The 288,358-nt window shown below is 46.8% G+C and overlaps 1 long non-coding RNA gene across 1 annotated transcript; it reads right to left on the reverse strand.

Moving 5' to 3' along the window:
• Window positions 1–94,478: 94,478 nt before the first annotated feature.
• LOC138521889 (uncharacterized) lies at window positions 94,479–221,880 on the reverse strand. Its single transcript, XR_011283162.1, has 3 exons — window positions 221,580–221,880; window positions 162,989–163,027; window positions 94,479–94,533 (listed from the first exon to the last, which is right to left on the reverse strand). It is a non-coding gene; the product is annotated as an uncharacterized lncRNA (long non-coding RNA).
• Window positions 221,881–288,358: the final 66,478 nt, after the last annotated feature.

Consider the following 288,358-nt stretch of genomic DNA (forward strand, 5'->3'; position numbering starts at 1 on the left):
TTCGCAGTCTGCTTGTTCACAATGTACAAATCAATATGCAGTCAGCACAAATAATTATAGTCCACACTATGAGTCCAATCTGATGTTGTCTTTATGTTCAAATTATACGGTTTGTGAACTTAATCGCCAATAGCCGACACGTGTTTCAACCATTGTGGTCGTTCTCAAGGCTATATTGGTCCAATTCGCCACATTCAGATACACATGAACGCATTAACATTGCCGTTATAAACAACATTTGAATACACATTGTTCGCAATGAAAATAAACAAAGCATTGTATTTCATGTTACCAAGAAAAGTTTTTTAAATGAAAACATAGCACACAGGTTGAAGTGGGTTTCGAGAGATGCAAGCATCCATGGAGATGTGAAATAAAGAAAAAAAACAAATACTCCGTTGACAATCGAGTTCAATTCGAATTGCCATTTCATTCCTTCATTGTCATGCCTGATAAATAATATGGTGAATTAAGAGCCAAGTGCATTAGTGATCTGTTTGCAATGTCATGTGACCATGCCAGTTGGCCACCCGTTACTCTCCTTCCTTAAATTGTCCAAACATTCACCCGTGTGAAAAGTCCCACTGCTATTCCACCCAACTGTGCTACTATAGTCAGGTGTCCAAAAGTATTGAATAGGCTTACCCTTATCGCGTGTTACTTTCTTGGCATCTATATAAACAAATACAATCGTAATGTGCAATGGTTAAATAGACCATTTAGTTACCCAATGTGTTTATGCGCTACATGGATAAAGGCCCACCTTGTAGTATTGGCAGGAAAACAAAACGAAATTCGTAATAACTTCTGTTGATTCTGAGCCTCTCTGGGATAGTTCCCTGTAACCTAGGAAGTTTGACAGGACACTTTTAAGTAATACTATTAGGTTATGCTCGTACATGTTATGGGAGTTATATTATTTAATCCTACCTATTCCTTTGGGTTCGATCCCTCCTTCCTCTCACTCTTCATTGCGTCCGCTCGCGCTAGACGCAATGCTATGTTATACTGCATTTCGCAGCAATTCCGCGGCCGCAACGTCCGTTCGGCGTGATGACGTCACGCGCTTAATAATGCGCGACGTCACCACGCCCCCAAACGCAGCGTACGCGAACGGGCCGCCATGTTAGATCCAGGCTAGGACCCTTGAAAAATCTTCACGGGATGTACTTCCCTACACCAATATACAACATTCTCCCTTTGTCAAAAGAGCATGCAGATAAAATCTATTGCGTGTTTTCCCATTGTTAGAATTAATGATTTAAATGAAGACTTCATTGAATTAATTCTAAGCTGTAAGCATGTGCTAATCCAGTGTGTTCCATACCACTACGTTGTTAACCCATTATGTGAATGTATCCTGTTATACTGAAAAGAATGTCTAATTATTATGCCCCATGTTTTTAACAGGTGGTCAGTATGGCGTGGCACAGGCCATTGAGCAAATTGCATATACATTGACAAATCAAAATTTCATTATGTATTTACAAGAAAACATACATCTCGTGGTCTGAATTTAAACCATATTCTGTGGACCTCAAAAGGCAAATTGTTTTGGCTTCATTTTGCGTAATGCCAATTGGGTGTCCCCACCCCTCTTCCCTTTTTGACTTTCATCAGCCCCAAAAATTTTATATCCTGTACATCATCCATTTGGTGTTCTTTTTGCCAATGTATGGCCAAAGGTGTTTTCGGTTCTGTGTTCCTTAAACTTAACAAGTGTTCCCTGATGCATATCCTTAGCTGCCCGATAGTGCTTCCCACATAATATTTACCACAAACGCATTTGATTATGTACACAACATAGCATGTTTTGCAGTTGATGTGGACCTCTATATTAATTATATTACCAAACTGATCCTTAAAGATTTTGCATGTGTCCCATGCATATTTACATTGATTGCAATGCCCACACTTGTGAAAGCCAAAATCACTCTTAAGCCATCTTGAACCTTCTGGTTTAAGGGTTACATCCAAAAAGGACGGACACACTTTCTTCCTCATGGTGGGTGCCTTGGTGAAAGTAAATTTAGGCCTTTCTGTAAGAAAAGGTAGCAAATCTTTATCAAGTTTGAGAATGTCCCAATGTCTGCTTGCCAAACGATACAACGTACTGCTGTCTCTAGTAAATTGTGTTATAATGGCAATAGGCTGTGTTTGCGATCTATCTTTCCTCTTGTTGTTGACCAAATCTTTTTGTTTAGTGTGCATGTATTTATTGGATGCTTGATTAACACATGTATGACTATATCCCCTTTCAAGGAACCTTCTCTTAAGTAAAATACATTCTTGCTCAAAATCACAATCTCTGCTACAGTTTCTACGTGCTCTGTAGAATTCACCTCCTGGAATGTTATTTATTGTGCCTCGTTGATGGCAGCTATCTGAATGCAAAACTGAATTCACCTCGGTGGGTTTGCGATAAGTAGCAGTATGTATTCGGTTATCAACAATGAATATGTGCAAATCTAGCACGCAATAGATTTTATCTGCATGCTCTTTTGACAAAGGGAGAATGTTGTATATTGGTGTAGGGAAGTACGTCCCGCGAAGATTTTTCAAGGGTCCAAGACTGGATCTAACATGGCGGCCCGTTCGTGTAGCGCTGCGTTTGGGGGCGTGGTGACATCGCGCGTTACTATGCGCGTGACATCATCACGCCGAATGGACGTTGCGGCCGTGGAATTGCCGCGAAATGCAGTATAACATAGCATTGCGTCTAGCGCGAGCGGACGCAATGAAGAGCGAGAGGAAGGAGGGATCGAACCCAAAGGAATAGGTAAGATTAAATAATATTAATATAACTCTGTGATAAATAACCTTCAGGAGACAGGCAGGTGCTGAGAATTATATTTATTCCAACTGGATAAAGGGTCCTTAACAAATCAAAACATAATGTCCTCTGGTTCACTTCACCAGGGTTTGATCCCTTCAGAATATGGTGAGGCAGTCCTCAAGATTTTTCTATATCGTGGTGTCTGGATAGGCCCACCACTCTGGCCTTCGTTCCTCCTCTTCGTTCCTTCCCTGCGAAATGAGAGAACCTCGTCAGTTTCTTTTGGCGGGCTTTTATGGGCTACCTTAGCATCAAGCCCCCACCAATCGCCATCTGCCCTGACCAGCCGGCATCCTATTGGCTGCTGCCGGATTGACCCGCCTCCCATAAAGGCTGCCGTGCCTGCATGATTCCAACCAATCCGCTGGGAACTGTTGAGGCAATCACGTGACCCAAAATATGGTCGCGTTGGGTATGGGTGGGCCCTGGTTCCAGGCGTCTTCCAGCCGCGATCCGCGGCTCGCTGAAGGGCTGATCGCCCCCCTTCCTTGTCAGGGAGGGTCTCCGTTCCCCTCCCGTCCCTAGGCCTGGGATCTCTCCCGGGCGAATGCGGCAGCGACGCGCCGCGTCCCCGAGCAACGGCCCGCCCTCCGGCAGGTAAGTGCAACGGTGACACGCCGCGTCGCCAAGCATCGGCTCGGGCTTCCCCGCTGCCGGCGCAGGCGACCGCCGCGAGAGGAGCGGTCGGTCCGCCGCCTCTGCTCTTGGTGCCCCCAGACCCAGGTGCGCCCATCACCCCCTGCGGGGGCCAATGCGCATCCCGACACATACCCACCCCAGTCCCAGGCCGATCGGGCCGGGAAGCGCACCTAGACAGGTAATCAGCCACCAACTGGAACCGGGCCGGTTTGTGAAGCGTGAGGAAGTCAAAAGGTTGCAGAGACAAAAACCAGCGGAGCACCCTCTGATTAGTGTCTTTATGCTGCGCAAGCCATTGCAAGGGAGCATGGTCCGTGTACAAGGTGAACCGGCGACCCAACAGGTAGTATCTGAGGGAGTCGACGGCCCATTTGATCGCCAAACATTCCTTCTCTATAGTGGAGTACGCAGCCTCATGTGGCAGCAGTTTCCGGCTGACGAAGCATACAGGACGCAGATCACCCCCCTGGTCCTGCGAGAGCACAGCCCCCAAACCCTGGTTTGAGGCGTCCGTTTGTAGATAGAAGGGTCGTTGGAAGTCTGGACAACAAAGAACAGGGTTTGAAGAAATCCTAAGTTTCAGGTGTTCGATGGCGGCCAAGGCGTCCTTGTTGTTTGTCAGGTTTGGAGCACCCTTGAGCCTCAAAGCATCGGTCAAGGGGCAGCCAGAGAAGAAAAGTCAGGTATGAACCTCCTGTAATACCCAACGAGCCCCAAGAAAGCCCGGATCTGCTTCCTATTGGTGGGAGTCGGAATGTCAAGTATCGCCTGAGTCTTGGACAGTTGCGGTTTCAGGACACCCCCACCTACTATATGTCCCAGATACTTGGTTTCGCGAGTTCCGATCGTGCTTTTCTTTGGGTTTATATGTAAACCCGCCTTGTGCAGATCGGTCACCACCGCTTTCAGATGATTCAGATGAGCTTCCCAGGATTCGCTGTAAACCACAATGTCGTCCAAATAAGCTGCCGCATACCCGTCATGTGGTCGTAGGATGATATCCATTAGCCTTTGGAACGTGGCGGGGGCGCCGTGTAGTCCAAAGGGTAGGACCTTGTAATGATACAGTCCCTTCGGCGTGGAAAAGGCGGTTTTCTCCTTGTCCTGGGAGCGCAAGGGAATTTGCCAATATCCCTTGGTTAGATCTAAAGTGCTTAGAAACAGGGCCGCTCCGAGGCCTTCCAAAAGCTCGTCCATGCGTGGCATCGGATATGCTTCGTACTGAGAAATAGAGTTCAGTTGTCTGTAGTCCATACAGAAGCGTGTGGATCCGTCCGGCTTGGGTACTAGCACTATGGGGGAGGACCATACGCTGTTGGATTGCTCTATGATGTCCATCCGCAGCATTTCGTCCACTTCGGCCGTGATGATCCGTCGTCTGGCTTCGGGGATCCGATATGGCCTAAGCCTTATAGTCTTTCCGGGCTCTGTGTTGATCCCGTGTTCTAACAGACTGGTGCGACCGGGCAACGTAGAAAAGGCATCGGCGTAGGGAGATAATTTGTCCATGACGTCTGCTTTCATGTCCGGAGAGACGATGTCGCCCCAATTGATGGCTCCGAGGGTATCGGGAACGGTGTTCACGGTTTCCTCTGAACCTGGTTCCTCGGGTTCTGCGAACGCACTCATACTTGGTTCGTTCCACTCCTTTAACAAGTTGACATGGTATACCTTGTCGGTGGTGGTCCTGTCAGGTTGATGCACCCGATATGTGACTGGGCTGAGTACGTCGGTGATCTCGTATGGACCTCGCCATCTGGCCAATAACTTGTGGGCAGAGGTAGGTAAGAGTACCAGTACTCTGTCCCCAGGTTTGAAAGTTCTCATCCGACTTCCCATATTGTAGTTCTTTTCTTGGGACGATCGAGCCTGGTCGAGGTTGGCTTCGGCCAAGGCGCGTAGAGCCGTTAGATGGGTTTTTAGCTCCTCTGTGTATTCCGTGAGTGACATCTCCTCGCTGGCTTCCCATTCCTCCTTCACCAGATCCAATATTGTCCTGGGTTGCCTTCCGAATAGGAGTTCGAAAGGGGAGAAACCAGTGGACGACTGGGGTGTGTCCCTTAACACCATTAATACCAGAGGCAACACCCGATCCCAATTCTTGGCGTCTGGTCCCGTCACTCTCCTCAGCATTTTCTTGATGGTCTGGTTATAACGTTCGACCAGCCCATCCGTCTGGGGATGGTATACCGAGGTCCTTAGTTGTTTGATCTGGAGTCGTTCGCATACCTGCCTTAAGAGGACAGACATGAAATTCGTGCCTTGGTCCGTGATTACTTCCGAGGGCAGCCCCACCCGAGCAAAAAACGGGATAAGCTGGTCGCACAGAACCCTGGCCGATGTCCCTTTTAATGGAAATGCTTCCGGGTATCGGGTGGCGTAGTCGACGATCACTAACAGATATTTGTACCCCCTGCTAGCGGGTTCCAAAGGACCGACGATGTCCATACCGATCCTCTGGAAAGGAACCGTTATGAGAGGCATTTTCTGTAGCGGCGCCTTTGCTGGTAGGACACCGCTGGTCAACTGACATGTAGGGCAGGTTTTACAGAATCGGGCCACTTCTCCATAAATGCCCGGCCAGTAGAAACGTTTCAACAGGTTTTGCTGGGTCTTGAGGGAAGCCATATGTCCGCCGCAAGGATGGTTGTGAGCCAGTTGCACCACTAGGGTACGATGTTTTTTTGGCAGCACCAACTGCTCCTTGGCGACCCCGTCTTCGCCCTTATATCTGCGATACAGCAGACCCCGGCGTAGTAGGAACCCCGGTCCCCTGGCTAGTCCTGGTTCCCCTTCTTGCGTTGCCCTTTCTCTTGCCACCCGTAGAGTCGGGTCGGTTAGGGTTTCCCCCCTAATGGTGTCTTCGTTCTCCTCCAAACTCCAGTTGATGGGTCTGGTCATGTAACTAGCCTGACACCATTCCATCCGGGTTCGCCTTTTCCGTCCCTGCCAGGGAACCCGGGAAGTGGATTCCGTCCCTGGGGTATTGGGCTCGGGTGGAGGGTCCTTCCTATCTTCCAGAGCCTTCAAGGCCTGTTCAAACCCGGGGAGGTCAGTTCCTAACACCACCGGGGCAGGTAGACATGGCAGGACGGCAGCCTTCAAGGGAGTGGTTGTGTCGTTTAGTTCTACCACCACCTTCTTCATTGGGTAACACTTTACATCCCCGTGAATACACCTGATAGGCACTGTTATGTTAGACAAGTATGGTGTGCTACTCACGGTTGGTGCAATGGCGGTCTGTCGGCTGCCGCTGTCGAGTAGAGCACGCACAGGTCTGCCATCAACCCTAATGTCTACCACGTAGGGTCCCGGGATGCTCTCCTCCGCTCCCGGATTCAGGTACCCGATGTCCATCGGTTCAGCTGTTCTCCTTCTGGGGCAAAACCTGGCAATGTGCCCCCAGTCGTTACACTCGTAGCATTGTGGCTGCTTGTAACCAGGCGCTGCTAATGGATGTTTTTCCTCGACTCCTATCTTCTTGTCTTCGGACTTTCTGGGGTTGTCATCAGCATGTCTCCATCTCGTGGTCAGGGTTCTGCCGCCCCTAACCGTAAGGGGATCGGACATTGGGATCGCTATCCGGGCTGTTACCGCAGTTGGCTGTAGCTTCTGGTGGCCCGCCTTCTGGTATGCCGAGGCAATATCCACCGCCTCAGTCAAGGTGGGTCGGTGGTGCTGCCTGACCCACCTCTGCATCTGTCCGGGCAGGGCTTCGATGAACTGCTCCAGGATTATTTTGTCAAGAATGGGTTGATTAGCAGGGGTTGGAGGAAGTAGCCATTTCTCGACCAAGTCCTTTATCCGGTAGTATAACTGGCGCGGGTTTTCCCCCACCCTGAGTCTGCTCTCTCTCAGCTGTATCCGGTAGGCTTCTTCGTCCAAGCCTAGACGATCCAGAACCGCGGCCTTAATTTCCCCGTAAGGTGTACTGCCGTTGGGGTTCACCGCCTGGTAGGCACCCTGCATCACCCCAGAAAGAAGAGGGGCGACGTACTGTCCCCAACGGTCGGGAGGCCATTGGGCATTTCTGGCGATCCTCTCGAAACTGGTGAAAAAGAAGGCAGGGTCTTCCCCCTCCTTGTATTTCTGGAGCAGAGCAGACGGCACCAGTGGTTGGTTTCTGGCATTGGCCACCACATCCGTGAGGCGGGCTATGGTCTCGTGTTGTTTGTCCTGGGCCGTGGTTTGTAGGGAGCCCTGTAACTGGATGGCTTGCTGAAAAGCTTGCCTATCTGCGGCCGCTTGTTGGGTTTGCAGTTGTACTAACTGCTGTAGTTGCTGCTGCCCTTCCGATAGGGTCTTGATCAGTGCCTCCATGTCGTTGTCGATCCCACCTTCGTCGCCAGTGTGATAAATAACCTTCAGGAGACAGGCAGGTGCTGAGAATTATATTTATTCCAACTGGATAAAGGGTCCTTAACAAATCAAAACATAATGTCCTCTGGTTCACTTCACCAGGGTTTGATCCCTTCAGAATATGGTGAGGCAGTCCTCAAGATTTTTCTATATCGTGGTGTCTGGATAGGCCCACCACTCTGGCCTTCGTTCCTCCTCTTCGTTCCTTCCCTGCGAAATGAGAGAACCTCGTCAGTTTCTTTTGGCGGGCTTTTATGGGCTACCTTAGCATCAAGCCCCCACCAATCGCCATCTGCCCTGACCAGCCGGCATCCTATTGGCTGCTGCCGGATTGACCCGCCTCCCATAAAGGCTGCCGTGCCTGCATGATTCCAACCAATCCGCTGGGAACTGTTGAGGCAATCACGTGACCCAAAATATGGTCGCGTTGGGTATGGGTGGGCCCTGGTTCCAGGCGTCTTCCAGCCGCGATCCGCGGCTCGCTGAAGGGCTGATCGCCCCCCTTCCTTGTCAGGGAGGGTCTCCGTTCCCCTCCCGTCCCTAGGCCTGGGATCTCTCCCGGGCGAATGCGGCAGCGACGCGCCGCGTCCCCGAGCAACGGCCCGCCCTCCGGCAGGTAAGTGCAACGGTGACACGCCGCGTCGCCAAGCATCGGCTCGGGCTTCCCTGCTGCCGGCGCAGGCGACCGCCGCGAGAGGAGCGGTCGGTCCGCCGCCTCGGCTCTTGGTGCCCCCAGACCCAGGTGCGCCCATCACCCCCTGCGGGGGCCAATGCGCATCCCGACACACTCCCATAACATGTACGAGCATAACCTAATAGTATTACTTAAAAGTGTCCTGTCAAACTTCCTAGGTTACAGGGAACTATCCCAGAGAGGCTCAGAATCAACAGAAGTTATTACGAATTTCGTTTTGTTTTCCTGCCAATGCTACAAGGAGGGCCTTTATCCATGTAGCACATAAACACATTGGGTAACTAAATGGTCTATTTAACCATTGCACATTGCGATTGTATTTGTTTATATAGATGCCAAGAAATAACACGCGATAAGGGTAAGCCTATTCAATAATTTTGGACACTTGACTATAGTAGCACAATTGGGTGGAATAGCAGCGGGACTTTTCACACGGGTGAATGTTTGGACAATTTAAGGAAGGAGAGTAATGGGTGGTCAACTGGCATGGTCACATGCCATTGCAAACAGATGACTAATGCACTTGGCTCTTAATTCACCATATTATTTATCAGGCATGACAATGAAGGAATGAAATGGCAATTCGAATTGAACTCGATTGTAAACAGAATATTTGTTTTTTTTCTTTATTTCACATCTCCATGGATGCTTGCATCTCTCGAAACCCACTTCAACCTGAGTGGTATGTTTTCATTTAAAACATTTTTCTTGGTAACATGAAATACAATGCTTTGTTTATTTTCATTGCGAACAATGTGTATTCAAATGTTGTTTATAACGGCAATGTTAATGCGTTCATGTGTATCTGATTGTGGCAAATTGGACCAATATAGCCTTGAGAACGACCACAATGGTCGAAACACGTGTCGGATATTGGCGATTAAGTTCACAAACCGTATAATTTGAACATAAAGACAACATCAGATTGGACTCATAGTGTGGACTATCATTATTTGTGCTGACTGCATATTGATTTGTACAGTGTGAACAAGCAGACTGCGAATACAAGTATCAAGCGCGGAGATAGCCTTGCAACATCCGATTCATTTTCACTACAGTGTGAACCCATTGTGGAGGGTTCTCAGATTGCGAGACTCCCGCTGCTGATGTTTAACTTGTGCTAACTTTATTAAATAACTCAGTAGGTTGGCGAATAGCGCACGGATTCGAGTATCAATCCACAGAAGTAAAACTCTCCGTACTCCTGCAAATACTCGACATGCAAACACACATCCTTAACACAACAGCAAAAAGCACTTGTTCGCTCTCCCTTTCCTCCATCTAACAAACCCAACCCTCCTCTTATTTTTGAATCCCCCAGAGTGCCTGGAGACCATGCAAACTCCAGAGGTGTGCAATATAAATCCTAATAACATAATATACCACAAGGTTGGTTATGTGTTCTAGTGCATTACAGGAGTAAATGATATCCCAGTATAGTCCACTATATGTGGCATGTTTCCCCGAGATGAGGACTAGATACAGCAGCTGTTTGATTGGAACACTGGTGGTTACAAAGAATACGGCTAACAAGAGATACAGTGGAGAATTGTTCCCTGTGAAATGAAATAAAGGGCTTCAGACAAAGTTTGACCGCACTTAGTCCTTCTCCCTTGAGCTCCGTTTGAAGTGATGGTCCGAGCTGTGCCAGCATAAGAACCTTTTATGGTTGCATCCTGTCAGGTTAGGATAACTATGATGCCAGAAAGCTAGAAAACATGGTCAGCAAAACTGACCACTGAGAGTAACCCTGTTATGTTATGTTATGTTATTGGAATTTTTAGCACGCACTACCACCCAGAGGCATCTTGGCGCGAGAACTGGGTACCATACAGGCCATAGCAGTGACCCTAGAACAACAACGTTTCAGGGCTTTCCTTAATTGAAGATGATTTGCCATGGCTCTCAGGCCAGCGGGCAGCCCATTCCAAAGTCTGCTGGCCACATATGAAAACGGCCGCCCTCCAACACGAACCCAGCGTATCTTTGGAACGGCACTAAATTTGCATCTCCTGACCGTAGTGATCTGCCAGGGACATACGAAGAAACTTGACCTGCAAGTATTCAGGTCCCTGTTTAAAAAAGTCACGATGTACTAAGCACAGAGTCTTGAAATGAATAATTTTGGGTACTGGAAGCCAGTGAAGTGACCAAAGTACCATGTCTATATGAGCTCCGTACGGAGACACAGTAGCCACCCTGGCCACTAACCCTCACTAATGAAATACCCTAAAAGCATATTTAGTGCTGAGAAGTGGCCAATGGGCAGAAATAGATGCTTACAACAAATCTTAATAAATAAATAAATACATATTAAAATAATTTCTGAAATCTAAGAGGCAAAGATGTCTTCAATTACCTTAATCCCCTTGGATCTTTTTTGACCTTGAGGCCCAGGCTCTCCATCATAGCCCTGTGAAAAGCGGGAGACCAGCGTTAACAGTCATTTCAGAAGACAGTGGTATAGGGTCTATTGGGGCAAGGCCCTTATTCATCTAGTGATCTACATTGTTGGTCAACTTGGATCTTTGTGGATAAATAAAGGACTGGGGACTAGATAAAAATTAGATAATTATTACAAAAATTAGGTTGGACAAGGTGAAGAGCACAGAATAGGGTTTTGATCAGCAGTACATATTGATTTCATCAAATGGGCTGAATATTGCGGGATTAAGACTGTATAATATTAGATTAGGTTGGGTCAAATTGATTGCATTTTATAATCATTAGATAGGGTAGGATTGCTTGCCATTGGATTTAGTTGAATTGGGTGGGATCATTGGTAGTAGAGTGAGGCAGGTAGAATGCATATTATGTGACTAGATTGGGTTAGGGTTAGTTGCACATTAGGGGATTAGTTTCAATCAAGATGTATAGCATACCCTGGGATGATGGTGGATAAAATGGGATACTTAACATGGGATTAGATTGTTTCAAATCAATCGCACAGAAAAATAATTGTGTTCTTATTTAGCGCTTCATGCCAGACTCCTCCAGTGTCTAAGCACTGTAAAAGCAAGTGGTATTACCCCACCTGAATGCTGCGCAATTTATCTACAGAGAAAGGATGGAAGGCTAAATCGGCCCTGCCACAGGATTCAAATGTGTAAAGAGCAGTCTATCCTCAGGTCAGAGAGCGGTACTCTACTTGTTAGCTACCCACATGTATTCATTTACAAATTCATCAAAACTTACTTTTAACATTTAGATGCATATTATGTAATTCGGGACCCGATGAAAGGCAATGGGATTACGATGGATCAAACAAATTGCATATTTTAGGATAAGACTGATTTCATAGGATGAATTTTAGTTAGATCAAGTAGGATATATATGGGTACATTTTTGGCCAGGTACAACACATTATATGTTTAGAACTTTCTAGGCTGGTTGCTCATTATAGAAAAAGTGTTCTCCCTAAGATTTTAAGAAAGAGCATTTGCACTTTTGGAGGTCAGTGACCATCCACTTGGGAAAGAGGGGCCAAAACCCACATATAGAGCATGTGATTTTGTCTGCTTTAACATTTTCTTTACATTCCATAATGCAAATTAGGAAAATGTAATGGATGGGACCAATTGCATGAAGGTGCAAAACATAGGTGGTACCCGCCATGCAATTTACTCTCTTTTTTGGAACGGGCCACATAGTATGGAATTTTGTTTGATGGGAGGCAGTTTATGGAATTCGGTTTTAAGAACACGGTGGGATTAGTTTAGCTACAGTGAATGATAAGGTATTTAGGTGAGTCGGGGAGGACTCCCCCCTGGCATGGAGATTAGATTGGACCCATAGTAGTGTGTTTATGAAAGGTTTGGAATCCAGAATTTGTGATCAATAATAACACCTAATTTATATAGCACTTCCAAGCGAAGTTTTGTTATTTCATAGACTCTTCAGACAACATTGGTACTATTTCCAATGCAATGCACACATTTTATTTACTTCCAAAGTCTCAAGAGTTTAGTCTGGAGTGCTGGATTTGAACCTGTGACTGCAGGGCTGCACACAAATCGTGGTAGTGAGTTCTTATCCCACAGGCATTTTTTACGTGATAGGTTGATTTTAAGATGTGATAATGTGAAGAGTGTTATAGTTCATAACTTTGGAATTCAATGTGAGTTTGTTTGGGCTACATTCCTTAAACAAGTTAAAGAATAAGAAAATATATGTCGCCCTAAACATTACCTCATCTCCTGGGTCTCCCTTCATTCCCTTCTCACCATCATATCCCTTTGGACCCTAAGGAGAAAAATCAAACAAGAAATATGAGTCTGGCATGGTGGTAGCATAGCACCTTCTTCTTACTATAAAGCAGTGCCTCTATGGTACAATTTAAAAAACATCTGTATGCTCCCAAACTCTTAGCCTCTATCCTTTCCACTCTGCTCCACAGACCTGGGGACGAGACATCTTGCTGCCAGCACACTGTAAAACAGTCTTTCTTTCTAGTTCATTAAAGCATTCCGGTCTGTCTGTACACTCTCACTCTCTTCTGTTGTAGCCTTATCAACGCTGTCCTGGGCCAGAGCGGAGGAGACCTGGTATTTGGGCATAGATTTACAACCATGTGCAGCTCATAATCCATATAATCCTGATAATGGCTTGGCATGCCCACCCGCACCTTTCACTCTGGCTATCAAAAAAGCTGTTTTGGCTTTTGTAGTTGTTTGTTGCATTTTACATATATAGGTTTCAAATTGTGCCCTAAAAAGAATCGGTCCAGCTCAAATCACCTGGAAGATGAAATGTTAATTCACTTCAATTTGTGGATTATTAAATACTTTTAACATTTGAAATCAGCAGCTGAGGCACAAAGACTGCAGCTCACAGACTGCTAAGGGTGCTCATAATCTGCTTTTGGTTGCTGTAGTATCCAGCATGGCATCATCAATGTACAACACACCTTTAAGTCACAATTACCCTGGCTATAAACAATGAGCAACAGAACGTTGTAACCCCTAACTAAATGTTTAATATAGGGCCAGAATATAAGACTGTATCACTCCAAAATTGAATATGGTGCTCAATGATATGATACCAGGAAGGCATGCACTGCTCAATAACTATGTTTGCATTAAGATGAGAATATTGTGCTTTACCAAGACACAGCACCCGTTTACCAGTCAAGCCTATGCAAAAGAAAGCATGAGCATTCATGTAACCAAGCTAGGTAGAACTGATGTAAGCAAGAACCAATATCATGAAGGACATGTGTCCATTTTCGTCTGAGAACCATTTGAGCAGAACACGTCTTAACATTTGCCTCTGGGGCACATATTCTACTCAATAAGTCTCACAATTAATAATAGAGCTTATATTCCTTGCATAAATACCTGAAACCCTCTGATAAAGCGAGATAACCAGTTGCAAAATGTAGAAGTACCACACAGATCCATATTCAAGATTGGCAGTGTGTCAATTCAGCCTAACATAGTGAAATACTCATACATTACATCCAGTTGTATGCCTGTATTGTGCAGCCCTTTACAAACACTCCATTCAGCCTGTAATAATTTAAGGGCCTTCTCTTGCACTATTTCCATCCTTTCCTGCTCCACATCCCTAGTGAGAAGGGAAAGCGAGAGGAAGAGATGTGTAGATCTGAAAGTTGCTTTCAACTCAGTGTTGTCTTAGTCACTGAGGAGGAAAGTCCTGATGAAAGGTTATGTGGAGTAAGAAGAGGTGCTTCACTATGGTACTCTGGCAAGAGTAAAAGACGGCCTGAAGGGTGAACTGACAGGCCACTTTTCTGTATGGATGGGTATCAGTCTTGTCGCTCCCACCCTACGTGCACTGGTTCAGAATAATCTGGAGGAGTTTTTAGTTGGCTAGCAGTTTGATGTTTAGAGTGGAAGTCTACAATGTTCCGCTCCTGCCTTTTGCAGTTGACACTGTGCTAGTAATTAATGAGAGTGAAAAAATGTGGTATGCCCAGGTAAATTCCCCAGGAGGATCGTTTGTGCAAAAAGAACAAGTTACTTTCTTACCTGGTAACGTTCTTTCGATGGGATGTTTAGACGACGTCTTCCACCTCTATGACAGGTAATCACCACAGCTGTGCTGCTTCGGAAGATTTTCGGCGTCTGCGTCCTGCGTCAATGACGTCGATACGCTGTCCTCGAGGGCCTCCGTCGAGCCAACGTCACCGGATCTTATAAGTAGGACGCACGACACCCGTAGCCTCAGTTGTAGTTTTTTCCCAGAACGTGTGGCACCAATCTTCTGCCAGTCTGACCACAGAAAGCCTTGCGGAAACGTAAGCTGCAATCGCATAAGAAATTCTGTAGCGGGGCAGGCTGGGAGGGAACGATGTGGAATACGTCATCGGAACATACCATCGAAAGAATGTTACCAGGTAAGAAAGTAACTTGTTCTTTGAAGGGATTGGTTCCTCTGATGTATCCCACATCTATTACAGACTCCCAAAGCAGTACCAACGAATGGAGGAGGGAAAAGAATTTAGAATTTTAGAATGCCCAATTAAATTGCAGAATAGAGGACCGCCTTGCCAAAGGCCAAGTCCTGCCCATGGATAGAATCCAGGGAGTAGTGTTTTACAAAAGTATGGACAGAGGCCCATGTGGCTGCTTCACAAATGTTACGAATGGGAACAACCTTCTGCAGAGCAGTAGAGGCAGCCACCCCTCTAGTAGAATGGGCCCGTAAGCCTACTGGAGGGTCCTTACCCGCCAAGCAGTAACATTCAGAAATTGTCAAGATAATCCATCTAGACAAAGTCTGCTTAGTAACAGCTTGTCCCAAACGCCTTTCAGCGTATCCTACAAAGAGTTGATCGACCACTTTGACCCGGGACATGCGTGAGATGTATAAACTTAAAGCTCTCCTAGGATCCAACCTATGGAGCCTCTCCTCTTCCTTACCAGGATGTGGAGGAGGACAGAACGCCAGAAGAATGACCTTCTGGCTTAAATGAAATTCCGACACAACTTTCGGAAGAAAAGAAGGACGAACCCTAAGGACAACCCTGTCCTTATGAAACACCTTGAAGTGTGGCTTAGCAGATAGTGCCTGCAACTCATTCACTCTGCGAGTGGAAGTAACCGCAACTAAAAATACAGTTTTAAGGTTCAACAGTCTCAAAGGACAAGAATGTAAAGGCTCAAATGGAGCACCCATTAGGAATTTTAGAATCAGGTTCAAATGCCAACTGGGCACCTGGAAAGGTGACGGTGGCAACACATTAGTGAGCCCTTTCAGAAACTGTGAAATTAAAGGAATCTTAAAATAAGAACACTCCTTAAATATGGACAGCGCCGCCAGGTAACCTTTAATGGTACCCACTTGCAGGCCCTTGTGGGCTAACGAAAGCAAAAAAGACACAACCACATGAATGGCACATGAAAATGGATCCACATTCTTGACCCTGCACCAGTCGCAGAACTTTCTCCAATGGCAACGATACAGGGACTTTGTTGCAGGCATTCTGGCCAAAAGCAACACCTCCATCACGTCTTCATGGAGGTCCCAATCCTTATACCTCAACCTTTCAGAAGCCAAGCATGAAGGTTGAGGGACTTGACCTCTGGATGGAGAACCTGACTCCCCTCCGGTGAGAGCAGATCGTCTCGGTAGGGAAGACGGCGTGGAGGGCAGATGGACATGTCGAGTAGGTCCGGGTACCACGTTCTCCGGGCCCATGCCGGAGCAATGAGGATCATTCAGGAACCGAACCTCCGTAACATCCGCAGCACTTGCGGGATGACGGGGACTGGAGGAAACGTGTACAGCAGTGGGAAGGACCACTCCACTACGAACGCGTCTCCTAAGGCTCCTCTTGGAGGAAATTCCTGCAAGCAGAATCTTTCGCACTTCCGGTTGACACTAGTGGCGAAGAGATCCACTTGAGGGGTCCTCCAAAGGGCGAAGATCTCTAGGAGAATCTCCTGAGCCAGCTCCCACTCATGAGAGACCGTGCTCTGCCTGCTCAGAGCGTCTGCCGTCTCGTTTTCGTCTCCGGCCAGATGAACTGCCGAGATAGAAATTTCCTGCTGGATGGCCAAGAACCAGAGCTGCATCGCCTCTCTGCACAGAGGGAGAGACCCTGCCCCCCTTTTTGTTGAGGTAGTGCGTGGCCACTGTATTGTCCATCAGAATCAGGACATTCTTCCCCCGCACAGATGGCGAAAAGCCTTCAAAGATAGCCTGATGGCCCTCAGCTCCAACAGATTGATATGGAGTCTGGACTCCGACGGAGACCAACGACCACCGACTGTCAACTCGTTGGCATGAGCTCCCCATCCCGTGAGGGATGCATCCGTCACAATCGTCACCTCCGGCCAGGGTAGTCAAAATGGAGCCCCCTTCATCAGATTGCCTTTGAGGGCCCACCACAGAAGATCCTGGGCGACCGAGGGCGGCACCTGAACGGGATCCGACATCCTGCTGGAGGACTGCGACCACTGCATCTTGAGAGCCCGGTGTAGAGATCTCATCCACAGCCTGGCCTCTGGCACCAGGAGAATGCAGGATGCCATGGGGCCTAGCAACCTCAAGAACTCAAACGCCGGGAGACTCTGGGCATGTTGAAACGTGTGCACCATCTGCAGAATGTGATGAGCCCTCACCTGGGGAGGGAAACACTGCCCCAGGGATGTGTCGAGCATTGCTCCGATGTACTTGAGCCGCTGGGTTGGTGTCAAGTGGGACTTCTTTAAGTTGAGGGAGAAGCCCAGCCTGTGAAGGGAGTGGCAGGTGACTGACAGATAATCCAGGACTTGCTCGGGAGAGCACGCCCTGATCAACCAATCGTCCAGGTAGGGGTAGACATGAATCTCCTGTCATGATGCCTACCCCTGGGGACCCAGACCAAGTCCAGCAACCCCGGAACCAGGCATCAAGTTATTCGAAGCAAGCCCAACAACCCCTGCTAGGGGCTATTTGGGTGCAGTCCTGGCGTCAGGCTCATATGGAGAGTCAGTCCTGGCACCATAGGCGCCATGTTCATAGATTAAAACTTACCTGATGCAGACCGTGCTGCAAACTTACCTGATGCAGACCATGCTGCAAGAGCTCCAAGCCAAAAGAGGCTTGGAAGGGACTACTTTACCTAGGGACTATTTTGTACTCGGGTGGGGCTGGGGAGGAATGCTTACCTGGGACTACTTTGGAGGCTATTTAAACCACGCCCGAAGAGCAGCACACGCTTCGCGTTATTCTGCATCCAGCAGCGTAACGCTCACCGTGCCTGCAAGTCTGCATCCAGTCTTCTGCCACGCCCGCCTCGAGTCCGGAGCTCCTAGAAAAAGGGAGAAAGAAGGAGAAAAGGTTAGAACAAGAGCAATACCTTTGATCCTTACCTGAATTCCCGATCCATCGCGCCTTCGAGATGGAAGAAAGAAGTTATTTTATGCGCGTCGCCTCGCCTGCTGCAGCGCCGCACTTTACTCACCGGCCTTCGCAGCATCTTCACATTCCACCGCATCCTTCTGCATGTTCCCGCCGCACTCCGGCACCTAATGGGAAGACAAGAACAGCAAGGTGAGCCAAGGGAATACACAGAGGCAATATTAGTTACCCCCCATAGACTTACCTGATTTTACCACCGGGGTACTATTCCTCTTCATGGGTCGGCGCAGCTTCTACTGCATCCTCGCCGAACCTCGGCCCCTAAGGGTAAACAAAAGGACAGCAAGGTGAAACAAAAGGACAAACAAGGGGAAACCTCATCACCACAATAGACTTACCTGATTTTACCACCGGAGGCATTATTCCCTGAGACTTCATACTTTCTCTCAGCGCCTGAATAAGGGAGAAAGCAACAGGTTACATATTGACATTCTTTTATCGAACTGTGTTGGATAATACAAATCCTTGCCTGAATATTACCGGTTGCCACGAGGAACTCTTCGCTAGGGTCAAGCTGCAACCTGCAAGGAATCGGACAGAGTGAAAGTCAGACATTTGAACTCTTACAAATACATACTTACGGCGTCTTGCCGGGAATCTGAGAGTCAATATTGTTCTGGAACTCACCAATTCCTTCGAGCCAGTGAAGCAACTGGTTATTTACGCGCCCCTGCCCTCAATGCAGGATGGAGAGCTCATCTTTTCAAACCATCAGGTGAGACTATAAGAGGGGACATCAAAGGTGATCAGTGGGGAGAACAGCGGGAGTGGGGGAGGGTTAACGCTCAACTCCACGGGTTGTTAATTCCCTTTCTCCATTTGCAGAAGAATATTTCTACGGGCCAAGCAAACGAAGCTAGGTGGGGCAGTCCAGTCTGTCATCTCGGCACTACGCGTCACATTGTTGGAGACCGCAGCTGTCCAGTTCAGATCGACGCCCCTGTGGGAGCCAGGTGAGCGTAACAGAACGCAAAGCCTACCCACAAAATCCCACCCGGGCGTTATGGATACCTCAGAAACTGACCAATTGGCCCAATTACTAGGGGAACTGAGGGCTCAAGTGCATTCTGCCCGCGTAGAAACCAATGCTCTTAGGAGAGAACTGATTTTGTCAAAAGAGCGAACTGATGACCTTGCTAGGCAACTACTGCAAAGCCAGGCTGGACAAGCACCCCTACCAGGTCCCGGGGGAAATCCAGCTCTTGTGTCATCGAGTAACCCTGTGCAAATAAACCTACCAGGAAATATTCCATTAGCTCCGCCCGAACGCTTTGCCGGAGATCCCAAAAGGTTTGCCGTGTTTATGAACCAATGCCGTTTGCACTTTTTATGCAGACCTGGAGCCTTCCCAAACGATCAAGCCAAGGTAGCCTTCGTATTGTCATATCTCAACGGCAGTGCAGCTGATTGGTCAATTCCACTAGTTACTCAGGATGACCCAATTCTTCAGGATTTTCAGGGCTTTCAAATGAGCATGGAAAGACTATTTGCCCAGCACTCCCAAGGGCAGGCCCTGGATAACAAACTTTTGTCCTTACGACAGGGTAACCAGGACCTTCTATCCTACATCGCAACCTTTAATAGGTTGATAGTGGAAACTGGATGGCCTGAGGTAAAACGAATCACGTTATTTCATCGAGGGCTTCGAGGAGAACTCAAGGATGTCTTGGCTCAAGTCGTGAACCCACCTCAAGACTGTGCTGAATATATAGACTTAGTGGTCCAGTTAGATCACAGACTTCAGAACAGAAAGGCTGATCGAGCCAAGTTTGAGAATCGAGTGTTGGTCAAAATCCACGCTAACCCCAAAGGAGCAGATGCTTCAGAACCCATGCAAATCGGAGGGGTTAAAGGACCCTTAACCCAGAAGGAAAGAGAAAGGAGACGGCAAATGCAATTGTGTCTATAGTGTGGAACTTCTGGGCATTTTCTAAAGGATTGCCCTGTAAAACCACCCAAGAAGGTGGTAGGAGCTGCTGATAAAAGCCATATGGAGTCAGACTCGGGAAACGACCACGCCCGACAAGCGTAGAGGTCCGCTTCCCGAGCTTGAAGAAGGATACTCAGACCTCGCATTTCATCATACCAATGGTCCTCGTAGATCCAAGGCAGCCATCGCTTATGCACGCAGTAAGGGCATACATTGATAACGGGGCCATAGGAAACTATGTGGACTACGAATTGGCTTCCAGGATGAATCTACCTCTGCCGAAAAACCACCTCAGATGTCATCACCACAGTCGATGGAACTGAAATTGCCTCGGGGCCTGTAACTCATTCCACCGCAGAGATGACACTATTGGGTCAGGATGGGCATCGAGAGACTATTGTGTTTCATCTAATCAAAGCCCCACAGTTCCAAATAATACTGGGGAGACCTTGGTTGGAAACACATAATCCTTGTATTGATTGGCGAGAGAAGAGAATAACCTTCCCGGATTGTGCACAAACCTGTTACCCTAAGAAAAATCTGAACGTAGGCCTGGCCACAGTAACCACAGCAGTCGTGCAACTACCTCCAGAATACCAAGAATTCCAGGATGTCTTCCAAAAAGAACAGGCAAACACCTTACCACCTCACAGATCGTACGATTGTCAAATCGATCTCATACCCGGTGCACAACCCCCATGTAGCAGGATCTGCGCCCTTACGGAACCTGAGAGCCTTCACCTACGACAATACTTAGACCAGTACCTTGCTAATGGCTTCATTCGCCCATCCAAGTCCCCTGCATCTTCAGCTTTGTTCTTCGTGCCTAAAAAGGAAGGTGACCTCAGAACGTGCATAGACTACCGCGCATTGAACCAGATGACTGTTAAGAACCGATACCCATTGCCTCTGATCCCTGAACTACTAGACCAAGTGAAGGACGCTTGCATATGCACTAAGTTGGATCTCCGGGGGGCATACCATCTGGTACGTGTAAAAGAGGGCGACGAATGGAAGACTGCTTTTCGCACTAAGTATGGGTTATTCGAATACCAGGTGATGCCTTTCGGGTTGTGCAATGCACCAGCAGCCTTCCAATACTTCATGAACGATGTCCTTCGTGAACTCATTGACGTTTGTGTTGTCGTATATATCGATGATATCCTAGTATACTCCTCTTCAGAATCCGACCATGTGAAGCACGTCCGAGCAGTCCTTGAGAAATTGCGCCAGCACACACTATATGCAAAACTGGAAAAATGTGTTTTTCATGCCACAGAAGTTGAATTCCTTGGGTTTATCCTGACGCCAAGAGGAGTCCGAATGGACTCACGAAAGGTGGACGCAATCCTTAAGTGGCCATCACCAAGTTCAGTTAAACAAGTACAAAGCATGCTTGGCTTTGCCAATTTCTACCGCAGATTCATCCCAGATTTTTCACATGTTGTACATCCCATCACAGCACTCTTGCGAAAAAATAAACGCTTTATGTGGGCTGAAGAAGCTGAAAATGCCTTCCAAGAGCTCAAAGCAAAATTCACGTCTGCACCTGTATTAAAGCACCCGCGCCCTGAACTTCCATACATAGTGGAAACTGATGCATCCAGTCTAGCCATGGGAGCTGTCCTGTCTCAAAAGGACCCTGAAACTGGCCAGCTTCACCCAGTAGCATTTTGGTCCAGAAAGTTCTCTGCACCCGAGTTAAACTATGCAGTTACCGACAAGGAGTTATTAGCCATTAAATCCGCCTTCAAGGCTTGGCGGCACTATCTTCTCGGTGCCAGGCATACCATTACTGTGATCACCGATCACCGGAACTTACAGTATTTAAAGACAGCCAAGGCCCAATCGTCACGCCAACTCCGATGGGCATTGTTCGATTTAGTGATGACCTATCGACCAGGTTGTAAGAATGGTAAAGCAGATGCCTTATCCCGAATAGGGATGGGAGAGGCAGAAGTAAACCCAGAACCAGTACCTACAATTTCCGAACAAAGGATTCTTGGCATGACTACTCTACAGACACTAGAGGACATTTAGGTAAAGATCCAGCAATTCTTTGATCCTACAGCCCTGCAGGACTGGGTAAGGAAAGGCCCGGACTACTCTGTCAACAATGACCTGCCTTATTACCAAGGGCGGCTATTTCTGCCACACAAGGAACTACAAGAGCTAGTCATTTCCCGTTATCATAATCCCCTAATGGAGGGGCACCCAGGTATTGCAAAAACTGAAGCTAAAATTAAGAGACAATTCTGGTGGCCCACCTGGCGAAAGGATATTAAGTCATTTGTGATGTCTTGTGGCATTTGCGCCCAAAACAAAAGACAAAAGAAAAAAGCAGCTGGACTCTTACAACCTTTAGACATTGCGCCTAAACCATGGCACACCTTACCGTTAGACTTTATTACTGATCTACCCCCATGCAATGGATTTAACACCATTCTAGTTATTGTGGATCTTTTTTCCAAGATGGCCCACTTTATTCCTTTAAAGGGATTACCTTCAGCTTCAATCCTGGCCAAGGAGTTCCTCGAAAACATTGTTCGCATACACAAATTTCCGTCTGTATTGGTCTCTGACCGGGGCAGTCAATTCATTTCACATTTTTGGAAAAAATGTTGTCAATTGGCGCAAATCCATGTGAGGTTATCGACCAGTCACCACCCCCAAACCGACGGTCAAACGGAGAGGACCAACCAGACTCTCAAACAATACCTGTGTTGTATGTTACATCAGACTGAGAGTAATTGGAAAGAAATTCTTTGGATCGCAGAATATACCTACAATTATTCAGTACATTCTGGAACTGGACAAAGCCCCTTTTATACTTTATATGGGCACAATCCTCGAACCTCAGACCTTGACTCACCCCAACACTTAGAAATGCCTGCAGTGGACCATCTGCACGCTACGATTACACAAGCCTTTAAGGAAGCAACTGCACATTTAAAACAGGCGAAAGAAAAATACAAGAAAGATGCTGATCGGCATAGAAGTGATACTCCACAATACCAGATAGGGGACCAAGTATGGTTAGCCACAAAACATATACCTCTAAAGCGGACACGGACCTTTAACCCCAGATATTTGGGACCTTACTCTATTAAAGCCATTATCAACCCGGTGGCTGTCAAGTTGGATTTACCTGCTAATATGTGAATTCACGCCGTCTTTCATGTGTCACTTTTGAAGCCAGTGCAACCAGGGACAAGATTAACCAAGCCACCAGACCCCATCCTTGTAGACGGGGAACCCGAATTTGAAGTTAAGAACATCCTGGACTTCAAGCTGATAAAGTCAAAACTTTTTTATTTAATCGACTGGAAAGGTTACGGACCACAGGAAAGGTCATGGGAACCTAGTGACCACATTCATGCACCCCGATTGGTGAAAAAATTCCACCTAAATTTCCCAGACAAACCGGAACCACAGGGAAGAACGACTTTTGGAGGGGCCTTGGTGGGGAGTGCTGTCATGATGCCTACCCCCGGGGACCCAGACCAAGTCCAGCAACCCCAGAAGCAGGCATCAAGTTATTCCAAGCAAGCCCAACAACCCCTGCTTGGGGCTATTTGGGTGCAGTCCTGGCGTCTATGGCGCCAGGCTCATATGGAGAGTCAGTCCTGGCACCATAGGCGCCAGGCTCATAGATTAAAACTTACCTGATGCAGACCGTGCTGCAAACTTACCTGATGCAGACCATGCTGCAAGAGCTCCAAGCCAAAAGAGGCTTGGAAGGGACTACTTTACCTAGGGACTATTTTTTACTCGGGTGGGGCTGGAGAGGAATGCTTACCTGGGACTACTTTGGAGGCTATTTAAACCACGCCCGAAGAGCAGCACACACTTCGTGTTATTCTGCATCCAGCAGCGTAACGCTCACCGTGCCTGCAAGTCTGCATCCAGTCTTCTGCCACGCCCGCCTCGAGTCCGGAGCTCCTAGAAAAAGGGAGAAAGAAGGAGAAAAGGTTAGAACAAAAGCAATACCTTTGATCCTTACCTGAATTCCCGATCCATCGCGCCTTCGAGCTGGAAGAAAGAAGTTATTTTATGCGCGTCGCCTCGCCTGCTGCAGCGCCGCGCTGAACTCACCGGCCTTCGCAGCATCTTCACATTCCACCGCATCCTTCTGCATGTTCCCGCCGCACTCCGGCACCTAAGGGGATGTCAAGAACAGCAAGGTGAGCCAAGGGAATACACAGAGGCAATATTAGTTACCCCCCCATAGATTTACCTGATTTTACCACCGGGGGTACTATTCCTCTTCACAGGTCGGTGCAGCTTCCACTGCATCCTCGCCGAACCCCGGCCCCTAAGGGGAAACAAAAGGACAGCAAGGTGGAACAAGGGACTTACAAGGGGAACCCTCCTCACCACAAAAGACTTACCTAATTTTACCGCCGGTGGCATTATTCCCCGAGACTTCATACTTTCTCTCAGCGCCTGAATAAGGGAGAAAGCAACAGGTTACATATTGACATTCTTTTATCGAACTGTGTTGGATAATACAAATCCTTACTGTAGAAGCACCAGATCAGCCAGAGAAATGACAAGTAGTTTATTAGCAACATACAAGTCATAAAGGTAGAGACCTCCAACCATCTCCACAGCATAACATCAACTGTCTCTCCTCAAGCAATAACATCGCATATGATGCTAAAGAAGTGCATGTCATGGCATTCTTCTCCCAGCGTTCTAATGATCAGATCTACATTGTCAGCCTACACTGAGATATCACCATAACACATACCTGAATATTACCGGTTGCCACGAGGAACTCTTCGCTAGGGTCAAGCTGCAACCTGCAAGGAATCGGACAGAGTGAAAGTCAGACATTTGAACTCTTACGAACTACATACTTACGGCGTCTTGCTGGGAATCTCAGAGTCAATATTGTTCTGGAACTCACAATTCCTTCGAGTCAGTGAAGCAACTGGTCATCTTCCGCGCCCCTGTCCTCAATGCAGGATGGAGAGCTCATCTTTTCAAACCATCAGGTGAGACTATAAGAGGGGACATCAAAGGTGATCAGTGGGGAGAACAGCGGGAGTGGGGGAGGGTTAACGCTCAACTCCACGGGTGGTTAATTCCCTTTCTCCATTTGCAGAAGAATATTTCTACGGGCCAAGCAAACACAAAGCTAGGTGGGCCAGTCCAGTCCGTCAACTCGGCCTTACGCGTCACATTGTTGGAGACCGCAGCTGTCCAGTTCAGATCGACGCCCCTGTGGGAGCCAGGTGAGCGTAACATCCCCCCTTTCCTGAGATACGATGGCACCACCACCATGAGCTTGGTGAAGACCCTCGGGCGGAGGTCAATCCGAACGGCAGCACCCGAAACTGAAAGTGCGAGTCGCCAAGCGCGAACCTCAGGCACTTGTGCTTGGGATGAATCGGCACATGAAAATAAGCGTCCTTGAGGGCGAGAGACACCAACCAGTCCTGAAGTTGAAGGGCCTGGAGGACTTGAGAGAGAGTAACCATCATGAACTTGTCCTTCCTGAGGAGCTTGTTCAAACCACGCAAGTCCATGATGGGTCTCAATCCCCAGTCTTTTTTTTAAATCAAACAAATATGGGGAATACCATCCCTTGGACCTCTGTGCTACAGGCACCAGTTCTATGGCGCTTTTCTCCAGCAGGGATTTGATTTCCTGCGCAAGGAGCAGATCCGGACTCTTCAAAGAGAGATTCCTTGGTGGATTGTCGTGAGGCCTCTGCCGGAAAGGAAGACAGTAGCCATGGGCTATAATCTCCAGAACCCACACATCTGAAGTAATGGCATGCCATTCTACAAGATGCTGCGCCAGCCTTCCCCCAACCGACGAACCATGGGACATGGCCTCATGACTGAGCTGAAGCAGCCGCGGCAGTGCCTGAGGGCAAAGGGGCAACTGCCCGAGCGGCCTTGGCACCTCGAGTACCTTGTTTTCCACCTCTGGTACTCCTACGTTGGCCCCTTTGACTTGCAGCTCCCCTCGATCTACCAAAGCTAGAGTAGTATCGAAAGGAACCTCCCCTCCATTGCTGTCCCCTAGACGAAAAGGCAGAGGTTGGTGAACTGCAGCGCTCAACGGCTTCGCTGCAGCTTTGGAGGTCTGCAACCTCTCAAGGCTCTTGTCAGCCTTGCTGCCAAAAAGATGGTCACCATCAAAAGGCATGTTGAGAAGTCGGGCTTGTACATCCGGAGCATACCCCGGCTTCCGCCACCACGCAAATCTGTGCATCACATTGCTCGCCGCCATGGACCGGCTGACACAGTCTGCCACGTCCAGACTCGACTGAACGGATTTACACATGGTATCCTTGCCATCCTGTACAAGGGCAAGAAAGCCATCCCATTCCTCCCCTTCGGTAATATGTTCAGCTGCCAATGAAATACAATTCCACAGAGTGTGAGTGAAACGTGCTAAGGCACACACAGAGTTGGCTGCTTTCAAAGCCATACACCCTGAAGAAAAGACTTTCTTCGCCCAACCTTCAAAACGTTTGTCGTCCCTATCAGGAGGGATGGTAGGGTACAACGCCTGTTTTGCTGGGGCCGTAGCCACCTGCACCACCAAACTCTCCGGAGTAGGGTGCATGGACAAGTAGCCGGGGTCGCCACTGGCTGGGCGGTACTTTTTCGGCGACGACTTAACCACTGCCGGGAGACTCTCCAGAGCAGTCCAAGCCACTGCCACCCTTCTTTGCAAGGCCATATGGAATGGCAGTACCGGGTCAGTTGGTGGACCTTGGTCCAAGATATCTGTCAGGTCATCCTGCAGAAAATCCACGGGTGGCGCAGACCACCCCAAGTACTCCGTCACCCTCAACATTAGCCACCGGTACGAAGACTCGGCGTGTGTGCCAGGCTCAGGCCTACCCAACTCAACCTCCGGAGAGATGTCAAGACCACTGGCGTCGTGCAAAGACTGACGCAGGTCTTCCATCTGGCTAGGACCAGATAATAGTTCGTCAGGAACCTCATCAGGAACCAAACCTTCATCAGACCCTTCATCCACCTCAGAAATATAATCAAGAGGCTGGAATAAAACCCTGGATGAGGGCACGGAAAAAGGGACAAACACATTTTTCGACTTGGGCAGAGCCTTCTTCGGGGTTTCCACCGGTCAACAGGGTACCTCCGATAAAGCATCCTCGAAAGGCGTTGAGGGCGTCGACGGAATCGGCTACAACGTCGACCGTGGCGCCGATGGCTTCGACACAGGCCTCGAGGGCGGAGCCCCGAGCGTGTCCTTCGATGGCCTCGGCGCCAATGGCTTCCTCGGAGGCAGTGCCTCGAGAGAGACCCTCGACGGACAGGGTGCCGATGGCGTCGACGTCGTCTTCGAATACCTCACAGGCTCCGACGGTCTCCAGGGTGTCGGGGACCGGGACCTGGAGCGGGCATGGCTAGAGCGATCCACCTTGTCGATCAGGACCTCAAAGGCTCCCGATGATCGCGCCGACCACCCAAGCCCGAAGGCTTGTGAGCTGCGGCCCTAGCACGTTCCCTGCCAGCTTCTTTTGAAGGCGCGGACGGAACGGAGCCCTGCGATTGAAAAATTGCCATCATCTCCGTACGAAATGCATCCCATTCTGCAGGAGAAGAGTGCTTGTTGGGACATATAACCCACCGACGGGTGGAGTCCTTGGACGAGGAAGGTGACCGGTGACGGAGCTTCCGCGAGTGCCGAGACCCCCTGGACTTACACCGACTTACGCGACCATGCTGAGAGTCGCCTCTCGAATCATCGGTCGAAAGCCCAGCGGATTTAGACTTTCGGGGCTCGGAAAGCCTACCGACAGAAAGCTTCTTCTTCCGCTCCCGTAAGGCCTACGATGTTAACGACTGGCAATCGTCACAGTCATCCATGGCGTGGTCCTCACCGAGGCAACAGAGGCAGGAGTTGTGCGGGTCCGTAAGCGACATATTGGAACCGCAGTCCCGACACTTCTTGAATCCCGGCCGCGGGGTAGAAGACGAAGACATGATATCTTCAAAAACAAACAAGTTCGAAGAACTGATAGAATAACTCAGAAGAACCGAGGCGCGCCGAGATCTCCGAAGCAAACCTGTTCGCGGAAAAAACAGAACTGAGGCTACGGGCGTTGTGCGTCCTACTTATAACATCCAGTGACGTCGGCTCGACGGAGGCCCTCGAGGACAGCGTATCGACGTCATCGACGCAGGACACAGGCGCCGAAAGTTTTCCAAAGCAGCACAGCTGTGGTGATTACCTGGCATAGATGTGGAATACGTCGGAGGAACCAATCCCTTCGAAGTAGATGTTTAGAGGGAGTATTTCACTTTAACCGCCTGGGCATCTTCTTTGATAATAAAACATGATGGGGCAGCAGGCGGAAAGGAGTGGAAACGAATGGGAATAAGTTGGGTCAATTTGATGGCTCGGTTCTGAGGTTTAATGGGAAGTTAGGTGTGGAATTCACCTGCACAGGCCTTTGACTTCTATCAACAGAAGTTTGTCCACACAGCTATATGGGGTCCTGAAGTCTGGGGCTGTGCATCATGGGTGGCAGTGACTATCTGAAAATTCCTTCCTTAGAAACATTTTTCCATTGTCAAAGGCAACTCTGAAAGATCCAGGAAGTGTGTGCTATCATTGGTGGATCATATGGCCCTCTTAATTGCTTATTGATTAGGCTACGGGGTAACCCAGAGGCTGAAATATACCAAGCCATATCAAAAGACATTTTAAGCTTTAATGCGTTTATGAAGATTCTGGCTGCTCTGGGTAAAGAAAAGGTTGTATACATTAGACATTGGAACCCTGGTGGAGTCTCCAAAAAGGCTACTAAGCATTCCCTCTGGGAAGTAAGGAAGAGAGGTTACTCGGAAGGAAGGTGATGTTGGGCAAATCAGGATAATTATCCATGTCTTCCTGTTATTTGAAATGTAAGGGTATATGGTGGAGAGAGGCGTATGTAGTCCCAAGTTTAAAAAAGGGGGCAAGGAAGCTATTTAAGCAGTTTAGATGTGGGATGCCTCCCTCTGGCTATTAAAATGCTACGTGTGGCACCTATGGCCTGATTCTGTGAATGTGACATTACGACCACTGATAACATGGGATACCCATTACTTTTATGCCTCCATTATTGCAGAAGGAGATGAAAGGGGCTTTTAAACTTTTTAGGTCAAACAATATTAAACTGTGTAATGCAGCCATTGAATATTGCATATTAATTTAAGAAGAAAAAGTGTCAGAAGTAGTGGCCCCTTTTATCACTGTGCCCTGGAAAGAAGAGCCCTTGCTCCGTAGATCTGTGGGCCTTGCAACAACAGGTTGGGAGAGCTCTGAGAATGGCATGTTGGGGGTTTATAGAGTTCGTAATTTGTATTGCTCCTGTGTTAGCATTGTAACGTCTTATTTTATGGATTGTGGTCTACCCACGATCATTTCTAATGTATATTTCTATGATGATATTTTATTGTGTTATATTGTAATGGTTTTTGCTACAAAACGTGATAATGATCAGAGAAAGCAATAGCAAGTAACAGAAAGTGAGAGAGAGACAAAATGGGACTTTTGGGGGTAGCGTGAGAAAAGATAGATGATGCCAAACAGAGAGGGAAAGAGGGAGGTTCACTGTCACTGACTCTGCCTGAAACAGTTATACTAGAACGAAGGGGAATGACTTTTACAAAAGAAAATTATTACAGTGAAGACGGCAGACTATGATGAAGGACTGTGATGAAGGGGAATAACTGTATGATGGACTGTGATGAAAGAGGATGACAGTGATGAAGGACATGTAAAGGAGAAGGAACGTGATGAAGGTGAAGAACTATGACAATGGAGAAGGAATGTGACTATGGAGATTGACTGATGCAGGACTTTGATGAAGGAGAAGGACTATGATGAAGGACTTTGACTATGGAGTAGAACAGTGATGAAAGGTTGTAATGAAAGAGAAGGACTGTGAGAAAGGATTGTGATGAATGAAAAGGACTAAAATGGAAAAGGACTGTGAAGAAAGAAATGGACTGTAATGAAGGAGAAGAACAAAATACTTTCCTCTCTGTAATGCTCTTTCTGATGGATTCCTCATCTATGATATCCCTATCCCAGGGCAGCTGCTTTCCAGAAACTTTCCTGCCACCAGAGGGCGCATTGTTGCTCCACGTCAGCTCTGTACGACACGCCTACATGCCCACAACCGATATGCAGTCAAGGTCAGTATCTATAGCGGCCCCACACCCAATGACTTCAGTTCCACCCTTTTCCCCTAGCACTCTGAAGCTGAGGGATCGTAGAACTGATGGTGTACTAGCTTCCTGCAAGAGGGGCAGGTAGGGAGAGCGATGAGGAATCTGTGGGAGGAATATCCATCAGAAAGAATATTACAGAGAGGTAAGTAATTTGTTCTTCAATGAATTCTTTCTGCCCGCAGATTCCTCATCTATGACAGACTCCTAAAGAAATACGTGAACCTAGAAGAGGGAGGAAGCGAGAACACCACCTAAACCAGGACACTCTGGAGTACTGCCCTACCAAAATGGGCATCCTGGCCCGTAAAGGAATCCAAGTAGTAATGCTTAGCAAACATGTGCAAGGATACCCATTTTGCCACCTGGTTAATATCCAGTGCTAGGACTCCCCTCTGCGTGGCAGAGGGTGCAGCCACTACCCTGGTAGAATGAGCTCTGAAACATTCCCTGTCAGACCGCAGCATCCCAAGGTACAGAGGATGATCGACCTGGACACGGTTTGCTTGATCAAAGCCCTGCCAGCACGAGCACCAGTGTAACCAACAAAAAGCTGGTCATGTTTTTTAGCCTCTCTAGTACGAGAGACGTAGAACTTAAGGGTCTGCACAGGGTCCAGATGATGGAATCGTTTCTCCACCTTGGAATGGTGAGGTGGAGAAAAAATACAGGAAGATGGATCTTCGGAGAGAGATGGGCATCAGAGACCACCTTCTGCAGAAAGGAAGGTCTCACTCTCAACGTCACCTTTTCTTTGGGAAAAAACAAATAGGGTGGTAAAACAGACAACGCCTGGAGCTCACTCACCCATCTCATGGAAGTGTTTGCAACCAGGAAAATCACCTTAAGGGTGAGCAATCTAACAGAACAGGAATGAAGGGGCTTAAACAGAGCACCTATCAGAAACTTTAAAACTGGTACCACAAACTGGCAGGGAGGAAACTGGTTACACAAACTCTGCAAGAATTGCATACCAGTGGGGATTGTGAAAAACAAACCCTGTTCCGGGACCTCTGGAAAACCAAAATAGCGACAAGGTAACCCTTTACATTGCCAATCTGCAAGCCCGCCTGGGCCAATGAAAGCAGAACATCTAACAGGGGATGGAGGACAGGATAAAGGATCCAGATCCCTCTCCGGGCACCGGTTCGAAAATGTATGCCACCTGCAGGCATACATGGTTTTCGTAACTGGCTCCTGAGCTGAAAGGGGCACATTGAGGACGTTGTCTGACAAATCCCATTCCTTGCATCTCAGCCTCTCAGGAGCCAGGTTCAGGCTGCTGAGGTTCGGGTGGAGGTCCCACCCCTCCAAATGGGAGAGCAAGTTGACTCTCCTCGGAAGACACCCGGAAGGGCAGATGGACATGTCCAGCTACTCAGGATACCATGTTCTCCATGCCCGGTCTGGGGTGATCAGGATCATCATGGTTCTCCTGAGACCATTAGAAGGACAGGGATGGCAGAAATGCATAAAGGAGGTCAAAAATACACTCAACCGTCAGTGCGCCCCCCAGATCTCCCCGACGAGTAAATTCCGTAGAGCAGAACAGCTTGCACTTTCTGTTGACACTGGAAGTAAAGAGGTCCACTTGAGGAGATCTCCAAAAGGAGAGGATCTCCTCCAGAACTTCCGGACAGAGCTCCCCCTCATGGGAGGCCGAAGTCTGTCTGTTCAAGGAATCTACTTTGACATTCTCTCATCCAACCAGATAAGCCGCTGCCAGCGAGACACTTTTCTCCAGAGCCCGGAACGACAGTTGCATTGCATCTCTGCAGAGAAGTAAGGACTCCACACCACCTCGTTTGTTGAGGTAGTGCATGGCTTCTGTGTTAACCATCAGGATCAGCACAGTCTTGCGCTTCACAGAGTGGTGGAAAGCGACCAGGGCCACCTTGATCACCCTGAACTCCAGCAAGTTGATGTGTTTCAGAGCCTCCGTGGGACACCATAGTCTGCTCAAAGTGAGGTCTAACACGTGAGCACTCCAACCACTCAGAGACAAGTCCGTGACCACCTTCACCTGGGGCCAAGGTTGATGAAACATTGCACCCTTCAGCAAGTTTTCTTGCATGTGCCAACACTGAAGATCCTGAGCCACCTGATCCGAGACCCGCAAGGGGTCTGACATGTGGCCCTGAAACTGCGACCATTGGCAACGGAGAAGCCACTGAAGTGATCTCATGCACATCCTTGCCCCTGGCACCACTAGAAGTCAGGAGGCTATGAGGCCCAGAAGGCGAGGAAGACCGAGGCCAGGACATGTGCTCGGGATCGGATGACATTGACCATCTGAAAGATGTTTATCACTCAATCTCGGGTGGGAAGGCCCTGCCCAGGCGAGTGTCGAAGACTACACTGATAAATCTGAGGGACTGAGATGGTGAAACCCGAGTCATTTTGAAGTTCTGTGCAATAAAGTGCATGTGTGGAGTAGGTGCTCCGACACTAAATCTGGGGTGTGAGCTCAGATGAGCCAGTCGACCAGGTAGGGAAAGACATGAATGTCCTCAATTCTGAGGTGAGCCAACACCACTGTTAGCAGCTTGGTGAAAAGTTTCCGTCCTTCTTCGGCACCAGAAAATAGGTGGAGTACCACCCCTTCCCTAGTTCTGAGAGTGGAACTAGTTTGATCGTGCTTTTTTCAGCAGAAGCGGACGGACCTCCACCAGTAGAGTGGGGTTCGGAGACAAAGGGGTGGCCTGAGGACCGTGGTCTAGGTGCACCAAGGAAGAAGCATCGGATGTGGTCTTTGATCATTCTGGGCTGAACAGAGAAAGCCTCCCCCACAGGTGACGAATGGCAAAGCCTGTCACAGAGGTCTGGCATCATGAGGTGCGGCGGGGCAGTTGGGCACCCCTTCCTCTCCCTCTCGGGAAACTTCTGCCCTGTCCTCTTCCCAGGGCAGAATGACCACCGCTCCTCGGGAATGAAGGTAGGACTGCCCGAGACGATGTCTGTGAGGAAAGGCTCTTTCACTGATAGCCCCAAATCGTAAGCAGTCGCCTTGGACAACTGTACCTTCTAGAAGGTGTTATCAGCCTTAGCTCCAAAAGGATTATAGCCATCAAGCGGCTTATCCAACGGTCCGGACTGGACATCTGATGCAAAGCCTGACACCCTTAGCCATGAGTGGCACCTCACCACAGTGCTAGTGTCCATGGCCCATCCCAAACAGTCTGCCGAGGCCAGTCCTGACTGTAGCATCTGACCTGCCGCCTCCTTGCTTTCTGAGACCAAGGACTAGAAACCGTCCCCCATTGCTTCCGCTGGGACATAGTCAGCCGCATTGGCCACCGCAGTCCAAAGGCTGAAGGAGAACTTTGCCCTGGCGCAAGTGGCATTCACGGCCTGCAGCTCAAGACTGCTTGACACAAACACCTTCTTGCCCAATGCGTCTAAGCCTCTAACTTTCCATGTACGGTGGAAGGGGCGGGAAGGTAGAGGTCTTTAAGCTAGCCGTCGTAGCCTGCACCAGCAAGGTCTGAGGTGAAGAATATGAAGAAAGAAAGTCTGGATCTGAGGGAGTGGGGCAGTGTTTACACACCAAATCCCTGACCACTGCCACAACAGAGGTATGTTTCTCCCACACCTCCGGTATGGGGGCCTCTATTGCTGCATTAAAGGGCAGGAGCATCTCCTTCTTGGAGGTATCGTCCAGAATATCACAAAAAATGAGTACCGAACTTTGGACCTGGACAGAGCAGATAGCCCCATAGTACTGGCCACATTAGCCATCAGGTGCTGGAAAGGGGTATGAGGCTTTCATGGGGTGGGAGCGTGCCAAAAAATTCATCTCCAGGGAGGTGCCGACACCACTGGCCCCATGCAGTTCCTCTGCCAAGCCCAGCGCGTCCACACCTTTCCCCATAGAACTCTTATGGGAAATACCTCATCTCCCTAGAACCTATAGGTTCAAGCCCAAAAGGGACCTTGTCGCCCTCCTCATCATAGATGTCATACATCTTTGACCCGATGGCATCACTAGGGAGTGTAACTTTATTCTGCAGAGACACAGTGTCTGTGTCACCGGTCTGCGCCGACATCAAGGGTTCCGGCACTAAGGGCGGGATATTTTGGCACTGAGACACCTCTTTCTCCATCTGGTCCAGACCTGTGTCCTTAGGCGTGTGGGAATGGGCCACATAGTGTACCCTGCCGGATGCAACAGATGTGGTGGGACCCTGCAGCACCATAGCCAGAACTGACAGTGCTGTTGCCTGCACCACAGGCGCTGAGGCCAGAGCCCTGGCACCTTGGCAAAGATGTCCAACATCGTCCGGCAAAAAGTCTACCATTCATCCAGCTTGGAGGACTGAGTGGGAAAAGGTACTTGCGCCGGAGTCTCAGGGGACTCCCTGGAGCAGTGGCTCTTCTTTGAAGAAGACGAATGTGGGTGCGAGGACTCACTCGGGACGCGGCACCTCTTCCGATACTGCTTCTTCTTGTCATTTTACTTGCGCTGAGCCACCTGCTCCTCGGTGCATTGTTCTGCTCTGAACAACTTCGACCGAGACCGCAGAGCTTCACTCTTGGACTTGTGGATGAAGGCAAAGATCTTTGCCACCCTCTCCCGGAGGGGCCTTCGTGTGCTGGCATGACCCACAATCCTGGGTGTCATGGTCCTCATCCAAGCAATACAAACAAATCTGGTTCAGATCCGAGACTGACGTTTGCCAGCCGCAGTCCATCCATAGCTTGAAGCATGAGGCCTTGGATGGAGTAGGCATGGCGTACTTCAAAGTAAATAAGAAGAACCTCAACAAGCATGTGCAAAAAAACAAAGGGCGCTATATATCCTGACCCTGACGTCATATCCGATGCTGGGCACAGAAGCATCTGACTGAGCCGACACAGAGCTGCACTGCACTGTCTCGGGCAGAAAAGTTTCTGAAGAACAGCTCTGCTGTGATAGGGATGTCATAGATGAGGAATCTGTGGTAGGAAAGAATTGATTAAAAGGACTGTGGCAAAGGAGAAGAACTGTGGAGAAGGAGGACTTTGACAAAGAAGAAGGATTGTGACAATGAAGATGGGCTTTGTGGACTGATAATGGAGAAGGACAATGATGAACAACTGACAATGAAAAATTAATCTGATAAAGGAGATGGACTGTGACGAGGAGAAAAGCTGTGAGGAAGGAGAACTGTGCCAATGGGAGACTGTGATGATGGATGAGTGTGACAAAGAAGGACTGTGACAAAGCAGGACAGTGAAGAAAGAGAAGGATTTTGATGAAAGAAAAGGACTGCGATAAAGGAGAAACACTGCCAGGAAGGAGGACTGTTACTATCGAGAAGGACTTTGTTGAAGGAGAGGGACTATAACAAAGCACTGATGAAGGACAAGGACTGTGACAAACTGTGATAAAGGACTATGATGAAGGAGAAGGACTGTGAAAAAATGTGACCCCGGTCAGGATCATGACCCCATCGGGGGGAACATGGATACCTCTTGACCTGGGACAAGACACCTACCAGGGTTTTCAGTCCTGTCCCAGAGGTGGGGTGAGGGAGTTCAGAGGACCCATTCTCTGTCCCCCCCTACATGTTGCATGCTTGTTGAAAGTGGTACCACTATCGATCAAGCAATGCCTGACAAACAGCAAGAATTGTTTGTTTCCTTAGAAAACTACTAGTCCCAGCAGGCCATGCCGCAAATGAGTCACTGTGCACTGCAGAATGAAGCCTCTGGCTTTGCGAGTGATTCAAGAACAGAAGCGCCTGCCACACGGCATGTCCAAACAACAAAAGGGAACTTACTGTATCTCTATGATAGCAACACAGCCACAGGTCCACCTTTGTCACAGACCTTCTTTCATTAACAGTACTTCTCCTTCAGAACAGCCCCTCACCCCAATCCTTCTGCTTCACCACAGCTCTTCTCTGTCACAGTCCTTGTCCTTTGTCACTGTCCTCCACCAAAGTCCTCCTTCTCTTTCATCGCAGTTCTTCATCATCATTTTCCCTCATAGTCCTTCCTGATAAATGCATAAAAGGGCATCTAATAGAAAGGACTGTGACGAAAAAAAGAAGGACTATGGCAAAGGATGGGTGATGGTGAAGGACTGTGAAGGAAATGGACTGGGAAGGATAAGGGCTGTGATAAAACTGAAGGGATTTGAAGAAGGACTGTAACTGAGAAGAAGAAAGATGATAAGGAAGGAGTGTAGAAAAGAAGCAGGACTATGACAGGGAAAGATTGCGATGAAGGAGAAGAACTGTGCTAAAGGACTGTGATAAGCAAGGAGGACTGCTTCTTACTGCCCTTTATTTTTTCTCTCTTCTTTGTAGAATTGTGTTGGCTACAAAGAAGTTCTTATATGTGCCAAAAGAAAAAACAGCAAGATAGGATGTATACCCTAAATTGGATACATAGACACCATGACAGCTGAATAACAGTGAATGTTTACAACAATCCGACACAAACAGATAGTTTGACATATTTGCCTTCACCAACTTTCAGCCAAAAATAAAAAGAGCAGACTTTCCCTTAAATTCTAAGCACCCAGTGGTAAAAGGAGAGAAAAGATATACAAAAAAAAAGAAGGGTAGTGAACTTATTTCAAAACAAACTCATGCTATTTTAAACAATAACATTAGATATAATTTATAACAGAACAAAAAACATGAGTGTCAGTATAAAATGATAATGTTACATAATGTTAAACAATAACAGGAAGTGGTGAAAAAACATAAAACTGAGGTATTTAATATTCATAAACAAATTATAGAGAATCGCGAAACAATACTTGTACACAACATCTACAGAAACACCATATTACTCTGTATTGTTCTTTGCACAGTAAAAAGGATATATACAATGTTCAAAATGTCCATATGGATGTATAAATGATCATGACATTTAGATTATAAAATACATTCAAGGATATTTCTTGAGCAGATCATTTAATTAAATTCTGGCGGAAAAAGACAACTATGCCGTAGGGCCTAGCTTTCTTCAGAACCAATAAATAAATGATGATTCTGCATCTGCCAGTCTAGCTTTGATCTAAAAGAAACACTAAACACTTGGTCACACATTTGATGCTATCTTGTGGCTGTTTCAGCAAAACAACAAATTAATTGTGTGCAGGACTCCAATGAAGGGGTGAAAGGCATGACTTAATTACACAGCAAATTGGAGACAAACAAGTACAAAATTGGACATGCTAAACTACAATTATTCCATTTTAGTGCGAGGAAATATAATCTAAATGATTAAACACAGAACGGAAAGAAATATATTAGATAGTGTTCATTTAATCAACACACTACCTGTATTCCCATGCTAAGAGACTTAACAATGCAGAGCAAACTGAAGCAATTAAAAAAAGAACTTGTGTCGTCATCAGATCATCAACCATCTGTCCAGTAAGTTGATTAAGTGTGTAAACTGGTGTATTCACTATCAACACTTTAAAAACAAGGGTGAAGGAAAATTATAAAGTGGACACGTGGACATTTATGTACACACAAAAATATGCCAATCTAAGCTATGCAGTCAAGTGAATCAGTGTTATTCACAATGAACTAATCAGGAAAATACTAAATAACTTCTTCCAGAGTGGGACGATCTGCAGCCACGCGATGGAATCAGAACTGAAGAGGTTCTGTATTTAAGTGTAATGAACCCAGAAACTGAATCAAGTGTTTACCCAAAGTGGCCATAGTGGATATCTTGGAATGGAGCAAGCCATGCAAAATCCATACTATGATCATTTTGTCCAATTTGAAACCCCTGTAAATGCTGAGGACTTAGAATACAGTCACAGTCACCCAATACATGCAACTAATTCAGGAGAAAAGCACCCAAATGAAGACTTTTCAAATGCAAAATCCAGTGTTGATCTACTCAATGGAATCATGAGGTGAATGGATAGGTCTTATTTTCTAGTGCCAGAATTTCTATCCCTAGCCATTTAAGATCATGTTCCTTATGCTGTTCATCAAAAAACATGTACCAATTGAGCTTGAACATGTAAAGTACAGATCTCCAAAATGAATGTCAACTGGGTGGGTAGTCCTCCCAATCTATAATCAAATCATATGGACAAATGGCACAATAAATAACATTCTTACACTGAGAGTTGGTGTACTTTCATGGTTCCCTTTTAAAGGTATCCTGAATACATTTGAGATACTTTCCAATTGAGGGGCATAATGAAAAATGCCCACAGGGGTGGTGACCTATGCACAGAAATATCATCTATATATCGTTTGCGCCCAATCTGATTAATATATGCATAGAAGGGTAGATTTAAAGATAGATATAGCTATCAAAACCTTCAATTTTCCAACAACATCAGTTTTGGAAAAATTATGTCGATAATATTTGGGATCCCAGAAAGAATTAACCCAATTTAACATCTGCCTTGGCACAATGATAGCCCTTGAGCTTATGATGCATTCAAGGACTGAACAAAGAGCATTCCTTCAGATTCTCTGTAGAGATCTAGAAGGCAAACTTTATACAACTTTGTTCAAGAAACTCCTGTCTGCAATTCATTGCTATAGTACACTAAAAAATGTGTTAACCTGTCATACAGTCAATTTCTGTAACTCAACTGCAATTGTACATATATGGAAAACTATAATGACAAATGTAATCAGATGGACAGAGGTTATCCAAAATGGTTGGTGACAAAAGCAGCAAAATTGTATTCTCCACAATCTCCACAATGTGTTCAAAAATCTAAATATTCTCTGGTATGTGCAGGTATACACTCTAGGCATACACCTAAGACTAAACAAATTATTCATAAGCAATGACCTTTACAGAAGACTGCTAATGTTCATTTTGATAAAACTTTATTTACACTTAAATGAGGAAAAAACCCTCAAGGACAGTTTAGTACATGTACACCGAGTTTCCCAACTAATGACACTAGATAGGTTGTATAAATGTACCACCTTCACGAGGATGCTAGCCTGTGGGTATTGTTCATCCTGACTAACAAATATCTTGGGTTTATTTGGTATAACTTTAAATGGCAACAAAAACAAATAAGTGTAATGGTATTTTTAATTTGTCCACATGGCTTGATCTATATTAAGGTGACTACCCACCCAGATACTGTTTGCACTGGCGAACATCATTTAAAGATTCATACTTTTAATTTTCTAACTCTGCCAGTACAGCATGTTTTTGACAAAGTAACAAAGCATAAGGGTCATGAAATTAAATGGCGAGGGATGGACTGGTAAACGACAATAAGAACTATCCATTTTCCTCACAATTATATTGATTAGAGCAACATTGGAGTTTGCATCTGAAAAGTCATCATCTGGGGCTTAACAAGGCCATTGAATGGCTCTTTATTCCTGAATTAGTTTAATTTATAGGATGATTGTGACTGAGTTCTAAGTCTTCAGAATTTACAGAGGTTTTGAAAGCAGGCTAGTTCACCATATGCATTTCCTATGACTATTGTATGCCTTGCTCCTTTCTAACATAGCCACTCTGCGCTCTTTGAATACACACATAATTCAATGAAAGCATTTATGCTTTAACATGTAGCAACAGGCATAATGATTCCAACGTGTGGCTGGAGATCAACATACTGCGAAAGAAGTTATGTATTGTACTCCAGATGAAAACAACATGGACTCAATGAACTGTGTGTCTAAGATTGAAATAATGTTGTGTCTGCATACATTTCCACCTGTTCGCTGAGTAAATGTCATTCAAGCTTGATTTTACAGCTCTTGTTCACACATTTATTTAACTTGTTGCATAGGGGGTTGGTGATCTGATTATGGCACAGTTAACTTTCTTGAATTCTTTCAAGTAGGCCCTCATTGTTAAGACTCTGAGCATGGGAGTACAGGTAGTGTTTTGATTAAATGTACACTGTATGATAGCTTGCAATCTTTTGTACATTTTGTTTTTTTAAATAAAATGTATCGATGTAAAACAGATTTATTATGGGCCAAGGTCTCAAAACCTCTTATCTGTCTCCAATTCGCACATGATTAAGTCATCCCTTTCATCCCTTCGATAAAGGTAGGCCTACAAATGACCAATTTGTGTTTTCCTTACAATTAATATTTTCTTAAAATATATAGACCATGTAAATTAGCAAATGAGTGACCAAGCATTTTATCTTTCGTTTTAAATCAAATCTAGACAGAAAGACGTGGTATCACAACGTATCGGTCATGAAGGAGGTGTGGCTGATGGAACAGTGGTCTTTTCCACCGAAACATAACTATGCCATTTTCACATGGAAACATCCTTGAATTTAAATAACCAAAAAAAAAAAGTTCTGAGATTGTATGCATCAACAGGCTAAATTTGACTGGATTACATTTTGCATGTTGTATTGTATCTTTTGAACTGTACTCCTGAGAATATGACACAGTAATATGACGTTTATGTAGATGTTGTTTACACATATTGATTTGTGATACTCTTTATTTTGATAATTAATGTTAAAGAATTAATTTTGTATGTTTTATGTGCCATGTGCTGCTGTCTGATATTGTTTAACATGATGTAAAATTATCACTTAACACTGAAAATAATTTTTTGCCATATTGATTGATGACACTATCATATATTATTGTTTAAAATAGCAAAAGAGTTTTTGCTTTGAAAAATGTTCAGTGTCCTAAGGAATAGTTTTTGTGTATACCCCTATTCTTGAAATGGCCAGCAACTTCTCTGTGGCAGCAGGCACATATTGGCATGAGAAGGTTACATTAGCCAGGTGCTCGATAAACTGAATGAATCCCACTTTCACTCACAAACACAGTACAAAATTGTTTATTTGTGGGTGTTGGGTCGTCATATAAGTGACGTCTATAGGGGAAAGAAATGTTAAGATAGCTCTCGGGCTGCTGGAGGGTGAAGACTTGGATTTGTGGACGCACCAAGCCTCTTTTGAGACTTAAACTGCTCAAGCATGAATGAGATGGAGACAAGCAGATGTTACCTGCCCTGGGCAGAGTTTGATAAATGTGTAGAAGATTAACCATACTCTGAGCTGGTTTTACCATGTCGTTAGTGTCTGACATGTGTAATAGCCAGAAGCTTGCATGCTAAAAGTCTGATTCATGGGGGAGCTCCCAAATGGGACACCAGTATACATTACATGGAGCATACATGGAGATGCAGAACATCTGCCTTCATGTATGTGAGACGGGAGAAATTGTGGGATGAATTATAGTAGGGTTTCCCAAGGCTGTGACGGGATCAACTGTTAGCAAACGATCAAACAACTAATAATGTTGAAAATTGAGATACGATGGGAACAAGTTGTCAAACGTGGTCTACTAAAGGAAAATAGGGGCTGGTCAAAGAACAGCTTTTGCAAACCATGAATGTTATAGTACGGAAAGGAATATGCACAGTTAAAGGTTGACTGTATATAAGAGCACACATCCAGCATGTTCTGCAAGGGAGACAGAGCGGAGATGGAGCACAAGTGCAGACACAAAACATCCAGGTCTACAAAGGGACAGTGTGAAGGTGAGGTCAACAGGAGATGTAAAATGTAAAACTTTAGCATACACATTTAATAAGGGTATCTATGGGAAGGCGAACACATGTGGAGATAGGAGCACCGTTCTATCCGTATGCCAGGGTTCACACAGCGTGGGATGGAGCTTAAGTGGGGAGGTAAAACACCAGCCTGGAATTGCAGAGTAGGAAGTGGGGCAGGAATGGTGATGTCAAGCATATGGGCTATGCCTGATGAAGTGTAAAATGGAACACAAGTGAGATACACTAGCATATGCAAGTATTAATGGAGCAAGTGTGTGTGTGATAGAGCACAAGTACATATGTGAACCACATGGGCTCTGGCTGCTAGAGTGTCAAATTTAATCCAAGTGTCCATGTGAAACACCAGCAGAGTAATGTGGTGTCAAGGGTGTTAAAGCGTGGGATAGACCACAACATTATTAGTGTAGATGTCAGACACAGTTGGCAGGTGTGATTGCACGTGTGTGACGGAGCTTACATGGAGCTGTTGGAATAACATGTACATTCACTTTGGCAGACATGTGTCAAATAAACCATAAGAGGGTACTGGAGCAGGAACAGGTGTGCAGCAGCACCCCAAGCTCAAATTATACAAGGACTATTAATGCTTGGTTTGTAAAGGTAGCGGGCGCCCCTCTCTCGACAGAACAAGGCCCGATAACCTGTTCAGTGGTTATTAACCACTTGAGAGTTCGCAGCCACTGCTTTTACTCACTGTGCCTTTCACAGATGGGAAATATCCATTTGCATATCAGTCTTTGTCCTGCCCAGGGGCAGTCCAGCACCGAAATGCAATGGCAATTCCAACCTGAACGAGAGTACCACCAGCAACCCCATACACGTGTTTCACCCTTGTTGGGGATCATCAGTGAGGTGAAGCTGATGCCTCTCTAAGCACAGTGAGAGGGAGACCACGTCTGGTTGCCCCCAGGAGACCTAGGGTTACCAATCCCAGGTTCCTTGAAATTTAGTTTGTAAAGGTAGCGGGCGCCCCTCTCTCGACAGAACAAGGCCTGATAACCTGTTCAGTGGTTATTAACCACTTGAGAGTTCGCAGCCACTGCTTTTACTCACTGTGCCTTTCACAGATGGGAAATATCCATTTGCATATCAGTCTTTGTCCTGCCCAGGGGCCGTCCAGCACCGAAATGCAATGGCAATTCCAACCTGAACGAGAGTACCACCAGCAACCCCATACACGTGTTTCACCCTTGTTGGGGATCATCAGTGAGGTGAAGCTGATGCCTCTCTAAGGGGCGCCCGCTACCTTTACAAACTAAATTTCAAGGAACCTGGGATTGGTAACCCTAGGTCTCCTGGGGGCAACCAGACGTGGTCTCCCTCTCACTGTGCAGGTTATCATGTCTGTTCTTGCGAGAGAGGGGCGCCCGCTACCTTTGTAAGACTATTAATGCTTGGTCACAGTTTGAAGGGTATTTCAACAAAGGTGCACTCTAACAACAACACCTGACCGAGCAACAATGCAAGTGGAGCTGATGAGTAGCAGCGTGTTTAGGTACCTGTACATCTATCTCAACAAACAGAGCAAACACATGTGTGGTATCTCATACTCACTCCAAGACCTGGGGGACCAGGTGAACCCTTTTCTCCATCCATTCCTGGGATCCCTTCCATGCCATCCCTGCCAGGTGGTCCGGGCAACCCTGGTGGTCCTCTGTCACCCTTCATGGGAAAGAAAAGACGCCACATTAACACAACTGTGCTCATAAACTAAATGCAAGGAAATCCATGTCATGATACCTGTGCTCTCTGATGACTCTGTTTTGCTTATGTTGATCCTCTGTGACTACTCTTTAACCCCAGTTAGATGGAAAGAACAAGTGAAAGACAAACATTAATAGAGTGTGAGAATGACTAAGAAATAACAGCAGTTGGAAGATGAGTGGGAGACATATTGTTATAAATGAGGAATGGGAAAATTGTGTACAGGAAAAGATTAGCATTGAGAAATTCAGAAAGGAAAGAACAGACCCTGTATCTACAAATTCAATGGAAAACAGACAGTGATACTCACAATTAAACCCATGTCTCCCTTCCGTCCACACTTTCCTGGAATCCCTGGTATCCCCTGTAAAAGAGTAGAACGATGGTGAGAAAGAGAAGAAAAAGGAAAGAGGGGAAGAGGAAATGCATGGAGTGAAATAATAGACACTGGAAATTGAGCCATAATTGAAAAGGGACTAAGAGAGGGACAAAGCAGGGGTATAGGCTCCACATTGCTAGATCCACAAGGGTGATCAGCGCTCACTATGGTTACCAGAAAAGAAAAACAAACAACCTAAAGAACACAGTCTTAAATAACTGCAGATAGCCATATGCACATCAACAAACCCAACAGTGAATAAGCGTAATGTTTAAGGGAAAACCAGTCAAAGGAAATAAGATTTGTGTGAAAACATCCAACATGGCACTTCTGTAATCACAGAGCAATCAAGGGACGGAGGGTTCAAAACACCTGCAACCATGCTGTATAAGGTGTAGTCCTGTCATGGTATTCAGTGAAAAAAGCATTTCTAAAGAAAGCACAGGGTACAATTGATTTTAAAAAAACGGCAATCCAGCTTGTCCTGAAAGTAATTTGTCCCTAAATGGAGAAAATATGTACACAATAGAAAAGCGGTCTAGCATTTCTGAACCTTCACCATGCATCGCATGCTCAACTCACCATATGTGCTCCACCATTAGAGTGGCTGCATGCCCCATCATTGGAGAGGTGGCATGCCCCATCATTATAGCGACGGCATACCCCATCATTGGAGCGCCGGCATGCCCCTTCATTGGAGTGCCAGCATGCCCCGTCATTGGAGTGGCTGCATGCCCTGCATAGGTGCGGCTGCATGCCCCGTCATTAGAGCGGCTGCATGCCCCATCATTGGAGCGGCTGCATGCCCCATCATTGGAGCGGCTGCATGCCCCATCATTGGAGAGGCTGCATGCCCCGTCATTGGAGCGGCTGCATGCCCTGTCATTGGAGCGGCTGCATGCCCCTTCATTGGAGCGGCTGCATGCCTCTTCATTGGAGCGGCTGCATGCCTCTTCATTGGAGTGGCTGCATGCCTCTTCATTGGCGTGGCTGCATGCTCCGTCATTGGAGTGGCTGCATGTCCCATCATTGGAGTGGTTGCATGCCCCATCATTGGAGTGGCTGCAATCCCCATCATTGAAGTGAATGCATGCCCCTTCTTTGCAATGGTTGTAGGCCTGATTCCAGTATGGTGTATCTGTGGATATGGGTATGAAGGTACCAGGGAGGGCTGTTTAAATGCAATGTTCTGAGTCAATCTTCCGCTGTTTGTGAATGGAGATCGTTTCGTTCAGCAAACAGAATACAAAATTGTGTACAGTCTGGTCATGCTTTTACATACACTCTACCTAGTAAAATAAAATAGTGTGCAATAAATACCATGTATTTCTGCTCCAGTTATATCACCATGTCCATTCAACCCGGAGTCCAAGGTCCTCCTTTAAGCCATGGGGTCACCATGTATGCTCTTGAGCAACTGAGTAAGCCAATGCTGTCTGACTTGTCAGTGGATGTGGCCCCAAATATTCCCTCATCCCAGGGGCAGCATGCTTTGTTTGTACATGGAAATTGTTATTGATCTCCTCTCAGCCAATCAGAATGTTTAGAGTGCAGTCAATAACTACTTGTATTGACTGCATTCTGAACATTCTGTGTTCAGAAGCAGGCAGAAAAACAACAATTGAAATTCCAGGCAACATTAAGTTTCAACGGGACGCTTTCTCTGGGAGGATTTATTTTGTTGCTGTAACTTGCTAATTAACAAAGAAACAAGAAAGAAGAAAACATTGGAAAATGCTTTCACTTTCTTATAGAGAAACCATTTACGTGACACCTCATGCATACTTCATGTTAAACCTGTTGCATTTCAACCAAGTTGCAATTGAAATGTTTAACTTGAAGACGGCATTGTTATTTAAATACTACAGAACAAAACCCCGTCTAGTGTACTAACTCGGGTTGTCTATTTACTTTACTCACTCTTGAAGCACCAAAAAGCACCATTGAGCATGAAAACTCCAAAATGTGCATTGCTACTGGCACCATGTGCTAATAGCCTCATAGGCTTCATGAGGGGTCATTATCGCTTGGGATAATGACCCTTCCCCAATTTATAGCTCTCGGTGAACTTGTGGGTGGGTCATTATCCCTCAATAACGATGACCCCTCCCTCGGTCTAGGTATTACCCAAGATGACCGCAGCCGAATTGCCCACTGCCGAATTGGCCACATTTTTTGCGGCCGTTTTCACCGCAAATATATGTGGGGGTGGGTTTGGGGTAATAAATAATATAAGGGAATTGGCAGGGGCCTGAGGGGGGTTTTCCCACGCACATATTTTCAGTCAAAACGGCCACAAGGCTATAATAACTCATACTTGCCCCATTTTTTCCACACTGACAGCAGCAGCATGTAGAAAACAAATCCTGTCACTTGATAATCATTTTCTTCAGAGTCCAGGTAAGTTTTCGTTAACTGCCGAGTGATCGTTGCACACCACGCATTCACTGGCGTAACAGGGGCCCCCGCAGCTCCTGCAGTGCGGGGGGGGGGGGGCAGCACATGTTGTGTGTGGGGGTGGGGGGGGGGTAGCCTGGATTAAAAAAAGAAAAATATTTTTTTCCAAATTCTTTTTTTTCTTTTTCAATTTACTCTGCATTCATAAAAACATTATTTCTGTAACATAAATCATTTCTTTATGAAGGCAGTAACTACAAAAAGAAATGTTCTTTTTGAAGTCTGAGGGTTCCGTCCCCCCCATGGCATCGCTGACCCTAGGCTTGAGGCCTCCATGTCATGGGGTGGGGGGAGCCCTATGACTTAAAAAATAAATAGTTTATTTTTGAAGTCACTCTGCCTTCCCAAAGAAATTACTGCCATTATGGTTCGGTCCTTAACGGAAATAATTCCTTTATGAAGTCAGAGTGACTTCAAAAAGAAACAATGGGTCTCATTACGGGTTTGGCGGTAACTGTGTCGGTGCTACCGGCAGGTTGCCGCCGGACCCGTAATGATTTACCGGTGCCCGACTTCCCGGGAACACAGGGAGATTACAAGCCCGTCAGTCCGGGGAGTCAGGCGCCGGCAAATGATAAGTCCCCATTTCCATTGGACTCTATGGGAATGGGGTCCACGGAAGCACCGGCACCATTAATAATGGTGCCGGTGCTTCCATGAAAACTCTGCGGGTGGGTGTCGTTCCGCCTGGCAGGTCTGTTCTAACCTGCCGGGTGGGATAGCAACCGCCCGCAGAGCTGTAATATGTCGGTCCGGAAACAACGGTGCCAGTAAGCTTACCGGCACCGTTGTTTCCGGACCGGCTTAGTTGTAATGAGGCCCAATTTTTTGGGTAGTATTAGGGCTCCCCTCAACCCCATGACGTATGTGTGTGTGAGAGCATGGCGAAAGGCTGCACAATTAAATGTATAGGTGGCTGCCTGTGTGAGTGTATGGTGAAAGGGTGCACACTTTAATGTACGGGTGGCTGCCTGGGTGTGCCTGTATGGTAAAAGGGTGCACACTTAAATGTATAGGTGGCTGCCTGTGTGAGCATATGGTGAAAGGGTGCACACTTAAATGTATGGGTGGGTGCCTGGTAGTGTGTGCCTCTATGGTGAAAGGGTGCACACTTAAATGTACGGGTGGCTGCATGGGTGTGCCTGTATGGTGAAAGGGTGCACATTTAAATGTATGGATAGCTGCTTGGGTGTCCCTGTATGGTGAAAGAATGCACACTCAAATATATGGATTGCTGGGTGTGCATGTGTGTATATGGTGAATGGTGTGTGTGCTTGCGTTCAGGGGCTCAACAAATCTACATTTCGGGGGGGCTAACCCTTCAAATGTTGGGAGAGGCGCTAACTTCATGGGCGGTGAGAGAGGGGCAAACTTATTTGTTTGGGGCATCTCATTTCTTTACACATTTTAATGAGACTATTCTAGTGCAGTTTCAATGTTACAAGCAGTCAACTCTCTCCTTTAAGTTTGAAAGCACCCACGTTTGGACTGCTGTGAGAATGAGCGGTCTCCTGCTGCCTTCCTACCCTTCCAATCACTCCGCTGGCATGCAAGTATTAAACCCATATCACGATTTCAATTGCCTAAAAAATTTGGCATTTGAATGCAGGTGCTAACAGTGAAATGCTTTATGTTAGTAATTGCTGGGCTCTTGTTAACAGCAAAACCCAGGTGCCATTTAAGATCTGTGTCCTGTTTTGTCTGGCAACTGCTGTGAAGATCGACCAGGTTGAGTCATCATAGCCCAAAATTTCAGGGGGAAGAGGGAGGGAGTGCTGAATCCCAGTCAACTCAATGGTGTTGCACCAATACTTGCGTTTAATGCCTTGATTACTCATTACTCCTAGCCCTATTCTTCCTCGTCCCAGTGTGTATGAGACAGCACTTGTGTAAGAGGCAGAGTGCCTTATACACAAGTACTGGGATGAGGTAGAGGTACATGGAGGTAATGCCTGACTTAACTACCTGTAATCATCATTCCTCCTAGTTCCATTTTTCCTCATCCCAGTACTTACCTATGAGGCAAAGAGCCTCATCCATAATCTCTGGGACAAGGAAGAGGGACATGGAGGTAATTCTGGGCACAGAAGCTGAGTTTGGAGGTTGGGGTAGGGTTGGGAGGGAGAAGGGATGTGTGGGAGGTGCGGGCTTGTGCAACAAATCATAAAGGCTGTCCATGTCCAGGCTAATCAGGCATGAGATGTGGTATTAGTGGCTAGGGAGGCATTTTGGTGAAGCCAGTCTAGTCATTCCTCAGTTTGGTATGACATTTTTTTAACTGGGCATTTCTAATAAAGCAGTCCTGCTAAGTGAATTACCTGGCTAGGCTGCCATTTGGGTGCTGCCAGTCTAGCTGCTTCTTACTTCGGCTTTGTATATTTTTCTGGGCATCTGTGATCAAATGATATGATATAAGTCATTTATAACGTGCCTGTACACAAGTGTTTCTAGGCGCAACAAGAAAAGGGCGGGAAAATAGAGGGAGGACAAGACAAACAATCTTACTAGGCCTTGTGTCATTCAGATCATGCAAGTGCAAGAATGAGAAGTGCAAGGGGAAAGCGAGGGGGGAAGTGCAAGGGAGAGGAGAGGGGAAAAAAGGGCAGCAATGCTCTGAGTAAGTGCAGCGCGGCTCTGGGTAGTGCAAGGAGAACAAGGGACTGTAGGGTTACAGTTACAGTCCCTATGTTCGTGGTAGGCCCAGAGGCAGTGCAAGGGTGACTGTCAAGAAAGAGTCTGGACTCAGTGAGACTCTGAGGGTAGCCAAACAACCAGCCGGTACAGCAGACAGGTAGGTCAGGTAGGCCAGCAGAGGAGGGAGAGAGAGAAAGCAGAAGAGAAGCGGAAAGGTTTGAGCTGCTTCCGGAACTTCAGGTGGTCCCGCTCAAGTTTGAGAGGAGCAGGGAGGCTATTCCAGAGGGAGGTGCCTGCAGAGGAGAGAGATCTACCACCCACTCTCTGCCTGGAAAAGTGTTTAACACTTAGAGAGTTGTAGGTAACAGAGGAAAGGGCCTAAGAAGGAAGATATTTTGGAAGAGAGCGTTGGATGTAGTGTGGGCCCCAGGCCCAGAAAGCCTTGTGGACAATGCAAAGGGTCTTGAACTTGATCCTTGCAGCAACTGGGTGCCAGTGGAGAGATTTCAGGGCTGGAGAGATACAATTCCCTGGGCTTGAGTCCTGTTCTGGATTAGTTGCAGAGGGTGGAGAGTAGAGGAAGTCAGATTGAGAAAGAGGCTGTTGCAGTAGTCCAGCCTAGAGAGAACCAAGGCTCTGGAGACAGTGAGCTTCTGGGGGAAAGTGAGAAAGGTAAGAGTACCTTTGAGGAGGAGCAACTGGTAGTGGGACTTCCTGGCGACGTCCGAGATGTGAGGAGAGAATGAGAGAGTGGAGTCAAAGATGACACCAAGGTTGTTTGCCTCACAGAATATCGAAGGAAGAGGGCCCAAGTCGGGCGGCCAGAGTGAGAGAGGGAAAGCAGGGGCAGGACTCCAAATGAGAAAGATCACCAATTTCATTGACATTAAGGCAAAGACCATTAGAGGCACACCAATCCTGAATCGCAGATAGACAGTCAGGAATGAGCGAGAGAGGAGAGGAGTCTGAGGGGAGCCTGAAGGAAAGTGGAGTGTCATCCGCATAACACTGAAAGTGAGAGGCGAAGGTAGAGATCAGGTGGGCCAAAGGGGACAAGTAGAGGTTGAAAAACCAGGGTGAGAGGATGGAGCAGAGAGAAAGGGACCAAGTTGGACCTGGGAGGGGCTGTCCAAGAGGAGGAAGGGCAGCCACTCAAGGGCCTGATCCCTGATGCCCATGTTCTCATGGAGTTGATTGATCAAGATTGATCAGGATGGCGTGGTTGACTGTGTCGAAAGCAGAGGAAAGATCAAGGAGGATGAGGACAGAAGGAATGCTGGAATCAAGATTAGAGAGCAGATCTTCACAGGTGTTCAGGAGAGCAGTTTCCGTGACTCTGGCAGCTCTGAAGCCAGACTGAAGGTCATGCAGCACAACCAACAGATTCCGTGTGGAGAGTAAGCTGGGAGACGGACAGCTTTTCCAACAGTTTGCCCAGGAAAGGGGTGATGGAGATTGGCAGGCAGGATCGGCAGACAGCTTCTTGAGGAGTGGATGCATAAGGGAGTGCTTAAGGGGAGAGGGGAACGTGCCAGTGGTGAAAGTGTGATTACAGAAATTGGCCAAGGCTGGAGCGAGGATGTGTGCATTAAAACACATATTTATATCGTTCTGCTAGTGCAGCGTGCAACACATTTGTGGGTATTGCACAAGCGTGATGATTCATGGCGATCCAGAGTGTGGCACGACCAGTGATTTGTTGCTGAATTGGGGGGCCCCACAGCATGGCTCGCAAGGGGGCCCCCACATTTTGTGTTACGCCACTGCACGCATTACCTTATTGGAACAGGTGACGTAGTACTGCCCGCCCCATCTGTGTATCTTCAGCATGTTGCTGTGCGAGACAGTAATGTCGGGTAAACGTATGTGGTACCGACCAGGAAGCCGCCTGGCAGATATCCCCCAGTGGAATTCCGGACCACAAAGCCATCGACGACGATGTCGATCTCTTCGACTGGGCCCTTGGACGCTTTTCTAGTGGTTTTCCGGCCTTGGAATGACAATAAGAAATGGCCGAAGACACCCATCCGGATAGTCCTTGTTTTGAAAACGCTTTACCCCTAGCCGCAGGACCATAAGCTACGAAGAGTTGTCTCGTGTCTCTGAAGCTTTGAGTGCGATGGAGATAAAATTTCAAAGCTCTTTTCACGTCCAATGTATGGAGAGTCTTCTCTGCCACTGAAGACGGTGTTGGAAAGAATGTAGGCAACACTATAGCAGCGTGTTTATGGAACATGGAAGGCACTTTAGGTATGAAATGCGGGTTAGTGGCCAGCACGACTTTATTACTGAAAAACCTCAAATACGGAGGGTCGATCACTAGAGCTTGTATTTCCGACAGGTGACAAGCAGAAGTAATGGCCACCAGGAAAGCCAATTTCCAAGACAAAAACTTTAATGATGTCGATGACATTGGTTCGAAAGGGGGTTTCATCAGGGCTGCCAGGACCAGGTTCAGACTCCAGATCGGAGGAAACTTCTTCTTGGGAGGAAAGGTTCGAAACAACCCTTTAAGGAAGTGTTTAACTAGGCGGTCACTGAACAGTGGAGTGGAATGTCTCTTCCGAGTAAATCTCGAGATGGCAGCTAGATGCACCTTTATGGATGAAACAGATAACCCGTTATTTGCCAGGAGCAACAAGTATGGTAGGAGTTGTTCCGGTGTGATCGCCCGCGGGACCAGACCTGGTTGACCTGCGCACCATATGCAGAACCTTTTCCACTTGTATGTGTATGAAGTGTTCGTGGAAGGTGCCCTTGCAGCTTGCAAAATATGACGGCAATCCGCTGGAATCGCTAACGTGCCAAACTCGGCGAAATCAGGAGCCAGGCCGTCAGACTGAGGTTGTCTGGGTCGTGATGCCAAACGGTCCCTTTCTCCTGAGACAGAAGGTTGGGGATCTTCTGGAACCTCATTGGTTCTGCCGCTGAGAGGTGAAGTAGATCGGAGAACCACACTTGTCTGGCCCAATACGGGGCCACCAGGATCACCCGACAAGGATATCTGTGGATCCATTGCAGAGTCCGACGGATGAGAGGGAATGGGGGAAGGCATACAGAAACTTGCCCGTCCACGGGAAGGAGAACGCGTCCCCTAGCGAGTCCTGTTGTGGCCACCTGCTCGCGTATTAGGAGCATTTCTTGTTGTCGCTCGTCGCAAAGAGATTGAGGGCCGGATGACCCCACTCCGCGAAGACACGGAGCAGTTGCTGATCGTTCAGTTCCCATTCGTGTAGACAATTCATCTCTCTGCTGAGAGCGTCTGCTTGCACATTTTTTACTCCTGGTAAGTGGAACGCCAACAGATGTATGTCGTGTTGCAGGGCCCAATGCCAGATCTCCTGGGCTTCCGTCGACAGGCTCCTGGAGCGAGTTCCTCCCTGCTTCCGTAGATAAAACATGGTTGTCGTGTTGTCTGTCATGATTCTCACCACTGAGCCCTTTATCTGTGGCAGAAAGGATTTTAGGGCCCAACGCACCGCCCTCAACTCTAGCAGGTTGATGTGGAGGGAGGACTCTTCCAATGACCAACAACCTTTATCCTGTAAGGAGTCCAGATGAGCTCCCCACCCAGTTAGAGAAGCATCCGTAACCACTGTCTTCTGGAACGCAGGCTCTAGTAAGGGCATTCCCTTCGTTAGGTGTATGGAGATTCTCCACCATTAAAGCGCATGCACGAGCTGGCCGTTGATGGTCAACTTGTCCGACCAGCGTCCTCGACTCTGTGCCCATCGATCCGCCAAGAATTCCTGAAGAGGCCTCATGAAGAGGCGACAGTTGTCTATCAAGGGTATGCAGGACGACATGGTCCCCAGCAGGGACATGTACCTTCGTACTGACACTCTGGTGTCGACCTCCCATTCTGATGCCTTTTGTTGCAGTCTGTAAATCCTTTCGAGGGATGGCTTCACCAGTCCCGACTGTGTGTGGAACTCTGCCCCCAAAAAGACCAAGGTCCTTGAAGGCTTTAAAGAGGACTTGTCGAAGTTCACTGCAAAGCCCAAACGTTGCAGGAGTGACAGGGTGGCATCTAGGCTTTCTTGTGCCCTTTCTGTAGACAGTCCCCTCACTAGCCAATCGTCCAAATAAAGGTACAAATGGTGACCTTCCTTTCTTAACCAGGCTGCTATTGGAGCCAGACATTTGGTGAACGTCCTGGGGGACGATTTTAGGCTGAACGGGAGGACCTTGAACTGATAGTGGGTTCGTCCTACGACGAACCGCAGAAATCTTTTGTGCCGTCGACGCATCGGGATATGGAAGTATGCGTCCTGAAGGTCTAGCGACGACAAATAATCTCCGGGTTGTATTGATCAGATCACCTCCTGAAGCATCAGCATTTTGAATTTTAAATTCTTGAGCAGTTTGTTGAGCGCTCGTAGATCGAGAATGGGACGCCATTTTCCATTTGGTTTCTTGACGACAAAGTACCAGGAGTACACTCCCTGTCCTTTTTCTGCCACCGGGACCAGTTCTATAGCCCCTTTCTGCAGCATAAGCGCCACCTCCTGTAGTAGTATTTGAAGGTGGGGCTGGGCCGAGAACACCGGTGTAATGTGTGGTGGCTTGCCCTTGAACTGTAGAGTGTGGCCCAGATGAATCGTGTCCAAAACCCATTGGTCTGTTATGCGCTCCCACTCGTCGATGCGACGAGACACTCGACTCCCCAGGACGCCCTGAAGCATGTCATTGTTGGTTCTTGGTTTGTTTATCTTTCGTCGACGAAGGGTAGGCACCCCGCCGTCTGGAGGTTTGGTAATCTCTGCCTCTCCGCGAAGATTGGGCCGCGCGCCTGTAGCCTTGGGAGGAGTAGGAGGGTCTGCTGAAACCTCGGTCTCTAGATGACCCAAACCGGGAGTTACCAGAGGCCCCTCTGAACGGACGAAAGGAATGAAATTTCCTACAACTCTGGAGGGCTCCGAGTGACCGTGCCGTGTCAGTATCCTCTTTCATGCCCTTCAAGGCCTCATCAACTTTTTCACCGAACAGTTGTTCCCCTTCGCACGGCATATCCAAGACTTTATATTGCACCTCCGGTCTGAACGTAGTGCCCTTGAGCCAGGCCTGTCTACGTAGAACTACGCCATTATTGATTTGCTTAAAACTGGACTCGGCTAGGTCGACGGCAATGTTTATAGCATGGTTGGAGGCCTCCTCACCTTCCCGCACTAGCAACATTGCGGACTTTCTATGCTCCTCGGGCAAATGCTCCAAGATAGGAGCCAGCCGGTGCCATATTTCCCTGTCATACATAGACATAATTGCCAAGGAGTTGGCTGCTTTAACTGTAGTCGCGCCGACGGACAGCACCTTCTTGCCGAAGGCGTCCTGTCTCCTGGCCTCGTTGTCTGGAGGGGTCGTGTATTTATGTTGAGACCTGGCCTTTCTCGCCGCCGCCGCCGATACCACCGATTCCGGCGAAGGTTGAGACGTCAGGCACTTGGGAGTCGATTCCGGAGCCTTGAACTTCTTCTCCAATCGACCTTTCACTGCCGGTTCAGAGAACTAGTGCCGCATGGTCTTCAGGCCCTCTTGCCAGACATGATCCAAAATCGGGATGGCGAATATGGATTTCCTTCTCTTGCCCATATGATCAAAAAGAAAACAATCCTTTTTCTCCTCTTCAGGGACTAGGCCAAACTCTGAACACGCCTTACTCATCATGGCATGGAATGCACCCACGTCGTCAGGTGGCGATGGCTGTGCCAGACTTCTCGGAGCTTCCATCTGCGCTTCAGAGTCCCAAGTTGGGTCCCTTGAGGGGGATAGTGAGATGTCTGAACCGGATCCCTCACGGTCAGAGTCCTGTAGTTCTCCTTCTTCTTGCAGGGTAGGTCAATCTTCCGGCGCGTGAGAAGCGGCCGTAATCCTGGTCGCCGAGCGAGGAGCCGGGCCCGGCTCGTCGACGAATGGCGTAGACTGTATCCCTGTCGGGGCCCCAGGCTGGGGTATTTGTGTGTCCAAACGCTGTAATAGTTTCTGTAGCGTATTTAGCACTTCCAAGGACAGAACCGCCTGAGGGTTCAGTAATGACGAGGTTGTAGGGATGGAACCCACACCCAAGAGCGACATCGCGCTGGTCGACTGCAGACCCAGATTGGTTGGTCGCACGACCGTGTCGCGTTCCTCGTCGGCCGACGAGATGGAGAAAGTCGCCTCTGGTTGAAGCAGGGCCTCCGGCGGGACGGGATCAAAACCTCTGGTTGCCATCCCATCGACGGGACCACCGTCGACGATATGTTTCCTACCGCAGTCTGACATGTGGGAGGAGCCGCCGATAATGCAGGCATCGACGAGCGGGTCGTCGGCAAAGCCAGTGGTGCAGGGCCTTGAGGTGTTCCCGCCGCTTTTGGGGCCGACTTGCTGGCCGCAGCCTCTCGACTCAAGGTAGACTTATGACGGTCTCCTGAGGAGGATTTAGATGGTTCCTTTCTCTCCTTTTTAGATGAGGAGGAAGAAGACGGCGCCTTGTGTGAAGAGGAGGAGGCCTTCGAATGTTTCTCCGAGGGTCGTTTTTCGGCCGACTCCGAGGTTCGTTTTTCGGCAGCACGTGCCTTCTTCATCGGGGGTTCTGACTTACTTTTTGAGGCCGTGGAGCCCACCTCCGATGCCGGGTAAGCACCCGCTCCGTCATTGAGCCAATCGACCAGGCATCTTTTTCGGTCTTTGAGGGTTTCTGGGAGAAACCCTGACAGATTTCACAAGTGTCCGCCGTGTGGTGAGGAAGAAGGCAGTAAATGCAGTCCATATGCCCATCCCCTTCGTACACCTTCTTAAGGCCGCACGTAGCACACGGACGAAACAATGCCTTTCCAGACATTCTCTTGAGAAGAACAAACAGTCGCAGAAGTAGAAAGAACAACCTAACCAAATAGCAGATACGCGAGATAATCCCACCACTTTGGAAGACGGTTGAAATCTGAGGGAACGCGGGGGCGGAGCTATATATACCCCTACGTCCTAGTGGCGCCGGCGTTCGCGGCCCAAAACGACGTAGATAGGACACAAAAGTGTCGGAATTTTTCCTATGGAAAATGTCTATATAATTTACCAAGGATTCCCAGCCTGACGACGGGGAATGTTCTAAGCATGCGAATCCATGAAAGATCCAATGCTGGAGATTGTCACCAATACAGCCCTACCAGTATGAGCCGGAGTATTCCGAGGCGGAATTACTCGAAAGAGAAAGATACGGAAACAATGGGGCTTCGGACGACAGTTTGGAGGACGAATCACCAGATCAAGAGCCTGAGCCTAGTCGCATGGATGTCGTTTCCACCTGGTGTACCTGCAATCGGTGCAAGGTAATGCCAACCGAGGAGGAGAACTGCTGCTGCTGAGAAAACTCTGGATGCTTGTCCTACATATCAGAAGACGAGACACGGTCACAATGCGTTACCGAGCTGCATGACTTCAGGGCAGCCTGCCTCACACGGTCCGTGTTGAGAATTATGATGGTGCTTATGCACAAACTTCGCGCAACAGTTCGCCATCGCAATCCAAGTAATGAGTAAGTGTACTCTAGATGTGATGTCACTTAGGCCACTAACATTTCATGTTTGTCTACTATATTGTAGTAACTTTGATCTATCACTGCAAAATGAATGTAGTCTTGCAATTCTATAAATCACTTGCGATTTGTGGAAATCAGGTTGGTCATCTTATGTGTCTTTCCCGTACAACCAAGAAATAATATTTCTCTGTGTCCCAAATGTAGTGGAATGCATAGTTGTTCACTTTTGTAGGGTGTATACACTTTAAAGCCCAAGTTGATTGATCCGTGAAGTAACATTTGTACTGGCACCAAAGCCATATGATACAAGATTGCATTTTCAACTAAGGTTTGATACACTTATCTTGTTCATTTAAATACAGTTTGTATCTTTCTCTTCCACAGGTGGTACAGGCTGGTGGCCTATCGTGCGTTTACATGGTGGCTTCATGGGAGGCTTGGACACCGCGTTCGACGAGTAATACCCGCCTGTGTCGTTGGTGTCATTAGAGACACATTCCCCAGTGACAGCGGTCAGTACAGGGGATTTTCACACACTGTGCTGCAACCGGAAGTATACAATGTGTAGTACTTTGTGCCATCAACATCAGCAACAAAATAAAATACAACAGAACTTTTATGAATGGTTGTTTCAATTTTCAGTGAATCAAGGACATGCTCACTTGTTCTGGCAAGGCTGACTAGGTGGGAACGGCCGAGGTGCCAAACACCATGTACACTTCAAATATATCTTGCGCGCAGGGGCCATTGTACACATGGCCTAGCCAGACCCCAAGTCTCCAGTCAGGCTCCCCTGAAGCAGGTCATGCCCCTGCAATCCACATAAGTGTGTCTCTCCCTTCAGCGGTGTTCCGAGCCTTGTCTGCATGCCTCATGCCCATCCATCCGCCCTCCATTATCAACGGCAGTTCGCACCTGTTGATGTGCGCTGCCAAGGATGGGAACGGTCGATGTGCCAAACACCATGTACACTTCAAAGGTATCTTCAGCGCAGGGGCGATTGTTTACAATGCCTGCCCAGACCCAGTGTCTCCAGGCAGGCTCCCCTGAAGCAGCCCGTGCCCCTGCTATCCACATAAGACCACGCCATATACACGTCACTCATTCACATACACACCCACTTTTCTAATTCTTTATAAACCCCTTGATATTTATTGTGAGAACATCTGTGAGCACTGCAAGTCAACTCGTGATCGTGCTACCTGAGAACATCTGTGACCACTGAAAGTCAGGTCGTCATCGTGCTGGTTGTGGACATCTCTGAGCACTGGAAGTCAAGCTATGATCGCGCTACCTGTTCTGCTGCTACTAATTACCCTGCTTGCTGAATCTAACTGTTTGTTGGTCAAAGTAAGGGCAGGTCACCTAATCATCTCTTCTTGATCTCTAAATTTCTATCTATTTCGAACGAATGTACCCAGTGTTGTAATGTTCATTCATGTCATTGCCATTGCCATTGACTTCTGTTTGATTTGTTTTGTTCTCGATACATAGCAATTGTCATCAATGTCAATTGGGATAGGATTGCATCCTTCGCGGACCGTGTCTATAAGCATGTTTCCTTTTGATGCATGATAGCACATTCAAGGGACGAGTAACACGTTCTGATTTGCATCACATCAATCAATTGTGTATGAAAGTTAACCTAGAATACAGTCGGCTACGCTACACAGGTTTTGCTTCTGTGACCAAAACAAACATTGCATAGAAAAATGTATGATATAATTCCATCTTTCTCACGCATTCATGCAAAATAATTTTTTAACGATGTGGACTTTTTTTTTTTTACATGTTTATCAAAAATGCCTGCTTGTATGGTTTGCGGTTGCCGTTCTAAGAGCAATAGCAAACCTAAAGGTACAATAATGCATATATTCCTGAGGAAAATAAATCTAATAAGAGAATGGGTCAGATATTGCGGATTTGTTCCGGAAGAGCTTGAAAGTAGAGGCCACGATGTCTTGGGGGACTTGAGGGGTGATCGAACCGTATCTGCAGCCTGCACTTTACCACGAATATGTATGACAAATCGCAGTACACAAAGAAGCATCGACTCAGAACGTCTCGTAAATTGCTTCCAAATGCAATTCCAACTCTATTTATGCACACACTGCCTTCAGGTGAGTCACGGTTCATGATTTAGCTGTAGGCCTTGGGGTATTGAACAGGTAACTACATGGACGGATTGGTGCTTTTGGTGTAAATGTTTCTTACTAAACTTTGCATATTTACCAGATTGTATTGCTGTATAACTATACCCCATTTTGCTAGACATCTGTCCCTGGTGTTAGGAGCATCATATAAAATGATTTATGAACACAGAAAACTATGCTATAGTGCCCTTTGAAATAAGCACAATCTTTTCGTAATCGGTTGCTTCACATGTACATTTTCTGTAGTTGAGCATATTCACTGAAGCACAGACAGTAGTGACGACATCACTGACACATCCAGTATAACAGTATAACAAAGTCCATACAGACTTGTTGAAGTTCATATTCTTGAGAGTTGGATCTTCCCACATATCTAATGCAAATCTAATTTTCCCTTTACCACTTCGTGACAATGCACTGAAAAGGAAGGAGCAAGATTCTGTATCCATTTCTTTCCCGGAGTCAACAACAACTTCGAGCGCCTATCAGGTAGTTTTATTTCGCTATTCGATTACGGAAATGTAATATGCATGGAATTTTAGATAATATGAAATAGTTTACAAATCCTGTTTGTTTACATAATGTTTCATTTATGGGTTTTAATTGATATGTACAATTGACTACATCCGATTGTGTCTGTTCAATTTCACTGTTTTCATCCATAATAAAAACAAGTACTGTATTACAGGGGGATGCTGGGACTTCGACTACAATTGCATCATCCTTTGGAGCTGGTCCAGAGCATGAGGTATGCGTACTCACAGTTCAGTTAAATGAAAGAAAGTATATCCTACATCTGATACTATTAGACAGTGACATTATTATAAACTAGCTCTTTTCAAACTTTTACCATTTCAGTTCTAACGTTACAATTTCTACCCTAATGCCGAATACAATGCAAAATGCTTCAGTGCAACATTACAAACAGTGGGTTTCCCACGGTGATCTCTGATCGAGTACACTAGCCATCAATCAGGTGAAATTCTAAATGTATATTTTGACTAAATGATATACACAGTTTACGGGGGTATGTATGTAAGCGATGTGTGCAAGGAAAGAATTTGATTTAAAAAACGATTGACTTTATTTTAATGAATATTCTATTCAAGGGATGTATACAACGTCAGAAATTAGAAGAGGAGGCGCATGGATCAGAGCTGGCGGACCAGCTTGCTGGTGCGGTCGTTACAGTGAAGAACACGGTTTCACAGAAAATCAAGAAAACAAGGGTAACTAACAAACAATTTTGTTTACAAAAAGTGGTTTAGGCTGGTGTTGTCTTCATAACATTTTTTTTAATCTAAAGTGCTATATACTGTATGTTGGATTTACATTGAACATGTTTTTTATAACCCATCTCCTAGAGGCCCAGAAGAAAACAAAGTATGAAGACACAGACAACAAATGAAACCAAAGATGCTGCTTGACAAACAGATTTCACCATGGAGCAACTAATATTTGAGGTGCGGCATAGTCCAGTCAATAAGCAGACTCGAGATGCTTATGCCCCATGGCCAGAAAATGAATTGACTGTGACCGGTGAAGCAAGCAAAGTGTTTTTGGACCATTGCTACAATGTGAGAACTCGACAAGATGAAGAAGAAACCGAATATAAGGAAGATGCTTTTGAATTACTCAGTGCCACTTCACACAATCTACACCCGCAAAAAAGGTCCACCCAATAAACAATCGACATTGATGGTTTCTCCAATTTGTGTGCAAATAACACAAGCTGAAATAACAGACGCTGAAGCCTCAACGCAATTGACCGAAGAACTAGCCGAAGATCTCGACTTCAGTGTGTCCTGTTTGGCCGATATGTCCACCGCAGTTGAGTCACAAACCACATTCATGCAGGACGATAGTCTAATAAAGCAGCACAAATACATTGAATTCAACAGCTGCCTGGTACAGATTTTACTGATGCTGAAATGTGTCCATCCAGTGAAGGGGGGGGTATGCGGGCAGCCATTGGTGAATGTGACTTGGGTATCACAAGGCACAAACCTGAAAATCAAAGCCACCTGTTGTTGCTCCATGCTACATTTTCATGGTCCGCTCAACCAATGCTGGTCAAAGTGCCAGCTGGAAATCTACTGTGTGCAGCAGCTTTATTTTTCAGTGGCTCTACTTTTAGTAAGTTGTCCAGTTTCTGTCAATTTGTGGGACTACAGTTCTTTTCTAAAACACAGTGCTACAAATATCAACGAGAATATTTATTCCCTGCAATTAGTGAAACTTGGAAAATTTAACAAATGTCAATTGAAAGGACATTCTCTGACAAACGGTTCAGGCTAGCTGGCGATGGACAGTGTGATAACCCTGGATTTTCAGTAAAGTACTGCACATACCACTTTCAGGACATGGAAACTAAATACAAAAATGGTGAGTTCGGTGGACGTGCAGGTGTCCGAATGTAAATCCTCAGTGGCCATGGAGAAACATGGTTTCATAAAATCCCTGGAATATCTCCAATCGAGGGGAATTCAAATAGACCTCATAGCCACCGACAGACATGTTTCAATAGCCAAGGCAATGCGAGAGCAGTGTCAAAACATTCGCCATCAATTTGATGTATGGCACATTGCCAAATCAATCAATAAAAAAATCACAGCTGCTGGTAAAAAAAAAAAGGTTCTGAAAATATTTTACAGTGGTCCCAGTCTTTGAGCAACCATCTTTGGTGTAGCTCCAAAACTTGTGGTGGGTCTGTGGAAATTCTACTTGAAAAATGGCACGCATTGATGCACCACTGTTCCAACATTCACTCATGGACAGAGAACCAAAATTTTCACCAATGTGCACATGGACCTTTGTCGGAGGAGCAGAAGCACATAATAAATATCAAACAAACAAACAAAACGCAAGAAGTGGTGGTTGGTTCCATCTTCACCTCCACACAAAGCTCTTGAGAAGATCGTGTTTGATAAAACTCTATCAAAAGATCTGAAGGGACTCACAGAATTTTGTCACACGGGAGATTTGGAGGTGTTCCACAATATGCGCCTAAAGTACAGGCCCAAGGGATTGCACTCCGGCTTAGACGGGATGCAATATCGGACATTACTAGAGGTCTTAGCACATAACTAGAACGTAGGGAGAGAACAATCGAGGACTGCAGGAAACTTTGGGATGCTTTGGTACACAATGGACTTTACGAAAAGAAGCAAAAAATGGGTGGCCAAGCCAATATACCAGGAAATGGAATTCGATTTTGTGAAAGATCTCACTTTGACTATGTTAGACATACATACTCATGGAATCGCTCACAATTTTGTTCCTAGGACACATGCATTGCCACAAAACATTGCAAACGTGCCCTGTTTACCGAAAGCAGACCTCATGGAACAGTTCACTTCTCGGTTCAAATGATTAGCAACTATTTATTTGTTCAACAATGTTTATATAAAGTGTCCAAATAAAGCGTCCAAATTGTCTTTTGAAATGTATCCTCTTGGTCAATTTTGTTTGCAAAAAGTGCCTTTTGGAGGATGCCATACAGTGTAACGCTGTGCTTTCACACTTCCCACTTTCGTCAAGCTTTTGTGGGTCCTTCACTGATCGGGGCAGGGTCAGATGCATATCAGCATGAAAGCAACTTTGGGATTCTGCAGTTGCCTTACAATGCATGTGTCCAAATAGCTGAATAAATATGCGTCCCACAAAGGAATGAGAAACTTGGCACGCAAGAACTACTGACTGTAAGCAAAACAACGCATCAAAAAGGGTTGTTGGTGAGAAAAAGGTGCATTCTGACCTATATTTTTATGGGTGCATGTGTTAAGGGTCGTTTCTATCGGATGCCTTATCAGAGGGGCCGATCTATGATTTGCGGCCCTCGAAGTCTTACCATTTCAAACACAGTGGGGATAGGTGTCAGTGTTACCAAAATATATGACCAGTCCTGATTAGATATATGGGAGATGAAGTTGAGGTGGTGCGGTGGTAGGGTCTGGGGACCAGATGCGTTCAAAGGGAACGGGGGTCATGGATTCAGAGGACCGCGGCCTGGCAGGAGGGGGTTGGAGATGGCATGAGTCAGTGAGCAGAGACGGATTGTGCACTGGGGTTGGAGCAGGGCTTGTTCTGACATTCTCGTAGGAGCACATTTTGTCAGGGCTCGAGACTCGTTACTTGCAAAAATGATTAGCTGATTTGCTTTGAGACCAGGAGACGAGCTGAGCTGACAGATGGTGGGTGCTTGCTGTGTGAGGCGCTGGGAGAGTGAGCAGTTCACCACAAGGACACTAGAAATAAGGCATTTGGAAGTAAACTAACTGTAACTGTTTTCATTAAAAAAAGTAAATCACTAGAAATTTTGCACAGCATTGGTGGATGCCAGCAAACAATTTGTTTGTTTTTCAAAAATATTTCAGATGCCACTTTGGTCTGCAAGGCTATTCGCTCAAATTGGAAGTGAAGGTCACAGCGTTTGAATTTTTCTTGTAAGCTGTGCACACCTACGCATCCTACACAGTATAAGGTTCAATTGTTTTTCGTCCTGGGAAGAAAAGGAGGATTCTGAATGGAATGAATGAAGGGAGGTGTGTAATACCGTCAAATATGATAAGGTTCACCATTCTAAAACTGGACAAAGGAACATGAAATTTCATTTTATGAAAATTCGTTGATCTGAATGGAGTGTCTGCATTACGCCGAGAGAATGGAAATGCCGAATATTATGTAAGTTTTACTGTAGACGATTTTATAGACGAACAAGTCAAGGTTTCATTATCCGACCATTATTGCTGGCTTACATTGTTTGTTTTGTTTGTTTGTTTTAATATTTATTGTGCGCGCCAGCCCCAAGGGTATTAGGGCGCAAAGGCATACAGAGGGTTGCTCAGCTTGGGTTACATTGCTGTACAATATCATACATTTTATACATATTATAGTAGGAGGCAACATGAAGCAATTATGTACATTATGTGCAGACAGTGCATATCTTCAGAAGGGTTGTCCAGTTATAGTTACATTGTTGTTAGATATCGTACATTTTATACAGAGTATGGCAGGAGTTACTAGGCACTAGGCAGTTATATACAGTATGTACAGACAGGAAAAGTGGTGTGATGTAGGTATAGTAGGGTGTCAGATGTCGTTTTCCTTGATCCAATGGATAATGTTGGATCTAAAATGGAGATAGGGTATGTCTTCCCTTAAGGAGGGTTGGAGCGAGTTCCAGTATTGGGCAGCTTTGACCGGGAAGCTACTTCCACCTGTCTTCCAGCGTTTGAATCTGGGCACTAGTAAGAGGTTGGCGTTAGCTGTTCTTGCGGGACTGTTGGAAGACTGTCTCGAGAATCTGGCAATGAGGTATTGTGGGGCGGCATGGTGTAAGCATTTATGTGTCAGGGAGACTGTTTTGAGGAGAATTTTGTCTTTTGTGGAAAGCCAGTTGTTGGATCTTCTGAGGTCGGATATGTGGGCTTTCTTGGCAATACTTAGAACAGCTCTCAGCTCAGAGCATTATTTTGTAGTATCTGGATCTTATTGTTAATATATGTGTTGCTCCCTAAATATAAGGCATTGCAATAATCAAGTTTGGATAAAACAAGGGCTCTTGCTAGGGTGAAGCAGTTATTGGATGAAAGGAAGGGCTTAGCTGCTCTGATTAGTTTTCAGGTGTAAGCAGTAGCTGAAGCCATGGAGTTAACTTGTTTTTTGAAGTTCTAGAGTCTAGATAAAATCCGAGGGTTTTGACTTCCTTGGCTACTGTGATGTTGTTATTATCTATTTTGAAGTTCGAGTAGAGGTGGCCTAGTTTATTGAGGTTGGCAGGGGTGCCGAGAATGAGGAGTTCCGTTTTGTCATCATTCAGGCATAGACCATGAGATGCCATCCATGCCTGGATGATGAGGTACACTCTGTTCACAAAGGCCAAATCCTTGTTGTAATCTCCCATCAACAGGATGAGGATTTGTGTATCGTCCGCATAGTTGGTGAAGGTGATACCCAGGCCATCTAGATCATCAAAAAGGGGTTTTGTAAAGATGTTGTACAGAGTGGGCAAGACACAGGAGTCCTGGGGCACACTGCAGGAGATAGGTATGGGGTCAGCAGCTGCTAAGTGTGAGAAAACCTGCATTGTTCTATTGTCCAGGAAAGATTGAATCCATCCAATAGCTTCTTGTGAGAAATGAGCGGCAGAGTCCAAATGGTTGCAAAGAGTTTTATGGGCGACCAGGTCGAACGCCGCTGAGGGATGAAGTAGTATAATAGTGCTGACTTGCCATTGTCTCTCAGGGTGTCTATTTGTGTGTTAAGGTCGATGAGTGCAGTTTCTGTTCCGTGTTGGCGTCTAAAACCTGACTGACGTACTACTAGAAGGTGGTTGCATTCCAGATGTTGTTGGATTTGAAGGTACGCCACCTTATCTAGGATTTTAAGCAGGAACGGAACTGTGGTGATGGGATGGTAGTTTGTTGGTATAGACGGCTCAAGGGTTTGTTTTTTGAGAAGTAGGAGGACCCACGATTGTTTCAGGTTATTGAGAATAATGCCGGTGGAGAAGGAGGAATTTATACGTTTGGTAATGAATGGGGAGAGGTCACGTGCAGCATCTTTTATAATTTGTGCTGGGCAAGGGGCGCCGTGGCAGTTGGACGAATTAAGGGTAAGGATGACTTTTTCAACTTCTAGGATGGATACTTTCTTGAAGTTGAAATGAGGTGAAGGTAGAGTGTGAGCGGTGGGAGGCAGGGTGGTCCAGGGCAAGGGAGCCGAGATTTGGTTAGGGTTAGGGGCAAGGAGGAGAGTTTGTTTTTTATTGTTAATCTTGGCCTGAAGGGTTGTTATCTTATTAGATAGAGCACTCTGTATGCTAGTGCACCACCTTTTATCCTTGAGACCATGTGTCTGGGGCTTGGATAGGCGTTTCTATCTCTTTGAGGATAGTGAACAGTTCCTTAAAGTTTGTGTTAGCTTATGTAATGCGCAGGTTGTATGACTCTTGATTGGCAAGGATGATTTCTTTTTTGTAAAGGGAGGCTAGTTTGCAGAGGTTATTTTTATTAGTGTCAGACGGCTCTCGTCTCCAAATGTGTTCACTTTTTAATTTCTCTAGTCTGATTGCTTTCAGGCGAGGAGAGAACCATGTGTTCAAATGTTTTTTTGGTTTGCTTTTTCTAATTTTCAGAGGTGCTATGGTGTCTAGAGCAGATAGCATTCTTATGGGTTGTTGTTTGTGGCATACTGCAACGAGACGCAAAAACAACCTGTGTGTGTACTTGTCTTTGTCCCGGGCAAATGGGCACCAGCACCGAAATGCACGTAGTCCACATCTGGGTTCCCCAAGGTTCCACCAACGCCAAATTCTACGCTAATATTCCATTAAAATGCCATCTATGTGTTCTTCGAATTCTTCAGTCAACTTCTGCATCCCATTGCGAGCTAAACAAACATACTCCATAGCACTAACCTCTCAAGCACATCATAGACTCCAACTTTCCACGATGTTTTCTTTGTATTTCCATTGTTTCACATTTGTGTTCATCATTAGTTTTCACACGGTGCAGAATTAATGGGTAAATTGATACATTTGAATAAAGAACGGTCACAGAGACACATTTCTGTTCTGTCTTCTACACAGCTACATCCTGCCTTTCTGCGAATGTCATCGATTCCACATACCAATTGATGGCTTCTTTAGCTGGCAGCTGCAGATACACTTAAATACTGGATCACAATGACGCTGTTTTTGGACGATATGCCCTTTCGCGGTACCAGCGATAAGGAGCAAGCTGACATTGTTTACGGTGGCCTAGCGCCAAGCTGATGCCGAAGCCTTGCAATTCACAGTGCGTCCAATGTGCTTCTTATACCCAAAAGGAACACTGTGTGACTCACGATAAACATTTGTGGATCAAGAACAAAGAAAGAAATTACCAATGTGGTTAAATATGGCAATCGCCGGATGTTCTCGGAGCGTTTATTGTGAAATAAAAGCACATTATAAATTGCAGAGTATGCGGTTTCCTTTAAAAATAATGTTTTGTATTCACAATTGAGATGTGCTGTGTTGTGAGAGGATCTGTGTTGATATTGCGGGTTCTGCGTCAACTGATGTCAACACGTAGGTGATGACTGGGCGCATTTGGCTATGCTGCCCAGTAACGTCATGAGATAGGCAGAGAATTACGCTAGGAATGGTGATGTCAGCCTCAGGGGCGGGGGATATGATTTAGTGCCGCCAGGGCAGTTCACCTTAGGGCGATGCAGCAACGGATAAGATTAGCACAAGATGGCCACGCCCTGCTGCCTGATTTCGCATGTGTAAAAGTGAGGAAAACTGCGGTAAGGTACATAGGAAATGTTTGTTGTACGATCGATCAAAGTATGCTTAAAAACACAGTAATAGTGCCAGTGAGCAAAGCAGTGGGTGAGTGAGCGAGGTAGGGTAGCCAGTGAGTGAAGTATGGAGATCAATAAATAAGGCAGGGTAGCAAGGGATGGGGTGAAAGGATGATTAGTGTCAGGCAAACCAGCGTAGAAAGATCAAGTAGTTAATCATTTGAGGTGAATAGTGACAGCCATGCTGACCAGTGAATTATGCAGTACATGGGGAAGGCTAAGGAGTTAAGTTAATAGTTTGCATTTTAAATAAAAATCGAGCATGATGTCTGTTGTATATCTGAAGGGATTGATAACAGAAAGGTAGGAACTCAGGTGAAAGCCCATCTCCTGGTACAAGAAGGGGAATAACAATTTTATTTTACAGGTTGACTAGCGCCCCTCGGATTGCAGGTGGTCTGTGGGGAGGGTGTGGCAAGTGGTCCTTCTCGGACCTTGGGGGTCAAGGAATGTGCGGGCTTGCCAGGCCAGGGCCAGAAACACCAGGGCTTCAATAGTTTATTATAGTCTGCAGATTTGTTATGCTGTTCTGTGCAGTGCTGTGCAATATTATATTAATGCCCATTTTCAAAGAATAAATGTGCTAAATGTTTACCAATCTGAAATGGTATTACTTAGTGTCATTTATTTGCATGCGTGGGTCATACAGATGAAAGGTAACCATGGCAGCACACAGTGCAATCACCCCACACAAAGCCAATATGATCAACCAACTAACCTTCCAGCTTCCCACCCTAACCAAAACCAAATATCCTGGCAGCACCATAACACTGAAACATTCCAAGCTAAATACCCTTGACCATGACCCCAAAGCATATGCATTGATCGGACCCAGCCACCTCACAAACTCATACTTGGTCCCATACATGCCCATCCCAGGAGAAGCCCACCCTGGGTCTCATGAGACAGGCCTACAAAAGCACAGCTGTTTAGCCACAAAAAAATCCTGGTTTCTTCCTATCTGCCCACATCAACAATGCTACAAGTGTTCTGTGCTCTCATGCCACAACTCCAAACTTCCGACCACAACACACTACAACCCACACATTCTCTTTAATTTTTCCAACCACCAAGAGACCTTGAACCTGGCACAGAGGTTTTCCGTTAAAAGCCACTTTAACCTAACAACTACTTGGATGAAAAGTTACTCTGAGGAATCCCTGGTGGTAATAATTGTTTCAAAACATTTCATCCCCTGCTTTCTTTGACTGTTTTGGTTCGTGGCTCTGCCACTGAAACTCTAAGGAACAACCAAGAAATCCACAAAAGCATAATGCATATGCAATGTGCAGAGTAGGCCCCATTCATGCATCATGCAAGATAAGAGGACTCATGCAATCCTGCACATGAATAATGCAACAACAAGAGTCCAGGAACCTGCAAATTGACTAAAAGAGTCCTGCTTTGCATATTCAACCTCAGACATTTAAGAACAGCCAATAAGGTACCAAGTTCTGATCATGCATTCTACAAAACAGGAGTCCTGGGGCCAGTTCTGGACGCCCTATACCCTTCAAAATATAAATGAGTAGATATTTGCCAAATTATCTGAAGCAAAGGGGAATACATTTAGGAGGTTAATCAACCCCATTTAAGAGGAGTACTGGGTAGGACATCTGAGTAAGTGTAATGACTATGGTACACAGCCCACTCTATCAGACCCTAATGCAACAGAGCGGTGGTCAATTGGTACGTCATATGAAGCCTTGCTACTAGCTATCGGGAGCTTAAAAAGCTCTAAGGCAACAGGGCCAAACCGATTGACCAATGTAGTAGTCAAAAAGGCTCCACAGGACTGGGCAATGCCATTAGAACTTTTATTTGAAAGAGTCTGCACTGACCATGACATACCACTTTCATGGAAGCAGTTTGCCCGATAATTATAGATGGCTGTCTATTTTGGATGTCACACAGGGAAGCTGTTTCCCTCTTTTGTATTTAAAGAACTCCAGTCATGTGTAGCGGCAAAAGGTATACTGTATGAATTCCAGACATACTTTTACCCAGGGTCTTCAATGCTCCACAATATAAGGCTAATCCTTGGACTAGTAAATGGGGCCTTTGGTAGAGATAGACCACCGGCCTATGTGACCTTTGTTGACTTTCAATCTGTGTTTGATCAGGTCGATCGAGCCATATTATGGCATAAATTGACATGTATGGGCTGCCCAGGCTGGTTGCAGTATGTGATCCAACTCCTACATGCCAACACCTCTGCCAGAGTATGCTTAGACAACGAGGGAAGCACATCTGCACAGATTGTGTTCAACAGAGGAGTCAAGCAAGGTTGTGTGCTGGCTTCCCTGCTGCTTAATATGTATCTGGCATACCTGTCAACTCGACTTCTGGCCAAGGGCACTTGTCCCCCAAAGGAATGTGTGCGCAAAATCGCAAGTATGTTATACGCAGATGACTAAGTGATGACCGCACCTTCAGGGGTATGAAAAGCATGTTGGATGAGCTGCAGGTGTTCTCTGTGGAGAATAAACTGGCCATACATTTCAGTAAGACCAAGAGTGAAATTACTACAGGGATGGGTAGTATCGACTATGTCAACAGTTACACACACTTGTGCCTGGAAATAAGCATTAAGGTTTGTTACCATCATATAATGGAGGCTAAAGAGATAAAAGTGTGACAGCTCACCCATCTTTTTTGTAAATTTGCCAGAAAGACAGCAGTGTACACTGTGGAGGGTACCTTGCCTTTCTATAAACAATGTTTCTGCCCGGCAGTGCTCTATGGACTAGAGGCACTCACTATGAGAGATGTTGCTTGGATTCATCGACTGGAAGGATTTTCTGGTGCAGTTTTAAAATTGCCTCCTTCTACACCACGTCTGGTTTCTCCAAGTACCCAATTGTTGAAAAAGAGAAGAGAACTCTATATCAAATTAAAGTCTGCCCCGACATGTCCTCTGCTTAAGGTAATAGGAGGTAGTTACGATACAGAATATAGCTGACGTGGCAGAGACTTTCAAGATTTGAACACGGAGTGTTTCAAATGTATAGAATGAACCCGCACTTTGAACATGGGACAATCTATGAAGTACTGAAAAAATCCTTTCAACGAAAGACTAATTTGTGCTGGGAACTGGGAGCTATTTAGCTCCTGCTTGTAGCCTAGAAGAGCCTTGTTAGCTTGGCACCAACAGCTACCGGGAGCTACTTTTGGCTCCTTAGGCCAACTGATGCCGAACAAACACACCTACATGAATTTAATTCTATTTATTTAGGACACATTTATACAACATTGAAAACATGATGGGTCATGAAAAAGGGACAAAATTATACATTTTCATCTTATGTGGAAGCTAGATTTGCAGACACTATACACTAGTTTCTGTTGGATACTTAGGAGCTGGTTTTAAATCCTGCTTTTCCAATCTCAATTTCGGTCCCTGAACTACACACATTTATCAAACCTGCCGAATTACAAAAGTGTGGTGTAGGTAACCGAGACCTATTTAATGCAGAGCCCCAGCCCAGCAGTTTTAAACCTGATGCTACTTTTACGCACAAACTCCCTCTCCTAACCATCTGGGGGTCGTAATTACAAATCCCCTAGAGTTGAAGCACTGTCGAATGTGCAAATCCTTGAATTCGCAAGAAACATGTAAGAAATGGGCTTGGTGTACATATGTATGTATGAACATTATGTACATAATTAGGATACGATAAAGACAGTAGATTTTTGCATGTTGCACTTTACCGCGTATGGTTGCAGGCAGTAAAATATGTAAATATTTAAAGAGCCTGAACTGAATACTATTGTAGCAAACTGAACAAAATGAAAGTCAGATGAATATCTGCGTTAGGGCACGGGAAGGTAGTTTGAATACATGGGTTACAGGTCTATTAATGTCTTTTTTTTCCCTCTTGTTTGTTTTTACCTTTGAGGTCAAGATGAAAAGGTTATTTGTATTTGTTTGATTATGTGTCCATGTATGTTTTCATTATTTATTAACTAGATTCAGTGGATGAGTGTATTTGGATTTTACAATATTTTAAATCAAATAGAGTGATAAATGAAATTGATGATGAATTTGAGATCCGAATTCATAATGAAATTGTGATGCACATTTTAATTTATGTTAAATGTATTGAAATCTTAAATACATTTTGTTAAAGTTATATATGAACTAAAAACAAATATAAATAAATAAATAAGAATAAATAAAGTTATTTTGGCTTGCTTGTTCGCCTGGTCCATTAAGGAGTCAGTTGCTTTCAGGGTCAGTTTGACATTTCAGGGTGTAGGGATCAGGTCCAGTGGTGTCGAGAGCAGTGTGGCACTCAGATTAGGAAGTCTCCTCAGATCACCCAGCAGAATTGCAAGCAATGGGGTGGCTTCATTGTACAGCACCATAGGTGCTGGTGTTCTGTGAGTGCTGGCTGTGGCCTCTGACGGCCAAGGGTGCAACAGATGACTGGAATGACCAAATCGGAAATTCACTAATCACTTTTTGTAAAGAGCGATTAGGGTTCACTTAACCAACATTGATGGATTAAAACCTCTAAAACAAACAATCTGGTGTCTTAACAGATGCTTTTCTCTCTGTACGACCATGGTCCCCAACCGTACCATGTCTCCCTTAAGACAAGTCTGCTTCCAGGTGAATGAAACAGTCACTCACAACCTCTGAGATTTTATAATACCCTGAACACTTCTTTCTTGGCACTATCTTTTCTTCACTTTGCAGTAGGCTTCAGGGTATTTTCTTGCTTCAACTGGTCTCTGCTGCCAAGTACCTTCAGTCGTACCCCTGGGTTTCCAAACAGGGGTCAGACCTCAGGCAATGCATAAACCTTTAGACCACAGGATACTCCAGGTTTTCCCTTCCTTCTTAATCTTAGAAATTCAGCCTCTCGAGTTTGGCCGGACTGGTGATTTCTCTTCTAGTATCTTCTCTCTGGCTTACCGCAGCACCCCTTATTTTCTCCCTTCCACCATTTTAGGAGTGTCTTCCGGGCTCACGTCTTAAAGAGCTTTAGTACTCTTCATTTCCCCTCCTACTTTACTTCTTTTCTTTCCTCCACCAATTATGTATCCTCCCCCCTAGTGCTTTTCCTCTCCACCACTTGTTCCTTTCCCACTTTCCTCTACCCTCTCTAATGTTTCTCCTCCTCTCTTCCTATATGTTTCACTTTCCCATCCTTTTCTCATTTCATTATGTTTCAGCTCCTCTATCTCTCTTGATCCAACATCTCCCTCTGCTTTCCTCTCTCTCTCTGTACTCTCCAACAGCATCCTAAATCCCACACGCCCCGCTCCATTGACCATCCTTTTATATCCTCCTGCTCCTTCTCTGGAGATATCCCAAACCCCAATTGCTCCTGTCCAACTCTTCTATCTGATATCCACCCTCATCCTCCTTCTCTTAGATTTTTCCCTCCCTCCTCATCTCATTCTTACATTTGTTTCAACTCATCTTCCCCTTCTGTGCTTTCTCACTCTTGCTCCAACCCCTGCCTCCTCTCTTCCCTGCCTTACAATCTGATTTCCTCTTTCTGTGCTCTCTGACAGCCTCCTAACTCCCAGACACCCCTATCTATTGAACATCATTCTATATTCTACTGAGGACTGGGATTTGGCTGGTGAGGAGTTGGTCTATGGTATCAGCAGTGTGCTACGTAGGAGTAGGGCTTCCTACTGGTGGAGTTCTGTATGCATGCCAGATTTTTGCCATGTGTTAATTTGAGAGGCAGGCCGTACCGTATCTCTGTAGACCCAGAAATAGAAAGGGGTGTCCAACATCTTGGAGCAAGACAGATCTTCTCTGACAGCCACCAGACTCCAGGACAGCTCTGCGGACCCATGATGCTGCTGCTGTCAGCAACCTCTTCTACAGCTCACAGCTTTTTCTCTTTATCTGTTTATCATAGTTTGTGGACTGTGGTGTGGGTCTTGGGGGCGATAGGTAACAAAGTATGCAAGGCGAGGTATCGGATGGTGGCCCTGTGGGATCCCCTTTATACTCTATCCCGGACCAGCATTGCAGAACGGTTGTTGGTCCCTGGCCCACAGGGTCTCCCAATCCATATCCCCTAGCCTTTCAACTTTGAGGTTTCACACTGATGGGTAGAAAAGGGGATTTTACCTTTCAAAATGTCTGTAATATTTTATTCCCGTTTTAGGATGGCTGTGTTGGTCTACAGTTACAATATGGGTAAGGTTGTGCCCCACCCTCCTCTTATAATTGGCTGGTGCTTACTATTTAAGTGGACAATTATGGGAAGGAGGTGCTTCACAACTCATTAATTCTACAGAGTGATGCTGCCTTTTTGCTTCGAATCCCAGAACTCCACACCTTGCACTGCTGTTAGAGTTCAGACCTTCCCAAGGTTCCTTCACCCTTTGGAAGCTTTCCACTATATTTTCTGACAGTTTCTGTATGCCAATCAGGACAGCACAGTGGCTTCAGGGAAAAGTATCTATTTGTATTGAGATTCAAGAAATGTGGATGCTGGTGCTTCCAAATCTTAACAGGTTGCACCTCAAGTATTTCCTAGCCAGACTGTTAGACCTGCCACAGTTTGTGGCTTGCATTCTAACTCCCCTGGAGGTGTGATAGATGTCTGGGGAGTGTTCTTTTACATTACCTTCTCTGGGGAAGTGAGTAGGGACAAGGAGTTTATGGAGGTTTTCTTTGTCCAGATTACCTTTCGTCTAAGTCATATTGTTGCTGACCAATCAGTGGCTGGGTTATTGATTGGCAACCTAAAAGGTGTCTTGCCTTGGGCAATATGCATGGTGTTAGCTCAGGCTTTCAAATGATTTTTGAAGATATTTTATCAGCCTGATGTGGAATGCTTTGTTGAAGAAGTTCTTTGATGTGCAGCATGAGTCACTGTAGGTTTAGTCCTACGTCATAAGTAATAGTAATCCCTGCTAATGTTGAGACTAGGTGGATTAAGAAAAGTGATTAAGGACTATGGGCAAGAGAGTTCCCTTCAAACATCTAGAAAACTGATCAAACAGGCCCTGCTGATTGGGTATCGCTTACATTGGGAAGGAAAGGAACATCAGAACATTTTTGAAAAATCTATGTGCCCAATACAGACAGTTAGGTGGTCAGACTAAGGCAACTTAAGTGAATGACCTTTCCAAATGGGATTGTTTGTGGTCCTCTGTCTGAAGATGAGAAAGGGTATCCTGGGTGACTTAGTTTATGTTCGTATTTTAGTACTAAGTAGCAGTTAATGGAAAAGTGTCCTGTCCGTGCTGTTAAACCTTCAGGGAGCAATGTCACCCACATCTCAAAGAAGCAGAGGTTTGACAGTTTTGTCTTTCAAAAGGGACACAGCTGACTAAGCTGACTAGTTCCACTTGGATAGGTTCTTTGAATATGTTAAATAAAATATTGATTTTGTTTAGATAGATGGATGAAGCTTCAGCCCTGTTGGGATCTAGACACACATGTACATAGACAAAACCTGGCCCAAGCATATGGTTGCAACTGTGGGTGGCACAATCTTGGCATCCTGATATGTACATGCAGGGATCGAAATTAAGATTGGATAAGCAAGAGCTAAATTCAGATCCAGGGTATCCAGCATTAACCAGTGACCAGGAGCTAATACTTCGGTATGGAGACATAGCGTTCATCAAAGCTATTTTCTCTATAAAATGCTAACATGTCATTGGGCCACATTATAAGGTTGCTGGTCCGGTAACAAAGGTACTGGTAAGGTTGCCAATACCGTTATTACCGTTGTTACTGGACTGGCAAACTACGAGTTCTGCTCGTGGGTGCCTTTCAGCCCGCCAGGTTATAAATAACCTATCATATCACAATATCATACCTAAGCCATAGCTATGGGAGCCATCCAGTAATTAAGAAAATCATTATTCTTTCGACACAAACCAAAATAGTAATCACTTTTCTTAGTATTAACTTTCTCTTCTTTTTTTCTCTTTATTAAGTACGTCCTGGAAAGCAAGTCAGGATATTTGTATAAATATTGTATATTGTGTGATTTAAGATGGTGATGAGGAAATGAAATTGGCAAGAGTTATAATAGTTATTTTAGTGCTGTCGCTACTCCAGATCCCAATGTCTTCATTTAGAATGGTGCTTGCTGGGAATATTTTTTATACTTGAGAATTAGGTGGCAGAATGAGCCCTAAAAAGTAAGAAAAAACTATTTGAATGCTGGGAAGTGCAGCAGCTCATACAAAAACCTTACTATTATATTCCAGGGCAGGCTAGTACAAATTAGGGTTCAGTGAGTGGAATATTGTCACTTTTTGAAGTATTTCACAACAAAAAGAAAAGTATGAGTAGGCTGACCATACTCCATAGTTCTTATTTTTGTAAAGCAAATTGATTTGCTAAATAGCAGAAGTAGTCTAAAGGTTTAAAATGCAGCATCAAAGTAACATCCATTACTGCTTCATCTATTGTTATGCTAGTATCATCAGTTTCAGAAACACATTGCTCATGCACTACTACTTCATCAGGAGCACTCTTGTGGTGTTTCGATTGAAACAGGATTGAGTCCTCTTTTGTACAGATGCATACTTTGTCAGAAATAGAAGAAAATATCTATTAAGGAGTATGTACTTAGAAGAGACTTTACATAACAGAGTATTGATTTTACAAGTATTCCTGCTTTGCTATTTTCTAGCTGAGAAACTATTAGAATTGTACCATGTATGGATTACGGGGGTTGTGGGTTTAATAACAGATAGGCAGAAAATACATTTTTCCCAATACCGTTGATAAGTTATATTTTGGAGTCAACAGGAGGCGCAGCATTTTTACTTAGTCAGACCTGTGGAGCTTATCACTATTTGCTGGTAAGTCCTGAGGATGGATGTCTAACAGCTCTGGGGACATACGTTGGTCATTGTAAACATTGTGTAATAGTCTTTTCACTATTTAATGCTCACAGTTTTTCAAAGAATCATGGATTTAATGTTTGTTATATTTTGAATCAATTCATCTTCTTCATCAAAGCCTGTATGCCAAGCTTGAGAAGAAAGTGTTGAGTAGCTGGGTTTTTTTGCTTTATTCGGTTTAGCTGTCTATGGATCCTTAGATAGAATCTGGTGTTTCAGACCAGTCATATGCTGCATCTTGTTGTGTGGGGATTTGAAAATGTGAGTAGGTTGTTTCTTAGGACATGCACACATACGTCATTGCGATTATCTGTTTGTTGTAAAAGACAAATCTGTATATGGTTTTTAAATATAACACATACACAGTGCCTGCAGGTCATGGATGTGTCAATTCCACCATGGAGTTGGTCCAAAAGTCATTCAGGTAGGCAACTCTCGAAGAGCATGTTGACAAGAAGACATGTTTGTGCTGTATTTGTGTCCAAACTAAATCTTCTTATCAACAACCTGTGAGGTTGTTAATACGCCTGGGTAAGCACCAGAATCATGGAATACCAGAGCCGCAGATTTTATTGTGCAATTACCACTTTCTGAACTATGTTCAGTGATCATGGTGAAGGTGGATCCTTTTTCTAAGATGGCAAATTTTACACCATTGAAGAAGTTACCTAAAACCTTTGAGTTGCAGCATGTGCTTTTGGTTCAAATTATTCATCTCTTTAAATGTTAAAGGTACTTTGTTTCTGATGGAGCGAGCTTTCAGTATTTTTAAGTTTTGGAGAACTGTTTATGAGGTTAGGCAGTGAGTGGATCCACTTCACTGGCTGATGCCCTCACATTAATAGACAGGTGAAGAGAGTAAACTGAACACTGGGGCAGTAGTTGCATTGTGTTGTTAATGCTACGAAAACAAATTGGAATGTGCTATTTTAAAGGGACGAATTTGCATATTATAACTCTGTGCTTTCTGATACTAAGGTATCTAATTTTCTGTCATTCTGTGGTAGGCACCTTCAAGTATAGACAGAGATGGGTCCATTGTGTTGTAAAGCTCCTGATTTTTCATTCTTTTTTAACAGCAGCTGGCACTCGCCCCTTCTTTAGCTGTTGATATTATCCAAGTATCAAAGGATGGCTTTCAGAGGAATTCTGTTAGTCTACAAAGTGCTGCCCCAAAATATTCTGTGGTGATACATTGTGGTAATCATCCTGGTTTCTTCCAGAAAGGGCCTAGTCTGGGAAATAGGCTCTATGATTGTTATTTTCACATCTCCTAATTTATAGTAAACAAAGAAAGAAAAAGAATGGCAAGAAGATATAAGAATCATCAAACAAAATAGAGATAGATTCAGCAATCAAAAACTGTTCTCACATCACCCGCAACCACAGCCTCATATGCTAGCTTGTCATACAAATGCTTCCTCAATCATCTACTTAGTCTAACTGACATTGGACGTCATACTGTTTTTTATTTTACTGTAAACCCTTTACAAATGGGAAGATTAGTGCTTAAATTTGAAAATGTGATTATTGTATGTGCATTCATGCTTTTATTATTTAATGCTCCTGTTCTAAGTCGAGCGGTTCATGTTATCTGCAATCAAGCAGTAAATCTTGACAGACGCAATTAAAGCGGAGACTGATACAAGCACTTTGAATATCTTGGAAAAACAAAAGGAATACAAAGGAAATATGAGAGAAACAAAAATGATAAAATATATATATAAGAATTCAGAAAGAGAGATATCCACCCATACTTATAACAAGGAAGAATTTTACTTTAGTATCTCTCCTGAAGAACCACAGGTATATACCATGGGGAAACACGTTTGAGAGAAAAAAATAAATATAAGGAAGTCAATGCATTTGAGAAATTGACAAGTATGTGAATTGAAAACCAGAGTTGCATGAAAGTTAATGCAAATGAGAGAAATACATATAAATGAAAGGAAGTCAACGCACTTGAGAAAAAATTTGACAAGCATGTGAATTGAAAACCAGAGTTGCATGAAAGTTAATGCAAATGAGAAAAATTAAAATTTGAGTTGCATGAAAGCAATGCAATAGAGAAAGAAATTGTTAACTGTGTAATGAAAATAAATCTCATGGAAAAACATCAAATTTGGTGTCTATAATGTTTCTACCAGAAGCGCAACCCACAATAGTGTTTTTTCAAAAGAAAACATATTCATAATATTGCTGCAGTTGCAATATAAACACTAAGGGTGCAGATTCTGGGTAAATCTATTAACTTTCTTGGCACACATAAGATATCGCCGAAATAGGAAAACAAAGCCGACAAGGACTGGGATCTGGCAATCAAAACGTTTGTATATGTTGTGCTTACTCCTTTAGTTCTTAGCTTTGACTGCTTGTAATGAATGATTACATGGTTTGATATAAACCAAATCAAGCAAATAAAAAACAGCAAATAAAAAACAATATTGGGCCTCACCATGTGGCAGATCTCGGCATCCCCTATCGCATAATAATGGGAAGCTTTCTGCAATTGCATAGGGCAAGAAAAATAGTCTAGTCTCCCGCCAGGACTACCCAAACACATCACAAGACAAACTTGGCAGATTAAAAGCACATGTAGGTCACCCTTAAAACTATTCCCATACAGCAGTTTATCTATGAGAAATGTGACCCCCTCAGTCTCAAGGCAATCTCAAACCTCCTCCAGGTGAATAAACGTATACGTTTTTTCCTTGTACTAGTCTCAAAAGACAGAATGGTATTGAATAGAGCCATGGCTCTTCGTATCCTGAACTTTTGGGATGCACTTCATTCATCGCTCAACTCTTGTATTAGGTCTCGGGCAAAAGTCTGGGAACACAAGTACTGCTTTGGATACTTTAAAGAAACCCTAATTGCTTGGTGCCAAACTTAGGGCTAAGTACGTGTCATCAGCCTCACTCATCAATACAGTTCCTCTGTCATCAGATTTGTCACCCTTCCCCATTCTGTATTGGGTATTTGATTTCCCCTCGTAATCACCATCTAATCTGGAGGTCTGCTAGTGCAATATTGGGGGCTAGAAAGTTTATCATGCAACCAAGCATTATGCCAAGTGCTCCTGCCATTATGCCAAGTGCTGGGTTTACACCCTCATGTTGCTCTCCAGCCTCTCCACTTGTTTTAGCATCTGCCATTTAGTGGCTACAAAGTAATGCTAGAAATCAAAAAACACTTTTTAGATAGCTAGGAATCCTGTTACTGCGGAAGCATTATCTTTGACCTGACAGCCACTTCATTCAATCACTTGCTCAGGAGAAGTCACCCTGGAAACTACACCCTTCATCTTGGACTCCATGGCAGTCACCATGGTCTGGATATTGTCTACTTTCTTGTGAAGTCAGTAGGATAGAGACGTCAGCCCGGGTGCTTTTGGCACCACGGGCACGAATGCTGTAAGAATTCTTGTTCACCATAGTGTCTCCTTTCGTTCCATCTGAACCTGAAAAATGCCATGTTACTGTGAGCAATCAAGTCCTTTTAATGGGAACATTTCTGTGGCAAAGAGGCAGCTGGCATGCCATCATTCCCATGTATTCAGTGAAAGGCTAGATGTAAGTCTTTTTTTTACCTGTGCCTCAAAGCACGCAAGTGTTGCCACACTGTGGGTGCATCCATCTTTCGGCACACTGTGCATATAACACACAAGTAAGCCTGTTTCTGTGCTTCTTGATACTTTCCCTCTCTCATAGCCTCTCCCTGTGCCCCAGAGGCATAGCCAACAGCACTGGATTTGCTGTGTCCCTCCAACATTTTGTCTCAACTCCCTGGCATCTGTGGAGCAACAGCATCGCCCTCAGCCAGGATCCACCTCTGTTCATGGAGTCACGACCGGATGTACGTGATTATTTTGAATATGAACATTTTGAAGACGCAAATCTTGCATTCTAAATGCTCGTATTCTAAATAATCACCCCACTACTAAATGGCCTTTATACACCCTGCTCCCCCACTCCCTTACTTACCTTTTGGCGGCACACCTCGCTGTGTGCCGCCGAGTCCCTGCAACGCCAGTTCCCTTCACTTCTATCAATGGGAACTGGCACTGCAGGGTCCTTTTCTTTGTTTACCCATTACTTTGTTTTTTGGATGCGGGGACACCCCCGCAACCGCCGATTCCATTATAGCGAACAAGGGTGCAGGGGAAACCGCTGCAACCTCTGCTTCCCTTGCTCGCTATAATGAAACCAAATGGTTGAAATGTCCAGCATTTTCAGCTGTATGTAATTTTGGTACAGCCGAAATCCGAACATTTCAACCACTTGTTTTTTTATTTACAATATATTCGGTCGAAGTGGCCCCCCTATAGTCGAGCAAAATGGCAGGCGCGACATCGAGCCTAAGCGGTTGAAGTGGGGGAAGGGCAGAGTGCCCCAACAGCCCAGCAACAAGGGCAGCCTCCTAGAGGTGCTCGGCGACACCCTGATCAGCGGTAGTGGAGCATGGAAGTAAGCAAGGACAATGAGCTCGCTCAGAGCACAGCAACCGGGAAAAGAAATTCCGGACAGCTGCGCAGGCGACAGCAGGACCAGCACTGCAGTGGAGCTGAAGCGGAGCGCGAGACACGCTCCAGAAGAACAACCAGGCGAGCCAGACACCGCGGCAGAGGGCTCCCCCCCGGAACATCAGACAGAACAGCATGAAGAGAGGAGAGGTGAACCCAACAACGCTGGATGCCAGCAGCGGGAGAGCGGACGCCCGGAGAGGAAACACGACTGCCACCAACAGTAGACACCGGTATACAGAAGGTGAGCCTTCAAACTAGGGGGTGAGCGGGCGAGACAAACAACCACATAAAGTAAATACGCACAATAGTGGGTGGCTCCCACAAGTGAACACTGGACACTGGAACATTGAGCGGGAGGGGGCACACCAACAAGGCAGGCTGATAGACTTAACGAAGCATCAGGTGCCCCGGGAAAGCGATTCCACACCGCTTGCATTAGACCGACGGATCACACAGCACTACACACTAACAAAACAGAAGGGACTGCACACATAAGCCCTGCTCTGGCCCCTGAACAGTGAGACAAAGTGGCATGAGGAAGTGCAGCGACACCCCAACCCCAAAAGAACCACAAGAACCAAGGAAAGCAAGGGGAGAAGGCGAGCAGGTACACAGAAAGATAGATATGCAAGTCCAAGAAAAAGCACCAAGGGACAAAATAAAGCAAATAACCCATAGGTGCTCCGCAACTGCAAAGACCACAGCACACTGGGAGTCATAAGGCCGAATGGAAATTACCTGACATCTTAGTCGCAACGAACTACAAGCCAAACAACGACAAGGCAGATTGAGGCCATTGAACTGCACAAGCCTAGCTACAAGTAAACCGCATCCGACCAGATCAAGGCCGGGGCACAACCGGGACAACCATCAACCCAACTGAGGAACACGAGTAGTGAAGCACCTACACCCGGATTAACAGAGCCACGCTATAGCTACGCACAACGGCAAAATGTCATCCTCCAGAAACAAAGGGAAGTCAACCACAATGGACTTGTTTGCCGCTACCAAGCCCCACACTACGCCACAAACTGGGGACACCGGAACAGAAACCCAGAAAGCCACGGACGGGGCGAAAAAAGATGGTCAAGTACAGGAAGCCATAGCCGCACTCAGAACATTCATAGATACAAAAATAGAGGAGGTGAAGATGGACATGCAGCTTATGCGCCAGGACGCCCGCAACCTGGCGGAGAGAGTAACTAATGCAGAGACGACACTCCAGGAAACAACAGAGAGCACAGCAGACCTAAAAACCAGAGTAATGGAGCTAGAAAGGAAAGTAAAGATGCTGGAAGCCAGGTCAGAGGACGCAGAAGGACGCGCATGATGCAGCAATATACGGATACTGGGGGTGCCTGAAGGTACAGAAGGTCCAAACCTGATGAGCTACGTTGAAACCCTCATACAGCAAGATATTGGAGCTAGCCACCTAACACAAGGCTTTGCAGTAGAAAGGGCCCACAAATCCCTCCAGAAGAGACCACCCCCGGGCTCATAACCCTGCCCGATAATTGCAAAAATCCTCAACTTCCAAGACAGGGAGACCATCCTCAAATATTCCAGGGAAGGAGGTGTAATAGAACGTGACAACTCCAAAATCACCATATTTCCTGATTATACACCAGCAGTACAAAAAGCGAGAAACTCTCGTACCAATTAAGCCCAGGCTCAGAAAACTAAACCTGAAATACATGTTGCTCTACCCGTCAAGACTGAAGGTGATACATAAAGGCCAAGCAATATTTCTTGAAACACCAGCAGCGGCCACTATGTGGATGGAGCACAATAATTTAGCAGACAACAAGGAAGCAACCACAGGAACGTAAGAAACAGCACAAAGATGCGGCAAGAACACTGGAACGATATGACAAAGTAAGACGGCTGAGGGACATGCTCGCCCCCCCCCCCGACTGAGCACACAGCCCTAACCCACGAACGGATCAGTGCGGGCTTATTGCCAGCACGAACCCACTCGCGCCCGAAACCTAGAATGGGACTAGACAGCGCGAGGGCGCCTGAGCGCTGCGTACCGCACGCAGCTGCTGGGCGCAACAGTTCGATTTACGTTTGTAGTTACTTTTGTTATACTGTCAACACGCTACAAACAAATGGTGAGAAGGGGGCCTTAAAACTCAGAACTAACAGAACTAAGGGGGCGAGTAACAAGAAGAAAGAGTGCACAACCTGGGAGGACAAGACACATGAGGAGGGTTGTTGGAAACAGGACAATGAGCCGCTCAGACAAGGTCATGGCAACACAACTTAGAATAATGACATGGAACGTGAGGGGAATGGGATCATACCTGAGGAGAAACCGGATCAAATCCTTTTTGCAGAGAAAGAAAGTATCGATTGCCCTACTCCAGGAAACCCACCTTGCGAGCGAAGCCACATCCAAACTTAAAGAACTCTGGGGAGGACAGGGACAGGGGGCACCCTACTATAAAATATGCAAGGGGAGTTTTCACGTGGGTGAGCCCAGAGATAACTTTACAACTGCTAAGGGCTTAAGCAGACAAGGAGGGCAGATACCTGGTGATGTGGGGCGTGATCGAACAAACCAAAGTATGCATAGTGAACTCCTATTTCCACAACCACGGCATACCAGCCCACCTCAAACAAATATGCACCACCTAGACCTGGTCGACGTATGGGGGACACTACACCCCACGGAGAGATACTACTCACACTACTCATCCCCCCACAAACTACATACCAGGACACACTACTTGTTCATTCATAGAGACCAAATGCCACAAGTAGAACTCGCTCAATACCTAGGCAGATCAATATCAGATCACTCCCCCCCTAATTATGCAATGGGAAACCAAAGGACCCAGACCTCCTATCCCGCTGTGGCGTATGCCCGCAGACACACTCACAGATCAAGCATTCAGCGAGGAACTTGGGGAAAAGCTAGCAGAACTTGTGCAAATCAACACAGGTAGTGCAGATAGATGGGCCACAGTGTGGGAAACACTGAAAGTGGTGACACGAGGGGAAGTAATTGCCGGAGCCGGGGGAAGGGGGGTTCGGAAACAACTAAAAAAAAAACTTGAGGCCAAGGAAGAAGAAATAAAACAGTTAGAAACCAACATTCAGATCAACAGCGCAGTGGAGTCAAAACTAAAAAACATCAGAGATAGCTGCCAAGAGACATGGTATAGACTATCCAAATTCAACTATACAATGCGCACAGTCAGGGCACACAAAGAGGAAGATAAACCAAGCAGGCTATTGGCATGACTGTGTAAGCGAGAGCACCCGAAACATCCACCACAGGCAATAAAAGACATGACCGGAACGGTACACAGGACACAACTATCGATTAACGACACCTTTGCTGCCTTCTACTCCAAACTCTACGCTCACGGCAAAAGTGTCGGAAAAAGACATTAGACATACACTAGAGGAAATAGGACTCCCCAAACTAAGCAAAGAGAAGAGAGAAACACTGGAAGAAGCAATCACTATCAAAGACGTAACAGAGGCTATCAGATCCCTAGCTACATGTAAGACCCCTGGAAGTGACGGCCTACCGCCAGAATTCTATAAGGCATACGAGCCAACCCTGGCTCCACTGCTGCACGAAGTATACATGGAAGCATACGAGTTGGGGACTATGCCGGAGACCATGAGGAAAACGCTGATAAGTCCCGTTACTAAAGCCAAAGGCTGCGGATGACTGCGACTCGTACCGCTCATTGGCAATGCTGAACTACGACAGTAAAATATTGACAGCCATACTGGCCAAGCGAATGGCAAAAGTGGTGGGGACCAACCTTCCCTCTAAGCTGTGTGCATGTGCGCACGTGCGCTTGCCCAACTTCCTTCTGAGTCCCGCTCAGAAGAATTTTAGCAGCGCACAAAGACAATTCCCATCTTTTCATCTTCTAATAAGGCACAAGCAACAGCAGTCATCTGGCATTTGCTTTCTCTCCTAATAAAACTAAATTATACTAACTAGTCTTGATATTCTGGTCTGGCCTATTTACATTACACTACCATGAAAGCGTGACCGTAAACACCTAACAACCCTAAAACAATATACACCCTCAGGAAGTTAAACAAACATGAAAAAGTGGCTAAGATCTAATTCAGGGATGCCCACATACATCAAATCAATGAAGTATTCTTCCATCCCCGCCCATGACTCCTACACTTGACTTTACCACACGTGTACCTTGTACCTATTGTAACTTCTGCCTCAGTCCACATTTAGATATTACTGGACAACCTTGCCTCTGCCTATGTTGGCTCTGTGGAAGGTTACCAGATTTATACCTACTTCTACTTGTTTTATGTTTGTTGTAATATGAATAACATTCAAACACCAGAATTTGTTTTACTCATGATGCCTTAGCAAAAGCATCATCCACACTATATAACCCAACTGTGAGCTCAAACATCAGATACTAACTATTAAGTAAGCAGGCTACTTTGATGTGTAACCTCTTACCATGCTTCTTATTTGTACATATGCCACACAAGCGCTTTGAAACGGTACCGATGCAAGTTAATGTATTATTAAAATCAAATATTAATTTGCCCTGTAAGTATTTTGAGTAAGCAAATGTCAAACTAAAGACTCCTACTTTAGCGTTGCTAACATTACCCTATAAGTGGAGAACACCATTGCAATATCATTTGCCTGGCTTGTAAGGGCTAATGGGCAACCAATATGCCTGGAATTACTCATTCATTGTATTAAGACAACAGATATTCATACAGCTAGAATACCTTTCGCACAATCTGCATCCTTTCCAAGTTTTCAGTGTTTCCTTGGGCATGGACCTTAACAAATTATACGGAAGCTCTCTGCTATTAAAAAAAAAAAAAATCACTGAGCACTTTTATAATCCTTCCCAATAATATTATGGTTGGATATGTTGCAAACAATCTTGTTTGCACTGCAACATAATTGCGTACATTCAGATTCATGTAATTTTCTTAAACTTCCCATGCAAACTATTGTGGGTATGCAAATATCCAAGTGATTGTTTTACTGCTGCAATCCCTCACTTTTTACAGAGCACTTCCAACTAGTATTGGAGGTTAGCACAGGAGCTGTGGTGGGCCTGGGGGGACGGACCCAAGAGAACACTCCTTGGGGGTGAAGAACAAATCTGTAACATTCGAAAACCAAGTCAGATGTTTCAGCAGTACAGCACAGTGAAGGAAATGTGTTGTGTGTTTGCTAGATAGGAAACTCTAGTATCATTTTAGGAAACTGCACCTTCTGTTTCTTTCCTTGCTCATTAGCTGAGGGCTTTTCAATATAATCACGTGTTCTGTGTTTAGTGCCCTTAGCATCCCCATGCATCTTGTTTAACTGATAAGTGAATTGCAGAAGAGGGGTTCCTAGTTACAGAAGATGGAACTCAAACTGTTGTACCTCTGAGAAAGCTGTTCTTAACATAAAAGACAAATGCATGCACTTTTCTTTCACAGGTTCCATGAGAAATCTCAGTAAGGCTCTTGTTGAATGTTTATCTAGGAAGTAGTGAGTAAGGGACGGCAGAACCATAGGCTGTATTATGTTCCCTGTCCTTTCACTTCCTATGTCAGGGTTGCAAGTAGGGCTCTGAGATTTTACTCCATACATGGAATCAAATGATTGTTCAGGGAGTCAAATAATTTGCTTTGCCAATAGGGATACTTTATGCCTAAAAGACGCTCTTTCCCGTAATAATTCCTCTTGAAATCAGGCAGTATTATTAGTTGAGTTCCTTCCCATACAACTGCTCTGCTGGCCACTGCTTCGAAAATATCAATGGAACTGTGTGGGTGGAAGAAGAGGGATATATGAATATGTTCATTGTTTACCATTTTTGTTGGGCACAGTTTCCTGTTTTTAGGGAGTAAAAACCAGTGGCGGTATGCCTCCTAGCTGCAAGACTGGTTTTGAGCAAGTGTTGTCACAGCTCTGTACACAGGACAATGTAGTGTAGATGGTAAGTAGTGGCACAGGAATTCTTATCATATTCTGTGGTGCAGGTATTCTGATGCAATTTTCATCCTTACACAAATTTTCTCCTGGCCTTTGAATTACTTTATTATAGTGGAGATTCTTTGTAGTTGGCATTATTCCATCTGCAAATATTGTATCCGGTCTGAATTTTTTGCCAGCCACATCAGTAATGAGTGATATTTGTTTTTTTGTAATACAGAGGATTTTTCCAAGGGAATAAAATACTTAGGTGCCAAAATGTCAAGTTGCAAGCTACTAGCCAGCCATAAAAAGTCACTTGCCACTTTAATTCTACACACAGCACACCATTTCTTACTCGAGTCAAATACAACTAGCCAGGGCTAGTGGCAAGTACACATTTCGCACTCTGCTTAATGCATTGTCTCAGAAGGAGTAGTTTTGCTAGGTACTGTGGCAGATCCCTAAGTTTTAGACTGGTTGACTCTTTATAATCACATATAAAATACATAATTTTTTAGTCTATCTTTGGAAAAAAAGCTATGCAAATTACACTATTTATACTGATTTGTAAAGAGTTGCAGTAGCTGGAAAGGAGAAACTGCCTTACAAACGCTTTGGGATTGATAGCTCACAAACTATGCATGCTAACAAAGTGTGTTACCTCGTTAGTCAGTTGTGCACATGGAAAATAATGAGCGCATAAAGGCCAGCCATTTCCGCACGTAGAGAAAAAAAATTTGAGGGAACATTGGTGGGGACTCTGATACACGAAGACCAAAACGGATTTGTACCCCGGATCGCAACACAACGGCTAACCTGCGCCGACTACAACACATCATGGCACAAACATTAGATAGCAAGGAACAAATGGCAATACTATCACTAGATGCAATCAAGGCATTCGATTCCATATACTGGGAGTGGTTGCTGGAGGTACTGAGAGAGTTTGGGTTTGGAGAGAGCTTTGTAAAATGGGTCAAAGTGATATACAACTCCCCCATCGCAAGAGTGAAGACTGGGAGATTGGTGTCAAAGTGGTGGGAACTACAGAGAGGCACCAGACAGGGCTGCCCGTTATTGGCCATTCTATACATCCTGGGACTCGAGCCAATGGCCATATACTTTAGAAAGCAGCTCTTCGACGTGGGGATAAAGGTTGGGGACAGATACAACATTATATCCCTCTATGCTGACGATGTTCTCGTATACCTGAACGACCCCCGTACTAACGCACTGATACTCCTGGAGATACCAGATAACTATGCACGCTACTCTGGGATACAGTTCAGCAAGCAAAAGTCATGTGCATTCCCACTAGCAGAGTTACGTGGGATGGACGCAACAGAGTTGCAGGAGGTGGGAATCAAATGGCAGGTAGAAATGTTCAGGTACTTAGGGGTTAACATCAAACATACACCGGAGCTCACATACGAATCCAACACGGTGGCTGTCAAAAACGGCCTACGAAAATCAATGAGGTTCTGGTCCAAGCTGCCACTGTCCATGATGGATAGAGCAGCGATCACTAAAATGATTATACTTTCGAGGTTCCAATACCACTTCCAAAATGTATGCTATTACATTAGGCCACCCTTTTTCAGAAAACTTGAGACATTACTTAGAGACTTTCCATGGGGCGGGACTCGACACAAACTGCCACTAGCCATACTGACACTACCACACAAGGAAGGAGGGATACAACTACCGGATGTCCAGAAATATTATCTGGCAGCACAACTCAGCCATGTAACGAGGTGGCTATCAGATGAAGTCACAGCCAAAACCAATTATCTGCAGCAATTGATAGCTCCGGCGCACCTCAAAGAAATACCATGGAATCCACCAAATAACCCAACACACACACCCATGATAGTAACCTTGGGCCGACAGATATGGGATAGAACCAGATCATTGCTTCACTTGCAGCAACCCTACTCACCTGACACTCCAATGCTAGCTAGCAGATGTATGCAAGGTGCCTGCTGACATACCCGTAATGAGAAAGTGGGAAACGGTTGGCCTGTACACCTGGGGAGACATGTTTTATGATGGGGTTTTCAGGGACTTTGATACACTACATGCACACGAGGGCCTGGAAAAGGGACAATTCCTATGGTATCAACGGATCAAACACACTGCCAAAGGAAAAAGGGGACACATGGCCAGAAGAACCGGCACTGTGCCCCATATTGGAAGAGATGCATAATCTAAGCGATGGCTGGAGGCCAATGTCCAGAATATACGCCCAACTAGCAGACAGGTCCAATCCCTGCAGTGCCATACTGAAAGAAAGATGGGAGAGAGACTTAGAGACCACAGTAAATGAGAAAGTATGAGAAAGGGCACTGATGCATCCAAAAGAGGTGTCCAGGAACGCAAGATTCAGACTAATACAGTTAAACGTCCTCTACAGGACCTACACGACACCTCTCAGAATTTCAAGCTTCAGCAAACAGACCTGGCCGAAGTGTACATGGTGCAATAACGAGGAGGCTGGCATAATGCACATGTTCTGGTGCTGCCCCAAAAAACAGGGCTTCTGGGCAAACATAGAGTGAACCTGCAGGAGAGCGGGGGTGAATAGATACGACTGGTCTCCAAAAGAGTGCCTATTGGGTGCATACCGCAGACTGAGCAAGCACAAACACATAGTGAAACTAATGGACCTGGTGTGTATACTAGCAAAAAGGGCAATAATAATGGCATGGAAAACACCTGGAGGACCACAATATGAGCCATGGTAAAAGGAACTAGAGAGATGGGCCGCAGCAGAGACCAAGACCTGGGACGATGGGATCAAAGGGCCTGATGCAGTCATAAGCGCCATGTTTGAAGCATGGAAAGCCCTAATAAGAGACTTGTTCTCCTCAAAAGATGACAAGCCCCCCTGAAAAGACCACAAAATCGTTGCATAACTAAGTCATAACAAGAAGAAAATGCGGAGCGACCACCCAGAATAAGCACCCACACAATATGTACGCAAACATCAGAACTCCAACACCAAATGAACTGCAACCGCTACGAACCTACTGCAGTAGCAAAAAGACAGTGGCCCTCATTACGACCCTGGCGGATTTTTTCCGCCATCGGCGGACTTTTCCGCCATGGCGCAAAGTCCCTTTACGCCATGGCGGATGGCGGACTTACCGCCCCATTCCGAGGTCGGCGGGGCGGTAAGTCCCCATTGACCCATTTACCCTTCCCCATTCCCATTTCGGCCCCATAGGGCTCAATGGGAGTGGGGAAGGTGTTAATTACGCCACCGTACACTACGGTGGCGTAATTAACACCGAGGTCCCATAGCGCCATGGATTTTTACGCCCGCAAAAAGCGGGCGGAAAAGTGACCATGGCGCTCTGGGAACTCGTAGTTGGCGGTAAGGGGTCGGCGAGCTAACGCTGGCGTAAACCCCTTACCGCCAGGGTCGTAATGAGGCCCAGTACCTGTTATATGTTGTTTATGGTTTCATTGTTGTTAGAAATTATTGTCAGTCACATGATATAAAATAATTACAGTATTGCGAAATCTAACGCTTTATGTTTGACAACAAATGCAAATAAAATACTTTGAACAATAAATAAATAACTGGCCCATGTCTGCCAGGTGCAGCCTAGCATATACCATGGGCTTGGATTGCATGCCCAGAGCAGCCTGGGAACTCACTGGGCCGTCGGCCCACCAGTGGGCCAGACCTGCAGGGCCCAACAGCAAAGACCCCGAGCCGCATGTGTGGGGCAGTTCAGGATGAGCAACAGAGCCAGTCAGCCGGTGCCACGTGTATGGAGAGACGCGAACCTGGTGTGTAAGGAACTCATGGTGGCAACAATAAAGACAGACACAAGTGATCATAGTTCCAGGGTGTTAAATTGTACATGCAAGGTGGAAAAACGCCTAACCTCAACCTAAATCTAAGATGGGAGCAAGATTCGACCATCAAATGAAAATAAGACAGTCCTTGTGATGTTGTGTCAAAATAAAAGGGCTTATACTAAGAAATACCTAATGCCAATCCTTACTCCAAATACAAAAAGAGTGTGGGATAATGTTCTCAATAAAGAAAGTGGTGTTCATAAAGAATAAGTCAGGATGTGATTGCCAGGGGTCTTCCTTATGTTTTGAGCACGGGACAAGGTGGATCTCCTTAACACAGAACACACTTAAGCCTTCCCAGGACGAGTTGACAGAACTGTATTAGCTATCAGGTTCTTCGATGGTTAAGTCTTTTCAATAAAAGTCTCTTGACTTTGAGGGCCTGATGTATTCAACAAAAACAAAGGTTGGTTGCACATATACTTTTGGGTGATGGCTTCACTCCTGGGTTCCCCTCTTCCGGGCGCAGACCCCTCACCAGTCATATTTGACAAAACAACTAAATAGTTCCCATTTTCAATGAACTCTGGGTGATGACTTTTCACCACTGGATCTCCCCCGACCGGGCTCGGACCCAACTGACAAGGGGGACCATTCACTTGGTCTTCCAATACTACTTGCATTCATGATTCTTAATGTCTTTTTAAACAGTTCCTCGGCCTTTGCCCCTGGATGTCGGCTTCCCTCTGCCGGGTTCACTCTCGCCAACCTTTACAGACTGTTTACTGTGCACACCCCTTGGTCAGGTTCACGTTCGGTCAACACACTATTCTGGTTTGTTGGCTTCTCTCTGCCGGGTTCACGCTCGCCAACTTTTATAGCCAGTTCACTGTATTTCGTGACTTTAGACTTTGCTTCCTTTTGGTAGCATCCCTTCTCTTTGGAGACAAGGTTGATACCACAGAGACAAGAGTCTCTCCCCGGCTTGGTAATCAGAAGAGGAGGGTCTCATGTACCATGCACATCTGCTGCAACACACGCTGGCTTTTGTTTGCGGCCTCATGTTTTCATCTGCAGAGGTTTCACAGACCTTGATCGGAGAGGGCAAGGTTGCTTCTCTCCTTGTCATCCTCTCGGTATTCGCCGTCTTTCGCCTCTTCTTGAACTGCAGTGCTGAGTTAGCTCTCACGTCGTGTGGTCTGCCTTGCTCTTCCTGTGTTCTCGTGCTCCACCTTTTATCCCTGTGGGGGAAGGAAAGGGCCGTCAGGTGTGTGTGATTCTGATCAATTAACTGACCCTTGTATTGGGACATGTCAGGTAAACTGTGCTGGTGTTAGTCCATTGTATTTTGTGTTGTGCAAAAGTGTTAAGTGTCGGAAAAGGGGCAGGGGCACTGTTTTGGAACATCCTATGTGGTAGGATGGGGAAAATGTGTCGAAAGAAAGGGGATACCATGTGTCACCTGTCAGTGTCCCACTCCCCAAGGACCCGCCCATCCAGGGGATCCTCCCTCATTGGTCCACCCCCATGAACTGGATCCAATAGCGATGGCTGTGTTCTGGCCACCTGGATGACAGATCCCCAAGGACTAACTAGGGAGACACCGACAGGTTTCCCACAGGTGACGCAGCTGTACCCCTGTGATGGCCCATGCCGGGGCCAGACTGGCCAGTCCCAGAACATAAGCCCTCCCGGAACACGTCTGTCAGAGCATGGGAGGTCAAGAGAGGGAGGAGGCAGAAGCATGCCCCACAATGTGGGGCGGGCCAGTGAAGCAAAGGTCATGGCCGCAGCCTCCTTGCAACCCAGGTGAAGAATGCAGCTCTGGCACGCTGGGCACAGCTCTGAGCCAGGCAGCCAGCCCCCTTGTGCAGCACAGGTGCAGAGAAGAAAGGGGGTGGGCCAGGGCAGTTACACACTGGAGTGCCAGTGAATGAAGGTGGTGTCCCCATGGCAACAGGAACCCTGCCAGAAGAAATGATGCGCCACGGGGCATGGTGATGAGTGCAGCTGCCCCACAGGTCTAGGGAGCGCTGCAACGATGAGGAGTGTGCTGGGAAGCTCGGTAGTAAAGCGGTGGCCCCAAGTGGTGGGGCTGCCATAGTGGAGCCTTTAATCACAGACCATGTGGCGGTGAAGCTTGTGAGCCTCTCTGGGCATGGGCACCTTCAGAGAACAATAATGTAGTGTGGGGCGCATAGAAGAGATATGACGGCCCCACATGAGAGGCAGTCTCAACCTGGATATAAAAAAGGCACTGGTCAATGTAATGTGGCACCACATGTGGTGGAGGGGGCACCACCAATGGAAGAACAGTGCCTAGGTGGGTCAGCCCATTTCAACAGCCTCAGGGTGACACCGCCCACCTCATCAAGAACATAAAGTGACAGGTAATAGAAGGGTGCGGCTGACTGCTGCAGGCACACCCATGTAAAATAATGTCAATAGGTGTTTAATATTGGTTGTAATATTTTTCAATATGAAATAGGTATATATGTGATTGTGTATGTTTGGAGTTATAATCATGGTGGAGGCTAGCTATGTATTTAATTCTGTTAGTAATGTATACAGTGCTGGGTGGGTATGGGTTGTAGGTTATAGAATGGCGGGTAAATGGCGGCAGAGGTACACTGGCATGAGATAAAAAAGGCAAATGGTGGCTTGCCCAAAGCAGCCCATGGGTTGGAGCCAACCACTGTGGCCATCATCTACAGGCCCTTCTCCTCTATGGCTGGCACCAGACATGGAGTAGGTGTCTGATCTGTCCCTTTCACCCTAAGGGTCTTCCTTTGACCCCCATCGCAGGGAGGATCAACTGACAGGGCAGATCCCTCAGAGGGAGAATACTCCAGGTGAAACGTTGAATAGAAGGGTGATAAAGTTGTTAGAGCTAGTACTGTTTTATAGTTAAGGTGTTAGTTAAAAGGGATCCCCATAAGTATCCCTTACAAAAACCACCTTCGGGTATGTGTCAGGTAAGAACTCAGGGCATAGCCCATCTCCTGCTTTAACATCTTAGGTTGCGTAGCTCTCTTTCGAGTCCAGGTTGTCTGTCAGTGTGGTTCATCCATGGTCTGGGGTAAGGAAAGTCGACCCTTACCACAGACCAGGTCCAGAAAACCTAGGGCTTACAGTTGGCTACAAGGTTTTAAAGCATTTGGAGAATTTACCCTCTGGATCTTCTAAGCCTTCGGGTGTGCCAACCAAGATGTGCTGGGGGTCCAGGGTTTCAAGGAACGGTGTTACCGTTCTAACATGATCCAGGGAAGATGTTGAGACCGGTACATCTTGACAGTCCCGAATATCATTCTGGAGCTTTGAAGGCACCTGCTTATTTGTTACAGAGAGACAGAATATAAACCTCTATACTGGCACGACACTGGTACTGTATGTTGAACAGCATGCTGATATTATTGGAAGCACCCACATTGTCATATTAGGCAGCCCTGTTATATTATTGGCATAGTGGCCCCCCTGACAGTCTGAGCAGCAGCCTGTCCTTATTGACAGACCTGTAGCATGTTGAGCAGGACTCTGTGGCATTAGGTCTGCATAGCCATCCTAGGTTCCTTATCAGTTGTCTTTCAAATATGTAATTGCGGTGTTGCAGTATTTCACTGGCATTCCACAAACTGCGTAGACCCCTGTGCCTGGGAAATTATAAAGTCAACATGTGACTTTGCCGCGTAGGATTGTTAATGTCTAGGGACTTTTAAAAAAATCAGTTTATCAGAAATGTGTGCACTATGAAAGTGTCCACATTCATGCACCAGCTCACTGATGACAGAAAACTGTGGCTATGTTGCCTGTAGAAGTTATATGTCAAATGTGGCCCATGGTAGAGACCAACTGAGCGCCATATTCATCACTGCAAATCAATTAACATTCAATATTAAAATGTTCTTGACATGGATGTTATAGACTTCTAGCCCATGCATGCAAGCCAAACCTAACATTTGGAGTGATGGAAGGGTGTTAATGATGAATGAGGACCATTAACATGGCAGAGACCCTGTGGTTGCAGGCTTTAAAGCTATTGGCAAGCGTGCAGCAGTTTCCAGATGCAAAAATCAGCACAAAAGTGTGAGGCGCTCAGGGCAGGCACCAATTCAAAGCCAGCCTGACATGGCCATCCTGGAAAATGAAAAGGGCTGCTCTAACAGAGCCCCCTTTCCATCTCCATGATGGACAAGGAGGAGCTCAAGATTTGTCAGTGGAGTGGGAGAGATGCCGCAGCCATGAGGAGGAAGAATAGGAAGAAACCATCAGGGCAGTGGGAAGTGCAATAAGCAGAGCGAGAGAAAAGGAAGGTGTGCAGATCTAAACAGGAGACTCGAAATGTGGGCAAATGCCACCAGTTAATACATGTCTTGTGAGCCATCTGATTGCCTCCACTGTACCTCCTGGGTGCCGGATGCTGATAGGGTTGCTTACCTAGCAGAACTGGTGTGTTAAGGCGGTAACATAAATTGCATGAAAAACTTTAGTTAAGCGGATATTAATATTTCACTTCAATGACCCTTAATGAACTGTTTGGGATTGCACAGTTGGTATGCCCGGGAAAAAGGAAGCAGAGCAGTGAGTAGAAGGGCAGAGCAAGAATGGCAGAAATGGTACTATTTCTTACCATCGGTCCAGGATCTCCAACAACCCCTGGAAGACCAGGGGGTCCCACAACATGCTGTAAGAAAGGGATATGTTACTTTTCAGAGCATTAAAGCTTACTGCCATTTATTGCCAAACTGGTCACTGCCGCACAATCACTTCCTACTTAGCTCTACCCCCACTGGAATGCCAGACTATATACAACATCAATGTCACATTTAACGTCTATCTCTCTTCACCATCCGAGATCGCCAGACAGAACCCAACCTTGATGCAATATGCTTCTGTTGTACCCGCAAGGAGCCCCAGACAAAGTATAACAGTACTCTCCCAATAAAGGACTATCTCTGTGCACAGAGGTTATTGCAGAGAAGGTAGGTCACAGATAGGATACTGACTGCCTATCTCTATATGCGCATTCGAAATACCATACAACATATGTCACTAATATTACACACACTGCCTGTTTCTCTTCTCATAAGGAATCGTTGATTGTGACTAGTACTATTTATGAGGCTCACTGCATATCTTGGCATACTTCCAGGAAAACTCAGATTTTTTTTTACAGCACGGAGTTATAATTATCATCAGTCCCATGGTGGCATACAATATGTCTGAGGATAAGGGATTATAGCCTTTCTCTTAGTATAAAAAGCATATAAAAAGTATATTTCAAAGAGGTATAAAAAAGGATCCCTTTTTAAACTGATTTTTATATATAAATACAGACTGAGATCATACCGTTTCCTTTCAGTGCTTATTTGTACAAATGGAAAAAAGCAGAAATGTAGGTCTTTTGGTCAGCTCTCAAGTCGCCAATCATGCCTTGCAGGCCAATGGCTGCGCAATGTAACACAATGAAGAGGATAACATAAGGAATATATTTCCCTTTGGAGATGTTTTAATGGCTACAGTATTGTTGCTCAGGGGACCAACATCAGGAGCAGCCATTCATTTTAAAACACAGGACTTGACTCTCGGGTGAGGTTAGTTTGGTAATTCCTTAATTTCAGCAATGCAGAGTCAACACAGGAACAGACAGCACACAATCCCCAAGCATTCCCAACACTGTGTTACAATATAAAACATGATAGAAGCTCCTAGCGAGCCAACAAAATAAGTTAGTCAGGACCAAAGGGGTCATCCTCTATATGCAATATAGCCACAGATATTTTAATGTGGGTAACATTATTAGTAGTAACTGGCAGATGTAGAATATTTTGTAAATGAAAATCCTTTATCAAAAGAGAAGCAAACATTGTTAACAATTACACTTGCGCTGATGGACAGAGACTATGTAAATGTGCTAATTCCCATGTACAGGGTAACAGTGCAGGCATGTGGCAGGAGAGGATATGCGAATTGTAGGAGGTTTCTTCAGAAGCGTATTAGGAGCAGAAACATTCGGAAAACCTGAAAAACCCATCTGTGAATAATGACCAGAACAAGGTCTGGAAACGAGTCTCAAATCACTGCAGATCTCTCCCAAATTAAAAGGAAATGGTACCTCAGAGAAATGTGAGTGATCATAAATATGAGGCAGACAAATTTGGGAAGGTTTTTCAAAAGATTCTATTTTATTAACTCAAAAGGTTGGATAAACACCTCACTATTCCTGCCCTGACGAGGATTTCCCTGCCTAAAATAAACTAAAGGAAATATTCTAACAAAGGATATCTGTCCCTCACACGTATGCACACAGCAACTCAATAAGGTAATGCATGGCACTTCAAATGCAACAAAATATAACAGTTACATTCACAAGATGATAACAGTCTCTCATTCTAATCTGGGTGTAATCCCCTTCCCCAGATTCAGGCAAGATTCTGTTCCACAGTTCCAAAAAGAAATAAGGAAATCCTGGCTTGAAACAAAGTTCTAATACACTTCTTTTTAATTCCAACTTGACGACAAAAAGTTCCACCACTCCAGTGCTTCAACAAAAGGTTATTTCTCTTCCTCTTTAACAGTAATATTCAAAGCAATCTTCTTCACATGAACATACAATATTTCCTTAGTTCAGCAGTATTCACGTAAATTGTCTTTGTCAGAATGCTTTTGCAACAACCTGTTATTTCTGAATATCTGTAACACTTCTGCAGCAGTTTTTATACAGTTCTTGCTTCAGCAATGAAAGTGTCAGGAGAGTTTCCTGGGGAGGAAGGATAGCTCAGGGGAAACGTGTCTGTCTTGGAAGCAATACAACGCAGCGCAACTATGGCTCGAATCCCGATCCCGCACTTAGAAACCACTTGTTGGTATTAAGCACAGTATAAAAGAACAATTTTAATTATATTTTTGTTAACACCACTTCCCAGCACTTCATCAACTTCTACCTGGTTTACTTACATGCCTGGCCTACTACTTTAATCACACCTGGTTTACTTCCATGGCAGGCCTACTACTTCATAGTGCTCTGTTTGGGTATACTGCCCTGCCTGAAACTGTAATTTACAAGCAACAAGTGCCTCTGTGGTTAAGACCAGCTTATAACAGCTTTGCAGTGTTCATTACTTAACAACATCAGGCTTAAAGCAATTCCTCAGGAAAGCAAGATTCCCATTGGTGCCCTTTAGTACTCTTTTGTACTTTTCAAAACCGCTGCAAGTTATGCTCCTCTCCATCTGAACAACCTTTTCCAGAAGGGTAGCCTTCTTGCCACTCATGTTTCCCCACTGTATTATTTACCAAACACTGACAAGGATATGGTGTAATTCTGCTTCTTCCTTGGCTTTGGCAATGTGAGCTCATATCAGCTTTTGTCATGTGCCTCTTCAAATATGGGCAATAAGCTTTAGAACCTTTGGAACTTTCATTAGCCCCCTCCTGACTTTGGCAATATCTGTTGTTTTGAAATTGCCTTGCTTTTACGTTCTTTTTGGCTTGGGTAATGGTTGTTTGCATTAGGTTCTAGGAGGATTGCCCCATCTTGTTGTTGGGCTCTCAATAAACTTACATGCTTAAAGACACAGTCATTTGGTTTTGCATAATAGTGTTTTCTCTAGTTTCTGATAGTTCGGTATTCAAAATTGTCTTCTGTATTTTTTTTTTTTTTAAACGTTGTATTGCATTTAAGATAGAACCAATCAACCAGTGCATTTAAGGATGTAAGCAAATCTGTTCCAAGACACATAGCAACAATCTGTGCAACATCCAGTCGCTATACGCACTGCACTATTCAACAGAAACAGTAAGCACCCAATTCCCCACAACATACCATCACCCCACCACTGCGCCCCCCTCACACTAACCCCAAACAACTGTCATACATTTATGATTAAGCCAAGTGGATCAGTGAGAGTAAGGTTATGGCAATGTTCTGTTCTAGGTGGTACAATTCTAGATGAAAATGTCAGCTAATGTCCAGAACTTATCAGCCTGCATCAACCCTGCAGTTCTGCAGTAACATGAGCACTCAGCGGCGCACACCTTGGAAAGGAGTGCCCACCACCCCCACAAAGACGGTGTTGTGCACTCTTCCAGTATATTAGAATAGCCTTCTGAGCCCTAAAGAGAGCAATATGAATCAGTTTTTCGAACGTTTGCATCTGAATGCCATTCGTTGATGCCCATCTGAAACAGCATGGATGTTGGGTCTTCCTCCAAGGCAATTCCCTGCAAGTCTTTGAGAAATTAAGTTACCCCTGACAAGAACAGGGTCAGCCTCGGGCAGGACCACATCATATGATCCATAGTTCCCATGTTGCAGCATTCTGCAGTTGAGGCGATACCCATGCGAAAGTCTGGACGGGGTATAGTAAGCCCTATGCACGATTATTAACTGGATCTCGCTGTGCTTCAGATTACAGGAGGTGAGAGGGATATTGGCGAAGTCATAAACATCACCCACATTAAGCGCCACGTCAAAGTCCTCACTCCAAATGTCTGCCAAGGTCATGTTTCGTCTGTAGTTTTTATGGAGGCTCAGGGATAAACCGTTTTAATTCTATGGTATTCCATAGGGTCCCTTGCAAGTTCTAGCTCACACTGTGAAGGTTCTCGTACTCTGGATCCCCTGGTAGAGTGAGTGCTAATGATTGTGTGTATGACCCTATATCTCAGCCAGCCAGGGTAAGGTAGCCCTAGGCTATCTTTGGTTTCAGCAAAAGGAATTGGTTGATCGCCCTCAAATAGGTCCATTATCCTAACATCTTGCCATTGGCTCTGCTGGCATTAATGAGTCATAACCACTCAAAGGGGAGTCCAGCCTACCCCATATAGCCTGAGTAAGGGAAGTGGAAGGGGAGAGTCATTATCACTCAAGTGATCTCTGCTTACATATTTCTATGGGGCAATACAACCACAGAAGCGTATTCAACTCAGTGCATCCACCTACATCCTACAATCCCTACCCCTTCTACCCTAAAACGCGGAAGTGCGCCATTTCAGAGAGCTGCACATGCTTTGGGTGGTAAGAGGTGCAGGGTACTCCGTGAGACATCCAGGCACTCCAGCAAGGCATCAGGTACACCTCATATTCGGGGTCAGTGTTCGTAGTCTGTACTGGTGCTGGTTGGACATGGAACTTCGGGTTCCTGCTTGGACCAGTTTTAGTAGTGAGACATGGAACATGGGATGTATGCGTAGGGAAGGCGATAGAGCCAATTTGAAAGCTACTGGATTTATCAGTGTTCAGACAGAGCATGGTCCTATGTATCGAAAGCAGAATTTCTTTGGACCTTTCAGTTGGATGTGTTTGCTAACCACACCCGATACCCTACCTGGTATGTTGGTGCGCTACAGATTCCACTAAGCTGTACTGTTAGTGGAAAGTGTGTTCTGGCCTGGCTGATACTACAGCATAATTCCCAAATTTGAGATCCTCTGAATTTCCACATCCGCAGTTCAGTGGAGGTGGTAATTACATGTAAATACATCCAGTTAAACGACCTATGACTGCCATTTTGGGTCCCATCGCTGATCATCATGAGTTAAAATTAGCTCTTCTATGCCACTAAATGTATTAGGATTGGATCTACTATGGAAAAGGGGTTGCATTATCTATTATTCCCCTGATTGTATTTATGTAGATGTTCTGATACATATGGAACTAGAAGGTATCTCTGAATTGTTACAGGAGTCTCCGAAGTTCAAAAAAGGAGCTGTGAAATGACACAGCCTGGTTGAAACAAAGAATGTTGGGCCAAGTTCCTCTGCAAATATGGTCCATGCTTCAAAATGAAGCTGGACAAATATTGAATGTGGGACCACTACGTATTACTCTGTACTGTGAAGATTAATGGGAATTTCTCCCTTCTACCCATGGAGGAGCCCCCCCTGTGAGGCTGGGGAGGTGAGCGCACTCCACAACACCCTCCCAAGGGGTCAAGGCAAGTGGGACCTCACCGAGAGACTCCCTTTTGGGGACATGGGGCCTCATTACGAGATTGGCAGTGAGTTTTCCTAGTTTCCAACCTGCCGGTGTGTTAGGGAGAATTCTCAAGAATGTACTAATTTCCCTTACCTTTTGAGACCCCCAGCAACTCTGCTGGATTTCTAGGATTAAAATGTTTACCTGGAAAGAGTGTGAGCCTTTTTTCCCCACTCTTTCATGTATTTTGATGTGTGTTTTACTTTTGTGTTATTTGGATATGGAGTTCTAAACAATTCCATAGGCATCATCATTTTATTGTGTCACACAGCACCTTCAGTGCAGTGGCACAGGGGTGTCTTTCAGACTCCCCCAGGTTTAAATACCTTCTCTGGGACTGACTACCGTCTCCCAGAGCATGCAAAGTTAAACTGACTTTGCTAGTCTTTTTAAATTCATAGAGCCCGCACACACTATCTTCCTATAGAGTGCTGGAGGGGTTGCCTAGCATCCCCTCTGTCTAAACACTCATAAGAGTCAAATGATACCCTTTCCTCTTGAAATGGCTGGTGGCAGTGGTTTTAGAACGAACTACCATGATTTTTCCCGACTGCAAACACCGGTAGCCAAAAAATCGGGTCAGCCATGTTTTACAATATGGCGTCCAAGATCTATCTGTAAAAACAGACTCCGGTCAACTTTTTTTCACCGTTTCTTTTAGGAGAGGTCCTTCTAGTGTTTGTCTCTGCACGCCAAACCAGGTTTGGTCTCTTTGTTCGATGCCCTTTGGGGAGCTTCAGTGCTAAAGCCCTCCTCTGGCGCCCGAGTGTCTGGGGTGGAGAGGATGTGAGGGAGGTGCCCGAAACTCCCTGTGCTTAGTCTCCTAGGATACCTGAATGCACTCTGGCGTGATTGGCTGGCTGACTGTCCGGCAAGACAGCCACCCTGCTGGGTGAGTGACAGCTAGGCTGGAATAAATGGGAGAAAACTGTTTAAAAGCAGGTCTCAGGGACTTGGAAGTCAGAGTCGACCACTGGAATGAAAAAAACGAAGACGAGCTGAAGGAAGACGACTGCTGCAACTCCTGGTCCACTGGTGAAGCCCTGCTGTAGGTCCGAAATGCCTGAAACTCCCTCAACAGAGAAGCCCTTCAAGGACGACTTCTTCTCTTGAGCTGGTGGGAACAACCAACTCGCAAGCCATCGGGACACCATCTCTATACTGGTCGGATTTTCTTCAGAGTGCTGTTGAAAACCGGATAGCCAGTGAGAAGGATACCAGTTTCTGGACTTTAAGGAACTCGCACTTTAAACCAACATTTTGCCAAGCTTGTGGCCTCTTCCCTAGGCAGTGCAGGAACCTCCCGATGTCCTCCTTGTCCCCACGACTGAAGCTCAGGAACAGCGAGATCTGCAGGAACTGCCAAGAACAACTGCCTCAGCTACAGCTTTTTCTTTATTCTAAGGTACTCTAAGTGCTGTAAAGAAATCCTTTCTGCCGCGGTGAAAGTTTGTGAAACTTTCCCAACTTTGGAGGCTTGTTCTCCCCTAAACCTACATATAACTTTTCTTCTGGCAAACTACTTCTAAGAACATTGGCAAAGACTTAACCGTTTACTACCAGAACTGTGCTCTCCTATCCAAGACACTGAACCATTGACTTTGACCCATGCCTATTGAATTAAATTGCTTGTTGTAGTGAAATGAAATTAAACTATTTTCCCTGCCTATGAAAGTAATTGTGCTTTGATTCTTATAACCTTTGTCTTTCTACCCCTTTTGAAAGTTACTGAAGTGCCATTTTGCTCCCACTTCAGGGGAGCCTAACTTGTTCAGAAACGTATTGGTCTAGTATTGTAGTGTATTATTGTGCGATATTGACCTGCTTCTTACTAGTGGAATGTTTTCCAACTGACTGTGTAAATAAATGTATATTCTTTTACCAAGAAACCCTGAGTAAGGGTGCGTTTGAACCACTGTGATTGGAAGTCCTTTGTGTAACATCTTGTATTGCTCACTTCCCTCTTGAGATAGGTCTGGCTGCTCAGCCACTGCTACCACATAACTGTGTAGTACAGGCTTGTACCAAAGGTGAAGGAACAAGTTACTTACCTGTAACTGTTGTTCTCCAGCATGGGTCTGGTATGGATTCACATGCTCATGAATATTCCCCGTCGTCAAGCCGGGAATCCTCGGTATAGAAAAAAATCAGTATCAGTTTCGTTTCTGATCTGTCTTTCTTAGTAGCAACCAATCACTGGTCTCTGGGTCATACTGCCCCCAGCCAATGACTGCCCTCTCCCTAAACCCCGCCGTATGACCAAGTGAAGAGCCGCAGAGGGGTAGGCGGGAGGGTTCGCATGTGAATCCATGCCAGACCCATGCTGGAGAACAGTTACAGGTAAGTAACTTGTTCCTTCTCCAGCATGGGGTCTGGCATGGATTCACATGCTCATGAATAAGAGAATACATAGCAGTACACACATGCACAACCACGGGAGGTGGCAACAGGCTCAACATTAAGCAATACAACAACTCAACATTGAGCAACTCTTACCTCCTCACCAGGCTCACCTTAGGCGAACAGGTTGCGCAGCACTGCTTGGCCGACCCTGGACTCCTCCCTGGAGTCCCAATCGACGCAGTAGAATTTTGTGAAGGTGTGCGTCGACCTCCACGTCGCAGCCCTGCAGATGTCTAGCAGGGGCACACCAGACAGGAACACCGTGGTAGCAGCGATCGCTCTGGTCGAATGGGCTCTCGGACGGCCGGGCAGCGGTCGGTTTGCCAACCGGTGAGTGCATGATGCAGCCGGAGAGCCATCTGGAAATGGAAGTCTTCGAGAGAGCCTTCCCTTGATTCACAGACCCAAAGTTCACAAACAGCTGTGACATCTTCCGAAAACTCTTCGTGCGGTCAACGTAGAACTTCAGCGCTCTAGCTACATCCAGCGAGTGCAAAGTCCTCTCGGCCGGCGACGAAGGCGACGGGAAGAAAACTGGCAACACCAAGGGCTCGTTGAGGTGGAAGTCCGACGGCACCTTGGGCATAAGGGATGGGTGTGTCCTCAGCACCACCCTCGTGTCATGAAAAGTCAAGTATGGAGGCTTGCAAGATAGGGCCTGGATCTCTCCCACTCGTCGTGCGGAGGTGATGGCCACGAGGAAAGCTGTCTTCCATGACAGGAACTTCAAGGGCGCTGAATGCATAAGCTCGAATGGGGCCCCCATGAGCCTGGTCAGCACCACATTAAGCTCCCAAGCCAGGGCAGGAGCCTTCACCGGCGGGAATGATCGAAATAGTCCCTTCATGAATTCTTTCACCAGGCGATGAGACCACAAGGACGCCCGTCCCGTCGTCCTGGTATATCGGGAGATTGCAGCCAGATGAATTTTGATGGAGGCGTGAGCCAGTCCAGCTTTGGCCAGCGACAGTAGGTCCGGCAGTACTTGAGGGGCCGTAATCCGCAGAGGGTTAATCTTCTGTGCACGGCACCAGACAGAGAACCTCTTCCATTTATGTCCGTAGCACTTGAGAGTTGAGGACGCCCTGGCCTTTGCAAGAACCTCTCTGCAGTCGGCCGGGATGTCGTACCCTCCAAACTCTAGTGCTGCAGGAGCCAGGCCTGCAAGTTCAGCGACTCCGGGTTGTGGTGAAGAATGGCGCCTCCTTCTCAAGAGAGAAGGTCTGCGTCCATCGGCAGCTTGACTGGTGGGGTTGTTGACAAGTCCAGAAGTTCCAGGAACCAGATCTGTCTCGGCCACACCGGTGCGACGAGGATCATCCTGCACCGGGAACTCTTGAGCTGGTTAATGAGACGGAGCAGCAACGGCAGCGGAGGGAACGCATAAAGACATAGGTCGTCCCAGGGGAACGAGAAAGCATCGCCCATGCTCCTCGGCTGGGGGAACCTGCTGGCGAACCTCCGGCACTTGGAATTCGTCGCCGTCGCGAAGAGATCGATTTGGGGTTCGCGCCCATCGTCGGAAGAGTCGATCCACTTGATCCTGGTGTAGTCTCGTCGGGCGGGGACGCCCGAGTAGGGGGCGATGGGGGACACGTCCCGTCGTCGCCTCCATCGTCATCTGTACCTGTCGTAGCCGTGTCCGTGCCTGTATCATCCCCGTGGGTAGTAGACCGGGGGGAAGGCAGAGCAGGCCGCAGAGGTGGGAGAGGTGGCGTAGGATGCGTCATCCTCCTCTTATGCGGTGGACTCTCCGAAGGTCCTGGCTCCGGTTCCCCCGTCGGGTCTGGCTCAGGTACCTCCGTCGGGGAAAGGGGCAACCTTGTCCTCATCTCTGAGCATAAGGACTGAATCGCTGACAAAATGGCAGCCGAAGTGTCCTGCGGCGCCGGAGACGACGGGCGCGAGTGCTCTTGAGGAGCCTTGTCGGCGACACCGTCGCTCTCGTCGTCGCCCTCGTCGGGATCCCTCCCGATGGGCTGGGCCTCTTCCACGACTTCGATGAGCTCTTCTTCAGAGGTCGTGTCCGTATCCACGATGGCCACCAGCCCTTCCCCCACCTTTTCCAACGAGGACTTCATGGGGGTCTTCTCAATGGGCCTGAAAGACGACTCCCTCCGCGGTGGCAGGGAGACTCTGGGTCCTGGGGGCGCCTCCACTCGTGTAGCCTCCACAGGCTGAGCCAGGGCCGCGGCGACATCCTCAATCAAGGTCTTAGCAGGGTGAGTTAAGGCCATCGCCACCTTCTGGACGCCTGGGGCCTTCACCTTGGGGGGAGGGTCCGAGCCTCGCTCCCCCTCTGCCGGAATCTTTGAGATCGACAGGGGCCTCTCCAGAAGCTTCGCCGGGTTCTCAGACTTCCTCTTACCCGAGCCAGAGCGTTGGCTCGTGGTTGATGGCGCCGGGGAGGATGCGCCGTGCCCGGCAGCCAAGGAGCCCGACCGTTCGGCGCTCCCGGTGCCCGCGGACTCGCGGTGCTTAGCCTTTTGTTGGGCCCCTGTCGCCGGGGCGCCCTCACAGGACTTAGAAGACCGCTCGGACTTCTTTTTCTTCTTCTCGCCTGACGGGCTCTTCCCTTCCCGCCTGTTGGCGAGACGGAGGTGGCGATCCTTCATGGTCCGCTCCGACATGTTCCCACAAAACGCACAGTCCTTCTCTGTGTGCGTCTTGTCCTCATGGAGACAGTAGAGGCATAACAAAAGCTCGTTCTCCTTGAAAACATTCTGAAGCTGGCATCCAGGGCAGGTCCTGAACAGCTTCCCGGGCTTCGAGCTTCCCTTCTCCTGGGCCATGTCTGGGGTAGGACTGGAACTTCTGGAATCCTCCAAAAGCGTCACTCGACGAAATCTTCACCCTTGAGGGGCGTAGAAATCTCCGAAACGGATCCATGTTGATCGGATGTAGAAACAGTGGAGCTTGAGGCTCTATTTAACCGAAAAATGAGAAAAATCTCCTGAAAAAGCGCGAAAACGCAGCAAAAGCTCTAGAGCTACAGCACGAGGACTCCCAACACTTGAACGTGCAGTAAAAATCTGAGGATGGCTGCCGGAGGCGGGGCTTAGGGAGAGAGCAGTCATTGGCTAGGGGCAGTATGACCCAGAGACCAGTGATTGGTTACTACTAAGAAAGACAGATCAGAAACGAAACTGATACTGATTTTTTTCTATACCAAGGATTCCCGGCCTGACGACGGGGAATATTCATGAGCATGTGAATCCATGCCAGACCCCATGCTGGAGAAATTGTACTTACACCTGTAGTTTTAATTGTGTGTAGTGTTCCCAAAGGGTACTGCATGTGATTCTGCCTAACACAGTGCCACAGTTTCTGGGAACCTGTGGTTCCGGAATCAACTGATGATTATTGGTTGTCGGGCATGCGCATTCCGGCATGCTAGAAACCAGAGGCGTTGCTAGGGGGGGGGGCTAAGGGGGCGATAGCCCCTGGTCTTTTGGTTGTAGTCCAGGGTAGAATCTCAGGAGCTACAGCCAAAAGGCTAGCTAGCCCCCAGTCCCAACAGTTCTGACATCAGCGTAGCCCCGGGTCTTTTCCAGACCTAGCAACACCCCTGCTAGAAACAGCGGCACCGGCATCACAAAAATACAGTGAAAACTTCCCAAAACGGACAACCTCTTTGTCTGTGGTGCCCCCAAATTCTGCATTGCGATGCCAGACCCAGCAGCACCGGAAACTGCGGTGCCGCTATTACCGTGGCCGGAACTGGAAACAGGCCGGCGGCCATTACAAAAACACAATCCATTTCAATCTGCAACGCACAGGCGATGTTCACCCCTCCTGACCAAATTAATATCACAAGGAGCATGTCCTCTCGCGTCTCAGACCCACAAGCGTAAACCGTGCTTTTCATAGCCAGAGCGTAACATGCTTGCGGACACCATCGTCCAGCATGCAGGGGAGTTATTCTTCAATGACCAGCGCCACCAAACACAGCTGCGCAAGAGGTGCATTTGGGAGGAAGTGGCACAGAAGGTATCGGCAGTGGGGACAACACTGCGCACAGTGAGAGACTGCCACAAGCGCTGGGACGACCTGCGGCTGAGGGTCCGGAACCTCCCCTCTGCACAGCGGAGACAGGGCTGGCCACAGGTGGCGGGAGCTCCTCACCAATATGCCTAATGCCCTGGGAGGAGAGGTGCAGCAGTGTGCTGCACCTGGAGTTAATAGAAGGGGTTGGTGCTGCAGAGGCCGCAACCGGGACAACCGAAGAGGCCGGTGAGTGCACGTACCCCCAATGTAATGATCATCGGCCCTAGCCACTTTGCTCCCACCATTGTACCAAGATTTCACTTTAATGGGAATTGCACCATCCACACCCCCCAAAACACCCTGCAGACACACACCCCCGCACAAGAACCAACATCCAGGGTGCATACATGGACATACACCCTGGCCCTCTAACAATGACCCATGCCTGAAATACATGTTGAACACTGCACCGGCACCTTGTACTGCCTAGTGTCCAAGCATTTGCCCCCACACAGACACACATCACTCTGCCACAGCGCACTTCTCGTGTGCCCACCATCCTCCACTGGCACCAGAACACAGCAGTGCTGACCCCCATCTCCACCCACATATGACCACCCTTGCACGCACGGGCAATGACATGTGACCCCTCGTCCCAGCCAGCCGATCCCAAATGCCCATAATGGCCCTGCAACTGGGTCAGGCACCAAGACCATACTTGCCCCATCCATACCACCCCATCCCCACCCCCAACATACCACAGCGGGATCAACCCCCTCCCCCAAGACTGTATCCAGCAAGTGACAGTACACCACAACAGTAGCCCCAGTGCAGCAGCCTACCATGTACAAACATTACACATCCTGCAGCTCTGCACGCATTAAAACAAGCATGTGTGCACCATGCCATGTGCCATGCCAACTGCCCCACCCATCCAGGCAGCTACACCTGCTATTGCCACCACTGCTGTGGCCATCGAGGCAGCTCCACCTGCTATTGCCACTACTGGTGTACCCACCCAGGCAACTCCACCTGCTATTGCCACAACTGCTGTGCCAATCCAGGCAGCTCCACTTGCTATTGCCACCACTGCTACCCCCATCCAGGCAGCTCCTCCTTCTATTGCCACCACTGCTGCACCCATCCAGGCAACTCAACCTGCTATTGTTACCACTGCTGTGCCCATCCAGGCAGCTCCACCTGCTGTTGTCACACTACCCCCATCACAGCAGCAATATGCATGTGGGCAGGAATCAAGTGCTGAGGACGTAGCCGACGATGCTGGAGACACCACAGGGGAGACCAGCGACCACACAAGCTACGAGCGTGCTGAATTCAGCCCAATCAACCTCGTGAGCCCACAATACCCCCTCTTTCCCAATGTTAAAGAAAATGTAGGTCCGACTGTGCCGTATTGAGGATCGGCAGGATGCCTTAACTGCCCTAGTGCAGCACCACCTTCAAGAGGCCTAGATGATGATCAAAACTGTGCAGATCAATGGGCGTCACAATGCACGTGCCCTTGGACAACTGTTGGCCAGGAGGGTACGCAAGGGGAATAGGATAATGTCCCTTCAGGCGTCCCTGGCCATTGTTATGCATGGCCATGAGGATCCTCCTTCTCCTGTGCCTCCACCGCCTCCTCTGCCTCTTCCAGTTGTATCCCTGCATGCAGGGCCTCCAGCTCCATTACTGCTACTGCTGCTGCAAGCATGGTTGTGTTTGAAGGGGTGTGGGAGTGGTCCTTTTGTGCTTTTACAGTGCTCATAGTGTGCACCTGGGCTGATTTTGCCCACATGTGGCCTGCTCCTGCACACCTGATACTGTTTAACGCCAGGTCTGCGATGCCAGTGTTTGCGGTGCGGTATCACGGTGCCACTGGCACTTTTATGCCGGTGTTTCTGTGAAGTCGGCACTCTATGTGCCCATACTACCGCCCGCAGTGGCAGTGTTCAGGCACGGCCGACGCGACATTCCGCAGAATCTGTTCACAGGGCTGCCTGATACGGTAGCACAGTAGATGTCACTTTCGGTGACAGGGTTTGCAGAATTGTGACTCTGAGTATGCCGGTCCAGTAAAGGGTGCCGGTATGGTGCTAACGGCACCGCTATTTCCAGACCGGCATACTTGTAATGAGGCCCAAAGAATACTGTTCCTATGAGGAACTCCCTCAAGAATATACCTATTTTACCTCTATAGATTCCTGTGAAGAAAATACCAGTATGTGCTATTGTAAACAGGAAACTGAATATCCCTTTAATTAAGAAAATCCCACTAACTGAGACGAGGAGGTGGACCTGTGGAGGAGAAGAGAAGTCATGGGAGAAAGAGAGAAAGGACTACAAACCTACACCGGGGAAGCCACACGGCTGCATAGCACACGAAAGGGGAGGAACCTGGAGATGAGAGAAGAAAGCCTGCGAGTTACAAAGCGGCTGGAAAGCCAACATTGAACAGATGCTAGACACTCTGCTTCCAGACAGGAGTCAGATTGAGATGCGCGGTCTCTCATCACGACAAGGAGAGAAGTGAAGTCGGATGCACCGCGTCCTAACAGCTGGGAAGTAAATGAGACAGAGAGAAATGATGTGGCCACAAGAAGCGTGTGGTGGACCGGCGGTCCGGAAAACACTGCTGATTCTACTTTACTAATATGGGACAAGCCGCTAACTGAAAGACTGGAGCGCCTGCAAATACGACGACACAGAGAGAGAAGTAAAGGAACCAGCAGAAGCCAACCTGAAAAACTAAAGACATGACCAGGAGAGAATCGAGAACCCAGTGACATTATCCCTTCCAGCCAAAGTAACAGGGAAGACAGAATACACAGGAGAGGGGTGAAGAATATTTATTGGAATGCTCATACTCGTCTCAGTATAGATCATGAGATTATAATATTAAACTCCAGGGAAGCAAACAAGAATCGCTATTGGAAGGGTCATACTGGTCCCAGTGAAGGAGAAGAAAATATATTAATGTCCTATTCATCTCAATACAGATAAAGAGACTTGAATATTAAAAGCCAGTGAAGCGAGTAAGAATCATTTCTGGAAAGCCCATACTCGTCCGAGTCACGGACAAGGAACAAGTTACTTACCTGTAACTGTTGTCCTCCAGCATGGGTGTGGCATGGATTCACATGCTCATGAATATTCCCCGTCGTCAGGCCGGGAATCCTCGGTAAAGAAAAAATCAGTATCAGTTTCGTTTCTGATCTGTCTTTCTCAGTAGTAACCAATCACTGGTCTCTGGGTCATACTGCCCACAGCCAATGACTGCCCTCTCCCTAAGCCCCGCCTCTGGCAGCCATCCTCAGATTTGGTAGCACGCAAAGTGGCAGTATGACCAAGTGAAGAGCCGCAGAGGGGTAGGAGGGAGGGTTCGCATGTGAATCCATTCCAGACCCATGCTGGAGAACAACAGTTACAGGTAAGTAACTTGTTCCTTCTCCAGCATGGGGTCTGGCATGGATTCACATGCTCATGAATATACAAATACATAGCAGTACACACATGCACAACCATCGGGCGGTGGCAAAGGCTCAACATTAAGCAATTCTTACCTCCTCACCAGGCTCACCTTAGGCGAACAGGTTGCGCAGCACTGCTTGGCCGACCCTGGACTCCTCCCTGGAATACCGGTCGACGCAGTAGAATCTCGTGAAGGTGTGCGTCGACCTCCACGTAGCAGCCCTGCAGATGTCCAGCAGGGGCACAGCAGACAAGAACGGCGTGGTAGCAGCGATGGCTCTGGTCGAATGGGCTCTCGGACGGCCAGACAACGGCCGGTTTGCCAACCGATGACAGTGCATGATGCAGCCGGAGAGCCATCTGGAAATGGAAGCCTTCGAGAGAGCCTTCCCTTGGTTCACAGGTCCAAAGTTCACAAATAGCTGTGATGTCATCCAAAAACTCTTCGTGCGGTCCACGTAGAACTTCAGCGCTCTAGCCACATCCAGCTAGTGCAAAGTCCTCTTGGAGGGCGACAAAGGCGACAGGAAGAAAACAGGCAACACCAAGGGCTTGTTGAGGTGGAAGTCCGACGCCACCTTGGGCATAAAGGAGGGGTGTGTTCTCAGCACCACCCTCGTGTCGTGAAAAGTCAAGTATGGAGGCTTGCAGGATAGCGGTCTCTCCCACTCGTCGTGCGGAGGTGATGGCCACAAGAAACGCAGACTTCCACGACAGGCTCTTTAGCGGTGCCGAATGCAGGGGCTTGAATGGCGCCCCCATGAGCCTGGTCAGCACCACGTTGAGCTCCCACGCAGGGGCCTTCACTGGTGGGAACGATCGAACAGTCCCTTCATAAATTCCTTCACCAGGCGATGGGACCACAAGGACGCCCGTCCTGTGGTTCTGGTGTATCGGGAGATCGCAGCCAGATGTATCTTGATGGAGGCGTGAGCCAGTCCAGCCTTGGCCAGTGACAGTAGGTACGGCAGCACTTGAGGGGCCGTATTCTGTAGAGGGTTAATCTTCTGTGCACGGCACCAGACAGAGAACCTCTTCCACTTATGTCCATAGCACTTGAGAGTTGAGGACGCCCTGGCCTTTACAAGAACCTCTCTGCAGTCAGCCGGGATATTGTACCCTCCAAACTCTAGTGCTGCAGGAGCCAGGCCTGCAAGCTCAGTGTCTCCAGGTCGTGATGAATTATGGCGCCGCCTTCTCTGGAGGGAAGATCTGCGTCCGTCGGCAGCTTGACTGGTGGGGACGCTGACGAGTCCAGAAGGTCCGGGAACCAGATCTGCCTCGGCCACGCCGCTGCGACGAGGATCATCCTGCACCGGGACCTCTTGAGCTGGTTGACGAGTCGGAGCAGCAACGGCAACGGGGGGAATGCATATAGGAACAGGCCGTCCCAGGGGAATGAGAAAGCACCGCCCATACTCCTCGGCTGGGGAAACCTGCTGGCGAACCTCTGGCACTTGGAGTTCGTTGCTGTCGCGAACAGGTCAATCTGCGGTTTTTCCCATCGTCGGAAGAGTCGATCCACTTGATCCTGACGTAGTTCCCACTCGTGGCACCTGCTGAGTGAGTCTGCGATGGTGTTCTTTATCCCTGCCAGATGAAAGGGCACCAGAAACATCCCTTGAGCGACGGCCCAATGCCACAGATCCTGGACAGATCCTGGACTGGAGATCTGGTTCCTCCCTGCTTCCGGATGTAGAACATCGTGGTGGTGTTGTTGATGAAGATTCTCATCACCTTGCCCTTGAGAGACGGGAGAAAGGACCTGAGGGCCCAGAACACTGGACAGAGCTCCAGGATGTTGATGTGGAGCGGCTTCTCCTCTGGGAGCCAAAGGCCTCTCGTATGAAGTCCTCTGGTGTGTGCTCCCCACCCTTCCAGGGAGGCATCTGTCGTCACCGTTATCTGGTGAGATGGAGTCTGAAAGTCTGTGCCGCCATCAGATGAGCGCGGGTGCCCCACCACTGGATCGCTCGACGGAAGGTCTCGTTGAGCGGGATCCTGTCCTCGGAGCTGCCCGTAGCTTGGATCCAGCGGGCGTCGAGGAACTCTTTTAGAGGGCGCATCCGAAGCCTGCACAGGCGCACGAGATATATGCAGGAGGACATCATCCTGAGGAGGGACTTGATGGACCTCACCCGGGCCACGTCCGTGGCAAGCAGACGCTGCACCTTGCGCAGGATGGCCTTCGTCCTTTCCTCTGACGGCGAGGCCAGAGCACCACTGTGTCAAGCTTGGCTCCCAGAAACAGTGCGACTGGCGACGGGACCAGGTGGGATTTGGGAAAGTTGATGGAGAATCCCAGGTCCGTGAGCAGCTGGACGGTCTTCGCTGTGTGATCTACGGTGAGCTCCCTTGTCCTTGCTCGGATGAGCCAGTCGTCCAGGTAGGGGTAGACGTGGAACCCCTGCAGGCGCAGCCGCCCCGCCACCGGTGCGAGGCACTTGGTGAACACCCTGGGTGCCGACTTCAATCCGAACGGGAAGGCCTTGAACTGGTAGTGCCGTCCTTGGACCACGAACCTGAGGAACTTTCGGTGTCCTTTTAGAATGGGGATGTGGAAGTACGCATCCTCCAAATCCGCCCTCCTCCAGCTGTCCCAGCACGTGCTGGAGGGTGACCATCCAGAACTTCTGTGCCTTGATGTACTTGTTCAGTCGTCGCAGGTCCAGGTTGGGGCACCATCCTCCTGTCTTCTTTTTCACGAGGAAGTACCTTGAGTATAGTCCGGAGCCCAGGAGCCTCTTCGGGACGAGCTCAATGGCACCTTTTTTGAGCATCGCCCTTACCTCCAATAGCAGTTGAGGGATGTGATTTTCCTTCCTGGCCACGGGAGGGATGCGGGGGCACTTTTTAAGAAATTCGAGGGCGTGCCCCTGAGCCAGGGCATCCAGCACCCAACTGTCGGTGGAGATGGACTCCCACACGCTGACGAACTTCGCCAGCCGGCCTCCCACCGGGGTGCTCCGGTGGGGGCACGACACCGCTGTCGGTTCAATCTTGCTTGGAGGACGCCTTGGCCTCCCTGGCCACGACGGCGGGGTCCACCCGACTTGCCTCGTCCTCTATAGGCTTCCTGCGATGAGGAGCGGGCCGCTTGGCGGTACGTAGAGAAGCCACCGCCGAATTCCTTGGAGGCACCCTGCTTGCCTCCGGTGCTCCGAAAGGACAGCCTCCATTGCCGGAGAACGCCTAGGGCCTTAGCTGTCTCCGTGTCCGCCTTGATGGCTTGGAGGGACTCATCCACTGTTTTCCCAAACAGATTGTCCCTGTCGAATGGCATGTCCAAAACCTTGGCCTGTACGTCCTGGCGGAAATCCGTCGCCTTGAGCCACCCTCCTCGTCTAAGGCAAACGCTGTTGCCTAGCTGGCGGAAACCGGTGTTGGCAATGTCCGTTGCCACCGTAATGGCGTGGTCCGATGCCACTTCGCCTTCTTGCAAGATCTCCAGGGCCTCGGCCCTCTAGTCGTCCGGTAGGAAGTCCAACAGGGGGGTGATCTTGTACCATAACTCCCTGTCGTAGCGGGCCACGATCGCGAGGGCATTGGCTGCCTTAATCGTCGTTGCTGCCAACGAGATAACTCGTCGTCCCATTGCGTCCATCTTCTTTCCTTCGCCGTCCGGCAGGGAAGGTGACGTTGAGGCCGATGCCCCCCCCGCTTTCTTCTTGGCCGCTGAGACGACCGATTCAGGGGTCGGTTGCACCCTAAGGCACAAAGGGGCCGCGTCTAGGACCCGGTACTACTTCTCATACCGATCCCTCTTGGCAGGCGTCGTAGACGGGTTCTTGAGAAGGGTGAGACCCTTGTCCCAGATGTCATCCAGCAGAGGCACAGCAGGACTGTTTACCTCTTAGCCTTGCGCTGTTGTTAAAGGAAACCTTCCTTTTTCTCTTCGGGGCAGAGCTGAAAAAGCGTGGATGCCCTGGCGATCATTGCATGGAAAGATCCGATCTCGTCAGCTGGGGAGGCCTGGGCTGGGGGCGATGGGAGGTCCGTCCCATCGTCACCGCCGTCGTAGTCGGGACCCGTCGTGGCCGTGTCCATTCCCATGTCATCCCCAGGGACGGGGGACGTGGGCAAAGGTTGAGTAGGCCGCGAGGGCTGGAAAGGCGGGGCTGGATGGATCCGTCTTCTCTTGTTCGGGGGGCTTCCCGCCGGGCCTGGCTCTGGCTCCTCCGTCGAGCCTGGTTCCGGATCCTCCGTCGGTGGTAAGGGCAATCTCGTCCTTATCTCCGAACATAATGATTGTATCGCCAACAAAATGGCCGCCGAGTTATCCTGCGGCTCTGGAAACAACGGGAGTGACGGGTGACTAGGACCCTCGCCGGTGCCGCCGTCGCTCTCGTCGTCACCTTCATCGGGATCCCTCCCGTGGGGACGGGCCTCTTCGACGCCCTCGTCGAGGCCCTCTAAGACTTCTACCAGCTCCTCCTCGGATGCTGTATACGTGTCCACAATGGCCACCGCCCCCCCCTCTTTTTCCGCCACGGTCTTCACGGGGGTCTTTTCGATGGGTCTGAAAGAGGCTTCCCTCCGCAGAGGCAGGGAGACTCTGGGCCCCGAGGTCGCCTCCACTGGTGTAGCCGCCACAGGCTGTGCCAGGGCCGCCGCGAGTTCCTCGATAGAGGCCTTGGCCGGGTGAATCAAGGCCTTTACCACCTTGTGTGGGCCTGTGGCCTTCACCTTGGGGGGAGGGTCACCGCCTCGCTCCCCCTCGGCCGGATCCTTCGAGCTCGACCGGGGCCTCTCCAAAAGCTTCGCCGGGTTCTCGACCTTCCTCTTCCCTGAGCCAGAGCGTTGGCTCGTGATTGATGGCGCCGGAGAGGGTGCGCCCTGCCTGGCAGCCGAGGAGCCCGACCGTTCGGCGCTCCTGGTGCCCGCGGACTCACGGTGCTTTGCCTTCTGTTGGGCCCCTGTCACCGGGGCGCCCTCACAGGACTTAGAAGACCGCTCGGACCTCTTCTTCTTCTTCTTCTAACCTGACGGGCTCTTTCCTTCCAGCCAGTTGGAGAGACAAAGGTGTCGGTCCCTGATGGTCCGTTCCGACATGTTCCTGCAAAACGCACAGTCCTTCTCCACATGCGTTTTGTCCTCATGAAGGCAGTAGAGCCATTTCGAGTGCTCGTCCTCCTTGAACACATTCTGCAGCTGGCATCCAGGGCAAACCCTGAACAGCTTTCCGGGCGTCGAGCTTCCTTTCTCCTGGGCCATGTTCGAGGTAGGCCGCAGAAACTTCTGGACTCCTCCAAGAAGCATAACTCGACGAAATCTTCACCCTTGAGGGGCGTAGAAAAATCCAACACGGATCCCTGTTACTCGGATGTAGAGACAGTGGAGCTTGAGGCTCTATTTGACCGAAAAATGAGAAATTCTCCATGAAGAAGAGTGAAAACGCAGCAAAAGCTCGCGAGATAAACACGAGGACTCCCAACACTTGAGCGTGCGATAAAAATCTGAGGATGGCTGCCAGAGGCGGGGCTTAGGGAGAGGGCAGTCATTGGCTGGGGGCAGTAACGAAACTGATACTGATTTTTTCTTTACCGAGGATTCCCGGCCTGACGACGGGGAATATTCATGAGCATGTGAATCCATGCCAGACCCCATGCTGGAGATGAATATAGTACATTGATATCTAGACAAGTGAATGAGAATCGTTACCGGCACATTCATACTGGTCCCAGTGAGAGAGAGGAAAATATCACGTTAATACCCAGAAGAGGGGATGCGAATCAGTATTAGAACGTTCATACTCAGGTCAATTAGGAAAGAAAAATAAAGAAGAGAGGCCAAGAACCAGAGCATTAAAGGAGAGACGTGCCAACATTTGACAACCCTACCAGGGAAAAAGAGAAACTGTATAATTGATAACAAAGTGCAGGCAGCAGAGTGTTACGGAGTATGGCGACAGTATCAGCTCCTGGCTCCTGACAGCTTTGCAATATAGTGTGTATGGTGACCCTTTAAATCAATGGACATTATATTATCCAGAAGGCAGCGTGAAGCCCGTTGCGCAGAGTGCAGTCAGCAGAGTGTTACGGTGTGTGGTGACAGTATCAGTCCTGAAAACTTTGGGATGCACTCTGCATGCTGGCCCTTTAAATCAGTGGATGCTATATTATCCAGAAGGCAGCGCAAAGCACTTTGCACAAAGTGCAGTCAGCAGAGTGTTACGTGTATGGTGACAGTATCAGCTCCTGGATCCTGACAACTATGGAATACACTGTGCATGCTGGCCCTTTACATCAGTGGACACTATATTATCCAGACAGAGTGCGGTCAGCAGAGTGTTACGGTGTTGCAGTGGTTGTGGCGTTGGGCCAAGGGAAGAGGAAACGGCTGTACTGCTGTACTACACAACATCGCAAGATTGTCAGTACTGGTTATGCCTGGTAACGCAACAACCAAATCCAGGACTTATAACCTAATAACAGGCAAGCATTATGGAAAAAACCGCAACACGTGCGAATACATGCAAGAAAAATACTTCAGCCCACAAAGTGATTTTTCCAAGAGTGGGAGGAGGGCTTTAACTGTTAACAACATGCCCTCCACTGTAGGGGGGGAAAAATACCAATTATTACCAACCTGACAAAGGGACGAAGGTCTTTTTCTTAGATCCAGGCGAATTGAGATTTTGGTGACATAGGCAACAACTCCTTACTGGTGCTCTGTTACTCCATGCAAGCCGCCACAGGGTTCAACGCGGGAGAAACCGCTAATATCACAAATAGGGGGGTTGGGTTCTCACCCAGGAGGTGATTTTGATATCATAGGATAGATCTCCCTCCTGTCAGTGCTTCAGGAAGCAAACCAGCGTCTTTCAGTTTCGCCCGATTTATTTCCTGTTCTCTCACACTAAGAAGTCTACCCAAGTACAGTATGTGGCAGCAACGTGTCAGGCCAAATGGACACAAACAAAACATATACTGGCGTGGTGCACTTTGCAATAAAAAGTTTTTTAAAAAGATAACAAAAGCAGTAAGGAAATCAGGTAAAGAATAGAAATCTATAACCAAAGAAGAGAGAGCAAAGCCCATGAAAGTACTGAATGAACCGTGTGAATTGATAAAATCATTCTACAGAGACTATTTGAGGATCACCTATTGAACTGAAGTTCACAAGAAGCCAATATGCCAGGAGAAGAAGTCATTATCCTGTCCTTAGCTGTTAGGTTGGTAATAGGGTCAGATAGGGTTAGTTTGGATTGAAGACATATTTCATTTTGAGATTTTCACTGACAAGTGATGAGAACCTTAGTTAGTTTTGTTACATAGGGATGCCTTAGAGTATAGGGATAGATAGTACTTCCCCCTTTTCTTTAATAAAGAAACCTGCAAAATTAATCAACTGAGTCCGCATCCTTCTACTGACCCGTCGCAGGTCCCAGCCAAACCTCTTCATTGTATTCCACAGTGCACCATTTCAAAAATGGCATTAGAGGGATTAAAACCTGTTATTGATTCATTGCTTGAGTAAGGAATTATTGCACACAGCGGTAGTCCTTGCAATGCTCCTATTTTACCTGTCAAGAAACCTGGGAAAGGAACATTACCATTTGTGAAAGGCCTCCAATCTGTCAATGCAGTTGTTCTGCCTTCTTTTCCTGTTGTTCCTATTGCTGCAACCATTTCACACACATCCCTGCAATTGCAACACATTTTACAGTAGTGAATCCTTGTTCTGGATTCCTTTCTACACCCTATAACTTTACATCCTGCCAATTATTAGCTATTTTGCCTTTACTTATAAATCCTTATACTAGCAATTGACTGGTTTATCACAGAGATATTTGGAAAGTCCAACACTCTTTTCTCATATTTTAAAGCGAGATCTTGATTCCCTGGTGTTCAAAGGGGGGGATCATTTTTTAACATGTATGTGGATGACCTTTTATCAGCGTCACCCACGTTTGAAGCTTGTGGACAAGATTCTCTCAATTGACTGACAGTGCTTACTTTGCAAGGACATAAAGCCTCTAATAAAGAAAAAGCTTCAGTTGTGTCAGACCCGAGTCCATTAGCTTGGTCAGGAAATTGCTGCTGGGGAGACACACCTGACTAAGGATCAAATTAAAGCGATTTTGCAAGTACCCAAACCTGAAAGCAAATGAGGATTTTTTAGAGTGACTTGCTACAGCCTCAAGTGAATAATGGACACTGCTTCAATTATAAAACCTCTACAGAACCTCACTCTTGATTCAATTTCTGAAACGTGTCCATGTTCATTGGAAGCAGAGGAGGCAATTGTTAAAATCGAGCAAGAATGGTCAAAGGCTCCAGCCTTAGGTCTAACAAATTATCAGGAAGGTTGTGCTCTGTGATTTTTGACTCAAATACACTATAAGAAACACTGCCCTATTTCAAATACAGTTCCACATTAGATCCTTTGGCTGCAAGTTTACAATTCTTTTTAAACACTGTGGCAGCAACTACACTGTTCGTAGAAAAAGCAGACACTTTGGTTCAAAGATATTGAGTTACTGTAGCAGTGACTCCTGCTGCATTATCTTTACTTCTAAAAGCATATATCAAACTCACATTTAACCAAATCTGAGTAATTATTTATGCTACTAATGTAACCATGAGTAACTGTTCTATTTATATTGAATCCTGCTTCTTTACTCATGACACCCTCAGATGGGGAGCCACACAATTTGTTGTTGGTAAATGACAATTTCCTGACTCCCAAAATGAATTTAAAGGATGTACCACTGCAGATCCCTGAGGAGATTCTGTTTAAGAACTAATCTGGGACCAATTTCCTTGGGTTATGCAATGTGAAGCCCTGGAAAGCTTATCAACTGTCAGATCTGTTCATTCTGCTCAAGTTGCTGAACTGATGGCTTTTACCCCCTCATATATATTAATTAGGGGTGATGATTTCTACTGATTGCCACTGTGCCTATGGTGTAGTTCAAGGCTTTGGCATACTATGGAAGCAGAGGGCTACCTGACATCAACAGGTAACCCCATATGTAACAGTGTTCATGTTTATACCCTGTTGTTGTCCGCCGCACTGGCAGTGGTGAAGTGCAAGAGGCATGATATGCCTGGAACAGTGGGTGTAGTAAGCAATTGTGTAGCTGTTGATTCAGCAAAAGTGTGGCTCCTTAAAGGCTCCCACGGGCCTAACAATGTCCTTACCATTGAATCAATCACAACTCTTTCTAGTTTGGCTTGACTGCAGAACTTAGTGCCAGAACAATAAAAGGAATACTGACCCAGAAAGAACTATCAAGGAAGGACTGCTGAGGGACCCTTCTGTTTCCCCAGTTCTGGAAATTCGTACCAGTGAGTACATCAGGATACATCTGCACAGCAACCTCCGTGGAGGGGGCCATTTCAGATCCTTCTCACTACCCAAACCGCAGCGGGCCTTATACGTGGTTCCATACATGAAACTGCTAGCAGGTGCATCCTCCATGTGAAGCATCAGAGTCGACTATAGCCTCTCTGCAGACCCCTACTTGTTTGCTTCTGGAGAGATTGCACCACCCACATCGGAATATGCTTCTGTATGCGACTCTACTGCAACGTGAGTCTTGGATGCCTGTTCAGAGTGGCGATGCTGCTTCAGCTCAGGCTCCACAGTCGGTAGTGCAGTACCTTCATCAGTAAGCATTGACTCACAAGTGGAAGAGGAGCCGCAGCAATCTGCTTCTGCTCCCCAAGGTTTTGAGGCCGGCATTCAGTGCAAATACTATTTCTGGTCACGCAGATTAGGCAGCAATGATCGTTGAAAGAGAAAACAATTATTATTCTTTCTTGACCCTTCACATGATTGAATAATCCACAGTCAAGGTACTATGTCACTGTTCAAACAAAATGATCATGAGAGGAACGACCAACGAAGTTGCAGAAAAATCTTTTGTCCACGTGGTTACTGAACTAGGGCTGTTGCAGCACCCCCTGCTCTGCTAGAGAGAGTTGAACTGTTCAAAACACAACTATGCTGCCATTAAAGTGTTTATCGTAGTACTTTTAAAGACAATCCATCATCAGGAGTGAATGAACAGAATCTAGTGATGCTCCAAAATTCTAACATTTTCATATTGTATTTCTATTTCTTCTATGTGGCTGCAAACAAAACATACTGTTAGTCAAACTAGGTAGCATTCATCCTGGCACTATATACTCTGTCTACAATTTAAATTGATGGTGGTGTCAAATGTTAAAGGATGTTTTGGTAGTCAGGGCAAAGAGGTCAGTGATTAGTTGAACACGCAGTCAGAACTCCCCTTCTAACCAGAGCAGGTTCAAAGTGCGTTAGAAGCTAATGTGAGAATGTATCGGCATTTCTGACCATGGCTGCAATACTTTAAATGGGATAGTAACATTATTTTTTAGCAGGGCTGCTATCTTTATTGTGTCACATTACCTACACTTCTCAGTAAGGATGCTATAATATTAATTTGAACGTTATTCACTTTTCACAGCCAGGTTTCCAATGAGGCAATGGCAAAAGTCCTCAATGTTGTTGCTTTACTTTAATTATGCTGTATCAGAAGCTACAGCCTACTTTTTTAAGAAAGGATCACAACTAGGATTCTCAGAAAGAATTATTTGATTGTAAAAACGCAACAATACAATCATTCCACAGCAGAACTGCCTTATATTAATTTGCTATAGTACCATAACATTTGCCACAACTACTATTCTGTCAAATGGAGAGTTTAAGCACTTATTTGAAGGGTTGCTGTACATTACCCGTGGCACAAATATTTTCCTGCAATGAGCGGAGAAATACATCCTCACACATCTCCAGATGCTCTTAGAATTGCAAGGTTATGATTGCGGCAGCTGATGGTTTGTCTAGCCTTCCCATGACTGCTCAAACAGAAGAAAAAGTATGAGGGGGACAGTGCGGTGGTTGTACCAAGTGTTGGTTTACCAGCTATATACAAGTCCTGGATCCAAGCTGAGGCCATAAGTGTATTTAAGAAAGGACCACCAGGGGTTGGCCTAATAAAGCCACATTGGACAGATAATGATGGACATGGTACGAAGAAAATGATGACTTGTACATTATGGAAGGCAAATTAAGAAGGGGTAGTGAAGTAATTCCTCCAGCAAGGTTGAGGGAGAACATTATACACCGGGCACAAAAAGGGTACTTGGGGTGCAATCTCACAAAAAGAAGACTTGATCAGGCTTTTTGGTGGCCAAGCATGGATACATGGATGGTGGACAGCTTAGGGGTTTGTCATGACTGTGCAAACAGTGATTCTCACAGAGAATCCCCCCCCCCTCTCCGACCAGTGCTGGTGCCCACTGAACCCTGGGTTAAGGGAGCTATAGACTTTCCAAAGGTTGGGATGAGGCACTAACTTCGTCTGTGTTCTTGTGGCCTACAGTTCCAAATGGAGTGAGTGGAAATCTGTTGGGGAAACTACAACTAAGGAAATCATTAGATTTCTACAAGACATTTATTTCAGAAAGGGATTCTTGCAAGAAATTGTGATGGACAATGCAGTGCAATATGTCCCTCAGAAGATACAGGGGTTTCTTAAGAGTGACCTTTAAATACCACTGAACAGCTATATTTCACCCTTGTGCAAAAGGATTAGTGGAGAGGGCATGTAGGCTTCTTAAAGGGACATTCATTTGCCCCTCAAGATGAATGTACCATGGAGGGAATAATACTTCGACAGATGGTGTGGGGGAACCTTACCATGTCATACTCAGTTACTAAAGTATCCCTATTAGTCTCCCTTAAGGTGTTCTGGGCAACAGCTTGTGTCCAGGTTGGGTGGGTTTGGCCAACTCGGTACACCTTGACAGACAGGAAATAATGCAGGCGGTGCAAGCTGCCCAGAGTTATTATAAGCAGGGGTTCGATCGTAACCATATAGTAGTTGAAAGGGAATGGAAAATTGGGAACTGGGTACTGATAATAGGCTATCCAAGGGTAACTCTCATGTGTCAAGGGGAAAACTTAATGGGACCCAAACTTATTACGCCTTGAAACACTATTTGCTGTATAGGTGCATTATACATACCCAATAAATAAAAAATAAATAAAAAGATCTCTGATGTGAGGGGAGATATAGTGGGGCTAGAAGGGGGGGGTGGCAGGAAACAGTGGTGAAGTGTACAAGGGGTCATGAGTTGAATGCTGAAGAGGATGTGGAAGGAACTGTTGCATAGTTGCAAACTGTTACATCTTCCTTCAATTAATGGCCTATGAAGGGGGGATTCTCAAACACAGTGGAAGAACTGCCCCCCAAAAAGGTGGCATATCTATGTATGCAAATGATGTTGGGTTCCAGTATCCAATATCAAATATTGCTCTATGCAAGTAATGTTAAATTACAGCTATTGTTGAGGGAACAGGGGTTTGTTGTGATTGGAATGTTGGGGTAAAATGCAGGTTGGGGGGTGGCGTGAGGTCTAATTATATTGTGAGGGTAAGAGCTGTCGGGTTGATGCAAATAAAGAAAGCATGATTTACCTGCAGTCTCTGCATCATTAATACTTACAAGGATATATAATGAGGTAGCACAACACCTTTCAAAGGCACGCACTCGTTTTCAACGCTCCTGTTTTTTAGATGCTGGTAGGACTAGGGCACAGCTATTCAATTCAAATATACCTTCAATGTGAATAACACTGGTTCAGACCACTGGCCTTCCAGAAGCATCACCTGTTGTGCAGTGATTTTACTACACCTGCTTCTAAGACCAGGGATGCCCAGGTTTCAGTCCTGGGGATATTGCACTGTGGGTTCACCAGTTTGCTGCAGAGATGTCTGTGTGTTGAGATTTTCACACATTTGAATCTCATCACTCCTGTTTAAGCCTTCCATTTGTCAACGGAGATGGAATACTTCATGTGGAAAAGTGGCAGCACTTCTAAGTGGAGCTGGTATATGTTGTGATTGAGAGAAGTGCCTAAACAGCACTCGGAAGAGACTGAACTGTCTTTGAGTAAGGTATATAAACAATGTAAGTTGTAGTACACTAAATATGACACTTTGTTAAGATGAATGTGCTCTTCGTTACAGTTAGGGACTTTACCTTATATAGTGCTTAATACCAATGACCACCCCACTCTCCTGGTCAGACCACTCTCTCCTCTCCTCACACCTGGGTCCTCTTGGCCCTCTGACCACGCCTCCCTCAGCAATGCCAACCTCGTTCGCAAACATCCGTCTGATGAAACGAGTGTCAGTTGCTGCCTTCACATCTACCTTCATCCCTCGTCTCACCCGATTACAGACTCTACCTCTGACTCCGCTCTCAGCAACCTCCATCTTGCCATTACTAAAAGCCATGACATTCTTGTCCCAGTCATGAGGATCTGCCTGAAACATGCCTCTAAGCATAACACTTGGTACGACTCTGAACTTGCAGCCCTGAAACGCGAGTGCAGAGCTGCGGAAAGGAAGTGGCAGGCCTCAGGCTTACCCTCTGACAAACTGGCCTGTCGCCTGCTCCAAAGGCAATAATCTCCATCCGTACCCAGAAAAGAGCCCACATCCAGGCCCGCATCTCTAGTGCATCCAACAACACAGCTGAAAAAATCTGAAGGGAACTAGCCAACCCATCTGCAGTCTCCTGCTCACCTCTTCCCTGCCAGGCCCTTTGCAACGCACTGGCCACACACTTCACTGTAAAAACTCAAGACATCCTGAGTACACTTGCGTCCCCATTCCCCGCCCCTTAACCCATCCCCTTGCCTCCTATGGCCTCCCTCCTCTCTCTGCCTCTCTCTCCTCCTTCTCTTCTATCACACCTGAGGTGGTCACCAGAGTGGTCTGCTCCATGAAGGTCTCCTCCAGAACCATTAAGGACAATATTGGCTCCCTTGCCTCTGCACTCGCGGATATCTGCAACCACTCTTTTGCTACTGGATCTTTCCCCTCCTCCATCAAGCACTCCCTTGTGCCCTCTCTCCTTAAAAAACCTTCTGCAGACCAGACTTGTCCTGCCAACTACTGCCCCATATCTACCACCCCCTTCCTTGGGAAACTCCTGAAGAAGCTGGTCTTCCCCAACAGACCCAGCACACTGAACTAGTCGTTGCCTCCACGATAACAAATCTGGATTCCGAGCATCAAGAGGCACGGAAACTGCTCTTCTGAATACCCATGAGGAACTGTTTGCATCTCTTGATTCCAACTCTCCAGCTTTTCTCATTCTACTTGATCTCTCCTCTGCATTTGATACGGTCAACCACTCCATCCTCATAAAACGACTCCATGATACCCCAGGTATCTCGGAGTGGCCACTGGACTGGCTGACCTCCTTCCTCAGTGACCGCCCATCCCAAGTTATTCTGGGCTCTTTTTCCTCCCACACCCCTATCTCCACCTGCAGCTTCCCCCCAGAGCTCCAACCTTTCCCCCTGGGTGTTTTCACCTTCCCTCCAAACTTCCAGTGTTATGCAGACGACACACAACTCTTCTTCAAACTTCCCTCTAATCCTCTTCTTACTTCTTCCATCATTCTGGACTGCCCATCTGCCATCCAGTCCTGGTGTTCTTCCAATGATCTCTGTCTCAACGCCAGCAAGACTGAGATCCTTCATATCAGGACTTCTGTTCTCTCTTTCTGTCCCTCACTCCGACAATCTTCTATGGGCTCTCCCCCTTCTCCTTCACCTGAAGCCAGAAACCTTGAAGTCATCTTCGACTCCTCTCTTTCCTTCATTCCTCACATTCAGGACCTTGCCAAGAAGTCCCACTTTCAACTCCACCTCCTCAAAAGAATGATTCCTTTCCGCACCTTCCCCCAGTAGCTAAATGTCTCTAGAGCTCTGGTTCTCTCTAGGCTAAACTACTGCAATAGCCTTTTCATTAATCTACTCTCTTCTCTACGACCCCTCCAGCTAATCCTCAATACGGCTGTAATACTTATCCTTGGCCTCAAGCCCATGGACCTAAAACTCTCCACTGGCTCCCAGTTGTTGCAAGGATCAAATTCAAAACCCTCTGCATCATCCATAAGGCTGTCTGGGGCGGGGGACAACACTAACTACAACTTGTTCTCACTAAATACTCTCCCTCCAGATCTTTACATTCCTCCGGCACCAACTCTCTGTGTGTTAAGCGCTTCACTAAACAGCGAGCGGGTGGCTGATCCCTTTCCTCAGTAGGCTCCCTCCTATGGAATAGCATCCCCCTTCCTCTTCCTCTTGAGCCGGGTGTCCTCAAATTCCGGAAGCTCCTCTAGACTTTCCTTTTCACCTCTTCTTTCCCTTCCCTTCCCTCCCTCCCTCGTCTGTTAAATCCCTCAATTGCTGAGATTGGTGACCAGGGCCCTTTTGTGTCCTCCCGGGTCTTGGCCGTCCACACCTCCTCTCCCTCTGCACTTGCACATTCTGAATGCTCACAAGGCCTAGTAGGCCCACCTCTATCTTTCATTGTTGTATTTGTTCTTCATCCCCATGTCCCATCCCTGTTGCCCAGTGGGCGCTTTGAAACCCAATGTACTTGTTGTATAAGTGCCTTACAAATGCACAATAAAATAAAATAAATAAATACCTCACCACAGCCAGGTTAAACACCCTTAATGGAACAGTAGATAATTTTTCACAAGTACCTTGGTACTTTTTATGGCACTGTACAGCACTTGTCAACCATACTGTATTTTAGCGAGACAGCATGACGCGTCTCGGCAGGGTACCAGTTTTCTTCAATGGAGCAATGACGGCCCAGCTGAGCATATGGTCTGCTGCTGTGCCTTTAATGGGATTCTGCAGAAGTAATCCATACAGCAGCTATACTTTCAATGTAACAGTATGTATTGTCAGCAAGTCTGCTATCGTTTTAATACGACAGTATGGCTCTTTGAAACTGGGCTCATATTGTTTTAACTGGACATAAAGACCCTATTGAGCAGTGCCTAAACTGTTAAAATTGTAGTGGGACACTAGATGTGCTCTTCCGCAGGAATGCTATACTTTTAATAGGGCAACAGCATCCCTCATTTGAGTCCCAGAATAGTGTTCCCTGATTCAATGTGCATTGACTCAGAACTCCCTCCTGAGTAGGTATGAATAATAAGGGTAGGTGTGCCGCACTATACCGCTCATAAAAATTTCACCTACTTCCACGCAGAATTTCAGAAATATTAAGTGTGTTGCAGCAAAATGATGCAGTTTCATGCTTGGTCTACTCAGAAGGAGAGAAATAAGGCTCTTCCAATATTGTGCATAAACAATGCAGGCTGATGTTCCTTTAATTGTTAGGTGCCTGAGCTTTAGCACCCAGAATAAGAAGTGATTATGTATGACTCTCTCTACCAAGCATCTACCTCCCACAGATATTCCATCGCTATCACAAACTGAGGACTGTCAATAGCAAGAGATGTGTTGCAGCTATGTTCAACAGAACTGAATAGATACAATGCAGTTATGTCTTATTTCAGCATAACGTTTGTTTGTTGGTGCTAGTTGCTATCCTCGGGTCTCCAACAAAAGACGAGAAGAAACTAATGAGTGTGGAGAAGCACTCCATTCCCATGGCGAGGACAACTTCTGCACACTGAAAAGAATGAAATGGTCAAAGCTTATCATTATTAAATCACTCAAAACAATGGGCATACTAATTTGGGCATGGACACTCTCCTTTTAAACAACATTTATACAGTTTTTTGTTTCACTGTCTCTTCCATGTCCATTATTTAAGGCAAGGACACAAGTTTAAACACCAGTAAAATATAAGGTACTGTGAGGAGCAAGTCAGGGACGTCATTTCACCAAAATGCCAGGGGTTAGTGGAAGTGACATCACATGACTTTGACCTCCTTGGTGACCTCACAGGAAGTGATGGCATTTAACCTCACCCCAACTGACATCACAGGAAGAGTTGCCATTTTACCCCGCCCCAAGCAACATCACAGGAAGTGGCCATTAGCAGAAGGTAATGGCTGGCAAAATGTTAAGAGATTGTAATTCATCAATGCATTTCAAGCGGCGGCAATAGTGAGCTATTAATGCCCATGTGTATAATGAGCAGTGATTTACGGGCCCCAAAAATAAGCATTTAAACAATATTAAGAAATTAGCCCACTTACGCTTTGAGGAGTCATCGCAAAACGATGGTTTAAGAAGCAGAACTGGGGTAGTCCTATATTTTGCTCAACGTGGATCAACATGGAAAAGTAACTTGGGTGGGGGACTTTGAGGATAGTATCCCTCAAGTAGCAGTGCGCCATCGTTCTTCACAAGCAGAACAAGTACAACACAAGCCAAGACAGCCAGTACACTTCCCCTGTACATATAACAGCTAAATGTTTAGCAGTCACAGTGCAAGCAGTTGCATATGTGGTGTTTTATGTTGTAGAGTGTATCCTTGGCCAATGACCATCATACTCTGCCCCCGCCCAGAGTAACCAGACTATTGTCTGTGGAGGAAGAAGAAAGGAACATGCGATCACACAGTGTGAGCAAAACAGAGCAGTCTGTTGCCAGCGTCATGTCTTTTGTCTTTTTTTTCTAAACGTGTGCATTTTTTACTTCAACCTAAAAATAATCTGGCCAAAAATTCCCAAATTTTTTGTGGTCCAGAGCGAACCCAGCAGAGATTGCACACAGGAACGTCATGTACTACCCCTTTTCAGTAAATTGTTTATTCTGCTGTAAAATATCTGCTTCCTCCCTTGTTCCCTACATGTCGCCCTATGTTGCGTGCGTCAACCACTGTCCAAACAAATCCCTGCTAAACGATCCACACCACCCGTATTCACCCTTGAATCTTAAACCTTGCGAAACCCTGGAATTCCATTGCCTGCAGCGCACAATCCACGTGGCCGCGTGCTCCCGCATGGGCAATTCTCCATAAAAAGCTCACACACATTCCACCCACAACACCAAATGCACTCCCGAAGCCCCCCCAACCCAAATCTGTTCCTGTGTTCACCCCTTATGACTTTCCCATTTCAAGGGTGCAACAAAACCTACATTGTAGGTGGAGGGGCTAACAGGTCATGGGGGGTCCACTTCAAAAAACTTGTCAGAGCTATCTTGAAGGCTCCACCCCCTCGGTTCTACCCTCAAGGGTGATGGGTGAGCCACAGATCAAGCGGAATGTATGTTAAGTGCTATGTGGCCAGGAGCCGCGTTGGGTGGAAAAGTGTAAGTCTCCATTGCGGAGGGTGTGCCGAAGAAAGTGCTGAAGGTAGACAGAAGCTGGGGAGATTGGGTGTGAATGGTCAGGGGCCCAGAGGAAGCATAAAGGTCCAAGACACCAATCACAGCAACTGTGGGATTATCAGAGGAGGGAAGAAGAGAAGAAGGAGGAAAAGAGGAGAGTCTTGAAGTTCTATCGGAACTTAAGAAGGTCCTGCTCAAGACACAGAGGGAGGTTGTTCCAAAGGAGGGATCTAGCTGACAAAAGTAAAACGATCTCCTGCTCTCTGTTTAGCTAAAAGCTTTACACTCAGGGAGTTGGTGCCAGAGGAACATAGAGGTCTAGGAGGAGAGTATTTTGTAAGAGAGAATTGCAGATAGTGTGGTCCCTGGCCCCAGACAGCCTTGTGGATGATTCAGTGGGATCTGAATTTGATCTGTGCAGCAACTGGGAGCCAATGGAGACAGAGATGCAGTCCCTGGGTTTAAGGCCAAGGATAGGTATTGCTGCTCTATTCTCGATTACCTGAAGGGGTCGCAGAGTGGAACAAGATAGATTGAGGAGGAGGTTTTTGCAATAGTCAAGCCTAGAGAGAAGCAAGGCTCTAGAAACATTGAGCTTCTGGGGAAAAGTGAGAAATGGGAGAATTCCTTTGAGAAGGAAGAGCTCAAAGTGGGACTTCTTAGCAATGTCCTGAGTGTGAGGAAGGAAGGAGAGAGAGGAGTCAAAGATGACTCTACTTCTTCTGGCGTCAGAAGTAGGAGCAGGGGGAAGAGCCCAAAGTTGGAGGCCAGAGAGAAGGGAGGAAGGAGGGAGCAGGGGTCCCAATCGGAAGGATCTCAGTTTTGCTGGCATTGAGGCAGATATCGTTGGAAGTGCACCAGGCCTGGATGGCAGATAGGCAGTCAGGGATGAAGGAAGGTGCGAGTGAGTCAGCAGAAAGTCTGAAAAAGAGTTGAGTGTCGTCTGCATAACACTGGAGGTTGAGGGAGAAGAAGATGATGAGGAGTGTAAGCTGTGCAAGGTAGATGTTAAAGAGCCAGGGGGAGACGATAGATCCCTGGGGGACACCATAGGTGGAGAACGAAGTAGGAGAGGAGAAGGTGCCAAAAATTACATGGAAAGAGCAGTCAGTTAGGAAATAGGTCAGCCATTCCAGTGTCCATTCCAACATACCAAGGGTATCTTGGAGCCTTTGTATGAGGATGGAATGGTTGACAGTGTCAAAGGCAGAGGAGAGATCAAGTAGGATGACGACTGCTGGGTAGTTGGAGTCCAGGGATGCGAGCAGTTATTAACAGGTGTTCAGAAGAGCAGTTTCCATGCCTCTGGATGCTCGGAATCCAGACTGATGATTGTGGAGACCACTGACAAGTTAATTGTGTGAGTTGAGTTGGAGCCAGGCCAGCTTCTCCATCAGTTTCTCCAGGAAGGGGCGGATTGAAATAGGACGGTAGTTGGATGGACAGGTACGGTCTGCTGAAGGTTTTTTCAGGAGTGCTTGAGGGAGGTGGGGAAAGAACCAGCGGAGAAAGAGTGGTTGCAGAAATCAGCGAGTGCAGGGGCAAGAGAGCCAATGTTGTCTTATAGTTCTGGACAAGCAGGGGGAACCTGTTTGTAAGAAGCCTTCATAGAGCGGACAACTGTGGTAACTTCTTCAGGTGTGACAAGGGTGAAGGAGGAGAAGGAGCAGGGTGAGTGGCCAAGGGAGGCAAGGGGGTGTGGAATGGGTTTGGCAGGTGAATAGCAAGGATGTTCAGGATGTCCTGAGTTTTGGTAGCAAAGTGAGTGGGCAGTGCATTGCAGAGTGCCTGGGAAGGAAGAGGGGAGGATGAGACTGCAGAAGAGTTGGCTAGCTTTCTGCAGATTTTGAAAAGTTCAGCCATGTTGTTGGATGCACCCGATACCCGTGCCTGAATGTGGGCCCTTTTCTTGGCACGGATAGAGAGTCTGTATTGCCTTTGGAGCAGGCGGCAGGCCAGTTTGTCAGAGGGTGAACCTGAGGTTTGCCACTTCTGTTCCGCTGCGCTGCACTTTCGAGGCGGATCCTCATGACTGGGGCAAGGATGTCAAGAGTATTGGTGATGGCTGAGTGAAAGTTGCTAAGGGCAGAGTCGGTGGTAGAGTCAGAGGTAGGGGCGAAGGGGGACAAAGAAGGAAGCAAAGGCAGCGGGTGACACTCGTTTTATCGGGTGGATGTTCGAGAACGAGGTTGGCAGGGCTTTTGAGGGTGAGGTAGGAGGGCTGAAGGGACCCTTGTGGGAGGAGAGTAGAGAATGGTCTGACCAAGACAGAGGGACGACCAGAGGGGGAGCGAGAGAGAGGTCAAAGTGGATGATGGTGTGCACGGTGTCCAGCCGAGTGGGTTGGACCGGAGGGGAGAATGGTGAGGGAAATATAGGCACAGAGGTCAATGAAAAGAGTGGATGCTGAGGCAGGGGAGTCCAATTGGATGTTGAAGTCACTCAAAAGGAGGATGTTGGAAGTGGTTGAAAGTAAGGAGGAGCAGAAATCATCCTATTCAGAGAGGAACAGGGTGGTAGCACCTCGAAGCCGGTAGATAGTAGCAATGATCAGAGTGGAGGAGGGAGAGATGACCAATTTGCAAACCAGGCTCAGAAAGTAAGAATAGAGTTGGGTGGGTACGATGGTCTGAGGGAGATGTCTCACAAATGTGCCAATTCCTCCTACCTTAGAGCCCTCCAGCTCTTTTGCTGAACTTTGGGACTTTGAACTTTTAATTCTGTGTGTTTTACCCTTGTGTTTTCTTTGGTTATGGAGTTTTAGACAGATCCGTAGGCATCATCTTTTCATGTGTCACACAGCACCCTCAGTGCAGTGGCACAGGGAAACCTTTTCAAGCTTTCCCAAGGTTTAAATCCCTTCTCTGAGATAAACAAATGTTTCCCAGAGTAAGTAAAGTGAAATTGACTTGACTAGTCTTTTCAAATTCCTAGACCCAGCACACCCTATCTTACAATAAAGTGTCGGAGGGGTTACTTAGTATCCCCTTTGTCTAGATACTCATGTAGCAGTCAAATGCTACCCTTTCCTATCAAAATGGCTGGTGGCAGTGGTTTTACAACGAACTACCATGAACGAACACTGGTAGCGTTAAATCGCACAAGCCATGTTTCTCAAGATGGCGTCTGAGCCCCCTCTGTAAAAACAGGTCCTGGTCTTCTTTTTTCACCGTTTCTTTGTGGAAAGGTCCTTCTAGCGTTTTGCTCTGCGCGCCAAACCAGGTTTGGTCCCTTTGTTCAATCGCCTTTGGTGGGCTTCAGGACTGAAGACCGCCTCAGGCGCCCGAGTGTCTGGGCTGGGCGGGAAGTGAGGAAGGTGCCAGAATCTCCCTGTGCTTAGTCTCCTAGGAGACCCAAATGCACTGTGGTGTGATTGGCTGGCTGACTGTCCGGCAAGGACAGCCACCCTGCTGGGTGAGTGGCAGCTAGCCTGGAATGAATGTGATTAAACTGGATAAAAGGTGAGTCTCTTGGCTTGGTAGGTAGAGTCGACCACTGAACGAAAGAACCGAAGACGAGCTTGAAGAGACGGCTGCTGCAACTCCTGGACCGTTGGTTTGCCCCGTGAAGCCACGCTAAAGGTCCGAATCGCTAAGTTCATCTCGACAGATAAGCCCTGCAAGGACGACTTCTCCCTTTGAGTTGGTGGGACCAATTAACTCGACCCGTAAGCCACCTGGATACCATTCCCGGAGCTGGTTGTATTTTCCTCAGAATGCTGCCGGAAACCGAATAACCAGGGAGAGGGACACCAGTTTGTGTGCTTTACTACAACTACCGGAATTGAAGATTTGCCAAGTATCCGCTTTTTCGACCAGTCCCCGTGCAGTGCAGGAGCCCCCCGGCGTCCTCCATCTTGTCCCCACGACTGAGGCTCAGGAACAGCGAGATCTGCAGGAACTGCCTGCAACAGTCTTCAGCTGCATCTTTTTCTTCATTTGAAAGGTACTGTGAAACAAGACAGAGTACTTACCTCTTGAAGTGAAAGTACTTGAAACTTTCGCAACTAGCAGGCCTCATCATCTTGTGACCCAACGTATAATTCTTCTGCTTACAAACTACTTCTAAGAACTTCTACAGAGACTTTACCGTTTACTTGCCAGAACCGTTTTTACCTATCCAAGACTTTAGCCCATTGACTTTGGCCTAGCCTATTGAATTGAATTGACTCTTCTGGTAAACACAAAGTATCTGCACTGTCTAAGAAATTGTAATTCTTTTATGTTCTGAACCTATTCCTTTTTGTTCCCCCTTCAAAGTATTCTGAATGCCATTTTGCTCCTCCTTCAAAGTGGTTTGAATGCCTCAGAAACTTAACAAGTATAGTATTGAAGTGTATTGGTGTATGATATTTAACTGCCTCCTTCTAGTAAATGTTTTAAAACTGACTGTTGAATAAATTAATATGTGTTTAACCAAGAAACCTTGAGTGTAAGAGTTTATTTCAATACCTGTGATTGTAGACCTCTGTGTAACATCCTTACAGCTCACATTCCCTCTTGAAATAAGCCTGCTGCTCAGCTCTGCTACCAAAAACTGTGTAATACAGACTTATACCAAAGGTTGGTTTTGCTTACACCTGCAGTCATAGTTGTGTGTAGTGATACCAAAGGGTACTGCATACAAACTATGCCTAACAGATGGAAGAAGGAACTCCACTCAAGATAGATTAAGGTGACCACACCACCAGCATGGTGAGGTTGATGCTTGGAAATGATCTTGAAGCAGTCAGGGAAGAGGGAGACAACAGCAGTGACTGAGCTGGCATTGAACCAAGTCTTGGTGAGAGTGAGAATGTCAATGTCAGTGTCTTCAAGAAGGAGACAGATGTCAGTGGAGTGTTTGTTGGCTAAGCGGGCGTTAAGAATCGCCAGGTGGAGGAGGTGTCTGCCTTTGACGGTTTTCTGAGGAGGAGTACAGGGGTGTGGTACTCAAGTCAGAGGGGGGGCAGTGAGAGTGGTAGGGGGAGAGGCAGTAGAAGGAAAGAGATGAATGAGGGAAGGCAGGATCCGGTCAAAGAGAAGGAGGTTGGGTTGAGGACCCTGAACCAGGATAGTGCCAGTGTGGTAGACATTAACGATGCAACGGTAGGATGAGAAGCCAGCCAAGAGGACTTCCCACCGTTAATGGGAGAGGAAGTGGAAGGGGAGAGAGTAGAGATGAGATGAGGAGTCCAAAGATCTGCAGAGGGGACAGAGAAAAGGATATCCGCGAAGACCTCTCTGGAGGTTGCGCTGACTTAGGTGTCTTTAATGGGAAGGCCAGGGTTTGCACGCATGGCGTCTTTTTTGTGTTTTTTGTGTTTTTTCATTCCAGGCTTAGTGAGAAGAGGCGGACAGGAGATAGAATAGCAATTAGAGTAGATAGGAGAGATGGTGAATGCCATTAGGGTGGCAGAGGGAAGTTGAAAGGAGAAGGATAACTGCACTGCACAGTTCTGGCCTAATCTCACAGGTGGCCTAGTAGTAACAAAGGGAGAACACAAAGCAATGTAAATTCAATCGCAGGATGGAAGAGGCACAAATGCAGTGAAATTAGTGTGCAGGATGTAAAAATGCACACAGCTAAAATCGGTTTTGTGCAGTGGACACAAGCAGAGAGATATTAGAGAGGTGACGAAGATAAGCAAAGTGAGACACTACCCTCGGATGTCAAAGTACACATAAGGTGGTTATAAGTTGGCTTGCATCCGTGGGGAGGGGGCGAATGTGCGCATTTGATTTTGCTGAGGCAGCTGGCCGATGGAAGTCTTGAAAGTGGCAGCTTTAAAGTTTCACTGTGTTTGTGCAAGTACATTTTTCTGATTCTGCACAAACACAGTATGGGCCTCATCACGAGTTGGGCGGTAGCCGTTAAATGCAGCGGTAATGCTATTACCGCTGCATTTAATGGTCCCCCCAAACATGAATATGGCATGTTGACACCCAGGTCTGAGCTAATAGCGCCCAATGGGGAATGGGGAATTATGTTTACTGCTCAACCCGTGACCAGTGGTAATACGGCCAGACGTGTGGGCGGTAATGCAAATACAGTTGGGCGGTGTCCCAGTTGGGATACCGCCCAACTCATGATGAGGACCTGAAATTTTAAAGGCTTCCCTCCTCACCTATCTGCCAAGAGCAAGTGCACACATCAGCCTTTTCCAGGGGTGCATCTAGGTTAAGATTTCGGGGGTGGAGGAGTTAACACTTCAAATGTTCAAATGTTGGGGTTGGTGGTAACTTCAGAGAATGTGGAGTAGGGGCAAACTTACTTTACACATTCCAATGAGACTAGTCTGGTGAAGCTTCAGTGCTAAAAGCAGCAAACTCTGACCGTTGTTATATCCGCCTTACGTCCCGCTACGCGGGGACGTAAGGTGTCACTGTTAGGGAGAACTCTCATTCTATGGCTAATTTCCCTTACCTATCGAGTACCCCAGCAGCTTTGCTGGATTTGAAGGGTTTGTTTTGTTCTCCTGCTAAGAGTGTGACTCTTTTTCTCACTCATTTTTTGCTATGTGTGTTCTAGGTTATTTTTTGTGTTTAATGACTATGGAGTTATCTCACCCTCATAGGAACCATCTTTTTACACATGTGTGGTACACAGCACCCTCCGTGCAGGGGTGTTGTAGCGACCCCCAAACATAGACTCCATACCCTGGGACTCACTACTGTCTCCCAGGGCATGTAAAGTCCCCATTGACTTTACTAGTCAAATGTTATGAACTAAACCAGTACAACCCATCTTACTATGGAGGTACTGGGAAGGGTTAATCATTTTTCCCTGGTGTTAATTTTCGAGAGGGTACCGTACAGTCCCTCTCTCAAAAGTTTCTGGCTGGTGGCAGTGGTTACTACCGAAAATATTCGACCTCAAATATTTCCCTATGGGATTTTCCCATTGTTCGAGGCTTCCACATTTACTGACAGCCTCTAACATACCGCCGGTTTATTCTTATATTAACTTTACTCCGGTAGGTTTTATTTGCCAGAACTTTGATATAAATTCTTTCTCGTGTCTTTCTCGAAACTCCTAAACCAGGTTGGGGATCCTTTGTTCGTCCTTTTGGCGGGCTTCTGCCAAGAAGCCCTCCTTTCGGCGCAACTGAGTCTGGGGTGGGTGCGTTGTGTGGGAAGGGGAGTAGGACCCCTGGACAGGGTTGCCGCAGCAACTCATGTCGCACTCTAACCTGATAGGCTGGAGGGTCTCCCGCCAAGATGACCACTCCACTGTGTGAGTGACAGCTAGGCTGTATGAATGGGGATCTTTTTGCATAAAAGCAGGGTCCCGAGGACTGGAAGAGCAAGATGTCGCCACTGGAACTAAAGAACCGAAGCGGAGAGAAGCCAAAGACATCTGCAACGTCTGAACCACCGGTGAAGCCCTACTGCAGCGTCTCACCACTTTTCTCCACACAACAAGAGGAGATCTTCATCTGAAAGAGCCTCCTTCCCTTGAGCTGGTGGGGCCAACCGGTTTGCCAATCGTCTTCTCGGACCTGCCTTGGTCGAATCGCCAGTGCCCAGCACTTGGAGGCCGGATAGCCAGGCAGCCATCCACCCGGACCGCAATTTAAAGGAGCGTACCTTTTATTCGTTGGGCAGCACTGCGGCTGGTTTCATCCCTGGGTAGTGCAGTAACTCGAACCTTCCTCCACGACGAGAGCCTCTCTTCCTCTGCTGGATCCCCCGAACTGCAGGAACTACCAGGAACAACCGCCACCATTGGAGCCTCTTCTTCATTTTAAGTTACTTTGCTCCGCCAGGCCTCCCTTTTCGTGTGGTAGCGCTAAAGGTGTTTTAAATCCTTTACCTACCTGTTGGGTTGTCCGTCCCTATCGTCTAACATTGTCTTACGCCTCCTGCATCCACCTTTTCGAATCGTTAACCAAATACTTGACTGCAGCTACAAGAACATTTTGTTCCTAAGCCCTTTGTCCTGTACCACAGACTCTGGCACAGGCCTATTGACTCTGGCTGAATTTGTTAGAACTGCCTTTTCTAGATTGCTTCTCAACTAGAACTGTGTTGATGCACCTAATTCTTCTAACCACCATTCGTTCCCAGGTTTAAAATTTGTGAAGTGCCATTTTGCTCAGTTTTCATTTAAGTATTCTCTATGCTAAAGTACTGCCTTGCCTAAACCTGTTCACAGACTTATTGGGAAGTGTTGCTAAGGTGCCTAAGAAGATATTCCTGTATAACTTGTCCTTTCCCTCCCTTGGGAGAAATTGCTAGAGTGCCATTTGTGTTTGGTTTTCACTGTGCCGTTTTGCACAGTTTTCACTTTTGCTCAAACTTGTCTACAATTTAACTAGGGAGTTGTGTATACTTTTCTTGACTGATTTTAACTTGCTTTATTAACTGTGATTAATGTGTTGAACTAGAAGTGTGTAAAATAAATATATATATATTCTTTTTAATACAAACCCCATTGTGTAAACCCTGAATACTGCTCATCTCCCTCTTGAGATAAATCTGACTGCTTAGCCACAGCTACCAACTAAATCTTTGTGGTACAGACTGATACCAAAGGGGATTTATTGCTTATACCTGTAGTCTTAATCTTCTGTAGTGCTCCCTAAGGGAACTGCACAGGATTCTGCCTGACAGTCACCAATAAAAGCCACACCCCCCTCTCAGCGAGGGCAGGTCCGTGCAAGACAGCAACACACCAGGTGTCCGTATCATCCTTGCTCCCGCCGGAGCTGCACAGCGAGGCCCAGTAGCCTGGGGCCCTGCCATCCTGTTTCCCGCTGACGCATCGGCCTGGGAACAGGATCTAACATTGGCGACGAGGCAAGTGAAACGAACGGCGCACGCGACGCCCAGCTAAGACCGCATTCAGTAAACTACTGCCCCCACCAGTCCTGAAAACAACGGACACACTGTTGTTTGCGTAGGGGTGCAAAACTCCACTGCCCATAGTAGGCCATTTCCGGGCCACACTCAGCAAGGGTGACAAGTCGCTGCAGTCCAAAATCTATGTCGTAAAAGCCGGAATCGAGTGTCTACTAAGCGGAGACGCAGCAGAGAACCTCGGTCTCATAAGCTTCATATGCGAGGTGACCGAGTCACAAGACGTCGACACCATTCTCGGGAGATACCCGAACCTTCTCAAAGGGATTGGATGCCTAAAAGGGAAGTCCATCAAGCTGCACATCAATGAGTCCGTCCAACCACAAGCAGTATGACACCGAAGAACGCCATTTCTCATACGAGGGCAGGTGGAGAAAGAGCTCCGGGCACTCGAGAAAGCGGGCATCATAGAGGAAGTGACAGGAACCACACCATGGGTGTCGCTCATGGTTGTCACCAAGAAACCCAAACAACCCGAGAAAGTGAGAATATACATTGATATGCGCCTCCCCAACGCAGCGATAAAACGGGAGCGTCACATCACCCCAACCCTTGATGAGATAGTAGCGGACCTCATAGGCTCCAAGGTATTCTCGAAGGTCGACCTCAATGCCGGGTATCACCAACTGAAACTTCACCGTGTTTCCAGGTACATCACGACATTTTCCACTCCCATTGGTTTACGCAGATACAAGCGGCTCAGCTTTGGGATCTCCTCTGCAGCCGAAGTATTTCAGCAAACGATCCAGGAGGTGATACATGCCATCCCGGGGGTATTACACTTCAGTGACGACATTCTCATTTACGCAGAGAACAAGGAAGAACACATACGACGGCTCCACATGCTACTTACCAGGCTAGAGGGTGCAGGCTTACAATCCACAAGGACAAGTGCGAGTTCCTAAAAGAGGAGATCTCTTTCTTTGGGTATACGTTCGACAGTACAGGCATCTCGGCGGATCCCCAAAAAGTAGCAGACATCAAAGCCGCCTCACCCCCCATGACACCAACAGAGGTACGCAGTTTCCTAGGAATGGCAACCTACTGCGGGAGGTTCATCCCCAACCTGGCGACGCTATCAGAACCATTAAGATAACTCACAAAGGCCAGCACGAAATGGACGTGGGGCCCTGCCTGCCAAGAAGCGGTCGAGCAAATAAAGGCATCACTCTAGGCAGACACCACCATGGCATATTATGACCCCACATTGTCGACCGAGCTGTAAGTTGATGCCAGCCCAGGGAGCCTAGGAGCCATCCTCATACAAGTGGCCAAAACAGGAGAGTCAATGCTGATTGGATATGCCTCCCGCGCCCTGACGATGATGGAGCAACAGTACTCCCATATTGAAAAAGAAGCGATCGCAGTGTTGTGGGGCTGCCAACACTTTTATCTCTATCTCTACGGCCAAAAATTCAAGATCTACACGGACCACAAACCGCTACTCCCCATCTTCACCGGCTCATCCTCACATCCTCCAGCCAGGATAGGAAAGTGGTTACTACACCTACAACAATATGACTTTGAGTTAGCATATCAGCCAGGCAGTGGAAACCCAGCCGAATTCCTGTCGAGACACCCGCGAGCAGCCACACCGGGGGAGATACACGCAGCGGAAGAAACAGAGGAACACATTTGCCAGGTGATCCACACAAGGAAGCCAAGAGCCATTGGCATTGAAGACATTGTAGAGGCCACGCAAACCGACCCATGCTGTGACTTGGTCAAAGACACGATCATCTCGGGGGATTGGAAGTCCTTCCTACGAAACTTCCACAATCGAACGGCTGAAGCAAAAGAATTCCTAACTGGCGTCTTCGCAGTGAGACAGGACCTATCGATCACAGAAGAAGGGCTAATTCTAAGAGGGACCCGTATCGTCATCCCCACAAGCTTGCAGGACAGAATCGTGGCATTGGCGCACGAGGGTCACCAAGGAATGGTAAGTACCAAGGCCCGGATCAGACACTGCGTCTGGTTCCCACAGATCGATGGAAAAGTGGAGCAACTGATCAACACATGTCTCCCATGCTAAATAACGGGGGCCCCGCCCACTCCCGAGCCCATACTATCAACAGAGCGAGGGTCTTCAAGATGGGACGCCATCAGCATAGATTTCTGTAAGATACAAGAAGGCACACACCTATTGGTGGCGATCGACGACCACTCCAGGTACCCAGAAGTCGAAATCGTGACCTCCATGGCGGTGGAGGTGGTCATACCAGCGATGGAGAAAATGTTTGCCACTCACAGCCTCCCAAGGCGGATTCGGAGTGACAATGGTCCACCATTCCAAGGAGAGGAGTTCAGGAAGTACCTAACCAAACTCAACATTCAGTACCATCACATTATGCCAAGATGGCCGCAGGCCAACGGCAACGTGGAACGCTTCATGCGAACAATAAACAAAGTCCTGCGCCTGTCGCGCGCAAACTCAAGCCCCTGGAGAGTGGACCTCTACAGATTCCTGAGGAATTACAGGGTAACACCACACAGCACCACGGTGATACCGCCTGCAGACATAATGTTCGGAACCATCATTAACTCATCCATTCCACATCACCCGAGCAGAAGCACGGACACGTACGACTGGGCACGCACCGAACTGAGAAGAACCGTAGCTAACGAGCATATGAGCAACAAGAGGAATGCCAAGAGGTCCCACCACCGAGTAGGCGACCAGGTGGTGATGGTGTGAAACCCATCCAAGTCCAAACTAGGCACACAATATGACTCCGTCCCATGGACTATAACACAAAGGCACGGGACCATGGTAACAGCCAGGAAGGGACAGAGACAAGTCACAAGAAATGCGTCTTGGTTCAAGACAGTCCTAAAAGATCTATGGACGGATGGTGCAGCGCAACAAGAAAAAGAAGATGACCAGCTAAGGGGAGAGGAGAGTAATCACCAGGAAGACAAAATGACCATCGAAGACAGAGTGGAAGAATTGCTGAGTGAACCAGAGCTGGGTGAGCCGAACTATGAAGGTGAGCAACCCGAGGGGAGTCAGGGGATAGCACCCAGGGGTGGACGATATGAGCTAAGAAATGCGCACAGGCCCCCAGCCAGGCTCAGAGACTATGAGTGGTAGAAGAACAGCCCGAGTGACTACCGAACTCACTGTAAGAAACACTACTCAATGTTGCATTGTTTTGTTAATGTTTTGGTTAAAATAAAGGAGGAATGTTATATCCGCCTTACATCCCGCTACGCGGTGATGTAAGGTGTCACCAATAAAAGCCCCGCCCCCGCTCAGCAAGGGCAGTTCCGGGCAAGACAGCAACACACCAGGTGTCCGTGTCATCATTGCTCCCGCTGGAGCTGCGCAGCGAGGCCCAGTAGCCTGAGGCCCTGCCATCCTGTTTCCCGCCGACGCATCGGCCTGGGAACAGGATCTAACAACCGCTACCTCTGAAAGCACCCACTTAAGGACTGCTGTGAGAATGAGTGGTCTCCTGTTACCTCTCTACCCTTCCAATCACACCCCTGGCATCTAACTGCTAACGCAACAACATAATTTCAGTTGCCAAAAAATTCATGCATATGAATGCAGGTGCTTGTTGTGTGTGGCCAGTTAACTTTGGGCCCGTTGCCCCATCAAGAAAATGTGACATGGCTTCATCATGGCGGTGCTCAATAAAAGGGGCTCTGCTGGCACGTAAGGGTTGGTGCAGCACAGTCCCAGGAAGTGGCAACTCGCGTCTGTGTGGTTTTTTGTCCCTGTCTTGCTGTGTGACCACGACCTGTTGAAAACCCTCGGCCGGGGTGCCCCCAAAGCCAAGGCTGCCGTGTGCTGGGTGCCCCCAGCTGCTGTATTATTAAATCCAGATATAGCAGAATGCTCCCTGCGGTCCGTCCTCTGCGTGATCGCAGGTTCATTGGTCTGCCGGGTGATCTCGGCACTTTGTGAGGCCTGTCCGGGAGCCAAGGGGCAGGCCGCCACAGTGCTGACAGTGAAATGATTGATGTTAGTAATTGCAGTGCCTTTGTTAACAGGGAAGTCCAGGGGTTGTATACTAATTGACCTTTTCACAATTGACCTTGGGAGACTTGACCTCTGGAGAATTGACCTAATTTAGAAGGTAGAATTGACCTAATTTAGAAGGTCAATTAGGACATATATGCGGGGGAAACTCCCCGCAACCCTACCCAATCCAAAACCCCCCGCAATCCCCACCCAATCCCCTTACATTATTTTTTATCCAAAACCAACCCAATACATATATAAAATAACTTAAATAATATAAAGGTCAATTGTGCAGAAGGTCAATTAGAACCACTATAATTAGGTCAATTGTGCAAAAGGTCAATTGTAAAAGGTCAATTTGGGTAATACCAAGTCCAGGCGCCTTTTAATGCCTGTGTCCCCTTCTGTCCGGCCACGGCTCTGGAGGTCAGACAGGTGGAGTCAACATAGCCCAAAATTTTGGGGGGACTGGAGAGGGGTGGGGTTGGAGGGGGCTAGAGCCCGATCAGCTCAATGATGTTGCGCCACTGCCCTTCTTCTCAGAGAACCACTGCAATCTTTACCCTTCCCCCCTCATGCCAAAACTATCCCCATCGTCTCCTTGAAAAGATCTCCCTTTCCAGACCATGCCATGTTCTACCCCCTCCCCCTGCATCTCTCTTAATGTGAACCTTTATTTAGTATCTCGATACGGAATGACGTTCCGCTGCTGCCGCCTGCTGCCCGATGTCTGAGCGATATCATACCCACACCTGCCTACATTTGTAGACCACAAACCCAGGAATGACGTCACTGACGCCCCTCCTCCTTTTTGGCAAAACCCAGCCCACATGTTTTACACACAAAAAACCCAAACCCGACGCCCCACTAACGACCTCTGCGTATAGTTGAGCCCTACAACGTTCTTCCCTGATGTTGGGCAGTACCTCAATTCTTTCATTAATGTATCCCCAAATGAGATGCATTTATGGTGCTCGTGCTAATCTTGCAAATGGAGGGAAAGAGCCATAACAAAGAAAAAGATATAGCAAGAGAATATAAAAAGAAAGGGATAGAAAAGGGGAATAAATAAATGCAGAATTAAAGATGAAAGCGAGAAAGAAGGAGGAGGAAAGAAAAAACTTATGTGGAAAAAAAGGTACTTTATTATAAAGTAAAATAAAATAGCCAAATGGCCAGAACAAATAGAGGTAGAAAAAGGGAGGCAAAATGAATAAAATGAAAGTGAAAAAAGCGAGAAAAAAAAGCGAAAATGCAAAGGGTCTGGAAAAGGACCCTATTCCAGTATCCAAAGACCCGGAGAAGAGAGTAAAAACCCAGCGTCTCAGGGTGAAACCCAGAGGTTGGGCAGGTATGACGTAGTACCTTAACTGTGGATTATTCAATCATGTGAAGGGTCAAGAAAGAATCATATTTGTTTTCTCTTTCAATGATCACTGCTGTCAAATCTGTGTGGACGGAAACAGTTTTTTCAATGAATGGCGGCATCAAAACAGATTTGTGCTGCTCCTCCTCCGCTTGTGAGTCAATGCTTACTGATGAAGGTACTGCATTACCGACTGAAGCAGCCTGTGGAGCCTAAACTGAAGCAGCATCGCCACTCTGAACAGGCATCCAAGACTCACTTGATACTCGTTGCAGTAGAGTCACATACAGCAGCATATTCAGATGTGGGTGGTGCAATCTCTCCAGAAGCCAACAAAGTAGGGGTCTGCAGAGAGGCTATAGTGAATTCTGATGCTTCACATGGAGGACGCACCTGCTAGCAGTTTGATGTATGGAACCACGTATAAGGCCCCCTGCGATTTGGGTAGTGAGAAGTATCTGAAATGGTCCCTGCAACAGAGATTGCAGTGCAGATGTATCCTGATGTACTCACTGGTACCAATTGCCAGGACTCAGAGAACGGAAGGGTCCCTGAGCAGGCTTCGACAGTCCTTGCTTGATAGTTCTTTCTGGGTCAGTATTCCTTTTATTATTCTGGCACTAAGTTCTGCAGTCTAGCCAAACTAGAAAGAGTTGTGATTGATTCACTGATAAGGACATCGTTAGGCCCATGGGAGACTTTTAGAGCCTCACTTTGTGCTGAATCAACAGCTACAAATGTGCCTACTACACCCACTGTTCCAGGCATATCATTCCCTTTGAACATCACCACTGCCAGTGCAGAGGACAACAACAAGGCTTCCAACAGGGTATAAACATGAACACTGTTACATATGGGGTTACCTGCTGATGTCAGGTAGCCCGCTGCTTCCACAGTATGCCAAAGCCTTGAACGACGCCATAAGTGCAGCGGCAATCAGTAGAAATCATGGGGTATTTAACCCTACTTAATATGTATGCCGGGGTAAAAGCCATCAGTTCAGCAACTTGAGCAGAATGAACAGATCTGACAGTTGATAAGCTTTCCAGGGCTTCACACTGCATAACCCAAGGAAATTGGTCCCAGATTAGTTCTTAAACAGACTCTTTCCAGGGATCTGCAGTGGTACATCCTTTAAATTCATTCTGGGTGTCAAGAAATTGTCATTTACTAAAATCCCATCCGAGGGTGTCAGGAGTAAAGAAGCTGGATTCCAAATAGAACAGTTAGTCATGGCTACATTAGTAGCAGAAAGAATTACTCAGATTTGGTTAAATGTGAGTTTGATAAATGCTTTTCGAAGTAATGATAATGCAGCAGGAGTCACTGCTACAGTAACTCAATATCTTTGAACCAAAGTGTCTGCTTTTTCTACGAACAGTGTAGTTGCTGTCACAGTGTGTAAAAGCAATGGTAAACTCGCAAACAAAGGATTTAATTTGGAACTGTATTTGAAATAGGGCAGTGTTTCTTACAATGTATTTGAGTCAATAATCACATAGCACAACCTTTCTGATAATTTGTTAGACCTAAGGCTGGAGTCTTTGACCATTCTTGCTCGATTTTAACAATTGCCTCCTCAGCTTCTGATGAACATGGACACGTTTCAGAAATTGAATCAAGAGTGAGGTTCTGTAGAGGTTTTATAATTGAAGCAGTGTCCATTATTCACCTGGGGCAGTAGCCAATCATTCGAAAAAATCCTCTCATTTGCATTCCGGTTTGGGTACTTGCAAAATCGCTTTAATTTGATACTTGGTCAGGTGTGTCTCCCCAGCAGCAATTTCCTGACCAAGCTAATGGACTCGGATCTGACACAACTGAAGCTTTTTCTTTATTAGAGGCTTTATGTCCTTGCAAAGTAAGCACTGTCAGTCAATTGAGAGAATCTTGTCCACAAGCTTCAAACGTGGGTGACGCTGATAAAAGGTCATCCACATACATGTTCAAAAATGATTCCCCCCCCCCTTTGAACTCCAGAGAATCAAGATCTTGCTTTAAAATATGAGAAAAGAATGTTGAAATGTCCACATATCTTTGTGGTAAAAAAAAGTACACTGCTACTGTAAGGATTTATAAGCAAAAGCAAAATAGCTAATAATTGGCAGGATGTACAGGTATAGAAAGGAATCCAGAATAACGATTCACTACTGTAAAATGTGTTGCAATGGCAGGGATGTAAGTGAAATGGTTGCAACGAGCAAGCACTCGTATTGTGTCTGCCTGTCAGCTCTTTGCCTCCAGGAACTACAGTTCCCAAGAGCACTAGCGGCCTATATCCAAAAACGTCAGGCTCTTTCAGCGCCGGCGCTTTCAGAGGCAAGCCGGTCTGCGCCGGTCCTCGCCGACCACAGCACACGGGGCAAGAAACGCTGCCGGAATCCCTTCAGCTCACTAGCAACCTCTTCATAAGGTACGATGGGGCTACTTCCCTTAGAACAGTTAGTGTCTGACCTTCACAATATCCAATGCCTAAATAGGGTCGAAAAAGCAGTTGCTACCACCCTAGCCCGACCCAATCAGGACATTACTCAACCTAGGGAAAACCTGGCAATCAAAAGGTTTCCAAAGAAAGAAAGCCGGAGTACTCCATCCCGGAATGGCGCTGTGCACCAACCCACACATTAACAAGATCGTAAACTATGTCTACTGAATACTCGCTCCCTCAATAAACATGCGCAATGCGTACATGACAGGATCATAGAGGAACAAATCGATTTGTTCTGCATCACTGAAACCTGGCTCAAGGACGCGATAGGTCCCACCTGTGATATAGCGGTCCCGGAGGGCTATTCCATTTTCTACTCCAATAGACAAGGACAAGGGGGTGGTGTTGCAGTTATTGCTAGGAACTCCATTCACATGTTCCCTAGCGATATTGCTTGCTCAGGTAGCGAAATCTTACACCTTAAACACCTTCCCACGGCCAATAGCAGCCTTCATTTGATTGTCCTTTACAAGCCCCCCTCTTCCACGCCAGAGTTTAATGAGAAAATAGCACACCAGCTCAACATGCTTAAAGGGCCAAATACAGCCACCTTAATCCTAGGAGACTTTAATTGTTGGTATGATGACTCTGATGACAAAGAAGCTAGCAACTTACAATGTTTGCTTAACAGTATTGATTTCAAGATCAATAACCAGGAACCCACAATGGACAATGGTCAAATACTGGACTGGGTTATTACACACAATCTGGAAACTCGCGACTATGTGACAGAGCCTTGCATATGGTCTGACCACCATAGTATAACTTTCCACATCTCCTTGCCTTACCCCAAATCCAAAATCCCCAACCACCCCATTCCAGTGACATACCGAAATTATAAAAACATTGACAGGAATCTTCTTGTTCAATGCCTTACCTACGTGTAAAACAGCCAAGGTGAGAAAGATTCATGTGAATCTCTAGTGTCTAACTTATTAAGTCACCTCGATAAACTAATAAACCAAGCAGCACCCCTCCAAACAAAACCTTCTAGACCAGTAAAAAAACAAAAACTTTGGTTTACTAGTGAACTTACAGATCAAAAAAAGGATAAGAGAAACAGAGAAAACAGTTGGTGAAAAAAAAAACCTTGTATGCCAACAAAGCTTCCTGGAAAGAAAGAGAAACTAAATACAAAAGTAAAAAAAGAAGAGACGTGGCGCTCGCTTGCTGATGCATCTAACCTAAAGAACAGTAAAATGATGTGGGATATCATTAATGAGAAAAAAGATAGGAGCATCCCGATTAATTGTGTATCTGAAAACAAGTGGCTCACTTATGTCACTAATGCAATTGGTAGACTAGGACAAGATGAAACTGACTATAAATCTGTAAAAACTGAATGGAAAGGCAACTTTACTGTCGAATCGCTAACCAAAATAATAAAAAATTACCCAAATCCAGAGCAGCTGGCCCAGATAACACCTGTAATGCTTTACTACAGAAATCACCTGAAAAATGGGCAAAGGTCCTATACATTGTTTATCAATGGATAGGAGTACATGGGATGATCCCCAATTCATGGAAGAAAAGCATTATACTTACTATACACAAAAAAGGTGATCGTAAAGAACCTAGTAATTACAGGATGCTAGCGATGTTAGACATTCCTGGTAAAATCTTTGGTAAAGTCTTATTAGAAGAATTAAACCAGTGGATAACCAGGTGTAAAATCTTGCCTGAATACCAATCTGGATTCAGATGTGGGTCCTCCACAGTTCACAATATAGCCATCCTAGTAAACGCAGTAGAATATTCTTGGAAAAATCGAAAGCTGCCTGCGTATGTTGCATACATAGATTTTTCTGCTGCCTTCGATACCATAGCACACAGCAAACTATGGGCCAAATTAGAACAATGGAAGATACCAAGAGGCCTTCTTTATATGATCCGACAACTATATAAAGATACTACGGTCAGAATACGGCTAGACGCGGAAGGACAACTTTCAGAAAATATTCAGACTTTACGTGCCGTAAAGCAAGGGTGTACTCTAGCAGCCACTATTTATATCTTGCCGATTTCCTCCAAAATATGATTAGCACTAACATGAATGACATCAAGTTAGGTAAACTCATGCTAAGATGGCTGGGTTATGCTGACGATCTGATTTTGCTCGACTACATACCCAAAGGACTACAAGCAAAACTCAACGAACTCGAAAAATACGCAAATATTAATAATCTTGTTGTGAATATTAGCAAGACTAAAATCAAGAAGTTCGAAACACAACCAGCTAAGAAGAAGAGCTATACAGGAGGTTGGAAATTAAATAAACAACAGATCGAAGTAGTACACGTATACAAATACTTAGGAGTGGTCATAGACGACAAGCTTACATGGAAGACACATTGGATAGAAACTAAAAGGAAATGTATGACTGCAATTATGGCATTGAGCAAATTTATAGGTAACCAGGGTACTTATTCTATTGTAACAGTCATGAAACTATATTCAGCTAAAATTGTTTCATGTCTGACTTATAGTGCTGAAATCTGGAGCAGTAAATATGGCAATAACATTGATAAATTTGAAGCCAAGATGTTAAGAATATCACTGCGAATGCCGACAACATTGCCATACGAATACATGCTACTCGAATGTGATATACTGAGTATAAGAAGCAAAGTACAACTGCCCTCAGCGATTTTATATGTGAAACTCACACGACTTACAAATGATACCTTCATGGTACGAATGATGGAGCAATATAAGGGACTAGATCGTAAAATGGATTTCATAACAATAGATAGATGGAGACTAAACTACCTTAAACTGATTAAAAATGAGACTCACTGTTGGTTGCTATATTCTGTAGCACAGATAAAAAATACATTGAAAAAACTGATCTGTGAAATAGACAGAGAACAAAAAATAGTAAATCTGGCAACTAAGTCGAACAGTGGAATTTTCATAGAATCTATCAGAATGAGAATGGTCAAACCAAAATACCAGATATCCTACCCTAATTGTTCCACCATTTGATGGTATTTGTTGTTTAAATTCAATTCATGTGAGGTTTTAGAAATCCTTGGGGTGCGACTGGGAATACCGCGCAATCTTAGATTTTGCCGATTCTGTGGTGTTAACGTTATCGAATCAGCATACCATATTTTATGTGAGTGTGAAAGTCTACAAACAATACGTATCCAATTTTTAATGAAATACGATAACTCGATGTTCATGTGCAATATGAATAACATATGGGTGAAGCTAATGCAAGGTCATGACGTAAATCTGATGTTCTACTTAATGAAATTTTATGTGATGATTTTAGTAATTTTAAAAGAACTGTCTCAGGACATTTTATATTATTAATCGCGTATAGAATTTGTGATATGTATTTTAAAAGATACACCTAAGAGATGTATAGATTTTAGCAATGTGATTTGATGTGATGTTTTGACGCAAAATATGTAAAACTAAACTGTTATATACATATTATCAATAAATAAATAAAAGTAAAATACAAAAGTATGATACTAGAAGCCAAGAAAAACTATTACAATGACCAAATAACAGCAGCAGCTAATTCCACCAGTAAACTTTTTAACATCTTAAAATCAGTGGAAAAACACACCGCCATTACTCCCCCGTTTTCACCCACACAAGAAGAATGTGATGCTACGCAGACCGCTTTCTTCAATAAAATCTCCAAAGCCAGGGATACTATTCTAAACTCACTGACTAATAATAAGACATCAACGACCATGCCCCCAGAGATTCCACCTCCTCTCTCGGAAACCTTCAAGTTTTCAGAAATCACGGTGAATGACAGGACAAAAACTCTTACCTCCATGAAACCTACTACCTGTGCAGAGAACATTCTCCCCCCCCCAAAATAAGCTTGGACAATGTGGACATCTTTGCTCCGATGCTAACTAAAATCATCAATGCATCCTTTAGAGATCAAAATGTACCTAAGGCCATCAAAAAAGTTACAGTTACACCGTTGGTCAAAAAACCCAACCTTGACCAAAGAGATCCTAATAACTTGAGACCTATTACTAACTGCAAATTTTTATTAAAAATAATGGACAGGATCACCACTAGCCAGCTACAGGCACACATAGAATCTACACATTCTCTCCAGCCACAACAATCAGGTTTTTGCCCAGCTCACAGCACGGAGTCGGCCATGCTTGATCTACAGTCCAAAATGCTCCGCATCATTGGCAAAGGAAAGGCAGGTCTTCTCATCCTTCTCGATCCAAGCGCTGCGTTCGATCTATTGGACCACAACTTACTCCAGTCCGCTCTGAAGAAAACAGCAAACTGTTCGGAGGAAGCCATCGGCTGGATAATGTTGTTCTTAAAAAACAGAATATCCAAGGTCCATTGGGGCGATAAATTCTCCATGGAAAAGGAAATTCTATGCGGAGTTCCGCAAGGCACCAGCATGTCACCTTTATTATTTAACATCTATCTGAGATACCTATGCCTCGTCCTCGATCACATCAACGTATTCTTTACCAACTACGCCGACGACACGCAGCTGGAGTTTGAGCTAAGTGGAGATTACCAGAAAGATAGTGACCAGCTTAGCATGAATGGACTCCAATTGGATGTGCCTTAATGGACAAAAAACAGAGCTTATGATTTTCGGCGCTACATCAGTCAGAGCCAAACTACCCACCTTGTACAAATCCTTCAAAATAAAAGAAGCACAGATTCAGGTCCTAAGTAAGGTCAAAACCCTGAGTATGATGCTTGAAGCATCCTTAGGGACTAATGCAAAGGTACAATACATTAAAAAAAACTGTGCTTACCACCTCAGATTATTAAAATCCATCCGGCCTTACATTTCAGAGGACAACAGTGCCACCATTGTTAGAGCCATCATATTGTCCCGTTTGGACTACGGCAATGCCTTGGTTCTGGGTACCTCCAAAAAATGTTTACACAGCTACCAAGTTGTCAAGAATAACGCGGTAAGGATTGTTAAGCATAAAACCAGATCACAACACATAAGTAACTTCAGAAGGGAGCTACACTGGTTGAAAATCGAGGATAGGGTACAGTTTAAGGCCTTAACAATCGTGCACAGATGTAACCATGGAAAAGCTCCGGCTTACTTGAAATCCAGAATTCAATCCTATGCACCAGGCCGAACACTGAGATCAACCCATTTGGGCAAAGTAGCAGTAGCTCTGCACAAACTAAAATGCGGTCTTGGCAGATCTTTTCCAATATTGGCAGCTGGCCTTTGGAATAATCTCCCCATCCACATTGGACCGGAAACCAATTACATGCGTTTCCGCAAGCAAGCAAAAACTCTTCTCTTTAAGTAAACTCTTGTGGTAATCTACATCTAGGCCCCCTGCACATCTCTATGTAAGTCCTGTTTTGCTAAGTACTCGCCCTTAGCAATGTGTTCTTGTTTCTGCGCCCCGAGGCCCGCGAGCTACCGGACCAATATAAATATTAAATAAATAAAGCAATAGGAACAACAGTAAAATAAGGCAGAACAACTGCATTGACAGATTGGAGACCTTTCACAAATGGTAATGTTCCTTTCCTAGGTTTCTTGACAGGTAAAATAGGAGCATTGCAAGGACTACCGCTGTGTGCAATAATTCCTTACTCAAGCAATGAATCAATAACAGGTTTTAATCCCTATACTGCCATTTTTGAAATGGTGCAGTGTGGAATACATGAACGAGGATTGGCTGGGTCCTGTGACGGGTCAGTAGAAGGATGCGGACTCAGTTGATTCATTTCACAGGTATCATTATTAAAGAAAAGGGTAAAGGAATATCTATTCCTATACTCTAAGGTGTCCCTACGTAACAAAACTAAGGTGCTCATCAGTCATCAGTGAAAGTCTCAAAAAGGAATCTGTCTGCAATCCAAACTAACCCTATGACAAACCTAATAACTCAGGACATTAAAATGACTCCCATCTCCTGGCATATTGCCTTCTTGTGAACTTCAGTTCAATAGGTGATTTTAATAATCTGGAGACTGCTTTCATCAATTCACACAATTCATCCGGTACTTTTGTGGGTTTCCTCTCTCTTTTCTTTGGTTATAGATTTCTATTTTTTAACAGTTTTCCTTACTACTTTTGTCATCTTTTTATATTGAAGTGCACCCCGCCAGTAAATGTTTTGTTTGTGGCCATTTGGCCTGACTCGTCGCTGCCACATACTGAGGGAACAGGAAATAAATCAGGCAAAAATGAAAGACGCAGGTTTGCTTCCTGAAGCACCGGGGGGAGGGAGGAGGAAGATGTATGCTCCGATATCAAAATCACCTCCTGGCTGAGAACCCAACCCTTTGTATCTGTGATATAGAAACAGAGCACCATTAAGGAATTGTTGCCTATGTCACCAAAATCTGAATTAGCCCGCCACTTCTTTCCCAGGATCTAAGAAAAAGGCCTTTGCCCCTTTGCCAGGTTGGTAATAATTGGTATTTTTCCCCCCTACAGTGGGGGGTGTGTTGTTAAAAGTTAAAACCCTCTCCCCCGCCCTTGGGGAAATCACCTCGTGGGCTGAATTATTTTTTGTGCATGTATCCACCCGTGTGGCGGTTTTACCATAGGGCTTGTCCTTTCTTAAGTTATAAGTCCTGGGCAAGGTTGTTGATTATGCCTAACCAGCGCTGAAAAGTTCACAATGTTGTGTAGTACTGCAGTAAAAAACATGGGGGGGTGATCCTGGGAGTCCCTCTGCCAGACATTAGTCCTGGTTACAAGAGCCTTGCCCAGATTCTTTAGCTCACTATCTTTCACAAAGGAGAAATATTAAAGCATATAATTTTATGTCCAGCACCGAAATGCTAAGCAATTCTCCTCTCAACAAGAGAACCAACAGTAACCCCAGACATATGTTTCGGTCTGGTTGGGCCTCATCAGTAGGGTGGAGCTGTGCTTTAAGAATAATGAGCAAGGAGTCCACGTCTGAATTCCCCTAGTAATTTAGGGTGAAACCCAAAGTTACTTAAATTATGCACAAATAAAGGGGGGTCCTGGGAGTCCCTCTGTAACACATTTCACTTTTCCCTGAGCACCTTTCAGCCACCTACTTCTATACTGACCGCCTCCACCTCTCTCTTTAATTCTTTAAGATCTGTATGCAGCTGACCCAAGCAGGTAAGTAAATTCTCTGTCAAAAATGTCACAGTGATCTATGGGGTCATCACAAGAGTTTCTGTTTAAGTCCACAACACGAGCCAGGCCATTCGTTGATCCATCACTGATGTGACCAATGCCTGGCAATATAATCCTGTTCTTATAATTCTGTTTCTGCGCATTCGTCTTGCCTTCCCGCGACCCTCATTCTCAATGATCTTGCTGCTCAACCTGTTCTGTTTTGAACTACGTGACTCCATCCTACAGACCTCATTCTATGAGACTATGTACCGCAAGACTCCATTCAACACCCATTCTAGAGGACTCTATCATATGAAATTACACCCACTTACCTCAAGATTCTGCGGCATATTCCAGCTGACTTCTTTCTACAAATCATCTGCTTTACCTATGAACTTTCCTCCCACAACCCAGTGGTCTCATCTATCGAGACATTTCTCCTAGGTAAGACCAGAACCTGTCAGAGTTGGAGTATCAGGGAGGTGTGACAGTGAACCTAAAATATTAACCCGTTCTCTTGCCTTTGCCTTCAGCCACATTGAATTGCTGTGTGTTTTTGCTTCAACGCTGCTCTGCCTCATCCAATGTACAACCGAGAGATGTTTGCATATATTCTGCCCTGACAGTTCTGGGGCGCTCAGTTTCCTGTTGCACCTGGTAAATGGTCCAGGGCCGGTTTGTAAGATGGAATGATTGCCTCTGTGCAATCATCAGCTCATGCGCGAGCCTGACACTTTCTAGTTAGCATACTTTAGGCCTTGGTAGCAGGAAAGTAAATGATTCCTCTGTACCACTCATCTTTTGAGGCACATTTTGTACTTGTTGTGTGTGTTTGTCCAAATTCTTCAAAATAACCTGTAGTTCCTCTCTCATGCCTACATTTGGCTGACATGGAGTGGGCTGTCTCTGAAGAAGAGTTATTCCCTGTATAGATTTTGCTAAATCAAGTGATCTCTCTATTTTGGTTCTTCATTGTTTGATAAACATTTCAATGGGTTTCCTCCAGTGGCAAACTCAGCTTTGTGATCTGGTGCACACTTGGTGGTTTGCTGTTCAACTAGTCGGTAGAGTTGTTCACTGTTAGAGTAAAAGATACATCAATCCAGTCACGCCAAAGACCCTCCAAGGAGACTGTTGCTAACTAATCAGCATTGCCAGAAAAGAATACATGCCAACTGTTGCCAAATCGAATTACCCTCATCCACTGCCTCCTATCAAAAACGAAATGCTCCATCTGAATTCTGTCTGGGGCTGTAGCAGTTATTTCTGGACAATGGATTCCATCCTCTGGAGCTCTAAAGCAGAGCTGACATTTTTCCCATGCTATTGTTCACTCCCCACCCTCTCCCAAGACCACGGTTAGTTCCCAGTTATCCCCGAGTCAGTTTCCTGGTTTGGGCTGCCCATGCTGCTTGAGGCGCTATCTGCTGCCCTGGGATGGAGCAGGGGCACCGATAGCACTACTCAACGGTGCAGCTCCTCACTGGAGTCCAGCCTCTGTACTTGAATTGCGGTTTCCCATGCTGCAGTTTCAGCAGTAATCCACTTCGTAAGGTCACCCCACCACTGGGCCTCATTCAAACTCCTGGGGCTTTTCCATCCCATGGCTATGCGCCTGTTTGCTGTTATATATATTAGGTCTCTAAGTTTGTTTAAGGGCTTATTTTTCCTATTGCGCCTATATCTGCCCAGGATACAGGCTGTAGGCTCATGCACCTCCACTTCAATGTCTGCGTTAGCCACTCTATCCTTCACTTGTGTCCAGAAAACTCTTATCACTGGACAGCCCCAGAACATATGGGTCATTCCCGCCTTGGGCTCGCTACATTTGGGGCATACTTGGATTCCTGCGCCCGTGAACCTCGATATGACTTCAGGTGTGAGGTAAGCCCTGTTGGTGATATACAGTTGGATGAGCTGCAAGCGGGCGTTTCTGGAGATTTTTTTGTGGTAGTAAGTTATTTCCCCCCAGTCTTTGTCTTCAAATACGAGGCCCAGTTCGGTTTCCCACTTGTTCCTGCATTTGAGTTCGTCCCCAGTCATGCAGAGTAACAGGGCCTCGTAGATTTGTGAAGTCTCGTGGCCTCCCTCGGCGGTGTCTAGCATTGTTTCTATACACTCATTCTCCAAGATAAACATATTTTTTTGGTGCAGGAAATAATGGGGACACCTCAAAAATGTGTTGTGGGAGAAACTTAGGGGTGTTCTCCCATCCAGACCCAGAGAGTCCTGTATTCAGGTGGCCTGGGGAGGGCCATCGCTCTTGGATCCCAAACCTGGGAGTGGACAAGCGATTGGGTGGGGAAACAGGAGGGGTGGAGGCCAAAACTGCCGATGGACCGGACGACGGAGGACTGCCGATCCCGGCTCCAGCGAGTTCCCTCCAGAGGACGCACAGATTATTCAGAGATCCTGGCAGGGTGTGAGGGCCTAAAGCATGGCAACCCGGCTAACGGGACCGTAGCCCGCTCTCCCTGTGTGGGGCACCTGGAGTGATGTGAGGCCCGAAATTGACGGGTGACACTAGTGGAGGTGCAGGGATCTTGTGACCAGGCTCCACGTTGGTGGTGGCTCCTGGACCCGAGCCCAGGGCGTGTGCCCGCCTAATAACAATCGAGTGGGGTGCATTGACTTCCGGAGAGGACTGGGAAGCACGACCGTTGGATCCCCCCAGTGAGTGAATGCCTAATGATTCCGTCTCCACGGACCACATAGATCATACCACCTCCCCTCAGGAGTGTAAAGAGGGTTTAGGACGATTCTGGTAGAACAGACAGGGTGAGAGGCCCCCGCCTCATGTTGGTGGGGCGTGTGCCCGCCCAGAGGTGAACCATCTAAGGTGGAAAAGATAACAATAAAAGGGGGAAAACCCCCACCCAGACCCCTCCTCCACAGTCCATTGGCTAGAACCGTCTAAAGAACATAACGCAGGGCCTGGGAGGGACACCCCGATCTCCCCTGGACGGCGGCAGATCCTACGGTGGGGCACATGGGGAGGCCAGATGAGCTGCCAAAAAACCCTGCAAGAATACCGCTATCAGGAGGTAAGAAGCAATAGCAACAGCCTGGACCGAGAGAGTGGAATGGCCCAGTCAGAGACGTCGTTGCAGTCCACCACAGTATTGGAAAAGGGCTTCGCCTCAGTCCTGCAAGAAATTAGGGACATGAGATCGGACATTGCCCAAAAAATTGAAAAAATGGATCAACGGATGGACAAGGTTGAGGACAGGCTGTTACAGCTAGAAACTAACCAATCGTCATTTGCGACCCAAGAGGTACAAATAGGCATGAGGCTGTCGGCCCTGGAGAGGAGGGATGAGGAGAGGGTCAGGCAAATGGATGATTTTGAGAACAGGGAAAGGAGGAATAACCTCAGAATTTGTGGGGTCCCGGAGACGGAGGGAGAAACGTAGAGAGTTATAGCCCGGGTGGTGAGAGAAATGATTAACCTCCTCTTTGCGGATGAGATAACAACAGAACCAACGTTCGACCGTGTGCACAGAGCGGGGGGCAGAGCGGGGGGCCCCCGGTCCATCTTGGTCCGGTTCCATTACTACACGGAAAAGGCGAAGGTGCCAGAGGAGGCCAGGAAGGCTCGGGAGATCACATACAACAACGCGCAGGTGTCAATTTTCCAAGATCTCTCAACGTATACACTGGCCAAACACAGAATGTGCCGCCCCTTAACGCAGCTGCTGAAGTGGTAGGGAGTGCGCTACAGATGGGGCTACCCCTTCTCCCTTTCATTTGAATATATGGGTCAGCGAACGACTCTGGTCACAGAGGACGACATAAGGGGAGCCATCCAGGATAATGTGACGGAACTGATCCCCCGGAGGGGACCTACAGGGATGGCAGTGGAAGGTGCAATTGGACTTGGGTCACCGGGAGACAGGCGAAGGAAGACAAGCTCAAGAAAATTTTAAAAATTGAACACACCGTCACTGACGAAGGACAGAGAGCGGAACGACCCGGAAGAATGAGGAGCGGGCCACCCTGACCTATAATGGAGGGGCTGTTGAAAATCCTGGAGACCAACCAAAGAAAAAGGTCCCCCTGAACAGCAAGAATAAGGGGAATACCGAGGGGGCAACACGATGGGGGGGGGCACAATGAGGAGAACATTTCAGTGATAGCCTAGCTGAGGTGGGCAGGCTGGTGGTCCGGCCAAGTGCCAGCAATGGTTGAACAATTTGGCTGGACGCCGGGGTGGGGGGAAGGGGGAAAGGGGAAAGTTGGGGTTGTTAAATTTGGGATTGGGGGGCAGTTGGGGAAAAGTTTAAGGCCCACCCAGGGGGGAGAGGGAGTATAGTAAAAGACAAGGAGAGCCGGTGGGGGAAGGTGCTTTGAGGATGCTGACCGAGAACAAAGGAAACCTAGATAATGGCTGAAAGTCTGCCTGCCCTGGGAGTGGGGTCCCTTAATGTGTGGGGTCTGAACACACCTACCAAGAGGTCCTTGGTCTGTAGAGAATTCAGAAGGGCTAAACTTGACTTACTCTTTCTACAAGAGACACACTGGGCACGGGGGAGGGAACCAAAATTGAGGGGGGGGGATCGGAGAGGTATTCTGTGCATCACACAAGATAAAAAAAAGGGGGGTGGCCATCTTAATGGCAAGGGATGTGGACTTTGACAAGGAGGCCATGTTGAAGGACCTGGAGGGCCGATATTTGCTGGTGAGGGGTACCCTACACGGCTCCCCACTAACTCTTGCCGTGGTGTACAGCCCAAACAAAGGCCAAGCACAATTCTGGGAAGAAATGAGGGACAGGCTAAAGCTATTTGTTCAAGGCACGGTGGTGGGGGGGGGGGATTTTAACATGGTCCTGGACCCAGCCAATGATAGGAAATGTTTGGGTCCTCAGATCACTCGGGCGGTGGACGAAGCCATGGCAGGAAAATTCCAGAAGGTCAACGCGGAACTGGGCCTGGTGGACTCAATCCCAAGCCCCAGGACTAGAGATCCTTCATTCACATAATACTCCGCAATACATGAATCGTATTCTAGAATAGATTCCATCCTAGTTGATGAGCCCCTCCGCCCGCATGTCATGGGTCACAGGGTCGACCCCGTCCCCTGGTCCGACCATGACTTGGTTCGTGTCACCATAGCGGAGGGATGGCGTGGTGACCACAGGGGGCGTTGGAAATCTAATGACTTCCTTCTGAAGGATGTCGCCCTGGCTCAGGAGGTTTTACATGCCATAGTGGAATATTTTGAATTAAACGACAACAGTGAGGTTGGCACGCACATACTATGGGATGCCTTCAAGGCGACCATACGAGGAGTCCTCATTAAAATGGGAGCCCAGAAAAAAAGAGAGAGAGAAGCCCAGGAGAGGTCTCTGAGAGGGAAAATAGCCCAACTCCAGCCGGGTGGACCCTCGGATGAACCACTAGAGTGGGAGCGGGTGGCCACCCTGGAAGACTACAGGCTCCAGTTGAAGGACCTCTTGCCTCATAAAACAGAGAGGAGTCTACAGCTGATAAAGCAAAAATATTATGAGAAGGGGGACAGAGCGGATAGGATTTTAGCCTGGAAGTTGAGGGAGGTCCAGAGAAGTAGGATGGTGAAGGCGGTGAGAAATAAACGAGGGTCGTTGGGTTATGATACCCCAAACTTAGGTAGGGCCTTCCGTCGATACTATGAAAAGTTATATTCGACTGAATATGGAGGGGATGACGCCCAGATTGAGGGATTTTTGAACTCCATTCAGTGACCGGCCCTGACAAAGGAGATGGCAGAGGGTATGGAGGGACCAGTGACAGAGGAGGAGGTAGAGCAAGTGATTAGGGGGATGAAAGTGGGGATGTCTCCTGGTGAGGATGGCTTCACTGTGTATTTTTATAAGAGGTTTCACTCCACCCTAGCCCCGCACTTAGTGAGGGTGTTTAATGCGGTACTAAAGGGGGGAACCCTGCCAGAAACCATGATGGGGGCTATAATAGTGGTGTTACCGAAGGAGGGAAAAGACCTGACGGAATGCTCCTCCTACCGACCAATATCGCTCCTTAATATAGATGTAAAAATTCTGGCCACGGTGGTGGGGAAGCGGATGGAAGAGAATGCCAAAACTGGTCCATGGGGATCAGGTGGGCTTCATAGGGGGAAGACAAGGTTCGGACAATATCCGAAAGACGATTGATCTGATCCACTACGCCCAAGAATCAGATCTTGAGGGGAGCTTGCTTTCAATAGATTTTGAGAAAGCTTTTGATAGGATCGAATGGAGATATATGGAACTCCTCCTCCAAAAAATGGATTTTGGGGTAAACATCAGGAACTGAGTGACTACATTATATAGAGCCGCAACGGCAAAGGTGCAAGGGAATGGAAAGGTATCAGAACCATTCACCCTTTCATGGGGGACAAGGCAGGGATGCCCACTCTCCCATTTGATATACGCCCTCACGATGGAACCCCTTGCTATTGCGGTGAGAGCCCATCTGGAAATCAAAGGGATTAGAAGAGGTGAAGTGGAGTTTAAGCTCTCTCTGTTTGCAGACGATATTTAGGCATACCTGTTGGAGCCTAGCTCCTCGCTCCCCCCTCTGCTGTCCTTAATGACCACCTTTGGGCAATTCTTGGGTTTAAAAATTAACACATCAAAATCAGTAATACTCCCCATGCGGGCTCGGGACCTGCGGCTGGATCCCTTGGTCAGGTATAGGGGGATTGTAGTAGGGAAAGACTCCATTCGATACCTGGGCGTCCTCACCAGGGACCTCTCAAGGCTAGCCCCAACCAACTATGGCCCCGCAATGGTAGGGATTACATCGGATCTGAGGAGATGGGGTGGGATGATCCTGTCATGGTATGGTCGCATGACGGCGCTAAAGATGAATATCCTGCCGAGGCTGCTGTACCTTTTTACAGCACTCCCAACAAGTGTCCCTGACCAAACCTTCCGGGAAGAAAGCAGTGCGAGACTTTATATGGCAGGGAAAAACCCCCATGACCAGGGCTACTTTAACACTACCCAGGGAGGAGGGGGGTTTTGGGTTACCGGATTTTCTCCTTTACTACTGTGCTGCCCAGTTGCGCGCCCTTCTGGAACATATGAAAGAGGGGATGGGAACCTACTGGACCTACCTGGAGGATATGGACGCCCACCCTCTCAAGGTACGTGACCTCCTGTGGATCCCGAGTAGGTTGAAGGCCCACCCAACCTTGGGAGTACTCTGGACGATTTGGAAAGAAGGGCTCCCGACTACCCACCTTACTTCATGGCCCTCCCCGATGTCCTCACTCTGGGGACACCCTCTCAAACTGGGTAGTAGAGGGTTCCGGAAACGCCCAATCCTAGTCAGACAAGGGAATGGAATGGGCAGGGCAGATGTTTAGAGAGGGCGAGTTCCTCTCGTACGAAGAAATGGGGGAGGCTCTAGGGCAGGGGTCAATCTCCATTTCCGAATACCTACGATTGAAGGGCATTCTCTGCGATCAGACATGGGGTCAAAACCTGAGGAGACAGCTGACTCCCTTTAAAAAACTATTGGACATTGCAACCACAAGAAAGGGGACAGTGTCCAAGATGTATAAAATATTGAATACTAATAACCTAGCGGAGAGGAGGGGATTTTGCACGTTCTGGAATGAGTTAGCAGGGGTGGCCCTCTCGGAGGACGTATGGTCGAGGATATTCAAAATAGCGTTCCACAGGAACTTATTTACATCAGATATGGAGCATAATTTTAAGGTCCTGCAGGGGTGGCATAGGGACCCATTGAAATTGTCAAAGATGTTCCCAGGGGTGTCACCCAGATGCCTGAGGGGGTGTGGCCAGGTGGGAACGAGGGGCCACATGTGGTGGTACTGCCCACAAGTCCAGAAGTTTTGGGAGAATGTAAGGGGTTGGATGGCAGAGGCTATTGGAGAAGCACTCCCACAAAACCTGCTAACAAAGCTGTTGGGCCTCCCCCCGGAGGAAGCGTACATATACAGGTACCTGAGAATGTGGAAAACAATGTTGAGGGCGGGCAGGGTGGCCCTGGCGCAGAAATGGAAGAGCAAGGTGACCCCTTCCAAGGACAATTGGCAGAAAAAATTAAAGAACATGTTCCTCATGGACAAATTGACCGCAATGGTTAACAATGATTCTGGTACATTCCAAACAAATTGGTACGAAGTGCGACAGTCACAGGGATGGGAGGCTCATTGATACGAAGGGTATGCCCCTGCACAAGAGGGGTGGGGAGGGCAATGTGAGGTAATTAAAGTGAAGGGGGAGACCTACTGCCCGGGGTACAGCAGATGCAACAAAGCCGACGAAGATACTTATAAACAATTCAGCTCCCAAGCACCGGGAAAAAGGGGACGTATGGAAGCTCCCACGGTTAAAGTTTTGAATGGAAAATCCAATAGGGGAGAGGGATGGAGTTGGGGTGGAGGGATGGGGGGTGGTAGGGGTTGGGCTCAAGTGTCAGATGAATATGTAAAGACTGTATCTATAATGGGCCTAGTTGTTGTAATATGAAAATGTTAATAAAACCAAAGTTTAGAAAAAAAAGAAAAAGGAGGAACAAAGAATAAAGAGAGTGGCTAAAGATCAGAGTGCTCACACTTAGGAGGAGCTAAGAACCTGGCGTTTTTGATGCTACCCCCCTGAATGGATTACATGTGAAAGAACTGTACATGAAAGAAAGGTACATCCTAAGAACTGAATATGGGAGAAAAGTATATCCTGACAAGCCAAACTTGTTTTTTAAACTAAAATGGGCCTAAACTCATCGAAGAGAACCCTGATAGGCTTAAGCTGAACTGGTGTTTGAAACAAAAAAGGGGCCTAAACTCGGGGAAGGTGTAATGCTTGAGCTAAAATATGGCGCAGGTGTGCAGTGCATTCTGGGGCACTCACAGACAGAATGGATATTTACTCCATGCCTCAGTGAAAGCTGCACTTGTACACGGATTTTCAGCATCGTTCGCAGTATTTTACTGGAAAAACATATTTTCAACGTTATTTGTTGCTTATTTTGGCTTGCATGGTTCATCCAAGGGCACAGTGCTTGCAAAGATGGCGACCCGCAGGTGCAGGCTGGTACCTGATAAGGTTGCCATGGACACCGTTAAAGTTGAGGATGAGTTACAGAGTTGTTTTCTTTGCTGTTTTGAGAAAGGGAAGAGCTCTGCTCCTTGGGGTTGCTGTAGGCCACTTTGGCTGGGGACAAGCGGTCAACCACCAATGCGCAGACGCTCATGCCAGAAGGTTCGAGAAAATGCCACCCCGCCTTTGCGCAGGGCTTCTAATGGAGTGCTCTGGAAAGGTCAGACAGAAAGCAAAGGCCTCAGTCGGAGGGGGCGGGGTGCTTCGCTCTGAGCCTGTTGGTTGCTGTGCTCTGTGCCTGGCTGTGTTCCAGGGCTTTCCAGCCGTTTCAGGAAAGATGAGGAATGCCGTTGCACCAACGGTGATGTATTCTCTTTAGATTACTGTCTTTTCTGTGATTTATTTCTGTTGCAGTTTATTCACTTATGTATGCTCTTTGAAAATAAATAGCCGTACAAGAGCTAATTTTTCTTCTAACTGTGTGTGTATGTGTGAATCATTGCATTGCCTACCTGCGTCCAAGATTTGCCCTTCAGTATACTGGTGATAAAAAGATATATGTCTGTCCGTGCACCTTTTGGCAGGCAATACAGAAGGGAACCCTGAGAGGCCCAAGCTTAACTTGTGTTTGAATCCAAGAGGCGCCTACGCTTGGAGAAGGGGAACCTGAGAGGCCTAACAAAGTGGAATACCTATCTTTTTGTGAGACTGAAGGAAGTGAAGCTTGGGGAAGAGAGGCCTGAGCTTGGGGAAGGGAACCATGAGAAGCTTGAGGAGGAACTGTCTATATTTCTTTTGGTTATGTTTTGAACTTGGAAAAGTTAAAGCTTGGGGAAGGGAATCCCAAGGAGCTTAAGTCATTGAAAGTGTTTGATACTACTGCAATAACTGTAGAGACGTTCTTATGAACAGCCCTTTTTGATTGAATTCATTTTTGTGAAACTGACCAACCTACACCTGGTGAGAAGACCACCTGAAATAAACCTTGCCTTCCTATTTTTGCTGAACCAAGATATTTTTCTTTTAAGAGACTTCCTAACACATTGTGAGGGCAAGCACAGGTTTTACTTTGGACATTCACACTTTGACTTCCCTTAGAAACGTTAGGGGAACCATCCCTTTAGTGTTAGAGCAAGTTAGGCTATACACCAACCCAGGAACCTTAGTAAATAAAGGTTTTGAAAACAAACATCTTTGAGTCTGTGTCTCTCTTGATACCATGCCTGTCTCACAGTTGCCATAAGTGAAGGTACCTTCACTTGCGAAAAAAACATAACATTGAAAGGACATCAGAAATTGAGGGATGTGCATTTTCCAACAGAATGTGTACCACGACATGCCCATTGTTTTGCCTTATTTTCAACCAGTGCAGTAGGATTTTTACTGACCCTTGTGTGCATTTCTCTATCCGGATACAGCAACAGTTTGAACCGCTACCATCCCATAAGCATGCCAATCCCTCATTGAGGGATGAAACCGCATTTTCATTTTTTTAGCACTCTCTGCAACAACATATGGTTAGCACTGCCTGTGTGAATCAAGCCTTCATTTTATGGTTATTTTTTAAAAGTCAATAAATCCAATTTAGTTTTAAATAATATGAGCCTTCACCCCTATTCCAGCCCTTAACTATATTTTCAATTGATTCTCCCAACATGCCCTTTGGAAATATGACAATTGACGCTCTTACCATAGCCACATGAATATCACACTTGTTTGAAGTCATTTTCTTCAGAAGTGTAAATTGCATGAAGGGGACGTGTTCTCTTTGCGCTTGGGTGCAAACAGGGTCCCTCCATGCAATTTTAGCCATTTGCACTACGAAGTGCAAAACCAAGATGTAAATGCAGGTTTAATCACCTGTATGTTTTTGTTTTTGTCCTTTCTAGTGCCAATGGAGTAAAAGCTCCCTGCCATCACACAGCCACACACTACTTTTATTAATAACTGTCTCTAATGCTTCCCTCACATATACAGATTCCCATCTACTTAGAATTTACCCTCCCAATTTCTGCAATCCTGATTTATGATCTACTTTGGGTGGACCAACATGCACTAAAACCATCACAAACATTATGCATCAAACTGCCCCACCCAAGTATGACCTCCCTATTTGTTCTACCTGTGCCCCATTTCCCAGCACTTTAATCAACCCTTCCCTTTGCCTTTCCTCCGCAGTCTTTGTTCTGGATCCCCTGGACGGGGGAACAAAATATGGCACACTTTGACAAGCCTCACCACTGAAAGACCACACAGTGGTGATTGGTGCACTATAGAAAAAGCTGGGTAACATGCTACAACATAACTGTACGTTTTCTTCAAATAAAATATTGACAGACTTGACATAACCAGCATATAATGCTCAAATATTAAAATACAGAAAAGATCTTACCGGCCAGCCACTCAAGAGCATTTCATAGAAATCGAGTTCCTACAAAAGAAGAAACAGGCAATTTTACTGTGAATATGTTATTTCAATCATCATATATTTAAGAAAGTAGCTTTCATTTATGTGAATCCCTCCATCAGTTTTCCTTTGTGTTTTAGAATTTGTTTATAGAGTTGATTATAAGGAAACTGGAATGATAACACGTGAGCCTCCACCATCCACATACCACCCCAATAGGAGGAGCATGGTCAAAAGCAATGCATATTTACCCCACAGGCTGCCCCTGTGCCAAAAAGGGTTTTACCAGTTAGGGGCCTTAAACTGTACAAATGACCATAGGGTGTTGAGAGGGCATTTCATAGCCCATAACAGTCATCTGCTGCCTTATTTTAATTGGGATCATCTCTAAGAGTAGTAGGGGCATGAAGGATCTCTCTGCTAAGCATTACTGAAGGACATTTTTCTTACAATTCAGGGTAGAATGGCAAGGAAGTAGTAAAGCATAAAAAGAAATAGAGACTGAAGGGGGGTTAAGAGGAAGAACACAGAGATAGTTTGCAGTGGAGCCGTCAGAAGAGGTAGAAATATGCAGTCGAGAGGTGGGGATAAAGAGCTGAAGGGTGTGACCAAATAGTGAAAATGTGATAAAAGTAATAAAAGAGCAAAAGAAAGGGGAGATGAGAAAAGTAAAAGACATAATGAGAGAATCAGTACTATATTAGTTTCTTTTTTGTCTGTTTAAAAAAAAATGCATTTAATGTATGTGTGTATGTATATATATATATTATAGGGCGGCGGTCGCCTACCTATACTTAAGGTGAGCCGGACTGCAAATTATGGGAATGATTTGTTAATAGATAAAAAGATTATTGAGAAAACAAAAAACAACAAAGTTGCGGCCTAGTCCCCATTAATTTTCCCATAGACAAAAAAGATTTTTTTTCCCGGACCGCACAGCCCAAACCGCTTGAGGAATTTGAACCAGGTGTTTGTTTTGTTTGTTTGTTTATTTTCATTCATTTGTAAAGCGCGCCAGATCCAAGGGTATCAGGGCGCAGGAGCATCAAGGATATTCTCAGCTTGGTTACAGTGCTGTATAGTAATTTACAGGCACGAACATCGGTAAGTAAGTACAGGTACAAGAACAAGGCAGAAACATTAAAATGCAATTTACAAAATGTACATAAGGAAGGCAAGCATAGGTGAGGTTAACGGTCATTTTCCTTTATCCTCTGAATGTAGTTGCGCCCACAGTGGGGGTAGGTTTGAGGTGTCCTTAAGGTGGGTGGCAGGGAGTTCCAATGTTGGGCTGCTTTCACCTGGAAGCTATTACCACCAGTTTTGGTTTGTTTAAATCTGGGGACTGTAAGTAAGTTGGAATTTGCAGTTCTGGTATATCGGTTGGGGGTATATCTCTTAAATCTGTCAAAAAGGTAGCAAGGGGCTGCATTATTGACACATTTGTGCGTCAGAGAAGCTACCTTGAGCATGATTTTGTCAGTTGTGGTGAGCCAGTTGTGGGCTCTTCTGATACTGGAGATGTGTTCTTTTTTGGAGGTGCTCAGAGCTGCTCTGAGAGCACTGTTTTGTAAAATCTGGATTTTGTTTGTGACATATTTATTAGCTCCAACATATAGGGTGTTACAATAATCCAGTTTTGACAGGATTAAGGCTCTGGCTAAGGTAGTGCAGCTCTGGGTTGAAAGGAAGGGTTTAGCTGCTCTTATTAATTTACAGGTGTAGGCTGTAGAGGAGGCCATGGAACTAACCTGTTTGCGGAAGGATAGGGTGGCGTCTAGATAGAACCCTAGCATTTTAACTTCTTTGGCTACATTAATAGGATTGCCATCTATACTAAAGCTAGCATATTTGTGATTCAGTTTATTTAAGTTAGGGGTGGAACAAAGGATGATGAGCTCGGTCTTGTCATCATTCAGGCATAGACTATGAGAAGCCATCCATGCCTGGATGATGAGGTACACCCTGTTCACCAAGGCCAAATCCTTGTCGTAATCTCCCGTCAGTGGGATGAGGATCTGGATATCATCAGTATATATAGTGTAGGGGATACCCAGACCATCAAGATCATCGAACAGGGGCTTCGTGAACACGTTGTACAAAGTGGGGGAGACACATGACCCCTGGGGAATTCCGCAGGTGATGGGGATAGGGTCAGCAGAGGCTGAAGTAGAGAAGACACGCATAGACCTGTTGTTGGGGAAGGATTCAATCCAGCTGATAGCCTCTAGCGAGAAGTAGGCTGCCGAGTCTAGGTGGTTGCAGAGAATTCTGTGGTCTATTAAATCAAATGCTGCTGAAAGATCAAGTAGAAGTAGTAGAGCAGTTTTCCCATTGTCTCTAAGAGTATCAATTTGTGCCTTAAGGTCGATGAGTGCAGTCTCTGTCCTGTGCTGGGGTCTAAAGACCGACTGACGGAATCCCAGGTGTTTTTTTTCTAGGTATTGTTGTATTTGCAGATAGGCTGTCTTATCTAGTATTTTGAGCAGGAATGGGACGGTGGTGATGGGTCTGTAGTTTGTGGATATCGAGTGGTATAAGGAGGGTTTTTTTGAGTAGAGGGAGAACCCATGACTCTTTAAGATTGCTGCGGATGGTCCCTGAGGAGAAGGAGGAGTTGATGAGCTTGGTGATGAAGGGTGAGAGGTCTCTGGCAGCATCTTTGATGATTTGTGAGAGGCAAGGGTTGCCCTGGTAGTTCAAAGGTTTGAGGCTAAGAATGATTTTTTCGACCTCTAACATGAAGACTTTGGAGAAACTGAAGCGAAGGGGGGGTTTAGGTGTGGAACAAGGGGGGTGTTGCTTTTTCTGAGTTTTAGTGGAGCGATGGAGTCTAGAGCTGATCTCATGATTTTGTTGTAGTTATCTACAAGGGAGTGAGGGTTGGAGATTTCTGATAGTGAGTTCAGGGTCGGGAGAATAAGGGTGATGAGTTTTCCAGCTGTAATGTTTTTCTGATTTCTCGTTGGAATGGCTGTAGCAAGTGAATTATTAGTGGTAGTTGGGGTTGAGGCCTCAAGGGAGAAGGTAAGGAGATGGTGGTCAGACCAAAGCTGGGGCGAGATGGCGGTGATGGAGGCCAAGCAATTATAGTCCGCCACCCAGTCGAGGGTTTTCCCCTTATTGTGGGTGGGGAGGGTTCCTCTTTGGTTAAATCCTAACTTAGATAAGGTGTTGTCAATAAGGGTGGCCTGAGTGTCATTGGGGTCTTTAAAGCCCAAGTTAAAGTCACCTAGAAGAAGGCTCCGGGACAAGTTCTTTAAGTTGTTAGTGGGGATGGTTATATGGTCTTCCTCAAATGAGCCTAAATGGCCGGGGGGTCTGTAGAGTAAATGAATGGTGAGGGTTTGGGAGTTGGCAATGGGCAGTTTAGCTATTAGCGATTCACAAGATGTGAAGTTGTCCGAGGTGGCAAGTCTCATGTTAAGATGAGTTTTGGAAATTATGGCGAGGCCTCTGGATTCTGTTCTGTCTGCTCTAAAGATAGTGTAATCTTCCGGGATGGCTAGCATAAGGGCTGGGCCAGCGGGTGCGTGGAGCCAGGACTCAGCGATGGCTAAAAAGTCCCGTTTTTCTTCTAGTATAAGGTCTGCTATGTCTGAAGCATGGGCTACTAGGGAGCGTGCAATTATTAAGGTGCCTCTAATAGGAGAGGTGATGGTTTTGGTGGGAGTTGGTGGAGTGACTTTATTGTAAGGCTTGTGCTTGACATTGGTGTTAATAGGGTTGAGTGTGAGTCTGTTCACGGCTGGAAGGTAAGTTGTGTACGTATAGTCGAGTTGGTCAGTTTAGAGTGGAAGGTGTCCCTGGCGTGAGGTTTGTATAGTTTTGGTAGCCTGGCATAAAGTCTGGACTTTCTGGCAGAGTGACTGCAGGGGGTAGACAACTAGGCTAGTGTAGCAGAGTGGATGAACGTTGCAGGTGGATGGCTGGGAGTCATGGTATTGGAAGGTAGGGTGTCTGTGCAGGCCAGGGTGAAGATTGGGCTTAAATGACTAGATAAGTGGATTAAGTGGATAATTACTCTCAATAGGACAGAGTAGATACCTGGTAGATACATTGTGTTAGCAATTGGTAATACCGGGGAATCTGGTCATACAAGTGCATCAGAACAAGGCAGTTCAGTTGTAGCGCTGCAGTAGCAGTCAAGGCAATTCAATATAGGTGCGACAATCAAAATAGCAGTACAGTGCTCTGTGATAGTTGGGCTTCATCAGAGAGGCTATACGATTACAGGAGGGCTAATTCATTAATGCGTGGGGTGAGAACATGTGCTAGGTATTTGAGTACACAGTTCAGGGGTGGCCTAGTCGGGCACAGTATGCAGTTTCAGAAGTAGGCTAATTCAGGAAATTGTTCAATACACTTGTGGCAAGGTAGAATAAACATACGTTGTTTGATCTAAAATGTTGGCAAGAGTGCGTTCGATATTGCAGCAAACATTCAGAATAGACATGCATTGTAAATACACATTCAAGCACAGGCACACTGTTTTAAGTGCATCGCTGAAGCACAATATCTAAAAATAGGTAGGCGCACAATAGGTGTGAGCTTGCATACATTATCACTGAAGTCGCAGGCTGGTTCAATATTGCAGTAAGGGGGTTCAGAACGCTGAGCATGAAACCATGCATTAGGATGGTGTGAAACAACTTGTAAACGAAGCGTTGACTCATGGCCCTTTTGTGGTTTGGGGTTATTCCATCTAGTAGTTTTTATAATATTTGATGGAAAAGGGGTGCCCTTTCACTAAAATGTATAGCTATAGCTCAGGTAAACTGCCAAGAAACCTGGTGTTTACAAATAAAACATCCACCTTCTTTTTTTTTCTCAATGCGAAAGATACTGTCACGACCCTCGCCCAAAACCCCCTCTGGCAAACCCATTGGCCAGGTGGAGTCAGGACTCGGGCCTTTAGAGCCTGGCATCCTCTTCAAAAGCCCTCATGGGGCCAGTCCTGCGCCTATGGCACCAGGGTCATACACCATGAACAACAATGTGCTTGGGAAATACTTTATTGTATTGTCAGCCAACATGGAGGCATCCACATAGCTTGGTTCCCTAAGAACCAAGCTATGCCGTCTAGTGTTTTGGGTGTGGCAGGCCTGGAACTACTTTCCCTGGTACTACTTTACCTGGGCTATATAAACCACACCCTGACTGCAGAACATGCTTTGTGTTACTTTGCAGCTTGCAACGTGACGCTCACCATGTCCAGTTATTCCCTCGAACCTCGGAGAAGCAGAACCTGCAAGGAGACAAAAGGAACATCATTAGCAGCAGCATTTTACCTGCAGTCTTCATCTTTAAACAATCGCAGCTACTGAGAACAGCTTCCTCGAATCTGCACGCCTCCCGGACAGAACGACCTGAAAGAGGAAGATAGAGGCAACATTAAAGAAAGCTGTAGAGACATTTACAAATTACGAACTGCTCAAAAGGCTTACCTGGCTGGTCGCCTCTCGCTGGCACCACTCCGGACATTCCACTCGCGCTGAAGAACACCGCGACCTATAAGGAAGGAAAACACAGGTTAGCAAAGGCAAGACTTTGCAGCGCTGCGCATAGCGCTTACTTACCGCGTCATAGCGCTCTTAATGCGCCATCATTTACCAGCGGGGCTCAACCAAGCCAGTTTGCTGCGCTGAAGCTCCGCATATCTAAGGGAGAAAAAGGAGACATTTTAAACAAAGAAAGGCATGCAGGATAGCAACAAAACTAAAGAACAGCAATAAGACCTACCTGAACAATATCAAACGGGCCGGCGTCAGTGAAGTAACTGGACCGCACTCGCCCATGATAGACAAAGCGCCCTTGCAAAGAATGTAGGACGGAGAGCAAGTCTAATTCTACCACAAGGCAGAACCTTCCCCGCAGACCACATTAGGGCAAAGCTGAGAAGCATACCAGCGAATAACCCGGCTGGGTGGCGTCACTGTGGATACCAGTTGAGCGTAACAGATACCCGCGGTTATACACCAGGTTATAGTAGAGAGTATCGAAGAATAAAATGCAGAGAAAAGGCTTTTGCAGGTCAAACAACATGCACATGCCATCAGGCAAGAGGTGAGGGGGAGCAAGAGGACACCAAGTGAAATTTGGGAGTTGGAGGGGGCCTAGGGACTGAGTTTGCAATACAAAGCTTTTCTGTAACCTCAGCTATCAGACAGAAAAGCCACGAATAGCTGGCATTTCATAGCAAACTGCGTCACTGAAACAGTGATAGTTGTGGGGGGAATGGGAGAGGGCAGAGAAGATGAGGAGGCCTTCAGGGGAAGGGGTGGAGCTGGCACAGATGATGGGGGCACTTGGTGAGCGCCTGGGGGGGGGATAAAAAAGCATTTTTTCCTGCCCTTTTTTCCAATATTCGCTGCTATAAAACTAAACATACCCATTGCTATCTGTAGTTCATATTAAACTTGTCATCCAATTATCCCATCCATGCAGTAACTAGGAGTGACCCTGCTTAGCTTCAAACAAAGGAAGGGGCTGGCCCACTCAGGCAATGTTGCCTAATAAATAAGCAGAAAATATAAAGGGGGAACCCAATATTCAAGGATAGTGGACTACATAGGCCCACTTATTGGGCAACATGACATATATAAACATAGAAGTCACCCTTGCGGAATGTCCAATATTAATTTATGTAGGGACAGAAACATGTTGGGTTGAAGCACACTGATGAGTCTGTATGTGCTTAGAGATTATTAGAATTAGGGTCTATTTCATGTACAAATAGGTGAGGATAACATATACACATGGATTAGCATTGAACAACAACAATATGTGATTGGTTTCAGTTTGTGAGTACATCTATTTACATTGTGTTTGGACACTTTCTTTTCCATTTTTACAAGCACTTATTTCATATGGAGTTTTGATAACATATCTTTGTAGTATGTGATGTTTCTATGATGTTCCATATGAATATGTATGCATAAAATGTTTTTCAAACTTTTTTAACTATATGTTTGATAGAAAAATATGTACATTCTGCATTTTTGTTTTTTTGCAACCATTTACTTTTGTTGTTGCCTTCTATGTTTATATATGCCTAATATATGAGCACAAGTTACACTTAGATCAACATGGCCTGAGGGGGCCACCCCTTCAAAGCTTTGAAGCTAAGCAGGGTCCACCCTGATTACTGCATGGATGGGACATAGTCCAAAGTCCTGGATGCCGTGTGTTTTCTAAGTTTTAAATATCTCACAACACACTAAGAAAACACACGTCATCTGCATTATTTTTTTTAAAAACCTGCTACTGTCGGTGTTTGAAAGTATTGTCCTCAGACAATTTGTTTGCCTTTTGCTGAATTGCATTCTATTATTTGTAGTCTCCCAGTCACGATGAAGGGAATAATGCCATAATTGTTCACGTTTTGCCTAACGTAGCTCTACAAGGATTTATACATTTGAGTGACACTATGTTATGTGTACTTTTCAAGTAATCTTTAGGAGGCAGAGTATTGTTGAAAGCCAGACATGGGGATCAGAAGGGGAAATTATTTATTTATTTATGTATTTAGATACAGGAGGAACATGCACTTTTGATCACAAAAGAGCGTACAATAGATAAGAAATCAGATTTGATGGGAAGCAGTGAGATTCTTACAATGGTTTGAAGGACATTCTACCAGGTTGTGGAGGGGAGTAAAAGAAACAGTCACAGGCGACAATACATAAGTGGACATACATAGATTAAAGACAACCAACATTGGACATTTTCAAGTGCCAGCACAGGTCGCGGTACGGCCAACTGTGCTCGGAATGTGACCATGATGGGTGAAGTGCTAGAGTGGAGGCAGCGGAAGTGATGGACAAAGGCAGGTTAGAGGCGAGAGAGAAATGTAAGCTAGCAGGCAGATGAGAGAGAGAGCAAGTAAGTCATCAGTATTTGCCCATGATGTGGCAAGAGAGTTTGTAATCCTGGGCACTGGTGCAGGTATTCTCCCCTGATTGTGGCTGCTTTTCAGGGCAAACAGTAAAGGAAACGTGGGAGGACAGCATAACTTTTTCAGAGAGTGGACGCAACACATTGGGGTATTTTGAGTTCGGCAAACTTGCTCAAGTATTTGGCTACCAGGATTTTATTCAGGTTGTCATGTTCCCAGTGCAGACGCTTACCCTCAAGACCATAAGCACTTGTTTCATATTGGGATTTTGTTTCCCAGGGAATATTTCACTACAGATATCTGGGTTTAAAAGGTGAACACCTTTTATACTTTGCCAGCTTATTTATTGGAACATTTCCCCTTATTTTTCTGGTGTTCATTACTTTTTTAAAAAGTCCAATGCAATTTTGTTTTGCACACATTCTTCTAAGGGGAAAGCCAATTAAACTACATTTGTATATTTCACTTTAAGATATATTTTCACTTACTGTGCATATACTTATGGGTACCAGCTTTTGATTTTCGCTATGGAGTCAAAAGTACCAGGGCATATGTTATTCTTGCAGCTGGTCATTTTTTCCCCTTTTCTGTGGGCTTAAATGCTGCTAGTTGGGGTTGTGCAATGTATCACAAAAATCACCAAGAGACCAGCCATAAATCAAGGGGCTTGTAGCACGCTGCTGAACCAAATCGTGTGATCCTTGGCAAATAATTTAATCTCACTGCGCATTGCCTTATAAAAGTGTGAGTTCTCAAAGCCTGTCATTTTTCATACATAACAATATCACTGCCAAAACAGGTCAAAATCAGTCTGTGATTGATGAACCTCTTTGAGCAATGGATTGCAAGTGTTGTAAAATATAGAGTGGGCAAAGTCATAGACTGTGCCCACTGGCCATGGCGAAAGGCCATGGCTGATGGTCTGGTAGTATTTTAAAATGGACAGTTGGCACGGGCGAACGCCATGGCTAGTGGTCCTGTAGTCTTCTAAAATATACAGTGGGAATGGCCGAATGCTGTGGCCAGAGGCCATGGCCAGTGGTGCGGGAATAATCTCTGGAATAACAAAACCTTTTGACACGGATGTCATCAGTGATGTGATGTAATTAGTGATGTTACCAGTGATGTCATCTGTGATGTCATCATTGTGGTCATAGGCTGCACAACAGGGAACAAAGTTTTTTCCTTGAATATATATATATTCAGTGAAAACAAAACCATAGAAATTTGGCAGATGATGGAAGCTTTGCCACCTTAACTAGGAGGCCCCCATTGTGCAGCCCCTAAGCACATTTATTACATAGTGCATGTCAGATGCCATCAGTGATGGCATCATATGAGAAATCAGGCAGGACACCACATATGTACATAAATACCAGTCATTGGGAAAACATTTTGGACTGTATTTGTAGATATAGCACAGATGCAATATATCTGCCTTTATGAAGGTCTGAAAACATGTGTCAAGCATTGAAAATAATGGTTGGGGAACTACAGAAAGTTGGACTTGCACTTAGCAATCTACAATTTCAGATTCAATACAGACAGGGGTTTGCAAACTTAGGATCTCCAGAGGTTTTATATTACAACTTCTGCTACCCCTACCTAGCAGTGGCAATGGTGAAGGATCCTGGGAATCATAGTCCTTAAACACATAGCGGAATGCTGGCTTCAACTCCGCCACTAAAACAATTACAATGTTCATATGTCCAGTACATTAGCTACTCTAGTCCTGATAACCATGTGTTCTCACTACATGAAAATGTTTTTTAACATTGTTGACCCTCGCAGGCCACCTGCTCTAACCTTTACCATTTGACATTGCCAAAGGCTACCTTTTGATTTGTTATTCTGAAAATAAGTAGTCTTATATGAAAATACGATAATTTCAGATACTGTTCCTTCTCATGTATGTTGTATTCTTTGTTGGTCTAGTGCAAGGTCATAACTGTACTACCAAAATGTCTTCTTTGCGTTGGTAGACTCTTTTTAGAACAGAGCGATAAAGGTAATAGACTATCTTTTAATTGTAAATACTCATTCCATGCGGGTAACTCTGGTGAAGGAATACCATGACTGTAAATAGACAGTATTTTTAAATGCAAACTCCAATCAAGCTTTGCACTTGAATCCACCCTTATATGCAGAAACATATTTATCAAATGCTACATCTCTCTTCCTTGCATACATAATCTGCTGTACCATTAATAGCATTGATGAAACCTTAAGTGATGTCATGTGTGATATCATCAGTGATGTCATTTGGGATGTCATCAGTGTGCTTAGGGGCTGCGCAATAGGGGCTTCATAGTTAAGGTGGCATAGCTTCCGACACTTGCTGAATTTCAGGGGTTTTGCTGCACTAAATAAGCACCTTAATGTCACTTGAACTGAGGTTTTTAACTGAATATTAAGGGTTTTGTTATGCTATCCCTCCCCCACCTGTAATTCTGTCTTTCTTTCTAATAACGTATATATCATATCTTTTGTTATCAATATCTGTTCTTCAAGTATGCAACATCAGGTTTATCAAGGATTTAATCTTTTTTTTTTGTCCACTAGATAAGAAAAGATTAATAATGGTGTACTGTGGTGAGGAAGAGTGAGGCGCAGTAGTTAGGGATTGTGATGAGGAAGAGTGAGTTGGTGGTAGTGGGACCCTTTGATGAGGAAGAGTGAGTTGGTGGTAGTGGGACCCTTTGATGAGGAAGAGTGAGTTGGTGGTAGTGGGAACCTTTGATGAGGAAGAGCGAGTTGGTAGTAGTGGGGTACCTTGATGAGGAAAAGTGAGTTGGTGGTGGTGGTAGGGTACTGGTAGTAATGTTTATTTATAAAGCACCTATACACAGGCAAGAGTTTCAAAGCGCTCATACTGTGATGAGGAATAATGACATGGTGATATTGGGATACTGATGAGGAAGAGTGAGTTGGCGGTAGTGGGTAAATGTGAACTAGAAGAGTGACATGGTGGTGGTGGAGGGCTGTGAAGATGAAGAGTGAGTTGGTGGCTTTGGGTTACTGTGACAAGGAAGAGTGATGTAGTGGTTGATTGGTACTGTGGCAGCGAAGAGTGATGTGGTGGTAGTGGGGTACTGTTACGAGGAAGAGTGAGGTGGGTAGTACGGGACTGTGATGAAGAACAATGGGGTGGTGGTATTGGGGACCTGTGACAAGCAAGAGTGAGTTGTTGGTAGTGGAGTACTGTGACAAGGAATAGTGAGGTGCAGTAGTTAGGGACGGACTGTGACGAGGAAGAATTAGATGATGTATTGGGGTACTGTGATGAGGAAGAGTGAGTTGCGGGAAGTGAGGTCCTGTGAAGAGGAAGAGTGACATTGTGAGAGTGGGAGACTTATGAGGAAGAGTGAATTGGTGATAGTGGGTGACTGACAAGCAGAAGTGAGGTAGCGGGGGACTGTGCCAAGGAATGGTGAGATGGTCATAGTGGGGGACAGCGACGAGGAAGCATGACGGTTGGTGGTTGTGGGGCTCTGTGATGAGGAAGAGAGACTGACAAGGAAGAGTGAGGTGGTGGCAGTGAGGGACTGTGATAAGGAATAGTGAGGGGCTGGTAGTGGGGAAATGTGAAAAGGAAGAGTGACATGGTGGTAATGGAGGGCTTTGAAGGGGAAGAGTGAGTTGGTGGTATTGGGTTACTGTGACAGGGAAGAGCGAGTTGGTGGTAGAGTGGTACTTTGATGAGGAAGAGTGATGTGGTGGTAGAGGGGCACTGTGGTGGTATTGGGGTATTGGGGTATTGTTACAAGGACGAGTGAAGTGGGGGAGTGCAGGACTATGATGAGGAAGAATGAGATGGTGGTATTGAGGTACTGTGACGAGGAAGATTGAGTTGGTGGAAGTGGGGTTCTGTGAAGAGGAAGAGTGATGTGGTGATAGTAGGAGACTGATGAGGAAGAGTGCGTTTAGATGGATTTCTGAACTCTGTCCTGGAGGGGCAGAGGTTCAGAAGGCCAGCCTAGTTTCTTGGAACAGGGTCACCTCTGGACAAGCCAGACCAATCAGGGTAGCGATGGCAGCGGTCAAGACTAGGTCTCAAGAGGGGTGAGGGTGACTAAAAGCCTGCAATGAGCACATAAAGCAAGGACACTTACAAATTACTCCAGGCAGGTGTTATATTAAAAATATAGACACATTTATTACAAGGCCTTTGTAACATCGACCGTAGTAAAGAATCACGGTAAAACTCAAGTAAACCAACACATCATAATCAATACAATATATATACATGACCGAGGGGTCTAACGAGTTAGAGGCACGAAATATGCAGACCACCTAGATGGGGAGGAAAACGGGCAGTGCAAGTAATCGTTAGGACCAGTTCGACATCAGAGACCACCTAACTAGAAGGAAGTCCGAGCCCTACGAAGAGTGGAGCCTTGTGCTCAAAAGTACCTGCACACACGGGTGCCAACGGGCCAAGGAGTGTCTCTTCGGGGAAATCAGGCAGTTCAGAGAAGTGAAAAAACGATGGCGAACAGACCTCCGCTACTCAAGCGCGGCCTCCACTTGTGGGCAGAAGCAGGGCGCGAGTACGGAGAAAGGGGTGCTGCTTTTAGACAGTGGGGGAAAGCCACAGGCTCCTGCAGGAGGGAGACCGGTTCAGGGTATTGACTACTCACCGGTCCCCGATGCAGGCAGACCCAGGCTTCTCCGGGTTAGTTTCTTCGCTGGCAGGTTCAGATGCGATCAGAGGGACGTTTCAGCGCCGTGTAGATTCCGCGGCAGCAGAAGTCAGGGTCAAGGGTGTCCCAAACACAGCGAACACGCACAGTTTGTTACCACAGCAGGGCAACTCGGCAACCGCTTGTATTCCAGGCCCAATGTACACGTCTCACTTCAGACCTGGGAACGCCAAGTGTACGAATCGTGTGAGAGTGTCGAGGGCTCGGATTTCAGCAGCAGCCAGACGGCAGTGACAGAGCAAGGTTCCTGTGTAGGCTGGTCAGTCCACTGGATGGCCCAGGGATGCTTCCGAAGGCTTACGTACAGGAGCTGGTGAAGGTGCCGAGAATAGTTGTTCCCACTATTCTAAAGGGTCGAAGCGCCAGTACAGGCCTTCTCGTATGATCAGAGGCAGAGGGGTCTCACAGGACGACAGCAGTGCAGGGTGCTAAACCTTCAGCGGGTCACCAGCAATTCCTCGACTCAGCTTCTTAGTTGCAGGATACTTGGCTCCTTTATCCTTCGTTCGTGAGAACTCAGGAGATCGACATGGTAGTGGTGTTTCCAGCCTCCTCTTATCCAGAGTTCCCTTCGTGACAAAACGGAGAGGACCCAATGGGAGATCTGCTCACAAAACACTCACACCATACGTGAACCTATCATGGACCATGGTGGTCCCAGGCATTCAAGACACACTAGACTCTCTGGCACCCAGGATGTGTATTGGGACCAGACATCCCAGCCCACATCCTGGAGGCTCACACCAGGCCTGTAGAAGCCTGCGAAAGCATCTGTGTTTCGCGGGAAAGTACATGCCCAAATAAGGATGGCCCCGGATCGGCTCGACCTGGGGAAGGTGAAAGGGCAAGACGGTCAGCAGACAGGACAAAGAACCTCGTGGTCTGGCCATTTTGGAAGCCAGGCCACCCATTTTGGCCAAACGCGAGAAGCGCGGTTAACAGGGCAAAAGGGAGTTCAAAACACAAAGAAACGATCGCTTCCACCAGTCCTGTCCGTGACATACTTGCACAGTTTGTTAGAAATCCATCGAGAGTTTCTAGGGCCTGTAGAATGACTAGAGACCCAAGAGTGCAGTAACTTAGCTTACAGTGCCCTCTTGTGCCATGTTGCGCGAAAGCTGCAACATGAGAAAAGAACTACGGAAAACAACGTTTCCCGGTACTGACTGACTTAAGGGCATGTCAGTTTCCCCGTAAAATGGAGCGAAAGCCCAGAGGAGTGTGGCAGGAGGCCGCGCTTCTCTGGCAAAGTCTAGATCAGGGTGTAAAACAACAGCAAAAAGTTTGGGGGTTGCCCCCAAAAGTTTGGAAGGAAAATTACCTACAATATGAAATCTTTCCTAACAGAGTGAATTGGTGATAGTGGTGGGCTGACAAGGAAAAGTGAGGTAGTGGTGGACTGTGACAAGGAATAGTGAGCTGTTCTTAGTGGGGTACTGTTACGAGGAAGAGTGAGGTGGGTAGTACGGGACTGTGATGAAGAAGAATGAGGTGGTGGCATTGGGGACCTGTGACAAGCAAGAGTGAGTTGTTGGTAGTGGAGTACTGTGACAAGGAATAGTGAGGTGCAGTAGTTAGGGACGGACTGTGACGAGGAAGAATCGGATGATGTATTGGGGTACTGTGATGAGGAAGAGTGAGTTGCGGGAAGTGAGGTACTGTGAAGTGGAAGAGTGACATTGTGAGAGTGAGAGATTTACAAGGAAGAGTGAATTGGTGATAGTGGGTGACTGCCAAGCAGAAGTGAGATAGTGGGGGACTGTGCCAAGGAATGGTGAGATGGTCATAGTGGGGGACAGTGTCAAGGAAGCATGACGGTTGGTGGTTGTGGGGATCTGTGATGAGGAAGAGTGACATGGTTATAGTAGGAGACTGACAAGGAAGAGTGAGGTGGTGGTAGTGAGGGACTGTGATAAGGAATAGTGAGGTGCTGGTAGTGGGGAAATGTGAAAAGGAAGAGTGACATGGTGGTAATGGAGGGCTCTGAAGGGGAAGAGTGAGTTGGTGGTATTGGGTTACTGTGACAGGGAAGAGTGAGTTGGTGGTAGAGTGGTACTTTGATGAGGAAGAGTGATGTGGTGTTAGAGGGGCACTGTGGTGGTATTGGGGTACTGTTACAAGGACGAGTGAAGTGGGGGAGTGCAGGACTATAATGAGGAAGATTGAGGTAGTGGTAGTGGAGTACTTTGAACATTTAGAGTGAGTTGGTGGTAGTGGAGCACTGTTATGAGTAAGAGTGATGTGGTGGTAGTAGGGGACTGTCACGAGCAAGGAAGAGTGAGATGGTGGTATTGAGGTACTGTGACGAGGAAGATTGAGTTGGTGGAAGTGGGGTTCTGTGAAGAGGAAGAGTGATGTGGTGATAGTAGGAGACTGATGAGGAAGAGTGAATTGGTGATAGTGGTGGGCTGACAAGGAAAAGTGAGGTTGTGGTGGACTGTGACAAGGAATAGTGAGCTGTTCTTAGTGGGGCACTGTGACAAGGAAGAGTGAGGTGGTGGTAGTGGGGGACTGTGATGAGGAAGAGTGACATGGTGATAGTAGGAGACTGACATGGAAGAGTGAGGTGGTGGCAGTGAGGGACTGCGACAAGGAACAGTGTGATGGTCGTAGTGGGAGACTGGTGAGGAAGAGTGAGATGGTGGTAGTGGCGGACTGTGATGAGGAAGAGTGAGTAGGTGGCAGTGGGGTACTGTGACGAGGAAGCTGGAAGTGGTAGAAGTGGGGGACTGGGAAGAGGAAGACTGTCATCGTGGTAGTGAAGGAGTGTTGTGGTAAAGGGGCACTGTGAAAAGAAAGAGTGACATTATGATAGACAGGGACTGTGACAAAGATGAGTGAGGTGTGGTAGTGGGGTACTGTGACGAGGAAGAGTGATGTGATAGTGAGGAACTGTGATTAGGAAGAGTGACGTGGTGGAAGTTGGGGGCTGTGAAGAGGAAGAGCAAGTTGGTGGTAGTGGGTTACTGTGATGAGGAAGAGTGACATGGCAGTAGTGGGGGACTGATGAGAAAGAGTGAGGTGGTGGTAGTGTGGGACTGTGACAAGGAACACTGAGTTGGTGGTAGTGGTGTGCTGTGATGAGGAAGAGTGACGTAGTGGTAAAGGGGTACTGTGATGAGGAAGATTAAGTTTGAGTTAGTGGGGGACTGTGACCAAGAAGAGTGAGTTTGGGTTAGTGGGGAACTGTGACGAGCAAGAGTGAGGTAGGGATATATAGGTAAGATTACAAGTAGGATTACTAATAAGGTACAGTGACAAAAAAGAGGGAGGTGCGATAATATAGATATCTCGCCTCTGACGTAAAGGTAAATCAAGATCTTTGCTGTTAAGTCACATGAAAAGCATGTCCAATCAAAACAAAGTGTATAGTAACCAAGCATTGGCTTCAGTCGTATGATGCAAACTTTCTTTTAAAATAGCAAAGCAAATATAAGCTTAATTAACACATTTAAAACCCCAAAAACACTAGTAGCCCCCTAAATTCCTGCCCACACATTTTAAGTTAATTTAGGAAGCAATACATGTAAAAATAATTTATATCAAAAAATAAATTTCTTCCTAAATTAACTTAAAATACTGCTCGTACCCGAACTAGCAATTACAGGGATTGGCCCAACTCCATGTTATAATTTTGAAGTATTTAATCGGAAAAACCACCACCCCCAAAATCCAAACCTTCACCTATCATCCTTTCTTACTCTGCCCAGATGCTCCCTAGTATCAAAACCAGGGATGTAATTTCACCAAAATGCCAAGGGTAGCAGAAGTGACATCACATGACCCTTGACCTCCAATGACATCACAGGAAGTGATGTTATTTGACCCCACCCCCCACATGACATCACGGGAAGTGATGGCACACACCCTTCAGATTGTTCAGATATGTCTAGCACCCGTGTTTCCAGGCGCTCTCATTTCAGCCAGATATAAGAACCGAGGCACAGAGGGAGGTGTGATTTGTTCATGATCACACATTTGGAATGTCATTTCCAAGATTCGACGTGGGGTCTATATGTAAAACATAAATAATGCAGTACTTGTAGCAGGGTAACCGAAATCTCTAACGCAGGCTACAGCTAGTGTATGAAACATCTATAGATCAATGGACACAGAAGTACTCGTCATCTGTGGCGTTGCTGTGTTAAAGAAGCCAAAAAGGCACTGACCTGGGGAGGCGTGCACTGCTGTTTACCCAGGAGCAAAATGCTGCATGAGCAAGACCTGAAAATTAAATCATTGACCAGGATTTAGCATCAACAAAATTCCCTGATTATAAACCTATCTATGAGTCAGCTATCAAAACGATCGAAGAAACCTATTAGACTGGTCTGGGTGAACAGAAGGGAGTGCAAATGATAATGTTATGTTTGCTGGAGTAGAATACCTGGGAAAGGTGCTTATCATTACCCAAGACCCCCCATAGTTTTCATTATCTAAGCGTAATACTGGGTGCCAGAGGACTTAAAAAGACCCCACCATTTAATGTAATATCATTACTGCACACATAAATCCGTGGCACCACAGAGTTATTTTAAATTGAAAACACCCATAAGTTGCTTCTCACCCGGGCACTCACTGGCAGACTTCAAGGCGCACACTGCACACTACCCCTTTGTCAGACAATGGCGTAGCACAACATTTGGGGCCACTCTGTGAGCCATGCTGTGGGGAACCCCTCAAGCTCCTTAAAGCACAGGGTATGCCAGACCCCAGGCCGTCCCGGACCCCCACATGTGCGTAATGTCCATGATGATTATGCCGCTGCAGGAGCATGCACTTCTCCAAGTGAAAGAAGTAAACACGTTTTTTAATCAAAGCTTAAATTTTTCACGAAGCATAGAAAGAAGGGGGCGGTGCAAATATACCAGCCACCAGTGGTGGCTGTTGAGTTGTTTTTTTGGAGGGTGTAAATGTTTGCCACAAGTATGCGATTGCGACCAAGCGTAGCGACGAAGACCGAACTAATGAAAATGGGTTTGGTGAGGGCCAGGGGGGATTCTGCCCACTCCCCATAGAAAATGTTTTGAATAATGGGTTAAAATGGTGCATTACACAGCACACTTTCTGTGAAAATTTGGGTAAAAGGCCAAAAATGTGGGTTAACAGCCAACATCCAGTTTTGCAGGGAGTAGGGTAAACCATGAAAAAAAGTACAATAGATGCAAGTCACCAAAAGTGCACATGGCTGTTAGATTCTCTCCTGCCAGTGCGCCAGTAGAGGAGAATGCCTGAGGCCCCTTGTGGAAGGCCGTGTCGAGGAGAGCAAAGAATACACACACGTTGCTGATTGTGCCCGGAACTGCCCCACTCGTGCCGGGGCGGGTCCTTTATTTATCGGTGCCTCATGTCACCGCGCTCGCGGGATGTAAGGCGTACATAACATTCCTCCTTTTTTCCAACAAACTATACTACTACATGGTCTATGTAACTGTGTTAACAAAACGGTTTAACTCTACTGTGCACTCTAGTCCAGCACAGTTTTCTTTTGTTCCCACCCTTTAGTGTCACTTCACCACTCATAGTCTTTTAACTTCTCTGGGGGTCTCAGTGCTGTCCTTAAAGCATAATGCCCTCGTCTAGGGGCTGTCCCCGGACCTGTGTCCCCTTATGGCTCACCTCTCCCACTTGGTGACGCCTCGCCCGGTCCATCCAGTGGTTCATTTGCCTCGTGCCTCGAAGCTGGCTCTCCCTCGGGTTGATGATTCTCATCCTCCGGGCGGTGGCTCCGCTTCTGCTGAGAGCTGCTGGTCTCCATCCGTCCACATCTGTAGTGGCACCCTCTTGAACCATGAGGCATTCCTGGTGATCATGCAGTGCCCCCGTGCTGCCGTCACCATTGTTCCCTGTCTTCAGGTTACAGTCCAGGGGACCAGGTCATATTGTGTGTCGAGCTTAGTCTTCGTGGGTTTGCGCACCACCAACACCTGGCCACCGACTTGGTGTTCTGAGTTCTGTGCATGTCTCCTAATGATCATGTGTTCATTTGCAGTTATTCTCTTATGTTGAGTGCAAGCGCTGTCATAGGTGTCAGTGCCCCTGCTTGGGTGGTGTGGAATGGAAACGTTTATTATTGTTCCATACATGATGTCTGTCGGTGGTAGCCCCGTGGAGATGTGGGGCATCACCCGATAATTCCGTAGGAACCGGTACAGATCTACTCTCCAGTGTCTGGAGTGTGCCCTGGATAGGCGTAGCACTTTGTTGATGGTTTGCATGAGCCTCTCTACATCGCCGTTGGCTTGTGGCCATCTCAGCGTGATGTGGTGGTACTGGATGTTCAGCTAATCCAGGTATTTCTTGATCTCTGTACCCTGGAATGGCGGTCCGTTATCGCTTTTAATGCGTCGTGGCAGGCCATGGGTGACGAACATCTTTTCGAGGGCCGGTATCACCATATCCGCTGTGGTGGATGACACAATCTCTACCTCCGGGTATCTTGAATGGTCATTGATGGCTACTAACAGGTATGTTCCTTCCCGAACTGTGCAACAGTCGATGCTGATTGCGTCCCATCTTGAGAGACCCCCGCTCTGCCGACTGTATGGGTTCGGGGCTCAGCGGTACACTTGTTATTTGGCAGGAAAGGCAGGCTGTTATGAGTTGTTCCACCTTGGTGTCGATGTGTGGGAACCACAGTCGGTGTTGGATTCTGGCTTTGGTCCGAACCATCCCTTGGTGGCCTTAGTGGGCCAACGCTATGATTCTGTCTTGTAGACTAGTAGGGATTACGAACCGTGCCCGTTTTAGGATGAGTCCTTCACTGGTGACTGACAGGTCTTGACGTATTGGGAACATGCCCGTGAGGAAATCTCTGGCTTCGGGTGTGCGGTTGTGCGCATTTCAGGGGAAAGATTTCCATTCGCCTGATATGATAGTGTCTTTGACTAGGTCACAGCAGGGGTCAGTTTGGGTGGCTTCTACGATGTCCTCGTGTTACACTTCGGGCTTCCTTGCAGAATACGACTCCTTTACAAGCTCCTCTGTGGAGCAGATACAGGTTGCCATGGCGCCTGTACAAACTACGACGGAGTCTGTGTCAGCTGACACGTCCTGTACGTGGAAGACGTACGGCAAGACACGCCCCCATACGGCTTTAAAACCACCGTCTTTCAAGGGGCTCGTTGCTGCTAATTAGCGTTACAAGCTACAGCGGTTACGTCCGTTTACTCCTTCGTGTTTTCTCCGCACAAATTCCTATTCTGCTTACCTGGTATTGACTCTTGCCTGGCTTCTGGATTGGCTTGCCTCCTCCTTTATTCCTGTCGTGCTCGCCTGGCTTTTGAACGTTATTGGATCCTGCTTCCTGCTGTCTCTTGCAGTACTTTATTCCTGCTAGCTGCTACTAGACGCGGAACGACTTTTGCCTTCCTCGCAGGTGACTTGCTATCAACCATCCGGAACTTTTCTATGCCTTATCTGGATGCCTGTGTGCTCAGGTACATACTTGTAATTGGCAATTCCACCCCTGCTATTAATTTTCTCCACAACCTTGCTTGGATCTTTGCCTTCTGTTGGATTCTGGGACATTGAGTGACTGTCTTGTGAACTTGTCTTCAAGTGCATATAAACGCTTTGCTGATACTGCACCAACCCGGCACTAGTGCGACCCTCGTGCCGTTCGGGGCTATTTCCCTATACTAACATTCCTGTTTGTTATTTTCTCCTATCGTTGCCTTCTGTTTCATGGACTACTTTCCATCCTCAAAATATCCATATTCAGGTTAGTTGTTATTGGTTCGATACATTAGGAAGTCTCTTTAGAATTATTCCCACTCATTGTGCTTATTCATATTTTTGTAGATTCACCCCGGGGAAGCTCCACTCCAATACTTACCTAGGTATTTTCCTGTTATATACTGCTGTTCTGATTACTTGGTTTATTTTCAACACTGTATAATATCGTTGTATTCCTTTGCAGCATTGGTATTGGCGGTGTGTGTTCTCCCCGTTCTTTTATTCAATTGACACCTCTGTCTGTCCCAATCGAAACAGCAGAGAGGTACATTGTAGAAAAGAGCCCCTCTTTGAGGAAGCCTGAGTCTTGTACTCAGGGGAGCTGGGATGGAAGGCTGAATATCGATTCTTGTACAACCATCATCTCCAAGGTCACTCATCCACATCTTGGGCCTACTTCGGAGCGGTGAGTAACACCTCGATGTTGACCGCTTTGGGTTTCATAGTGTGCACGACCTGGCATATGTGCTCCTCAATTTCTTCTGCCACATTCACTTCCCGTGAATATGGGTATGAGGGGCTTGTGGTCCGTGTAGACTCCGAACTTCCGTCCATAGAGATATAGGTGGAAATGTCGGCATCCCCATAAGACAGCAATGGCTTCTTTCTCAATGTGCGAGTACCGTTGTTTGATTGTTGTCAGGTAGCGGGAGGCGTAGGCGATTGGCTTTGTCTCTCCTGTCCGAGCAACCTGAACAAGGATGGCTCTGAGGCCGACGGGGCTGGCGTCGGCGTATAGTTATGTCAACAGTGTGGGGTCATAGTAGGCTATTGTTGCCTCGGCCGAGAGGGATGTTTTGATCCGCTCAAATGCTTCCCGGCAGTCGGGGCTCCAGGTCCATTTTGTGTTGGATTTTGTGAGTTCTCTGAGCGGTTCGGACATTGTTGCCGGGTTGGGGATGAACCTCCCACAGTATGTCGCCATTGCCAAGAAGCTGCGTACCTCCATGGGTGTCGTTGGGGGAGAAGCTTTCTTGATGTCCGCAATTATTTGTGGTTCGGCTGACACCCCTGCACTGTTAAACACGTACCCGAAAAAAGTGATCTCCTCCTTCAGGAATTCACACTTTTCCCGGTGGATGGTCAGGCCTGCAGCCTCCAGCCTGCTGAGTACCATTTCGAGGCGACACATGTGCTTGTGTCTGTCGCTGGCGTGGATAAGGATGTCATCTCTGACATTCAGCACTCCTGGGATGCCCTGTATCACCTCTCGGATGGCCTGATGGAAAACCTCTGCCTCTGAGGAGATGCCGAAACTTAACCTTTTGTACTGGTGTAGGCCCAGGTGTGTGGAAAAGGTTGTGATATATCTGGAGTCACGATGCAGTTTCAATTGATGGTATCCGGCGTGGAGGTCAATTTTAGAAAATGCCTTTGACCCCATGAGGTCCGTGATACTTTCCTCGAGTGAGGGGGTGATGTGTCGTTCTCCCTTGATAGCTGCATTGGGAAGACGCATGTCTATACACCTTTCCCGGTTGCTTCGGCTTCCTTGTCACCACATAGGGGATACCCACAGTGTCGGCCCAGTTACTTCCTCTATGGTTCCTGCCTTATCAAGTTCTCAGAGTTCTTTTTCGACTTGATCCCTCATGTGAAATGGGGTTCTTCTGTGTCGCACCGCTCGGGGCTGTACTGAATTGTTAATGTAGAGTTATCAGTTTTCCTTTCAGACAACCAATGCCTTTAAGGAGGCTTGGGTACTTCCCAAGGAGAGTGACGATGTCTGTGGGGTCTGTAACATCACAAATGAAATGGATTAGTCCCAGGTCTTCCGCTGAATCTCCACTTAGTAGGCATTTGATACCTGCATTGATGACGTATACATTTGACTCGGTCACCTCTGCTGAGCGTTGTTCTGAATCGTCCCTCCACTGGTAGTGGGGTCTTGCAACCGTACGCAAACAGCAGTGTGTCCGTTGGTTTTAGGCCAGGGCGGGGACGTAGTTTCTGGAATATTGTCGCTGGCATGACGTTTACTGATGCCCCAGTGTCAATTGAAATTTGTGTCTCCTGGCCCTGTATGGCCACTAGGCATTTTTGTCTTCTTTTCCTCTTCGTCGACTCCGTACCTCTGTGTTCAAGCGCTAAGACTAGGTAGAATTTTCTCCCCTTCTCATTTGTCCGCTTTCCGTCTCTTTCATTATGTCACGGTCATCATCACCTGCTTCGTCGGTTGATGAGTTGGCCGCTTCAACGCAGCGAGCGTTGGCTTGTTTCTTTTTCTTGGGGATTCTTTTGTCCTGTTGTGGTTGGGGGCTTTTTGGTTGCCCTGTCGATCTACAGACTCTTGCGTAGTGGTCCTGCTGGCCACACGCTCTGCACGTGGTGCCTTGTGCTGGGCAATTTTTTCTTCCATACCGCACATTTCCGCACCATCCGCATTCTGTAGGCCCTGGAATCCTTGACTGCCACCGGGGTGAGCTGTTTGTTTCGTTGATGTCTTCTTTCGGCTGTTGGCGGTTGGTGATTTGGGCTATTGTCGCTGTCATCGGAATTAGTTGGAGCTTTTGCAGTGTGGTGCTCATGTGTGCCGCCCTCGCGTGCGACAGTTCTCTTTGGCGCCCGTATTAGAGGATCCTGGCTAGGGAAATACCCTTCTCGTTCAGCACCATTCTGCGTAGTTTCTCAGAGTGCATGCCATTGATGATTTGGCATCTTACCTCTTTCTCGACGTTGTCAAATTCACACAAGAGTGTGAGTTTTTTGAGTCTCACTTGGTAAGCGTCGAGTATTTCTACCTCAATCTGAATGGTGGTGCAGAAGATGAACGTCTCATAGTCCGGGTTCAGTTGTGGCATAAAATGGGCTGCGAGAGCGTCTTTGGCCAGTTGGTAAATGTCTGAACCATCTCCGATCACCAGATATTTGAAGATGCGCAGGACGTCATCACCCACGTTGAGTAGAAGGAGTGACCTCATCTTCCTGGGCGTTGTGATGTCTTTGCAGTCCACGATAGCCAGCGGGGGCCCACCGACAATGGGTCGGTGTATGGGTCGAATGGTCCCAACCCCATTGTTGTTCCCCCTTGTGGTCAAGGGGATGGTGTTGCAGGTGTTAGTGAAGCTGCAATTCTCGATGGCGTGCAGGGTCTGGGTGTGTACAGGCCAGTCGCTATGTTGTTCCAGTGATGGGGTTCCTACAGTTGACGTGCGTGAGTGGTGAATGCTTCTCACCTTCATGATCCTTTTTTCAATGGGGTGTTGAGGTTTTTTTTTTTCCGGTGGGGATGGGCCCCCCACCGTGCTTCCAAAAAGTAGCCCGTGTCGAGGGCTTGCAGGCCGAGTATTAGCTTGCACACCTGATGCCTTGTTGATCCATCCCTCGTCTCCAGTTTTAGATTTTCTCCTGCCGGTGCGCCGGTGGAGGAGAGAATGCCTGAGGCCCCACGTAGAAGGCCGAGTCGGGGAGAGCAAAGAATGCACCCACACACACACACGTTGCTGATTGTGCCCGGAACTGCCCCGCTCGTGCCGGGGCGGGCCCTTTATTTACCCGCGCCTTACGTCACTGCGCTCGCGGGACGTAAGGCGTACATAACATTGGCATTTCCCAATGCATTATCATGTGGTCCTTGCAATATATGATATATGTCAGCATAAAAACATTTTCATGATAGCTGTGCCCACACATTTCCATTCTGGCTCCACCAACATGTGCTAGTATTCCCATATAAGACCATACTCATGTTTGCTTTAAGATGATTTTTTATAGCATCATTACTGGCACTGGGCACAAAACTGGCTCTGCCAATATATGCCAGTTGTCACGAACCGCCACTCCTGGTCTCAGTGGTCAGCTTGAAAACGCATCCCTCACGTTGCAGGTGCCATTTTTCCTCCCAAGATTCTAGCGGTCTAATGTTCGGACCGCATTAGACCACAGTGCCAGCTTTTCCGGTTTGACCACACATCAGTGACAGAGATGCCTGGATTAAATAGTCTCAATGCAGGTAATGTTTTCATCCCAGCTCAGCGCAGTTCCATGTGTTAATATCCACGCAAAAATATCGACATACAAATATATCGCCATATTCTTGCGGTGATTTTACGGCATGGAACCTCCGGGGGACACCCCCGCAACCCCTGCATTATTTTTAAAGGAGTGGGGGACACCCCTGCAACCCCCGCTCTCAAAAACCCCAACAATTATCCCCCCCCCAAAATATTGCCTATGGACATTCCAGACAACGATATATACGGCGATATTTTTGGTGAGGATAATATATTGTGATCCTGCTCAGCGCTCCAAGGTTCTATTTTCCTTCCATTCACACTCCTCGTTCCTACTTGCAAATTGAATCCCTTTGCTCTTCTGGTTCACCCTTTCTCTTCGTTGACTCCTGTGCTCCCTTCCTGCAGTATCCACCTCCATTCCTTGATCCTTGGCTCTCTCCTTCCCTTGCTGCTTCGTTTTCGGTCATCTTGGACTTCCATGTGTGACAACCTCTTCTGCAGCAACAAGGAGGAACTGTGCACAGGTTTTTTCTCTACCCTCTGGGGCACAGGTTTTTCTCCTGTAATTGTCTTTTGCATTTTCCTACGGGGGTCACACTGCCTGCGCTCACACCATTCAGGCAGCGTGGCATCAAAAGAATCTCACCCCTATCTCCACGACTCACGTTCTCAGAAGAAAAAGGATAAGAGGTCTCCAAATAAGAAGACCTCCAAAGTGAAGGCACAGTTGGGTGCCAGCTCGACTTCTCTCACCAGTACTCCTATGTAAGAACATACTCCCATTGGTTTAGCCATTAAAAGTGACATGTCACAATATGAAAACCTGTCCAAACTGGTTCCAATGTAAGCCCGTCTAGACCCATAAGAACACGTTTCATGATTGATTCATCATAGATGCTCAGTTAATAGAAAGTCATGCTATCGTGAAAAATATACAGGCTGCTACACCAAAACATCCGTTTTGCGAGGTAACACTACTTATGCTTGTTTTTTTAAAGATGTAAAGATGCTGAGTAATAAATGTCATGCCATAGTAAGCAATGGCTAGAGTGACTGCACCAAAATGCCAGTCTCGCCAGGTAATGACACACATGAACTTGGCTTTGCCGGAAAATACCAGTAAAACCTGCAACGCCAATAAAGGATGTGTAAAAAATGCTCTAGTGACCCCCAGTCTCACACACATGCACCCCCTTTCACTCACCGTTCACTCAGCAATACATCCGGTCTCATATTCATTCACACTGCATTCAACACACAAGCACACAACCACCTACCCACAACATTAAAACACACACTACCACACTCATATTCATTCACCCACCAGTCACTAACTCATGCCTTCTCTTACATCCACTCATTGCATTCTCTACAAAGGTACACACCCATCCAAGCAGAACTTTCAGGAACACACCATTACATTCATACTCTTTCACCCACCAGTCACTCACTCATACACCTTGCCTTCCCTCCACCCATTGCATTCTCTACACAGGTACACACTCAACCACCCAGAACATTAAAAACACAACATCACATCACATTCATACTCATTCACCCACCAGTCACTCACTCACACCTTCTCTTACATCCAGTCATAACATTCTCTAAACAGGCACACACCCACCCAGAACATTCAAAAACACACATCACATCACATCACATTACTTCTCATTCACCCACCACTGTATTGTATTGTATTGCAGGAATATTTATAGAGCGCAACTAAGACCAGAAGAGAAATCAAGGCGCTAGTTTGGGAGAAAAAAGAGGGGGCCATCAGAACTAGAATAGATAGGTTTTTAAAGCCTTTCGAAAAGGAAGATATTCAGAAATGGTACAAAAATCAGGAGGCAGAGTGTTCCAGAGCATAGGGGCAAGCACTGTAAAGGATCTTTCTCCCGCTCTAGAGAGGCGAAAACCTAGGAATACACAAAAGAGATTGGTTGGTCGAGCAGAGAATTTTGTTGGCGGTGTAGGACACAAGTTTAGATCGTAAGAATTCTGCGCCAACGTCGCGAGTAGCCCAATGAACGAGACCGAGAATTTTAAACTTGACTCAGCTCCTGTTTGGGAGCCAGGTTAGTTGATGAAGTAGGTCCTGAGAATCAGTTAGTCTAGGAGCTCTCAGAGCAAGGATAGCTGCTTCATTTTGGAGAATTTGCAGACGCTGCAGTAGCACCTCAGGCTGGCCTAAATAGATTCCATTACAGTAGTCCAAGGAACGCATAATAGATGCAGTCACAATTTTGAACCTAGATTCAAATTGCAGAAATGGCAGGACTTATTTTTGCATAGCCTAGTTGGCAAAATGCAGAAATCTGGGCTTCTCTAGAGCCACGACCATTAATTTAATCCCTAGGCTCTTCACTATCAGAGTGGGTCCACGACATAGGCCGAGAGAGATTGGCCAATAATCACAGGTCCATGACTGTCTTATGGAACCTGCGCCAACTAGTAGGCCCTCTGTTTTATTTCCATTATGTTTGAGCCAGTTATTTGCCTTCCAGTCCCCGACGGCAGACAAGTAGTCTTTCAGTTTTTGAGGGGGATCGAATGATGGTACATTCAGGCGAAAAATAATTTGCGTGTCATCGGCATACAAATAAAAATGCACCCCATGACTAGCAATCAAATTGGCCAAAGCCTGTACTTATAGGTTAACTAGGAGGGGGGATAAATCAGACCCCTGGAGTACACTACAGTCCGAAGCCATGGACAGAGAAGTAAAAGAGGGCGAGGGATACCGTTTGAACCCAGTCAGACAAGAAAGAGGCAAACCACTTCAGTGGGATACCCGAAATTCCCACCTTTCTAGGATATAGAAGCAGATTCTCATCGTCGACAGTGTTAAAGGCCACTGAGAGGTCGAGGAGAATCAAAGCTCCAGCCTCTCTGCGGTCCTGCAGCAAAGCAATGTCGTCCATGGAGCAACCATCACGGATTCCGTTACCATGCCGGGACGGAAGCTGGACTGAAAAGGATGAAGCAAGTCATTCGATTCCAGGAAGGCGGACCTGAGGGGGTCACAATACATTCCATCAATTTCATGAGGACTGGAAGCAGTGAGATTGGCCAATAATTCTCCACTATTACAGGGTCAAGGTGTGCCTTTTTTAATAAAGGAGAGACTCAAGTATGTGTCCTGTCGAAAAAGAATATTGAAGTGCAGTGGTAAACACCGAAATAGACCCGCTAGAGGCAGCTTGAAGAATGGGAGGCAGACCTAAGCTTCTGTCACTGTGCTAAACTGAAAGGAATTAGATTGTGTCTCTTCAGTATTAGGAATCAAAGCAGGAGGATCCGCATGGACTGGCCTTCCTATATTTATCAACTCCTGGATGCTACACATTTTGTCCCTAAATAAATGCACATGCATACATTTGACACGCACTTCATACATGAAAAATGTACATCATATATTTTTTTTTAAAACACTTCTTACCTTTTTCTTGCAGCTTTGGTACGTCCTTCAAGGCCACCCTCGGCTTCTCTGTGCTACTCACAAACAGGAACCAGGAATCAGCAAGAGCTTCCTGGTTCCTGTATGTGAGCTGCGAGGAAGCCGAGGGAGAAGGGGTTGGAGCTGAGTGTGCCACATGTCACGGTCAGCTCCAACGTCAATCCCTACTGTGCGCCTCCCCGCCCCAGCCATCACCCTGAGGGGTGAGGACTGCACTGGGAAACTGACCCGCACCCCTGATCTGGTGTGGCAGGGGCCCCCGAACCATGGGGGCTGCAGGGCCACCCGCAGCACCAGGAGCTACCGTTTTTGTACATTTTATTAAAAAAAGTAATACACAATTTTCTTTGAATTACAGTTTTACAGCCCATACATCATTTTAGAGCACTTTGCAATATCGATTCAAGAACTTGATACTCGAATCACGTAACGCCGGATTTTGAGAAAAGAAAAAGCTTGGCACCAGCAATGCATCATGGTCCACAGAACTAACTTTTGGGGTACAGATACACGCCAAATTGGAAAAGAACGACTCAATCATCAAACCAACAAAGGATTTCCTTCAAGCGCTTTGTGGCCAAACTTTTGTCTTATTTGCCGCGAATCCATCCAGCAATTTGGGCCGTGCATTTGATCAAAAATTTGACATTTTCCCTATGGGACAATTAATGTAAAAGTGAAACACAAGCTTTTTTTGACCCTTTATATCTTTTGATCTGTAACAGATTTGTACAAAATGTTCCAGTTCTGGACCCCAAACTAGGAATATCAAATGTTAAATGTCATGTTGATCCATCCTATTACTCAAAAGTTATTAGCCATAGAATGTTTGCATTGCCTATGGATTATAGGTTTTGCTTGAACTGTATATACACACACCATTGAAAAAAGCAAAAAATTAGACTTCTTCCTATAAAATGTAAAGGCTACAAACATGGGCGCTATCATGAGTAGGGTTACTATAAAATTCATAGGTGGCACCAGCACTAGCTTGAGAGGGCTTAGGTCCTCCCACTTTGAGGCAGGAGGTATCACTCTGCTGTGAGACACAGTCCATGGCTTCCGAAGAAAAGGGGGCGACAGCTAGAGCCTGACAAATTTCTCACCTTGAAGAACAGTGTATTTACTTACTTTTAAACAATCAGTAACATGACGACAGCAAACAATAGCAGGCCTGGAGCATAGCCAGGCAGTGGCTTGAGAGGCATGGTAGCGGGACAATTAGGAAGGGACACCAGGTAGGGGGCAGGGTCTTCTTGGTGCCGGGGGAGGGACAACATCATGGTTGTGCGCCGGAAGCAGAGTGCAGGGAGGGTCTGAGGTGGGGGGACATAAAGGGAGGGAGCATAAGGCAATCTCCCTCTTTTTTGTCTTCCTCCTGCCCGAGAATGTGCAGCTGCAGAGGCAGCCCGGTTAGATAAATTTGACACCCATCCCACCCTACAGATCAGAGTTTGAGAGAAGGGGTTATGGTAGGTTGGGGCATATTACATTGAATTGAGCTATGGGTGAAACCTTTTGGGTCACAGGAGGGGAGATTGATTGCTGAACTATGGTGGGGTCCAAGGTTCGGCGAGGAACGGTGAGGTGTCAGACCAGGAGCTGATTCTGTGGACCTCACTGGTCCGGGCAAAGGGGGAGTGGGGGGGTCGGGTCTGGTCATTTTAGGGGGTTACATATTTCCAGCAGGACCAAAACCAGAGCATGGGGGGATGGCAAAGTGCCACCCCCACACTAGGTAATTAATGACGCAGATGATGCCGTCATCATGATGGAGTTAATGACGAAAACAGTTAATGATATACATTTATGGATTTGTAACATTTCAGTGATGTATGAAATATAATAAATGCGGCCTAATGCCTTCCAAGAGAATATTTGTGTCTGATGTCCCTCGCTGGCCCTGCCATCTGCGTCGCTCACATACAGTGGCAGAGGGCAAAAGCCTTCCCGGGCGATATCAATAGGGCCCCTATGATGAAGCTAAAGGCTTAACTTCTGGGCTCAGCTTTTAGACGCCCTACACCTCCAATGATTAGCATCTTTGTGAAATTAAATCACCTCTGAATGGGGTGAAAGATAGACCTAATGGGGCAAAGATGAAATTGCAATTCAGCCTCCAGGGCAGAGAGGAAGTGGGGTGGGGCGAAGAAAACAACGGGTTTAATGGCCCTACTCACTACTAAATTTCAAATAACTATCCAGCCCATCCACAATTTTGAGGCTAGCTCTGCCTCGGGTAAACTGTGTGACTAAATTAACAGGGTAATTCATAGAATTTCGCACAAAAGTGGCGCACGCGGCTGGCGCACAATGTGCGCGTGCGAATGTCTGCGCCAGCCACGTGCGCTAAAATCGATTTCCGTGCACAGCGTATACATGGATTTTCGCCTCCAAAACCAGCCATGGCACAGAGTGGCGCAGCGACCCTGCAGCAGCGCCAGTTACGCCCCCAAGAACGCCCCCAGCGCTAGGAAAAGCCATCAAAATCCCCAATCCAGCTTAAAGGGCTGTGCTAACCCTGGACCAGTTTACAGGGCTGCCAAACAGCAAACGCCAAGCGGGAAAGGTGTATTACTGGGGTTCGCGTGAAGTTTCACACGCGAAAGGGCCTGTGCGAGTGGGGTACGTGTATAAGTGGGGTTCGTGGGAAGTTTCACATGGGATTTCAGCAGGGTACGTGTATTTCGGGGGTTCGCGTGAAGTTTCACACGCGAAAGGGCGCTTTGCGAGTGGGGTACTTGTATAACTGGGGTTCGCGGGAAGTTTCACATGCGATTTCAGCAGGGTACGTGTATTTCGGGAGTTTGCAGGAAGTTTCACACACGATTTTGCTGTCAGAGCGGGGTCCGTGAATTTCAGGGGTGCGCAGTGAGTCCTACACGTGAATTGGCAGTGTGGGCCCTCCCAGGTGTTCCCTCTACACCCCCACAGCACCTGCAGGCAGCCCACACCACAGGGGACTACCCGCCACCCCTGGTCATGTCCCGCAGGCAGCCCATCCACCATGGGCATGCCCCCCAGCCAAGCCTCATGTCAGATTGCACCCCCACCCCCGAGCAGTCAGGGGCACCCGCCAGCAGGCCCCCACTCATGTCCCACACATGCGCCCCTGCACCCCCACCCCCCAGCAGTCAGGGGCACCTGCCAGCAGGCCCCCACTCATGTCCCACACATGTCCCCCTGCACCCCCACCCCACAGCAGTCAGGGGCACCTGCCAGCAGGCCCCCACACATGTCCCACACATGTCCCCCTGCACCGCCACCCCCCAGCAGTCAGGGGCACCTGCCAGCAGGCCCCCACTCATGTCCCCCTGCACCTCCACCCCCCCAGTAGTCAGGGGCACCTGCCAGCAGGCCCCCACACATGTCCCCCTACACTCCCACCCCCCAGCAGTCAGGGGCACCTGCCAGCAGGCCCCCACTCATGTCCCCCTGCACCCCCACCCCCCCAGTAGTCAGGGGCACCTGCCAGCAGGCCCCCACACATGTATCCCTACACTCCCACCCCCCAGCAGTCAGGGGCACCTGCCAGCAGGCCCCCACTCATGTCCCACACATGTCCCCCTGCACCCCCACCCCCCATCAGTCAGGGGCACCTGCCAGCAGGCCCCCACACATGTCCCCCTGCACCCCCACCCCCCAGCAGTCAGGGGCACCGGCCAGCAGGCCCCCACACATGTCCCCCTGCACCCCCACCCCCCAGCTGTCAGGGGCACCTGCCAGCAGGCCCCCACTCATGTCCCACACATGTCCCCCTGCACCCCCACCCCCCAGCAGTCAGGGGCACCTGCCAGCAGGCCCCCACACATGTCCCCCTGCACCCCCACCCCCCAGCAGTCAGGGGCACCTGCCAGCAGGCCCCCACACATGCCCCCCAACAGGTCATCACACTCCAGACCCATGCCCCTCATGGCCACCCAAATCCCACCCCAGTCCAAACACCCCTCATTGAATTCCCAAAGTCATGATAGAAAATACATAACCAGCATGGCCATGAATCAATGTCCCTCAGACCCACGCAATGGTGACACATGACTGTGAAAAGATCAACATTGTGACATGCACAAAACAAATGATATAAGACCACATCAGTAAAGTATATAATAAATGTGTATTCAATAATTAACCAAATGAATAAAACAAAATCACAGAATAATAGAAATAATGAAGAAAAAGCTGCATGTCCAAAATATTTAAAAAAATGTGTGAAAGCAGAATCCAAATCAATCCAAAAGCAAATGGGTCCAAAGAGTCTGTCCGTCCAACCAAATCCAAAGTGTAAAAATAAGACATATCCATTGATCCATGGTAAAAAAGAAACTTAAATGAAGTGAAATCCAGTGTTGAACTATATACAAAGTACGAATCTAGGGTCCATGAGCCCAACCATTGAAAGGAAACCTACAAAAACCCTACCTAATGAACAACTATATACAAAAACGTGGGGCATTGTCCAAGCGCCCCAAATGAAATGAAAACCAAAAGGAAACCTAACACTATTTAACTATATACAATGGCAGCAGGCTAGTCCGACGGCTCACTTCCTGATTTCCCGGGCCAGGGCATCATCGAACTCCTGCTCGATGTCCCGGAGGCGGTCCTCTTCCATGACCCCGAGGGTTTGCAGGGACGATGACATCCGGACCTCCAGGTCCCTGCGAATTGCCACGAGGCACTCGGCCCGCCTCAGAGCCCTTTGCATGGAGTTCTCGGCCCTGACCATCGTGAGCCGTGCCTCTTCCGCCCGCTGCCGCTCCGCATCTATAGCATGGCCTAACCGCTGCCACACGGAAGACACTTCCCGTCCTGGGTCCTCCTGCCCTCCGGCCGATGCCTGCCCCTCCGATGTCGAAGGCCCTGAGCCATCATGGCTCCCACCTTGTTGCTGCTGCTGCTGTGCCTGTGCCCATGCCCTGGCTCCTGCTGCCTGCACATCCTCCTCCGGCTGGGGTGCAGTTGTTGAGGAAGCCACCCCTGCTGGACGTCCGACTCCCGACTGTGGCAGGGTTGTGTCCTCCACCAGCCTGGCCGCACGGTCAGAGGCAGCTCCACAGGGCACCCAGGTGATACATGGGTGGGAAGATGGCACGGAGGACGACTGGCGCATAGGGGGTTCAGGTGAGCAGGGGGTCGAAGCAAGGTTCAGCAAACGGAGGAATCCGGCCTGGGTGACCTGTCCCAGTAGGCTGACGTGGTCAACGAGCCATTCGAGATGACGTGCAGTCTCCCCATGAAAAGACTGCAGGTCACCTCGCATGGCCCGTTGACGCAACGCCACCCCACCCAGGACAGGCTCAACCTGGTCCCGGATAGCCACGTCTGCAGGGAGAGGAAGGCCAGTTGTTGTAAGCGGATCCCCTCCCTGAAAACGGGTCTGGACGTAGGCATCCCTGCTGGTGCGGGATGATGCAGTCACAGGATCGGGGACAGGATTACACACAGGCACCTCCGCGGCGGCCTGTGCTGCCTCCTGTCCCTGCCCCTGCACTACACCACTGGCACCAATGGAATCCCCACCTCCAGTCCCCGTCTCTGTCCCTTGCGTGGGCTCCTCCTCCACCAAACCCCCCACCAACCTGGATGACTCCGTGCCATCTTCCTTCGTCGGACCATGTGGGGTCTCAGCTGCCCCTTCTCCGACCTCCGCCTCTTGGACCTACCCTCGGCAGCTGCAGCCTGGGACGCGGCACCGGACTCCTCACTCCCTGACGAGATCACAACCTGGGAGGGGGGCCGGGCCTTGCATCTCCGGCTGGTGGTGTGATCCCCGCCGCTGTGCTCCGCAGCACCCTCTCCGCCCTCTTCATCAGTTGACGCTGCAGACAGGGAGAGATAGGAGACAGGCACTGTACAATGGACTGATACACACATGCCAGTTGCACATGAGTGGCAGTGTCAATGTCAAACTTCAGACATGGCATCACAATCCCCAACACAATCCCCAACACACATGGCATGTCAACTCACACACATGAGCAATTCCACAGCTATATGGCAACAGCCAGCACCATCCATACACATACAACAGCATGAGCATCCAAAGGTGAGCCAGACATCACATGAAACACACACCAACTGTCGCAGTGATGAGATCGGCATCCATGTCACATCTGGCAATCAGTCTTCTACATATCAGTGTCCCAAGCATCCATGTTGCATCACTGTTGCACATGCAGCTGGAACCGACATTTGGTCCAATGGAATCGCGTGCGTGTGCTGACGCACTTACGCGCTAAGGCCCTTTCCTCGAATTACACGCTGACGTGCAATTTTTTCACGTGCCAAATCACTCCGTATCAAGCTGGCCACGTGAAAACACACGGAAGACCACGCTCCTGCCCTGAAGGCCATTTTCCTGCCCCCAAGAGCCCCGAGCACGCTCCCACCTGCCATCTGCTGCTGCCTGCCTGCTGCCCACGTGCCCTGCTATTTGGTGCCTGCACATCAGCCATCTGCAGGGGTCCAGTTGCTATGTCCACCCCTGCTGGAACAGAAGACTGGGATACCATCGCTCCACAGCCCAGCCCCAGGACACAATTGCCCACCCACGCCTGCCTCAGGGGTCGCCATGTCGGGGCAAACACCAGCTGAGACCACTGGCGACCCCCAGCCAGAGGGGCAGAGGGCCACCAGCTTCAGTTAGAAGGAAGTTGGTGTCCTGGTGGAGCATGTCCTGGGGCATTATGATGCCCTCTTCGGAACATCACGCACCAACAAGGAAGGATGGGATAGGATCTGGGACGACTTTGTGGTTGCCATCAACGCGGAGAGGGTGGCAACCCGCAACATCAAGCAAGTCAAGAAGCGCTGGGAGGACTTGAGGTCTAGGACCCTCATAAAGGCCCGGCGCCTCGTGGAGGGGGGCTGGGGCAGCATGAGTACCATCCAGATGAGGGTCCTGGAACGCGTAGGCCCAGCGCTCCACGCCCAGATCCTTCAGAGGCAGACCCGTCTGGAGTTGAGCGGTAAGTGGCCAAGCATTGCTGTGTGAGACATGGCATGTTGCAGGGTGCTGGTTGTCTGATACTTGCCTGTATGTGTGACATAGGCCATGTACGTATGTGTGTGTGCAGGGACATAATGGTCATGCATGTGAGACCAGTAATGTGTGAACCACATGGTTGGTGCATGTATTACAATGCAACATGCGGAGCAGCATGCGGAATGCACACATTAATGCATGCCTGTCTCTGTTATTGGACATGGATGGGGTGTGAGAGATGGGTGCTGCTGTCATGGACATGTCTGGTGTCCATGTCTGTGTGTCTGACTTGCGTGTCTGTGACTTGTAAATGCCATGGATGCATGACATGTCTGTGACAATGTTCAGATTCACTGATGCAGCCTACTCATCCTTGTATCCACTGTGTCTGGGGTGTACGAGGCCAGATGGATGAAACTACGGTGAAGTGTGTGCATGTGATAGGCATGACCCATAATGCATGTGAGTTTCAAACCAGCATTGTATGTTTCAAGAGTCCCTTGGACATGTATGCTAATGTTCATAGCATGCGCCATGCCTGTTACTGCATGTGTTTTGCCTGCACTGACCCATGTGTTGTGGAGGGACATGATGGAAGTGATGTTTGACAGTGCCACTCATCTGCTATTGCTTCCTATCTAGGGGACCATTGTACAGTACCCTGATGCTTGTGTTCTATGTCTCCCTCCACACAGCGGCAAGTGATGAAGAGGGCGGAGACGACGTTGTGGAGCAAAGCGGCGGGGATGCCCCCACCGGCCGGCGACGCAAGGCCCAGTCACCCTTCCAGAAATTAGCATCGTCCGGGAGTGAGGGGACTGGTGCTGCGTCTGCCACTACGGCTGCAGCGGAAGGGGTGGGTGAACCCCCACAGTGGCTTGCAACGGCGGAAGACCGTGTGGAGCCATCCAGGTTGGTGGTTTCCACAGAGGAGGAGGAGGCCGCTACTGAGCCACACATGGGGCCTGGTGGGGGTGGTACCACTGGTGCAAGTGGTGCAGTCCAGGGGCAGGGGCAGGAGGCAGCACAGGTCGCCCGAGGAGGGGCCTGTGCATGTGACTGTCCCTGACACTGTGACTGCACCACCATGCACCAGCAGGGATGCCCCATCCCAGGCTCGTCCGCAGGTAGGGGGGATGTCCATGTCATCTGACACTCCTCTACCTGCGGATGAGGGGACTCCTGGCCGTATGGAGAAGGTCCTGATTGGTGTCGCGTTCCGCACGCGTGACATTCGTGATGACGTGCGTGATTCCCGGGGGGAGCACGAACGTCATCACAAAGAGCAGCGTGCCAACGTGGCCCAATTAGGAGTGTCCATGGTCGGGGGTTTTGTACATGTGTCGGCCACTCTGGCGGCCCTCTCCTCCTCTGTGGAGACTATGCGCCAGTCGTTCTCCATGCCGTCTTCCAGCCCAGATGCCACCAGGGCCCCCTGTGGACCTCCCATGACCAACGCAGCCAGCTCGGTGGGGATCCCATCCCTGCCACAGTCGGGAGTCGGAGGTCCAGCAGGGGTGGACACCACAGCAACTGGACCCCAGCAGATGGAGGATGTGCCGGCATCATCGGGCAGGGCACGTGCACAACGGCGTTGGTGGATTCCATCAGCCTGGATGCCGTCGTGCTGGCAGAGGCAGTTGCGTCGGAGGCAGCGGCAGGCTCAACGTGGGAGGCATCATGGCTCGGGGCCATCTACATCAGAGGGGCAGGCATCGGCCGGAGGGCAGGAGGACCCTGGAATGGGAGTGTCTTCCGTGTGGCAGCGGTTGGGCCAGCAGATAGGTGCGGAGCGGCTGTGGGCGGAGGAGGCACGGCTCACAATGGTCAGGACAGAGAACTCCATGCGCAGGGCGCTGAGGCGGGCTGAGTGCCTCGAGGGAATTTGCAGGGAGTTGGAGGTGGACATGGCGTTATCCCTGCGAGACCTCAGGGCCAGAGAACAGGCCCGCCTCCAAGACATTGAACAGGAGTTCGATGATGCCCTGGCCCATGACATCAACAAGTGAGCCGTTGGACTTGCCCGCCGCCATTGTATATAGTTCATTAGTGTTAAGTTTCATTACTTTTTTCTTTCATTTGGGGCACATGGACTATGCCCCACATTTTTGTATATAGTTAGTAATTAGGTAGGTTTCATTGTAGGTCTCATTTATGTCGTTGGGCTCATGGACCCTGGATTTGCTATTTGTACATAGTTTTACAGTGGATTTTTCTCCTTCATCTTTTTTTTTTTCACCATGGAGCAATGGATATTACACTTTTCTTTCCCTTTGGATTTGCTTTGTTGGACGTTGACTTTGGACACATTTTAATTTGGATTAATTTGGATTCTCATTTTATTTATTTCTCATTTTTTGGGGACATGCTGTAACGCTCACCTGATTCTCGCAGAGGCGCCGGTCTTGACAGGGCGACTACCGTATCTTCAAAGGTGATGTGTAGCACCCGGTTGGCTCTTTGGGCTGGACCTCTGTGCACTGTATGCCTGACGTGTATAGTAAGATGTCTGCAGATAGAAAATATGGGGTTAATGAACTGGGGTTATTGGGGTGTCCCTATCTCTTTCCTCTTCTCCTCTCCTGTAGACCCCCAAAGGTTAACGCTCTCACCTTAGGTAAGTGAATGCCGAGCTCTCCATCTGCCTCGGGGCAGGGTGCTGTAACCAGTTTCTTCACTGGATAGGTAGCGCAGGCCTCTTGACTTCAGAGGACTGCTGTCCGTCGTTTACTGCACGAACGGTAAGTTTCGAGTCATTCAAATGTCTTTAAAGTCTTTAGTAATGATGTCTCTTGTTTTGCAGGGTTCCGGCGATGGCGGATGACGGGCTGAAGTGAGTTGAAGATGGAGCCCGTGTGATGAATAGAAGCGCCTGTAAGCACGTAAGTAAGCGCTTGTTGCCTGCTTCACTATGCGCTCTAACTGTCTTTTTATTTTGCAGGTACGAGTTCGGAGCGGCTGCAGGGTGCCGGAATACCCACTGGATTAGATGTGGAAAGGAGTAATGGCACGTGAGTATTAAAGTTCCCCAATGTCTTTAAACGCACCTTGTTTTGTCTTTCAGATGCGGGATGCAGCGCCGAAGGCCTCCGGAGCGTGCGAAGAGTTGGTAAACATTTGTCTTTCAGATGCCGGAATGCAGTGTGAAGACCTCCGGAGCGCACGAAGAGTAGGTAAGCCTTTGCCTTTCAGATGCCGGAATGCTAACCTGTTCTTTCTTGTCTTTATAGGTGTTGCTGAAGACTGGATTCAGGATGGTAAGCCTTTGCCTTTCAGATGCCGGAATGCTAACCTGTTCTTTCTTGTCTTTATAGGTGTTGCTGAAGACTGGATTCAGGATGGTAAGCCTTTTTCCTTAGGCCCAGGACCGGATGCAGAAGACACGATGAGCGTTCTGCTGCAGAGGTTGCAGAATAACGCAAAGCAAGATTCATCCACCGGGTGTGGTTTAAATAGCCTCCTGTAGTGCTTAGGTGTCTCCTTCCACAGCCACGCCTAAGTAAGAAAAGAGTTCCTGGTAAGAAAAGAGTTCCTGCCTTCCAGAAGAGTTCCAGTGTTCTGAATCTAGGGAGTGGCTCCAGCCCCACCCAACAGGAAAAGTAGTTCCAAGCAGAAGAGGATCAGAGGCTCAACTGGCAGGCAAGTAAGCAGCATGGTCTGCTGAAGGTAAGTCCACCCAAGCATTATGAGCCCGGCGCTTCCAGCGCTGGGACTGGGCATATTTATGAGCCTGGTGCCACTGGCGCCAGGACTGGGTCCAAAAGGTCCCAATTGGGACTGGTTGGCACTCGGAACCTGGGTTATGGATCTGCTTCCAAGGGAGTTGGGAAAACCCTGACCTTTTGGAAGCAGAGATCATGACACATGCTGCATTTTTATTATTATTGGCATTATTGTGTGTTTTTATTTCATTCCCTTCATTTTGACTTGAATACATTTTTGTTTCTTACTTCAATGTGTGGTCTTCTCTCATTGGTTTCATGCATGTCACAATGTGGGTTTTCTCAGTCATGTGTTGCCATTGTGTGGGTCTGACAGACTTGTACTCATGCGCATACTGCTTATTTGTGATCTATCATGTAATGGGGATTTCAATTTGGAGTGGATGTAAAGCTTGGTTGGGTGTTTGGACTGGGGTGGCGTGGGGTGGGGTGGGATTTGGGTGGCCATAATGACGTGTTGGCTGGGGGACATGGTGGGGGCCTGCTGGCAGGTGCCCCTGACTGCTGGGGGGTGGGGGTTCTGGGGGACATGAGTCGGACATGAGTGGGGGCCTGCTGGCAGGTGCCCTGCACTGCTGGGGGGTGGAGGTGCTGGGGGACATGTGTGGGGGCCTGCTGGCAGGTGCCCCTGACTGCTGGGGGGTGGGGGTGCTGGGGGACATGAGTGGGACATGAGTGGGGGCCTGCTGGCAGGTGCCCTGCACTGCTGGGGGGTGGGGGTGCTGGGGGACATGTGTGGGGGCCTGCACTACTGATCCCCAACGCATGACCCCCTGCACCCCCACCCCCCAGCAGGGGGTCATGCGTTGGTGATCAGTAGTGCAAGGTGACATGTGGCTTGGCTGGGAGGCATGCCCATGGTGGATGGGCTGCCTGTGGGACATGACCAGGGGTGCAGGGTAGTCCCCTGTGGTGTGGGCTGCCTGCAGGGGCCGTGGAGGATTTAGAGGGAACACCTGGGAGGACCCACACTGCCAATTCACGTGTAGGACTCCTCGGCACCCCCGAAATACACGTACCCTGCTGAAATCGCGTGTGAGACTTCCCGCGAACCCCAGAAATACACGTACCCCACTCGCACAGGGCCAGTCGCGTATGAAACTCCACGCGAACCCCAGTTAAACACGTACCCCACTCGCACAGGGCCTATCGCGTTTGAAACTCCACGCGTACCCCAGAAATACACATACCCCACATGCACAGGCCCTTTCGCGTGTGAAACTTCCTGCGCACCCCAGAAATACATGTACCCGGATCCAATCGCGTATGAAACTCTATGCAAACCCCAGTTATACACGTACCCCACATGCCCAAGGCCTATCGCATGTGAAACTTCATGCGAACCCCAGAAATACACGTTCCCCACTCGCACAGGGCCAATCGCGTGTGAAACTTCATGCGAACCGCAGAAATACACGTACCCAGATCCAAAACGCGTGCGAGACTTCACGCGAACCCCAGTTATACAAGTACTCTGCTCGCCCAAGGCCTATCGTGTGTGAAATTTCCAGCGCACCCCCGAAATACACGCACACGCTATTTTTCACACAGCGGGTGTCCGTGTTTGTCGCGTACCCCTTTGCACGTCATTTGTCCTAGAGGAACACAGTATGGGACATTCATCATAGTTGTATGTACATGCTTTTTGTTAGCGCACATTTTTTTCATGCGCAGGGACGCTACCGCCTGCCTTCGTGTGATGGATGTGTTTAGGCCAGTGCGCGTCTTTGCCCGTGCGCTGGTTTGCCCTATTCGATTCCATGAATACGTGTTGTAGGCGAGCGTGTGGGCGTTCCGCGCACTTGCCTCCTGTACTTCACCCGTGACGCCCACATTTTCACGCGTTGTTCCCCATTCCACGTGTCACGCCCCGTGTTACGCCTACTTTTGTTGTGTGCGCCGCGCCATGTGTGCTTTCGCTGTGCGCTTTGCGCACACTGTTTGAAGGCGTGTGCGCCAGCATGCGCCGAACAGGATTTCAGCGCACATCCATGGATTTCCACGCGCACGGACTTCCATGAATCGCTGTGCGCGGGTTTCGGTGCGATTTTCGCACTGGCACTGCAATTCGCACGCTTGCGCTGAAAATTTCAGCGCACATTAATTACATGAATAGGCCTCTAAATATTCATAAACATATATATCTCTCAACCGAAAAATACAACCGTAGCCCACACCACTACTTCACAACCGTTACTCATTGTATCCACTTAAGGCGATGTTCATCCCTACGAAGATTTGAACCCTTGACCTTCGAATCAATAACACATGTTACAAAACACAATGGGCTTAATGTTTATCCACATCAAGCAGGGTCTTTCTTATTATCATTCAAGCCTCAGACTTATCTTTTGTAAAACCTTAGTGAATCCTTTTAAATCTATTAATGAATAACCACAATGCAGAATGTGCCTTCGACCTCTGCATTCTCTCGATGCGCATGTGCCTCTTTAGTGCCATGTATCTGCGACATTGCAACCTTTGCTTTTGGCTGTTTCCAAAATGGTGAAAGGCGGGAGGCTGGATCAATCTCAACGTGCTGAACTTGGAAACAGGGTAATTCTATGCCCTATTATTCCCCTGAGTTTGATAAACTGAGCGTGAGTAACAAGTGGTGACACTGTTTATTACAGTGCTGAGAAACTGGAACGAAGAGCTATATAAAATTACAGAATAATTTTCATTCCAGGCTTTGACAGGGTTCTAAATTGAGGAGCCCACAGAGCTATTTAGCTCCTGCCTTCAGCCTAGGAGAGCCTGGTTAGCTTAAAACCAAGAGCTACAAGGAGCGTATTTTAGCTCCCCAGGCCAATGGGTACCTTACAAACATTGATATGTGGCATTAACTGAGTATTTGAGAATGCTTATGAAGAAAAATGGAGGCACATCTAGCACACATTTAAACATAATGAATCATACAAAATGGACAAAAAGTTAATGTGTGCATCTCATTTTATAGTTATATTTGCTCTGGGCTGGGTTCTCGCTCCTGGTTCCCCAGTTGTAGTGTTGGGAAGGAAATTAACCTATCCCATCCCCCTAAGTGTTTTAGGGTAAGGTGAATCCCACAAAGACACCTGGGATGTGCCAAGGGGGAGAAGGGCGTGCAAGAAGCCCTGCACGGATACAATACTACGCAAACTGTAGATGTTTAGACTTAGTGCGTGCATATAAACAGGCGCCATTTTGTAGCTATGGTAGAAACATTCGGGCCTGCATGGAAGCACGGTAGATACAGACCACAAACCTAATGAAGAAACCTGAATAGACCCAAGCGCTGATCAGAGAGAGAACCACACAGTTAGCATTTCACAGAAACTTCCCTTTGCTCTACAGCCATTGCCAATACGTCTTATTCCGATAAGGAATGTGCCCCACAAGGCCATAAAACAGTACCAGGCACCTCAGCATGCACAATGATAGCTGCCAGGGCAGCGCAGGCCCAGACTTCCACCCAGCCAACTACGAGTTACAGTCCCACCAACTGCCCGAGTCCCAAGACCCTTGAATTCCATGATAGTAGATAACCGCAGACCACCAACCATAAATCCACTGGCCATAAAAGATCTAAGGAACACAACCATTCCACCTTATTTCATAATAACAAGATCTGTAATTCGAGGTACAGGGAGGAATACATTAGAGTCCAAAGCGAGGATGGAAGCTTTGGGTGCGGATAGTGCGATACAGAATGAGTGAACTATGTGTGGGTTAGCCTGACCTCAAGACTCCTCCTGTGCCAGTCCCCGAGCCCCCCAGGTGCATGACATAAAGCTAGTTTAGCAGCCAATTGTAACTAATTGCCAACCTGACCTTGTTTCCCTGGAGATGAGCCCAGCAGGCCCCCTTAGATGGAAGACGGACGGACGGGGCTGGAGACAATAGCCTGGCATCTTCTATAGACCAGGCTGACCATGTATAGGGTCTCACCAACCAGCCGTGCAGTTTTTACTGTATACTTATGGTACTGTGCCACTTGTCATGCTCTTGTTTGCACACTTTTTGCTCAGAACGTTCCTGGGCAGCAGAGATCTTTGCTGGCCCATCAATTTTTCGTACAATTAAAACTTGTTATCCTTGCAAGAATCTCTTGGCCTTTTTTCCTTAGCGGGTTGTATTTTTTCTGGTATGAGCGTTCAAGGGGGTGCCTTCGTTTGTTGACCCTGACGTGATCCCAGCGTTCCCCGTCCCTGCGGAAGTGTCCAGGCAGCTTCTCCGGAGGGGCCACGCCCACCTACAGTGACCAGCCCCAACAAACGCATATCTCCCAGTGGCCGTGCCGGAGCCATCTTTGCAGAATTCCTGCTTTCTCTTTGGGGGGTGCGCGGCTCTGAGGAGAGAGCAGGCCGGTGTTGTTGGAACCCTGTGACGGAGGAGTTCAGATGAACATGCACACGTGAGTATAGCCTTGCAAGTGATAACAAGTAGGGGGCAAATGTATGGGAGAGTGTTCAAATTGTGAGGACGCAGAGAGTAACATTTTTGGTGTATTGTGGGTGTGGCTTATTTTGTTTTTGGTATTATTAATTGTTTAAGGAGAATATTACGGAAAGGAAAACAGAATGGTAGGGAGCCTCCCAGAGAAAGGGTAGAAGGTGGTATGTAAGGAAGGCATACTATCAAAGTAAGACAGACACAAGTGACCACAGTTCAAGGGTGTTTATTGAACTTTATCAAGGATGTGATAAACACCAATCCAAACCTATACCTAAAATGGCAGCAGGCTACGACCATCAAATAATAATAATGCAGCCCTAGTGGAGTGTCGTCAAAATAAAAATGGTCTATACTAAAAAACCTACTGCCAATCCTCACTGCTAAGTTACAAATAGTGTGGGGTAATGGTCATGGAAAAGTAAAAGTGTTCACAAAATAATAAGTCAGGATGTTTAGGCCGTTGACCTCCCTTCCCCATGTTTTTAGCATGGGACAATGCAGTTCACTCAAGCATATCACACTCTTGGGTTTCTTCAGCAAAATGACACAGTTCCATTACAAACATCAGGGCCTTCTACGCCCAAGTCTCTCAAGTTGTCAAACGTCTCTTGCTTCAGAGGGAATGATGATTTAAACAAAACAAGACTTCCTTTCCAAGTATTCAAGTAGGGCAATTCACTCTCCACCCTGGATCCCCCTCAGCCAGGTTCAGATCCCTTTTTCTTCCACAATTCCTTCTCGGGTGACTCATGGTTCACCCCGGATCTCCCTCAGCTGGGCTGAGATCCCTTTTACACAATTAGTCTCCCTCAGCCAGGTTCGGACCAATTGCCATTCATATTTCTCTTCTTGGGTGGCTCACGGTTCACCCCAGATCCACCTCAGTCGGACACAATCCCCTTTTCACAATTAATCTCTCTAAGCCTGGCTCGGACCAATTACAGTCGTATTAGCTATCAAAGACCTTCGAATGTGCACAGGGTTTGGCTTGACCCGTTGCAGGACCACTTCGATGTTACAGTTCACTAATTCTCACGCGCTCAGTTGGATACCAAACAGAGAAATTCGAATGAGCACCCACATGACGCCCAACCACTCTCTATATGGTACCTATTTTGGTTTCATAAAGTTCAATCACATACGAGTCATCTTTCCTCATAAAATGTTACCGCTTACAACCTTGATCGTAACACAGTCCGTTCTGCTATCAGTCTCTCCGACTCACTGGCTGTGTTGAATTCACTGGCTGCTTTGTTGTAGGAGCCAAGGACAGTACCATGGCGGCAATCGCTTCTCCGCGCCTTTGCTATCAATGCGAGAGGGCCCTGTGTACCTTCGATATACACTTCACTGTTCTTTAGCTGTATTTCCTGGTCTTATGCTTCTTTTCCTTGAGGCCTCTTGAAAGTCGCGGTTCTTCTCTGAAAAGGTCACGGGTAGGTCCCTCCTTGCAGCCCTCTCTAGTCTCGCCGTCCTTCTCCTCTGTTTCAACTGCCATCTCAGAATTGCTGCTTCGTGTGTTTTGCCTTGCTCACAGTGCGCTTTTGTGCTCTGCCTTTTATCCGTGTGGGAAAGTGTGATGGACGTCAGGTGTGTGTAATTATCAGTAATTGCCTGACTCTGCCGGATCCTTGTGTTGGGACATGTCAGGTATATGGCTTGGGTATTAGTCCGTTTTTTCTCACAGTGAGCTGTCTGTGAAACAATGGTCATGTCGGATTAAAGGGCGGGGGCGTCGATTTGTCGGATAGTGGAAAACCACCACCATGGACAAATGGGTGCCAGATGTTCTTCAGCAGGAGCACACCTTGGAATTTCAACACAGGTGCCCTCACAGTCCTCCTGTAGCACGGAAAGAACTGCGCATAACCCAAATGCTACAGCAGGTTCAAGCCATGTTAAGAAAAGGGGCGATTGAGCCAGTCTCTCAGCACCTCTGGAGCTCCGGCGTGTACTCCAGATGCTTTCTGGCATGAAAGAAGTCAGGAGGGTGGTGGCCAATCCTAGACGTAAGGCGCCTCAACAAGTACTTAAAGTCCCAACATTTCAGGATGTTCACGTTGCAGCACGTACTCGACCACCCGGAGAAGGGGATTTTCTGGCAACCCTAGACCTGGAGGATGCATACTTTAACATCCTCATTCATCAGAAAAATCAGAAAAGCCTGCATTTTGTGGTCCATTGACGACACTACCAGTTCAGAGCTATGCACCCTTGTGCCTGAAATCGGCCCCCAATGTATTCACGAAATGCTTGGGCCCAGTGGTTGCGCATCTTCACCTCAAGGGGATACATGTCTACCTTTATTTGGACAACGTGCTCATTTCCTCCCATGCACTGGCAACTCAGCACATGGCAGAGACCATACACCTTTTGACTTCGCAAGGATTCTCCATCAACTATCCCAAGCTCTGCGTGGAGCCATCACAGAAGGCTCTATTTCTGGGTGCCCATCTCAATACGGTTGCATGTCTGGCAGCCCCCTCGGAAGAATAGAGCATTAGCGGCCTGGATTGTATAAGCTGCGGTGTAGACGATAAGTTTGCCCACCGCGTCCAGCTTCTTGCCCTTCTGGTCCGGGGGCACTGCGGAAGAGGATGAGGGTTTGGACAAGCGTTTCCTGGTGTCAGCTGACACCACCGAGTCTGGGAAGGGCTGCGCCCAGAGACACCTGTGAGCAGAGTGCGGAACCCTGTACTTCTTCTTCAGCCGGTCCCTCTTGGAGGGTGTGGTACTCAGTGTCTTCATAAGGGCTAACCCTTCCTACCAGATGTCAGCCAAAAACTGAACCAACATAATGGACTTTCTCACAGACTCACGTTGTTGAAATAGCAACCCTCTTTCTTTTTCTCTTCCAGCAGCAGACGAAAGAGCTTGGGTGGCCTCGATATCATGGCATGGAAGCAGCCAGTCTCATCCGGTGACGAAGACCTGGCGGGCTCGTCGGTACCCAGCAGCTCCCCGTCAGCAGGGACATAATCTTCATACTCGTCCGTATGAGTAGCTGTGGTGTCTGTGTCCATGCCAGTGTCAGTACACGGTGGCTCTCAACCCAACTCAAGCCACTCATTGATAAACTCACCCAAGCAAAAACTCCATACCACACCACTTCTTTTGCATGTGCAGTGTATTTACCGAGGTGGGAAGTTGGGAGTGGCAGCATGTGTAGTGAAATTGGCATTATTCTTACAACTCCCTGATACGGTTGCCAATGTCCGGGTGGACGCTCATGAGGAAAGCGATGGTGGCACTTCGCAAGTTTGAATCCTGTGGCAGGGCCGACTCAGCCTTTCATATTCCAGAGGAACATTCATCGACTACCATATAAAATTGGGTAGTATAAATACCTGTAATTACTGTCCTTAGAAGCCGGAGGAATCCGGAAGGAAACACTATACACTCCTCCTCACCCGATTGGCCCACCTAAACACTACAAGATGTGGATTGCCACCGGCAGATGAAGATGCCCAACATCCATGGCCCTCATGTAAGGCCCCTGCCTGTCTGGGCACCCATACCTCCCGGAGCCCCCACAGAAGCAGCATCGACCGCCAGCAAGCAGTCTTCGCGGGCCAGCCCTCCCAGGCTCCACACCGGCTCACAGGAGAACTTGATCCTGTCCAAGATGGCTGTGCCATCACTGCACACTCCGCTGATGTCGATTCACCGCTCTGACATGGTCCCGTGCTGCAAGAGGCTAGACCTCCTTCGCCTCACCCGATTGGCCTGCCTACACGCAACAACAAGATGTGGATTGCCGCCAGCAGGCAAAGCCGGCCAACATCCAAGGCCCTCATGTAAGGCTCCTGCCTGTCTGGGCCTGTCCGGACGTGTGCGGTCATGCGGCCAATCCCTCATCGTCAACCACCCTATTCAAGCCCCCATTACTCCTGATGTAAACCCTCTTCGCCATTGAAGTCGGAAACAAGCTCCAACCTTCCACCCTTTGCCCAGCCACCAGTGGCAAGTAGCCTTTTTCCATCGTGCCACCCAGCCTTTCCCAAGGTAAGCCTATTTCACAAGCAGATACCTGTAACTCAACTGTTCACACACCACCCGCCCCACCATTACATACTTTCTACCTCCTCTCCTCACTAGCCCGCTGGTAAACTCCACACTCCCACTTTTGCTCTTTCCTCGCAATAGCAAATACAAAAATGCCCCAAATTCATACAACACTTCCTTCACAGCACCATGTCCCCCTTATTAAACTGACACCCTTCCTACCTCCCCTCCTTATTGCTTCCCTTCCCACCACCCACCTTCCCAACCCACTCTCATCCTCTACAGATCCTAACCCACTTCCTACCCCCCTCGTTTCCTCTTCTCTCCCACCCACTCTGGGTCCCCCCCTCACTCAGACCCTCAACCCTGCCACTTACACTCCCCTTCTCGGCCATGCTCTGGCCTGCAAAGATTAGCCAGCCTGTGCACCTGTAATGCAGTACTTAGGATACACCCTACTTAGAGGCAAACCTATAACTGTTGACTAGATGCCTCAGACTCTCATCTTGTATCTTTCCTTCCTCACCCCCTTTCCATCACCCTCTACCACAATGAGGCACCCCAGCCCATCTCCCAGTCCCAAATCCAACAATGCAAACAACATCTCGCAACTCAAGTGCGCCTTGATCAATACTCACTCCCTATGTGCCCACGCAACCCACATACATGAACAGATTGTAGATCAGCACCTCAACTGCCTTTCCATCATTACAACTTGGCTCCATAGCACAGCAGGCTGTCACTATCCTTGGCCATCCATTCAAACTGTCACATTCTCAGATCGGATCATCCTCTCCTCCCCTCTGGGGCGGTTTTCCAATTTTCGCTAAATCCTCCCTACTGTACAGAGTAATCCCCATCCCTCATTGCCAGTCTATGAAATACTTCTGGCCAAACTGACTCTCAACCCCAAAACCACCATCAACCTAATGCGCAGAGCGCGTCTGAGTCTGACATCCCTCTACTCCTCACACCCCTCATTAAACCTGCCACTGAGCTCATTTTATTGGGCGACTTGAGCGTAGGTTTCAGCGACCCTTTGGACACCAGACCCTTAGCACTCACAAACTCCTTCGCTGAGATGAACTACACAAACCAAAGGTCTTATCCTGGACTGGATCCTCACACAATACCACCATTACCATCACAGCCATTGGCTAATAGACTTCCACGTGTCCCAATCCCACCCACCCCCAATCCACACCACTCCTCCATCCTCCTTACTAGTCCATAACACCTGAAGTCTCACAACAGATACTCTCGCTTCCACACTACAGAAGCTGCTCACCTCCCAGAAACCTGCCTGTCATGATCCCAGTAGACCCTAGTCACCCACTACAACCAAGACCTCCTGCGCACCATGGATCAGCATGCCTGCATTAAATCCAAAATCCCAAAACCAGGCAGACTATGCAACTCATGGTTCTCTGACAAACTGATCACTCTCCCCAGAGACAGAAGCATTCACTAGAGCACATTTGGAGAAAACACCACTCTTCAGCCAAACATGAAGCATTCACTACCTTTGCCAAAACCTACAAAAAAACACTGATGTCAACCAAAGCCAACTCCTAGAATAGTAGAATCACAGAAGTTAACATTAACAGCAAAGAGCTCTTTGACATTCTTAAAGAGTTAAAAAATTCTGTCCCGCCACCACACAAACCCGCCCTGACTAGGCCTGGTGCACAACCATCCAATTGGCCTTTGCCAACAAAACGGACACATTGAGAGACAAAATTGCCACAAAGAAATTCAATTGCACTTGCTTCAAAACCATCCTCAAGTGTGCCCACATTGTCATTGCAGATCGATCAACCTACCCCCTTACAACTTTTCCTCAGTCACCACTGCAGAAGTTCTCAAAACCATCCAGCTACTCAAACACTCTAACTGCAAAGAGTAGACACCTGCACTGCTTATATTGGTAAATGATGTGCCACAACTCTTGTCCCTACTATTGCCGAATTCATCAATGCCTCCTTCTCACCTAACAGGGTTCCCACCTGCCTCAAGGCAGCCTGGGTCACTCTACTCCCCAAAAACCCATCCCTAGACACATCCCTGCCCACCAACTACTGCCCTATCAGATCAGTCCTGTTCCTCCTCACAATACTGGATCGCACAGCATATGCCCAGAGCAGATCTTTTCTAGAATCACTTCACCTGCTCGGATCATGACAATCAGGCCTCAAAAGTAGCACAGAAACCGCCCAACTTGGCCTTAAAATCCAACTAGACTATATCTGTGACCCAGGCCACCTTGCATTACTAATCCTTGACCTCTGTGCTGCGTTTGACCTCATCGTCCAAGACATTCTGTGTCAACATCTCTCCACTAAGTTCTTCTTCTCCAAGGAGTCCTCCATGTGGATCAAATCCTTCTTGAGCGAAAGCAACTCAAGGATCTTGACTGACAATGCAGACCCCCATTGCTGTCCCATTTGGTGTCCCACAATGTTCTTGTATCTCTCCAACCTTCTACGATTCCTACACCAAACCCCTCTTTGAACACTTAGACACCCTGGGCATCCCCCCTCTACTAATTTCGCAGATGACACCAAAATCCTTCTGCCCACTACAGTAAACTACTCCCACGATACTGACAACTTCAACAGGGTCTACAACATCATCCAAAACTGAATGACCACCCACAACCTCTGCCACAACAATGACAAAACTGATCTGCTCATTGTTGCCTCCTTCCACTGTCTCAAATATCTGTATCCAGCATGCTCTGCTCTTTCCATCGACAGCGCCTGACGGCGCCTACATCCCAGTTCCGAAGCAAGTAAAGACTCTCAGTGTCCACCTGGATGCTGAACTCAACATGAACAAACAAGTCAATGCTCTGGTATCTTCCACAACCAAAAGTCTAAAATCATCACTCTGAGCAGACAATTCCTCTCATGTGACAATTGCCTAACACTTGCTAGAGGAATCATAGACAGCAAACTGGACTATTACAATGTTTTACTCTCAGGCACCTCTACCAAGAATCTATCCAAACTACAACTATTACAAAACAAGGCCCTCAGAGTGGCCACGGGTTTAGGGCGTTCGGCTCACACCTCCTCAACCAGACATGACATCCAGTGGCTCCCCATTGAAGCTGGAATTGAATTCAAAATATTGATCATCACGCACTGTTGTATCTATAACGATGCTCCCTCCTACCTCAACCACTGCATAGCCACAAAACCTATTGTGCGCACCCTACGAGCATCCTCCAGCCTCACTCTACAAACTCCCAGATTCAAAAACAAATGAGCAGGAAGCTCCAGCTCTTGTGTCAAGGCACCCTCCCTGTGGAAATCAAAGCACCCTAGCGAGCATCAAAAATAGGTCTTCCTACCGCATGTTCAGAAAACATGTAAAAACCTGTTTGTTTGACAAATACAACTAATTTGTCTCTTGCTATCTTCCCATGTGTCTTCATTTAGTCCTTTTTACCTACTCTGGTTCAAGCCCCATGATAACCACAGGTCTGGGCACTACACAAATGTAATTAATAAATATGTAAGACACACACACATTATCATCATTATGTAATCCACAGAGAAATAAGCCATTTCATTCAAACATGCATCTCCCTATCCTTTCACCATCCATGGGTATTAGTTTACCAATTTGCACATCCATCTATTTGTTTTCTCACCAAGCAATACATCCACTTGCCCACACAACCATTGGGGATGAGGGAGGAGCGCATCTAGGTGCTCTGAGAGCTGCCCCATATGCTCCTTACCTTCTTGTATCTCATAACTGAGCAATACCTACAGGATTTCCAGGACATGGGAAGTGTTTTCTGATCATGTGAAGTGCTTCCGGTCCATGGACACTATCAGTTGATGACATGAAATCCACCATCAATCCTTGAAAAAATAGCTTGGTGGAACCAAATTTTAAATAAATGTGCATATTTTTCACCAATTTCTTTATTACGTTGGCCACTGATGTATTTGAGCAAAGGCATATATGAGTGTGTCCCTTGGGGAGAAGACACCATGACTTATTGGTTGGCTGCCATTGCTACCACCAGGCATCGCAGGGGCATCACAGCCTCTGGACATTTTGTGTCATGCCCAACAGAACTTATGTCAGTAGAGGAGATGGCGTGTCGCAAGTTGTCTCGCTCATAGAAGGGATTCGGAAACACAGCAGCATCTTCCAGCCTTGCCATGCCCTGCAATACCCATTTGTTCCTCCAGCCCATCCCAGCAGCGGTGGTCTTATTGTAAAATATTGTGAAATGCATATTGGTTTGAATTATGCAATGCAAACTTTGTTTATGATTTGTATATGATTTATACATCTGAAGTGTAGCTGTTCTGCCTAATTATATGAATTGGGGTTTAAGACACTGTAATTGTTTATCTACTCATTCAATAGGTTTGTCGCATTTATGTATTGTTGACTGTTGGTATTGACAGGGACCCATATAGTCAACGCAGTGCATAATCTGGAAGATTTGTAATTGTGGTGCTATTTCTCCCCTGGTTGTGGGTGAAGGTGTGGTCTGCAGGCCAGCAGGCTAGGACATTCGGCTGGTACCATGGGAAATAGGGAGCAGCGGATCCCGGGGCTCTGAGAACCACCCACATATGTTCCTTACTTTGCTCGATCTCATAAATGAGCAACCCCACTCATCCCATCACAACCTCACCCAAACAAACACACATCACTTCTCATCCACCCACCTCATGCAGTCATTGGGCCTCATTACGAGTCCGGCGATAACCGTGCCGGAAATTCTGGCAGGTTACCGCCGGACTCGTATTACCTTTCTGCCTCCGTGATTGCCGGAATCACAGGGGCAGTACAACCCCGGTGACCCGGTAATTCCGGAGGCGGAATTCTGTTAATCCCCATTCCCATGGAGTCCCATAGGAAAGAATGACAATGGTCCTCCTTACGACCATAAATCCTCCCCCCACCTTTCTTTCCGGTCCAGCTGATTAAGAGTCCTAAAGGTGGGAGGTGTCACTCCCGCCAGGTCTGACTTGGCAGGTTTAACACCACCTGCCTGTAGGCGGACATGGAGACACAGGCACCATTACAGCATGGTGCCAGTGTTTCCACTTCCCCATTCCTATGGAGTCCGCCTACAGGCAGGTGGTGTTAAACCTGCCAGGTCAGACCTGGCGGGAGTGACACCTCCCACCTTTAGGACTCTTAATCAGCTGGACCGGAAAGAACGGTGGGGGGAGGATTTATGGTCCTAAGGAGGACCATTGTCATTCTTTCTCCACACATGTTGTCTCAAAGAACCTACTTAACAAACAAAAGGATATCCTCTCGCCCTGGTTTTTCAATGTCTACCTGGCCCCCTTGGCCCAACTTTTCCTCTAACTTTCAGTGTTATGTCGATGACGTGCAGCTCTCTTTCAGGCTACCCTTGGCCTCCTCCTCGCTCATCCTTGACTGTATTCCGCTATTCAGGTCTGGTGCGCATCTAATGATCTCTGCCTTATTGTCAGTAAGACAGAGATCCTTTTCATTGGGACCCCTCCCCCTTTACACTGTGGCCGGCCTCCCTTGGTCCTGCACCCTCACCTTCTTGTGAGGCAAAAAACCTCAGGATCATCTTCGACTGCACTCGCCCCTTCTCTTCTCCACGCATCACGGACTTCTCTAAAAAGTCCAATTTCCAACTGCACCTCTTCAGAGGTATTCTACCTTTTCTCACCTTCCCCCAGACGCTCACTGTCTCCAGAGCCCTGCCAAGCTTATTACACTTCGGGTCTCCCTCATTCGGGGTGAGACCGTTTTCAGATGTTGAAGTATTTCGAATGTGCGTGGCTTTCTTTACAGACCTCCGCAGGACCACTTCGACTCAAAGTTCTAACATTCAGCTTTTACCGTCCCCTTCGATCAGGGGTTAATTTTGATTGCTTTCCTTTAACAGTTCATTAACTTTATCGCTACAAACAATGTACCTTTCACTGAGACTTTCGAATGGGCTACTTCCTTTCACCGGACCACTCCGTTACTCAGTATCGCTGATCTCACAGCTGTACTTGCTTCAAAGTTCATTCACAGGTCTGCCTTTCCTCACGTCTCATCCACATGCATGCAGCTTTCACTTGCGATATAATGTTGCAACTTCAATATTTCCTTAACACGCACTGGCCTTTCAGGTCTTTTGCCAGCTTACGGCTGTGTGCGTTTTCTTTACAATATTCGAGTCAAGATTAGTACCGCATGCTTGGCCTCGCCTCCCCAACTCTGCCGTTCAACCGGGAGAGTCGCTGGTGTCCTTGAAACACAATACAGCCTTCTGCTTTGGGATTTGGCCATCTCCAAGTATCTTCCACAGCCTTTTGGAGGCAACAACCTCCTGTAGGGAACTTCTGGGGTTCTCGACCCACTGCTCTAGTCCCTTGCTCTGTCACTCTGCTCCAGTAGATTCGTCTTTGCCCTGGAAGTTCTGCTCTTACTCGTGTTCCACATTGCTCAGAGTGGGTCTCTAGGTTTTGCCTTTTATCCGTGTGAGGAGAGCCAATCGGTATTAGGTGTATGCACTTAAAGTCAAGTGCCTGAGTTTGCCTGACCTGATTAGTGGGACATGTCCAGTGTAATGTGTAAGAGTTAGTCTTGTTAAGCTCAGTCGCCCTCTTCCTTGGCCCAGTGTTTGTGTAGAAAGGGGATGGGGAGTTGGCAGTTGGAGAATCCTAAGAAATAGGATGAGTTAGGTGTACAAAAAAGGGGGGACCACTGCGTCTCACCATCAACTGCCTCACCCCCACTCCCTGAAGACCCCTCAACCAGGTGAGCCTCCCACACTGGTCCACCTCCAGGAACTGGATACAAAAGCGATGGCCGCGTCCTGGCCACCTGGATGACAAGTCCCCGAGGACTAGCGGGTGGGACACACATTGGTTTCTCACACTTCTCTCTGCCTCTACCCTGATAACCTTTCCCCCATCTCCTTTCTCTATGCCTTCCTCTGCTATCCTTCCCTTCCTCCTGCTGTTACAAAGACTGGCTGCCTGGTGCTCCTCTGAGTCATAGGACTTAGGCGCCCCCCCACCCGGTCCCTAGCACTTGTCTTCGGGCCCTCCTGAACTGCCACCTGGCTTTCCTTGCACTTCCTGGGCATGTTCCCCTTGGAGGCTCTGCCTTCCCGCACTTAATCCAGGGCACTATTCCATTGGGTACACGCATCCCCCTTCCCTGCACACTTGCACGATCTACATGATACTAGGCCTAGTAAGATTGTTTGTCTTGTTCTCACCTGTTTTCTCCATCCCTGCTTGGTTGCACCTTGAAACACATGGGTATACACGCATTATAAATAACCTATCAATCAATCAATGAAATCTCGATCCAAACTTATGCACACAAACATACCCTTTTGGCATTGTCTGCATCCATCCACCCACCCACAGCTACTGAAATGTGATCAGGTGAAGACATCTCAGAAAGAAAACACTCAAGTACTCACGTAGCAACTGAAGAAGTTATGCACACACCTTTATTGTGGTCCAGACAGGCAATATAGGTACAGGGTTGAGATGGCCCCCAGGAGCAGCATTGATCTTACAACAATCACTGTCCAGCTCCAACTGCATGTGCTGGAACCTTTCCACAGTCAACACACTGGAATGTTCACTCTCCCAAGTTCCGTTCCAACCCTTGTAGGACCAAGGACAAAGCTGGCATGCACACAGTAGCAGTATGGGGCAACACACGCACAGCCTAGAGAAGAGACCAGACATAACAGATGCCTATTGCTAGGAAACTGTATGAATTCCATAACAAAGCCTATTGTACTTATCAGACTTAACCTGGACCTTTGGTTACAGTTCTTCACAGGGGGATAAGAGGCTCATATAAATATATCCCTCACCTGTGTTCAACAAAATTAAATACCCAACTCACAGCCAGGGCACAACCCCTCTTCACCAAACAAATGATACACTCACGGCAATGATACACTAATTGCACGTACACGCTATAATCATGAAAACATATATTCATGCTCACCACAGAAAGGGTTTGACTGTAAATAGCCATCATCTTCAAATCTACCCTAGACATGAGATTAGCCACTTCCTCTCCTCTGGCATCTTGTGAAATTATCACGGTCAAGCTACAAACATCCCCAAAAAACACTATCACCATCCACCTAATATATATGCCACCAGGTCCCTCCGGATCCTTTGAAGACGACATTACAACATTAGTAGCTGAGAACACTAAACCAATGGCGCAAAATATCATCCTAGGTGACTTCAACCTTAGCTATAATGATCCCAAAGACCAACCAGCTATCTCTGTAGCCAATGCACTATCAGAGCAAGGATTCTTACAAATAAGTACCCTACCCACTCATGTGAAAGGTAAGACACTCGATGAGGTAGCAGAGGTAGCAGACCTCAATTGCAATATTACCCTAAAAGAATCCTCACCTCTAGTGTGGACTGATCACCATCACCTATCCCTTGAAATCAATGCCAACAATCTAGAGCTTAAGAAACCCCCCATTGTACCACCATGTCTGACTAGGAATAAAAGCAACATTACTGCTGAGGCCATAATACCGCTGGTAACTCCCATACTCAATACTATACCCACCACTAATGACCTGAATCTGCTGGTCAACACCTATAATGAGGCTATGACCAATGCCATAGATACCATCACCCCGCTAAAATTGCGCAAAGGCAAACTGAGAGCACATCTGAACGCCTGGTTCACCCCGGAACTAAAACCTCTACGTACAGACAAAATAAACCTTGAGACACTCTGGAAAAATACCCCCTCCTCAGAAAACAAAGTCAACTTAACCAACATTACTGCTACCTACAAAAGCAAAATAATCCGCACTAAAAAAGAAACCTTCAGCGTCAGAATTAACCTCGCAAGTTCGAGTACGAAAGAACTATTTAATATACTAAAGGAATTAGAAAACCCCAATTCGCCTATTGATACCTGCACCAAGGACAAACCTTGGTGTACCAGCATTCAAAATGCTCTCTCCAATAAAATCACAGGGCTCCAGTCTAAAATAGCTGACAAACAGCACCAACTTGCCTCTGGCATCCTCACCAGCCCAATCACACGACCAGACGCACACCCCAACTGAGGTTTCTCTTTTAACCAGGTATTCATACCCGAGGTACAAAGAATTATTGCTTCATTGAAACCATCTAACTGCAAAGGTGATAGTTGCCCTGCTCAAATTATAAAAGACACAGCCAGAGATGTATCTCCTTTCATCACCAAACTTATAAATTCCTCATTCGCCAGTAACTCTGTCCCTAGTAATCTGAAACAATCTTGGATTCTCCCATTACTCAAAAAACAAACACTAGACCCGTCTATATCCACAAACTATAGACCTATCACCACTGTCCCCTTCTTATTGAAAATATTAGATAGAGTGGCATATTTGCAAATTCATGACTATTTAGAAACTAATCAACTATTAGGAATCCGGCAATCCGGCTTTAGACCCCAACATGCAACGGAAACAGCCCTTGTTAACCTTAAAAGTCAAATCGATGACCTAAAAGATAAAGGCAAAGTTGCCATCCTACTTCTTTTAGACCTATCTGCAGCCTTTGATCTGGTGGACCATAAAATCCTTTGTGACCGCCTGTCATCGGCAGCACATTTTTCCAATTCAGCTGTCATATGGATTGAATCCTTCCTCGCAAACAGAACATTGCTTTTTTCTCATCATCAGCTGCGGCCGACCCAATCCCCATCACATGTGGAGTCCCTCAAGGATCCTGTGTATCCCCTACCCTGTACAATATTTTTACAAAGAGCATTTTCGACAAACGACCGTCTGAGTGTCACCTACACCAACTATGCAGATGACACCCAGATACTCCTAACACTATCAGGCAACTACAACTCTGATGTCTGCCGGATTAACGAAGTCTACATCATCATTCAGGCATGGATGGCCACACACGGCCTCTGCCGAAATGATGATACGACTGAGCTACTTCTAGTCGGCTCACTTAACAACGTGCACAAACTCAGTGCCAAATATAGCAGTATCCTCATTGATACAGATTGCCAATAACGTAAAAGCCTTGGCTTCTACCTCGATGCCAACATTCATCTTACTAAACAAGTAAACATGACTGCATCAGCCACTGTTTACACTGGTAAGCTGATCAGAGCTTGCAGACTCCTACTATCCTCTAACAGCTGCCCTATACTGGCCAGAGCACATATACAGTCTAAACTTGACTATTGCAATAGCCTCTACTTAGGTGCCAACAAATAATCAATAAACTGCAGGTTCTGCAATATAACGCACTCAGAGCGGCCTTAAATATACCCAGAAGAGAGCATATTTCCACCACCAGAACGTCATGCAAATGGCTCTCTATACAAAATAAAATTGATCTAAAAACTCTCTGCCTTACATACAAAACGCTGAATCACCTAGCCCCACCATATCTCACTGACAAATTCACAATGAAATCAACTGCCAGAATTTCCAGATCTTCGAACACATCCTGTCTGGTAGTGTGTAAGTACTGCCTTAAAAGAGCTGGCGGAACCAGCTTCCCGGTTCTAGCCTCCCAATTGTGGAACACACTTCTACAGGACATTAAATCCAGCCCAACTTTTCAAATATTCAGAAGCCAAATCATCACCTGGTTACTGAACAAAAACTAAGACAAAGACAAAGACTAACTATTAACATAGACCGCACCCCGCTCTCACACTCACAACTATATAGTTATCTCTCATGCATATAGCTGCCTCTGTTTCTCTACACCCCCGACCCATCTGACTTTCCCAGCCTTCTAATGGTCCATCTGTATGTGTATGTATAAACTGTACTAATATCACTAACTACAGAACTGACTTTCCCTGCCACTCTAATGTCTCATCCGCAAAGTGTACATACAAATTGTATAACTGTATAAATGTATAAATGTATCTTGTATCATGTAACCATTACCTTAACCTTGCGCCCAGATACCCCTGGGTCAGGCACGCTCTACAAATAAAATAAACAAACAGCTAGTTTCCCTTTTATCTGTCTATGTTTTAATTTGTTTCGATCCATGACTAGCTGATGTCTCTTCACATTTCTCTTCACATTTCCTTCATCTATCAGTTCTAGACATCTTTTCTCGCATTTCTATGAGAAACTTCATATTGAAATCCCCCATTCTTCTCACGCTTATTTGCCCTCTTTGAGTCTAACATTGCCCCTTTTATGGCTTTTGCTAAAGTATCATCAGGTTTCCAAAAGTAGACAAATCAAGGGTCATGATGCAAATGCCACTGTGCAGGTCACCATTCTATTAAGTGAATAAAACAGTTAGTTTACAAGTTTACAATCTACAGAGAAAAGGCAAAAATAGCATTGTTTAACAGTTGTCTTTCGCAATTGTGGATCATGGAGAGGATGGGGGTTGCATGCACTAGTTCAGCGTGACAATGGATCTTTTAAAAGGAAGCAGGTGTGACTTTTCCATTTCCTACTTCAATGTCCAACTCCAAGCTGTGGCCTGTTACTGAAATGTGCCCGGCGTTGTTTGGCTCTTGGCCACAGGATGTCAATCAGCTCCCCGAGAGCTCCGTGGCTTTGGCTAAGTGGCATGTTAACACATTATCAATCTCTAAACTAAACATATAAATTTAAAAGAAATACCTGCATTAGGTCATCTGGTTGAGAGTCGTTCCTTACCTCAGGCTCGATGTCCGGTGTGAAAATGACTGGATTATTGCTTACAGGGTCAGAGGTCTGGTCCATGGCCTGCTTTTCAGTGGTGGAGGCAGTTTCCTGTGAAACAGGGACGTGTGTCATCTCACCCAAAATGGCACCATATTCACGCAGAGAGTGCAATATTCCCTGCCCTGGAACAACATCTGCTTTTGGAGGCAACATTGGTTCCTTTCCTGGGAGCTCCTGTCTATTCAATTCAAGAAATGGTGGATCAAGGGAAAGGTCGGTCAGATGGTTTACAAGGTCAGTTTCTTTCACAGGTCTTGGGACCTCAGTGGGACTCTCTGCTGTCAAATAATCAATGTTCTTTGATAGCGGCCTTGCTTGTGTTTTAGTTTCACTGGTGGTTGCCAATATTCTTGTCCATTTAGTGCTATGTACATCATCGATTGTGTGAGCTTCGATCACAGGGGTTGGTGTCCTGCCTTTGCCTGTTGAATTTTCAGTCATGTTTATCTCCTTCACACCCTCCAATACTGGTAATATGGATGGCAACGTACTGTTTGTGAGTGTCAAACCTTGAGTTGGGCTAGATGATATGGAAAATGTTTCTTCTGTGTCAGGGGCAGTTTTTGTAATATGAGTTGGACCCAGAAGGACAAACAACTTCTGTTTTTTAATTGTGCTGGTTGTAGGTGGTTTAGTCGATGTCCTCATTTTCTCCGTCAGACGGATTTTTGCCATGCTAAATGCAGGCACAGAATCTGAGGTGCTCGTCCCCGGAGATGAAGCACTGGTTGAAAATGTCAGATTAGATGTAATGGCTTGTACATTCACCTCTACCCTTTTCCTAATTCCAGAATTTTCAGAGAGGGTCATGTGGCCAGTGAAACCCACCATAGACCTTTTCACAGCATTAGTCGCAGTGGTTGAAGAAATGTTGGATACGCTTGGATCCTCAGATACAAGTTCTTCCTCTAGGAGTCTACCAATTGAGATGGAATTCTTCACCAAGGAAGTCTCCCCTGTAGAATGAGCCAGCACATCTAGATCTGAAGTCTCTCTGGGAAGGGAGAGGTAATCATTAATTGCTTCATCCTTCAGAGAGGTAACAGAATAACCTTCAAGCATGCTTATAGATGTTTTCCTTGTAGTCGGGGCTTCAGAGCCACTCGTAACATTATTCACTGGGGAGCATACTGTGGAAACCGAAGGCAAACCTAACGGCTTCCCAGTTTGGGGGGTCCTTTCCTTTCTGGGTGTGTGAACTGGATATAGAACTGTTTGAGTTCCCTCTGTCAATTGTATAAACGTGCCAGTGGGTGCAGGGCCAGAAGCGATTGCTTGCAGAGGTACCTCCGACACTGGGGTGTCCATGCTAGTGGAATGTGGAGAGAAGTCAATGTGTGGGGTCTGGGCCATTGGTGAGGCTGTGCTGGTGTGTGCAGGAACATGAGCTAAGACATGCTTAGCTATCCCTGTCCTTAGTGGACCTACAATAGAGGGGGTGGAATGTGGAAGCATCACTTGCTGAGGTGCCTTGGTCATGGGTAGGACAGAGTTGGTGAGTGGGGGAAATGTAGAAAATGCTGGCTCAGATGACATTGCCATAGTTGTTACTGTGCTCGTGGGGATGGGAGCCAGGGAGGACATCGGCCAAGGAGTATTATCCATTGGAGTGATAGTACTGGCAGGTGTGGTCTCTGCAGAGGTAACCGGCTGAGGTACCTCTAATATCGGTGGATCTGAGCTGCCAGGTATAGGATCTGGAGAGGAGACTGGCTGAGGTAAGGCGATCATTGGCCGGGTTGTGCTAGTGATTGTTGTACTGAATGGGTGGGGCATGACTACTGCCATTTGTTCATTTTGGTTTGAGAGACCATCTTGGATGAAGAAAGGCTGATGGTCTTCAAAGTCCTTTGTTCCATTACTTGCTAGCTTCTTCTCTGGAGATAAACTCTTTGGTCCAAATTCTGTGCCATTTCCATTTGAACTAGTCCTTTTATCTTCCATGCTATGATCCTTCATTTCCCAGACAGTTGGAGAAGAGGTCATTTTCTTCATGTCCTGGACACTCGACAGTTCTGATGTCATTCCCTGCAGAAAGATTAAGTCAAAATTCAGGTATACTGATAGTAAAGAAAATTAATTTGTCTTAAGGCAGTGTGTAAATCTCCTGGAATTAAAGAGATGCTTGTGACCCACAAGGTTCACACACATGGCGGTTAAGCAAAAACAAATTAATTTCAACTCCAAAAAGATTCTTCTATAAATTCAACCACAACAATGCCTTATATGTTACATACTGCACACTGGAAACGAGCCTGGGGTATTCTAACAGAGATAGAGAAGCAATGAAACCACAACAGCTACATCTCCTAAAATGTGATCCCCGGAAACATTAGTTCATGAGGTCTATGCACATCCTATTAGTTAAACCAGACTCAGAACCACGTTCAGTATCAGTTGCCAAAGGAAGCCCTCCAATTTCCCAGGTAAAGTAATGTCCTGTCCCACAGCACCACTCAAGTCTCATACTTTGAGAAAGGTTTTCCTTCTGATCAATAACACTGGTTGCTTCTATTCCCACTCTACACCTTATTGGCTGGGTCAATAAGAAGTGTATAGCATGTAAAGCATTGTGTCTGATGATAGGTACAAAGGGATGAGAGAGGAACCTTAATAGGCTTAACCCCCTCCATTCTGACATGTCCAGAGCTACCAAAAGATCTTCAACATATTAGGAGTTGAGCGACAGGTCCAGTGTATCGACAATATTTGTAGTATAAATTACTGGATTCTTTCTACTGAACATTTTTTTGTGCATCTGATACTGCTTACCAAGATCATACAATCCGTATGTTATTTAACAGGATGACACATGTCAGCCACCTATGTTGGGGTTCTCTGAAAAATATGTTCAACTCTTAAGTAAAGAAAGTGTCAGCAACTTTAGTGATCAGCAGTTACGAATGGGTTGTTTTTCCTGATACACTCCTCTGTCCATCCCTGGCTTATGATTCCCTCCTTCTCTCTTCCCATTGTCCATGATTATCCATCTAAGTGAACTCGTTGTTGATTATCTCGTTAAATATGTGTGCCACCTTGACTTATTTTCTTTTGATCTGCTAATGCCATTGGTATGGCTAGTGCTACGTTCAATTATCTGTTGAAAACCACTGTATCTATCCTCTGATCCCAAGTTTAGATCTGCGAAATGGTTTATTTATTAAATGTGTGCCCTGAGGCATAGCATTCCTTGTATTCATAAGTGTATTTAATGAAATGGTAATGTCTTTCTCAAATCTTTCCAAAATAAGCTGAAGTAATCTGAGAAGAAAACATGTCAGTGCAGGTGTGTCCTCCGATAGTTCATTTGCATGAGTTATTTCAACACACCAAAGCTTGCATTCGACTTTTCAAAATGAAGGCTGCATTTTGTTGCCCCATCATCCTTTTTTAGCCATTTTCATTTGTAGCCATTATTGTGATCTGACCATTACACATACATCCACATTCTAAACAGGGCGACATTTGTGTAAGTGGACAAACATTTTGCAGTTCCCTATCCGTTGCCACAGATGCTCTGGGACCTGAGCTTTTTGGCCGAGAAGTACCACTGAGATGTTCTCATGGCATTTCATTAGACAACTGTATGTCCCAGTGTCACAAGTCGCTCCCTTTGCTTTCGTTTCTGCCACTAGGGGCATATTCTGGGCCTTTCCAGTATTGGATTTTGCTTCTAACCATTGTGGGATATCGCTGTCATGGGGTGGAAGCTCAGACGTTGCACGTCAGGATTCCCTACCCATTGTTATACATTTCTGCATTGACCATTGGCATTACAGTATCTTTTATTATTCAAAAGACTGCATTTCCCAGAATGCCTTGAAACTGCTTTTTCTTCAACCTTGCAGGTCAGACTTGGGTAGAGGATACAGAACACCCGTGACTTGAAGTTGCAAGGATTTGATCACATCTTTGGCCAGTGATTATTAGTCATCTTGAAAACTCTGTTTGCTTCGGTGCAGCCTAGGCCGGGAGGTTAGTTCAGGGGCAACGCATTTGTCTTGGAAGCAAGACAATGCAGAGTAACACAGGTTGGCGTCTCAGTCCTGTGCTTAGAAACTGGTTTCCGGTAATTAGCGTTACAAACAACTAATAAATTAATATGCTATTGATGCAGTGTTCCTGTGGTGGCAAAAACTCTTGTTGCTCGTTTCCTGGATTTCGATTTTGCAATTTAGACTACGTGATATGAATGACACCTGGCCTAGTAGGATCGTTGTCTGTCCTCCCTCTGCCCCCCCCTTGCCTCATCGCGCCTTGAAACACTTGTGTATAGCGCGTTATAAATGCCATATCATATCAATGGTTTGTTCTGTTTTCCAACTTCCTAGGCTTGCCCAGTTTAGAAGAGCAAAGTCTGTACTTTAGTTTTTGAATTAAAATTCATTTTCAGCAAATCCCAGTTTCCTGAACTTGCTTTGGTTTCAGAGTATTCCTAGTTCTAGCTTCCTTCTCCACCAATGAATCTGTCATATATTCACATGAGCCAAATAATTTCTAATTATGAAGCAGGGAATCAAATCCCTTGCCAACATACCGGCAATAACCAGGAACTACACGTTTTGCAGCCTTTCCACCTCTCTTAAGATCATTTGATATCTAACAATGAGGGGGATTGCCCAAGCCTATCCCCAAGGGTGCAGCATTAGATTTTTCTAACTGTATTAAAGTAGGAGAATTCTGCCCCTTTTCACTCACCATTTTGAGGGATTTCCTTAGCAGGTCCTTCCTATAGTGTCTCGACCATGGCCGAGCATTTTTCTTCAGAGATTGAAAATATATTCGAAGGAAAATATAATTGAATAAGTGGTCGGGACATGAGGGAGAGGCAGCAGCCTCTAAAGTAACGAAATATCTATTGATAAATTGCAAGACCTGTGTCAAGAAGAACAGTTTTCTGAAGGATTTCCACAAGGCATGTAACCATTATTGCCTACATGCTGATCAAGCTTCAGGGAAGTGCAATATATATATATATTTTAATTCACTTTATCATGTAAACATGTACATATCCATTACACCAGAGATATGCATTCAAATTGCATAATACTTATAATAACAATTAACTAAACCTAACCAAAATTGAATCCAAAACTTTTAAAACCTGAATACACTACCACTAATCCCGATCTATAGTTAAAAGTCAAACATCCTAAAGCAAAAGACAATACAACACCAACAAATACAACACACAACATCAAGTACGAAAATAATAACCACCATCTATCCAGCCAAAAAATAATGCATGTAATCGGTGATCATCAACTGTATAATTCATTGAAAGAACCCCAAGTTCTAAGGTAATGCTCCTCCCTCTTCTGCTTTGTTAGCATAATTTTCTCGTAATCAGACAAAGTACAGACATCACTCAGCCATTCATCCACAACTGGCTTTTTCGTTGACTACCAAACTTTTAATATTCGTTTAGCCGCTACCACTAATACACTGTTAATCCATCCTGTTCTCACACTGCCCAGGTCCACTCTCTCCCTGCTCGATAATAATATTGTCAAGAAAGGTGTCTGCGGTATGGAGTCCCCTATCACAATATCTAGACTGTTCAAAACATCCCTCCAAAAGATAGATACCCTTGAGCATGACCACAACATATGAATGACTAATTTTCTCAGAAAACACTGAAATATTTCAGAAGTCCTGTTCTGTACTTAAGTGAAGGGGCAAGAGTGTCTACAGGTGAGGGGGCAAGAGTGTCTACAGGTGATTAATCTATCATAATAGACACAAAATCTGTGCGAGGTTCTATTAGGGAGTGCTTTGGCAGCTCTAGAAAGCGTGCCCACTCAGGGCCCTATTCTCATCCAGGTGTTAAGTACCGAAAAGAGTGATAAAAGGCTCAACAACCTTTTCGGTTCTTAAGGCCTATTCTGAAGGTGGTGCATTCTTCCGAAGTCGGAAGGAATGCGCCACTTTCGGAATACATGTGGAGGTAGCTGGGATGGGTTGGAAACCAACCTAGCAACTGCCACATTCGTAAATGGGCTTTTTGGAAGCCTATTATTGTGGCACTCTGCCAGTTTAATATGTGCGCTAAACTAGCGCACATATAGGGTACCCTTTTGGTGCCGTTAAACTGGAGGAGTGCCACAAGAAGCCTTGTTTGTATATGAACACTTTCATGTACACCAAAGCAAGCAGCTTCAACGTTGCTGCAATGTTGAAGCTGCTTGCTTTGGTGTACAAGAAAGTGTTCATATACAACACACAAACACTTTCATTTACACCAAAGCGAGTAGCTTCAACGTTGCATCTTTCAACGTTGAAGCTGCGCGCTTTAAATTAAAGTGTTCATGTACACCGCACGGGTGTATATGAACACTTTCCTATACACCAAAGTAAGAAGATTCAACATCCTGCAATGTTGAAGCTGCTCACTTTGGTGTATAGGAACGTGTTAATCTGTGCAGCATTTTTGTAAAATAACAAATATGTCTTTTTTTACAAAAATGCTGCATAGATTGGATTGCGCCCTTAACACTTTAAAACAGGTGCAATCCACACAGAGCACTGCCGTGCTCTACGAGGACGCCGAGGCCCACTTCACTGCGCCAAGTTGAGAATATGGGCCTCAGAATACATACACCATGTGGGGAAAGGCCCACACTTGACTCCCCAACTAAGCACCAGAATAGTAAATATATGCCGTGCCAAACATTAAAGTACTCCTAAAACCTTCTACTCTCAAAGAATCCAAGAATGCCCCATCAGCCATGTCTACTCTTTCATCATCCACTAAGGGGCTGTCAGCAAGGAAAATGACCATTCTATGGGCCACATATGTGACAGTATTGGAAGATCACAACCATAATTGAAACAAATACCATCTACAGTGCCAACCTCACAACATGCCACATGCAAATCCTCATCACGCCCGTCAAAAGGAAGGATTTTATCAACTGACAGAAGACTACGAGTTGCACACCGAACACAGAGAGGAGCCGCAGGGCCACTGCGGGAAGCCGAAAAGAGCACCAGGGAGATGGCGAGCTGAAGAAAGGAACAGGGATGCCTGCGACCGACCGGAGGGCTGCAGCCGAAACCCTAAAGGTATTTGGGTGTCTGAGTCTATGGTTAGGGGTTCCCATAGGGTACCAAGAACCCTAAAGTCAACTGTACAGGAACAGTCGGGAAGGAGGATAACCTCTATGGGATATTAAGAGAAGCACAGGCAAAGCAATATAACAAAGAGAATAGGTTCTGGGACCCTTACCTGCAAAGGTCATATCACGTAACAAGGACGCCTAATCTTCTTTGTGGCAGTACTTGGAGGGAAAACGACCCAGGGCTGCCAATTAGGAAGGGAGAACGCAAAAAGAATTTTGAGAATAAGATATATGAAGACGGTACTTGGCAGAAGAGTAAGCCAAGTGTGTATGTGAAGTGAAGAGAACGTGAAGAGGACTGTGAGAGTGATACATATGAACACAGTGCTTGGCAGGCGAGTAAACTATGTCTGTGTTGGAGCATGGGAGAGAAGGGAGCCAGGTCTGCCAGCCAGGGTCAGGGACCCTCCACTGTTTGGAGAAGCCTGAGAAAGCCTGGTTGGGGAAAGGAGACAGTCCCCACCAACTGAGGAACTGTGTTATAAGCCTAAGGAAGGCTGGGGAATGGAGAGATTCCCTCGAACACTTTGAACTTTAAGAACTTTACAAAACAATAACTGCCTTTTTGTCCAGGGGAACGGAGCCTCTTTGTCCAGGGAAAGGAAGACATCCTTTTCATTTAGTTTACCATAGAGTGTGAGGGACAGAGCTAAGATTCTGACAGAGGCCTATGAACTCTTGCTTTTTGACATTCTGACTGTGACCTTAGTCATTTTGGTTGAGGCAGGGAAACCCTTCTTAGTGTTAGGGCTAGGTAGGCGTTTTGCCTACCCTCCTTTCTTTAATAAAGGTTTTTACCAACCACAATGACCACTCCGCGTCAAAGTCTAATTCTGCACCCTTACAAAATATATCCGTTCTTTGGATGGTGGACTCCAACTCCTCCCATCAATGATAACCCACATTGTTCTGGCGAAGGAGATGCCCTTGATGCCAGAGCAGTTCATGACATAGGAGGGTATCCATTCAGAAGGAGAAGTGGCAAGTATACCCATGACGAAACAGGGGGTTTCTTCAGAGGAGGATGCTAACTCACTTACTCTGCCATCTGAACTGTTGTGTTCTCTGCAAAGAATTGTGGCCTAATATGATCGAGCAGGCGCACTCAAGAAAAGGGCAACTGGGTCAGCAACAGCTAAGCAATGGGTGTGGTCTACCCGTGATTTGGAAGAATCCTACTCCTCACAAGGCATAAATTAGTTTTCAAAAAATGATTTGCAGAATTTGCTATTAAACATTTCTTGATTAGCAAACAAACTTATTTGATTAGCATTTTTGTACTGATATTTTAAATGCCAAATTACATTATTTGTTACCCATGACATAAAATTAGCTACAAAAAAGTATGTTTGTGTACTGCTACTGCAAAATATTAGTGAGAGGAGTGTCTGTAAAATGTTAAAACAGGTGCAAAAGGTGTTAAAGGTTAGGAAATCGATGATAAAAATGTTCTCAAAACATTTATCAGTGCAATGCTCTGTGCAGCTGGGTATAGTCAGTGTTTCACTGCACAGGACACTGTCCTGTATATTATATGTTTGACCCATCATTAACAGTGTAAGAAGTTGTTCAGAAATTTTATGAAAACCAAAAAGTTCACAATGTTAAAGGAAATTCTTGAAGAGAACTATCCTCCTGGAGAAATAAAAGGAGGAATAATTCATTTTTGTGAATTTTGAAAGGGCACTTTATTTCAATGCCACGCTGTCTCAGTCCCTCATTCCGACAGAACCATATGCCCGCGATTGGAAATAAGTATTTCCAGGATCTGAATGGGAGCAAGATGGTGTGCAGGTGAGTGGGCAGGGTGGTCGTGGTGTGCCACTCCAATTGAGACTTCGCCTGGGCACCACCTCCAAGACAGGGTGAAGGCTGGGCAAAGGAGCAGCAGCCTGGCATGAAATGTTGGCTGCTACTTGCATATTCCGCGTGCAATACCAGCCTCAGGATTGCCCAGCCTACTCCCCCAGGTGCTAATATATAAATACAATCCTAATTGTAGAGCAAAGCAAGCACTGGAGGCTAACGCCAGTGATGACAGTGTAGCAGATCTGTAGATCTACAGACTGTGTGGAACTATTGATCATTACTTTGTGTAAACATCTAGTTAGCTTTGTGTAAACATCTAGTTAGCTTTGTGTATTCATTATGTAAGAGACTAAGCAGAGTGGATAGCGTAGCAGGCAGAGAACTGGGAAAGATAGATGGATTATTGTAGTTTTGCGGCCATCTCGTTTTCAGGGGAGATGGTATAAAGTAACGATATAGAATGTGAAGAACTTTGGTCTGAACCTGGTGAGAAGTGTTTCTGTCACCCAGATTGACTGGCGGTACTAGGGGCTTTCCTCTAGTATTCTGAAAGTCATGAGCGGCGAGTAGAGGCGAGCAGAGGCAGAAGGGAGGAAAAGTGCTGGGACGCTGAAGCATACTGTCAACTGTAACATGTGCTGTGCGAGCCTGCTGCAGCTCTGCTCTGCCTAGAGGAGACAGCAGAGGCGGCAGAGAGGCAGTCATTGCAAGCGGCATGTTATTTCTTTTTTTCTGTGAGACTCTGATTCGAGTCAGCCTTCAGTGGCTGTGAGGTGGAGATGGTGCTGCTCTACTAAGACCCTATTCACCCACGGTGCAGTGCGGAGGTCATTGAAGTCTGTGCTGTCTGGGAAGTTGGTGTTGACTGCAGACTGCTGTGGAATATGGAGCTGGGGTCAAGGAGCAATTTATCTCTCAATTTGGAGATCTGCCGCCCCTCCCATATCCTTCCTTTTCTTTTTTTTTGTGTGGCCTTGCACTGACTGGCTATATCGTACGGCTGATGACTGCGGGTTGGTAACCTTTGAGTCAGCGTACTGAGTGACCTATATACTCCCAAGAACAGCAGGGACTGAACATTTCCCAATGTATGGCTGATTACTGTGGATTACTAATCTCTGAGTCAGCCAACTGTGGGACCTATATACTGCTGTTAACTGCTGTGAACTGCTCAAACTGAAGGGTCTTTTGATTTTCACCTAGACCCAACGCACGGTTGACGACTGTGGGCCGTTTAACCCTGGGACCTATACATTGCCCATTTCACGGCACCAGGAGCGTTGGTCCTTTTGAGTGGGTGAACTATTGTAGCATCCGAGATTTTGCTGTATGGTGAACTGTACATTGCCTTGACAGGATGCTTTTGGTCCAGCAACAGAGGGTCAGTTTTATTTCAATTGGAGTGAGAAACGTGGACTGAGGCTTTGGAAGTAGCTTCATAAGTTACTCTACAGAACGAGTGGCACTCTTCTTTTGGACCATTCAATGATGATGCAGCGCACATTAAGGTCGGGGGCAGTGTGGCCCTTGGGCATTTCTTTCTCCCCTTCTGGCCATTCTATTGGTGTTGTGCACTTGTCCTTCTTTTCCAGTGAACAACAGCTGGAACTGGCAGAGGGGGGCACAAATACTTCAGAAATTATCTCGGTAGATCAACAAAGTACCACAACACCCCAGGGGACTAACAATAGCATGCCATCAAGGGTGGATGAACCGGAGGGGGGCCCTCTATCCCATCCCTATTTGAGGCAGTTCAGGATACCATTACAAAGAACTATTCCTCCGGATTCATTGCATAATATGCTTGCAGTTTCTAATGATTCTTCAATTTGTAGAAGGGGGCGCTTCCATCCCGCCCTTCTTCCCTCTATCCCCAAGATCCATGGTGACATACAGATCTGTCCCCATTCTGCACCACCAAGCATTCAACTTAAAATCTCCAAGATAGATGCATTTGTTTTCGGCTCATATCAGGTTCATTCATTCTTGTTTAAAGAACCTTCTACTAACAAGGCGGGGCCACAAGGGGTGGTCCTTTACAGGTGGACACAAATCTGCAATGCAGTTCTACTGTGTATTTATAGGATGACAGTCTTTCGAACCCAACCACAGAAATTGGGAGGGGGGGTTGCATGAGAGATCACAGATTTGGAATTGCTTCTGGGAGTGATTCCATCATAGCGCCTATATCTACCTATTTGGCTTCCAAAAGGGTTGGGGGGGAATGGGCCGGGGCTGACCAATAGAATATTGGAAATGGACAATCACTATGACCCAGAGATACAACAAGCCATGGGTCGAAGGGTTGGATCTCAGGGTTCTGTCTATAATTTGCAGCCATCTCTCGAGTCCCAATGTAAGTGTATGACTACACCTACTAATCTTACCCAGATAGGTCCTCAATTTCCTATTGTGCAAAGTGAGAAGGACATGGATATTGTAAGAAAGAATATGACCACACAGACTTCTTTCACGACAGCACTTATAAACTCGGTGGTGCAAGAGGTTCTGTGTCCTCCACTTTCATCATCTCTGTCAGGATTTTTTTGGACTAATTGCCTGATTCATGGAATTATTTGCGTGGAAAACGCAGATTTGCGCGCCTTTCTGCCCGAAAATCCCCATACCTCAAACAGAGATTTTCGGGCAGAAAGGTGCGCAAATCTGCGTTTTTCACGCGAATAATTCCATGAATCAGGTAGCTTATCTCCTCTTATCGACTCTTGTAGGCCGAGAGATGGGCCTGTCTGGGGGAATACTGACGAACTTAATTAGATGAATGAAAAATTGTCTTTTGTGGAGGGGTATTTGAGGGGGCTTTCGGAACGAGGGTTTGTGGCTTGTGTTCACCATTTCTCAGACCCCAATTTAGACAGGGTTCAATTAAATAGCGTGAACCTGCCTGCCCAAGGATCTCCCACAATGGTGGAGTGCATGGGTCGTCCAGTGCATCCTTTGGTGCTCACGAACCTGCCTATGGACACTACTACAGTGGAGGGACATACTTTGGTGGCATGGGATCTCCCGGAGCCACCCACGGAGATTCACACCCGTCCTCCCTTTTCCAATCATTTAACTAGGAAAAAAAGAGGAAAGCCAATAAAGCCATAAATTCAAAAAAACAACCTTCTGCCAAACCTAAATCTGCCAATGCCTCGAAAAAACATGTAAATCACCTTTCAGTCACAGATATTATCATCAACTTAACTGTTCAGAACAATGATTCATCGGTTTCTGGTAAGAGGGACAGGGTTAACAACAATAAAAGGGGTTGGGGGGACAGCCAACCGAAATGAATTTGCCAAAAATACCAGCCCCAAAGCGGGCCCAATAATGGTTCATCAGCCTACCAGTCCTATGGTGGGGCATAAAGAGATAGGCACAGACCCCATTAATCAAGATCTTATTGGGGGTAATTCCCAGCCAATTGAAGGACAAATGGCTTTAGCGGCATCCAAATTAAGTGAGGCATGGGGAAGAGAGCACCAGTCCAAACGTACTTCTTTCTGGGTATCGGATGCTACAATTACCAAGGAAATTAACTTGCATAGGTTAACATCACCAGACGGATCTCTACCATCCGTGGCTCTTGTAGTCGGCCACGGAAAAAATAACCAATCAATTAGTAGGGTAAGGAGTGTACAGAGTAGGAATGGCGATACATTGCAGGAAACATGTGCTTTGGGGGCTGGTTTAGGCCAAACTGCCCTTGCAACAAGTCCTAGAGATATGACAATGATGGTCCCATCGGGGGCTCCGGTGCCTTCGCTGGATGTAAATGTGACATGCTCCTCGAAGATCATTGGGTGGGAGGTCAACAAACAGCGGCATGGCATACTATGCCTGAATAGGTCTAAGGTGCTGGAGCTATTTAAGCACATTCACCCGTTGAGGTCCTTACACTCTGGCGATATCGAATTCATTTCATTCTCTGTTGACACTAATAACCACATGGCCTCATACTTTTTTTCGGAAATTGTTTCTAACTTGGTATGGGCACAGAGCGCTATCTTTCGCTCCCTTGGCTATGATTTAGTAGAACTCAACTTCAGCAATGCAGCCAACCTGTACCTGTCACCACTAGTCACTGTTCCGATGTCACAGGCAGTTATGAAGGACATGATGTCATCTGCATTGACCAGTATTCCAGTGGGGCTGCCAGCTGCCGGCAGGGCGAATGAGGCTCAGGATTGGTCATGGCTTGGGTCGGCCATTAAAATGTTTGTGTCCCATACGAAGGGTACAAACTAATCCTAGCATTGGTGACGTTAAGATATTTTCTTGGAATACATGTGGGTTGAATCATTTCTGGTATGAGTGGCAGCGCTCCTCTTAGATACGGAATTTTAGCGTGCTGTTTCTAAAAGAGACGATGTGTACGAGTTCCTTTGAGTTGGAGGGATACTCCACTTTCTTCTGTTCGGCAACGTGTGTGGCTAAGGACAACCTAGTGGAGGTATGGTGATTACCCTTGACACCAAGCTCCGGATTATCGGATATGGGTTGTTTGACCTAAAAACCTTGACCTACTGCCAATTTGACCGAATTTATTTGGTTGAATATTTTTTGACCTACTGCAGAGGGAGACCACCCACAACTAGCCCTAATGCGAGGGGAGACCCCCCGTGTCCCCTAGACTTCCCCTTACCCTTACCCCACCCTGATGCCTCTGTGCCAGGTTTCCTCCTTGCGCTCAAGAAAAATTTAAATACATACAAACATGTATACACAACTATTTTTTAATTAAAATATACCATTTGGCCTACCGAATTCGACCAAAAAGATGTGGTCAAATCGGAGTAGGTTAAGATGGCATTAGGTCAACTATGCCAATACCGGATTATCCCATCCATGTGGTATGTTGTGGTGGGGGTGCATTCTTGCGGTACATGCCTGTTTTGCCGGAGAGTATTGGCAATGTACTGCTCATTAACATCTATTGGAATCCAGCAAAACAGTCAATGTCTACCTTCCATTGCCGCTTAGCTGAAATATTTGACTCCTGGCTGATGACTGGTTATCAACATGCTATAATCATGGGGTTTGGGGGGTTTGATGCATAAAGCTTCGAGGGTTGGGAGGCACTCTTATTACGCACCTGGCAAATAAAAACCTTCTGAATTGGCATGGAGTGGGATACCTTTATGAGGAGCTGGGATATCCATCAATTGGAGGTTAAAACGACTGACCTTGTTCCTACTTTTACCTTGCATAGGGGCAAATCCAAGTCGTGGATAGATTACTTTTTTGTCTATGCTCCACTGAAGCTCAGGCCCTCTAATCTATATATTTATAATTCGGGGGGGCCAGTGACCATTTGATGTTACACTTTACTTTGAAAACTCGCAGCTAGACATGAGGTGCGCCCTATGCTAGTTCCTGTAATACCTGATAGGAACAGTCTAGCCCGCTATTGGGATGGGACTCTATACAATAAACTCAAATATTTTTTCGATGATAATATCAAGGGAGGATCTGAGGTCTATGGTCTGGGTGGTCCATCTGTGGGAATGGGCTATAAAACTTTGGATTCACGCATCATTGAGGTAATCAAGAGGGTAACATTTGAAGCCAAACAATGGTTGAAACCATCCTACCCCCATGGGTTTGACCATAGAATTAAGGAATCTAAAAGATCGGCTTTTAACAATTTTGAGCGAAGGGACATTTTGAGAGAGGAGTCTAACAAACTCAAAAAGCGGGAGGCACAAAGGCATAGGAATCTCGTGAACTCCCTGAGATATTAACTCCACTTAAAGGACAACCAGTATATGTTGAGAACTTTTCTTAATGCCAACACCATACAATTTTGGTTGACAATTAATCTAAAAACAAATCCTTCTATTACAACTGCTGGTGATGCCATACAAGAAGAGATCTGTTTTGTTTTTTTTTTGGGAAAATTTAACATCTCTTCCCGTTGGAAACTTTCAACTTGATGCTCTGGGGATTCCCTGTCATGGTGAACCTTACCCTTCGGCTCTTGAGGACATTGTTTGGGCTATAAGTAAATTATAACCTTCCTGGGCACCATGTCCTGACGGTCTTCCTCCATTCGTGCTGAAAAACTACCTGTTTGCCTGGGCCCTTTTCCTCAAACCCCACTTTAATGCGATATATTCCGCACACATAGTCCCGACCCCATGGAGTCAGTCTATAATTATTCCAATATATAAGAAGGATGACCCGAACGAGCCGGCCAACTATCAGCCGATTGTCTTGATCGATTCATCCTCTAAGGTTTTCTCCATTTTGTTGCTTAGAGATCTGAACACCTACCCAGCGAAAGTAAGCATTTTATCCCACTTTCAGGTGGGATTCTATTCCCAAATGTGCACGCCTATTAACGATACCATAGCTAAACATCTGCTGCTTAATACTAAGGCATTCCTGAGCGTCAATATCTATATGGAATCCCTGGATTTGACTTCAGCTCATGATTGTGTGGTTCGTCAGCGACTTTGGGACAAACTACTTAAGCTTGATGTGCCCTCTAAGCTGGTACACTTAGTTGCAGCTTTGCATCAGAATTCGACACTTAAAATTAGTTTAAACAAGGAAGGGTCTCTTTCTCAATCTATCAAGGTCCACTTGGGGCTACGATAGGGGTTTACATTGGCGCCCATGCTTTTCAATCTATATCTTAGTGAGAACAAAGATCTGTGGGGTGCCCACGATTTGATACCTGTCAAACTGGGCCACCTAAATATTCATTGGTTGGCCTTCGCTGATGATATTATTTTATTCCATAGAACTCTGCAAGGCCTCCAACGTAAACTTAACATCTTTTAATAGTACACCTTATTGAACAATTGGGTGGCAAACAAGGCAAAATCTAAGGTTGTCCTATATTCAAAAGCTTAAAAACCGAAGGTGATGCAGTGGTTTATGGGGCCCGAATTGGTCGAGTGGGTCACGGTTATACGATATCTGGGATATAATCTATCTAACACTAAGTCGATTGTTATATGGACATCTGCTGTCCCATATGAAGCGGAATATGTAGATATTCAATTCTTCCAGCTTTGAAATCCTACTTGGGGAAGATCAAGCCTGTTCTGCTCTATGGTTTAGATATGGCCTCTTTAAATCTCGGTCCTTGTCTGAATTCCATGCAAGGGTTCCTCTGGAAAAAGGAGCTGAGGCTTGCTCCTTCAGTCCCTAATGCGATTATTTGTTAATTTCTCTCCAGGCCAGGTTACATTGGAGGGAGTTATTCTCTTATTCCAGGTTTCTTAGTCCTCTGTCCAACTCCCTGTATGTGGATCTGAATCAAATTATGGTTCAATGTTTTGTACCTTCCGTCTCCTCTTTTAGGGATAAAATGTTTAAACTACTAGAATGTACTGGTTCTACAGAGTCTGAATTAGTGGGAAATCCAGATGCTAAAAAACTTACATTGTTTAGAGATGACTGAAGGGCCACACTCAAAACCCTGTCAAACTATTCATTGTACAGGGAGTATGCTGGTTTTCCTCACCGTTTTGGTCAGATGTCTGCTTATCTCAAATGTTTTCCTTGTTCTAAGGACCGCACAGTTTTCTTAAGATTCAGGCTGAACCAATTCCACGCGAGGGAAAGAACCAAGCATTGGTCCACTATTTCCACAGAAAGGGTCAATAAAGAGGTCTGTTGTATTTGAACCACCACCAAAGAAACGTTGAGACATTGGATTCTGGATTGTCATTCCCCGAGTTTGATAAGGAGCAACCTGTTTCCCTAGGGAATTGGACAGTTTGAACAAGGAATGCTCTAGGTAATTGTTTTGGTCACGTCTCATGGGTGGTGAGAATCTATCCTTCACTATAGCACTTGTTCGTATGTTGAATGAAATTCAAAGGCGGTTTTAAATATTGAAGGTATGTCTATGTAATGATCTCCTATTCCATGTATGTTAAATGAAACTGTGAGAATCTATCCCTCTCGATAATACTTCTTTGTATGTTGAATGAAATTGAAAGGTTTTACATTCTTTAGGCCTGTTTTATAATGTACCTATAGTGCCTGTATGTTAAATGAAATTGTATTGATGTCTGTATACTGTGTAAAAATGATTCTCTGTTTTTTTACTACTGTATTTAATTTGGGTAAGGTTTTATGCAAACCACATCACAATAAAAAAAGAAATTTAAAAGAAAGAAAAAGAAGAAATTTGGTCTCAACTCATGGGTTGAGCACCAGTTGCACAGATGTATGCAACCAGCAAGTCACAGAACTAGGTATGCAATGAAAAGCATTTGGCCGTGTGGTCATGTACATTTTCAAAAGTGTTCACTCGTCAATTTGGTGCACTTCCCCTAACAAAATGAAATAAAGTTTACACTCTGAGATGTATATACACTAACTTAAACATCACTAAGCAACATGGATGCAATGTAATGTTTTGCAGTAGCAATTATGCATTATGTAACAACTTTTTAGGAAGGGAATTGCAGCACTGCCTTAAAAATAAATAATTAGCACTTACTGGTGTTTGCCAGACAGGCTACAGTTAGCTCAATAAAAGTATTGCCCGATTACTTATAGTTTGCAATTATTTGAAAAAGAGAGAAAGTTTCTTACCTAGCACTCCCAAACGGGCCTTGGGCAATTTTAATAGCGGAGGAGATGATTACTGCTGCACCACCTCCCATTAGCCTCTTTGAACTTCCAGTGAACGGATAAAAGAAGGACGAAAGAGCCCAGAGGGCATAAGAGGGATGCCAGGTGACCTGTGATTGCATTGAAGATGGTGATTTAAATAGCTACCTGTGCTACACAAGTGTCCATTTAATTATCAAACCTACAGAATTGCAAAGCAAATTGCTACGTGACGCTGCTTACAATATGCCTTGCCCCAGAGGAGAACAGAATTTAATCTGAACAGACATGTTAATCAACAAAACACGAGTAGTCTCCCACCCACTATCAATGCCAGAACAAACCTGACATTCATATTGGTGTACAGACCACCAACTTACGATGCAACCTTCGTAGACACCTTCATGAAAGCAATCACCAACCTAGCTATCACACACAATCACCTGATTATCCTCTATGACTTCAAAATCTGGTTCGATGAAGAAACCACAACCACACCAAAATATCTAGCCAGCCAATTAGCAACAATGAAATGACATAAACTAGTCCAAGGAGCAGCCCACATTGCAGGACATACACGACACAATCTTCGCCAACAAAAAACTCATTATCACAGCGTCACCAATTCATATCCCTTGGAGCAACCACCTCATCATTCCCTTCGGAATCACACTAGCCCCACCAATAATCAAGCAACAGGACAAGCCACTGATGATCATGAAAAGAAACTAGAGAACCATCAAAAACTGCAACTTTAATGAACTACTGGAAATCAGCAAACCACAAGCAACAACTATGGACGAAGCTGACCTGGACCAAAAAATTAAATTACTTCACAACTGGATCACAACAACAATAGAGGAGATTGCTAAAGAAAACCCATCATGCAAGAGAGTGACAGCAAAACGGTTTACCCCACTACTCAGTGCCATGAAAAGGAAAAACCGAAAAGTTGAACTACAATGGAGGATCAAAAACGACTGCGGAAAGAAAATCAAATTCCAACCACATACCCGCCCATACAAAAAGGAAATACAAAAAGCAAAAAGGAAATACTACGACAACAGAATATTCAAAGCACCAAACACCCAAAAAGAACTCTTTAAAAACCCCACCTGGCTGCAACAACACTCCAATACCATTGAAGAAACTTTGCAATGAGCTTGCAGACCATTTCAAAAACAAAATCATGACCATCCAACAGACCATACAAAGCAGACCATGCAACCGCAATATGCAACCCGCCCACCCCGACGAGGAATGCCTGAACAATCTCCAAAGCTTCCCCCAAATATCAGTGGAGACATTAGTCAAACCGGTAAACAAAAGCAAAAAAAAGGTTCTCGCACGGATCCCTGCCCCATAGACATATGCAAATCAATCCTCTAACGAGGAACACCCATGAACTACTACAGAAACGTCTTCAACCAATCAATATCAACAGGGAAAGTGCCACAATCCTTCAAATCAACATACATCAAGCCGCTCCACAAGCATACAGCAGGAAATGTGGAGGACCTCTCGAATTACAGACCTATCTCCAACATACCATACCCGCCTAAACTACTGGAAACATACTTATATAGAACAACCCAAGAATGCATAGAAGAGCACAGCCTGTTGGACAGGCACAATTAGGCTTTAGACCAATGAGAGGAAGGAAACAACACTTCTCTCAATCTGGAATGATCTAAAGGCAAACGCAGACTATAGTACTGCTTTGATACTTGTAGACTGCTCTGCAGCATTTGACAGTTAACCACAATATCCTCATCATGAGATTGGAAGAAATTGGAATCAAAGACTGTGCCTTCCTATGGATTAAATCCTTCCTAACAAACAGAACTGAAACCATAAGGATAAAACCTTTCAAATCCAACCCAAGAGATTCCTCATGCGGAGTACCACAAGGATCATCCTTCTCCCTGCTATTATTCAACATCTACCTGTCTCAACTAATCAAGATCATTAAAAGACACGGGCTCACATCTTGCAACTACGCTGACGGCACACAAATAGTCTATGAAATACAAGACACACAAGAAGAAAACACAACATTATAGCGCTACCTTATGAGATCTACAGCTGGATGAACTCGAACTACCTTAAACTCAACCCAGACGAGACAGAAATAATGATCATCACAAAAAGGAGAGGAGACAACCACTACATCCCCTGCCCAACAGAACTTGGAGCCCAGCCCCAACATCGATTGTAAAACACCTGGGAGTCCTGATGGACAACGAACATACTCTAGAGTCACAGGTACACACTCTAATCAACAAATGCTTCTTTCTCCTGCGAGCAGCAAAAAGGATCCTACTATCCCTGTCATTTGCTAACAAAATACTCACTGTCATCGCTCTCGTCATGTCCAGTGTAGACTACGCCAATAGCCTATATCTGGGCATGCCATAACAACTTCAAACTACCTCAAAGAGAACACATCGCACCAGCACTGAAAATGCTACACTGGCTACCAATAAAACAGCTATTCAAGATCAAATCAATGTGCTTAACGCACAGAGCAATCCACGGCCAAGGCACGGAGTTCCTAAGAGAAAAAATCAATGTACATCACCCAACAAGGCCACTCAGATCCAGCAGCGACATCCATTTGGAACCAAAAGCATACAACAAAAGAACATTCGGAGGATCCTCTTTCTCTCACCTCACCCCAAAAACCTGGAACGAGCTACCAAAGAAAATACATAACACAGGGATCACCTCCTATTCAGAAAACTCCTCAAATCTTGGCTCTTCACCCCATAACTAGAAAGAGTGCCTATGGGGGCACATACACAGCTGAAACAATGCTGAGAGAGGAAAACGATCATCCCTATCTCCCCAAGCTACCGCCCATAAACTGAAGTAAGGGAAGAACAATCTACGACATATCAACTTACTAATTGAAAGATCGACAAGCTAGCATCATAGCAAAGAACGATCACGGAGAGATCAGGATGGAAAGGTAAGGGTGATATGTCAATAACACCTTGGCCTACAAAGTAAACACAGACAGCAATGGATCACCGACAGGAAATAGATAAGAAGGGACCAGGTGATTGTAAAAATACAGAACCAATACCAGAGACGGGGACAATGCACGCCTCAACCTGGTACACAAAGGTCGGAAAAAACACAGCTGGGAACTTGCAACGCCATCACTCAGGAAAGAAAACAAGAAAGAATATGCCAACTCCATAGGACAACCGGATACATAGAACAAGAATTATAAGGACTAAGAGATATAGCCCACTAACCCAAAAGCTCAAATTCCTGCATACTTAACTCACACACATCCACACAACCACCTTCTCGCAGTGCAAATTGCACGCACTTCACCACACTGCAACAATAAACAAACAACACATAACTCGCACCAACAGCACACGAGGACTCGCATAGATCTGATATTCACATCCAAGTTGAGCGCAGGGTGAAAACCGAACTGAAGCTACCAACAGGACCTTACTTTCTCACTTTCCTACTCCCTCTTCACCCGATGAACCCCCCAACCCCACCACCTTCTTTGCAGATCCACCTGAGCGCCTGGGGACCAATTCCGTTGGTGATGGTGCACGGTACAAATACCTTTAACATTAACATTAACATTGCTGGAAAAAGATCTGTGAGGTATACTTCCCTGTAAGGAGACATGGGGTATTTTTGCATCCACCAAATACATGGTTTCTTACCATAAGTGTTCTTCCATTGGAGGGAAGCATTTGAGCAGCCATCAAAGACCTGTTTTCTTATTGTGGCTTGGGTATTTTTCTTATAATCAAAAAGTGATGGGTGGAAGGTTTTGAATTAATCTGAACCACTGGCACTGCTCTGGGCAACCTTCCACACCACCAGTTTTTAGCCTGTCTGCACCATTGCAAAAGGGGTCCTGCCATATGAAAATCAGTCCGGTACTGCACCAATGGGAGAAGCCCTGCACGAACTGCCAGGCCTGGTTCCCTCTGCACGGAAACACAAGCAACTCCAGACATATTTTGGCCTTCTTAGGCCTCATCAGTGAGGTGCAGCTTGGTTCCCAATGGCGCAGCGGCAAAGGGACCCACGTCTGGGCATACACTCTCTCACATAGGGAGACAAACTACAACGAAAAGAGTGATGGGTGGAAGGTTTTGAATTAATCTGAACCACTGGCATATAGGGAAAAGCCAAAATGATGAGTGTTCTTACGTGGCCATACTGGCCTGCATTGGTCCAACCAGTCTGGGCAGTTTTTTTGTAGGTGAAAAATGTAGTTTTGAATATGATCCTGGCAAGAAGGGGGAGCCAGTGAATAGAGAGCCGTATTGGAGAGATACAGTTAAATTTGTGGGGTACTGTATTGTGGCAGGCTGCAGCGTGGTGTGGTGCTTTGAGGGGGGCTAGTTGTGTGCCTGGAAGTCCACTAAGGAGAGTATTTCTCCCATTGATTTGTGAGATAATGTGGTCTGGGACCAAAGTATGGAATTCGTTCGGGGGAATTCAGGATTTGATTTTGCAAAATGTGTGGATCTGTAGCCATGTGGTTTGTGCCTTTTTGGTTACTGTCAACAAAGTAGCCCAGGGATTTGGCTGCGTTTGACAGCTGAGGGGTGAATACTTCCAGGCACATGCCATCCAGCCTTTATTGCATGAGTTATGTTTGGTGGGGGACCCATATGGACAAATCGGTCTTGGCCGGGTTCAGTTTACGGTAAGCGTTTGACATACATGTTTGGATAGTAGCCAGGTATTCCCCGAGATGGGCAATGTCCTGAGGGCCACTCACATTAAAGGTACAGCAGAGTGTCATTAGTGGGTTTTATGTCCCTACATTGCCAGTGTTTATTTTTCAGTGAGTTTTTTCCGGGGTGCTCCCCTCAAACTACCCCATCCCTATAATATACTCCCTATTCCTCATCCCCCCCATTATATCCGCTTAATATCCCCCACACACCCCCATATTTGTTTAGGAGTTTTTTTGGCAAAAAACTCATCGAAATAAACACTGGCAATGTATCAGCGTTTCACCCATCAACATACTGAAGGATGGCCATGTTGCGGTCATTTAGAAGAGTTCCAAAGGGTTCCATGTATAGATTGAAGATGATTGGGGAGAGAATGGACTGCTGACTGGGAGTCGGGTAGATCTGAATGAACCCATCTGTACAACCTGGTGCCTATCGGATAAGTAGGATGCAAACCATTTTAGGACAGTTCCAAAGAGGCCCATCCTGTCAGCAAGGAGGGAAAGGAGTATTTGGTGATCAACAGTGTTGCAGACAGCTGAGGGGTCAAGAGGACTAGGAGACATGAGTACCCAGTGTCAGTGATTCTGAGCGCATTTGGATGGTTGCGGTCTCAGTGCTACATTTGGGGAGGAAGCCAGACTGGTAATCGCGGAGGAGGTCAAGCTGATTGATTTTGGCAAATGGTTGGGTCGCAAATTTTTTCTTGATAAGCTTCTGATGAGTGGGAGGCTTGTGTAGTTGGCTAGATTCTCTGGGACAAGCAAGAATATTTTGAGAAGGGGTCGTATGAGACCTGCCTTCAACACACCTGAGAATGCAACTTCACTGAGGCATGTGTTCACAATACCAAGTAGTGCATTAAGTGTTGGGCCAGTAAGTTGTTTAATGAGGGAGGATGGGAGAAAGTCATCCATGTAAGTAGTATGTTTGAGTGCAGCAAGTGTGTCTGAGAGATCCTTAGGAGAGAGGAGAGAAGGGCTCTGTCTGGTTTTGAGGCGTCAACGTGACCTCTAATTTGACCCATTTTGTTAATGAAGAAGCTGTTCATTGGTTGCATCTCTGTTGTGAAGCCTGCACCTTGGGGGCAGGTGTGGGCTTGGAGCAGTGCTTGGCCAATTTGAATAATGCTTTGCGCCTGTTATAGGCTGCCTCAATGGTGGAAATGTAGCAAACTGCCAGCCTTGGGGATTGTGTGTTTACATTGGGTACACAGGGATTTGAGGGCTGTGAAATTCTATAGGCTGCAGTCCTTCCACCACTGCTTTTCAAGTGATCTGTTAGAGCATTGGTTTTCACCGAGCTTGTGTGTGTACCGAGGTGCAGACGCTTTGGCTCTGGTGCAACTAGACTTTAGAGGTGCGTGGGCATCCACTAGTTATTTGACAAGGTGTTTAAATGTATCCAGAAGGGCTGATGCATTCCCTGTGGTGGGGAATGGTGTGAACATTGCCTGTAGTGTGTCTAGCAAGACATTCTTAAAGGATCGCACTCATTAACAGGGCGTTTGACCTAACCTTTGTGAGCAGCATTGTGTGTGATATGAGAAGTGAGACTGCGGCATGGTCAGACCAGTTGAGGAGAAGGGAGTTTGAGCACGAGAAGTCAGGCAGGAGGTGAACACTACGTTGAGCGTATGACCTTTGACATGCATGGGGGAGAGTACAACCTGTTTAAGATGCATGGAGTCGGTCAGAGAGAATAGGGAGTCATGTAGGCGTTTTGCTGTTTGGGACTCTGAGATGTTGAAATCTCTGAGTGGTATATTATTAAAGTTGAAAACTGTAGCTGAGGAAAGTCGGAAAGGTCATCGATGAAGTTAACACTCCCTTGAGGTGGCCTGTAAATAAGGTGGAATGTAGCTGAGTCGCTGTTTGAGAACCGGCAAGAAAGGGATTCAAAGGAGCTGTGTGTGGGGGTTATGATTACCATGCAAGGCCACACCTCCAGTTTTTCCTGTACGGTCAGTATGTTGGATACGGTAGCCGTGGGGTAGGAAAACATCAAAGATTTTGGGGAAGAGGGTGTAAACCATGTTTCAATAATTAAAAGGGGTTCAGAAACATTAACCATGTTTCAGTAATGAAAAGGGCATCAGAATCACTGTTTTTTATGAGGTTTGCGCTATCAGCAGCATGTGCAACCACTGACTGAGCGTAAACCATCATAACCGGGCAGACGCAAATAGAAGGTGCATGTTGTAGTGGTGTACAAAGGGCATTGATGTGGTTTGCCAGGTTAGCTGTCGGGGGCTGCTTTGGGTGTTTAGATGTGTGATCCCTGGAGAGGCTGGGAATGGGTTGTGGTGAGTGGAAACACGGTGAAAATTATCTGGTGTAGCACGAGCAGAGTAACTGGCACTTTTGCCTTTGCAGGCCCTAAAAGGATCAAACCGGTGATGCCCTTCACGAGAGACGCCCGGCGAGAGATGTCCTGTGAACTAACAGTTAAGAAGAGAAAGGCAGGGGCAGGCCTTAGTGGGCGGGAAGGGTTTAGGTCACGTCACCTAAATCCACTTGCACCAGCTCACCAACTGCAAAAGAAAAGAGGCTGGAAGGCTGCTCAAAGGGCAGCAAACCAAGAAGGCACCAAAATATTAGCAGTGATTGACAGGTGGGTGGGGTTTAGGTCACGTTACTTAGATCCACTTCTCTTCTACCAGCTCACCAACCTTTCAACCGTGTTCACCCCCTAATATGTTGAACACGCAATATGACAGCCAGGGAGCTGTACAGTCATTGCAACATTGATACTGCTTGATCCTTCTGTTCCTTAGGCTAACTGTGCCATCAGTGGCAAGATGGTTTCCTGTATCATTGATACTGGAGCTTTACGCTCGAATCAGAGCTTCTCAGTTTACACATGTCCTTTGTTTTCGACAAGTCCTCATTACGAGTTTAGTAAATCCACTGACAGTAATAACGCCAATTGGCTAATTGTGGGCAGTAGGGTGGTGGAAATACCTCCAGCTTCTTGCTGGAGGTTTTTCCTCTACCTTACCCCCAAACTTGTAGGTGGGTGGTGCGGTAATGTAGGAGTAAATGTTATTACTGCTGCATTTTACCACAATGTCCAACTTATAATGAAACCCAAAGTTATAAATGATGTAGGGATTGGAGGGTGTCAACCTATACCCAATACACTTACTGGCCCTGTGTCTGTAACTTTGGGTCCTACCTCTGAGGACCATGCTTTCCTATTGAGCCTTTTTATACCTGTGAATGTAATGGCAATAGATTTGTTGTGTAAAATGGTTTGCACTAGTTATTGTTCCCCTGATGGTATTTATCTGGATATTCGAGTACATAAAGAATCTCCAAATTAGAAAGAGAAGCCGTGGAATGACATTTGTGTTTCAAGGACAGGAACTGTTAGACAGGATTCCTTTCGCAATTGTGATCTATGCATGCAAATGATGTGGAATGTATGTTGAATGTTTAACCGGGACACATTCATCCGAAATCAGCCAAACCTCTTCCATGTATCACACAGTAGCCCATTTTCAAAGAAGCAGAAGAAGATATAAAGCCTGTCATTGAACTGTTGCTTAAGTCATGGATTATGCTAAGGACACTTATTTTGTGCCAGATTTACGTGCTGTTAACACTGAAGGTCTGCCTGCTTTCCTGTTGCTTCTAACTCTGCTACTACTCTGTCAAGCATCATTGCGTCCATTGCTACACACTTTGGTAGATCTGTGTTCTGCATTCTTTTCTATGCCTTTGCACTTCGATAGTCAATTCTTTGTCTCATTTAATTTTTACAAATCTTCAATTTCAATTTTGCTGCTGAAGGCTGCCCAAGGGTATGTGGAATGTCTGATACTCTTCTCAGAGGTTTTAAAAGTAGATGTTGACTCATTGGTGTTCAAAGCGTTGGTCCGTTTTCAATCAGTATGTAGATGATCTTTTATTGGCGTCTCCCTCATTGAAAGCGTGCAAACGAATTTCATTTGATCCATTTGCTGCTTTTACCTTGAAAGGACACAAGATTTCTAAATAAAGCTCCAATTATACCAAACCAGGGTTCATTATCTTCATCACCATATCTCTGCTGGGGAGATAAATCTGTCGATATATCGTATTAACGTGATTTTACAAATACCCAGAACCCAAACGTGAAGGCAAGCGAGAAGATTCCTTGGAATAACTGGTTGCTGCCGCCAATGCGTGTTCGGTTATGCTTCAATTATTAAACCCCTTCAGAATCTTACCCTTGACACTATTGCCCAACCCCTGCCCTGGTTATATGAAACTGAGGAGGTTTTTGTTAATATCAAATAAGAGCTGTCAAAATCACCACTTTTGTGTCAATATGCTTTTCAGAAGTATTTTACACTCTAGATCAAGTGGCTGCAAGGTTACCTTCGTGTTTACGAAGTTTGGGGGCCACTGCATTGTTATTTGAAAAATCTGATGCTTTAGTTCAGAGACACTCAATTAATGTTGCAGTGCTGCCTGCAGTTTTGGGATTATTTCTGATCAAACTGCCGATTGACTAAATATAATAAACGGCGCATTTCTGCAGCAAATGTGACTATCCGCAGATGCTCCATTTTAAATCCTGCCTCCATGCCTCTGACTCTCTCACATGGGTAGCCCCACAATTGCTTGGTTGTGGCTGCAAACCTCATGACCCCTAGAGCTGACCTAAAAAATGTGCCCCTGCACAAGCCTCTGATGATTCAGTCCATTAATGGATATTGTTTATGCAATTCTATGGGTGATGTTTCAGAGGGTTATGTAGTATGCACACCACATGAGGCGCTTGAAGCTCATCAGCTGCCTGATGTAGATTCTGTCCAAGCAGCCAATTTGTAGCACTGACCCATGTTTGCATGCTGGCAAGGTGTAAAGGTGCTACCATTTATACTGACTTGAGGTACGCCCACAGAGTGGTGCATGATTTTGATATGCTCTGAAAGCAGAGGGGCTATATGACTCCTGCTGGTACCCCTATACTTAATGGAACTTGTATTTTTGTCCTGCTGAATGCTCGTTTTCTTACCTCTGCTTTCACCATAATCAAATGCCGCAGTCATGATATCTCATAAAGTGTCACAGCGGTGGGCAATGACCTGGCTGATAACTCAGGCCAAAATGCAACCCGAAAAGGCTCCCTAGCTACTAAAAATATCTGTGTCTGTGTTTCAGTGGAACAATCACTGATTGCAACTCTTTTTAGCCTGACTGTGCTGAAAGACTTGGCACCCGAGTCTGAGAAGGTGCTATGATCTAAAAAACATTGTTAAGGAGGCACTGCCAGAGGCGTCTTATTGACCCTTCCATTCTCTACAACCAGGAGATTTTATTTATCTGAGAATCCACCACAGAAAATCAGCTCTGTAGCCCTGTTGATGAGAACCCCATCAGGCAACATAAAGTCCTGAAGGAATGACTGAAATTACATCCATGCCCGATTCTCATATCATTACTGGAGAAGGGACATCAGCCAGCTCCTTCATGCCCTCCAATGTGCACATATGCCGAAATCCAGAGACAAGGCCCACAGCTGCTCCGCAATTTCAAGATAATGTTAATCCAACCATAATGGAGTGCCGATACAGGCACAAAAGGAGAACAGCTACAGCCTGTTTCTGCTCTCCAAGGCTCATTTAGGAGTGTTCAGTAGATACAATCTCTATCTACGCAAAGGACAATACAGAGACTGAACTGTGTGTTGCCAAGATGTCTGCCTGATTTTGTGTAGAGTGATTTCTGAAGCATAATGACTCCTCTAGATTGTGAGGAAGTTGAAGGAGGCCATTAGAGAAGTTGCAAAGACATTAATTGTTTAAAACCTTTCTGGGTTCCTATTTAAAATTTCTTTGCTGGTCTGTTTCTATTTGTGGTCTGCCTCCTCATCTTGATTTGAGTAAATGGCCACCTGTGCCTTTGCCAGAATCAGCTGATCTTTCAACTGTTAGCGGATTTGACCGACAACTGTTGCTGCATTCCGGTCTCACTGGTTCTCTTATTTCAAGCTTTATATTCAATGCACCAGTGCAACAAATTAACGGGAACATTTGAGAACAGTCTCATTTCTGCTAAGACAATAACTATATTCACAAACTGGTCAAACAACAATGATGTTTTACACTTTGAGACTTTTACAGTAAGTTATTTTGCTTTCTTTTATTGTGTTTTGGTTTATAGAACCTTTCACATAGTCAAATTTTAAAACACACACCTTTCACATTACATTACTTTAAAACAATCATCTTTATCACACATAATAATGACATTGCAACATACAAAATATATAATACTCTCCTATCCAATTCAGCAAGGCCAGTACATAATGAAGATATAGTACAATAGAAAGAGACCTAAAATCTGAGAATTACCTCCTGACATTTACACATTTCAAAGAATTAAACCTTCACATTCTAAAATGTATATTAATGTTAAACGTCTACAACAATTACATTTTTTAATCCAACCTGAATTTTCATTTTCAGTATAACCCCTCAAAATTCTTTATTTGATATCTTATATCCTTTACTATGACATAAACCTACCAACCTCAGGACCTATCATTTGTTTTATTACAATCCAATTCCCTATCAACAGGAAATACTGCTGGAAGTGAAATTGAAGTTAAACAGGCCATATGCATCTTATTCCACCACTCCTCGCAGACAGAACCCTATAGTATTTCAGAAATGCATTAAAATATAATTCTCTAAGGTTGGAAAAACCTCTGCATGCAACTAATATATGTCTCAAAGTCTCAGCTTCAAATTCATCCTTACAAAATCAACAACTTCTGTTTTTTCCGAGGCACTGCCTTACAAGCACTTCACTTGTAGGACATAGGTTGAGGCGAAATCGAAGAAATTGTGTACGCATTGTAGCATTAGGAAACTTGCACAGGTAAGCTGCCATACTATTCCTACTATTCCTAGGTTTCACATTCAATACCACGTGATGGAATAACTTATATTTTGCACAGTCATCAAAGGTCTTACTCCAAACATTATCCCTCGCCTAGCCTTCACCCTGCTTGGGTTTCCTAATAAGCTTTCACATGAAGTATTGACATTCATTAAAAGATTAGTGCACAGTTCAACCCAAGACTTTAAACTTGTATCTCAATTGCTGCTCATTTCCAAATAAAACTGCTCAAACAGGGTGTCAGTCTATGCAATGTCAGAATGCTTTGAAGACACAAGTCCATGCTTGCATCGGATAGCAGCCAAAGGCACTCCTGCGGGTAGACTTAACACCTTTTTCCAAAATTGTCCTTCTAACCGAACAACAGTATGGGTTGATACTAGGGTCTCAGTCCCATACGTCAAATTAGGAATAACTTCACCTTTGTAAAACTGCAGCATGGGAATGATGGAAAAACCTTCCAAATGTCTTATTAATCATCATCTTAGCCTGGGTTACCAAGTCCACAACCTGTCATTTTAAAACAGCATTTATTGCAGCATTACTCAGACTCTGAACAATCCTAAAGCCCAAATATGTAAACAACACCACTTTTTCTAACATAGCCTTCCCCAATTGCTATATGAATCCTTTAGAAGGATTCTACTTAATTAAACCTACCACCATAACCTTGGTTTTATTCAACATTAACCACCAAGTCATTAAAATCTGCATGAACTTGATGTTCTGATAGCAGCCAATGGGAGGCTGATCAATTTACACCAAATCATCTGCAAAAAGCAGTCTCATACACTTCAACTTTCACACTAGCGGCGTAAAGGCTCTAGTCTGCTGTAAGAGATCATTTATGTCTGAAATAAATAAATTAAAAAGGAGTGGGGCTAAAATGCAGCCTTGTTTCATTCCACGTTTCATTGAAATTGGACCCGTCAACTGCCCACCACTATCCAATCTGACCGCACAGAAGTATTTTTATGCAGCACGTTTATCATATTGACTAAATGTTTTCGACACTCCCAATTTATCAATTTAGATCATAACAAATTTCTATTCACGTCTTTGAATGCGAGGACAAAATCTACAAAAGCCAACTATAGTGGGTCCCTCTTGTTTAATACTTTCATTTTAAGATAGTTTGGCAGAAATCCATTTACAGAAGTATCTATACCCTTGGTGAAGCCTGTCTGAAAAAGATCTGGTCTCCCACTACCCACTGACCATGCAGACAATTGCTCTCATATTACTGAGGCAAAGATTTTACTCGGTACATCAAGGAAAGCAATGCATCTGCAGTTTCTCAGTTTGGATCGATCCCCCTTTTTATGAATTGGGACAATGACATAGGCAGTCCAAGACCCAGGTAATCTTCTGTCTAAAATAATTCTATGTCAAGACCTGAGGCTCGCATTATGCTTCTCTTTTATTTATTAATCTAAAGAGAAAAGGCTCAACATCATTTATAGGGGCTCTAGGACCGGATGGTCTATCCAATAATACATTAAAAAGCGCCCCCTTGTTGTTAGCTCGTATATTGAGAACCATTATTGATGGAATAAAGATTTTCAATAATAACTTATAAGAAAGTCTTAATTCTATTAAAGACATGGAAGTGAGCATTATGCTTCTCTTTCTTTTATTAATCTAAAGAGAAAAGGCTCAGCAGCAAGTATTTTATGCACTTGGCTTAGGGTATAGTGTATACATAACAAGGTGCAAAAATAACCAGTAGAAAACATTAAACATGAGTAGAAGGAACTTGTCCATATAAAGGTCACTAGAAGAAAAAAGAACTCCATTTCTCAGGAGGCTTGGCACTAGTCCATAATGTGTCACAGCACATGTGACAGTAATCCTCCAATAGGCGTCCAGCTGTCCCTCCAAATAGTAACTAGCAGTATGTAACTTCTTCTTTCTTTGCTGCTCACAGCAAGAGATAAGTACATTTAATTCTTCTATTACCTTTTACTGTGATTGATCAGCAAGTTTTATTTTACATGCTGTTATCGTGAATATCAACATTTTTTTTAGATCCTAGCGTTAAATTACGCTTTAATAGTTTTTCAATTTTTCATTTGCATATTATCAGAAGACCGCGTAATCTGTGTCCTCTTTCTGTCTTTGTTTTTGCTGTCTCCGATGCCAGCTGTTCTTCGCTGGCATCGGAGAACATTATCAATTTTTGGAGACTTGCACGTAGCGGGATGCTCCATTGTTATTTTTTCTTTCCCGCTGCGGCGAGCGCTCGCACGTGCCTCCTAAAATAAAAAGAAAAAAGGGAAGAAAGGAGTGACAAAGGATTAGATAGATTATTATGGCAGCCCAATACTCCCCTCAGGCTGACCAAGATTGGTCAGAGGAAGAGGAGGGAGATTACCAGATCGATGAAGTGGCTATGGAAGACAGTCTTAAAAAGGTACTGGGATCCTCTGTGGAAACCAGCATCAAAAAGGCTGTTTCGGAAATGCTCTTGCCCATCGAGCAGCGCTTGAACAGTATGGAAGAGCACTTGCAGAAAACACCCCAACTGGGAAGGAAGAAGACACAAAAAAGAAAGCACCTTTCTGAAGGGGGATGTACCCCGGCTCGTAAGAGCAAGAACTCTTTTACCCCTCACCCCCTGAGCCAACCAGAGCAAGCCACTGCTGCTATTTCAGACGCCTTCTCCAGGCTTAAGAAAGCCTTTCTGAATAGGAAGGAGGCCCCTTCCGACGATAGACCCTCTCACCCCAAGGAAGACAATAGGGGTGCTAGACCCTCGAGCACAGAGAAGTACCAGCAGGGCACAGACAACTAACAGGATAAGGGGGAATACAATAATGGTGATCAGACCCCCATTTCCTCGGAAGAGGACATTCAACCTATAGGGTCATGACCCTCTACCTCAGGGAATGCGGCAGACCCCATTCCCAAGAGGACAGCCAGTGTACAGTCTTTTGAGGGCATGTTTACACCAGAGGATTTGATACACCCCAGATCCACAGAAGGAACCGTAATTTAAAGCCACGGAGTACATCAAGGCCAGGTATGTTGGCCCTTGGATAAAGAAGTTAGAGCCAGGCTCAAATCAGAATGCCCTTGCCCAGAGTTTCCGGGGAAGGTAGCTCTAACTCCTGAACTCGATTCCAAAATGATTACCTTCCTAGGAAAGAACATTAAAGACCCCAGGAAGATTCCAAGATGGCTGCCGGCACTGTGTAGACGTGCCGACGGCGCTCTCTGGACCCGGTTTGATGCGTGGTGCCCACCGCCCCATTAATAGGTGTCAACTTCACCCGGGTAGGACTCCCGGCAGACAAGAGGAGTTGGTGAGCCGTTCGACGGGGGCTGGTGACCGGTGCAGCGTTAGAGGCTTGGTGCGGCGGAGATAGAGGCAGCAACGCGGCCGCGCCCAGCTGGGGGAGCAGGAGCAGAGGTGCCACGCTGGCGGGAGGGGCCGGGCTTGGGGCCGTCTGGAGCAGGGGTGCCGGAACAGAGAGTCAGTACGATCTCCGACCTCGGGAGAGCGGACTGCCGGAGTGCGCACCAGTGCGGAGGAGTTCTGGCGGCCCACGCCTGCTCCTTCGGCCGCCGAGAAGAGCTGCAGGAGCACGAAGGAGCCCTCGGTGCAGGGGGCGGCCGCGGCCTGGCAGGGAGAGCGGGCGAGGAAGGAGCCACGGAGACGAGCACGCTCCCCGACTGGGCGGCTCTCCTTGTTGGGGACCCGGACGCTGTGGGCCTTCCAGTGATTCCGAGTTAAGGGAGTGGAGACGGAACAGGCAGCAGCTGGAGGTGAGAGAGTCTGCATGAGTCTGTATGTCAGTTTGGTTTCCATCCTTAGATATCTAGAATAGGAGGACATTCAAAAACATTCCCGTATTTACCATTCAGTGACATTATTGGTTGTGGATCAACATATGAAAGACAGGAGCACTTACATGTTGCTGAAAACATTGCAGTGACAACTCATTTGGGGATTTTTTAGTTACCCCATTTAAGCTCCATCTCCCTTGGGGTCCTGACGAAGGCAGTGTAATTGATGTTCTGCCGAAACGTCCCCTGCATAACCCTGTATTTTCCAGTTATGCTGTACGGTTTAACAACATTACCAAGGACGTAGACCTGGGATGTGCTTTTGGTCGTGAATAATGATTTTTAGAATGTAAAAAAGGTGACAATGGCGAATTGAGGATGTCTGTGATTTATTAGACAGACAGGGCCAGCAAGATAGTTTTTCTGCCAGTGTTTTCCTCAAAATTGATTACTATACCGTGTCACCTAAGTTTTAATTGATTAATTCACAAAATGTTGACATATACATGCATGCATTTTCTATATTGACATATGTATTTATGTTTTGATTTTTCTACATAATTATAAATAGACCCAATTGGTCTTTTTCATGCTTGTAACCGTAGGACCAATGGCCTACGTAATAAATTATGAAACTTTTAGTATAACAAAAATACTACCCACTGTCTGTACTGTTCTTTGAGGTGATTTAATAACCCATGGAATAGGGCCCAGTTGTAGCAAAAACTGGGTCATTGAACTATTTGATAAATGGTTCATCTGGGGGACCTCCCTATGTGTGCTAGTTTCGCTACTCATTCGTCCCCTTGATGCCCTTGAGTACTTATCCCTCATGTGGTATGAGTCTGTATGTAGGCCTGTGGGGTGAGGGAGGAACCGGAACAGTGCTGAGGCAGTGGGGTAGATTTACCCCCGTTCTGCCCCCCCCCCAGCAGAGGCAGGAACATTGAGGACATTTGCCACGATTGGGGGAGAGGTCGGGGGCCGCTCAGGGGGACTGTCTGGCACTGAGACCACAAAGGGCACCTGTGAATAGACCTGAGCAGGCACCGCGGCTCCTCTTTGAAGTAGAGAGGATCCCGCCGGAGGCGGGCGCGGGGGACATCCCCTATGTGTTTCAGGAGGACGCAATCAGGGAGACGACCTTGTTCAGTGCGTGGAAGAGGCTGGTATTTTTCCCTGCAAGCCAGTTGAGGAGGATAAGAGAAGCAGCACTCTGCTGTTTACACTACTAGAGGGCGCAGCAGTGGTGGTGATAACCGTCAGCCCTGCCAGCTGGAGTGGGGAGGCAGTTGACTGAATCTTATATGCAACCCCCCTCCTAGGCCTGATACGAAGGAGTGGTCATTAAGACAATAAGCGGCATGTCCACTAAATCCAAAAGTAAAGGGGGAAAGGGGACTCAGGCTACAGGTGATGCGGCTGGCACATTGCCCGCAATCTGGCCAATATGCGCCTCAGGGGAAGGCCCCGTGTTGGCTCGTGATAACCCTGGGACGGACTCTGATCAGGGAAAACTTCATGAAAAGGCTGGGATGTCCAAACAGGAATTCAGGGGGGAGTTGCAGACCCTCCAGTTGAGCTTGGCCAAGACCTTCCAGGACCAATTTCAATTTATGAGAGCAGATTTGAATGAGGCCCTCGGGGAGATAAGGCAAGAAATGCGACAATTGGGGGAAAGAACTGATACTCTCGAAAAGGGCCTCCAAGAGGTAGAGGATGAAACCACAGCCAATAGTGAGGCCACTGAGAGACTGGATGTTGCTACAAGAAACCTTGAAGTCCAAATGGAAGATTTGGAAAACAGATCCCGAAGGATCAACATTAGAGTGAAACTGTTGCCGGAGTCAGTGGCGGATAGGGAATTAAAGGCTGTGCTTCAGGGTATTTTTGCTGACATCCTGGGTGAGGGAAACCCAGAGAAAATTGAAATGGACCGAGTGCACAGAGTTGGGCAGATGCTCAAGGGTAAGACGGCGAGGCCCAGGGATGTCCTGGCGGCTTTCGCTAGATATGCCCAAAAGGAGTCAGTTCTTCGAGAGGCTCGGCAGCGGGAACCCATTATGTACAAGGGGCAACAGATCGCATTGTTTCAGGACTTGGCAAGTAGCACCCTCACGAAGAGGAGGCAAATGGGTCCACTGTTGAAAGTGTTGAATGAGAAGGACATACGCTATAGATGGACCTTCCCATTTGGCCTTCTCTTTGAATGGGAGGGAGCTCAGAAGCGAGTTACATCATTATAGGAGGGAGCTGATATTCTTGGCATCGAATGTGAGGAAATCCCTCTGACTGTTGGGTCGCGAGGCGCCGGGGAGCGCGCCAAGTCTAAACCGTGGAACTGGACGACAGTGGGGGAGAAGAGGAAGAAGAGTGGCAAGGATTGTAGGCAGCAACGAAAGGACTCTGCGGGGGAAGAGAGGAATGAGTTATCTGCTTGCTCTTGAATCTTACTGGTGTTAAAGGGGTGGTGGGCCTCTAAAGGGGGAACTTAAGCCTCGGCCTTCTGGAGGAGCAACCATCTTGGGTACAGAAAGGACGGGTATGCCCGAGCTAGGAGTGGTGAGCAAGCGGGAAGGGGATGTCCTTCCAGGGATGGACGAGGAAGGGTGGAGGGGGAAGGGGGTTGGGGGGAGGTGACGAGTCATTCAAGGGGAGGAGGGAGGAGAGCGCAGTGGCTCAGGGAAAGGCTCAAATTCTCCTCTCTGTCTCCTTAAGTGTGTAACGCATAATGTGAGAGGGCTGAATTCCCCACTAAAGAGGAAAAAACTGGAGCATTTTGGAGGAAGGAAAGACGCGATATTATGGGTCTCCAGGAAACACATCTGTTATCCAGGGATCAGGGAAGGTTGCAGCTGAGGGGCTTTGATCAGATTCTTCACTCCTCAGGTCAAAGCAAAACGAAGGGAGTAGCGTTAGCTATTAGAAATACAGTCGACTTTTGAGTTGAAGCAGTGACGAGAGATAAGGAGGGGAGATATATAGTGGTTAGAGGGAAGTTTCAAGATGCCCCGTTCACTTTTGCGGTGGTATATGGCCCTAACTCGGGCCAGGAACAGTTCTTGATGAGCACCCTGACAATGTTAGAGGAACAGTCCTGGGGCCAGATTATTCTGATGGGAGACTTGAATATTACATGGGATAGGGAGAGGGACAGAAATGGTAAGAGGGTGAGAGGTGGCGGGGCGGTGATGTCGGTTGAATTGAAGGAAAAGATTGGTAGGCTGGGGTTGAGGGACGTATGGAGAGAGGTTAAGGGGGAAGAAGCGGGTTACACATTCATATCGGGGTTCATGGGTCACAGTTCAGGATAGACTACATATGGGTCTCGGGGGGGATTAGTGGGTGACTTTCGGGGGGTGCAGGCGGGCCCGATTGGAATAGCGGACCATAAGGTAGTCACGATGGAGATGGTCTTGGATAAAAGGGCAAGGGGCGTCTGGGGTTGGAAGTTTCCAAGGGCGATCCTGAGAGACTCGGAGGTTCAGGGGAATATCGAAGAGAAGATCAAGGTCTTCTTCGAGCTGAACAAGAAGGACGACACAGGGGAGGCGGTACGGTGGGACGCTTTTAAGGCCACTATCAGGGGGGACCTCATTGCAGCGACCGCTTTTTGGTGGAAACAACTTCAGGCTCTGGAAGCTCAACTAGAGGTTGAGGTAGAAGCAGCTAGGCAGGCAGCTGGGGTGACCCCATCCCGGAGGGCCCTGCGGGAATACAGGAAGGCGTTGGGTCAATTAGAAATCTTACGCACCAAAAAAGCAGAAGGGGCGCTTCTAGCATTGAGACAAAAATTTTACGCAAAGGAAAATAAAGCAGATACGCTACTGGCAAGGCTGCTCAGAGGGAAGAGGGCGAAGAATGTCATTACTGCATTAAAGTTGGAGACTGGGGAAAGGATTACAAAACGGGAAGAAATGCAGGAGGCTATAGCGGGATTCTATGATACCCTTTACGCATCCCATAACCCCCTTAAAGAGGTACAGGATAAGTTCCTGCAGTCGGTGAAGCTACGGGAAATTGATAGGGAGACGAGGGCCGCCTTAAATCGAGAAATTACAGAAGAGGAGGTAAGGGGGGTGATTAGAGCCTTGCCAGGGAACAAAGCTCGGGGCCCCGATGGGTACGCTGCGGCCTTCTATAAATTGTTTATCACGCAGCTGGTCCCGCACTTGACCTCCCTATTTAACACGTTTCGGCGGACAGGCAAAATTGCCCCGTCAATGGAGGAAGCTAAGGTGACTCTCGTTCTCAAACCTCACAAAGACCCAGAGGAGAGAGCAGCCAATCGTCCAATTGCACTGATTAACATCGATGCTAAGATATACATCAAGATTTTAGCAAATAGGCTGGATCCTATTCTCCCCCACTTAATACACCCCGACCAGGCGGGCTTTGTTAAAGGCCGGCAAACGGCTGATAACATCAGGCGGGTGGCCCATTTGGTTGAAAAGATCCAGAGAACGTCCACTCCCGCGGTCTTGGTGGCGCGTGATGCGGAGAAGGCTTTTGACCGCGTGGAGTGGTCGTTTCTGTTTCGAGTGATGGAAAGGATGGGCATAAGAGGGGAATATTTGACGATGGTCCGGGCCAATTACCAAGCCCCATCAATTCGAATAATGGTCAATGGGAGGGCCACTAGGAGGATTGACCTGCAGAGGGGAACCAAACAAGGCTGCCCTTTATCTCCTATCCTTTACGCAATATATTTGGAACCACTGCTGCAAGCGATTAGGGAGTTGCCGGACATAAGGGGCATTCAGTTTGGGGGGGAACAACAGAAAGTCGCAGCTTTTGCTGATGACATGTTACTCATGCTGTCTGTGCCAAAAGAATCGATCCAGGTTAGTCTGTCCCTGTTGGGAAAGTTTGGGGAGGCCTCAGGGCTGAAAGTTAACACTAAGAAGTCAGAGGTACTAAACAAACGCTTAGGGGACAAGACGGGACGAATTAAGGGATAGTACTCCGCTATTATGGAGCCCGGGAGGGATTAGATACTTAGGGGTACGCCTCACACCAACACTTGCTGGGTGGTATTAAGCGAACTTTCCTCCTCTATTTAAAGCGATCAAGGGCGACTTCCAAAGATGGAGAGGGCTTAGAGTATCTTGGTTAGGGCCGATCGCAGCAGTGAAGATGGTCACACTTCCGCACTTGTTATATTTATTCCAGGCGATCCCGCAGCCTGTGCCCTCGAGTTTCTTTAGAGAACTGGGGACTTTGACTAAGGAATTTGTGTGGGAAGGGAAGAGATCAAGGGTTAGTGGAAGTATTTTGATGGCTCCCAAGGGGGAACGGGGCCTAGCCTTACCTAACTTTCAGCGGTATTATGAAGCCACCCAGCTGTGAATCATTAGGGAATGGGTGAAGGGGGAGGAAAGCCGACAGGAGAAAATCTGGGTGAGAATGGATAGGGCGGTGGCGCACCGCGATCTTTCGGAAGTGCTTTGGCTTCCTAAAGAGCATAGACCTCGACACCTCTATGAAAGTGCTATAACTAAATTAATGGCAGATATTTGGGATAACATGGTGCGGACCAGGGGAATCAGCACATACCCATCCCCATTTTCACCGCTTTTTGGTAACGGTGACTTTACCCTGGGTCTGGAGAAGGGGGCCTTTGAGGGGTGGCGGGAGGGTGGGTGTAGAAAGCTATGCAACATGTTTCGAGAGGTGAAATTGCTGTTGTTCGAAGATTGTAAACGCCTCTTCGCGATACAAGAGAAGGAAAGACTGAGATATGTTCAGATAAGACCTTGGGTGCTTCATCCGGGAGTCAGGAGGGCAGCAACTAGGGAACCTACACAGTTTGAAAGATTTCTATTAACCAATGACGGTACAAAAGGCCTCATCTCTAATATTTATAAGATTTTGACTTCGTCTTCGGAGCCTCAGTGGGCTTATATGCAGAAATGGGAAAAGGCCCTAGGGAGGGAAATCAGTAAGATGGAATGGGAAAGATTATGGAGAAAGATACCCAAGTTGGCTAGAGCGTCTCAGCTCCAGGAAGCATGGTATAAGCTGCTTTTTAGGTGGCACTATACTCCGGCTCGGATCCATAAGATGTTTCCTGCGAGATCGGGGAATTGTTGGAGGGGATGTGGTATGACGGGCACGGCAGACCATGTGTGGTGGAAGTGCCCCAAGATCGCGCCTTTCTGGGTGGATGTACTAAGGGCACAAGAACGGGCCTTCGGCCCAGGGGAGACTCGATCCCCAATGCAGATCCTCTTGGGCATCAGGAGGGACTCCAGTGAGGGGGGAATAAGAGGAAGGTAGAAAGCAAGAGTGATTCTGACCCTTGCGGCTATGCTAGTGATAGCTCAGAGGTGGAAGAGCCCCAAGATCCCCTTGGAACAGGATTGGCTATGGAAAGTTTGGGACATAGTGGCCTTGGAGTGGGCAACTTACGCCATGGAGGACAAAGTGCAAACTTTTGCGGCGGATTGGGGGGGAGGTTATGGCTTTTCTTAAAGATGACTATAATGTGGTATGGTGCCCACAGGGCATTGAGACTGCTTGTGCTACAATAAGGAGAAGGAACTGTTGGGAACGTGGTGGATGTTGACTTTGAATGCTCGTCACTTTGGGGGGTGGTGGGGAGGGTTGGGAGGGAATGTTTTCGCGATATTCTTTGTTTTGTTCTGTTGTTCATGTAGTATAATTCAATAAAGAGAAGTTTAAAAAAAAGACCCCAGGAAAGGCATTGATCGTGCCTGTAGATCCTATCAGGACAGGGTCCTGAGATTCAATATGGGGAGTAGAGTCAACGGCTACCCGTTTTATAGACCCACAGTGGGTACACCTGTGTTACAGTAAGGAAAGGTTTATAAATTGCTTATCCAAGGATCACAAAGGAGGAAAGAAGTTTCATAAAAACAATCTAATGAATGACTCAATAGTCAAAAAACACAACACATCAAAGGAATGTATATACAAAAAAGCCTGCAAAGGGGTCAAGCTAGAGTGAAAAAAGGGGAACCAATTCATGTAGTCCTGGGTTAATAGCAACCAAGTACAACATTTCTTGCACTGTTTTGTCAAATGACAGTACGCTTTTGTTGTCAACAAACAATTAATGAACCTTTCCTTACTGTAACACAGGTGTACCCACTGTGGGTTTATGAAACGGGTAGCCGTTGACTCTACTCCCCATAATGAATCTCAGTTTTCACCCTCCAGAGTCAGCCCCCCCGCACAAAAAAAGAGGGTCTGCTGCCCCTTTATACACTACAGGACAGCGTCCTGGACATTACTGGGCCCCTGGCATCGATACAGGTAATCCGACTGACACAATCATTCTATCAAGTTGGGCCTAGAGGGCACTCTGCTTGCTTGGGAACGCCAACTGTGCCATATCTACTGAACACAGGAAAGGCATTCTGCTAAAAATAGATTCCAAATTGGGAGAGCTGGTAGACACCGAATCTGAAGTGGCAGCTCAGGGCCTGCTATTCGGGGATCATTTCATGAAAGATGTCCAAATTCGTAGGCACCTTCACCGCCTTAGACAAGGCGCAAGCATCCATAAAAAGGGTCTTCGGTACCAAAAAAATGTCCCAGGCCGGAAGAGGTAGGGGGTCCCTCCTCTGGCCGATATTCCTTTGATAGAAGACTTCAACCTTCAAGAGACCAGCACATTTTCTGGCAAGACTGTTCAGACACCTTCTTCCCATCAAGAGGACGAGGAAGAGGTTGTGGTTGGAGAAGAGCGGCTAGATATCCAGCCCAACAACAACCAGCAGGTCAGTGTAACCATAGCAGCGCCAGCGCTGCAGATACCCATAAGAGGGAGGACAGCTCTCTTTGCGCGAGCCTGGGACTCCTTATCGGGAGATGCATTGATCAGGGACACAGCTCGAGGCTTGCGTCTATAGTTTTTTCCTCAAACCTTCTAAGCGAGTCAGCCCGCTCAGATAGTGATGTCCAAAGCAGACGCGGCAGCGGTAGACAGCGAGGTACACAGTCTACACCAAAAACAAGCAATACGCCTCTGTCCGAGTCAGGGCGGATTTTTCAGCCCTATATTTTTGGTGCGCAGGAAGCAAAAGGTACGTTCAGTGATAAATCTCAGGGCTTTGAACGACTTCATAGTCTACCGCCATTTCAAGAGGGAGGGGATTCACATGCTCAGACAATTTAAGACCAGGTGACTGGCTCGTTCGCCTGGACCTCAATGACGCTTATCTGGCAGTGCCCATACATCAGGCACACATAAGTTACCTGAGGTTCTCCTGGAAAGGCCAGGATTGGGAGTGTACGACCTTGCCCTGCAGGCTCTTCTCGGCCCCTTGGGCATTTACCAAGCTTCTAAGGCTGGTCGTAGCTCATCTGAGACAGCAGGGTATCAAACTCATAATTTACCTAGACAACATCATCTTCATGGCCCAATATCAGGCCCTGGTGGAACAGCAGGCCAAACTGGCCATAGATCTATTACACAGCCTCGGTTTCCTCATAAATTGGGAGAAATCGATCCTCTGCCCTTCCAGAAACCTAGAATTTCTAGGGTTCATTGTGGATACGCAGATCTCACAGCTCCATCTTCCTGCAACCAAGATACACTCCACGGTTCATAGTGATAATACCGAATACCAAAATCTCGAAAACCAAAATCTCGAAGACAAAAGGCCGAAAAAAAAAATATCGAATTTTTTTTTTTACGTTTTTTTTTCGAAATGGGGGGGTTCCCCCCCCAACCCCCCCGTTTTTTTTTTTTTTATTTTAACCATTTTTTTTACTTACCTGACCCCAAAAACGCATATAAATAAATGAATAAATAATTCGATATTTTTTTTTTTCGAGATTTTGGTTTCGAGATTTTTGGCATTCGGTATTATGTATTCGGCCTTTTGACTGACCACCACACTCCACATGCCGGGAGATTTGCAGGCTTCTTCAGAGGAATGTCATCTCCCTTGGGGAGCTAGCGAGAGTGATAGGTCTACTATCCTCTTCCATTCAAGTGATATTTCCTGGGCCGCTCCACTACCAGGAGTTGCAGAGACTGAAAGGTCAGCACTTGAGGCGCAGCTTTTCGTACTCTCAACGTCTGACACTCTAGCCTTAGGCAAGGACGGAACTCATCTGGTGGCTCACGCACATGACAGCAAGGAACCATAACCTGACAAAGGGCCCCGATTCTTACAGGTATACCTTCTCCTGTAGCCGGCAACCAATACTACAAGGTTTCTCGTTTTTTTGTCTCCTCCTCCCACCCTGCAGCTTCGGTCATAGAGCTCCTCTACTACACAGACAGGAACTGATCTCCTGCCTCCGAGACTCCTAGCACAACGAGGGACCTCTGCAGCACCAAGTCCTGCTTTGCCAAAGCAACCAGGTACCCCCAGAGAGCCTCCCATACCACTAAGCCACATTTAGGCGTTTTTAGCTATATATGTGACTAAACCCACTTAATGTGTTCTTTCAGAGTGCACTCCAGTGAACATCCTGCATCCTTCGGCTAGCCGGCCACCATTTTGTTTATCATGAGTACTCCAACTAACAGCTCATACACCTAAACCTCTGAATGCAAGGTCCGTGCCTGGGACCGGAGGGTCCTCCTCAGAGTATAGCCTCTCACGGGCTGTGTTAATATTCACATTTATGGTCCATTTTCTGGAACATACAACAATGGCCCTCATTACGACCCTGGCGGAAAGCGAAAAACGATGGCGGAAATGCAATACCGCCATCGAATAGCGCTCGGTGCGACTATGACCCGTCACCGTAAAGTACGATGCCATTAGCGACACCGTAGTGAACGCCAACGCTAACTGCACCAAGTACGCGCTCGCGCGCCATGCCAAACCGTAATTAGCACCATGGCGCAAGGGTACGCGAATTCCGACCCTAGCGGACATGTACCTAACGCCATCAAGCACGGCGGAAAGTACCATTCCGCCATGGTGAGAAGTACGGCATCGCGAATCAACCGTAAACGGCCCCACTGAGTGCCTGTACACCGCTCCCTGGCCACATAGTACAACTCCCCGTAGGTGCAACGAAGTCACAATGCAACCAGTGAAATGTACAAGTCACCCATGCATGCCAACGAACAAAAGAATCACAAGAGGGGCCAATGGGAGCTGCAGGGCACAGATGGCACGAATACAGAAGCTATACCAATGGACATGACCTCAGTCTCCCACCAAGAAACGCACGCAAACACAGGCAGCATAATTCCGATAATCACATCATTCCACCAATCCACCTGGCTGACCGGCATCTGTTACACAAAACCTACCCCCCGCCCCTGAGCATGACATCATCCAAACAGTCATATTGGCAGCCCTCACCCCTGTCCTCACTGGGCTTCGTAGGCAAACGCGCCCAGCACAGTACCACGCAACTATACTCCGAAGCTGGAACCCAATGCAGATCTCCTCACAATACATCGCTCCCCAAATAGGAATATGCCACATCACTTGCAAAGAAGAACGCTACACGGCCCATATCAGAATAGAAATTTAATGCACAACAGATTCACCAAGCCCATACAGCCATTAGGCCATGAACTCCAAAACACATTTCACCATTGTGGGCTGCATCCGCAAGAAATGACCAGCTACTTCCTGTGTAACGCCCTGTTCCCTCATGGTACACAGGGGCTACATTCCGTACGAAAAGGCAACATGGAAGCGCCTAGAACCGCAGGGCCGTCCCAATAGGGAGGCACTAGTCCAGCTGAAAGGCCGAAATGTTGCTCCGAGCCACTAGTACTGCGTAAGGGCATGTGGCCCATTGGCGATCGTCCCATAAGATCGTAATGCTGCTCCACTGATTAACACGAAGCAGCAGGTGTCGGGAGTAAAACCCATCTGCAGGAGTGGCATACAGATGGCAGTGGCAAAAGGGGAGGAGATACCTGTCAACCAAAAGAAAAGAAAAAGAAAAGAATGGCCATCAGAACTACATTCGAACAACTCACTTCAATGATCACACTAGATCCACAGCCATATGCATGCTAGCCCACTCCAAAGGATCATCACCACCCCAAAACCACTTGCGACTCATAACTATCCATATCGAGGTGAAAACACCATCACAAACGAGTGTACCTGTGCATGCGTCTGTGAAAACAGAATCCATCAGATGGGATTGGTAACGTGCATGGACACAAGTGTCTGAAGGCGCGTCGAGACAGGGAGGGCTCAACAAGGCCAGATAGACGATGGTCCCACTATGGCAGCCCTGCATCACATAGCGCAGGGGAGGCGGACAGATTCCAAGAAGCCCTGTACATGGCAAACACCGTATCAAATCATCTGCCCATGCATCCATTCATCATTCCCTCATTCCGTAATGATAACGCCTGTTTCCATACTCACATAACATGTGAGAATTCCATTGAGTCTGTGCGTTATGCAGCCTGCAAAATCCACTGTGCCCCAGCCCGTAATTCCAGTGTTGTGAAGTAACATGTATTTGGGAACGTCCGGCCTCATCATCCACTTCGCTATTGCGCATCCCAAACTATTCATATCAATCATTGCATCCTCGCCATGGCCCCTGTCCCAAGGACACTGAACAATAGAACGTTATATTTGCAGTCAGACCTGTGGGCATCTCCTCGCCGCTAGCTGAAGACCGAAAGCGCCGCCCTTCGAATTCCTCATTTGCAACATCACGTCGAAAAGGCATCTGTGGCCGCTTGAAATCACAAATTAATCCATCTAGTGCGGCTGTGTGTGAAAATGGCAACTGCCTTCACCCACAAATGGGACGCCCCGCCCGTCGGTGCAACTCGGTACAGTGATGCATGAGGGCCCACCGTTACTCGAGTACTACGTTCCACTGACCCTTCACAAGTCTGTTCGCGACTGCAAAGAATGCATGTGAAACAATGGGACCATAGCCGAATGAACATATCAACCAATGTTACACGGCCATCGGGTACTAATACATGATTGTAATAGCAAGATGCCATTCCTCGAATTGCAGCGTTGTGTGCGGGACGTGCTCGCCCAAAGGGGAGAGCAGCTTGCACAGGTGGAATGAATCACCACAGGTGGAGGCCATACAGCCTGAAAACACATAAATTGCACGCCCAGTCTCCTCCCACAACCACTCCGAAATGCTACCGGCCGGACTCGCGATGTTGGCCCTGGGGGACCTGATAGCACTGCAAGTACTCCAACTCCAAGAAGAAGACGAACACCAACTACAACCGGCCGCACGGAGGAGACGCAGGAGGAGGAGGAGGGCAAGGCATGGCCAGCAAGGGCCGCCAGCACAGCCACTACCACCACGCAGGCAGCCCGCAATCCCACACCTCCGAGCACATCCGTTCAACCTCACTGATGAGCAGATCCACACCCTCTACCGTTTGGACCGGGACACCATAGCCGCCATTGTGGACATGACACAGGCTGACCTTGTCAGCATGATAGATAGCCCAACCGCCATCCCACCCCTACTGAAGGTGGTGTCTGTACTCCACTTCCTGGCCACAGGCACCTACCAGCACACAGTCGGACAGTTGCATGGCATTTCTCAGCCACTGTTCTCACGGACACTATTGCAAGTGCTCGATGCCCTCCTGCAGCACGCAGACGACTACATCTCTCTACCACGCTCGGAGCAGGAAATTACCAACACAAAAGTGGGATTCCATGCACTTGGCGGCATACCGGGTTGCATTGGTGCCATCGACTGCACCCATGTGGAATTGGTCGTCCCACATGCCATGGAGGCCCAGTACCGCAACCGAAAACAATTTCATTCACTGAATGTACAAATGGTGTGTGACTCCAACAGGATCATTACACATTGTTGTGCCCGATTCCCTGGATCAACCCATGATTCTATGGTCTTGAGGAACTCTACAATACCACGCTACATGGAGCGACACGCAGGGAACAGATCCTGGCTACTCGGTGAGTCTCATTTCATGCATGATGATGTGGGGTATGTGATGCGGCAATGACCTGGCAGGAAGGGGGGGGGGGTGCGTACGTAGCAATGGCATTCCACATAATTCGTTTATCGTCCACATACAGGTGATGCCGGATATCCACTGAAGAGATGGCTCCTCACACCAGTCCGGAACCCACGGGACCAGCATGAGGAGGACTACAACCATGCCCACTCACGTACCCGTGTAGTCATTGAACAGGCATTCGGCCTACTGAAGACCCGTTTCCGGTGCCTCAGCTGGTCTGGCGGGGCACTCCTGTACCGCCATGAGAAGGTTGCAAAGATGGTGATGGCATGTGTCATGCTTCACAACATGTGCGTACGTAGAAATGTGCCCATGCCCCCTGACGCAGAACTGCAAGCACCTGAAGATGGTCATGATGAGGGTGGGGATGTGGCAGCACCTCAAGGAGTCTGCGAGGCACAGGAGGGCCGTGAAATTCGTCAGCATCTCATAGATGCATGCTTCTAGCACTCACGCCTGGTGGCTGATACATGGACACGGGACTCGTGGCACTGTGTGTGTCTGGTACATGCACAATATGGACTGTACGCCTATGATGGCCTAGTACACAAAGATCATTGTCCACACATCTCATTGTTTGATCGTGCATTGTTTATGGCATATGTGATATCATGTGGAACACCCTATCGACCCGCCACCCAAGTGAGCCCAACACACCCCCTCCACCCTCCTACCTCCCCCCCGAACACCAGTGTCCAAAGATGCTCATTGTCAGTGGGCAGTCGCTATTGCAAGCCCCCTCTGCGGGTATCAGGGGCACCCCTGCCTGTGGAGCGCAGGTTCCTCCCAGATCTACGTTGGGGGCTGCCCTGGACGGAACTTGCAACGGATGATGTCTCTGCCTGCTCACGTCCATGCATGTCCCTAAGGGTTTGTGAGAGCTCAGTGAGCACACGGCGCACTGCGGCAAGTTCGGCACATACGTCTTTGGACGTCGCATGCAGTTCCCCCCTCAGGCTCTCGGTGCTTCTCTCCATTTGGACTCTCAGGCTCTCGGTGCTACTCTCCATTTGGACTCTCAGGCTCTCGGTGCTACTCTCCATTTGGACTCTCAGGCTCTCGGTGCTACTCTCGATTTGTGCCCTAAGTGTCTCAGTTGATGTTTCTATGTCTGCCTTAGTGCCCCCATATCCATCGGCATGGTCCTTGAGGAGCGTGGCCAGTTGCTGCTGTTGCACGATTAACTGGTCGAGGGACTGTTGCCTCTGCTGGGCCATGGCCATTTGCGGTGGTGTCACAGAGGGGCTGTTCGCCTCATGTTGCCCTGCCACAGGGCTTGTGGGGGATGGCCAGTCGTCGTCTTGTGGGTGCCCCTGCGTGGTATCCTCATGGTGTACGGGATGGAACAGACAGGGGGATTGGGACAGGTCATGGATGGATCTGACTTCGACATCCCCGTCTTCTGTGTCGGAGCATGCTGCCATTAATGGGGTGTCACCTATGGTGCTGCTGCCACCAGAGGCAGTACCTTCTGTGGCATCCATTGGGGGGACCTGTGGTGGTGGTGTTGTGGGCATGCTGGCTGCTGGGGTGCCTGTTGATGTTCCCTCCTGTGTGCTGCCACTTGATATGTGCTGCTGCCGTGTCTTGATGCGTGCAGCTGAGGTGGAGGGTCTTTGGCCGTCGGTCTTGGCCCTCTTTGCAGGTGTGCTGGTAGGGGTGTCCTGGAGCTCGTCGTTTGGATCGGACCCTGTGGTGGAGTAAAGGAGGGCGAGCGTTATTAATGGGTCTGTGGGAATTGGAATGGCAATGTATCACATGCATTGGGGTGGTACCTGAGGGTGATTTGGGTCGGGGCCTTGGAGGTGCTTTCATTTGTGTGTGGAGTGAGGGTGCAGTTGTTTGGCAGCCTGCAGTTAGGGTGTGCCTGCTGCACGTGTAGTGGGTGTTATTGGGGTTTTTAATTATTTATGTATTTATTGTGGTTTTAAAGTGCGCTATCAGGCCAATGTGTGTGGACGTTCTCCTTCTGTTGCACTATGTGGGCACGTGGTACTTCACATGATTGTACATTGTGGTTTTGGCATTGTTTTATTTGGGCCACCTACCTGATTCTCCGGATGTCTGCACTCCTTTCTCCATCCCTCCGACTCCCTCTATGCTCTCCATTCCGATGGTGGAGGCACAGATTTCTTCCCAGGGGGTCAGCTTGATGGGTGATTCTGACCCTCCCCCGGTGGCTGTGGCAATGTTGCGGTTGGCAGAAAGTATGCTACGGACGCGTATCCGCAGGTCGTCCCACCGCTTCCTGCATTGCTGTGGGTTGCGGGGTGCGGTCCCCACCGCACTTACCCGCTGTGCCACCAGGGCCCATATGGCCTTCTTGTTCGCAAGTGCCGTCCTGGTCATTTGCGTGGAGAAGACGGCGGCGGCATTCTCCTGGAGGGTCTCTGTTAGCACGGTGAGTTCCTCACGGGAGAAGTGGACCTGCCGCTTGCGGTCGCACGCTTTCTTCGCTACTTTTCCCATTTTTCTTGGTTTCACTAGGGTGGATGACGGGTTGGGATGTGTCTCAGGGTGGTGTTTTTAGTGGTTGTGTGTATTTTGTGGTTTTATAGGTGTACGGGGTGTTGTTTCCCGTTCCGGGCCCATGTTTTTACTTCCGTTTCCGTATATTTACGGTCGCCGTACTTTACGGTTGGCGCTCACTGCGGTGTCCGCTATGATGGGTGGCAGTATTGCACCTAGGGTGCCGTACGGCGGCGGTGTGGGCCGTTTTGGGGTCATTTCCGCCATCGCGGACTTTGCACTTCTGCCATGGCGTGGTGCTCGTGCCCGATGGGTCGGAATGGGCCGCACTTTGCTCCATCGTGCAATGGCGGAAACGCTATTTACGCTGTGGCGGTCCGGTCAGTCACTTTCCGCCAGGGTCGTAATGAGGGCCAATGTCTTTTATATTGTGTTTTAATCATAGGGAGACCTGCTTGATCTGGCCCCAGAAGAAGGCTGCCACCCTCTTACAGCCAAAACGTCCCACGTCATCACGTCTGGCCCTTACATCATACAGACCTATGACCCGAATCTTTACTACCACCTTAATGTTGACGTCGCCTCTCAGCAGACCCTATTTTTAGGTTTCTTGAAGCAAATAACACTGTACTGTGCAAATATGGGTTGTAACTGTGGCAAGACATTATTAGGTTAACAAATATGAAGTAATATTTGGTAACACTGCACACAGGCAATATAACACAGTACTAGTATAGGAGTGTGGAGGTAACACCCTATACTAATCCTACAAAGGTGCCGTTTTGGAAACGTAGGCACATTTTTATAAAGTCACTTTTTGAATTCTGCACTGTATGAACCATAACAGGCTTAATTTAGTGACCAAAAAGGGGTTTTCCCAGAAACAAGCTACCTGTTGTTGTCACAATCTCGGGCGCAAGGTCTAGATAAAGATGAGGAACATGCAGGAGAAACATAATCTTATTATAGAATCAATCTGTACAAAAGCTAGTATTTTACTCAAAAAACATGATTTTATTTGATTACATAAAAAGATTGAACATAATTAGTTCAATTATTAAAAAAACACCAAAGATGACCAAAATCACAATCCTGTTTAACAGAAACGGTTAGATAATAGAGGTAGTCATGTGGGACCACTTCATTTCATCCAATCATGTATCAGGCCTATTTTCTTTTATGAATATAGGTGATGTTAGTAGTTGTGTAAGTGACTTTTCAACACAAACAATGACTCATGAAAACATTTTTTGAACGACCACTAATGGTACAGTATATGGGCATAAGCCCATCTGTAAACAGTGTCGACAGGTTAGCTCTGTTTCCAGCCTTATAGGTCAAAACCAGTCTTTTGTGAGTGGCTGTCGTCGTGGGATGGAAGTGAGACCATATAAGACTTTCGTCAGGACACGTTAAGGCGGTGTTAGTAACCCCAGCATCGAAATCTTCATACTGGGCTGAGAGTATCAAAAGATGTATTTCTAAAAACAAACAAACACAATAGGTTAAAAACTAGCTAAGTTCCAAATGTCATTCATCAGCAAGCCTCATCAGTATTTCTATGACCTGCACTGTCTTATTTTAGTGGGTGTGCAACCAAGAAACAGAACTAAGTGGTTAATCCCCTCAGTCTCGATCAAAGTTAGTTAAATAACTTATATTTTTTGGAGTATCTTATTACTGATGTAGAGAGATATTTATCGTTTTCTTATTTAAGCATTCTTCATAAAAGTGTTATTCATGTTATTTCTATAAAGCGATGTTATTTTTTGTACCTTCAAGTAGAGCTCCATTTTCACGATATTTGATGGAGTGTTACAAGGTCCAAGAGTTATTAGTGACTTTGTTTCCTTTTTGAAGCAAAGGGTGTCGATCAATGGCTTATAGTGACTAGAGGAAAAAGGAAAAAGAGGAATGCATATAATGCACATCAGTGTTGTAGCGATTGCCTCGCTACAGATACATTATGGAGGGGATATATGTGAGTCCTCATACCTTTAATCCATAGTGATGCTGTTGCCATCAGTACAAAGGCAAAATGCGGTGTTGTTGGGATCCGTATAGACGAAAAACGGGGCAGTACGTATCAAATATCGCGTGTGTACCCGATCTACAAAGTCAAAAGGTACACAAAAGGACTATGAATGAAAAGGAATCCAATCTACTTTTCAATACAGAAAAACTCTAAATGCGGAAGACTTACTTGTACGTATGGAGCAGGACTATTTGTTCTCTGTCCAGACGGTCGCGTACCGTGTCGGTGATCATGTGATTTATATGGCGTCTTTATACATGATCACACGTTAGCGTTGGCGTGATGACGTGTTTTCTAATAGCTAGCCTGATGCGAATGAAAACGCAAAAGACAACACGCAAAAGGAACGGAGGAAATCGGCCATTTCTGAATGGTTGCCCAAGATCTAGATGGATGTGTGTTAAAAATATGGCTGTTTCTGAAAGGCGGCACAGAGCATGGGAGCAGGTTGTTGTAAAACACAATGCAGTGGAAGCTCTGGGATGTATCATCCAAATCTAGTGAAACGTCCATAATTCTGACTAGCAGGACTGTAAGCTGCTTGGTCCCCGATATTAAAAGGGGGAAGAGACACATCTCATTTGTGTATAAACAGATTCCATTCGATATATAAATTTAGGCCGCTTTTAACCGAGTCTTGTTTGTGGATCCATTTTTGTTCAAGTTTACGTAGATTGAGGTCCCTATCTCCCCCTCTGGGATGTGGATCGAGAGTTTGCAAGACAAACCAGGTCAAATCATTGAAAGAGTGTTTCATTTTATTGTAGTGATCTACTAGTGGTTTATCTTTGGTATTATTCTTAATGCATGAGCGATGTTCTCCTATTCTAGTTCTGATAGTACGTTTAGATTTCCCAATGTACATCAGATTGCATGGACAGATAATACAATAGATCACCCATTTTGTGGCACAGTTGGAAAAAGATTTTAGTGTCCAAGTACCAGTCTTGAGCTCAATAGTTTTGACATTCCTAGTGAAGTTACACATTAGGCATTTGCCACATTTGTAGTGGCCTACAATTGGAGGGAGGCTCCATAGTGTGGATTGTGTAGATGGTATGGTAAACTGTCTGGGATACGTGTGGACCAATCTGTCCCCGATATTTTGTAACCGTTTGAAAGCAAAACGGGGGGGAGGAATAGAAAAGGCCTCCGTATTTATCATTTGCCAGTGTTTGAGAATAATTCTCCTCAAGGCATTGCTGATGGGAGTGTAGGTTGTCACGCAGGTGATTTTATCTAGTTGCGTGCGGTCTTGTTTTTCTAAGCAGTCTGCTCTCGGAGTGTTTTTAGCCCTTTTGTATGCTCTTCTGATCGTATGGGGTGGGTAACCCCTTTCTTTCAGATTGTTCTTTAATTTGTCACTGTGGGTTAGAAAATCTTGTTTCTCAAAACAATTCCGCCTGATCCTCAAAAACTGTCCGAACGGCAGGTTTTCTTTCAGTGATTGAGGATGGAAGCTCTCAAAATGCAGGAGTGTATTTTTTTGAGTTGGTTTCTTATAGAGGCTGGTTCCAATTCCATTGTTAGATCTGCGGTATATAAGGAGATCTAAAAAAGGTATTTCTTTGATGTTAGCTTCCCATGTGAACTGCAAAGATGGCTCGCGTTGGTTAAGCCAGATGTTGAAACTAGTAAGTTCTTCTTTTGTACCGCGCCAAATCATGAAAATATCATCGATATAACGATGCCATATGTGGATGTTTTTTCCGAAAGGGTTCGTGTCATGGTATATATGGGTGTTTTCAAAATGATCCATGTATAGGTTAGCCAAATCTGGGGCAAAAGTAGCCCCCATGCTTGTGCCATTTAGCTGTTGATAAAACGAGTTCTTATGAATAAAGAAATTTTTTGTCAGGGCAATGTGTATGCATTCGGCAATAAACGCCGAAGGAGGCTGTTTGTCAGGTCTTGTTTCCAAGAGTTTGAACATCACATCAATACATTTTGTTTGAGGTATATTAGTGTAAAGTGATGTGATGTCGAGGGTGACAAAGAGATCTTCTGATTGTATAGTAATAGACTGCAAGATTTTTATCATAGCAGTAGAGTCTTGAATGTAAGATCTCATTTTATTGACGAAAGGTCTCAAAAACACGTCTGCATAGACTGACAGAGGTTCCAAAAGTGAACCGATAGCAGACACTATTGGCCGTCCCGGGAGACATGTCAAATGTTTATGGATTTTGGGCAAGCAATAGAACGCCGGGGTGACTGGATTTTTGTTTACCAAAAATAATTTTTCGTCATCATTTATCCACCCTTGGTGAGCTGCATGTGTCATGAGATTGTCGATTTCTTCCATGATTCTGGTGGTAGGGTCTGATGGAATAGATTTTTAGACCGAGGTATCAGATAGTTGTTTGTCAACCTCTTTTTCATAAAGATCCGAACCCCATAATACAATCCCCCCGCCTTTGTCAGCCGGTTTTATTATGAATAAAGGGTTGGATTCCAGATTCTTAAATGCCAGTTGTTCTGCTTTTGTAAGATTGTGTATTTGTCGATTTTTATTAGTACATAGAAATTTCATATCCCTTAGTATTCTGTTTTCGAAGGCCAGAATTTCTGGTGATACCATGGATTGTAAGGGGGTAAAGTTAGATGGTGGTTTTTTTCCCGATTTATTGTCATTTTCTGGGCCTGGATTATTTTTATCATGGAAGAAAAAACGCAATCTGACCGCTCGAAAGAAATTCCTCATTTCAATTTCTGTTTGAAAAAGGTCTGCTCGTGCTGCCGGAACAAAGGATAGACCTTTGGATAAAAGTTTTATTTCGTCCGGCAGTAATGTGTGTTTGCTTAGGTTGAAAATCGGGTTTACCATGTTGATGGGGGGATCCATTGGCGGGTCCGCATCCCATGGTTGCCCCATTGTCTGTTTCTTCCCCGAGTGCCTCTCCTTTGAAAAAACTGCTGTTGTCCTCTTTGAGGTTGAGTGACATCACTTGCATTTAAATTAGTGACCTCCTGTCACCAGTGGACATGTAATGATATGCAAAGATGCACTCTACATTGTTAACATATATGTCCGATACTGTTTACACAACTCACCGAGCTGGTGACCAGGTTAATTGTTGATTGTTTATTCTTTTCTATGTGTAATTTTTTTAGCCATCAATATTGAATTATCTATGCTGAAATATGCGACCTAAGTAAATCAAGGTCTCAACAACTGTTTTTTTCAGTTTCTCCAGAATTTGGATTTGTACTTTCCTCCTATGATGCATACTTATGAAGATGGATTGAACATAATATGGATATGTGTGAGCATTTTTCACTACAGCAAACTACTGTATCTTAAATGTATGAGGTCAGGACTACCCCCCCTGTACTAAATAGCAAGGAACGGCAGAGCCATCTTCAGGTCCACCCCGGACATAGTGATAGAGTCAGATGCCAGCCGCTCCGGTTGGGGAGCAAGATGCAGCACAGTAGCCACGGGGGGAACTTGGTCTCCACAGGAACCGGATGTCATGATCACTGCTTCCAAGGAGCCAGGACCAGCCCAACGTCCTTGGAAGCAGGCCCCTAATCCTAAGCCTAGGCACCAGCCGGTCCCTACTGGGACCTTTTGGACCTTGTCCTGGCGCCGGTGGCACCAGGCTCATCAAAGCCATCGGTCCCGGCAATGGAAGCGCCGGGCTCATAATATGTGTGAAGATGCTTGGGTGGACTTACCTGCAGCAGACCATGCTGCTTACTTACCAGCTACATAGGAATCCTCTGTAAACCGGAACTATTTTCTTACCTGGGTGGGGCAAGCTCCACGCCCTGGATACAACACTGGAACTCTTCTGGAACAGGAACTCTTTTCTTACCTAGGCGGGGCCGTGGAGGAAGACGCCTCATCACTCCTAAGCTATTTAAACCACACCCGATTGATGAAGCGTGCTTCGCGTTATTCTGCATCTGCAGCAGAACGCTCACAGAGTCTGTTCCAGCTTTTCTTCTTCCGATCCTGTACCTGCAAGAACAATACTTACCATTCCAGTATCCAGCCTTCAGCAGCGCCTGTAAAAGACAAGAAACAACAGGTTAGCACGACGACTTCACATGCAATGCATTCCTTACCTGGTCCATCGGCAGCGATCATTTCTTCACGCTGCATCTCCGCCTGTGGAGACAAAAGCAGAGTTATTACTTACCGGCAATCCGCGAATTCCGGATGTTTTCAACACTGCAACCCAGCATCTGAGAGACAAAAGAAGAGACATTAGACAGGTATTTACTTACGCCCATCGCGCTCTTCACAATAGAGCGCCTGTAACTACTCCGGCGTTTTCCATCACCTCTTCAGCACGAACTCACAGCTGTGAAGGAAAGAGACAGTTAAAGCGCTTGCATTTACTCACGCATTTCCAAGCGCTCCTTTCCAAGGCTCTGGCTCCAGCTTTGGCTCTCTTCATTCCATCTTCTAACGCTAGAGCCCTGCAAAACAAATAGAACAAAGCATTATTCCGAGCCCTGTTCAATACTTACGTGTCCACGCACCTAAAGACTATATGGACTAAAAGGTGTCCGGAAACTCACCGCTCGTGCTGTTAACGGCGGTTGCGATCCTCTGATGTTAAGAGGCCTACGTTTCACCCAGTGAAGAAACTGGCAACGGCACCCTGCACCAGACGCAGATGGAGAGCCCAGCATTCACCTATCTAAGGTGAGCACGTTGGCCTGGGGGCTCTATGGAGAAGCTTAGACGAGAGAGAGAGAGAGAGAGAGAGAGAAGGACACTCAATTGCCCAGATCTTTAACCCCATATATTCTTTCATCTGCAGAAATCTCACCCTTCGAGTTCGACACACAGTGCGAAGAGGCTCAGCCCCAGAAGCCAATCGAGTCCTGCACATCACTTTGCGAGTCACAGACTCCTTCCTGCCTAGACCAGCGCCTCCGTGGGAATCAGGTGAGCGTTACAGAACGCGAAGCCCACCACAAAACTCCTACCCAGGCGCAATGGAAACCTCGGACACAGACCAACTGGCCCGATTGCTTGGGGAACTAAGAGCAGAGGTACATGCAGCTCGTCAGGAAACAAACTCTTTGAGAAGAGAGCTGATAATATCCAAGGAGCGAACGGAGGACCTCGCTAGGCAATTACTACAAACGCAGGCAGGACAGACTCCTTTGCCCGCTCCAGGAGTAAGTTACCCTTCAGCATCCTCAAATCCAGTGCAAATCAATCTACCCGGTAATGTGCCTTTGGCTCCACCCGAACGCTTTTCTGGTGACCCAAAGAAATTTGCAGTGTTTATCAACCAGTGCCGCCTACACTTCTTATGTCGCCCAGCTGCCTTTCCAATAGACCAGACCAAGGTGGCTTTCGTGCTTTCTTATCTCAGTGGCAGTGCCGCAGATTGGTCGATTCCTTTGGTCACTCAGGATGATCCGGTCCTTCACAATTTTCAGGCCTTCCAGTCCAGCATGGAGAAACTGTTCGCAAGACATGCCCAGGGGCAGGCCTTGGACAATGAACTCCTTTCGTTACGACAGGGTAATCAAGACCTCTTGACTTATATTGCCTCATTCAATAGACTTATAGTGGAAACTCAATGGCCGGAGGATAAAAGAATAACGCTTTTCTACAGAGGCCTGCGTGGAGCACTCAAGGATGTGTTAGCTCAAATTGTGAATCCTCCACAAGAATGCTCAGACTATATTGACTTAGTTGTCCAATTAGACCACCGATTACAGAACAGGAAGGCTGATCGTTCCAAATTTGATACCCGAGTATTTCCTAAACAACAGACCTCTACTAGGGGAGCCGACACCGTGGAACCCATGCAACTAGGGGGCATGAAAGGACCTTTAACTCAAAAGGAGCGGGAAAGAAGAAGACAGCTGCAATTATGCCTCTATTGCGGAAACTCGGGGCACTTTCTTCGAGACTGCCCAGTGAAACCAGCTAAGAAGGCTGTAGGAGCCGCAGATACCTGTACCCAAAATTCTGAGCAGGGAAACGACCTAGCCTGACAAGTGTAGAGGTCCTCTTGCCGAGCGTTAAAATCTGTCCCGTGACCTCGCATTTCGTGGTGCCTTTGGTCCTCATTAGCCCAGAACGTCCGGATCGTTTGCATGCAATTGAAGCTTACATCGACAGCGGAGCAATCGGTAATTATGTGGACCGTGAAATGGTATCAAGGATGAATCTACCTCTTGTCCCTAAGGCAGTAAAAGACGTCATTACTACAGTGGATGGCACGGAGATAGCCTCCGGACCAGTAACGCATGCCACCCAAGAAGTAACGTTAGTGAGCCTAGATGGACACCGGGAGAAAATCGTGTTCGATGTGATCAAGGCCCCTCAGTTCTAGATCATTCTGGGAATTCCTTGGTTAGAGAAGCACAATCCTCAGATCGATTGGCGAGCAAAGACGGTTCAGTTTCCAGAATGTTTTACCACTTGTTATCGTCGGCCTGATGTTTCACTGGCAGCGATCTCTTCCGAGGTTCCCAAATTACCTCCCGAATACCAGGAATTCCAAGACATCTTTCAGAAGGACCAAGCTAACACCCTGCCTCCTCATAGGTCCTACGACTGTCAAATAGACCTGATACCCGGAACAACTCCTCCTTGTAGTAGGATTTATGCCCTCACCGAGCCAGCGAATCTTCACCTCAGACAATATCTGGACCAATACCTAGCTAACGGGTTTATCCGTCCTTCAAAATCTCCAGCTTCCTCGGCTTTGTTCTTCATTCCGAAAAAGGAAGGAGACCTTAGGACTTGCATAGATTACCGCGCCCTGAATCAAATCACCGTTAAAAACAGATACCCGTTACCTTTGATCCCTGAACTCCTGGACCAAGTCAAAGACGCATGTACTTATACAAAGTTGGATCTCAGAGGAGCCTACCACTTGGTACGAATAAAAGAGGGCGATGAATGGAAGACGGCATTCCGCACCAAGTATGGGCTGTTCGAATATCAAGTGATGCCCTTTGGACTTTGTAACGCTCCTGCCGCTTTTCAGTATTTTATGAACGATGTCCTTAGAGAACTTATAGATGTGTGTGTTGTTGTCTACATTGATGACATCCTCGTCTATTCATCATCTGAAGAGGAACACCAGAGACACGTCAAAGAGGTTCTCGAGAGATTACGTCAACATAACCTTTTTGCTAAGCTCGAAAAATGCGTTTTCAACGCAACTGAAGTTGAGTTCCTGGGATTCATATTGTCACCTGACGGAGTCCATATGGATTCAAAGAAAGTCGATGCAATCATTAAGTGGCCATCACCAACCTCTGTAAAAGGAGTTCAAAGCATGTTAGGCTTCGCTAACTTTTACCGCAGATTCATTCCTGAATTCTCTCGGATAGTCCAGCCCATAACCGCTCTGTTAAAGAAGAACAAACGTTTTGAGTGGTCTACTGAAGCAGAACAAGCTTTTCAGGACTTAAAAGCTAAATTCATTTCTGCACCTGTTCTAAGACATCCTCGCCCAGAACTCCCCTACATCGTGGAAACGGATGCTTCTAGTCTTGCTATGGGGGCAGTTTTATCACAAAGAGATCCGGTCACACACCAATTACATCCTGTAGCCTTTTGGTCCCGCAAATTCTCGGCTCCCGAGATCAACTATTCAATTACAGACAAGGAACTTTTAGCCATCAGATCGGCCTTTAAAGCCTGGCGGCATTATCTTTTGGGAGCCAGACACACAGTCACCGTAATGACTGATCACCGCAATTTACAATATCCGAAGACAGCCAAAGCTCAGTCTTCCAGACAGCTCCGCTGGGCTCTGTTTCTGGCTGAGTTTGACTTTAAAAAATACTTATCGACCAGGCAGTAAAAACGGAAAAGCAGATGCTCTCTCCCGGATGGGAGTAGATGAACATTTGACCAATCCAGAACCAATACCCATAATCCCAGAACAAAGGATTTTGGGTTTGGTCAGCGCTCAATCCTTTGAAGACATCAAGACTACAGTCAAATCACTCCTAAATCCGGCCGATTTGCAGGACTGGCAATTAAAGGGAAAAGAATTCTCAGTGGTTCAAGACCTACCATATTTCCGAGGACGATTGTACTTGCCCTGTGAGAAAATACAAAAACAAGTAATCTCCTGTTATCACGACTCTCTAATGGAGGGTCACCCTGGCATTACCAAAACCATGGAAAAGATCAAAAGACATTTCTGGTGGCCATCATGGAAGAAGGATATTAGAGACTTTGTAATCTCCTGCAGTGTGTGTGCCCAGAATAAAAGTCAAAAGGAGAAACCAGCCGGCCTATTACACCCATTAGACATCCCTCCCTGTCCATGGCATACCCTGTCCATGGATTTCATCACGGACTTACCTCCATGCTCAGGGTATAATACCATTTTAGTAGTCGTGGATCTATTCTCCAAGATGGCTCACTTCATTCCCCTGAAGGGCCTACCTTCAGCTTCAGTATTGGCCCGAGAATTCTTAGAAAACATCGTTCGGTTACACGGTTTTCCCTCGGTTTTGGTCTCCGATAGGGGAAGTCAATTCATCTCCCACTTTTGGCGAAGTTGCTGTCGTCTAGCCCAAATTGATGTAAGACTTTCAACCAGTCACCATCCCCAAACTGACGGACAAACCGAGAGGACAAATCAGACTTTAGAGCAATATCTACGTTGCATGCTCCAACAAACTGAAAACCCTTGGAAGGATATTCTTTGGATCGCTGAATACGCTTACAACAATTCGACTCATTCTGGAACCGGGAAGACTCCCTTCTTCCTATTATACGGACACCATCCTAGAACCTCTAACCTGGATCCTCCCCAAGAATTCGAAACACCTGCTGTGGATTACTTGCACTCGGAGATCACTCGTGCTTTTAAGGAAGCCACTGCCCATCTGCAAAGAGCTAAAGCTCAATTAAAAAAAGGAGCAGATCGACACCGTAAAGAGGCCCCTCACTACGCAGTAGGAGACCAGGTCTGGTTATCCACTAAGCACCTGCCTCTAAAAGGACCCCGCACCTTCATCCCAAGATACCTTGGACCCTATCTCATCTCTGCCATAGTTAATCCGGTGGCTGTCAAATTGGAATTACCTGCGCATATGAAAATACATCCAGTCTTTCATGTCTCCTTATTAAAACAAGTACAACCAGAAACCCGATTGACTAAACTCCCAGAACCTGTTTTGGTAGAAGGAGAACTTGAATTCGAAGTAAAGAACATCCTAGACTCCAAAATCGCCAAATCTAAATTATATTACCTGATTGATTGGAAAGGATACGGCCCCCAGGAAAGATCTTGGGAACCCTCCGAATATGTCCACGCACCTCGTCTGGTCAAGAAATTCCATCTGAATCACCCCGACAAGCCAAAACCCCCGGAGAAGACACGCTTAGGAGGGGCCTTGAGGGGGGGTGCTGTCATGATCACTGCTTCCCAGGAGCCAGGACCAGCCCAACGTCCTTGGAAGCAGGCCCCTAATCCTAAGCCTAGGCACCAGCCGGTCCCTACTGGGACCTTTTGGACCTTGTCCTGGCGCCGGTGGCACCAGGCTCATCAAAGCCATCGGTCCCGGAACTGGAAGCGCCGGGCTCATAATATGTGTGAAGATGCTTCGGTGGACTTACCTGCAGCAGACCATGCTGCTTACTTACCAGCTACATAGGAATCCTCTGTAAGCCGGAACTATTTTCTTACCTGGGTGGGGCAAGCTCCACGCCCTGGATACAACACTGGAACTCTTCAGGAACAGGAACTCTTTTCTTACCTAGGCGGGGCCGTGGAGGAAGACTCCTCATCACTCCTAGGCTATTTAAACCACACCCGATTGATGAAGCGTGCTTCGCGTTATTCTGCATCTGCAGCAGAACGCTCACCGAGTCTGTTCCAGCTTTTCTTCTTCCGATCCTGTACCTGCAAGAACAATACTTACCATTCCAGTATCCAGTCTTCAGCAGCGCCTGTAAAAGACAAGAAACAACAGGTTAGCACGACGACTTCACATGCAACGCATTCCTTACCTGGTCCATCGGCAGCGATCATTTCTTCACGCTGCACCTCCCCCTGTGGAGACAAAAGCAGAGTTATTACTTACCGGCAATCCGCGAATTCCGGATGTTTTCAACACTGCAACCCAGCATCTGAGAGACAAAAGAAGAGACATTAGACAGGTATTTACTTACGCCCATCGCGCTCTTCACAATAGAGCGCCTGTAACTACTCCGGCGTTTTCCATCACCTCTTCAGCACGAACTCACAGGTGTGTAGGAAAGAGACAGTTAAAGCGCTTGCATTTACTCACGCATTTCCAAGCGCTCCTTTCCAAGGCTCTGGCTCCAGCTTTGGCTCTCTTCATTCCATCTTCTAACGCTAGAGCCCTGCAAAACAAATAGAACAAAGCATTATTCCGAGCCCTGTTCAATACTTACGTGTCCACGCACCTAAAGACTATATGGACTAAAAGGTGTCCGGAAACTCACCGCTCGTGCTGTTAACGGCGGTTGCGATCCTCTGATGTTAAGAGGCCTACGTTTCACCCAGTGAAGGAACTGGCAACGGCACCCTGCACCAGACGCAGATGGAGAGCCCAGCATTCACCTATCTAAGGTGAGCACGTTGGCCTGGGGGCTCTACGGAGAAGCTAAGATGAGAGAGAGCGAGAGAGAGAGAGAGAGAGGACACTCAATTGCCCAGATCTTTAACCCCATATATTCTTTCATCTGCAGAAATCTCACCCTTCGAGTTCGACACACAGTGCGAAGAGGCTCAGCCCCAGAAGCCAATCGAGTCCTGCACATCACTTTTCGAGTCACAGACTCCTTCCTGCCTAGACCAGCGCCTCCGTGGGAATCAGGTGAGCGTTACACCGGACATGCACATAAACTATCTGGAGCTCCTCGCGGGCTCTTTTGCAGTACAGTCTTTTGCCAGAGGCAGAGTGAGTTGTTGTATTTTGCTGAAAATGGACAACATTTCTGCAGTAAGGTACATCAATCATCTGAGTGACACCAAATAACGACCTCTAGCAGAGCTAGCCATAGATATTTGGCATTTCTGCCTGGAACACCAGATCTCCGTCACGGCGGAGTACCTTCCAGGACTCAGGACCATAATGGCGGACTGGCACTCCCGTCATTCCACCGACTACAGCGACTGGAGGCTCAAAAGAGACATCTTCCTCCGCCTCCAGCAGATATCGGGCCCCATGTCCAGGGACCTGTTTACCTCCCTTCTCAACACTTAGCTTCCGGAGTTTTACAGCTGGAGACCGGATACAGCTGCTGCCACAACAGATGCATTTCTGCAGCATTGGACGGAAGGGATCCTTTACGCCTTTCCCCCCTACACCATGATAGCGAGGACCCAGACCAAGGCCCATCAGGAACAAATAGAGCTGGTCCTCATAGCCCGGTCTGGACATCTCACACCTGGTATCCAGTTCTTCAGGAACTTTCCTCGGATTTTCCAATCCTTCTACCCCGATTTCCAGATCTGCTAATGGAACCAACAGGTCAACGCCACCCCCTTCTCCTCAGCGGGTTGCTGACTCTAGCAGCCTAGAGGATTTCAGGGCAAGATGGAGAGTCCCAGGGATCTCACATAAGGCCATCAGTCTCATCGAGGTGAGCTGGGCCCCCGCTACCTTCAAGAGATACTCCAACTCTTGGAATGCCTGGACACGTTGGTGTTGGACGGAGGGCTCCATCCCGTTTCTGTACCTATAGAGGAAATTCTGAATTTCCAGCATCCTTGGTAGAGCGAGGCCTCGCCTACAGGACAGTCAATGCTTACCGCTCTGCAATTGCATCTGGCCACGACCTCGTGCAAAGGGTCCCAGCAGGAGAGCATCACCTAGTGTGCAGATTACTCAAGGGCATCCACCTTACAGTACCGCCTCTGTCCCGACATGACAAACTATGGGACGTCAATAAGGTGCTCAACCTTTTCCTCTCTTGGCCTTATAATGAGGAACTATCCCGCACCGCTCTTTCCGGCAAGCTTACCACGCTTCTATGCTTGGTCTCCTGCAGAAGAGTCTCCAATGTGAGAGCTCTCGACCTTGCAGGCAGGACCTTTTCTCCCGACGGCATAGTTTTCCACATATCCAGAAGGACTAAATGCAACTCAAGAGTAATCTCATATCCCACTTTTTGCGAACAGCCAAAGCTTTGTCTGGTCAGGTGCTTAAAGGTCTACGAAGAGGTGACTGCGTCCCTTAGGATCACTCCTAAGGGACAGCTGCAATATAGCACTGCGTAAACCCCACAGGGCAGTTTCTGCCCCAACATTGGCACGCTGGGGGCGCTGGACTCTCACAAGCAGGTATAGATATTACTCACTTTGGCGCCCACTCTGTGAGAGGCGCCATAGCTTTGAAAGCTTTCCAGGTTGGAGTTTGTCTAGAAGACATCATGAGGATGGCCGATTGGGCAGGTGAATCAATTTTCAAGCAATTCTACCTGAAACCGGTAGAGCAACCTGCATCAATAGCGGTGAGTAAGCTTTAAGCAAGCATAATGTGAGCCTCCAGTCTTGACATAGAATAAAGATTTTCAATAATAACTTATAAGAAAGTCTTAATTCAATTAACCCCTTAAGTGCCATGGCTATTTCTCCCCAGTGCCAGGGCCTTTTTTGGTGATTTCGGTATGTGGCCATTCAATGGCTTGTAACTTTTTATTTACATGAGGTATCCCTGCCAAATTTGGCTCCTTTTTTTCCCACATGTAGGCGGTCGTAACGCCACCCAGGAATCCTAGGTTGCTGTAGGGGGGTGAGAGAAAATAAGCAAAAAGGGCGAACATTTTGGGTTTTTTAAAAAAATGCCAATAAAATGATGTACAAAGAAGCCTGTGGTTTTTTCCTTGTAAGAGCTAGGAACGAATGGTTTGCTGTGCTGAATTCCCCAATTTCCTGGCTTTCAAGAACAGGTTGAGTGGAAACGAAAAAAAAATATTTTCATGTGGTTATCAACCGTTTTGTGAGAGGTAGGCGATTTTGGCCATTTTTGCCAATTGGCCATGCATGGACGGAATGGAAGAAAAGGGTAGGAAAGCCGAATTGGAGGGCAGAAAGACAAGTATTTCTGAAAAGTAGACAAAATTCCAAGTTTCGGAAGGGGCGATTTGCGTAGGTCAGGCAACAACTAGGTAGGGGAAACTGCCATAGATTGGGGGAAAAGGGGGAAACTGACCGAAAAAAAGGTATGTGTTGGACATGGTTGGCTTGGCACGGCAATGGCTTCTATGAATTTTGAGAAAAGCAATGCTCCGCTACATTCCCCCGACTCTTGTAGTGTTTTACAAAACAAGCAAAACCACAAGCCAAACACTGAGCCATGGTACACAGGAGTTTTACGCTCACGGCCTGAACAGATGCACTTAGCATGTGTAAATCGGGAAAACCAATGTGGTGAGGAACAGCAAGCATACATTTTTTGAAAGAGCACTGGCAGACCTTTTCAAGGGTAGGTGACTTGTGCAGGTTACAAAAGTGTATGGGGCCGAAAGCAGCGACTAAATGTAGGTCAAATTTGGGAAATGAAAGGGTTGTGTGACAAAGGCCACCAGCAAATGGGTCAAAACGTTTTGAAAACCACACAAACACAACACATGGCCTACCGTCCCGCGTTCCCACAGGTGTCCCGATGAAAACGGTACCTCACGTGTGTGGGTGCACCTACCTGGCCGCCAAGGGGAAAGCCTAAAACACAAGTAATCCCAAGTCTGTTTTCAGACCGGAATTTGAGACGCTCTGCTGACCGGCACAACATACAGATATGGGCCTCGGGTGTCTAAGCCACCGGGGAAAACAGGGAACCCCATGCATTTCCGAAAAGAGGACACCCGTGGGAATCCGCAGAGGTAAGATATGCCCAAATCGCCCCAGAATTTATTACCCAGACACCCCCGCAAAGTCCGAAATGTGGGAAATAAAACGCATTTTCCGCACATTTCGCTCGGCTCACCCATCGAAACAAGCCCCCAACACCACATGGCCTACCGTCCCGCGTTCCCACAGGTGTCCCGATGAAAACGGTACCTCACATGTGTGGGTGCACCTACCGGGGGCGCAAAAGGAAAAGGGTAAGCCACTGGTAACCCCAAGCCTTTCGCCACTGCCCATTTTGTTCATGTGGGCAACCTACAGATTTGGGCCTAGGGTGTCGAAGCCAGGAAAACAGGGAACCCCATGCATTTTCCAAAAGAGGACACCCGTGGAAATCCACAAAGGTCTCTTACCTTCTCTCTTCCCCGTAGCAGGAAATTTACTTTCAGTTTCACGCCAACGTGCGTTACTGGCAGTGAGGGGGGACCTCCCCCTCACATAGCCCGGGGGTTGGATTACAGTTTTGCTCGATCCCTGCGTTAGAGGGATCGAGCAAAACAGAGTGCCTAAACCGACGAGCCGGCTCGTCAGTAGCAACCTGGAGCGCTTGCCACCGACAAGCCGGGTCGTCGGTGGCACTTAAGGGGTTAAAGACACGGAGGCGAGCATTATCCTGCCTGACTAGAGAAATAGCGGCGCTTGATACGCTAGAGTGCAATTGTTCAATATCATTTACATCGGGTGAATTCGCCATGCTACAAGCTATGCAAATTTGTATGATAACTTAAGGATTTCTCTCCTTCCCTCGCAAGAGGAATAGAGTTACCATATACGTCAAGTAACCCAAATTGTTCTCTCTCTTCCTTCGACAGGGACAGCAGACAAGCCCAGCTGATCTCCGGATCTGCGCTGGTTTTTTCCCTGCAGGACGTCCGCAACTTACTGCTTCATGCTGGTTTTTTCTGGATTGCCAAGTTCGCAGCATCGAAAGAGGAAGTTACATACTGCTAGTTACTATTTGGAGGGACAGCTGGAGGCCTATTGGGGGATTACTGTCACATGTGCTGTGACACATTATGGACTAGTGCCAAGCCTCCTGGGAAATGGAGTTATTTTTTTCTTCTAGTGACCCTTATATGGACTAGTTTCTTCTACTCATGTTTAATATTTTCTATTGGATATTTTTGCACCTTGTTATGTATACACTATACCCTAAGCCAAGTGCATAAAATACTTGCTGCTGAGCCATCTCTTTAGATTAATAAAAGAAAGAAGCATAATGCTCGCTTCCGTGCCTTTAATAGAATTAAGACTTTCTTATAAGTTATTATTGAAAATCTTTATTCCATCAATAATGGTTCTCAATATACAAGCTAACAACAAGGGGGTGTTTTTTAATTTATTATTGGCTAGACCATCCAGTCCTAGAGCCCCTACAAATGATGTTATAAATAGATTCTGTGTCATATTCAAGAAACCAAATTTCAGGAGAGAGGTATTTCCATTCATAATCACGTAAAAATCCATTTACATAGATTAAATAAAAATGCCTGGCCCACACCATTTCTGCACTAGGGCTCACCTGAAATTAGACCTCTGAGCCAGAAACATTCTTAATAATACTCAAATAATTCTAAGAACTCTTAGTCTCCAGGGCCTCTAACATGGCTTCTGCAATTAGTTATTTTGTATTTATTGGACATTTGTATGGCGCCTATACACAAGTGTTTCCAGGCACCACAAGACAATAGGGGAGGGAGGGAGAGGGACAGAGGAGAGACAATAACAGTAAGGAATGGTCCTACTAGGACTTGTGGCATTCGTATCGTGCAAGTGCAGTGACAGTAAGTGCAGTTTGGGAGGGGGCAGGTCAGGGTGGAAGGGCTGGGGTGAGCGAAGGGGGGAGGGAGAAGAGCAGGAAGGCAGGGGACCCAGTGCTGGACAAGTGCTGAGGGGGGCCCATGGAGGGCAAGTGCCAGGGGGAGCTAGGGGTCACGGTAAGCTAGTGCGGGGTAGTGGTGGACCAGTCTGAGAGGGGCAGGAAGGAACGAGATGTACCCCCCACTCTCTGCTTGAAGAAACGTCGGATCTGCAGGGAGTTGGAGGACTGAAGGGCTTTAGCTGGGAGGTATTTAGGTAGAGACAGTTGGATGAAGCGGGTTCCCAGGCCCCAGAAAGTCTTGTGAATGATGCAGAGGGTCTTGAATTTGATTCTTGCAGCTACCGGGAACCAGCTGAGAGATTTTAGGGCTGGAGCGATGCAACCCCTGGGCTTGAAGCCAAGGAAAAATCTTGCGGCCCTATTCTTGATTAGTTGAAGAGGGCCAAGGGAGCAAAGAGGCAGACTGAGGAAGAGGCTGTTACAGTATTCCAGTCTAGAGAGAAGTAGGGCTCTGGAGACATTGAGCTTCTGGGCAAAGGTGAGGAAACAGAGACTGCCTCTGAGGAGGTGGAGCTGAAAGTTGGACTTCTTGGCAAGGTCCGTGATTTGAGGGGAGAAGGAGAGAGAGGAGTCGAAGATGACCCCAAGGCTTTTTGCCTCACAAGTGGGTGAAGGGAGGGGGCCCAAAAGGAGCAGCCAGAGAAG

This window comes from Ambystoma mexicanum, chromosome 1q (assembly GCF_040938575.1).
Source record: "Ambystoma mexicanum isolate Mex_15411 chromosome 1q, UKY_AmexF1_1, whole genome shotgun sequence".
Lineage (NCBI taxonomy): Eukaryota > Metazoa > Chordata > Amphibia > Caudata > Ambystomatidae > Ambystoma > Ambystoma mexicanum.